This window comes from Peromyscus maniculatus, chromosome 8, assembly GCF_049852395.1.
Source record: "Peromyscus maniculatus bairdii isolate BWxNUB_F1_BW_parent chromosome 8, HU_Pman_BW_mat_3.1, whole genome shotgun sequence".
NCBI lineage: Eukaryota > Metazoa > Chordata > Mammalia > Rodentia > Cricetidae > Peromyscus > Peromyscus maniculatus.
Genome location: NC_134859.1, coordinates 109,206,681 through 109,450,473, shown reverse-complemented (window position 1 = coordinate 109,450,473; position 243,793 = coordinate 109,206,681). Strand labels below are relative to the sequence as shown.

At 44.7% G+C, this 243,793-nt stretch overlaps 7 protein-coding genes, 1 non-coding gene and 1 pseudogene across 24 annotated transcripts; 3 read left to right on the top strand and 6 right to left on the bottom strand.

Annotated features, from left to right (window-relative positions):
* Positions 1-297: 297 nt before the first annotated feature.
* Positions 298-49,896, bottom strand: Foxk2 (forkhead box K2). Of its 3 annotated transcripts, XM_076543965.1 has the most exons (10): positions 49,425-49,528; positions 26,978-27,045; positions 26,002-26,196; positions 23,706-23,853; positions 19,913-20,059; positions 13,143-13,336; positions 12,330-12,505; positions 10,016-10,312; positions 9,074-9,283; positions 298-3,476 (listed from the first exon to the last, which is right to left on the bottom strand). In XM_076543965.1, exons 2-10 carry the CDS (start codon positions 26,992-26,994, stop codon positions 3,280-3,282), a joined length of 1,581 nt encoding a protein of 526 aa, XP_076400080.1. In that variant the 5' UTR covers positions 26,995-27,045; positions 49,425-49,528; the 3' UTR covers positions 298-3,279. The 3 variants fall into 3 exon arrangements, with proteins under 3 accessions (XP_076400080.1, XP_042139160.2, XP_006987691.2); XM_042283226.2 differs by lacking the exon at positions 26,978-27,045 and having other exon boundaries at positions 298-3,473; positions 49,425-49,896; XM_006987629.4 differs by lacking the exon at positions 26,978-27,045 and having other exon boundaries at positions 49,425-49,894.
* An 8,429-nt stretch (positions 49,897-58,325) lies between these two features.
* Narf (nuclear prelamin A recognition factor) lies at positions 58,326-78,144 on the bottom strand. The gene is made up of 11 exons (XM_006987631.4): positions 77,933-78,144; positions 76,708-76,788; positions 73,395-73,538; positions 71,016-71,148; positions 68,671-68,805; positions 68,301-68,419; positions 67,076-67,205; positions 62,711-62,774; positions 61,304-61,441; positions 60,762-60,919; positions 58,326-58,805 (listed from the first exon to the last, which is right to left on the bottom strand). The coding sequence occupies exons 1-11, from the start codon at positions 77,957-77,959 to the stop codon at positions 58,564-58,566; spliced, it is 1,371 nt and encodes a 456-aa protein (XP_006987693.1). The 5' UTR covers positions 77,960-78,144; the 3' UTR covers positions 58,326-58,563.
* A 10,639-nt stretch (positions 78,145-88,783) lies between these two features.
* Cybc1 (cytochrome b-245 chaperone 1) lies at positions 88,784-95,991 on the top strand. 4 transcript variants are annotated; one of them, XM_042283232.2, is made up of 8 exons: positions 88,784-88,891; positions 89,002-89,089; positions 89,574-89,694; positions 91,090-91,131; positions 91,568-91,641; positions 92,552-92,648; positions 93,783-93,927; positions 94,258-95,991. In XM_042283232.2, the coding sequence occupies exons 3-8, from the start codon at positions 89,610-89,612 to the stop codon at positions 94,376-94,378; spliced, it is 564 nt and encodes a 187-aa protein (XP_042139166.1). In that variant the 5' UTR covers positions 88,784-88,891; positions 89,002-89,089; positions 89,574-89,609; the 3' UTR covers positions 94,379-95,991. The 4 variants fall into 4 exon arrangements, with proteins under 4 accessions (XP_042139166.1, XP_076400079.1, XP_076400077.1 ...); XM_076543964.1 differs by having other exon boundaries at positions 89,541-89,694; XM_076543962.1 differs by having other exon boundaries at positions 88,821-89,089.
* Hexd (hexosaminidase D) lies at positions 95,937-113,798 on the bottom strand. 9 transcript variants are annotated; one of them, XM_042283227.2, is made up of 13 exons: positions 113,606-113,798; positions 112,463-112,595; positions 106,579-106,688; positions 104,258-104,345; positions 103,138-103,302; positions 101,343-101,526; positions 100,435-100,506; positions 99,860-100,055; positions 98,591-98,673; positions 97,389-97,467; positions 97,210-97,311; positions 96,976-97,065; positions 95,937-96,357 (listed from the first exon to the last, which is right to left on the bottom strand). In XM_042283227.2, exons 2-13 carry the CDS (start codon positions 112,544-112,546, stop codon positions 96,150-96,152), a joined length of 1,461 nt encoding a protein of 486 aa, XP_042139161.1. In that variant the 5' UTR covers positions 112,547-112,595; positions 113,606-113,798; the 3' UTR covers positions 95,937-96,149. The 9 variants fall into 9 exon arrangements, with proteins under 9 accessions (XP_042139161.1, XP_006987695.1, XP_015861641.1 ...); XM_006987633.4 differs by having other exon boundaries at positions 112,463-112,599; positions 113,606-113,745; XM_016006155.3 differs by having other exon boundaries at positions 97,210-97,284; positions 112,463-112,599; positions 113,606-113,745.
* Positions 113,799-113,803: 5 nt separating this feature from the next.
* Positions 113,804-150,182, top strand: Ogfod3 (2-oxoglutarate and iron dependent oxygenase domain containing 3). 4 transcript variants are annotated; one of them, XM_006987632.4, is made up of 9 exons: positions 113,804-113,938; positions 115,298-115,515; positions 122,521-122,596; positions 123,538-123,580; positions 125,751-125,815; positions 126,288-126,344; positions 128,835-128,988; positions 140,063-140,186; positions 149,809-150,182. In XM_006987632.4, exons 1-9 carry the CDS (start codon positions 113,865-113,867, stop codon positions 149,943-149,945), a joined length of 948 nt encoding a protein of 315 aa, XP_006987694.1. In that variant the 5' UTR covers positions 113,804-113,864; the 3' UTR covers positions 149,946-150,182. The 4 variants fall into 4 exon arrangements, with proteins under 4 accessions (XP_006987694.1, XP_042139164.1, XP_076400076.1 ...); XM_042283230.2 differs by having other exon boundaries at positions 140,063-140,201; XM_076543961.1 differs by lacking the exon at positions 113,804-113,938 and adding an exon at positions 113,967-114,170.
* Positions 150,183-163,911: 13,729 nt separating this feature from the next.
* Positions 163,912-168,807, bottom strand: Uts2r (urotensin 2 receptor). The gene is made up of 2 exons (XM_006987636.4): positions 168,680-168,807; positions 163,912-165,234 (listed from the first exon to the last, which is right to left on the bottom strand). The coding sequence occupies exon 2, from the start codon at positions 165,162-165,164 to the stop codon at positions 164,004-164,006; it is 1,161 nt and encodes a 386-aa protein (XP_006987698.1). The 5' UTR covers positions 165,165-165,234; positions 168,680-168,807; the 3' UTR covers positions 163,912-164,003.
* Positions 168,808-183,059: 14,252 nt separating this feature from the next.
* LOC102928950 (testis-expressed protein 19.2-like) lies at positions 183,060-184,663 on the bottom strand. Its single transcript, XM_016006258.3, has one exon. It carries the CDS (start codon positions 184,581-184,583, stop codon positions 183,462-183,464), a length of 1,122 nt encoding a protein of 373 aa, XP_015861744.3. The 5' UTR covers positions 184,584-184,663; the 3' UTR covers positions 183,060-183,461.
* Positions 184,664-196,829: 12,166 nt separating this feature from the next.
* LOC121831834 (U6 spliceosomal RNA) lies at positions 196,830-196,936 on the bottom strand. The gene has a single exon (XR_006075439.1). It is a non-coding gene; the product is annotated as a U6 spliceosomal RNA (small nuclear RNA).
* An 18,204-nt stretch (positions 196,937-215,140) lies between these two features.
* On the top strand, positions 215,141-217,808 carry LOC102902826 (mitogen-activated protein kinase 6 pseudogene; annotated as a pseudogene).
* Positions 217,809-243,793: the final 25,985 nt, after the last annotated feature.

The window sequence follows — 243,793 nt, the reverse complement described above, 5'->3', positions numbered from 1 at the left end:
GGTAAACATTTTGTTTTGCCATCTCTTGTTGTTTTCAGTGATCTTGATCCTTAGGTCAAAGGGCAAGCATGGGGGCGGGTTACACACCAACAACCACAACTTAAACTGTAACGTAACAAAACTCCAACACTGGATACCGCCCAGCTGCCTGTACAGCTGCAGCTATCACGCCCTGTGCTCTCACCCCTGATGAAGCCTGAGCTGCTGCCCATCTGTGTTCCTGGTAAAGTATCCCCAGCACATGCTAAGAAGATAGATGTATCTGCTTATCAAAAGACAACGATACTCTTCATTCAATTAAAATTAATAAAAATATTTTATTGAATTTCAGGAACTTGGTACTTTTTAAAAATTCCAAATCTTTGCACACAGATCACCACTCTGCTTACTCTAGTAACAGCAGATGCCCGGACTTCACGATTGTCACTTCTCTCCTTGTGTCACGTAGCGTAGAAAACCCAAGTCCTGACACTCCCCAACCCCTTCTGAACTACTCCAGCTACTCTGTGACCAGCCCCCCCCAAGCCGAGGACAAGGAAGTGAGGTGGGCTATTTATGGAGACCTGCTGCTGTCTGTGAACACGTTCTGCGGTGTGGAGAATTCATCTATACAAAGTATGCCACACACTTTCTGGAATGCACTGTACCCAGGACACAGGTAAGTTTCCCTTTGTGTTCTGTGTGGTTCAAGCCAAAGCTACTGAAGTTATCTAGTCCCTGAGGGAGCTCAGGCGTTTGGTAAAGGTCAAAGAGAGACTCCTTAAGCATTCAACACTGAGGTGCCACAGTGGACCTGGGAACTGCGGCAAGCTACTTGTGGTACCAGGGTCTTATGTCCCCGCATCAGACATCTGTTGGGGGGTAAAGCACATGAGCCCAGCCCTGGTGTGTGGAGGGGCTTCTGGGAACTCAGATGAACATAAACTAAAGCAGTGCCTTCAACACTGGGAAGAAAACCTGGGTTCAGTACTCTGTTAATCTACAGCTTAGCTTCTGCCCTCTCCTTGACAGCTTTACATTCCTATACCAGAGCAGCAGCATGGCCGATACAGCAGCAAGGGTTAAAGATGAGTGCGTGCCTGGGGCTGCATAGAACACTTCACTCACTTGAGACTGAGAATGTGGCTTAAAGAAAGAAAAAAACCCTCCTTCCATCTTCAAAATTTTTCTATGATCCCCCCAAAAGAAACCGCTACAGACTCCTAAGGTCTGTTTGGAGCTCAGAGGTAACGAGTCTGCAGACTTCACTCACATAGGGAACATCTACCCAAGTCCTGGTCAAGCATGCTACACATAGATGTCTCCAGACACACAGTATGTTTTCAGTTGGTGGTGCCTGAGCCCACCTCACTAGGGTGGCCTCCTGCTAGAGCACCACATTAACTGAGGCCCATTGTCTGGACCCACATGCTGGGCACAATACAACCCAAAGTACTTTGCAAACTGCAAACCTTTAAGAAATACATATTCCAAGGTTACCTGCAAAATGGCAGAGGAGGCAGACTGCTGCTTGGAGGGGCTCCAGTCCCCCAGGCTGCAGTCCAAAGGCAGACTGCTGTGGGAACAACATGTTCTCACTCACATGCTCACTCACATGATGTCTCACCTTTATTGTTTAAGTGGCTGAGTTATATAAATCCAGCTTGTTAACTCCATTAACGTCAACACGCATCATCTGCAGTAACATTGTGACGGCTCCATACTATGGGTGAAGCAATACTTAGAACAGACTTATCATATTTGGTCTTTATGTAAATAATGTTTTAAATTGCCTAAATATACCATTCTGAGCCATTTCATTCTACCAGGAAAATACAGGGTTTCCCCCCCCCTTAAAAAAAATTAAATACCAAAATAACTACATTTAAATAAATAACGTTATGATGATATTAAAAAAAAAAAAAAAAAAAAAACTCACAATGAGACTAACCCCCTCTGCCTGCTGCTCAGCTCTAAGTCCAGAATGCTCTGGAAAGATGAGCGGTGATCCTGAGTGTGGGCTAGGCTGCTGGCCTCCCACCTTTCCTCACCCTTCCCTCTTAAATTTTACTTATATGACATAAGTCAGACTTAGTGTGGTACTTCATTCTGAAAAGCCAGAGAAACCTCTTAAGAATCAGAAATTGGCCTGGATGCTTGATACTTGGCCACTGAGTCTTACTTCTAAGACCTTCAAGTTAACTGGCAACATCTCTCCAACAGCTCTTGCCATGAGTGTGCCATGCAGATAACCAGTCAGATGCCAGAAGTGAGAGCTGACCCCTAAGACTCCCCAGGTTCTGGGAGAGATCTATGACCTCAGTCTAAAAAGGTGTGAAAAAAGCCTGGATCTGTTTCCCAAGGGAGGGAGGGAGGGGTCTGTTGCTTTAAGCATACACAATATGTAGGAGACTCATTTTACTAGAGTGGGAAATTACGCCACAGACAAAGTCAACATAAAGAAACAGACGACAAAACCCACAAGAGCAGGTACGTGCAGCCCAGAGGCTAGAAGGCTCCTGGGGTCCCTTGCCCCATGCCCCCTGGCCTCATGGATCCATGCAGCCTCAGTTCACCCACCCTCTACAATGGCACAGGGTAGGTCCAATTCGTCAGGTAACTGCTCTGAACGGAAATGGGCAAGTAGGTATCCTAAGGGAGTGCCACCCCAACACAGGCAGGACAGACTGGAGCAAACCATCCCATGGGCTGAAAACAAACCACAGAAACAAACAGAAGGACGTTCTTTCCCCCAAATGAATCTCAAATTTCCAGAGTAGAAATGGAGTGATATGAAATGTCAAAGACCCCATTATTTAGTAAAGAAAGGACATCTCCAAGTATTCTAATTCCACATGTAGACAACAAAATACTGTCTTGTCTCTCAGCCGCAGTCATCAGGTCCTATGAGGGCAGCCGATGGCTGTGGCTCTGTCCCCTAAAGGAAAGTCAGAGAGATCCACATGCAGCATGTGCTGCATCCACACAAGAGACTCAGTCCTTCATGACCTGGAGTTCTTGCTTGTAGTAAAAGCTGAGCCCACAGATGACAGCCCAGCGAGTGCTCTGTAGGAGACACCACCTCTGGAACCAGGGTTGTTGTTGTGGGTCTGTTCAAGTGTAACTTGTCTTTAAATTAAGGAGTTTTAAGGCCACCTGGGTTCATGTTTTCAGTGCTAAGAGGTGAAGTCCAACCGCAGGGCCCTTTACCCACTGAGGATGCGCTCCCTGCTTCAGTAAGAGGCAGCATCTCCTTTTGGCACCACAAAGTTGATGTCTGAAGAAAAGGTCTCCCAGCAGCTAGTTCTGGATCCCCTTTTCTCTCATAGCTGCTGGTGGCGCATCCACACTCAGGGCAATGACAATGCTCTCACCATCTTCTGCTTTAATTCGCTTGAGCTCTGGCTGTTCTGCCTGGTCACCATTCTGGCGCTTTGTGGGCAGGGATGCCGATGCTGATGCATGGGTTGCCAACATATGGAGAGGACTCGCCACTGCTGAAGAGAGACAGTGAATCAGAACCCCGTGCTATTGCATAAAACCTTGACCACAAAGCCCACCCTAGCACTCCAAATCTACTGAACCTTTCATAGAACCCCAGGGATGGTCCTGTAGGGTCAAAGGCAGAGGATCCTAAACAGAGGGAATCAGGAAAGCAGCAGCAGTCAAAGCCTGCCTAGTGGGTATTTCCATCAACAGGATAAATTTTGTAGCTTCTAAAGATGCATAAGATACTTGAGCTCAGTGTTGTCAACACAAGGTGGCTTCTGTTCACCTGGAGAACAGAAAGCTATTGCCTACCAAGGAAGAAATGAGGCTATTCTGGTTTCAAAGACAGCCATATTTCACCTGTTCAAACCATTACCTAAAAGCATTTGTCTATAAAGTAGACATGCTTACACTAGCAAGTTAACTTCGAACCTGCCATTAAACCTGAGAACTTGACTTAGAACATACATGGTGGAAGGAGAAAACTGACCCCCACAGTTGTCCTCTGGCCTTCATGTGTACCCGCCCTCTCCCTGAGTGCAATAAATGTCTTTTGGGGAGAACACATCCAGGAGATACCCACAGGCCCTCCATTCCCCTCCCTTTTTTTTTTTTTTCAATAGTCTCACATAGCTTTGGCTGGCCTGGAACTCCATCTCCCTCTGCCCCAGTGCAACAGCAACCCAGCCCTGACTGTTTTAAAGGCTAAACTTCCAGCAGAGGCAGCAAGCAGTCTGGAAATGCCAACTTGTCTGAGTGAGCCACAGTACCTACGTGTCATCAGAATGATCCCAAGGAGTTCTATTGAAGCAACTGTTTACATGAGATAAATACTGAGCAAAGTACCTGCCAACCTAGATGAGTCTCACGACATTAACAAGACTGAGGATTCTCATTGAAAGAAGAGCTCTTGCCGGGTGGTGGTGGCGCACGCCTTTAATCCCAGCACTCGGGAGGCAGAGCCAGGCGGATCTCTGTGAGTTCGAGGCCAGCCTGGGCTACCAAGTGAGTCCCAGGAATGGCGCAAAGCTACACAGAGAAACCCTGTCTCGAAAAACCAAAAAAAAAAAAAAAAAAAAAAAAAAAAAGAAGAGCTCTGTTCCACATTTAACCTTCACACTGCAGCAATCCTCTTCTCTGTCTGGAAGGTCTGACTTAACTGGCCTCACACCTAAATGAGTAGACTCCTTAAAGTCGATTTTTCTCAAGTTGTGATCCTCCTGCCTTAGCCTCATGAATATCTTATCAGCATGTGCCACCACAACCTGCGAGGTCTCTTTTCTCACACATGCATATACTCGTGTATATTAGTCCTGCTGGTTGTTTCTCTAAATAGCTCCAATGTGCCAATGGGAGGTTGCCACTGTTCTTTCAAGTTTAAGCTCTCCTTGTCACAGGTGGTGGCATTCCCGAGACATGTAAGTCATCAAGTCACCAGGGAACAAGAAGGAAGCTACACAATCTGTCTAACTTCAGACTAGCTCACTGCCTATAGAGGGACAGAACACTGTCCTCCAGCCCAGGTACAGACAAAGCCCCTTTGAGTTGCCAGACACTTTAGAGCAGAGCCTCATAGCTCCACAGGCACCAGTTAAATAGGATCACAGCATGAACACTGCTGTAAAGGAAGTGAAGACCCTGCTCCTGTCCTACACACAGCCTGCTGGTTATTATTTTTGTAAGGCTAGGAATGGAACTCAGAGTCTTGTGTGTGCTAGACAAGCTCCGTCATATTCCTACCCCACTGTACATGCAGCATGAACTGCCATGAGCACTTGGGAAAACATGTTAAAGTCTGCGAAGGGCATATCCAACTCTAAGTGGCAGTCATGTCATCAAGCTGCTATGGAGAAAGCACTAGCCACCCTTCTCAGTTCTTCCTGATGTGTTGATACTTAGCTTGGCCAGCTGCCTAATCATCCCTAAAGCATGTAGGACATAAGTGCTGAGGGCCTGGGTATGTGGCCTAGGCATCCTCAAGCCGAGGCTATCTCTAGCTTGTCTTGGAACTCAAATCTTGACTTCACAGCCTCAAGTCAGAGGTGTTCTTCCTCAGCTCCAGCCTGTGTACTTATACAAACAGCTCCCACACAGGTTCTGCCCTGCCCACTTCCTGAGCTGTGAGGAAAAAGACATGAATCCAACATGAGCAGGAGAGCCTCCCGACCCAAGCTAAGACTATGAACTGAGAGCACTGCAAAGAGAAAGAGCTGCTGTGCTGGTCCTCACTGGACTCCCACCTCCTGCAAGGGTTTGTAGACAGACAAGACCACAGAGGTTTAACTGGAAAAAGATGTAAACCCTCAAATACATGTATCTGGGAAGTGTAGGTGGAACATCAACACAGAATACAATGTCACTGCTGTGACTTCAGGTTATAGCCACTGTAACAGCACAAGGCAGGACTTTGGCATGAAGACTTCTCCCGGTAGATCAGAGACATTATGAGGGACTGCATGCATTATAAAATAACCTGGCTGGGCAGTGGTGGTGCACTCCTTTCATCCCAGCATTTGGAAGAGGCAGGCAGATCTCTGAGTTCAAGGTCATTCCAGTCTACAGAGTACCAGGATAGTCAGGGCTACAGAGAAAACCTGTCTCAAGAAACCAAATGAACAAACAACAACAACAACAAAAAAAAAAAACAAAAAAAACCCTGCAACCCTGCCTTCTGCCACATATCAGCAGGAAGGTCTTCAACAGTAGGCAGAGCCTTGACATTAAACAGGCCAACAACCCTAAGAGCCAGTAATTTTGTGTGTATTATAAATTCTCTAGTGTCCCACAATCCTGAGTGAACTAAGGGCCAATCACAATCAGCCTGTTTAAGAGCACTTGCTGCCCTTCCAGAGGATCCAAGTCTAGTTCCCAACATCACTCAGGTCAGGTGGCTCATAACCAACTCTAACTCCAGTTTCAGGGGTAAATCTTTAAAAACAAAAAACAAAGTGCTCCATCAGGCAGGTTTAAAGAGGATGCTTGGGCCGGGCGGTGGTGGCGCACGCCTTTAATCCCAGCACTCGGGAGGCAGAGCCAGGTGGATCTCTGTGAGTTCGAGGCCAGCCTGGACTACCAAGTGAGTCCCAGGAAAGGCGCAAAGCTACACAGAGAAACCCTGTCTCGAAAAACCAAAAAAAAAAAAAAAAAAAAAAAAAAAAGAGGATGCTTGGTTCTACCACTGGTTTCCATCTGTTTATTCGTGTGTGTGTGTGTGTGTGTGTGTGTGTGTGTGTGTGTGTGTACACACACCACAGTTCTCCTTCCTTGGAAATTTTCCATGGATGAGAACAATGGGCACCAAGAGCAGCATTCTCTACTTCCAGTTTCTTCAATCTCTCAAAATTCAGAAGTCAAACATCTCAACAGTGAGAACACTGCTACACAGCAAAGCCTCAACAAAATTTGAGGGTGCTTAAGTAGTGGCATTGCTGTACTAACATACAGCTTCTTATATCTGGGTCACAACACTGAACACGGAGGTACCCCCCTTACAAACTGGCCAACAATAGACAGTTTCTGAATAGGCAATGACCCCCCCCCCAAAAAAAAACCACAAACACATAATGAATCTAAGTGTCAGAGCCCGAGTTCTAAACAAGCACTGGCACTGCTCATGCCACTATGCCACGCTATGCCACGCAATGCCACCAAAGGCTTCAGGAAAACACCTTGGCTCAGACTCATGAATCTTTGTTATGAAATGCAATGTGTAATGTATATACAAAGTTTCCTACTACCATAGTAACATGGAGGTTTAATTATTGGAAAAAGAAGAGTATTTCCCTACCATTATTCCCCAGCATTTAAATACCAAATTAGCATATTTTGCATTGCACTGTTAAAATGTTCAAACACTGCTTGAATTGCTAACAATTTTCATTAAAAAAAAAAAAAAATCATTCAATAAAATTTGTATTAGGAGCCGGGCGGTGGTGGCCCATGCCTTTAATCCCAGCACTCAGCAGGCAGAGCCAGGCGGATCTCTGTGAGTTCGAGGCCAGCTTGGGCTACCAAGTGAGTTCCAGGAAAGGCGCAAAGCTACACAGAGAAACCCTGTCTCGAAAAAGCAAAAAAAAAAAAAAAAAAAAAAAAAAGGTATTGGGATTAGAACAGAGTATCCAACAACTAATGACCTTACATATTCTATTTTGTACTATGTATGAGATATTGTCTCCTCAGCATTGGTGACTATACATATAGTCTTTATAGTTAGACTATAAAGCAGTTGTCCTGACCTCCACATGTGTGCTATGTATGCACATGTACCCCACCATACAGTTTTATAATTTTTTTTTTTTTTTTTGGTTTTTTGAAACAGGGTTTCTCTGTGTAGTTTTGGTGGCTGTCCTGGATCTCACTCTGTAGACCAGGCTGGCCTTGAACTCACAGAGATTCTCCTGGCTCTGCCTCCTGAGTGCTGGGATTAAAGGTGTACACCACTGCTGCCTGGTGTTTTCTAACTTTTTTATAAGATTTTTATTTATGTGCATGTTTGTGAATCTCTATGTGTATGTGCAAACTTGTCAGTGTGGGTACCTGGAGAGCCAGAGGACACTGTCAGATCCGGTGGAGCTGGAGTTATAGGTGTTTGCTGAACTCATAACCTCTAGAAGAATAGTAAGTGCTCTTAATCATTTAATTTCTCTAGCCCCAATTTTTTTTTAAAGAACTTATCAACTCTGAACAATGTGAAGCTACTGTAAGTCCTACAGTATCAAATATGAAGGCAAGATTAAATTCTCTAAGAAGTAACTAAGCACACACATTTGTCTTGTAGGCCAGTGTTGGCTAGGTGGGCAGCTAAAGGTGCTTGCTGCTCCCATGAGATAACCTAAGGTTGATCCCTGACCCACATAAAAGAACCAACTCAACAAAGTTGTCCTCGGACCTTCACATACAACACACACAGTTTATATTTCCACTGGGCACCAGAGTTTATCTCTTTCTGCTTGCTAACAGTAGACACAATGTGACCAGCTGCCTCAAGCTCCATGATAGACTATATTCTTAAACTCTGAGCCCAAACAAACCCTTGTTACATTAAATTAAATTGTTAGGTATTTGTCCCAGAGACAAAGAGACACCTATTGGCAAATCTATATATTTCTATATATCTAGGATGTTGTAAAAATTTCTGGGGAGAGATTGCAAAAATAGCTCAGTGATTAAGAACACTGGCTGCTCTTATAGAGAAACCATGTTCAGTTCCCAACAGCCACAAGGCAGCTGACAACTGTCTGCAACTCTAGTTCCGGGGGGTCTGACACCTTCTGGCCTCTGTGGGCACTGAATGCATGCGTTACACAGATGTACACACAGGCACAGCACCCATGCACACACAATATAAATAAGTAAATGAATAAAAGAAAATAAAAAATATTTCCAGGGACAAAGGGGCTGTAGTTACTCTAATGTGAGCCCCCATGGCCAACTCCACAGCATCACTTGCACTTCCCATGGCTTCAAAACTCAAATATTTCTAAGACAAAAATACGATGTCAAATCAGAACCAAACATGGGATGATTCTGTCCATGAGTTAAGAACCTCTGCTCCCAGTTGAAACATCTAGAGATCCAGTAAGAGACACGAACAAATGCGTCTTACCGTTGTTCACCTGGCTGTGCACTGCTGTAGGCATTGGTACCACATGAGTTCCATTCTGCGTAACAGTTTTTATTGGAAGCTGGTGTTGACCTAAAGGCGCCTGTTGTACTATGGTCACTGTCTGAACAGGTGTACCCTGGGATGTCTGGATGATTCGGCTAGCAGCGCCTAGTGTGGCTGGGCTAATTGCAGGGACAGGTTCTACTTTCACTGAAATCAAAAGAAAAGGAAAAGAGATGATATACTGTTGCAAAGCCAAGATTTCAGCAGTTTAAAAACAAGTCATGATGGCACAAGCCTAATTCCAACATGGGTATCACAGGACTGCCACCCCAGCTACTGTCAAGGATAAGACAAGAAGATTGCAGTTAAGGCCAGTCTGGGTACTGGCCTACAAAGTAAGTTCAAGACTAGTCGGGGCAACTTGAAACTGTGTCTTAAAAAAAAATAAAAAATAAAAAAAAAGCTGGGGACATACCTCAGCCATAGAGCACTTGCCTGACATGTACAGGGTTTGATGCCTAGTATTGCAAAAATATTTAAAACCAAGTAATGGGATGGAGAGATGGCTCAATGGCTAAGAGGACATACTACTCTCATAGAGGACCTGGTTTTGATTCCCAGCACCCATGTTGGTCAATAACTTCTAGGTCCAAGAGGACCCATCACCTCTGACCTGAGAGGGTACCTGGATTCGTGTGTGTGTGTGTGTGTGTGTGTGTGTGTGTGTGTGTGTGTGTGTGTGTGTTGTGTACTTAGTGATATAAGGTTTATCTAGGATGTATGTGTATGTGGACCCTATTTCCAGCATGGCTACCCAGAAAAGGAAGAAACAAACAACCCACAAAAACTAAGGAACTTATTAAAACAGGCCAGGACAACTGAGCCTGTGGATTTACATGGGAATGAAAAGCCAACAGGAGATGCCATCTCCTTGCTCACCTTTGACTTCTCTGTGGTCGCCATTCTCTTGTGGTTCTGCCTTAGGAGGAGCCAGCACCGCAGCCTGAGTGACCACAGCTTGTCCAGCAACTGTGTATGTGTTTGCTGGGGCCAGTCCAGCCACACTGGTCACCGACACTGCTGGTATCTGGTGGACAACATGGACCGTCTGCACAACAGGCGGCTGAGAGGTGGGTGTGGTCACTGGGGTTGCAACAGTGTAGGTGACAGGCTTGATGGCCGGGGGCAGCTGCCGCTGAACAGTGATTAGGACAGGCTGACTAGAGAGAGGTGACCCTGTGGGAGAACACACGAGCAGGGTTAAGGCGTACATGGCCCTCGGTCTCAGTTTCCACACTCAGCTCTTTCAACACGAACACTACACTTTAAAATACAGAACATTACTAACGAGAGACACGTAGTATATTTTTATTAAAATTTTTCAAGATTTATTTTTGTTTACTCGTTTGAGTGTTCTGCTTGCTTTTATGTCTGTGTACCATATGTGTGCCTGGTGCCCACAGAGGTTAGAAGAGGGCACTGAATACTCTGGAACTGGAATTATGGATAGTTGAGAACCACAATGTAGTTGTGAACATGAACCCAGGTCCTCTGCAAGAGCAGAGAATGCTCTCAACCACAGAGCCATCTCTTCTGCTGAAAATGTAGTATCTTAACAGGGACATTTAGTTTCCATATCTAATTATTAAAAACTGCAAACTTTGCTTTGTTTTGATTTCTCACAAAACTTTTCAATGGTTACTCCTTCAAGAATATCCCTATATGAGGGCCCAGAGACACGAGCCATCCTCACCCTGGTAGGACAGAGGCACAAAGCTCAGAAGCAGACCTAGACTTTCAGAGCCACTCCCTTTGGCTTTCAGCAAGTGGACATCAGCAGCTGCAGACAGGTGGCAGCCTACAGTTTCTCTGGACCATCCATCATGCTCAGTGTTTAAAATGCTCATCTTCCAACCTTACCCAGGCACACATTTTATTCTATATTATGATTTTGCAAATGAAGTGGCAATATTCATCTACTCATTAAATGGATATATTTTTATTCCAATCAGTGCTTAGTTTGTGTAACTTCTTTTAATGGGAAGAGGATTGTTTTTTTTAATAAAGTAATTGAGAAATAGTCTTTTGAATTTTGTTTTTAGAAACAGGGTTTTACTCTGTATCCCAGGCTGGCCCTAACCTCACAGCAATCCTCTTGCCTCAGCTTCTTGGTTGGGGTACTATCACTACCACACCTGGACTCTGATAAAAAAAGAAAAGGGGCCGGGCGGTGGTGGTGCACGCCTTTAATCCCAGCACTCGGGAGGCAGAGGCAGGCGGATCTTTGTGAGTTCGAGGCCAGCCTGGTCTCCAAAACAAGTTCCAGGAAAGGTGCAAAGGTACACAGAGAAACCCTGTCTCGAAAAACCAAAAAAGAAAGGAAAGAAAGGAAAGAAAGGGAAGGGAAGGGAAGGGAAGGGAAGAGGAAAGGGAAGAGGAAAGGGAAGAGGAAAGGGAAGAGGAAAGGGAAGAGGAAAGGGAAGAGGAAAGGGAAGAGGAAAGGGAAGAGGAAAGGGAAGAGGAAAGGAAAGAGGAAAGGGAAGAGGAAAGGGAAGAGGAAAGGGAAGAGGAAAGGGAAGAGGAAAGGGAAGAGGAAAGGGAAGAGGAAAGGAAAGAGGAAAGGAAAGAGGAAAGGAAAGAGGAAAGGAAAGAGGAAAGGAAAGAGGAAAGGAAAGAGGAAAGGAAAGAGGAAAGGAAAGAGGAAAGGAAAGAGGAAAGGAAAGGAAAGAGGAAAGGAAAGGAAAGAGGAAAGGAAAGGAAAGGAAAAAGGAAAGGAAAGGAAAGGAAAGGAAAGGAAAAAGGAAAGGAAAGAGGAAAGGAAAGAGGAAAGGAAAGAGGAAAGGAAAGGGAAGGGAAAAAAGGGAAAAAAGGGAAAAAAGGGAAAAAAGGGAAAAGGAAAGGAAAGAAGGAAGGAAGGAAGGAAGGAAGGAAGGAAGGAAGGAAGGAAGGAAGAAAGAAAGAAAGAAAGAAAGAAAGAAAGAAAGAAAGAAAGAAAGAAAGAAAGAAAGAAAGAAAGAAAGAAAGAAAGAGAAAAGGAGAGGGGCGGGGAGAAGAGGAGAGAAGAAAAAGAAAAACTTCCCAGTGCCACTGGGTTTTCCAAAACATTTCACATAAAATGCAGGTACTATACACAAGTACCAGGCACAAGGTACACAGCTTCCTAAGGGTTCTACCACTGCTTTAATGCCAAATACAGGCATCTTTGTCTGGCCCCACTGCCTGACCATCACCACCTCTCCTCCTGTGGTCTCACCTGGTGCACTCTGGGCAAACCGCGCCTCCTGGATGACGGCAAGTTTGGGCTGTGAGGCGCCAGGCTCAGGTTCCAAGGGGGCAGGGGAGCCCTCCCTCGACAGGCTCTCAGGGGTCTGGGCGCCACTGGAGTGAGCAGACAACACTCCTGCGTGGTTGGGAGAGGCTGGGGCACTCCTGGGTCACCAAAAGAAGACAGTGGATTTTCACAGTGATGCTCTAGAGGACTTGTCCATTCAATCTCACTTTGTAAAGGGGAGCCTTCTGTCTCCTGCCAATTGAGTGTAGTTCTGTGTTCTGACTTTCTCTCCCATGCATGTCAGAGGGTGCTCAGTTCCATGAAAAGGCTGGTACCCTCCCTGAGCAGTTCCTGTGCAGCTAGACAGCAGGACGCAGCTGTGAGCAGATTGTGAGGCCTTAAGGCTTCTCATAAGCTCATTTATTTTCCATTAAAAACAGTGTCAATAAGTGTTTGTTTTAAAATCAGGCAAATGAGAAATCTTGAGTTTATAGAACTGAAGGTAGATTTAAAGGATTTTTCACATGCCAAAAGGAAGGAAAACATCATGTGGTCCCATGACCTTGCCTAATGGGGTCTAATTACTTTAAGATGTGCATCAAGTTCAAGGAATCAGCTAACAAACAGGTGGAACCCGTGACATTATGAAACAGAAACATAACCAACCTTTTCCCCAACTCCCACCCCAACGCCAGGAAGGGCATCCGCAAGCCTTCATTTTTGGAAAGAAGCTCACCAGCACACAGAGGTGATATTACCAACTGTGGGTGCGGTCTCTGGTTCCTGTGTCCTTACCTAGAGGAGAGCGGTCCCAGGGGGGTTCTAAAGCAAGGCACGCCCCTAGGCCGTCTCTTCCTAAAAGCCTGCTCTACCAGCTTGCTCTCGGAGGCTGGATCTATCCTCCAGAAGGAGCCTTTGCCTGGTTCTTCCTGGGAACGTGGCACTTTGATGAAATAACGGTTCAGAGAGAGATTGTGGCGAATTGAATTCTATGAAACATAAAAAAATACGTAGAATTCATATAATTCTTTGTTGAGAAAAGAAGATGTGCCCAAGCCTTAGTGTCCTGTAAAGCAGAAACCTAGATGCTCAATGTAGACACAAGAGTGAGGCTTCGAGGCCCAGCACTCCCTGGCTGAATGAGACTGCTCTGGGTTGGAGCCTTTGTGGCCACAACTCAGGGAATCTCAGGTGGAGGGGGAACCTGGGCATGGGAAGGATGAGGGCTCTGCCATCTCCCATGTCTACCTCCTTTTAAGGCAGGACACAGGCCTGTCACTGCCTCCTTGACTTTTGCCAAGTGGAATCAAGACTAAATCGCCAACTCTTTCTGTTTGAAGATAAACAGCTGACAGAAGCCACTCCTTTAAAAATGTTTGTTATTTCATGTTTTTGCACATAATTATCTGACAGAATCTGTCATGCTATATAACTAGTATACTAACTAGTATAGTATAAAGTATTTATTTTGCAAGTCAGCAAAGACCAGGAGTTATAACTAACTCCACCTTCCAGTCAAGTACTTGGCTCTGCATTTGAAAGAACATCCATGTATTTATTTGAACTTTGTCAATAACTCCATTAGGAAAGCCGAGAAAAACCAACTCCTAGGCAGTCACTCTTTCTTCTTCAGAAAGTTCAGCTTCAAGTTTTCCAGGAGTCTGAGATAGTGCCTGTTGTGACCTGAATGTGACCACACCACTGAAGTACATGTAGGATGAAAAGTCATGAATTAACAGCTATTATCTCTTATTCTTACAACTCTGAGTACATTTAAAATCAAAATTTCAAAATGGTAATAACTCAAAATAAAATCTGGGGATATCCAAAAAATCCCTAATTTTCTCAATTTCCCACTAACCTTCTAATAAAACTAGCCATGGCCTGAAGCTCTGACTTGACACAGGCAGCTAAGAAATCTAACAAATTGAACATTGTTCAGCATTACTTTATAATCAATCCCAGGGACTGTTCCAGAAGCAACTAGTCACAGGCAGGAAACAAGGCCTCTGACTATTCTGTGGACCTGAGTTACATCGTGAGCAGTGTGAAGGGACCTGGCTGTGTCTGACTCATTGAGATTTAGAATACTGTTATAAACCAAGATACGTGATTCGATGTTTTGTTATCAGGTGTTGCTGACAACCAACCTTTCTTCCAATTCCAGAAAATCAAAGGGGACTGTTCTTGGTGCCCATCATACACAGAAGGCAAGCCTTCACCAGCTGCATTCAGACCTTTCAGGTTTGGAGGAGAGGCAGAGTCAAAGGCTGTATGTTAGGAAAATCAACCCAGACAAAGATGACACAGGCTCAACACCCCTAATTCAGAACCCCCAAATCACCGGACAGTGGTGGCGCACGCCTTCAATCCCAGAACTTGGGAGGCAGAGGGAGGTGGATCTCTGTGAATTCAAGGCCAGACTGGTCTACACAGAGAGTTCCAGGACAGTCAGGGCAGTCACACAGAGAAACCCTGTCTCAAAAAAGCAAAACACAAACCAAAACAAAATAAAAACCCAAATCTAAAACTTTGAGGGCAACATGATGCTCCAGTAGAAAATCTGTACTTGTCTTTATGTGCCAAACTGCCATCAAACATGAACACGCTAGAAACATTAGACTCTAGTCCCACACTCAGAGCACAAAGCTGCAGTATAGAAGACATTCCATAGACACCGGCTACGCTAGCCCATGGGAACAACTTAGCTTGCATGTTATTAGCATAATGGGAAAATGGAAGCGGTAACTAGGCTTTCCATCCACCATGAGCCATGAAAGCTGTTCCTCTGCTACCACTCACGTGCTTACGAGACTCATGTAGTACTTGGGATCAGGGAGCTGATACTTTCAGTTCTGAGTATTAACAGAATCCACCTAACCACCCCCTTCCAGAAATCTGTATACAGTATGAGGTCAAATTCATAAATGGTCATCTACAATTTCCTAACCAACACTCTTAAAATAGGAGGAAGTGACAAGATACTTAGTTCAGAGACAAACAGAAAAGCACGCATTTTCCATATAATTTTAGGTCTATATACTATGGCCAAGCCTAAGATTAATGCGTCTTCAATCTGCTCTTAAAAGTATGGCCGGGCGGCGGTGGCGCACACCTTTAATCCCAGCACAGGCGGATCTCTGTGAGTTTGAGGCCAGCCTGGGCTACCAAGTGAGTTCCAGGAAAGGTGCAAAGCTACACAGAGAAACCCTGTCTCAAAAAACCAAAAAAAAAAAAAAAAGTATGAAAATCCTAATTGATACTCTGGTGACCTATAAATTAGTGTAATCTTAAGAGTAATTTTTGGTGATATTTTGTGTATGCTCTAATAAATAAAGCTGGCCTTAAGATCAGAGGTCAAAGCCAGCCACTAGTTAGAGAAGAGGCCAGGCAATGGTGGCACACACCTTTAATCCCAGCACTTGGGATCTTATGCCTTTGCTCCCAGTACTTGGGAGGCTCATGTACCTTTAATCCCAGCACTAGGGAGGTTGAGACAGGAAGTGATATGGCTGGGTGAAGAAAGGAATATAAGACAGGAAAAAAACAGCTCAGTCCTTTCAGCTGAGGAGTTGGTGAGGTGAGAGGTGGCTGTGGCTTGTTCCTTTGTCTCTCTGATCTTTCAGCACTTACCCCAATAACTGCCTCACATTTTTATTAAGACCAATTAGGATTCATGATATAGTAATTCTGTCTTTCTTCAGAGACACAAAGAAGGCTGCAGTTCTTTAATGCTAAATATAAAGGGCACCCAAAACCAGTGATCTCAGCTCTGAGCATTCCCAATAGGCAGCCATCCCAGCTTAGTACCTGAGCTCCAGCTCCTATCACTCAGTGCATTCTTATCTGATGCTCTGGTCTCTTCACAGGATGACAGCCTAGTCTTTTCATACTTTTTTATAGGCACAGTAAACATCCCACTCCAGGCTGGGTATAATTATGAAATTATAAGTAATCATTTTGGAAGCAGGTATTACAGTGCATTTGTAACCCCAGCTATATAGGAGGCTGAGGCAGGAATATCACAAGTTTGAGGCCAGCCTAGGCAACACAGGGAGACTTGATAGGCAAGAGGTGAGAGAGGTAGGTACTGTGACAGAAAATATAAACATAAATATTCTTTCTATACAATCACTCAGACTATACCATTTTATGGTAGAATTTCCTGTGTAAATTAACAAAAAAGCTGTTCAATGAGCAGACCCTGTTAATATCCTAAAAGTCAGACTGAATTATGGACTCAAGCTTTTGAGATGGGGGGGCACTCATATCCTCCAAACCCACTGCTAGAGAAGAGGACTCAGGTGGAAACCCACCTCTGTGCCTGTGTGTGCCAATGTGTGTATAGGCCAGAAAACAGTTTTGAGGTTCATTTGTTAGGAGCCCAACACATTGGTACAGAGACAGGGTCTCTGACAGCCTATGGCTATCTGGCCAGTGAGTCCAAGAGAGATGACCGTATTCTCCAGCAGCTAGATTTTTACATGGATTCTGTGGATGGAACTCAAGTCCTTGTGCACAAGTTGTAACTGTTGATTTTTTTTTTAAACCAATTGATATATTTCTCCAGCCCTGGAAATCCAATTTTCTTAAACAGGCTGTTCTATTGATATATCTTCCCTTCCCCTCCCCCAAAAGAAATGTCAGAATAAATAAGGTATGACATATGGAGATTTATTTAAGTGATAGTTTTTGGAAAGGTAGCCCAGCTCTCATGGCAGTAAAAGACCTAATAAATGTCAATATCCCAAAGTCAAGGATAGGAGCAAGTTAAAAATGCATGCCCATGAGTTAAAAGAGATTCTGGAGCAGGCAATCCCTCTACCCCTAAATTATGTGGAGCCAGAAGGCATGAAGCATTCCTGGAGCAGCCACACTCAGGTGAGAGGCACAGTCATCTTATGAACCTTGATCTGTACAGAGAATATGTCTGGGTAAAAAGAAGAGTTAACAGCCATTCAACAGCAAAGGGTCTTCTTGCAGTTGCATTGTTCTTCCCTGTCCTAAGTGGTTGTAAAGTCATTCCCAGTTGTTGGCAAGAATCAGAGCCCAGGGTCATGTCTTACAGCACAAGCTGGCCTTACCCTTCCAAGCTCTTTTGCAAGAAAGCTTCATGAGCTCAGGATCCCTCAGGGAAGTATATACCAGAAACACAGACATAACCAACCACACTGAAGTCCTACTCAAGCTTTCAGAAATACCTCGTCAAGGCCCCTGAAAACAGGTATTTCAGATCATCGGAATTCTGAACGTTAAAAAACAGTAACAAGCCAGGCGGTGGTGGCGCACGCCTTTAATCCCAGCACTCAGGAGGCAGAGACAGGCAGAGCTCTATTAGTTCTAGGCCAGCATGGTCTACAGAGTGAGATTCAAGAGAGGCACCAAACTATGCAGAGAAACCCTGTCTGGGAAAAAAAACAAAAAAACCAAACAACAACAAAAACAAACAAGAAAAAAACCCAAGCAAACAAACAAACAAAAAAAAAAAAAAAAAAAAATTAGACCTTAAGGGCCTTCACATGCTCACACTGACTGTATTCCATGGCCTCCGTGGTCACCTGAGCAGAGTGGATTGAAGTCAGTATTCTTTGAGACTTTTAAAAATCATCATAGTGTTTTAAGAAAAATGTCACGCTGTTGAGGGGGGGGGGGGGGCAGGGAAGTGCTGAGAGTCAAACCTAGGACAAGCTGAGCGATTACTCTACTTGAACCCAAAGCCTATTCTCACAGATTAAAACGTCAATGCGGGGCTGGAGAGATGGCTCAGGGGTTAAGAGCACTGCCTGTTCAATACAGCTGGAATTTAATATGTACTATGTTAAGGCCCTTCACACAGAACAGAAAATGGCAATGTTCTCCTAATCCTGTGACTCCCTTGGAGATTAAGAAGCACAGCTTGTGTACATCAGGAAAGAGAGGCAGGGAGGGAGATGAGGGTCTTACTTTTCACCTTCTATGATTAAAGATCCCTTAAAATTCAACAGCAAGAATCTAGTTTTAACATGTTTGTATATCTGCAAGTAAAAACAGCTTTTAGAACTAAGCATGGTAGCACACACCTTTAATCCCAGCACCCAGCAGGCAAAGGCAGATAGATCTCTGTGAATTCAAAGCCAGGTTGATTAACAGTGTTCTAGAGCAGAATAATTTTTTAAGTGTTTCTTTTTTCTTTTTCAATAAACAGAAAAATCACCCACCCACACACCCATGTTACAAACTCAACTGAACATTGGGTGGTGGTGGTGGTGGTGGTGGTGGTGGTGGTGGTGGTGGTGGTGGTGGTGGTGGTGGTGGTGGTGGTGGTGGTGGTGCACGCCTTTAATCCCAGCACTCAGGAGGCAGAGGCAGGCGGATCTCTGTGAGTTCCAGGAAAGGCACAAAGCTACACAGAGAAATCCTGTCTCAACCCCCCACCCCACCCCACTGCCCAAAAAATAAATAAAAAATTTTAAAAAATTATCTTTATTCATCAAACCAAAGCCTCAAAATAATGCTGTTGTCATTCCTGGTTATTTAATAAATTTTTAAAAATTCACAATACCTCTCTTTTATTGTTGTTTTTTTTTTGTTTAACATTCTGCATTCCAAACCTAAGCCTTCCCAAATCACCTCAATTTCTGAAGTTTTCTATACATCCAGAAAATGGCAACACAGAATGGATACACAGAGAAAAGCCTGTGCAGTGTATGGGTTAAAACTTACAGTAAGGCCAGGGAGACGCACACCTCTCATCTTTGCACTTGTAAGGCAGAGCAGGCAGATCTCTGTGAGTTCAAGGCTAGCCTGGTCTACATTGTGAGTTCCGGGACAGCCAGAGCTGCATGGTGAGACCCTTTCTCAAAAAACAAACAAACAAACCCAAAAATCAAAAACCAAACCTAAACAAACAAAAACAAACCCTTCTGGGAAACCCCAGCCCCCGGAGCAGCAGCACTGTGAAGAGGCTGGAAGTGCAGGTTCTTTAGATGGGGAGAACTCTGCAAAGTAACTGTATATAATACAGGCCAAGAATAAAAACTCTATTCTAGCCAGCAGTGGTGGAGCACGCCTTTAATCCCAACACTTAGGAGGCAGAGGCAGGCGGATCTCTGTGAGTTTGAGGCCAGCCTGGTTTACAGAGCGAGATCCAGGACAGCCACACAGAGAAACCCTGTCTTGAAAAAAACCAAAAACAAAACCAAAACAACCAAAACCCCTCAATTCTAAAAAGAGGGATAACACCAGTAAAACTATTTAAAAAACTGTCTCTGTGAAATATAAAGTTCCTATATTTCCTGAAGCAGACGGAGGTGAAAGAGTAAGAATGGACTTCAGTTTACTATGCCAGGCTTTATGTATCCCAGGGAAAACCTGATTTCCCGGATAGTAAAAGCATCCGTTTCAGTTTTCTTCAGAACCACTGCTCCTTCTGTGTAAAAGAGCAGGGAACTATGAGGCCTAGCACTTCAGTGGGAGACTCCCTCCTCCAATGACTTCTAGCATTTAAAAAAGCAGAATTTTAACATCTTCTCTGGACAAGCAGCATCTTCAACACACAGGATGAGAGTGAGTTGAAATGGACTTACCTGCCAGCCCTTGTCTGCAGTCCTGTAGTATGGGTAGTTTTTAGTGATGTGTGTATAAATTCCATTGAGGGTGAGCTGCTTATCAGGAGCCATCGTGATTGCTTGTACTATCAACTGTGCATAGGAGTACGGTGGCTTTGAGTCATCCTGTGTTAGAGAAAAAAAAGCACCTAAGAGTCAAGAGCTTTCTTTTAGGTGTTCTTGCAAAAGTGCGGGGTTTTTTGTTGTTGCTGTTGTTTTCCAATACAGGGTTTCTCTGTGTAGCCTTAGCTGTCCTGGAACTCCCTCTGTAGACCAGGCTGGCCTCAAACTCAGAGATCTGACTGCCTCTGCCTCTCAAGTGCTGGGATGAAAGGTGTGTGTCACCATCACCTGGCAACAATGGTGTTTCTATTATAAAAGTAATATAATTGGGAAGATTCGGGAAAAATAAGTAGAAAAATTGTAGAACACCATAGAAAGATTAAAAGTCATATAAGAAGCCAGGAGTGGTGGTACATGCCTTTAATCCCAGTACCCAGAAAGCAGAAGGAGGTGGATCTCTGAGTTTGAGGCCAGCCTGGTCTACAAAGAGTTTCAGGACAGCCAGGGCTGTGACAGAGAAATGCTATGGAGTGGGGGTTAATCACATAGGAGAAAATAAAACTGATCAAGGCCACTGGACTTCAGTGAAATCCAAAGCAATTCATATCAAGAAGCACCCTATGACATGGAGAGGAACTGGTAAGTCCAGGTGGGATGCAGAGCAAGCAGCAGCCCAATCGTGGTGCTGGTGGGGATCTTCCCATACACCAGAAGTCACAAGAGCACTTGAGACAGAACTGTCCAAATGCCCATCTACTGCCAAGGTTCTACATGTAAAACGATACCTGTGAAGAACTCAAACAGAGTCACTGCTTATTCTAGTCTACTGATAGCTCCATTTTTCCAGCATATTAAAATCCCACATGTATCAGCAAAAACCTCTGAGAACAGAGTTCCTAATTCCTATATGAACTTCTGGAAAATAGCAAAACAATATAAATTAAAAGAAGCAATCTGCAGGCTGGAGAGACGGCTCAGAGGTTAAGAGCACTGGCTGCTCTTCAGAGATCCCTGAGTTCAATTCCCAGCAAACACATGATGGCTCACAACCATCTATAATGAGATCTGGTGCTGTCTTCTGGTGTGCAGGCATACATGCAGGCAGAACACTGTATAATTAATAAATAAATAAATAAATAAATAAATAAATAAATCTTTAAAATAGAAAAGGAAGCAATCTGTAAAAGAATATATTCAAATATCACTTATTCAAAGCACATTCAGTATAAGGCCTGGATTTGATCACCAGCACTGCAAGGATGTAAACTATTCACATATAAAGCATATACTTTATTTATTTATTTGTTTGTTTGTTCAATGTGTGGGTATTTTGCCTGTACGTTTATCTCTGCACCATGTGTATGCGGTGCCATGTAGGACAGAAGAGAGAATCAGATTCCCTTAGAACTGGAGCTATAGTTTGTTAGCCACCATGTGGGTGCTAATATTTGAACCCATGTCCTTTGGAAGAGTAGTTAGTATTCTTAACTGCTGAGCTACATCTCCAGACTCTTCTCCAACCCTGACTTTTATTTTTAGATTTTACATAGTTCTAAAACAAACCATTATTGTGCTACATAGTGAATTTAATGCCAGCCTACAGAATAAGACCCTATCTCAAAAAACAAAATAAGAAAAAGAACACCATCTCACTAGAGATGCACTTAGGGATAAGGGCAGAATCAGAAGGCATAAAAGAACAGAGCTGATCAAAGACAAGACAGTTTTGTCTTGTAAGTTGTTGGTACAGAGATGTTTAGCAATTCTCCATATGGAAAACCTTAACTATCCAACCAATGCCAGCATCCAGAAGACTACCACAGCCCACTTTAAATAGCTAACCTTATTTTGCTATCACTTAGGCTACAAAAGACTCTGCCTTAATAAATAAATAAGTCTTAAAAAAAAAAAAAAAAAAAAAAAAGGGCTGGAGAGATGGCTCAGAGGTTAAGAGCACTGCTTCTTCTTCCAAAGGTCCCAAGTTCAATTCCCAGCAACCACATGGTGCCTCACAACCATCTATAATGAGATCTGGTGCCCTCTTCTGGCCTGCAGGGATATGTGCAGACAGAATACTGTATGCTTAATAAATAAATAAGTCTTAAAAAAAAAAAAAAAAAAAACTCTGCCTAAGCACCCACAAGAGCCCATTCCAAGTTTCTAGGAAAAGAAGCAGGGATAACAGAACCTGAGTCTGAGAAGCTATCCTTACACCATGTGCTCAACTCCATCCCTGATCAAATGGCCAATGTATCCCTAGGGCTTTTTTCTTACAAGTTTCTAAGGATGTTTTCATTTGTTCCGGGAGTCAGTTCTCTTTTTTTACTATGTGGATCCCAGGTATCAAACTCAGACCTTCAGTCTTGGTGACAAGTGCCTTTATCTGCTAATCTATTTTGCTGGCCTTAAAAATGCTGTTTTTGTGTTTTTAGAAACAATGTCTCACTAACTACCTCCAATGGTCTGAAACTTGCTACGCAGAATAGAATGGCCTTGAACTCAAGAGATCCTCCCAAGTGCCGAAATTAAAGGCATACCATACTGAGCATAAAAATACTTTTATTTTTAAATAATTTAATATAGAAAATGCTCAGAATATATCCAAATGGGTGGAACAAATTTTGCAAAGTGAGCATCAGTAGAGCCAGTACCCAGCAGCTCCTGCATGGCCCTTAGTCTACAACTCCTGCCTCATAAAGACCACTATTAGCTCTGACAGTATAGTCACTACCTTTCTACTGTGATGTTTCACTCTACCACTGAAGAATGCCTCTGTGTGCACAAGGTACACCGCTATGACTTGCTCACTCCATGGCCCTGTTGTGTTGTGTGTGAACATGTCACATTTTTCAAATATATAATGGAAGGAGCAACAAGTACAGACTGTTCTTTCTCTTAACACTACAACAACAGCCTTTCTGTTACTAACAATTTCATACATACTCAGCTATCAGCACTGTGCCTACAGTTGCCCTAGGGTCTTCAATTGTGTGAAGGATTTAAAAAATGCACTACAAGGGGCTGGAGCGATGGCTCAGAGGTTAAGAGCACTGACTGTTCTTCCAGAGGTCCTGAGTTCAATTCCCAGCAACCACATGGTGGCTCACAGCCATCTAAAATTCGATCTGGTGCCCTCTTCTGGCATCTAGGCAGAATACTGTATACATAATAAATAAATAAATCTAAAAAAAAAAAAGAACTTAATCAAATCCATATAGATGCCTATTTCACTGAGGTGGTGTGCGGGTTAGTTTTTGTCCACTTGACATAAACGAGGATCAATGGGGAAGAGCTCAATTGAGGAATTACCTCTATCAAAGTAGCCTATAGGAATATCTGTGGTGCATTTTCTTGATTAATTATTGATGTGAAAGGAGCTAAGCCACTGTCAGCATGTCACCACTGGGCAGGTGATTCTGGATGGTATAAGCAAGCAAAGGCCAGTAAGCGGCAGCACTCCTCTCATGGTCTCTGCTTCAGTTGCTGCTTCTGGATTCCTGCCCTGACTTTCCTCAGTAATGGACCATTATATGGATGTGTAAGACACACCAACCCTTTCCTCCCCCAAGTTGCTTTTGATCAGGGTTTTATCACAACAACAGGGAAACTGAACTAAAACAACATGGTGTTCCTAAAAGGACTTGTCACACAGATGACCAATGTTTACATAATGTTCCCCAGGCCCAGGTACAAGACTATAGACATTTACCTTTGGGCTGTCTCCACCTGAAGCTTCCTTTTCATTTTCTGGCTGTGAATTGTCAGCCATTAAATTGAGGTCAGATGGTATCACACGGCCCATTTTGTACCCTGAAGATCCTGCTCCCCGGGGACTGGATGGGCAGGAGTTTGCAGCACTGTGAAAGAGGAGGGAGAAAGTCTACTTTATAGCAACAGCACTGTTTTTCAATAAATATTTCAGATCAGGGAAAAGAAACATTTCTTTTTTAAGATGTATTTATTTAATTTTTTTAAATGTGTTTTGCCTCATGTATGCTTATGTGAGTGCCTAAAGGAAGCCAGGATAGGGTGTTGGATCTCCTAGAATTGGAGTTACATTTCTCCAGAGCCACTTACTTTTCCTCAAACAGCCCTTCATTCTGTCCTTCAGGCTGGTCTTAAACATGCAATTTTCTGGCCTTAGTTTCTGAAGCACTGGAATTGTATGTGCTACCATGTCTATCTAGCTAAACTGAAAAGAAGAAAAAAACGAGAATAGCAGTATCCACCCCCCCCACCCCCGCCAAGCTGAGGATCGAACCCAGGGCCTTGTGCTCTACCACTGAGTTAAATCCCAAACCCAAGAATAGCAGTATTTCTTAAGAAAAAAAAAAAAATGTACTTCTAGGAATTCTTTGTGGTGTTTAAGATTTCTTCATATAGCAATGTGTCAGGAAATGCAACTGTCAAGACAAACTGTGAGAAGGCAGTGTTTCATTTATTCTGCCAGTGAAAGTAAGCCATCACAGCCAACAGCAATTTAACTTTTTTTAAAAATTTTATGTGCATTAGTGTTTTGCCTGTATGTATGTCTGTGTGAGGGTATCAGATTCTCTGGAGCTGGAGCTATAGATGGCTATGAGCTACCATGTAGATGCTGGGAAGTAAACCTGGGTCCTCTGGAAAAGCAGCCAGTTTTCTTAACTTCTGAGACATTTCTCCAGCCCCAAAGTTAAATTTTTTTTTTAAAGATTTATGTTACATGTTTGAAGTGTTTACCTATGTATACATGTACCATATGCATGCCTGGTGTGTGTGGAGGCCAGAAGAGGGTATTGGATTTCCTGGAACTGGAATTGGATGTTTGTGAGCTGCTACGCTGTGCTAGGAACTGAACCTGGGTCCCCCTGTAAGAGCAGGAAGTGCTCTAAGACTGAGCCATTTCTCTGGCCCCTTAAAAATTTAAATTTCAGCTTCCAAGTACGGTACCTAAAGACTCAATCACTCTCACTCTATAAGAAGTTTTGGAAGAAATATAATTAATCTGTCAGCTCTTCAATGAAAATACATATTTTAAAAAGTGGAAACAGGACTAGACTTAGAGCTGGGATCCAGAAGCAGAGGCAGAGGCAGGAGGACCTCTGTGAATTCAGGGATGGGGGGGAGAGAGGAGGGAAGAGACGGAAGGAAGAGCCCCAGACTTAGTCATCAGGGTTAGAGACCCCAAAGACCCCAGTTCCGCCCCCTACTGCCACCACGGCTTCTCTCAATGCTTTTCTCTGCCACCAGCAAGTGAAGGAGCGCATGAATACCCACAATTCTGAGAATAAATGATGGACGAGAGCTCAGTCAGAAATAAGCCATTTATACTATCCCCTCTAAGGCTCAGGGAATAAACTGGAACATGGTGACAAGGGTAGTGAAATCTCCACCTCTAGATAGGACACAATCAATGTAATCATAAACTCACACCAGATCTGCACAAGGCAAGCCCTCTTAACCATCAGTTATGGATAGTGGAAGGGATCATGGGACCCTAGGCCTTACCTCTGGGTAGCAGTAACTTGGGAGACTTGGGAAGAGTGCAATTGCCTTCAGTTATATAACCACTGGTGTGCTCACCAGACTCCAAAGGGTAATTCCAAGGCCACAGAAATGGCTCTGGTTAAAAAAAAACCAAACAAACCAGGGGCTGGAGGGATGGCTCAGCGGTTAAGAGCATTGGCTGTTCTTCCAGAGGTTCTGAGTTCAATTCCCAGCAACCACATGGTGGCTCACAACCATCCGTAATGAGATCTGGTGCCCTCTTCTGGCCTGCAAGCATGCATGTAGGCAGAACACTGTATATATAATAAATAAATCTTTAAAACAAAACAAAACCCCAAAAGGATACAAACAAAACAGTAATCCCACAACCTACCAACATGTGAGAACTACAATTCATAACGCAGAAACTTTAAGTAAACTCCTGATAGCCAGTTACAGTGAAAATAGATAGGGTCACTTTGAGTACACCTATGTGGCTAAAAAACCTGTGAATGTGCCACCTTCAGCCTCTGCTATACCTGATGGTTCCCGTGGGAGAGGGAAGGGGGCTGATGAGGTGGGCCATAGTGTCTGGAATGTTGATGGTCAGGGGTGAGATGTGGGGCTGCACAGGCTTCACGGGCGACTCTGGGGCTTCTTGCTTCTCTCTCTTTTCACTGGACAGGGCTGTGAATGTGATCTTGATATTTGTGCTCGGGAACCTGAAAGTGCACCTGGAAACAAAAACCGATGGTCAGTTCCTGTCTGCTGTCCACCAGAAGCCTGGGCTTCAACACTTCAAAGCCCACCCATAATGTACCAGTCATCTAATGAATGAAAGCACAAATAAGGTGTTTCATACAACACTAGACACATTGGTATCCACCTGTGAACCCAGCACTTGGGAGGTAGGAGTAAGAGTTCTAGACCAACTCTAGCTGAACAAAGGTAGAGGGCAACCTATGCTACATGAGTGAGACATGCCCTTTACCCCAAAAAGACAGACGACAGGTCCAGACAGAACACACACACGAACACACACACATACACATACACACATACATACATACATACACACACACACACACACACACACACACAGAGAGAGAGAGAGAGAGAGAGAGAGAGAGAGAGAGAGAGAGACTCAGACCAGCATAAGAAAATAAAAAGTATAGACCAAAAATAGAAAAGAAAAAAGAAAATCAAATGTCTGCCAGGTGTAGTCCCCAGCAACAGCTAAGTTCCATTTACATGTTTATTAGGGTATACAATATATCACCACACTGAACACTGGGATTAAAGATGTGTCTGTATACTGTGTGAGTTCCTGGTACCCATGGAGGTCAGAAGAGGGCATCAGATCCCCTATAACTGGAGTTATAGAGAGTTGCAGGCCACCATGTGGTAACTGAATCTGGGTCTTCTACAAGAGCAGCCAGTGTGTTTAACTGTTGAGCCAACTTCTTAAAACACTTTCTTAAATTTCAATTCTGAAACTGATGTCATGGTACACACCTGCAATCCCAGCACATCAGACATGGAGGCAGGAGGACCAGTCCGAGTCAGCCTTAGCCACACGAGCCCTATATCAAAAAAACAAAAACAAAAACATAAATTTTTAAAGAAAAAAATTCATCTTTCTAGGCTAGAGGAGTTTGGAAGAAGAAAGAAAAAAAGACCACTTCCAATGAGCCCAACTGTTTAAGTGTCCTCTCAGGAATCAAATAACATTGAAACTTGGTAACATTAGTGGCCTTGGTTAACCAGAGCACCCATACACAGAATGAATGAAACATTAGTGGGCAGTACATTTCCACAGATGGACTTGCTTCTGTGCACACCTACCAGCGAACCTTGATTCCAAAGACTCTCATGACCTGGTGCAGTGTCCCAGTGGCTTGTGATGAGCAGTTTGGGTGGCTCATCTGAGTTTCCTTACACAACCAATTTTGTCTCAACAATTCTGTCCCCTAATTCTATTAACCAAGACTCTGAAAAGAGCTCTACACCACTGTTCTGTCTGAAAATGTTGTTGGAAAAACTGGCTCAATTGTGGTATAGGCTTGTTATGCCAGCTACTCAGAAAGCAGAGGAAAGGGTCACAAGCTCAAGGTCTGCCTGGGCTATAGAGTGAGACCCCATCTCAAAATAAAGGGTAAAAAGGTAATGATTAGCTAAGTGATAAGAGTGTGTGTCTAGCTTCAAACCAGTAAGAAAAGAGAAGGAACAAAAACAGAGCAACAGGAGAACAAATGGAGCAGATAGGAGCTGATGACATCAGGACACAGATACCAAGCAAATGGAGAACGGATCCACAAATGGTTCTCCCATGCAACAGAATGCCATTCAACGAATGCAAAGGAAAATCACTCATGCAAGTAACACAGATGCATCTCAAAAACATCATTCAAAGAAAGTCAACACAAGAGTTTGCTCCACCTGATTGTATTTAATGAAATCCTGAAAACCACACGACTAATCCAGGGTAACACAGCAGTGACTACCAGGGCTCCCACAGGAAGAGGATGCTTCTAATTCTGAGGGTAAATGTGGTGCTCTATTCTCCAGACTGGGATGGACACTGCCAGGATGTACACGAGCATCAATCAACTCTTTGAAAGGCTCCCTCAAATTAGGTTTGTTCTGTTCTATATAAAGTATACTTCAAAGAGAGCTTACTAGAAATACCAACCAAGTCAGGATAGCTTGGTGGGTAAAAGTACCTGCTGTATGGGACTGATCACCTGAGTTTGAACTCCAGAACCCAGGGTGGAAATAAAGAACTCCTGAAAAATGTCCTGTGAGAAGTGTGCATACTCACAGACATACAACAATAATTAATTTAAAAACAAACAAGCCGGGCCGTGGTGGTGCACGCCTTTAATCCTAGCACTCGAGAGACAGAGGCAAGAGGATCTCTGTGAGTTCGAGGCCAGCCTGGTCTACAGAGTGAGTTCCAAGAAAGGTGCAAAGCTACACAGAGAAACCCTGTCTCGAAAAAACAAAACAAAAAACACAAACCACCAAACAAACCACAGTGGTGTCCTTTTCCCTACCCCTGAAAATCACTCTGACCACAGTTCAGGGTGTACATTAACTCTGAAGTGACACCCTAGACTAAGTGTTACTGTTGCTTTACCTGGAAGGGTCTGAACAAAGTGAGTTTAAAGTCTAGAAGTACTTTTTCTCTAATCACTAATGAAGTTGATAATCACATAGCAGTAAAGAGTTTTTACATGTTTGACTCTGGGTGAAGTATTTCCTTATCAGAACTCTTGATAATAAGATTGTCCTCCACCACACTCAGGCACCTGCGGTGACAAATGCCACAAGCCCACCTAAATGTGCCTCAGATCCCAACACTTCACATCACACCTGCACTCAAGAGGACTGTCTTAAAAAATGTCACTGGAATGGCTAATAAGCACATGAAAAGGTCCTCAAGTTATCAGTTAGCAGGGAAACATAAATTCAAACTACAATACCTGCTAAAGTACCAGAAATGAAAAGAGGAAAAATGTCAAGGCTGATGAAGCAAAGCACTCTGAGCTACGGTTCACAAATGCAAGCACCACCCCTCAGCCAGGCAAGAGAAAGCTAAGAAGCAAACCCAGCAGAAACATAGATGAGCTCACCAAAAAAATATACACTAGAAGATTCTCAGAAGGCAGAGGCAGGTGGATCTCTGTGAGTTCAAGGCCAGCTTGGTCTACAAAGCAAGTGCAAGGACTACATAAAGATACCTTGTTTCAAACAAACAAACATCCAACAGAACAACAACACGTTTCTTTTTAAAAACATCCTTTTGATTGGGAGGTGGTGGCACACACCTTTAGTCCCAGCACTCAGGGGGCAGATCTCTGTGAGTTCCAGGCCAGCCTGGTTTAGATTAAGATTCAGGATAGGCACCAAAACTACACAGAGAAACCCTGTCTCAACTCTGCCACAAACAAACAAACAAACAAACAAACAAACATCCTTTTGGAGGCTGGAGAGATAGCTCAATGGTTAAGAGCACTTATTGCTCTTGTGGAGGACCTGGGCTCAGTTCCCAAAACCCACATAGCAGCTCACAACTATCTAACTCCAGTTCCAGGGGATCTGATGCTATCTTCTGATCTCCATGGGTACCAGGCGCACATGTGCACAGGCATACATGCAGGCAAGACACACATATGCATTCAAGTAAAATAAAATAAAATAAAATAAAAACATACTTTATCTGGGTGTGGTGGTGTATTCCTTTAATACTAGCACGTGGAAGGCCAGACTAGAGGCTAGCCTGGTCTACATAGCAAGTTTTAGGCCAACCAAGGCTATACAGTGAGACCCTGCCTCAAAATCAGCAAAACAAAAATTCTTTCTTTGAGGTTGAGGCAGGAAGGAGGATCACTCAGAGTTCCATACCAGCCTGGGCAACATAGTGAGACCCTGTTTCAAAGGAACAAAGCCAGCCAGGCACAGCTGCATAGTTTCACACACTTGTAATCTCAATATTGGAAAGCTGAGGCAGGACTACCAAGAATTCAAGCCAGCTTGAACTATATGATGTTACGAGATGGTCTGATCCACAGAATGGTACTTAATCTCAATAAACAAATGCTAAAATAATAAATAAATAAATAAATAAATAAATAAATAAATAAATAAATAAATAAATAAAAGTTTGGGGATGACTAATTTTTTAGGAAAGCCTCCTAACTTAAAATCTATCCAAAGAGCTAGACACGGTAGTATGTACCTGTAACCGTTGACAGTTCTGAGAGTGAAGCAGGCAAAACACTTGAGAATATTCATAACAGCATTATCCATAATAGCTCCAAATAAAATTATGTGTTTATGGGTAGTAGAATAAATCTTACTAAATTTGCATTCTTAAAAGCTTTACAGAGGGCTGGAGAGACAGCTTAGAGGTTAGGAGCACTGGCTGCTCTTCCTAGAGGTCCTGAGTTCAATTCCCAGCAACCACATGGTGGCTCACCACCATCTATATAATGAGATCTGGTGCCCTCTTCTGGCATCCAAGCAAGCATACATGCAGGTAGAACATTGTATACATAATAAATAGATTTAAAAAAAAAAAAAAGCTTTACAAAAATGAAGCTGGGCAGTGGTGGTATACACCTTTAATCCCAGCACTCATGAGGCAGAGGCAAGCAGATCTCTGTGAGTTCGAAGCCAGCCTGGTCTACAGAGTGAGTTCCAGGACAGTCAGGGCTACACACAGAAACCCTGTCTCAAAAAACCAAACAAACAAACAAAAGAAATAAAAAGCAAGAAGCTTTACAGAAATGAAATGAACCACAGTTATGTTAAAGACATAGACTAATTTCATAAGCATACTATCTAAATCCCTTCACCTCAGAGTCTATTCTTTATTCCATATACATTCAAAAGCACAGACATCTAATATATGGTTTAGAATTCAGGACAGTGGTTCCAGGAGGCACAGTATGGGAGGGGGGTAACAGTCAAGACGGACACTGATGATATGCATCCTAACTTTGACAGGCCACAGAGGTGGCCTTCATTAAGTTTTACCTGGGTCAGAATACTTCTGCATTTGTATTACAGTAAAGAAGCAATGATGATGATAAAAATGCTATCTATCTCTTAGTGACTCAGCAGGGACTAGAGGAATGCTCAAGTGAGAAGAAGGAACAGGTAAGTAGTTCTGTGTATTCAGAGAAGTGGGTAGGCAGGTGATGAACCCACAGGCTATGGAAAGACTAGGACTAAGGAGAAAACCTTGAAGGAAGAAACAGCAGAGCTGCCTGAGCATGCTACCCTTAGCATTTTATTCTTCCTGCCCTTCCCCAGTGATTACCTTTGTATCTTATACAGGTCTACAGTCCTTTGTCCAAATTCCAAAAGCAAAGGTTCTGAAAATCTAACCTCAAATCCCCTGACAGCCCATTCTGACCTGCATTGAAGTAGTAGAGCTATTTATAGCCTTCAATTGCCCCACTTAGTGAGAACATCCTTGTGTTTTTGCCTCAGAAGTCTAACAGTGTGGATCACAAGGTACTGGGAGTGTGAAATCACATACAGCCCATATAGTGTCCACTTTTCTTAAGTTCACCAGACCTGTAGGTTTCCAGTGAGACCCCTACAAGTACTGTATCTAACACAGTACCACTTCTCACAGAATTTCTCTAAAATATCCTGATTTGTTGAAGAGGCAAATTAGAAGATTATAAGGAAAGGAGTAAGTCCACTAAGCTGCTGTCCTAGACCACTAATTAGTATTTCTATTGTTACTGATAGGTAATAAATGTTCATACTTACCAGTATTTCTGATCACTCTCTCAGCAGGCCCAAAATTATCCAGAGAAACAAGCAAAGAAGCAAGCTGGTAACTCTTGCTCTCTACTGGGCATGTCTTAAAGCCCAACATGGCTGCAAGGAGCAGAGGTTCACATACTACACTAGACAAAAGTATTCAGCTGCTGCCTAGTGAGTTAAGCAAAATTTTGACTCATAGTTTATATGATCCTTGGTCACTGGGCAGAGTATTAAAGGAAATCTCTTTACCCTTAACACACTGAACCTGTAACTGCTCAAAATACAATTTAAAAAAATGACATTTTTGAAGCCGGGCGGTGGTGATGGTGGTGGTGGTGGTGGTGGTGGTGGTGGTGCACACCTTTAATCCCAGCACTTGGGAGGCAGAGGCAGGTGGATCTCTTTGAGTTTGAGGCCAGCCTGGGCTACAGAGTGAGTTCCAGGAAAGGCTCCAAAGCTACACAGAGAAACCCTGTCTCAAAAAAACAACCCCCCCACCAAAAAAAAAAAAAAAAAGACATTTTGAGCCGGGCAAAGTGGCACAAACCTTTAAGCCCAGCACTCAGGAGGCAGAGGCAGGCAGATCTCTGAGTTTGAGGCCAGCCTGGTCTAAGTTCCAGGACAGCTAGGGCTACACCAAGAAACCCTGTCTCCAAAAACAAAACAAAACAAAACACAATTCCATTCTAGGGTTAAAATGGCTCAGTTGGTAGAATGCTTGCCTGAGATCTATGAGGACCTAAGTTCAATCCCTTCCCCTAGTACCACAAAATGAACAAACAAAATGTCATTCTAAAAGGGAGTTCACCAGTTATCCTTTTATGTATTAACTTGACAACAGGAAATGACATTTCATTTTCCTTAGATTCCCTATTTCCCAAGATTCAACTGTTCCTACCACATGCCAACTTTAGCCTCAGGAACAGACTCTACAGAGGAGGTTTGCTTAGCACAGAAAATCTACAAGGGCACGACCACAAATGGAATACAGTAAACCAGGCTATCACTCCCCTCCCACAGCAAGATAAGAATCATTTTCCATTTACCTTAAATCCAAAAGAAACGATATTATCAACCCAGTCAAAATGAGAAACCAGAATTCTCTTCCTGTCTGAGACAGGCCTGGGTAGCAAATTTAGTAATCCTCTTTTCACAAAACCAGAAAGTAAACCAACAAAAAACCTAACCAAAAAACCCTACTAGCTTGCACCCTTGACACACAGTCTTAAATTGTTTAAAATTCCAGATCCTTATAGACAGTATTAATTCATACAAAGAAAGAATTTAATCTCCACAGTCATCAATCAGCTCTTTGTTAAAACTTTTATTTGGCTAATTTATGTTTTTTGACATTTTTACTTATTTATTTGGGGGAGGAAGTGTCCACCACAGCTGATTCTCTCCTTCTACTATGTAGGTTTTGAGGATTGAATTCAGAGCCATCTTGCTGCCCCAAATTGACTTCATTTCTTATAATCTCAGACACCAAACACACATTTTTAAAAATGGGTCTTGATTTCTTATCATAGGAAAAACATAGAATTCAAAGAGATCAAACAGAAAATCCTAATCTGCTCAGGTTATTACATCTGATCCATTTGCTCTAATTTACCAGAAATGCAGACGAGGACTGTCAAGTACATTTTCCTCCTTTATGATTTCTTCAAACTCTCCTTGGGAGTGAGATGAGGAGGAAAACTACATCTGATATTATTAATTAAAACAATGTGGTGGTTTGAATGAGATGTCCCCCACATCCTAAGGTATTTGAGTACTTGGTCCCCAGCTATTGGCAAAGTTCTAGCAGGCTTAGGAGATGTATGTGGCCTTGACAGAGTAAGCATGTCACTTGGCTTTGAGGTTTTAAAAGGCATGCAGTTTCCAGTGCACTCCTCTCCCCTCCAACTCTCCTTGTTAAAGATGTGAACTCTCCACTTGCTGCTCTAGCTGTCATGCTTCCCCACCATGGCCATGATAATGATGGACTATCAATCTTCTGGAACGGTAAGTGCGAATAAACCCTTCCTTTTTATAAATTGCCTTGGTCATGGTATTTTATCATCGAAACAGAAAAGTATCTAATGCAAACTTAGAAAAATAGCAAATGTCTTACCATAAACAGAACAGCTTCATAGCCTATAAACAGGCTGAAAAGGAAACACAAAAACCCCAAACTAGCCAGGCAGTGGTGGTGTTCAGCTTTAATTCCAGCACTTGGGAGGCAGAGGCAGGTGAATCTTTGAGTTCAAGGACAGCCAAGGCTACATAGAGAAACTCTGTCAAACAAAAAAAACAAAAATACAAACCACCCGAAGCCAAAGAGATGGCTCAATGGTTGAGCGTAGTTGCTTCTCTTACAGAAGACTTGGATTCTGTTTCCAGTACTCACATGGTTGCTCACAACTACTCACAATAGCTGTTCCATAGGATCTGATGCCTCCTTCTGACCATTGTGGCTCACAGACTTACATGCAAGCAAAATACTCATACACAGAAATAAATAAATCTTTTTTTTTTGTTTTGTTTTGTTTTGGTTTGGTTTTTCGAGACAGGGTTTCTCTGTGTAGCTTTGCGCCTTTCCTGGAGCTCACTTGGTAGCCCAGGCTGGCCTTGAACTCACAGAGATCCACCTGGCTCTGCCTCCCGAGTGCTGGGATTAAAGGTGTGCGCCACCAACGCCCGGCAATAAATCTTTTTTAAAAAAAAAAAAAAAAAAAAAAGATTTATTTATTTATTACATTTATTACATATACAATGCTCTCTCTGCATGTACACCTGCAGACCAGAAGAGGGCACCAGATCTTATTACAGGTAGTTGTGAGCCACCATGTGGTTGCTGGGAATTGAACTCAGGACCTCTGGAAGAACAAGCAGTGCTCTTAACCACTGAACCATCCCTCCAGCCCAGAAATAAATAAATCTAAAACAATTTTTTCTTTTAAAAAGAGCAAAGTCAGACTGGAGACGGCTCAAGAGAACTGGCTGCTCTTCCTGTCTCAAAAAACAAACAAATGAAATAAAATCTGGCGGCTGGAGAGCTGGCTCAGTGGTTAAGTGAGTGTACTAATTGCAGGGATCAGAGTTCATGTCCCAGCAATGAAACTTTGACAGTTCACAATCACCTACAACTCCAGCTCCAGGGTATCTGATATCTCTGGCCTCCCTGGGCACCTGCACTCACAAGCACATATAGACACACATACATATAATTAAAAACAAAATAAATCTTTAAAAAAAGAAAGAAAGCTGGGTGTAGTAACTCACCCCTTTAATCCCAGCACTCAGGAGACAGAAGCAACTGGGTTCTGAGTTCAAGCAACAGAAGATCTGAGTTCAAGGCCAGCCTTGAACTAGAGATTTCCAGAACAGCCAGGGCTGCATAGGGAGACGAAAGAAAGAAAGAGAGAAAGAAAGAGAGAGAGAAAGAGAGAGAGAGAGAGAGAGAGAGAGAGAGAGAGAGAGAGAAAGAAAGAAAGAAAGAAAGAAAGAAAGAAAGAAAGAAGGAAAGAAAGGAAAGAAAGAAAGAAAGAAAGAAAGAAAGAAAGAAAGAAAGAAAGAAAGAAAGAAAGAAAGAAAGAAAAGAAAGGAAGGAAAGGAAGGAAAGAAAGGAAAGAAAGGAAAGGAAGGAAGGAAGGAAGGAAAGAAAGAAAGAAAGAAAGAAAGAAAGAAAGAAAGAAAGAAAGAAAGAAAGAAAGAAAGAAAGAAAGAACTTTCTACAAGAGAACAGGATAAGTTTGTTAGTCCTATCACTCAGGAGGCAGATGCAGGAGGATGGCAGCAAGTGTGAAGACAGCTTGGTCTTCAGAGGTCCAGATCAGCTGTTTCAAAACAAACTAAAAAAGATTTTCTTTTTAAAAATCGTTGAGAAGCTAATTTCAAATAGTTTGACAGTATTCTGTAAGAAACAGGGAAGGAAGTGGAAGGGAGGTAAGGGGAGGGGAGGGAAGTGAAAGTTGTTGAGCTACCAAGTCACGAAACTCAGGCTGGCCCAGTCAGGATAGTACGTACAACTGGAAAAGGCCTGGTTTAGGAGAAGGATATGCTCCAGTTTGGACACTCAATCACCATAATGAATAAGCAAATAAACAGAGACCACCACACCCTACTCCCAGCCCAAGACACGAAGACAGGAATCTAGGTCAGATGAGAGTCAGAGTCACAGATGATCTGTGGGAGAAGCAAAAACAAGCAATAATGGCAGGAATATAGTCTGTCTAGCACCAAGATAAGACCAACAGCAGGTCTGACTTGTTCCTCTAACAAACCAATAATGGTTTTCAATTACCACCTTGAGTTCTATATATTGATACACATTTTTACTTAAAGAAACCATATGTGTATGTACCTAGGCTTCCACAGGTTGCCTCTCCATGTATCAGCCATATTTACCTTTAAAACACATAGTACAAAAACAAAAGCCACTTTGGATAGTCCATCATCAACCAAATCATATCATTATCTCAACATAAGGAGGCACAGGCAGGCAAATCTCGAGTTTGAGGCCAGCCTGGTCTACATAATGAGACCCTGTCTAAGGTAACTGGGAGGTGGGTTTGACTGAGGGTGTAGATCAAAGGTAGAACATTTATACAACATGTATAAAGGCAGGGGTTTGATTCCCCAGATTTCCCCAAAGTAGAGGAGTAATTATAGAACCAAGGTTGAATTGCCTCTAACATTCCTGTCTTGATCTGCAGCATTCATTAAACCCCGAGGTTTTTTGATTTTGTTTTGTTTGGGGATTTACTTTTATCTTATATATAAGGGTCTTTTACTTGTATGTATGTTTGTGTACCATGTGCATGCCTGGTGCCCAGAGGCCAGAAGAGGGCAATGGATTCTTTGGGACTGGAATTACAGTCTGCTGTGGGTGCTGTAACAGAAAATGGGTCCCCTGCAAGAGGAACAAGTGCTCATAACTGCTGAGCCATTTCTCCAGCCACCTCTCGAGTTTTACTGTTCTAAGATTTTTGGTTTTTTTGAGATAGGGTCTCACTGTCTGGCCTGTGACTTATAGACCAGGCTGGCTTTCAACTCAGAGATTTCTGTCTGCTTCTACTGCACCACAACATCTGACCCTAAAATCTACTTTTATTTTTGTGTCTCTGTGTGTGTGCAATGTGTGTGTGGGTGCTAGGAACCAAACCAGGTCCTCTGTAAGAGCAGCCAGTGCTGTTAACTGGTGAGCCATCTCTGCATCCCCCAAAAGTCAAGTTTTAAAAGCTTACGTTGATGGGCTGGTGGCACAGGCATTTAATCTCAACATTCAGGTGGCAGAGGCAGGCTGATCTCCAAGTTAGAGGCCAGCCTGGTCTGGAGAGGAGTCCCAAGACAGCCAGGGCTACACAGAGAAACCCTATCTCAAAACAAAGACAAAAATAAAATAAAAAGCCTACATCAAGGGCCAGTGAGATGGCTCAACACGTGAAGGCACTGGCTGCCAAGCCTGCCAACCTGAATTCTATCTCTGGAACTCATACAGTAGAGAGAACCAACTCCCATGGGTTTTGTGTGTGTGTGTGTGTGTGTCCGTCCTCTGACCTATATATAGCATTGTGTATATACCCATACATTCCTTTTTTTTTTTTTTTTTTTTTTTTAGCCTACATTGAACAATTCACTAGCAAACACCTGAGTCCCACTAAGTCTTTTGACCTAGCGGAGGTCACAGGTTATAACTCCAGGAAGAGAACTTGAAGAGGAGTCATCCAGATCTACAAAACACATACTCAGGATCTGAATGGTTATTTAGGTCTATTTAGGATATGCTCCAGTAGGAAAGTGGGCACAGTAGACAAAGACTCATTAAAAAGCCAGGATGGAGGCTGGAGAGATGGCTTAGCAGTTAAGAGGACTGGCTGCTCTTCCTGAGGACCTGGGTTAAAATTCCCAGCACCTACATGGCAGCTCACCACTGTCTGTAACTCCAGCTCCAGGAGTTCTAACACCTTCACACAGATATACATGGAGGCAAAACACCAATGCACATAAAATAAAAATAAATAATTTTTAAAAAGAATGCACAGCTAACTTTTAAGCCACATATTTCTGCACCAAACTCAGATGGCCATGAAAATGACCCCTCTAACAGTTTAGAAATGGCAAAACAGCATTTTTACAACTCTTCTAATTGTCTCTAACAAACCTGAATTTTGCTACTGCAGCTGAGTGAGTCTCAGTATCTTGGGTAGCTAACAATTAGTTTAGCTATGGCGACTCTAATACATACCTAACCAGTCCACCTTCCCTCCAGTAAACCAGGGTGGCAGAAGTAAAACAAAAAATAAAACAAAACAGCTGGGCAGTGGTGGTGCACGCCTTCAATCCCAGCACTTAGGAGGCAGAGGCAGGTGCATCTCTGTGAGTTCGAGGCCAGTCTGATCTACAGAGCTTGTCCAGGACGTGAAACCTTGTCTCGAAAAAGCAAAACAAAACAAAACTCCAACCAGTGTTGACCCAACCCTCATTAACCATAAATGTGTCCAAGAAGACTATGTCAAACTCAAGTCAACTGGACAGAAGTACAAATGTCTAGTGAAGAACTATAGCTACCACCACCTTGGAACAGAGCTTCTGTGCCAATCAGAACACAGCAGAATGTTATATTCTGAAAATCTGGCTAGTGGTCACACACAGGGCCTAGACCCTCCCAGGCTCCTTCTGCAGGGTTAGAAAAGGCATGCTCTGTTGAAAGCAGTCAGGGTTCTAGCTGGGTAACACCAACACAGAAACCCAGTAACCTGGAGTTTGGAATTTTAGGTTTTTTTCAGAACTACAGTATTTTTTTCCAAGCTACTGTGGAACCACCTTTTGAGGCTTCAATATAACCATTACAAATGTTTAATTCAATCTTGACCCTGGAATCTTTTCAGGTTTTCTACAAAGAAAATCCACCCCCCACCCCCCACCCCCCACCCCCCACCCCCGCCCCGAAAAGTTTCAGCAGGCTCTTATCCAGTCTGCTTAGAATCATTAACAAAGAATCTCCAGGACTCAATTCTCAGCTCTAGAACTAAGGTCCTTCCCTTACCACAAGGCCACCTCAAGTGTCAGCCAGCAGTGAGAGGACCTAAGAGCCCAGAGCAGCTTTTGTTAGACATAATTCAGACACTATTGTGAGGGCAAAATTGAGATGTCTCTCTCATAAGTTATAGGCATATCCAGCTTGAAAGAGAACTAAGTTCTCAAAGGAGTTCGCAGTAAAGCGAGAGTGTGTCTCTCAAATGTGTCTACAGTCATTGTGACTATGTGAATGGAGTCATTCTGAAAATACAATGGGAACGGTTATGAAAGTCAGTTTAGAAGTAAATTTTATTTTATTTCATTCTTTCTTGCTGGTTAGTTAACATGGGTGAACTGTACTACTCTGCTAGGACAGATAGTACAACAATAATTGGGGTGATTTATGCATATGAAGACTTCTGAGAAGTTTTCTTTTTACATTCATTTTCTATACTCTTTTTGAATATGAAGAATCTTTTGCTAATTTAATGCTTGTAATTTTTAAGAAATATCCGGGATCTGAATATAGATCAGTGACATCAATAACATGTTTTATTTCACCCAAGAAGTACCAACAGGCTCAGGAAATCTAGACTCTGGGATAAAACTCATTAAAGAGAATATTGAGAGCCAGGTATCCCAACAATGAGGAAGCAGAGGCCTAAAGATCTCTGAGTCTGAGGTTAGCATGGTCTATATACGGAGTTACAGGTCAGCCAAGAACACATAGTGAGACCCTATCTCAAAAGAGGAGGGGAGGAAAGGGCAGGCAAAGCGGGGAGAGGGAGAGAGACAGAAAGAAAGAATGAACACTGGAGAGTATGATCAGGTGTTCATAATTAGGGTAGAAAATTAAGATTTTTATGGAGTCTTAGTTAGGGTTACTACTGCTGTGATGAAACACCATGACCAAAACAATTTGGGGAGGAGGAAAACAGTTTATTTGGCTTATGCTTCCATATCACACTTCATCATCTAAGGAAGTCGGGACAGGAACTCAAGCAGGGCAGAAACCTGGAGATCATGGAGGACTTACTGACTTGCTCCCCGTGGCTCACTCAGCCTGCTTTCTTAAAGAACCCAGGACCACCAGCCCAAGGATGCCCCACCACCACAATGGGCTGGGCCCTCCCCAACCAATCACTAATTAAGAAAATGCCCTACAGGCTTGCCTACAGCCTGAGCTTATGGAGCCATTTTCTCAATTGAGATCTCTTCCTCTCAGATGGCATAAAACTATACAGTACATATGATTTCTAAAAATTGGAGTTGCAAGGAAAAAAAAAATGAGGCGCTGGTAAGTTAGCCCAGGAAAAGATCTGCTGCCCAAGCACAAGGGCCTGAGTCTGACCCCTAGTACCCATGTAAAAAGCCAGATGTAGTGGCAAGCATTTTTAATTCCAGCACTAGGGAGGCAAGAGAGGGTACCAGTGAGAGATCCTGTCTAAAAACCCAATTGCAGCATCTGAGCAACAATGCCCAAGGGTAACCTCTGGCTTCCATGTGCATGTACACACACCTACACACAAAGGAAACATTGGTGTTCTCATTTGCAGTAGAAATGTGTGTATTAGTTTCACAAAAGAAAGTAATAGTGCTGGGGAGGGGGCTCTGTGGGTAAAACTTGCCTTGTAAGCATATGGACCTGAGGGCAGATGTCCAGAACTCACGTAATACCAGATGTGGTCTGTAATACAACCTCAAGGTGGGAGGCAGACAGAAGACTTTTCAGGAGCTTTTAGACCAACTAACCTACCTTATATGGCAGCAAAACAAGAAACCCAGTCTCAAGGTAAAAGGCAAGGACAGACACCTGAGGTTATTCTGACCTCCACACACACACACACACACACAAAATATTTTGAAAAACATACCAAGCTTACCACTTGAAAGACTAAGAGTGATATAAAACTGTCATTCTAAACACCTGGACTGCCATCCATTGTATGGGTCTGTCCTGAGTACTGTGGAATTTGTACCAACATCTCTGGCCTTTAGTCTCTGGGTACCAATACACCAGCCCTCTACATATACCTAACAAACATGTCCACATTGCCTAATGTCTTGAGAAGAGACACTGGAACCACTTCTTGTACTACTATAGCTTTCACTGTATAAGGCATATAAGCTTTGTCAAATGGTCAACTGGAGCAAAAAGCACATACTTTCTAAAGAATTCCTGGAATCCTCTTCAAAGTAGCTACAATGTAGAAGGTCCACACATACTCCAAATCCATGTGGAGGGAAAGTAGTACCTCTCAACTACGCTGAGATCTCAGGAAGAATCCTTACATCTTCCTGTACCACCACTCCTGGGATAAGAGAGGTAACAATTGATAGGGTGCTAAATACTGCTATGAACAACAGAAACGGCATCGTGTACCAGTATGCCAGACTGTCATCTGCTAAAATCAAATTAGTAAATTGAAAGACTCATTTCTAAGTAGGACATGAAAGCTGACTTAAACATACTGTCATAATTTAAAATGTTATAAATTGCTTTGAAAAACAAACATAAGCAGGGCTGGAGAGATGGCTCATTGGTTAAGAGCACTGGCTGCGCTTCCAGAGGTTCTGAGTTCAATTCCCAGCACCCACATGGCCACTCACAACTGTCTCTAACTCCCATTCCAGGGCATCCAACACCCTCACACAGACATATATACAGGCAAAACACCAATGCCATAAAATAAAAACAAAGAAATTTTTAAAATTTAAAAAAAAAAAAAATCAAACATAAACCAGGTGGTGGTGGAACACATCTTTAATCTCAGCACTTGGCATTTGGAAGGCAGAGGCAGGAGGATCTCTGTGAATTCCAAGGCCAGTCTGGTTACCAGCGAGTTCTAGGACAACCAGGACTACACAGAGAAAAAAAACAAAAACAACAACAACAAAAAAAAAGAATTATTATCCAAAATACTAATTGTTTTCCTTAGAAATTAACTTGTTTTAGAAACCCTCTTTCTCTTTCTTGTTTAAAAAAAAAAAACAAAAAACAACACGTCTTTCACAAAACAAAAATAGTTGCATTTTCACAATGGAGAAATTTGTTACTTACTACAGAATCCTCTCCTGGAATATTTCCAATAGAGCACAAAGCTGTCCTGTGATTCTGCAACTGGGGATCCAGAGCGACCTTCTAGAACATGGGGAGGAGAGCAGATGGAGCCACATCCAGCTAGAATCCCATCCTATGATATCAGCACCTGAACATGTTTGCTTAAGAGTAGCATGTTAAACTAGCAAATACCGACAGATTCCAGGCAGCTATGATGTGCCATTTCTAGGGATAGCACATCTTTTTGGGATCTGGAAGACTAGCAGGGGAAAAAGCTGTGTGAAAAGAGGAATTATAACTCAAGATGATAATGACAGCAGACCACAAAATGCTGTGGAGAGCAAGGAAGCCCTCTTGCCTCTCTAACTTGACAACACAAGGGGCTACTGCCAGGCTGTTCTTGAGAACAGTGTGTTACCAACCACTCCCAGGGTACCCTAAGCTGCTGTGCCACCTGGAAGGCAACTGAAGACTTTCAAACCTTATAGAGTTCCACTTCAAATGCCCATTCCTCCCAGAAAAAGGTATGTCCTAGGTCTCATATATAAGTATGAATTTAAAAAATATAAATAAAAAGCAATTTAGAGACTGACAGAAACCAAGAGGGACAATCACAGCATCAACTTTCCAAACTCCAGACTCTGATGGGATCCTATAAGAAGAATGAGTGCTGACTCTCCACCTACTATGAAACAGAAGGTGGCTCACAAGTCAAAATGGAGAGAGCAGCACCTCATACTGGAAATTGAAGAACACCCAGGTACTAAATGAAGGGAAAAGAAACCAGGAGTTTAGAAAGCCCCCAAGCCAGTAAGAGACAAAGAAGAGAACCCTTATTTTATTCTTATGGGAAGACTACACAGGATCCAAGGGTGACAGATCCAAAGATAATGACAGCTCTATGACCATTCTACTATCTCCAACCTCCTTTGAACTTCCAACCTCCAACAAACCCATCCCAGAATTAAGATATCCCCATTCACCCTGGGGAGCGGTAGTGGGCCTCCTCGACAATGGTCATCCTGGAAGATTGTCTGGCATCAGGGTGGGAGCCCTGAAACAGGATTCCTCCACTGGCAGTCCCACATCTATCTACTTCCTGCCATTGTCCAGGAGACCCAGCCTCTAGGAAGCAGTGGTCAAACTTTTATGACCATTCCCATCCTCTATGAGGACAATCAGAACCAGGCAAGATGGCACATGTCTGTAATCCCAGCATTCAAGAGGTAGATGTAGAAGGAGCACCACAAATTCAAAGCCAACCTGAGCTACAGAGACTTGTAGCTCAAAAACCAAACCAAAACAACTAGCCAAAAAGACAAGTAGAAACTGCTGTTTTATCTCTGAAGAAGGGAACAATGCAATTTCAAAATTAATAGCTCCTTTCTCCCCCTAACAGGAAAGTAAATTGTAAAATTAAATGAAAATTAAAAGCTTAAAAAGAAAAACAGGATCAGGTGGTGGTTGCACGTGCCTTTAGTTCTAGAACTCAGAAGGCAGAGGCAGGAGGATCTCTGAGTTTGAGGCCAGCTTGGTCTGCAGAGCTAGTTCTAGGACAACCAGGGCTACAAAAGGAAGAAAGTCAGATAGACAGACAGGGGCTGGAGAGATGAATCAGCAGTTAAGAGTACTGGTTGCTCTTCCAAAGGACCCAGACTCAATTCCTAGCACCCACATGACAGTTCAAACTTCTCTAGCTCCAGTCCCTGGGAATTCAATGCCCCCTTTCTAGCTTCCGTGGGCATGAGGCAGTCATGTGGTATACATAAACATATGTATGCAAAACACCCTATATAAGCAAAATAAGGTTTAAAAAGAAAAGAGAAAAACAGTACCAAAGGTATAAGGCTAATGAGCAAGCAGGCCTCCAAATTGATACGACACACAAACCAGTCCTCCACTTTCCTTCTCCCAGGATCCTCGGTGCTGCCAAGATGAAAGATGGGGTGGACAGCAGCAGAAGGGGCTGCCAGAGACAGCAGTGGTGCCCAGCTGTGTGCCAGAGCCTCATGGCCCTCAGGACCAGGTTCCAAGCACCATGCTAAGGATTATGATGGATAAAACAAATGTGGCCTCAGGTGTCCAGCAGCAACTGTGTTGTGATGTAGACACTTATCCCCAGCATGAAGGAGGGAACTAGAACCCAGAAAGGCTGAGTGGCAGGCTGAATGTGGCTACTGTCTATTAAGGAATCGATCCTTGCTGTCAGCTAGGAGGTATGCAAATGACTATCCTAAGTAACAAGACACAAGCTTGTTTCTCAAAACATGTCAAAAACTGGCTGGGGCCGAGCAGTGGTGGTGTACGCTTTTAATCCCAGCACTTGGGAAGCAGAGGCAGGAGGATCTCTGTGAGTTCGAGGCCAGCCTGGTTTACAAAGCAAGTTCCAGGAAAGCTAGGACTGTTGTACAGAGAAACCTTGTCTCTGGGAAAGAGAAAGAAGGAGAAGAAGAAGGAGAAGAAGGAGAAGGAGGAGAAGGAGGAGAAGGAGGAGAAGGAGGAGAAGGAGGAGAAGGAGGAGAAGGAGGAGAAGGAGGAGAAGAAGAAGAAGAAGAAGAAGAAGAAGAAGAAGAAGAAGAAGAAGAAGAAGAAGAAGAAGAAGAAGAAGAAGAAGAAGAAGAAAAAAAAAAAAAAAAAACCCTGGCTGGTCGTGGTGGCACAGAGCTTTAATTCCAGCACTCGGGAGCAGAGCCAGGAAGATCTGTGAGTTCAAGACCAACCTAGTCTACCAAGTGAGTTCCAGGATAGCCAGCAGCCAAGGCTCTGTAAAGAGACCCTGTCTCAAAGTTCAAAATTGATGGCTCAGCAGGAAAAGGCAATTGCCATTGAGCCTATTGTCCTGAGTTCTATCTCTAGAACCCACATGGTAGGAGGGACTTCCACAAGTTTTCCTGACTGTTTGTGCTCTGGACAAGGACACACACACATACACACAGATGAATGTTTCTTTTTTTTTTTTTTTTTTTTTGGTTTTCTGAGACAGGGTTTCTCTGTGTAGCTTCGCGCCTTTCCTGGAACTCGCTTTGGAGACCAGGCTGGCCTCGAACTCACAGCGATCCGCCTGCCTCTGCCTCCCGAGTGCTGGGATTAAAGGCGTGCGCCACCACCGCCCGGCGAATGTTTCTTTTAAAAACTGGGGCAGTAAATCAATCAATCAATCAATATTTAAAAGGGGGAAGTGGGCTAGAGAGATGGGTTAGCAGTTAAGAGCACTGACTGCTCTTCCAGAGGTCCTGAGTTCAATTCCCAGCAACCACATGGTAGCCCACAACCATCTATAGTGAGATCTGATGTCCTTTTCTGGCATAAAGGCATGTGTGCAGATAGAGCACTCATTTATAAAATAAATAAATAAACCAAGAAAGAAAGAAAGAAGGAAGGAAGGAAGGAAGGAAGGAAGGAAGGAAGGAAGGAAGGAAGGAAGGAAGGAAGGAAGAAAGAAAGAAAGAAAGAAAGAAAGAAAGAAAGAAAGAAAGAAAGAAAGAAAGAAAGAAAGAAAGAAAGAAAGAAAGAAAGAGCTGGGCCAGGCTGGGCTGTGATGGCACACATCTTTAATCTCAGCACTCAGGTGGCAGAGGCAGGTAGATCCCTCAGTTCAAGGCCAGCCTGGTCTACAAACTAATTTCCAGGACAGCCAGAGCTAAACGAGAAATCCTGTCTTGAAGAAAAAAAAAAAAAAAAAAGAAAGAAAGAAAGAAAGAAAAAAAGAAAACCCTACCCTCAGTGACATACCCCTGCAAGGCATACTTCCTAAACCTCCCCAACAGTCCCCAACTGGGGGCCACATATTCGAATACCTGAGCCTGTGGGGGACAGGACAGAAACTAGAGTGGAAGCACTGTCCCACAGTCCAGACACCCACACTCGGGCTGCTGCATGTCCCCTAAGATCACATCCAGCTTGGATTCCGTCTACTCCAGTGCTAGTTATAGGCTCACTCAAGTGGGAGGCTACCTCTACCTGCCATCTTCAGGAGCTCCCACAGATCCTGGTCCAGAGCACCAGTGCTTCCAGTGAGTCACAGGGTCTCAAAATGAAAATGTCACATTTCCCTTATATATGGCCTTGCATACCTGACTGAAAAGCAAGGTCTTCAGAATCATGTGGGGGGTTTTGTCTTCGGAAAATACATGCCCCTGTTGTTGTCCCAAGTACCCATCCACATACTGAGTCCCAAGTACCCATCCACAGTGGGCACAGGGCTCCCCAGCCACTGCAGAGGCACCTGCACTACCCAAACCAGTTACTAAAGATATTCACCAAAGCCAAGATAGTCCGTTACAAATATGTATGCCAAATACACACAGAATATACTATTTCAAAGAAATCAATCACACTTTAAACCTAAACTATTGCACTTCATTATTCTTCCAAATTATCTTTGAACTTTGTTTTCTTAGGCAGGGTGGCACTTATAGCCTGGAACTTAGAGGTCATCCTGCCTCTTCCTCCCAAGTGTTGGGTAGCATGCACTAAGATGCCAGGGCACCTCTCTGAATTTTTAAAGCAAACTACAAAATGCAAACATAAAAGTTGGAATTAGAATAAAATAATGGTGGTTTAAATAAGAGATCAAACCATGGACTGTTTTTTTTTTCCAGTGTACTATGATTTAACAGGAAAACCAACAAACAAATATTAAGAATATTTCCAAGCAGAGTCAGTCATGGTAGTTCATAGATCCTGGCACTCAGGGTTGGTGGATGCCAGGCTGTAGTGGTGTACAACTTTAATCCCAGCACTTGGGAGGCAGAGCTCTGAGTCCGAGGCCAGCCTGGTCTACAGAGTTCCAGGACAGCCAGGGCTACTCAGAGAAACCCTGTGTAGAAAAATAAAGAAAAAGAAAAAGGCTGGAGTGGATGACTCACTAGGATTTCAAGGCCAGTCTAAAACCATAATGAATTCCAAGTCTGCCTAGCCTATAGAGGAAGAACATGTCTTAAAACAAGTATTTACACCAGGTGTAGTGCGCACTGTGTAATCTCAGCTCCCAGATGGCGACAAGAAGATTTCCAGTTCAAGGTCACCTTGCTCTCCAATCAGAAACCAATTGTCTCAAAAATATAAAAATAAAAAATATTTCAGCCTCAGCATAATTTTCTTTAACACACGTGCATGTACGTGTATTTGTTTAAACTTAAAATTAATTTGGGCCGTTGGTCTTGGTGCAGTGGTTAAGAGCACTGGCTATTCTTTCAAAGGACCCAGGTTCAATTCTCAGGACAAACATGGCAGCTCACAACTGTGTAACTTCAGCTCCAGGGAATCCAAAGCCCTCTTCTGGCCTGTGAAGGCACCAGGCACACATGTGGTACACAGACATACACTTGCAGGTAAAACACCTATACACATGAAATAAAAATAAAATTAAAAAAAAAAAAAAAAGATTTAAAAAATAATTTGGGGCTGGAGAGATGGTTCATCAGTTAAGAACACGTACTGCTCCTCTGCTCCTTCAGAAGACCTGAGTTTAGTTCCCAGCACCTCTGTCAGATGGTTCCTAACCACCTTCAACTCCAACTACAGAGGATCCTCTGATGCCTGAGGACACCTACCCTCACATACACATACCAATACACAGACACATACTCTTAAGTTTTTTTTAATCTAGAATTTTTAAATTTAATTTGAAATAATAATAAAAAAAATAAAAAAGAACTTATAGGCCAGCAAGATGGCTCACTGGTAAGGGTCCATGCTGCCACACCTGATAATCAGAGTCTGATACCCAGGACCCATACAGTTGAGAGAGAACTGACTGGGAAAACTGCTATCCTCCGGCCTCCATGTGTGTGCTGTGGCAGATGTAAACAAGGCACACACATAAGCAAATGTAATTTTACTTACTTACTTATTTATTTATAGACAGAGTCTCTCTATATTAGCCCTGGCTGTTCTGGTACTCTCTATGTAGACCAGGCTGACCTTGAACTCAGAGATCCACCTGCCTCTGCCTCCTGAGTACTGGGATTAAAGGTATGCGATACCTAGGTTGCTATACCTAGCAACAAATGTAATTTAAACTAATTTTATTTTATGTGTGTGAGTATTTGTCTGCATGTATGTCTGTGCACTGTGTGCATGCCTGGTGATCAGAGCCTTCAGAAGAGAGCATCTGATGCCTAAACTAGAGTTACAAATGGTTGGAGTTATAATTTGGATGCTGCAAATTGAAGCTAGGTCCTCTGCAAGAGCAACAAGTGCTCTTAACTTCTGAAACTGTTAATTTTTTAAAAAATAAGTGAACTTTGTAGCCAAGCAGTGGCCCATGCTAGAACACCCTTCCAAGGCTATAAAATACAGCATACACACATATCAACCTAAGTAAAAAGCACAGCTCTTATCAGTATCTCCAAAAACTGAAAGCAGTTAAAAACTTCAGTCTGTGGCAAAAGCTACACTAGCAATGATCTAGAAAGGAATCCCTGGGGAATAATTAGCATTTCCTGGAGAGCAAAGTTGTTTTTCAAGCACAGTAAATGATAACTTTATCCAACCACAGAAGTAAATGAAATTGTTTCATACCACAACTGACAGTCCCTATGAGGCTCACTTGTCACTGTATGTGACCTTTTAATTCCTTAAAAACCAAACACCTTTTGTTCTGTTTTTCATTTTATGAGACAGTGTCTCACCATGCAACCCAAACTGGTTTAGAGTTTACTACACAGTCCAACTGGGCCTGGAACTCAAATTTCTACCTACTGTCTTAGCCCCTAGAGTGCTGGGATTACAGGTTGTAGCCACCACACTTGGCTAGAGATGCTTTTTAAAAAAAATACTGTGTTGAAGGTATCCAGTTTCTCCAGATTTCTAAGGTTCTGGACAGTTTCTAAATCCTTCATGTTTGGAGTTTTCCATTTTTAGGCTATAAAACTACTGGGAAAAGAATACTGATAGGCTTAAGACACTACCATCAAAACTTTTTGGCACTAAAAACGTGAACAACAACAACAACAAAAAGTAACAGACATCTATTCTTCATTTAAGATGGGTATTTCAGTTCGGGGCAGTTTTCTACCACACACAGCTTAACATCTCCCTTGGGTGCGACCTCCCTGATGATTATGAACAACTTATGCAAACTCCCGGAAGGCACAGAGAGCCCATAAAACTTCCACCCACCAACACAGGTGATGATGGTAGTGAGAGCCGAAGGTTGATGGCAGAAATGACGGTCTGTGTCCTGGGAGTCCCATGTCAGACTGGACAAAGGGTTGTGGGGCTGGAATACCAGTGCACGGGATCTGACAGTATGAAGGCAGGCATGGGTGGGCCAGCGGGTTAAATGTTCCTGGTGGAGTTTGGGGATGTGGTCCAGTTCTGGTAGTGGGTATTAAACTAGGGTGGGTCCCTAAGTCTAGGTTCTGGCTGTAGGTCTTGGTTATGGACAGTGAATGGGTACTGGTGGTGAGTCTAGCCTTGCTCCTGGATAGCGGTCAGGATCCTTCCCTGATGGCGACCAAAGGTCTGGTTCAGGGTCTGATCCTGCTCGTGGGTAGCTGACGTGGGTCTGAGTCCTGCCTGCTCACGGGTGGTGGGTCTGGGTCCCTCCCTCCCTAGGGGTGGCTAGTGTGGGTCAGGTCCAGGCCGCAGCCCCCGCCCGCCACTCACACGCGCGGCAGCTGCAGCGGCGGCGCCCCGCGCCGCTGGAACACCCCGTCCACGAACACGCCGTTCTTGCCGAGACAGCGCAGGTAGAAGTCGCCGCCCGCGTCCGGCCGGGGCTGCGCGGGTTCCGGGGCGGCAGCGCTATGGCCGCCGCCCGGGGGCGTGAAGATCTCCAGGTGGCGCCGCGAGATGAAGCTCGAATGACCCATGCTCACATCTACCGAGCCCTGCGAAGAGTTGCGCCCGATGGTCACCGAACGCTTCTTCATGAGGTACTCGAACTCGCGGCCTTCGAGCCGCGCCACGGCCCAGCCGCCCGGCGGGGATCCGCCGCCCCCAGCCCCGCCGCCCGCAGGAGGGGCGCCCGCGCCCGAGAGCGCCGCCGCGGCCGCCATCGCCTGCGAGGCCCGGCCGATCCGCGCGGGCGCCCTGGCGGGCCGAGGCCCGGGCGCGGTCGTGGGCCGCGCGAGCCGAGCACGGTCGCCGAGACCGCCGGCCGGCGAGGAGAGCTGCGAGGGCGGGAGCTCGCACGGCCGCGCGCCGGGCCCTACGACGGACGGGCACGCCGGCCAATAGGCACGGCGCACGCAGTGGGGCTACCAAGCCCGGCCAATGGCGAGCTGCGCCGCCGAGCGCCCGCACGTCCGGCGGCGTCGCGCGACGCAGGTTGGCCGCGGCGGCGCGGAAAACCCGGGACGGATAAGGAGCCGGCGTGGGGCCGCGCGCGTTCGCGGGGTGAGCGGGGGTCCAAGGTCACGACGGGCGCGGGTGCGCCCCGAGTGCCGGTGGCCACTCTTTTACTCCGCCCTCGGCTGCGCAGAGCCACGCACGCTGCTCGGGAACCCGCCGAATTGACTAGCGTGCCACCGCTCAGGGCTGTACTTCAAAACTACCCTAGTATTCTAGTTCTGCACTCGGTCATTCATACCAATGACTGCAAAAATCTAAGCATTTTGCCAGTTTGTGTGTGAGAGATCCCATCATTCCCATAAAAAAAGAAACCACCCCGGGGGCCCGTGAGAACAGCAAAGCCATGCCGATCGAGCAGGCTGTGCGGGGCTCATGAAGCCAGTGCCAACACAGAGGTGAAGCTTAGGCCCCAGTGTCTTTTCCAGGACCGAAGGGCAGTCGGTGCACCTGCTTTGGCTCTGCTGAGGGAGGCACGTGGTCACGAAGAACGTCACACCAATATGGTGGCCCCTAGGTGCAGGCGATGGGATGCAGTGTTCTCTGAGGCACAAAAGGAGTTCAGGTCAGGGATAGTATAGTGGAAAGGTTGAGAACAGGCTGGACTTGATCTGCACATTCTGGGCAAGAGCTTCTAAATAGAAGCCCCAGAAGACTTTGCATTTTAATTCATTCTCTCTGTGTCTTACGATAAATGTAATGGAAATCAATGTGTCTCTATAACATTTACATATCTTATTTGACATATATGTCTGTAATTACAGTATAAATTGCTAAAGGTTCAAACTGCTTTGTACTATAAATATGGAAGAAGACGATTCATTATTCATTTAGGGATTGTAGATGATGTAGAGATAACCTTGGGAATGGTAACTAGGTAAGAGTCTAGAGACAAAACACAGTCAAGGAAAAGGCAAGAAATGATTTGCCCTCACTGCTGACACCGACTGAGCTCCCGCTTTATACATGTTTGGGTCCAGGGCTGTTTTAAGGTTCCGCAGCATGCTTCAAACATCTATCTATAACAGGGCTAAATCTTTTTCCACTCTCCACCAATTTTTGTCCAATAACTTTTCACACAACCCTGGCTATTACAGGTATATAAAATAAACATACAACCAGTTATGTTGCTTTGTTTGGCTTTTGTGGTTGGTTTTGGTACTTTTTGTGGGGAAGAGAAAGACAGAGTCTTATTCTATAGCCCTACTTACTGTGTAGGCCAGGATCACCTAGAACTCAGGGATCCACCCACTTCTACTCCCCAAGTGTCTGGATTAAAGGCATATACCACTATATATGGCCAAATCAAACACTTACAATAAATCATATATTTATTTTAAGGCAATTATTCAATGTACATATAAGTTTACATTTTATTAGATTAAAACGAATCTGCATACTAACAGGATGCATGTGCTTGTCTATTTATGTATATGTATTGTAGAAGAGCCAGTGTTTCCCACTGTGGGACGTGTGGACACAGGGATTGATGTCAGCATGTCTTCCTCAATGGCTTTTTCCCTGTCTTTTTTTGAGACAAGATCTCTCAATGCACCTGGAGTTCACCATTTTGGCAGGGCTGCCTGACCAGTGAGGACCCAGGATCTGCCTGCAAATGTCCTCCATCCTGTGTCCACTCCTCCTCCTCCTGTGTCCACTCCTCCTCCTGTGTCCACTCCTCCTCCTCCTGTGTCCACTCCTCCTCCTCCTGTGTCCACTCCTCCTCCTCCTGTGTCTACTCCTCCTCCTGTGTCCACTCCTCCTCCTGTGTCCACTCCTCCTCCTGTGTCCACTCCTCCTCCTCCTGTGTCCACTCCTCCTCCTCCTGTGTCCACTCCTCCTCCTCCTGTGTCCACTCCTCCTCCTGTGTCCACTCCTCCTCCTCCTGTGTCCACTCCTCCTCCTGTGTCCACTCCTCCTCCTGTGTCCACTCCCACCCAGCTGAATATTGGATCCTGCAGGACATAGAACATCTCTGATGATTTTCAGAGTTGATCCATAGGCTTTGTTTGTTGGAGACAGAGTCTCACTACGTAGCCCTGACTGGCTTGGAATTCAGTCACCCTTTTCTGCACCCCAAGTACTGAGATTTAATGTATACTCCAGCAAATTTTGATTTTCTGATTATCACTACTAAGAACACTGATTTATATAAATACACAGCTACAAAATGGCAGAAGTATGTTTAAGATCACTTCAATAGCTGGAAATACTTTCTCCAAAAACAAATGTAAAACAAAAATCCTTATACCTATAGGAGGGGCTAAAATTGACTGACATAAAGACCAGGCATTGATGTGAAGCAACTGAAGAGTTTGTGAGACACTATGGGAGATGGTTGGCTTCCTTTTCTTCATTTCAAACTATTTTTTCAAAACAAGGTATCATGTACCCCAGGCTGGCCAAAGACACTGTTTGAGGATGACCTTGAACTTCTGATTCTAACACCACCTCCCAAAACCTGGGATAAAAAGCACTTATGCCTGTTTATGTGGTGCTCAGGACGGACCTAGGACTTTATGTATGCTAGGCAAGGAAAATAGATCTTATCTTTTTTAAATAAACTTCTTGAATTTTAAAAAATATTCTAGGTTTTGCCTTCCTTTTTGTTTTTTAAGACAGTGTTTCTCTGTGTCATCCTGGCTGTCCTAGAACTCGCTCTGTCGACCAGGCTGGCCTCAAACTGACAGATTTATCTGCCTCTGCCTCCTGAGTGCTTAGATTAAAAGAATGTATTACCAATGCCCGATTTATTTCTTGTTTGTTTGTTTATGAGATAGTCTCACTGTGTAGCCCTGGCAGGACTGGAACTTGCTATGTGTACCAAGCTGGCCTTGAACCACAGAGATCCGCCTGCCTCTGCCTCCAGTGCTGTTATTAAAGGTTAAAGATTTTTTTATTTGTGTGCCAGGTACATGTGGGTACTTACAGAGGCCAGAAGAGGGTATCAGATCCTCTGGAGCCATAGTTAAAAGTGGTTAAGTCACCGGGCATTGGTGGCACAAGCCTTTAATCCCAGCACTCAGGAGGCAAAGGCAGGCGGATCTCTGTGAGTTCGAGGCCAGCCTGGTCTACACAGCAACTTCCAGGAAAAGCTCCAAAGCTATACAGAGAAACCCTGTCTCAAAAAAGCCAAAAAAAAAAAAAAAAAAAAAAAAAAAGTAGTTAAGTCACCTGATGTGGGTCCTGGGATCCAAACTTGGGTTCTCTAAAAAAGCAGCAAGCATACTTATCTGCTGAGCAATCTCTCCAACCACCCCTATCCCTAAATTTACTGTCAGGATTTGAAAGGGAGTGTTACTGGGCATGGTGGCTCATGCCTGTAGCCCCAGCACTTGGGAGATGATAGGCGCAGGAGAATCAGTTCAAAGCAAGCCTTCACTAAATGTGACTGTATCTCAAAGCAAAACAGGAGAGAGGGAGTTGGAGGGGCAAGAAATGGGGTTGGGGAAGGAGATGGGAATGTGGCTGGGTGGTACATGCCTGTCTCAAAAACACAGAAGGTGGAAGAAAGGAAGCAGGGAAGGAAGGCTGGAGGAAAGGTTTGGGTTTGTTTTTTTTTTGTTGTTTGTTTGTTTGTTTGTTTGGTTGGTTTGGTTTGGTTTTTGAGATAGCATCTCTACCATTTAGTTCTGGCTAGTCTGAGACTACATAGACTAGACCAGCTTCCAACTCAGAGATCCACCCACCTTTACCCTATAAGTGCTGTGATCAAAGGTGTATGTCCCCATATCTGGCTGAAAAGGCATGATTCTGAGACTTCCTCTATAAAAATTTCTCCAGCAGTGATATGAGCCTAGAGTCACATCTACTTGGTTGGATGAGTGGATACCTTGAGCCAGAATTCAAGGCCAACCTGGGCACCAGGTTGTTTCAGGGGGGTGGAGGTGGAGTAAAAGGGAAGGAGGAAAGGAGAAAGGGAAGGGGGAGGAGGAAGAGAGAAAGAGAAAAAGCAGAGGGGAGGGCAGGAAAGGGAAAAGAGAGACAGAGCTGGGGACATAGCTCAGCTCTCAGAGCCTGCTTAGTCTAGTCCCAGACTCTGGATTCAGTCCCAACACTGTATAGACAGGGTGTGGTGGTGTGCATCTACAATCCTAGCACTTGGGAAGTAGAGGCATGAGGACAGAAAACTTCAAGGCCAGCCCAGGCTACAGCGTGAGCTCAAAGCTAGCTTGGGTGACTTAGTGAGACCTTGTCTCAAAATAGAGTGTGAGAGAAAGGGGTTTTGTGTGTGTGTTAGAGATGTAGCTCAGTGGTAGCACAGACAGACAGACACACACACACACACACACACACACACACACACACACACACACACTCATTTAAGCAAAACTGCACCCAGGGATCTAGAAAGATGGCTGAGTAGTTAGCTCTTGCTGCTCTTCTAGAGGACCAAAAGTTCAATTCCCACCTCACAAGTGCCTGTTAACTCCATCTCCAGGGCATCCAACACCCTCTTCTGGCCTCTGTGGATACCCATACACACCCAACTTTCACTCATATAGACACACACACACACACACACACACACACACACACACACACACACAAATAAAAGTCGTAATAAATCTTTTAAAAACTGCATTCAGTTTACATCCATTTCAACTTAGTATTTACAAGGAAACATATCCACAGGCAATACTGTGCTTCATGAAAGGTGAGATGTGAGGCGTTTTCTCTTCCATAATGGACTGCACCCTTTCAAATGGTAAGCCAAAGTAAACTCTTCAGGCAATTTCCCATCTGTAGATGCAGAAGGGAACCAACATGTAGTATGCCAAGTGCATTACCCTTACAGCTAGCTGTGCCCCTCAGATGAGTGCTGCACCCACTCAGCACCAGCTGCAACTCCAACATCTGTGGCTGGCTCATTTGAAATGCACCTGGCAAGCCCAGGTGTCAACCAATGAGTAGGGCACATACTGCAAGTCAGATCTTGCAGCAATCCCAAGTGCACGTTACCAGGAAGAATGCAGTGAATCTTTCCCAACTTTCTGCTTTTGTGGTTTTAGAGGATGAACTCAGCGCCCAGGTACAATAGGCACACACTCTGCTCCTGAACTATGGCCCCCACCCTGACAGAACCATTTCTAAATTACCTGCAAAAGAAACCCAATTTGTTGTTTTTGTGACAGAATTTCATCGTGTATAAGCATGGTTATCCACAGTGGCGTAAACCAATACAGCTCAGGCCAGGTAGGAAACCAACTAAGAAATTGGTCCTCTGCCAAGCTAGACCATAGGCAGTGTAAAAGAGAGTACTGGGTAGATATGAATCTGGGATTGTGCTGTCTTCTCATGTTAGAACCAGTCACTCATCAGGAGACACTGTCTACTCTGACTACAGTTGTCATGCTGCTTTGACCAGGTCTTGTCTGTCAAGGCCTTGCTCACTTTGTGCTTAAACTGTTTTTGTTTTTGTTTTGGTTTTTTTCAAGACAGGGTTTCTTTGTGCACCCCTGGCTGTCCTGGAACATGCTCTTTAGACCAGGCTGGCCTTGAACTTAAGAGATTCACCTGCCTTTGCCTTCCAAATACTGAGGTCACAGGCATGTGCCACCACCACCCTGTTCATGCTTCCACTGTGATGGATGAACAGAAAGACACTTGCAGTCTTGAAAAGCTCACAGGGCCATAACCTATCATCAGCAAAACAGAAGGCCCTACATCTCATATCATAGCACCTAGCCTCAGCTGCTGTCATGGATAGTGCCATGAAGTTTTTAGGAAGTCAATCCCTTCCTACATTGACTCTCAGTGCCCTGAGCCTGCTGGGCATCCTCCTGACCTATCAGGAAGGGACTCAGAAACAAGGTAATATCATTCAGGCTAGGTGATGGTAAGGGCTGCAAATTGCAGGGTTTAGTCCAGGACAAGCAGAACAGCATCTGGGTCATTCAACTCTACACTCAGACCCTGTTGCATTGTTTATTCCATAATCAGTTACTTTGGGGGATAGATACCAAGGCATATGGACTGAAAGCAAAAAATTGTAATTTATAACAGTGGTTCTCAACTTTCCTAATGCTGCAACCCTTTAATACATTTCCTCATGTTGTCCTGACCCCCAACCATAAAATTCTTTCCATTGTTACTTCATAACTGTAATATTGCTACTGTTATGAATCATAATGTTCATATCTGATGCACAGGATATCTGATATGCAATCCCTATTGGAGAGTTGAGACCCACAGGTTAAGAACCGCTGGTTTACAACATACCCAGAGATGCACTTAGACACTCACGGAGTAATAAAACATAAACCAAAGCTGACAACACCGAGGAGTCAAGGTAATCACACACATGAGCAAAACCCAAGTGCTTATAAAACCACCTCTGCTTCTTCAGGCATTGTCTCCTGGATGAACTCTAGTATGTGGCACATGATTGTGTAGATTTCATCATTGGGCAGCTATTTCTGTGTGTGGATACACCAGTTCCCCTTTCTAAGGCATGCTCACAGCAGCAGTAGTGAGGGCTAAAGGGATGATGCCACAGAACAGTGGGCTTTGTGGAGCTGAGGTCGCAAGCCATGCCCATTTGTATGAAAAGACAGTCCTGTTTATGCCAAAAGGCTCTGGGGAGGAGTTTAGAGGAGGCTGGACATTAGAAAGCAGTTTCACCCATTCCAGGGTCCATGGAGCCTCAGCTCTATCTTCCTGCCCCGTGAAGGTAACCGATGAGCTGGACCTCCTTAGAGGTCCAAAGCCTAAGTGGGCTACCCTCTTAATTTTCTACTCTACTTATTTATTTTTAAATGTACATTGGATCAAATCAGGTCCTCATATATGCTAAGCCAGTGTTCCACTCAGTGCATAGCTGACACTCTTCATCTGCCTTTCCTCTGCTATGAGATGAGTCCAACTCAGAGCTGAATGCACAGGTCAGGTAGAAACTGACTCACCCACCAATGATCCAGCTTGCCAAGAGTTGTAGTAGCTGCTGATCTTTGGTGACTACGAAGAGCATGGCTCACTGTTACTACAACTTAAAATTAGTATAATTTTCTTTAAAATTACTTTTTAGGGGGTGACCTTGGTGGCACACATGCACACCATGGTGCCTGTGGATAATTTATGGGAGTTGGTCTCTCCTTCCACCAAGTGGGCTCCACAGGTCAAACTAAGGTTGTCAAATTCAGGTTCGTACCAATGAGCCATCTTACTGGCCCTAGAATTCAAAATTATTTTCAAAAATGTGTACAAGTAAAAGAGCCAAACTGGGGGTTGGGGATTTAGCTCAGTGGTAGAGCGCTTGCCTAGCAAGCACAAGGCCCTGAGTTCGGTCCTCAGCTCAAAAAAAAAGAAGAAGAAAGAAGAAAGAAGAAAGAAGGAAGAAGAAGGAAGAAGGAAGAAGGAAGAAGAAGGAAGAAGGAAGAAAGAAGAAGAAAGAAGAAAGAAGGAAGGAAGAAGGAAGGAAGGAAGGAAGAAGGAAGGAAGGAAGAAGGAAGGAAGGAAGGAAGAAGGAAGAAGGAAGAAGGAAGAAGGAAGAAGGAAGAAGGAAGAAGGAAGAAGGAAGAAGGAAGAAGGAAGAAGGAAGAAGGAAGAAGGAAGAAGGAAGAAGGAAGAAGGAAGAAGGAAGAAGGAAGAAGGAAGAAGGAAGAAGGAAGAAGGAAGAAGGAAGAAGGAAGAAGGAAGGAAGAAGAAGGAAGAAGGAAGAAGGAAGAAGGAAGAAGGAAGAAGGAAGAAGGAAGAAGGAAGAAGGAAGAAGGAAGAAGGAAGAAGGAAGAAGGAAGAAGGAAGAAGGAAGAAGGAAGAAGAAGAAGAAGAAGAAGAAGAAGAAGAAGAAGAAGAAGAAGAAGAAGAAGAAGAAGAAGAAGAAGAAGAAGAAGAAGAAGAAGAAGAAAAGAGCCAAACTGGGCAGGAAGACTGGGCCTGTGCAGAAGCCATAGTTATCTACCTTACAGCAGTCTGGCCCTTCCTGACATCCTCATTTCTGCAGCAATAAACTGAGGCTCATGGATCACAACTCCAGGGGCTTGAGTCTTTAAGAACACATTTTGAGGTGGGCGGTGGTGGCACACGCCTTTAGTCCTAGCACTTGGGAGGCAAAGGCAGGCAGATCTCTGTGAGTTCAAGGCCATCCTGATCCACAGAGCAAGATCCAGGACAGCTAAGGCTACACAAAGAAACCCTGTCTCGAAAAACAAAAACAGCCAAACAAAAACATGAACACATTTTCGATAAAAACAAACAAACAAAACCTGAAAGACAGGGTTATGTCCCTGGCCTCACTCTTTGGGATCTTTCTTATAATTTTGGATTAAAAGAATACTCAGAGAAGAAAGAGGCTTCTCCCATGTGAAAACATTCCAGTCCCTCATACACTACAAAGATAGCACCACGTGGAACTGCATGTTGCGGAGGAGCACTGCCAAAACTGGAGCGACCCGCTGCTGTTGAAGCGTCCACCACTCTCCACTCAGCGCTGTCCCCGCCTGCCCTCCTGGCTTTGTCACCACTTGATATCCAAGCTGTCTGTGCAGGCCTCCAAGCTCTGGTATGTGGTGTGCAGCACCTCCTGGACTTTGGGGGACTCAGTACCCTCCAGCCACTCCTGGTACAACTCCTGCACATGTGCACTGCTCTCTGGGGGCCGCACAGGAATGCCGGAGTAGATCCCTTCCATTTGCCGCAGTAGTGCACGATCTGTGTGGCCGTCCTCTCTCTGTGCTTGGCCTCTGCCATTTAAGCATCCTGAAAGATACACACAGGTGGACCTCTATTTCCCTGTGGGGCAGCCAGTTACAAGGGAGCTGTACATCAAGGGTCACAGCCGGAAGCAAGAGAAGCATGAAACAGGCAGTACCATGTGACCTGAGCTTGTTTCTGGGGCTCAGAGTATTCTCTGAGGGTATCATGGAGCCTGCCTAGGAGGAGAGCCCTGGATGTTCTTTAGTTTTACCATATACATTACCCATAAACTGTTTTTCTTTTTAATAATTTATTTATTTTTATTTTATGTACATTGGTGTTTTGCCTGTATGTCTGTGTAAAGATGTCAGATCCCCTGGAAATGGAACCACAGACAGTTGTGAGCTGCCATGTGGGAGCTGGGAATTGAACCTGGGTCCTCTGGAAGATCCGCCACTGCTCTTAACCTCTGAGCCATCTCTCCAGCCCCACCATAAACTGGTTTTACCTAAAAGCCTTTAGAAGTGGGCAGCTTTCTCCTATCTGGATTCCTGGTTCTGATAATTACCCAAAGAGCATGGAATGGTTGAAAAGCTGTGAGCACAACTACTTGCACACAGTGACACTGTTGTCAGTGTGTAGGCCGACAAGGCTGCATTAGGGCTGAGTGAGCTAGGAGCTCTCCATGAGCATCCATGTAGTCTAAGTAAGTATGTGTCTCCTACTGTCAGTACTACCCACTCTTAAACCTGCAGATCTCTCTCTCTCCTCTCTCTCTCTCTCCTTTCTCTCTCCTTTCTCTCTCTCTCTCTCTCTCTCTCTCTCTCTCTCTCTCTCTCTCTCTCTCTCTCTCTCTCTCTCTCACACACACACACACACACACACCCCAAAATGCATTAAGTACAATAGCTTGGAGGTAGAGTGTATGTCTAGAAGGCTCAAGTTCCACTCCTAGAATCAAGACTTTCAATTAAAAGAACCAGGAGATAGGCTGGGAATATATAGCTCAGTGGAAAGCTATATGAAAGCACTTACCTACTGTATACAATGCTTTGGGTTCAGACTGCAGCACCAATGGGGAAAAACAGGAACAAATTCCTACCTGGTTAAACTTCACTCTCCACTGATCCAAGCCACATAACAGCTGGACTTTTGATGTCCACTTTTTCAGTGGGCATGCACCCACTTCCTCTCCTTTCCAGGCCTATGCACAGTTTTCCCCAGAAAGCAAGATGGGCCCTCCCAGAGGCTCCACCCACCAGCCATCTTGTCTCTGCTCACTGTAGCACAGGGTTCCAATGGGAAAAGTAGCTGCCCCTGCTCTCATCCCCCTCTCAAATGCTGGCCACTGGCAGCTTCCCTCCTCTAGAAGATCCTGTAGGACACGGACTAGAAATATAGGCCTCTCCTTTGTCTCACTCTTTACGGATCCTTTCTTCATTTCTGATGGTACACCTTGCCTGGCTCCCTCTGGGCCTTTCTGAGAACTCTAGTGTTCCTACTTGAGTACCTTTTATCACCCCAAACTCAGGGTGACCTGGGCATTCCTGGTCTTGAGACAGCTCCTTCACACCCAGACCACTTCAGATCGGAGGCTCCCCTCATTCCCCAATACCTATACCTTCTCTCAGCAAGAGATTCCAGGCACTACAACTTATCTTAGCTCTGGCCTGCTCTCATTTCTCTCCACCTGCCTGGGTCTTTACACCTGGATAGTTAATTTCCCTTTGCAGCAGGGGGACCTCTTAGAGAGCAAGTACCATCTGTTCCTTCCTACTGCCACTCTCCACAGGATCCGCTTCTCCTCACAGTCCCTGTGCACCAACTCCATGTTAGTGACCTTAGGAGCTGGTTCCCATCTGGTACCACGTGGGGCTCCCATATGGCACTTACAAGGGAATGTCTAAGGATACAACTTTCCACTTTTCACACTACAATTGAGGGAAGGGAACCTTCATGGCATGAGGAAGCAACATGCCCTGCATTAGTGGCTATTAGTGGGCCTTCTGCACCCCTTACCTCTGGGACATGCGAGGACCTCCACGAAGTGATACGGGAATTTGCCCTTCTTGAGTTTCAGGATCATGTTCTGGATATTGCGAAAGCCATATGCTGCAGCAAAGCGCAGTAAAACCTCCCCATTCTTCTCAAGGGTAACCTCATGGAAGTCTTTGTTTCTATAAATCAATAAAATGGATTTTAATGGTCAGTGACTTAAAGATCATTTCTGTTTGTTTGAGGTACAGTCTTACTATGTGGACCAGGGTGACCTTGAACTCAGTTTTCCCTCAGTCTCCCCAGTGCTACGTTTACCATATCTGCCCATTTTTCAATTTAAGTTTTGAATGTTATCAAGATAATTTCAATGGGGGACACACAAAAGGCCCTTCTGTCCAGTGCTGGCTTTGCTCTCAGAGCAGCCACGGGGAGAACAGCCATGCACACCACACCCATCAGGCACACTGCACATGCTGCATACAGGCACAGACAGCACACCCTGGCTCTGGCTGATCTCGCAGCACCACTCCTGGGTACACAGCTGTAGATATGCTGGCTCAAACCTTAGTGCACGGTAGGTGATCTCCTCTACGTGCTCGCCAAACAATTCTTTGGCTGCATGTCTGAAGACGTGGGCCAGATGCCCATCCGAGCTCACTCCATCGTGACGCCATACTGCCACCTCCTTCACATCTCCAAACCTCAAACAGATAGGATAAAATCATTAGTGCTGAGAAAGAGGCAGCAAGTATGTACTTTTCTGTGTCAACTTGACATGCAAGCTAGAGTAATCAGAGAGGAAGAAGCATCTGTTCAGGAAATGCCTCCAGCTGTAAGGCATTTTCTCAATTAGTGATCAACAGGGAGGGCCCAACGGGGAGGGTTGGTGGTCATGGGTTCTATAAGAAAGCAAGCTGAACAAGCCCGGGGAAGCAAGCTAGTAAGCAGCACTCCTGCATGCCTCTGCATCAGCTCCTGCCTCCAGGATCCTGCCCTGTTTGAGTTCCTGTCCTGACCTCCTTCAGTGGAAGTGTAAGCCAAATAAACCCCTTCCTCCCCAACTTGCTTTTTGGTCATGGTATTTCATTACAGCAATAGAAACCCTGACTAAGACAAAATACTAACTCAGTTTTTATAGGAACAGGATCCAGGGAGCCACTAAAGGTATTTAAACTTTGGGGAGCCACCATGTGGGTGCTAAGAACCAAACCTGGATCCTCTGAAAGAGCAGTAAATGCTCTTAACCCACCAAGTCATCTCCAAATGACTCCAAAAGCATATTCTTAATAAGGTCTAATGATCAACATGAAATGTCATCTCACATCTAGCCCAAGACTGCAAGTGGGGCTATGTCACTGGGTTCACTCATTTGCTTCTTTGTGCAGCTACATATGCATTCAGGGCAGGACAGTGGTGTGGTGACTTAAGCATGTCCAGGCCAGAAATGAGGACCCTTGGTCACCCTGGGTCATCAGGTAGGCTCCAGCAGCAGGTACTCCAGCTGTTGTAATTCTACAAACTTCCATCTCACCTCCCATAAAAGAGGGCACAAATGTAGCACCCAGGCCAAAGGTTGTTCACTTGGTCTTTGCATTATACTTTGTATGGGACCCAAGGATGCAGCAAAAGCCAGTCCTAGCTGGCATCAGGGTCACCATGGGAAACAGAAACCCAGCAGCTGTGTTCTTGGTGCAAGGAGACCAGAGGGAGCCACAGTGTTAGATGTGTGGCTCTGCTCCACATAGCTTCTATGATTGCCTTTCTTCCTGAAGGATACAGTAAACTCCCAAATCCCCTGGCAGTACTAGAGAATAGTGTCCCAGTCCAGGATCCTGCCTGAATCTGTTTCAAAGGCCAGGTTGGTAAGGCTGCAGGAACCAGTCTCAGTACTCACATGATCTCATCAGGGCAGCCCTGGGGCCTGCTAAGCTCACCAGAGGCCCCTCCCAACTTACAAAGATGCCACTTACAAAGTATCCACAGCAGTGTCTTTCACAGAGAGGTCACTTTGCTCCATTATCTGAGCAATTTCACCTGGAGAAAAACAAGAGGCATGAGTTACTGAAAGGACAGGTGGCCCAGAACTCTGGGCCAGGCTTTGCTTCTCCCAGAGAAAGTCTACATTAGAAACCTAGGATCCCTCCTTGCTGTATAACCCATTTTATTTATCAGGAGTCCCTCACCAGGAAAAAATAACGCTAACATCAGAAAAACACTAAAACAAAAAACAAAAACAGCCGGGCGGTGGTGGTGCACGCCTTTAATCCCAGCACTCGGGAGGCAGAGGCAGGCGGATCTTTGTGAGTTCGAGGCCAGCCTGGGCTACCAAGTGAGTTCCAGGAAAGGCGCAAAGCTACACAGAGAAACCCTGTCTCGAAAAACCAAAAACAACAACAACAAAAAAAAAAAAAAAATGTGAAAACACAATCCTCTTTTGAACCCTGAACTGAGGTAATTCTGTAGTTGCTTCACGCTGCCTCCAAGTGGTAGCCTATGTATGCACACCACACTGCTACGTTGTGACATGTGGACACTGTGCATCAAAAGCTGCTCATAACCAGAAGCACTTTGTATACCACCACCTTTCTACGTAAGGGTTCCCAAGAAAAACTCCTGGTAGAGTCCCCTAGACAACAGTAGGACATCATTAACACACAGCACAGGTTGAGTTCTCAATGTGGTTCTAAGACAGTCCCCTGAAGGTTCTTATTCCATCAATGTAAGTAGAGAGACACTGGGACCCCTGCTCAGGAAGTACAGAACAGCACCACTGAACACCTTGCCCTCCCTGCCACACTGTTCCACCTGAGTCAAAGCTAGAATCCCAAGAAAGGGAGGAAGAGGGTTCCTGATCTTCAAGGTCATCCTGAGAGATAACCAGACCACTTGACCCTGGTCTAAATACCTTCAAGGATCAGTTTTCTGAGTCTGATTCAAGTAGACAAGCCTGGATCCTAACAAGCTCCCCACAAGCACTCTTGGCCTTCTTTCTTCTGAAAAGCTCCCAGGACACCAGTGGATAATTTTCATCCCCAACCAAATTTGCCAGTCTCTAAAGCAGTGGTTCTCAACTTTCCTAATGCTTCAACCCCTTTTATAAAATTCCTCATGTGTGGTGACCCCAAACATAAAATTATTCTCCTTGCTACTCCATAACTATAATTGTTCTACTGTTATGAATCATAATGTAAATATCTGATATGTGACCCCTGTTGGGGTTGCAACCCACAGGTTGAGAACCGCTGCCCTAAAGCAAAGTGCTACCAACAGGGCCACTAAATGCAACATTACTAGAGTATAAATGAATTTTCCACTTCATTCAGTGTAAAACATTCTTTGTGTCCTATAGTATACTGGTTTTCTCACTGTGGGAAAGTGTGGAGGGTCTTTGCAGGTTTTACAAGCAGGCATCCACAAGGAGACGAGAATGAAAATTCAGCCTGATTTTTGGTACTGGTGCTGGGCCAAGACTTTTAGAATCTGACTACCAGTTCATTCTTGTTGTTGTTTTTTTTTTTTTTAATTCATTATGTATACAGTGTTCTGCCTACATGCCAGAAGAGGGCACCAGATCTCATTATAGATGGTTGTGAGCCACCATATGGTTGCTGGGAATTGAACTCAGGACCTCTGGAAGAGCAGCCAGTGCTCTTAACCTCTTGAGCCATCTCTCCAGCCCCGACCACCAGTTCATTTACTTCAGCTATATTTAAGCACAGCACAATTTTGGAAACAAGTTTTTTGATAACAACTAACTTGGCCCTGTGATTACCACAAAGCTTAAGACATATTTATATTGAAGCTCTTTACAAAATACATCCCTAAGATAAGGTTTCTTATTGACTTAGAAGCAATGCTCAAGATAAGGGTCTAGGGATAATGACATAATGCCCATGGGAGTCAGGATTTGGTCTGACCCTAAGATAACATAGAAGTCACTTAGGCTGTTGTAAAGTACAAAAGACATCTCTCATAAGAATGGGTTTTATGTTGAGGCCTTTCTTCCAGAAAACAAGGACTTGGTTGTCAGGCCTATATTAGGCCTAAACCTTGGTGCCATGTAGTTGTACTTAAATCACTTCAATGGAAAGTGTCTCAGTGATTGGAACTTCTAGTGCAGTTTGGAGTTCTTCCATTTGAAAAATGTGATATTTGCATGGGATTGTTTGAATCTTGTTTTCTAGTCCCTCCCCATCAACACCCTCATAGTCTGAAGGTAGATTTTTCTCTTGATAAAGGAACAAAAAAGGTGAACATCTTGTTTGTAAATAGGTATCTAGTAACTAGTGGTAAACTTGAAATGGTAGAATTCTTTAAAGCCTAATTCTAGGTAGCCTTAAGAAAATGTATCTTAATTATTTTTGAACCTGTATTCACCTTGTTTTTTTCAAATATCTTAAGTTATATTTTCTTTTTCAGAGCTGCTTCTTATTTGGGGCTACTTTTTTTTTTAATTGAGGCGTAATTCATAAAAGGGTATATTGTTTTGATGAGACTTTTTACAACTGTGGCTGGATTTCTTTCTTTAGTCTTCCAAGAAGGGCCATTTTACTTTTTTAGAGTTACTTTTTAAAGTCATGAGGTCAACAACTTGGACTACTATGCATGTAAGTGCTAATGCAAATTAAAGCCCAAGTTGACCTCCAGCAGCAGTTCATTCTATGTTGACAGTGAGAGAACACTTTGCCTGTTAGGATACTTTACTCGTGGACTGACATGCTGAAGAAACCCCTCCCCCTATTTTGTTTTTTGCAAAAATCAAGGTATATTCTAGGGTTTCCTGGTTGACCTTAACAGATAAACTGAGATGATAGTCTTAGTTCAGAAATGATCTGAATGTAGATTTACAGTCTACGTGTACAGCTGGCTAAGTGAGATCACTTTTACAGTTCTGCATGTATCCCATCGGCTCCCCATTAGTCACTGAACTCTTAAAACTGGTATTGTAACATTATCACAATGTTTTGCGCCAACTTTATAAACTTTACAGTGCAATATGTGTTCCTTTTCTGAGGCAAACCAAAGGTATATTTCTCAAGGTTCTGCTGCTATCAGCAGCGTTGATGGAGGATTTTTTAAACATTTGTAATAGATAGAAATAAACCAGAAAAAAAAAGAAGAAAAAAAAAGTGGTGGAGGAAAAGGTGAACACTGCAAGAATACTCAAAAGGGCTGAGAGTTGCAAACGCCAAGAATGGCTTTGCATAGTAAATGGAATAGAACAGCTCTGAACTATAGCTTACTTTTCCTGGTTTGGTCTGACAGAATGATTGAATGCTTTTGTACAAAAATCAGAGCCTTAAAAACAAGGATTTGGTGAGATTGTAAAATGGTGTGCCACTTTGGCAAAACAGTTTGGTGGTTGGTCAAAATGCAAAACATTGTTACTCTGTTACTCGACAATTCTACCCTTAGGAATATATCCTCAAACTACTGAAAATGTGCACCTATGAAACATGTACATGAAGGTTTACAGCAGTGTGTTGCTAATAGTAAAAAAGTTAAAACAACTCAAATAGCTATCAAATACTGGAGAGAAATAAAATGTGGCTTATTCATACAATAGAATATTATTAAGACATAAAAATGAATGAGAAACTGACAGATTAAATGACTTTGGTGAACCTTCATAATTTCATTTGTAGATCTTTCCATTTCTAATTTATAAATACATTTGGGGTTATAAATTATAAATGTACTGTCTCCTGTCAACATTGTATACTTCTATTTGATGATTTCTGTGTCAAACATTATATGGAAATGTTTCCAAGTATTTTCTGTATTAACTGTGAATGAATAGAACAAAATAAATTGCCTGTGATTTTTGAAAAGAAAAAAAAAAAAAAAAAAAAAAAAGAATGGGTTTTATGGCCTAGAAACAAGCTCAAGATTGATGGGGAAAGGGTCTAGAATAAGTAAAACCTAAATTCTGGAGCTTACAGGCAAAGCCTGGCTCAACAGATAGTAAAGGATCACCAGGTTGTAAACTACACCCACTACCAGAATTCCGGGAGGGGGACAGGTTAAGCATTTCTTTACTCTGAAGGATGCTTACATGTTTAACCTTCCTGGCTTCTCCAGTGCACAAGCACATTTTGCCCTCTACAGGAAAGAATGCTGATGGGCTGTGATATAAAAACACATCACCTAAGAGCCATGTTGCCAATATCGTTCTCCACAGTCCTGACTCATCTGGAGGAAGACTGAGAGGAGGCAAGATGAAGAATCTTCCTGTTCACTTTAGGCCACTGAGCCCCCCAAAATCCTTAGCTATCAGTGCCATTAGCCAGACTGGCCTGTCAGAGACATGCTCACTTTCTGAGTCCACCTCTCACCTGAAGTCAGCACACAGTCAGTACCCCTGGCACCATTCAAAGTAGTGGAAAGTCCCTCTCGAAGAGCCTCCAGCTTCTTATCATAGCAAGGAGCCACGACAACATGGAAAATTTTCTCTGGAGACAGATTCTGCAGAGGACAGCACACAGCTTAGAGCTTCAGGGAAGCAATGATGGCAACTAGAGCATGGGGGAGTCCCAAATGCTGCTCCCACCCTACCCCATGTATGGTGCTGCCTCATGAGCTCTGCACAGGTAAGAACAGGTAAGCTGTGTTCCACTTGTTTTACTGGAAGACTTTCTGAAGCTGTTCAAGTAACAACATCTAGGCCATTCCTCTCCTGAGGCAAACCAAGAGCCAGTTGCCCAGTGACTTTTACATTTAGGCCAGAGTAGAAAAGCCATACTCAGGGCAGGGGCAGAGTCCAAGAGGAAACATACCTTGATCTAGTCCTCTAGGGGTCAAGCCAAGAGGTTGCTACAGCCCAGAACTCTAGGCCCAGCTGTTCCTACTAGCAGCTGCAATCAGATCTGTAACTTTGGGCTCCACTCAGACAGCACAGGGCTGGAAGCCCTGAGAAGACTAAGAAACACCAGAACTCTCAGAGCAGGTATAAGAGGGCAAGTGGGGAGGAGGGGGCAGGGCTGGAGAGATGGCTCAGAGGTTAAGAACACTGGCTGCTCTTCCAGAGGTCCTGAGTTCAAGTCCCAGCATACAACCACCTATAATTCGATTTAGTGCCCTCTTCTGGCATTTAAGCAGAACACTGTATACAAATCCTTTTTTAAAATTTATTTATTTATTTATTTATTTATTTATTTATTTATTTATTTATTTATTTATTTATTTATTTATTATGTATACAGCATGTATGACTGCAGGCCAGAAGAGGGCACCAGATCTCGTTACAGATGGTTGTGAGCCACCATGTGGTTGCTGGGAATTGAACTCAGGACCATCTGGAAGAGCAGTGAGTGCTCTTAACTGCTGAGCCATCTCTCCAGCCCTAAATAAATCTTTAAAAAAAAAAAGGCAGGCTGGGAGCGGGGTGGGCATCTGTGGCTTGGAGCAAAAAGCCAGGATAGAGGTGAGGCTTAGCTTCCTGAGGTACCCAGAACAGAAGCAATCAGGCAGTGTCTCCATAGATGAGGTCCAGTATTCCCCTCAGGCCTTACTCACCTTGAGTCCACCCTCTGCTGCTGTTCTCTGGAGAGGCTGGCTTACCTGCTGTCTAGCAAAGTAATCCTTCACCAAGGAGCCCATGACCTGCTGGGGGGACTTAGCAGTGCAGAGATGTGGGATGACTGGGCGGCCCAGCACACGCTCAGCATATCTGACCCAACCTAGAGAGAGAAGGAGAAACAGAAAGATGGAGAGAAAGAACACATGAAGTCAGTTCCCTCTGCTTCCTCCTGCCCTCTGACTGAGACTGTCATCCCAGGATGAGCCAAGACACCTCCTCTACATTGTCCCTATTCATAAGGTGACCTGCTCTACAAGGTTGAGTGAGATAGGCCTGCCCACTTCCAACCAAATCTAGGGCCACATTTTTTTTACAGTTCTGGTGAAATGGTACCAGCAGGCTTGTGCTTACCAGGACAGGCAGAGGTCAACATGGGCAGTTCACGCTGCTCCTCACTATGCTGGTGATACCGGCGTACAAATTCCTTCTGACTCTCCAAGATGCTGAAATCTGCAGCGATTGTGGTGTCAAATACATAGTGCACCCCTGCAGGAAAGAGAGACATGGATGTTTCTCCCAGACCAAGTATGGATCCAGATCACATCTGATTTTCATTTTATATTAAGACAAGGTTGTGGTGGTATTGTGTTCCCCAAAATATTGTGTACCTTAATAAACTTATCTGGGGTCAGAGAACAGAAAAGCCACTAGGTAGGCGGTGATAGCACACACCTTTAATCCTGGCATTCCAGAGATAGAAATCCCTCTGGATCTCTGTGAGTTCAAGGCCACACTGGAAATAGCCAAGCATGGTGACACACGCCTTTAATCCCAGAAAGCCAGCCTTTAATCCCAGGGAGTGGTGGTAGATAGCAGAAAGATATATAAAGCGTGAGGACCAGAAACTAGCGGCATTTGGCTGGTTAAGCATTTTGGCCTGGTTAAGCATTCAGGCGTTTGAGCAGTAATTCAGCTGAGACCCATTCCGGATGAGGACTCAGAGGCCTCCAGTCTGAGGAGACAAGACCAGCTAAGGATCCAGCGAGGTGAGATAGCTGTGGCTTGTTCTGTCTCTCTGATCTACCAGCATGGACCCCAATAACTCGCCTCGGGTTTGATTTTATTAATAAGAACTTTTAAGAATCCTGCTACACAAGGTCTTACTATGCAGCTCTTACTGGTCCAGAGCTTATTAGGTCATGTAGACTAGGCTAGCCTTGAACTTGTGATGATCTATCTGATTCCCAAGTGCCATGATGAAAAGCACGGACCACAACACTTGGCTTTTTGTTTTTTCTTTTTTTGGAGCTGAGGATCTATCCCAGGGCTTTGTGCTTGCTAGGCAAGCGCTCTACTACTGAGCTAAATCCCCAACCTTGTTGTTATTTTTGACAAGGTCTTTCTGTGTAGCCCAGGTGGATGCGAGCCCAGGAATGTGAGCATTATAGGTAGACAAAGCCATCCCCAGCTTTTGAGCACCCCAGTTCTTCCTCAACTGTTTCAGATATAAACACAGATCACAGATTTGATGACACCAGCCTCTCCTTACCACCTGACCACAGTTAGTCTTGATACTTTTCTTACAACAGTAGCCTGGTTCAGACTGGGCATTTTACTTGTTTATTGTTTGAAATAAAGTCTTGTTATATAGTCCTAGCCAGCCTGGAACTCACTATGGTCACCAGGCTGTCCTTGAACTCATGGATGATCCTCCTGCCTCTGCTTCCTGAGTGCTACTTATAGATGTGCTACAGTATCTTCCTGACTCTCACTTTTATGTGTGGTGTTGAGGGACAGTGAATTTACACCAGCACTCTCCTGTATTGGAGAGAGCCCTTACTTGCCGAACCATTTTGCTGAACCTTACTTGTTGAGATAGTTTTCTCACAGAATCTGAAGTGTGCTATTTTGGCTAGACTGGCTAGCTAGGGAGCACCTGAAAATGACCTGTCTCCATTCTTCCAATGCTGAAGTTATAGGAGTTGGCTGCCACGCCTAGCTCTTTTTTTTCCAGATAGGGTCTCACTGTATATCTGTGGATGGCCTAGTGCTTACCATGTACACCAAGCTGGTCTTGAACTCAGAGCTCCACCTGCCTCTGCTTCCCAGTGCTGGGATTAAAGCTATGTGACCACTGGAGCAAATTACCTTTCATTCCTCACATAAAAAACACATGCCTGGGGCTAGAGATGTAGGTGAGGGCTACAGCTTACCTAGCTAGAAAAGGTTCTTAGGAAAATGGACATTAGTCATTGCAGAAATAAGTATCAAATAATCATTCTGTGAGCTAGAGGCAAGTATAGAGCCTCCTAGTAGTCACTGTCTACTGTCAGCAGGGGGTCACCTCTTACTACAGACCAGTCAATCTCATTGTAACAAAACATCTATCTGCACACAACACAGGGTATGTAACACCCCCACCTACCACTGGTAGGAAGCTGGATTCCTGACACAAGGGATGGGGTCCTTTGACATTCCAGGAGTTTCTCCCAAGTTTTTCTATCCTAAGCCCTTGAAAACTGAACTTGAAAAATAAAAAAACGACCTTTCATGAACTGAAAGTATACTCCTACAGTATTATAAAAGTAACTGGCCAGGCAGTGGTAGCACACACCTTTAAGCCCAGTACTTGGGAGGCAGAGGTAGACAGATCTCTGTGAGTTTGAGGCCAGCCTGGTTTACAAATTGAGTTCCAAGACAGCCAGGGCTACACAGAAAAAAATCTGTCTCAAAAACTAAAAAAGGGATTGACTCACCAAGACTTTTGAGGAAGCCACAGAGTCTTCTGGATGCATCAGTGACACTGAGGTTGAATTTAGCAGCAAAATAAGGCAGAGACTGAGGACACACAGACACAACCAGCACTCTGTGCTTTGAGGTGTCACATTTCTAGAAGAAAAAACAATAATGTCACATGTGTATTAATTGTATCAGGAACAAAGTAAGACACCTTAATGGAAAATTCATAGTAAATGAAATTTTTGTTTGTTTGTTTCTTTGTTTTGAGACAGGGTTTCTCTTCTTCATATGGCCCTGGCTGTCCTGGAATTCACTCTGTAGACTAGGCTGGCCTCGAACTCAGAGATTCACCTGCCTCTGCCTCCAAAGGCATGCACCACTATAGCCCACCAAAACATAAAAGTTTTAAAACAGATTTAAAAAAAAAGAAAGAAAAGAAAAAGATGTAGGCTATAGAGCAAGTTCTAGGGCAGCCAGGACTATCACAGAAAAGAAAAACCCTGTCTCGAAAAACAAACAAAAAAGATGAGTAGGATCTTGGTGTGGTGGTAAGTAGTTGACTTATAAACTTATCACTCAGGAGATAGGAGGCAGGAGGATCAGCAGCACATCTGTACACCTAGGCCTCCAGTGTTATCTATGAGGCTCCAGATGGGGCTCATTATCTGCAGGTGAAATGCAGGATGACAGGGATACTGACAATAAATTACTAACAAAATCCAATTTAGAAGTAAACTTAAAAGCATTTCTACTAATGTCCAAAGGAAGGTTTTAACCAGTACTACTTATCACCATTGTTAGTTTGTACCAGTTTATCCAAAAACAAGATGTACAAAACTTCTGTCATGGCAGCACATGCCTATACTCCTAGCACTGTAGAGGCTGAGACAGGGGAATAGAAAATTTGAGACCAGCCTCAGATATATATTAGACCCTGTCACACAACACAAAAAGTTAATGATTACAAAATTGAATTTTTTTCATCTAATAAACTTATAAAACTAAAATACTTTGGCAAATCAGTCATATGCTAAGTTTATAAAATGCCATACACAAAACTGACACATTAACCATAGAATTCCAACACACCTACAACAATCAACATTGTGGAATGTAGCAATAGAATGTAATATGTTTTGCAAAGCATCAGTGAACCCCATCACATCAAGAACAAGTTGCAGATACAAAGAATCAAGGAATATTGACACACACTGATGGGGCCAGATCCTCAGGTCATGGCTGGCTGGCAAGTACCCTAGATATTTTTCTTTATCTAATCATCTATCTATCATCTATCATCTATCTATCTACCTATCATCTATCTATCTATCTATCTATCTATCTATCTATCTATCTATCTATCTATCATCTATCTACCATCTATCTATGCTGGCTAGTTTTATGTGAACTTGATATAAGCTAGAGTTATCTGAAAGGAGGGAAACTCAATTGAGAAAATGTCTCCATAAGATACAGCTGCAGCAGGGCTGGAGCGATGGCTCAAAGGTTAAGAGCACTGGCCTAAGTTCAATTCCCAGCAACCGCATGGTGGCTCACAACCATCTATAATGAGATCTGGTGCCCTCTTCTGGCTTGCAGGCATGCATGCAAGCAGAACACTGTTTAAGGGGGAAAAAAAAGCCAGCTGCAGGGCATTTTCTTAATTAGTGATGGATGGGAAAGGGCCTACTTTGAGTGGTGCCTTCCCAGGCTGGGGGTCCTGGGTTCTATAAGAAAGCAGGCTGAGCAAGCCATGATGAGCAAGCTAGTAAGCAGCACTCCTCCAGGAGCATCAGCTCCTGCCTCAGGTTCCTGCCCTGTTTGAGCTCCTAACCTGACTTTCCCTTCAATGATGCAATAAGATGTGGAAGTATGGGCTGGAGAGATGGCTCAGAGGTTAAGAGCACTGGCTGCTCTTCCAGAGGTCCTGAATTCAATTCCCAGCAACCACATGGTGGCTCACAACCATCTATAATGAGATCTGGCACCCTCCTCTGTATACATAATAATTAAAAAAAAAAAAAGAACTCATCTGCATCAAGATGTGGAAGTATAAGCCAAATAAACCCTTTCCTCCCAAACTTGGTTTTGGTCATAGTGTTTTATCACAGTAATAGATAGTAACCCTAACTAGGACTTTATCATACCTATCTATCTATCTATCTATCTATCTATCTATCTATCTATCTATCTATCTATCTATTTTGAGGATTGAACCTAGTACAAGTGTTCTATCAATGAGCTATTCATTCATTCATTCATTCATTCATTCACTCATTCATAGACAAGGTCTTGTTAAGTTGCCCAGGGTGGTCTTGAACTTGCAATTCTCCTGCCTCAGTTTCCCAGTAGTTGGAATTACAGGCCTGCACCATCAGTTCCAGCAGACACCATACCTTATTAAGATTCAAGACATGGAAGAAGTCCTTGGCACTCTGCTGGGAAAGCTGGACTCCTTCCTCCACGGTCACACAGCTGTCACAGGCCAGGCAGTCACTCAGAAATATCTTCGCATCTGCCAACTTATGGAATTCTCCCTTCTAGGAAAGAAAATGGTGTTAACACTGTTTCTTTTCCTTTTTTTTCTTCTTCAGTTTTTTGAGACAGGGTTTCTCTGTGTAGCTGTCCTAGAACTCTTATCTGTAGACCAGGCTGGCCTCGAACTCAGAGATCCACCTGTTTGTTTGTTTTTTTTTTGTTTTGTTTTGGTAGCATCATTTCTTTAGGGAAGGTAACTGCATAAGCACAATAAAAAAGAATCTACACTTAACATGGAGACAAAGTCAGGCCTGAAGTGTCAGGAGGAGCTATTAGGCAATGGTCTCTGTTCTGAACAGTTCACGGCAGTGGAGGCACATGTCACGGCACAGGCTCTTGATGGCACTTAGGATCATGCAGATGACAAGCAAGGGTAAACTAGCCCCAGTGTTATCGTGTGGAAAGATGATACTCCTGCCTGCTGCAAACTGGCCTAAAGGCTATCTCCACATCCTCCTCTTCCACCCTTCCTGTCCAGTGCCTGTGAACAAGCCTCAGGTTTCCCTGCCTAGCTCTTCCAGCTCCACACTGCTGAGCAGACTTTCCTTCCATACAGTCAGGACTTGCTTGAGGTTTCCTCCTGTATGCAACACAGACCTCAGCTCCCAGCTCTGAACTGCTGGTGCTCATTTCTGCCCCACCTTACCTCAATAAAGGGAGACTGATCACCTGGATGCTGGAACTCTATGACCTTGGTCCCTTTAACCCCATTTTGTATTCACCCCTGTGCCCCACTCTGGCTCTTTTTGGTCCCAGAGAAATCTACTAAAGCACAAGTCACATTTCCACTGCTCAAAGCCCCTGACAGCATTCTCTGGAACAGGGCCCACAGCACAGCTTTTGCCTGCCCCGCCTGGCCCGGTCCAGGGGCTCACATTCAGCCACACTGGCTTTGTTCTTGAGTTCTTTCACAGGGAATATTCCAAATGAGCTCTCACTCACCTATTGGCCCTAACAGAGCTGGCATCCTGAGATTTATTTTCAGTGCCAACTAACACAGTGTCAACTTGCTTGTCCCTTCCTAATGGCCTCACAGAGGTTGGCATTTTATTTTCCTTATGCTCCCCAGCCCCTCTAAGAGCCTAGAAGGTGCTTAGGTGCTAGAGGTGTAGGTGACTGACACACCACTCCTAGCAAGTGCAAGGCTCTAGGTTCAAATTGTATTAGTAAAAAATAAAATAAGCCAGGTGATGTGGCACATGCCTTTAATCTCAGGACTCCTGAGACAGAGAAAGAACCATTGAGCTTACGGCCAGCATGGTTCCAAGCCATAGGGATACATAGTGTGACCCTGTCTCAAAAAGAAAGATAAATAAATAGAAGCTGGGGATGGCTCAGCAGCTAAGAGCACTAGCTGCTCTTTAGAAGACCCAGGTTCAGTTGCCAGCAACAACTATTTGTAATTAATAACTATTTGTAATTCCAGTTCCAGGGGATTCAAACATCCTCCTCTGACATCAATGAACACCAGGCATTTATATGGTGCAGACATCCATCAGATGTTCCATCCTATTTTGAATTCTAACCTTTAGGGCCTAGTCTACCAACTCCTCCCAAACACCCCTCAGCCTTTTAAAAAGTATGTCCAGCCAGGTGGTGGTGGCGCACACCTTTAATCCCAGCGCTTGGGATGCAGAGGCAGGCAGATCTCTGTGAGTTCGAGGCAAGCTGGTTTACAGAGTGAGCTCCAGGACAAGCACCAAAACTACACAGAGAAACCCTGTTTCGAAAAACCAAAAAAAAAAAAAAAAAAAGTATGTCCATACTAAACTACCAAGGTGCTGGTTAGACTGTGTTCATACTTATCTCATCCTTACCAGAACCCTGGGAGAGAAGAAACCCAACTCCCCACAACACTGATAAGAAATAGGGCCACAAAGTATTGTGGGTTTATTTCATTTTGCTGTGTAGTCTAGGCAGGCCTCAAACTCATGACACTCTGCCTCTACTTCTGAAGTATGTACTAGCATTCCAATGGGATTAGATTTGTTTCCAAAGTCATACAATAGTGTGGACATTAGGGAGCAGTCCTGCTGTCTAAAGCACTGGCCCAAACTGGCACATGACTCCAGAGGCCACTACCCTTGGTGCACTGCTCTTCCCCAAAGGCTTAGTCTCCAAAGCACAATAATGCACACAGGAGAGCCAGAACTATGCCCATCAGTACAGCAGAACTACTAAATCTAAGAGGAAAATCCTAGTAACCTATTTCTCCCATGTTATTAATTCTCTACTTATATAAAAAAAAAAGCTGGGTTTTTTGTTTTGTTTTGTTTTTTGTTTTGTTTTTGTTTTTTACACTGACTGCTTGCTTGCTTATTAGTGGGATAGGGGAAGGGGGGTCGAGTCATGGCATATGTGTTGGTATAGAGGTAGAAAGGCAACTTGTGAAAGCTTGTTCTCTCCTGTCACCTATGTGTTCATATGTCACATATAGGTCTTGGGAATCAAGCTGGCATCCTGAGGCTTGGTGGCAAGTGTCTTTACTAGCTGAACTACCTAACTAGCTCTAAAATCAATTTGTTTGTGATTGACCTTAGGGCCTCAGGATAGCTAGCCAAGCACTCTATCAGTTGATTTAAATCCTTAGTTATTGTTTTTGAGATAAGGTTTCATGTATAGCTTAGACTGGACTCAAACTGAGACTCCAGAGGTATGCCATGATGCCTGACTAGTCCTAATATTTTCTAAGAGAACAGTGACTGTAACTTTCTCTGTGAATCCAGAACATAGCAAGACACATGCAGAGGCAAATGCCCCTCAAAAGCATGAAGTAGGTCTAAAACCCAGCTCAGAGTGTGATACAATAATTACAAATAAGCATCATTATTAGCTAAAACAAGAACTGAACTAAAGAAACAGCCATTTAAACACCAAGCTTAAAGAATCATGAAACTTGAGTTATATCTTTTCACATGTTACATAATCTAAGTTCCTTACATTTTATAGAATACAGCTTTCAACAGTGCACCAGGATGATGCTATTTCTCAGTACCTAGCCTGGTATGTTTGAGATGACTCAAGACTGTCCTATACATGGCCCTTACCACTTTTTACTTCAATCTTTCTTAGAGCAGTGAAGTGCAAGGTGATATGAATGTCTAGCGGGAGAAAACACAGCAGCAGCTACTCCACTCACATTAGGCTGACACAACTGGAATGTTTACTTGCCTCTTCATTCTCCTGGGCTGGACTTGATACATCAGTGGACACATTCTCCTGGTCATCAGTTTTTGATTTTTTACTACATTCCTTCAAAAAAAAAAAAAAGTGGGGGGAATGACAAGGAAATGTTAGAAGGGGAAAATTCTTCTTTATTTTATTTCAGCTTTCTTTGAGATCAGGTCTTTCTATATAGCCCTGGAAGTCACTATGTAGAGCAAGCTGACCTTGAACTACTCACAGAGATCCTCCTGCCTCTGCCCCTGAGTGCTAGAATTAAGGTGTGTGCTACTATACCAGATTTAAAAAAAAAAAAAATGACGTAGGTTCTTGATAAATTGCACTAACTTTGGGTACATGATTTCCTGGCTAATCTCTCAATCACAGGTATGTACCACCAAGCTCAGCCAAGAATAACTTAGTGTGATTCTCTTCATTACCAAAAACCAAAACATATCCTGAGCAGTTAATCTTACTTCTAGAAACCATTTCTATAGAAATAAAATCATTCCTATTTAAGCATGGATACACAGAAACACGAGCCGCGCGCGCGCGTGTACACACACACACACACACACCTCTCCATTGTTTTTGATAATTAACAACAGAAGTGATATAACCTTAATGAGTACAAGAACACTTAGATGTGGCTATTACACAAAAATACAGGTGATTCCCTGAAAGATGTTTATTTACCACTTATGGTGGTAATTAAAAAAGAACAACTTATGGGGTGTTTGTATATGATACAATCCCTGAAAGAAAAAAAAAAAAGATTCCTACACATGCACCACACCACTATCACCATGTGGCAGCAAGTGTGGTGGTTGTCAGTCGCTTCAGTCACCTAGTGGAGCAGGACAGGAGAGCTTGCGCTTATTTCCTTCTCCACTTGTTTTCACTGATACTATAAGTATGCAAGTTTGTTGTCCTTGTTTTAATGTAAGAGCCGCTCAATGCATTTCTGATCACTTCATTAATCGTTTACTTCCACAACAAGGTGCCAGGACTGCGATCGGGCACTGGCCGCAGAACAGTAGCTTCCACGACTAGTCAGGCGGTGCACCCGCCCGCAGTGGCCCACAGCCAGCTCGCCGCCTAGTCCTCGGCAGCCAGGTGACGGCTATCAGAGACTGACATAACAGAAAGGAGGGTGCACACCGGGCGAGCCCGACTTTCAGCACATTTTGCAGTCTTGGCTTTCGCACCCAGTCCCACCGGACGCCGCACTCACCTTTCGTGTGCAGTGCTCACACTTCATCTGGAGCAGGACTGGCGGGAGGCCGACGCACCCCAGCTATGTGGAATAAGGAAGACTGGAACACCGCCACCTGCCACTGGCTAGCGACCCGCGACCCTTTGTTGTCTTCATCGGCGGTGGCCCCGCCCCCAGGACTGTGGTAGACCAATGAGAGAGTCGAAACAAGATGAGCCACACCCCTGGGCCAATGAGAAGAGTACGAGGGCGATATCCTCCTAGGCCAATGAGAGTGCCTGGAAGTGGTAAGCCCCTCCCTGAAGCCAATCAGAAAATGGGGGAGGAGCTTGACCTTCGGGCGGAAATTGACAGGCGGCATAATCTCCAGTTGGGTTTTTTTCTGGCGGTGAAAGAGGTAATGGTAGGTGTATGAGGCAGAAAGAATGCGCTGACCGAGTGGAGGAAGCCGTCCGCAGCAACTGCAGGGCGCCTTGCGCCGAGGCGCAGCCTGGCCAGCTCAGTGAAGTCAGTGTCCTAAGCTCAGTTCTACTGCAGCTCCTCGAGGGCGTGGTAGGCACCGCCCTCTGTCACCGCCATGGCCATCTAGCAAAGTCTCACGTAGGCTGGTGCAGCAAAAGTGCACATGCGCAGTAGGTTTGCGTTGCTTAGTGAGCTGGCTGAGTGTGGAGGGAAGACTAAACATAGGCTGGCTGACCTTGACGTTTGGCGTGGTATTATACCATATATCACTTAAGAAATATATACATATATACAATTAAGAAAGTACTAAAATTTGGCTGGACGTGGTGGCTCAAACTTTAAACCCAGCACTCGGGAGGCAGAGACAGACCAATCTCTAGTCTACAGAGCGAGTTCCAGGACAGCAAAGTCAGGTAAGATAAGCAAGCATGTTAGCAAAGGTTTGTAATCCCAGTACTCAGGAGGTTGAGGCAAGAGAATGGTAAAACCAAAGCCAACCTATCCTATACTGCTGTCTGTCTCAAAGGCAGACCAAATGCCTCATTCTTTTGTTGTGGCGTTGGAATCCAGTGATAAAGACCAAAGACTTAAATTCAATTCAAATTTAGATTAAATGAATTTATTTTTACAGCTACCAGAGGGATGGCAGCCTTAGAGCCAAAGAGCATGCCAGAAGGGGGCTAAAGGAAGGATTTGTAAAGGTGGATATCAAAGGTGTACATTACAATTATGTAGGGAATCCACAGCTGTGCAAGAAAATTGTTTTACTCCCCTCATTACAAAAGCAAAATGCAAGCAGTTAATCCCTCATAGCAGGAAAACACTATTATCCCCCACCACCACCACCGCACCCTTTTATCCCCCTAGCATCCATATGACCGGCAAGAAAAAAAAAATCCCTAGCTTCACTTCTGGGGATGAAATACCCTCCTTCTGGCCTCTGCTGGAGGCCACAGACGCACACATGCTGGCAAAACACTCATAAAACAAAAAGAAATACATTTATGAATTTAAGTGTTGCACTAGCTACCATCACCTGTTCACCATGTCCGAGTGAGGGGCTGTGGATCAAAAAACAGAGACAAAAGACAGCGAGTCATTCGCCTCAGCAGAATGCCAAATGCCGTTTATTGAAGGAGGGAGGAGGCCTTAAATACAGGCTTACAGCACAATGCAAGAAGCCCAGAGGGCAGAAGTTCGCTATCGAATGTTCTATATTCTTGCATCTAAGCTGTTTACACCAATTGCAGGACACATGAACAAAGAACCTCCAGTGAGCGTTCAGGAAGAAGGAAACCGGCAGGGAATCAGCATAGGGAGGACATCTGGTCAAGGTCAGCAAGCAAGGCAACAGCTACCCAAAATGGGGGGCCAGGGCCCTACAGGTCCCCCCTTTTTACTAAAAAATGAGCTTCTAACTTAGGTTGCATGGGACATCAGCAGGTCACCTTACCCATCATGGAGATACCTGCCCAGGCCACACAGGTGCTCTGTCTTAGGTTGATGAGTGCCCCCCAGGCATTACCCGTCTCTGAATACTCATTATCATACAGGCTCAATCATGTGTGAGCTGCAGAGTTAACTGCTGTCAAAGATCTCAAAGTGGTGCTGGGCTTGCAACCTGTGCGTTTGACATAGAAAAGACCAACAGAAGTCCAAACCACCCATAGCCAGTAGGCTAAAGGCAATTGAGCCATTTCCTTCCTTAAGGAGCCTTACTGCAAATTGGAGTCCTCATAAGATGGTATCCCAAAAGCAAGTGGAACTTGAGTTTATAAATTTTATAACTTTCAAAGCCAATAAAAATGTATATAACTGTTGAATTAAATTTATTATGCCCAATAGAATGAAATAGTAATTAACTGTGGTAGCTACTATTGCTGCCAGGGTCTCCACTGTGCTAGCTGTAGTAACCAATTATGAAATGGCAATCCCAGAAACAGTAGCAGCAGTGGCCATCACTGCTATAACAACAACAATGGCAGCAGCGATGTCAAATTCTCTTCTGGAGCGTGTGAGCATAATCTGTGTCTAATTGCCACGATCCACTGGCATGGACACAACTCCAGGAACATGAACCACCAAGGCCCATTTTTCTTGATCCCAGCACGACTTAAGCTGGCAGCTCTGCAAAAGAACAACTAAGAACCATAAAGAAAAAACAGATAGCAAACAAGGAGCAGAACTAATGGTCTCATAATGGCTACATTCAGACTCACAAATTTTAAGTATCTTCAAAGGAGGCTAGATGAATTTCAGGAGGCCAATAAATGTTGCACAGACTCACTCCTTAAAAGGTATGTACTATACCAGCTTGAAGAGAATTACAAAAATGAAAAGGCTTAGCTGGCATGCTACTGTTAACAAATGGAGGTCAGTGACCTCCAGGGTTATCCTTAATCTCCAAGGTTTCTGGGTGACATGTTCTCAAACATACTTGAAAAAGCAGTTACCATACATTACCTTCTGAAGAATCCAACCACATGGCTATAATTCCTAGGCTTAGGTTAATGCTTGCCAAGGCTGGCAGTATTGGGCTCTCAATTCCCATTGGCATCAGAAGGGGAGAGTTTTTTACAAAGGTCCAATAGGTCTCTGCCATGTTGGGATTCGGCAGCAGCCACAGGGCGCACACAGTGCTCAGGAACCCAAAGAGGAACCTCATTATCCTGCGGAAAGACACAAACAGAACCCTGGGCCCACACCAATACCAGATCGGATCCCCTCCAAGTGCCAGTAGAAAGATCCTTCCATCGTACCAGAGGATGATTTGCAACAGGAGCCCTCCAGTGCTTATCTGCAGCAGATACTCCAGCAGAATCCACTGATAAAAAATTTAAAATACATAAAACAAGGGAAAGAATAGAATGTGGAGAGGAGAGCTGAGCCCCTAGCTCCCCCCTTTTTACTTTAGCAATATAAGTTTTTAAGGTACGATGGCAGCATTCTACTATAGCCTGTCCTTGAGGATTATCAGGAATACCAGTCTTATTAACAATAGAAAAATCTTGGCAGAATTTTGAAAATCCTATACTGCCGTAGGCGGGACCATTATCAGTCTTTATGCATTTTGGCACTCCCATATAAGCAAAAGCATGAAGACAATGATTCTTTATATCCTTAACCTTTTCACCTGAATAGGCAGAGGCAAAAATTAGAGAGGAATATGTATTGATAGACACATGGGCATATTGTAATTTTCCAAAGAAAGGCACGTGTGTGATGTCCATGTGCCACACATGATTAGGTAAAAGTCCTTGGGGATTAAGTCCAAAATGAGAAACAGGTAAAAATTCAGCACAAATAGGACATGATTTAGCTATCTGGATGGCTTGTTCCGGGGTTATTCCGGTATGATGACAAAGAGATCCAGCATTAAGATGATAACGTTGATGCAACTGAGTAGCCTTTTCAAAGGCAGAACAAATTAATGTGACAGCCATACGAGTAATGACATCAACTCTCTGATTACCTTCACTTAGAGGTCCAGGCAATTGGGTATGAGCTCTAATATGGCCCACATAAAGGTTATGTGAGCAGGACCATATGAGTCCTTGCACTTGCAATAAATATTCATGAATGGGAGAGATGGATGGTATGTAGGCTGTTGTCTCCAAAGGCATAATGGCATGTGTCACATATTGGCTATCAATATAGATATTTATAGGCTCATCAGAAAACATCTGTAAAGCAAGCAACAGTGCTTGTACCTCCACCATCTGGGTGGAAGTGCCCTGGACTTTCATTCTCTTCACTGTTACCAGAAACTACCACAACAAAACCATGTGAAGTGCCATCAGTAAATACCACAAGGGCCTGAGGAATAGGAGTCATCTGTACCATCTTGGGAAATATAACAGGATACAATTTAAAAAATTGACACACATCATTGGAGGGGTAGTGAGTATCAAACCGACGCTGCCTGGAGCATGTCAATATGGTCTAATCATTTATCATTAGCTTGTAATCATGCTATTTGAGACTGGGTGTATGGGGTCACCACAAGATCTGGCTCCTTACCAAAAGTTTGAACACTGAACTTTGATTCCCTTAAATATAATCTGAGCAACAGCCTAATTCTCTAGTATCCCCAGGACATCTAGTAACACAGCTTTTGTCTGCCACAGGTAGTGGATCTTCTTGCAACATTTCCCCTAAGCCTCTGCCCGGGCAGTAGCCCTGACTCTTCAGCATCTGTTGTACAGGCTGTGTAGTAAGCACTGCTCCCATACCTTCTAACACATCCCGTCCCCACAAGTTCACTGGAATGTCAGGTAGCACAAAGGGTTGAAAAGTTCCTGCACGACCTTCCTAGTTCTTCCAATTTAAAAGTAGCCTGCTCTGTAATGGCATCTGAGCTGTGCTGATACCTTGTAGGTTAGAGGTGGAATTTTTAAGGGGCCAACCTTTGGGCCAATGTTTTATAGAGATAACTGAAGTGTCAGCACCATGTGGGGAGTTTACCCACCACCTCCACAGCTTCCCAGAGTTTTCTTGAGTGCGATCAGCAGGAAATATTAGATAGAAGGATTTATAGCGGAGATAAACAGATAGAAAATAAATGATAGCCTCGAGAGGGCCTGGAACCTTTTCCAACGGGCCCTGACTGTCTCTGGCCCAGGGTTTTTATAGAGACACCAAGGGGTGGAGCAAAAGACTTCCTCCCCCAGCACAGCCAAGTGCAGACCATCTCAGACACCTGCACTCAGGCCCGTGGTCCTGATCATCCTCTATTCGGACCTGCTGGGTAAAGCCACGAGGAACCCGAGAACGGGCTCCCACAGCACCAGTATCTAAAAGACCCTGAAAACTGCGATCATTAATTTTTAAATTTAGCGTGGGTCTTTGTTCTAAGGTGGGAACCCAGCAGGCTAAAGGGCCTGTAGAGCGAAATCCACCCTCACCTCTATGTGGTTTAAGAAAAGGAGTTTGAAATCGAGGCATCAAAAGCAATTGTGCTATACAAGCACCCTGGGGAATAACTGTCACCCCCTTACCAGCCTCAACCATGATTCTAATTTCTCCTTCAGAGTCTTCATCTATCACTCCTGGAATTACTCTAATACTTTGCATAAGAGCACTGCTCCTGCCCAGAATCAGACCTAAAGACAATGCAGGTAGTGGGCCCTTGACTCCAGTACTGAGAGCCTGGGGGCCCATCTGAGATGTTAAGACTGCTCTGGCGGAGGCGCAGAGGTCCAATCCTGTGCTTCCAGGGGTACCTCTGATAAGGTCTTGGACAGAAAGGGATTCCTTTGAGGAATAAACTGGATGGGATGGTGGGAAACTGGGGTTGGGACAGGTGTATCCAGGGCTCCATACACTGTACTCCTCCAGAATATTTCCCCCTTATGGCTGAAGTTATTACCTGTCCTATGATGTGATGTCCGTCTATATCTCTACATAATTTAAGATAATCATTTAAGCTCTTATTTTTATGAGGCCTAATGGCCTCTTTGCAATATTTATTGGCATTTTCAAAGACCAATTGCTTTACTATAGGTATGGCTTGATCAACATCCCCAAATACTCTACTACCTGCTATTTGAAGCAGGCGATCTACAAATTCTGCAAATGGTTCTGATGGCCCTTGAATGACTTTAGATAGTTGTTTGCCAGCAGTTTTATTAGGCAGCCCTTTCCATGCTCTGGTAGCGGCTACGCTAATCTGTGCATAAACTGTGGGATCATACAAAATTTGTGCTTGTAAAGTGGCACACTGCCCTGTACCCATGAGCATCACAAGATTCCGAGCCAGGAAGCCTGCAGCAGCATTTCTATTAGCTGTAGTTTGACAATGCTCTCGAAACTCACTCCTCCAAATTATGCAGGATACACAAACAAAGAACCTCTGGCGAGCATTCAGGAAGAAGGAAACCAGCAGGGAATCAGCATAGGGAGGACATCTGGTCAAGGTCAGCAAGCAAGGCAACAGCTACCCAAAATGGGGGGCCAGGGCCCTACATTTAAGGTCCAATTAGCAGGTCAAGGCACTTGTCAACAACCTAACAATTTGAGTTCCATCTCCAGCCTCCCTCTGCCAAAGCAGTTATGTCATCACCTGTCGCCAGGTGCCTTTCCACTGCACTTGGCTCTTGTCTTTCTTGCCTCTCTCATGTCCCCACTCCAACATGGACTTTTGCTTTCCCTCTCACCCAATAAACCTCTTGTTGCATGTGGTATGTTTGCTTAGGCATACCTTGGCAGGGCCCACCAAAAGGTGCCCACTTCGCCTTTCTTTTTTATTTATCATTACACCCAGAACTCACATAGTGAAATGGGGAAAGGAGAGAACTCCTGCAAGTTGTCCTCTCTTCCACTTACCACTATGAATACATACAAACATACAACATAATAAATAAAAAAATAAATATCATTGTAGATTTAAGAACCTGATTTTTAGTTCACTAAAAATTATTCTTAGTGATGTATGGGTATGGGCAGTAACCTGAGAAGCTCAAGATTCCATCACCAGAACAAAATCTGTTCTGCTTCAAAGGCTATTTTTTGTTGTTGGTCTCTTCCTCTCTTCTGTATCTTTGGTAGTTTTTCCCTGTGTGTGTGTGTGTGTGTGTGTGTGTGTGTGTGTGTGTGTGTGTAGATGCACATGGGTAAGAGTTAGTTTTCTCCTACCATCTTGGTTCCAAGAATCAAGCTCAGATCAACTTTAGCAGCTTGGCCATTTCACTGATCCTCTTGATTAACTGCAGGCTTAGGTAAGATCAACTTTAGCAGCTTGGCCATTTCACTGATCCTCTTGATTAACTGCAGGCTTAGGTACGCCTAGGAAAGGGAATTCCCTAAAGATGTCTTCACCCCCAGAAAGCAGGAAGTAATTTTAAGAACACAATGGCTGTATTCCAAGAGGTGGGGTTGGTGTCTTTTAGTCGTTTAATGAGTTATGGATATTGTCATTGTTTACAATGGCTGGTTACAAGTTGTTAATTGTTAATAGTCAAAAAAAAAAAAAAAGCTAAACAAAGGAGAGTAGATACAGGGTTTTTGTTTAAAAAAAAAGAAAAAGAAAAAAGAAGATATAGAAAAGGGTAGATCATTGAATCTACTCTGAAAAAAGGGAAGATATAGAAATGATAAGATAAAAGGCAGATCTTTGGATCTACTCAGAAAAGAAAAAAAAAGAATATGTATATGATAAGATAAAAAAGGAGATTATTGAATCTACTTTTTAAAAGGAACTAATTCTTTTAAAGAGGATAAGCAATGAATTTTTTTATTTTATTTAAAAATATATTTATTTATGTATACATTATCCTGTCTGCAGGATGTGTCCTTGCAGGCCAGAAGAGGGCATCTGATCTCTTTACAGATGGTTGTGAGCCACCATGTGGTTGCTGGGAATTGAACTCAGGACCTCTGGAAGAGCAGTCAGAGCTCTTAACCACTGAGCCATCTCTCCAGTCCAAGCAATGAATTTTTTTGTTAGGATTTGTCAAATGTTAATGGACTGGACATTGTTAATGCATATAATGGAGTTTTTTGCCTGAATCAGTCAAATGTTAATGGACTAGACATTGTTAATGTAATTCTTTTTTTTTTTTTTTTTTTTTTTTTTTTTTTTTGGTTTTTCGAGACAGGGTTTCTCTGTGTAGCTTTGCGCCTTTCCTGGAACTCGCTTGGTAGTCCAGGCTGGCCTCGAACTCACAGAGATCCGCCTGCCTCTGCCTCCCGAGTGCTGGGGTTAATGTAATTCTTGACTGTATATATTGTGTGTACTTATTGGATATAGTATTTTTTTAAATTTTAGACAAAAAAGGGAAATGTGGTGATATTGTGTTCCCCAATATATATTTTTTTAAAGATTTATTTATTTACTATGTATACAGAAGAGGGTGCCAGATCTTATTACAGATGGTTGTGAGCCACCATGTGGTTGCTGGGAATTGAACTCAGGACCTCTGGAAGAGCAGTCAGTGCTCTTAACTTCTGAGCCATCTCTCCAGCCCGCAACAAATGTTCTTAACCACTGAGCCCACTCTCCAACCCTAGTGTGTGTGTGTGTGTGTGTGTGTGTGTGTGTGTGTGTGTGTATTTCCAGCTGGCCTAGAATTCTGGGTTCTAATGCCTCTGCCTCCCGAGTGGTGTGCTGGTATTAAAAGGGTGTGCCATCACCAACAGGCCAAAGCTGGATTTTAAAAGGAGACAAAGCAGAAAGAATTTATCGACTGATAGGTACTGAGGAGGACTGAATGCAGGTCATTGTGCACTCTACCATTGAGCTACACCTCCAGTTCTCTTTTTACTTATTTTGAGATAGGTCTCACTAGATTGCCCATACTGGCTTTTAACTCACTCTATATCCCAAGCTGGCTTAGAATTTGTGGAGCAATTCTCTTCAGCCTTCCAATACTGGGGTTAGAGGCCTATATCAAAATATCTCACTCAGATGTGTGTGTGTGTGTATACACACACACACACACACACACACACACACACACATACACACACACAAAACTTCTAGGGTGTTGTATCACATAACAAACAAATTTAAAGAGAACAGTAAAGTAATAGAAATCTCAGCTCCGGCATGATGTTCTAGCACCCAAAGATCACTTTGTGTGTGTTGGAGGCAACTACAGACTGAAAGCTCCTGCTTCTAGTGCCACTGTAGTTATTGTGTGTTAGGTCTCCAAGAAACCAGGGACAAAATGCTAACCTAGGTGCCAAGTGACACATCAAAGAGGACGCTGGCCAGGCTCTCAGTGAGCACTGTCACAGAATCCCAGCTCCTGAGCGCTTCTCATACCTCTCCACCCACTGCACTTCCCTTCCCTTCCCCTAGCTTCTCTTTTCCTATAAACCCCAGCCATTTTGGCTACGCCCTCTGTGCTCTCTTGACTCCTGGTGCTCTCTGCCATGTTGGTCTTTTTTTGTCTCCCTCTCTTCTATTCCTCTCTCCCTACGCTCCTCTCTCTTTCCTCTCATGGCTCAGTCTATTCTGCTGGCCCTGTTCAGTCTGGCCTCTTCCAGATGCCACTGGTTGTGCTTTCCCTCATATTTATAATAAAAACCTCCTCAAATAGCCGGGCGGGTGGTGGCGCACGCCTTTAATCCCAGCACTCCGGAGGCAGAGGCAGGTGGATCTTTGTGAGTTCGAGGCCAGCCTGGGCTACCAAGTGAGTTCCAGGAAAGGCGCAAAGCTACACAGAGAAACCCTTTCTCAAAAAACCAAAAAAAAAAACAAAACAAAACAAAACAAAAAAAACCTCCTCAAATTTCATTTATTTTACATCTTTTGTTAGACTGACTCCAGGTAGTCCATGTTTCCCACGCTGTCCTAGTGTAATCTCTTTATCATTTCCTTAAAATTCCAGATCCAGCCGGGCGTTGGTGGCGCACGCCTTTAATCCCAGCACTCGGGAGGCAGAGCCAGGCGGATCTCTGTGAGTTCGAGGCCAGCCTGGGCTACCAAGTGAGCTCCAGGAAAGGCGCAAAACTACACAGAGAAACCCTGTCTCGAAAAAACCAAAAAAAAAAAAAAAAAAAAAAAAAAAAAAAAAAAAAAAAAAAAAATTCCAGATCCAACCAAGTGGTGGTGGTCCATGCCTTTAGCCCCAGCACTCCCAAGGCAGAGGCAGAGGCAGAGGCAGGAGAATTTCTCTGAGTTCGAAGCCAGCCTGGTCTACAGAGGACTTCCAGGGCGGCCAGGGTCACACAGAGAAGCCCTGTCTTGATAAACAGACAGACAAACTGAAGGGCGCAGGCAGAAGCATCCTGGCCTGACTTACTGCCATTTCCACCTCAGACCCCATTTCACCCGTTGGGTGAAACAAAGTTCAGGTTCTCAAACCCTAGGGGACTGGGAACCTTCTAATAGCTGACCTACCTCCTCCTTAAACCACAGAAATAGCCATTATGCATCTTTACTTCTCTAGAAACATTATGGCTGTTCCTAACAACAGAAAGAACAAATGAATTTGATTGGTTGGACTGAAAAGCTCGAACTGTATGTCGGTTGACAAGGAAGCTCCTAATCTAAATCTTGATTGGTGAAAATTATAACTGTAACTTGGCAACACATGCTTGTGATTTTGTGCTTAAATACTTGTTCTAATTGGCATTTGGAGCCGTGCTCCCGAGTCTATTCTGTGGCCCTGACCCATCAGTCCCCTCCCGTCCCCCCCTTTTGTGCTTCCCTAGTTTAAACCTTGCCTTGAGGTAACCTCTGTGTCTGCTTGGGTTGATTCGGAGCCTCGGAACACAACAAAATAAATTCCGATCCACTTCTCAGACTCCCAAACCACGTCCACATGCTGCACGGTAGGATACAGCCTTGAGTGATGCCATTCTTGGCAGGCCAGAGGTTCAATTCTGGTGCCCCATCGACTGTGCCTGCCCTCCAGTACCAGGCCCCGCCCAGTGAGGCACAATTCGGGAATGCGTAATCACTCAGTCTCCACCCCTGGGAAGTCCCTACCCTGTTCTTAGTCCGGAAGTCTGTGGGACAGAAGTCCGGAAGTTCGAGCGGCTGTTCCCTAGCTCGCTCCGGCTAATTCGGTACGCTTTCCTCTATCCCGGCGCAAGTGTGTGTCCCGAGGCTTTTCTGGTTCCGGCCCGCTGTGCTTCCCGTTCTCACGTTCCTGCCCTGTGCGGGTCATTGCTTGCAGACCTGGATCGGGCCCACGGCAGATTGAGCAGACCGGGCGTGTGCACTCCGGAGGAGCGAGCGGAACGGGCCGCTTGTGGAGCTTGTTGGTAACTGAGGCCAGAGGGAGGCAAATTGTGCACCTAACTAGGATTCTTGAGGATGTAGGTTACGAAGCTTGAATGCACCTGGGTATCCAAGGAGCCACTCAAAACTGGGGCTTTGGATGTTGTTTCCATGGGTCTTGCCGCAGTGTCCCATAATTCGGATGCATTTGGGCCATAGTTAGTGTGACAGAAGAAACTCAAGACACAGTAGCACTTTCAGTTCCCTTTCTTGGTAGGAAGAGGAGTTGCTGGGGGCTAACAGAACAACTTCAAGACGAGGGTTCGGTCACGGAAAGCGTTCCCAGATATGACTGTGGCTTGGAAGTGAGATCAGGCCTCACTTTCTGGGCTGTGTAGTCCCTGTGCCCATACATAATTGTAAGTTGAGACGGTCTCATGGAGAAAGGGGTTCAGAGTCCCCTGTCTAGAATGATGAGGCGCTCCCTGTGTGCAGAGGTTGCAGGCTTCAGCTGTGTGTCTTTCTCAGCCTGGTCTGCTGTGAAGTGAAGCCCAGATTCCAGGGATGTACATGCAGGTGGAGACACGAACCAGCACCCACCTCCACCTGAAGAGGGCTCCAGGCATCCGGTCTTGGTCCCTGCTGGTCGGTAAGGCTTCCCAATTTTGCCATCTTAAATCTTAAAAGTGATGCAAACGGTTTCTTTGTATTCTATTAGAGGTCCCTCAATACAAGAACTTGATAAAAGCATGTTTTATTAATCTTGGTGTGCCTTTTCTTTCAGATGATATGCAGGGTCCTCTTGCATACTGGGCAAGCTCTCTTAACACTCCCAGCCTATCTGCTTTCTTGAGGTCACTAGTGTTTTTTCCATGTGACAAGTGATCACAGGTTCACATTTCTCCTCTTCCCTGTCTCCTTCCCCTTCATAAGTGCACTTAGCCTCCTGGACTTCTCTCCCATCACTGCCTATCAGAAGTCTCTTGCATCTCAGGGACAGCTGCACTTGTGTTGGCTAGGCTGTACAGAGTCTGAGGTGAGGCACTGGCTGTGACTTAGCAGCAGCGTCTCTGTAGTCTGTCATTATGATTTGTGAAGGTCCTCATGACGTTCTGCATGTTATGCTCTGTGTTGTGTTATAATTCTCTATGTAGTCTTGTCTTCATTCCTCATCACATGTAGGCAATACTTACATCTGGGACATTTGCATTTTTCATTTAGTTGCAGACAAGTCTGGTGAATGCCATGGATAGCATATCCTGTTTTTTATTTATTTTTATTTTTTAATTATATGTGTATGTGTATCTATGTATGGGTCTATGCAGGTGCATATAGGTGCCCATGGAGTCCAAAAGAGCATTAGCTCCCGGGAGCTGAAGTTACATGAGGTTTGAATGGCCTGACATGAGTACAGGAACCAAATGTTTGATGGACTTTTCTTTGGGCCACCAGCTCATAAATAACGAATTGGAAACTTCTTATTAATTAAGAAAGTTTGGCCTTTAGCTTAGGCTTGTCTCCAACTTGCTTTTATAACTTAAGTTAACCTACTTCTATTAATCTATGTTCTGCCACGTGGCTTTTTTTTTTTTTTTTCTTTACCTCTCCTCCATTCTGTATATCTGACTAGGGCTGTTGCTGGCATCTGAGCACCTAGATTCATCCCGATTTCCCTTCGGTGCCCAGAAGTCCTGCCTAGCTATTCTCTCCTGCATAGCTATTGGATATTCAGCTCTTTATTAAACCAATCACAGTGACACACCCTCACATGGTGTGATAAAATATCCCACTACAGTGCTGAGAACTGAACTGGGGTCCTCTGCAAAAGTATATATTCTTAACCATTAAGCTATCTTTCCAGTCCCCTTAACCCCTATTTTTAAACAAACTTCTTGGCTGTGTCACCAACCCTGCACTATGTAGCCTCTACCTGCTGCCCCTGAACATGTCCTGCCATGAGACAGGCCTGCTTGCTGGAGCTATAGCACTATGAAGAAGTGGGACTCCCCTTGGCTACTTAACAAGATAATCCCTCTCTTTACAGGAATATTATCCACTGGCCTGGCTGCTGCCTATTACAGTGGAGGTAAAGTATGCTATCCCCTTCTATTTCAGTCACCTGTGAGCAGTCCTGGTGCGTGTGGCCTTTGGGGTGGCCTCTGCCTTGCCTTGTGAGAGATGACCGCAGCCAATGTCTTGCATCTTAAATTTCTTCCTGTTATAAAATACTCTTGGAAAGAAGTTCTTTAGCATTTATTTGCTTGCTGCCTTGCTATAGGAAGGAATCATGTGTCCCACCCTCCATGACAAGGCTATATAGATCTACCTATCTCCTAGGTGGACTTAGGCAGAGTTTGGGATGCACATGTCACCAGTGACCCAGGCAGGTACAGAAGCACAGCTGACTACGCCTCTGACCTGAGCTGAAGGAAGGAAAGGCTGGGCTGGTGGGACCCTCATATGGACATATCACCTTGGCTTCTTTAGCTAATGGGCTGATGATATACTATGTCTGCTTGCAGATAGTCTGGGCTGGAAGCTCTTCTATGTCACAGGCTGCCTGTTTGTGGCTGTACAGAACTTGGAGGACTGGGAGGTAAGATGGTATAGTAGCACCCTTCCCATTTGGAAGCATCTGTCCCAGTCCAGAGGCACCGGTTACCTGGAGTCAGCCCTTGACTTTGCTTGTAACATCCCTGGACTGTTCTAGAAGCTACTCATAGCTTTTCACCAAGGTTCTGTGTTGTGTGTTGTTTTTTTGCAGGCTTGTCTCAAACTCAAAAGTAAACTTACTGCTTCAGCCTTCTGATAGGCATAAAGCACCACACTCAACTCACAGAAGTTCTTTTTTTCCTGGGGTTGTACAACAAGTCTGCATTGTCCCTTGGCTGGACTGGCTGCATAGGGCAGGGACCTGTGAGAACATTCTGCTAACTCACAGTTGGACCAGCTCCCAGGTCCTGAAGTTCAAGGGTTGAGGCTTCCTCTGACCAACTAGGACCTTACTGTAGGCCTAAAATAGTTGAAAGGAATCAGCAGAACCTGAGCCTGGGAAAAGTCAGCCTTTGGGGAAGTCCCCTACCCTTAGCTTTACCCTCTTAGAATCCTTGAAGCTGCCTGGCCCAGGCTTCTGCTTTTTGCTTAATGGTCTCATTGCCAACCTGTCCTTTTGTCCTTTCATTTACCCAGTACTGAGGGATGAACTTTAGGCCTCAGACCTGCTGGGTAAGTGCTCTACCAGTGAGTTAGATAGCCAGCCTGGTCTTGTTCTCATGCAAGAGAAAAAGGAACCTACTCCATCTGCTCTCTCTCCTGTGCTCCTTACCCACAGGAGTACATGAGGTCAGACACAGAAGTTGGTTCTGGAAGAGAGCCCTGGAGTCTTTGGGGGTTGGGTTTCCACTGGGCATCTTGAGTATTTGTGCCAGTGTGAGTGGGGGGATGATGTCTCAGCGTAGCTTGGCCCTCTTCCTGGAGTTGTGTGGTTAGCATACATTGGTTTGCAGGAAGCCATTTTCAACAAGAGCACTGGGAAGGTCATCTTAAAAACATTCAGCCTCTACAAGAAGCTGCTGACTCTTCTCAGAGCAGGCCATGACCAAGGTAAGATGTGGATAAAGGCTTGGGGAGGTCTGGATGGGTCACCTACTCAAGGAATGAGGGTCCCCCAGACATATCATGACTTGCAGGGTGGGATCCAGGCAGATATCTCATCCCAGGTCTCAGCCTATCAGGAAGGATGGAAGCTCCTCATTAGCTCTCTGAGGCTGGGTGAGGGTAGTAGGAGTCAGTCACTCTGTCAGGTAGACTAGCAGGGAGTCATTCTGTTCTTCAGGAACCACTTTGCCTTTCACAGACCCAAGTCCTGTATCTGAATCCTATCAGCTGTGTTAGCCTTGCAGTGAGAGGATGGTCAGAGGAAGTCCCTAACCCTTGAACTTTTGGGCCTGTAAGCTAGCCTAACTGAAGTAACAGAAGGTTCTCACAGGTCTCTTCTCTCTGTGTTCAGCCCAGGCATTGTGCATTACAAATGTGCAAGTAACTGGGTGTGCATCCCACAGGACCTTCAGTCGGCTTTAACATAGGAGTTAGGCCCCAAGGACTTCAGGCCTTTAACCTGTGTGGAGTGCTGGCAGTATATATCCAAATGTGCCATTCAAATGTGGTAGTACACAGCCAATGAAGACCAGAGCAGGTTTGTGGGGATGTGGATTAGTGCACTGGCTGAACTACCCCAGGCTGCTTGTTGGGAGCCCTGACACACCTGAGAACCAGTCGCCACAGGCAGCAAGCCACTGGGTTAGCCTTGTGTCACTGGCAGTGGAATGATCTCATAGGTTTCCTAGTGGCTCTTGGGAAAGCAGTATCAGCCATGCATTAGTTAGCAATGGTTTTCCTGTGCAAGGAAATAGCAGGGCTACTCCACTGCCTTAGGTAAAATTAGGCAAAAAAGGTAGCTTGAAGATGGCAGCTTGGGCTTAGTGATCCCTGCTGTAGGATTGCTCAGGCCAGCCAGCTTCTTCCTGCCTAAAACTGCAGGAGTGATGAGTCTCCTGGGGGTATTCTTATCCAGAAGTTATTCTGGAGCCACAGTCCAGAATGTGGAATAGCAAATAAGTTTGTCACTAATGCCACTTCTACTGTTCAGCAGAGCTGGGCATCCTGAAACAGGCTGTCCTACCGCATAGGGTGAGAGCATAGGGATGACTGTTCATCTGCAAACCCTTCCGTCCCTAGTGGTGGTCCTGTTGAAAGACATCCAGGATGTGAATGTGGAGGAAGAAAAGGTTCGTTATTTTGGGAAGGGCTACACCGTGGTGCTCCGGTTTGCAACAGGCTTCTCCCATCCCCTTACTCAGAGTGCAGTCATGGGCCGACGCAGGTAAGGGTGGTATAGAGCAAGACTGGGCTATCCTTTTGGGTTTCTCAGGGCAGCAGGGAAGAAGCTGAATGTCTGTAGAGGGGAATATGGGGCTGCAGGAAGGATGGATATGCTTAGAAGTAGCTTTGCCATGGGTATCTGTAGGGGAGGCAACAGAACAAGGTTGAGGTCTGTTAAGAGTAGGACTGAGGCCAGAGATACTGGGCCCATTTGGGACCCCTGGGGTTCTTGTAGGTATACGGTAGGAGATGAGACAGTGTGGGTCTTTTGTGGTATGTTATGGAACTGCACCCTTTGCCATGGTGACCTGCTTTCTTGATGCTGGCCTAGTGATGTGGAAGCCATTGCCAAACTCATCACTAGCTTCTTGGACCTGCACCGCCTGGAGAGCCCCTCAGAACGGTCACAAAGCAGTGACAGTGAAGCTGATGGCCTGGGTGACCAGAGCTGACATTGTGGAATGACTGCTGGTAAATGTCACCCATTTCTGACATGTCTCCAACTGACTTGCCAATTATGAGGGTGCAGGCAGATCCTGGGCATCTGCCTATGGCTCCTTGGGCAGTTCTTGTGTGGACCACCTGCCTTTTGCTTGTTTATGCTTCTATGCTTTGCAGAACCATGGGCTGGACATCTTCCACAACCCAGATTCAGGAGGTTGGTGCTATCCAGAGGAGGGCAGGATCTCAGAAATCAGTGCTTTCTCCAGTTAGACTGCAGCTCTGGCTTAGGTAGCACAGCCTGGTTTGGATAAGCTCACCCAAGGGCATCTGAGGTATAAGATGCCAGTCTTTCTTCAGCATAGGCCTAGTGCCTGCCTTCAAGAGGCCTTGCCACCCCAGGCTGTTGTAGTCAAGACTCCACTTCATAGTGAGACACCCATATGCATATAAGGAGGATCCACTCCTTCTGTGCATACTGGTTTGGACTTGTTGCTATAAATCCTGATGTCTCCTCTCCTTGACCAACCCTTCTCAAGATGGACATTTTGGAGGTCAGGGGCTTCCCTGAAGGCAGCTCTGAATGCTGGATGCCTGGGTGCTGCCTGGCTGCAGAACTCTCAGAGAAATCAGAGTGCTGCCGACTGCCCTGCTCCTGCCTAGACCACTTGTCTGAGATCCCAGCAGTGTTGCAGCCTAGCTGTTAGGAAGGGAAAGGCTCTCCCAACCCAATCTGGGAAGAAGCTGCTAGTGGAGGAAAGGCCACCTCTTCTGGCATCCTGTAGCCTTTAAGACCTGGGAGCTCCTTTACAGAAATTGAGTCTTAGCCTCTCAAGCCTTGAAAAGACCTGAAGAAGATAGGCATGTGATACACACCCCTATAAATCTCAGCCTTAAGAAGTGGGGCAGGAAGAAAGTTCAAGGCCAGTCTGTGCCACTGCCTCTTCTAACAAAAGTTGGTACCAGCCACTGATGGTTCTTTTCTGTTCTACTAGTCTTCTGAGTGGACTCAAGTCTCTCAAAAATTACAGTGTCCACTAAGTTCCCAGCTTGGCTTCTAGGCCTGAAAGCTGTGGACCTCTGGTCTACACACAGCCCCCCTCAAAAGTTGTGTACCATGCCTGGCCAGGGACAACTGGGAAATTGAGGAATTATATAGACAAAGAAGTCAAAGCAGCCCTGAGGCCACTGTACTTGGGCTGAGCACGAATAGTTAGGCCAGAACCCTTAACAGGTTTTCTTTGAAGTGACTGTTACCAGTTCTGACTTGGGGAACACGATCCCTTGAACATGCCAAAGTGAGCTTTTTAAATGGTCAAGTCAGAGAATTTTTTTCCACAAATGAAAAGTGTGAAATAACAGCTGTTGGCTTCTGGCTTGTTGCCTGCAGATTCTTAAGGTACTTCAGACAGAGGAGGAGGTTCTGTTTCTTGGGTGCTGTCATATCCCCTTCCTATGTTTCCCAGTGTTGGGACTCACTCCTCAGTGAAGGAATGAAGCCCTCTATGAGCCAGGGTGGTGGTAAAACGCTGATCCAAGTTTCTGTTAGTGGGACTTCTGCTTCTACTGTTTGTTTGTTTGTTTTTTATTTCATAATTAAAAAGCTCTACATGCAGATTGCAAATGAGTCTCCATGTGCCTTTTTCTGTTTTCAGCTTTGCCCAAGGTTACTGTTTATACAGTTTGGGAGCATATCTGCACATGTGTCCAGGCCCCACATTGGCTGGGCACTGAGGCAGGAATCTTGGTGTTGTCCAGGCTGATAAACAGAGCCCCAGCCCTTTAGGGGTTCTGACCTGTGTCCCAGCCTGAGCTGGTGGGTGGTGGCAGAGGGGCAGCTGCTTCCCCCAGGTCCTGCAGTAGACCCTGCAGACGCTGCATACTCGGGAGCACATTCTCCTCTAGCCACTCCTCTATGGTGTCCGGGTAGAAGGCCAGCTGCAGGGCTACCTCCAACTGCTGCACAAGGTTGCTCCACCTGCTCAGAAGGCTGAGGGCAACAGCAGCCATGAGCTTGACTTGATGAGAATTCCTGTTAAGGCTCAAGTTTACATAGCTAAACTCATGTCCTCAGCCCCTAGAGTCATTACTGTTCCATGCCTGACTTTACCATTGGGACGAAATAAATGAATGACTGGTCACATTTTAACAATCAAAAACCACTATGGCATGAACGTGTCATGCTGTTGGCAGCATGTTGCACTCAGTACAAGTGTATTCTTAATAGCCCAGCTTAGAGTCCTGAACCAGGGGAGGACACAGGCTGCCTGGGGCTCCAGCAACAAGGGCACTCAGCTAGGTTGCACCACGGAGTTATAGGGCCAGCATGGACTCTAGGTAGCCTGATTCCAAAGATGAACCTTGGGTCAGGCTGAACATGTGGTTGATGATCTGTCTCAGGCCAGGAAGCACTTAGCTGCTTGCTAATATTAGGGGCAATGTTATTGAACATGGCCTATCAATTGATCCAAGAGCTACAGCTGCAGTACCTGGAGAACTTGTCTTGCCTTAACACTGATAACCATAATCATTGCTACACTGTGTGCTCATAAAGGGACAGGGTGTTTCAGAGGCTGAACACTTGGGAGGATGAGATGATGGTGGCTACCTGAGTGCCTCTGGCTGTATGTGCTGGATCATAACTGGGTGAATAAGCTTCCGCCTGCGATGGTAGGGGCTGAACCAGCCAGTGACATACCTGGAGCAAATCCAGACAGTGTTAGTGGGTCAGTAGTGGCTAGGCGTTAACTGTGGGGGAAACTTAAGAATCTGACAGAAATTTTTAGAAGTCTTTCTAGAAAACCTTTGTAAACAATGCCAGGAGAGATATGGGGTCGCTTACCTATTCCTTTCCAGAAGTGTATCCACAGAGCTGCGCAGGTGAAGACTAATTTGTGTGACGAGGGCATGGATGTCACTGCCAGGGAAGGAACCAGCTCCCTCACTGCCAGAGAGTCACACTGAGAACAGTGCTCCCCAGAGAAGGGAGGGATGGGGGAATGTCAGGTAGGATGGGATTACCTCATAGTATCCATTATTTCCAGGCTTGAAACCCCAAGGAAGTGTTCCACTCTCAGCTTAACATCCTCAGCAAAGCCTCCTGAAACCATCCACAGGCAGAAGTGGTCAGAGAGGCCTCCTGACCTTTGGGTGCTATGGGCAAAAGGCACAGCATCTCAAGGGGAACCCCAGCCAGGCTAGCTGGCTGCTTTTTATTGAGCATGTGAAAGATATTTGTTAAAGATCAGGGAGTGGAAATAAGAATGGTATTGTAGGTTGTATCACTATATGGATGAGCCCTTGACCTCACTACATAGTCCATGTGTACGTGTCCAGGCTCAATCATGGGCGGAGTACTCTACAGCACCCGAACAAACTGCTGGGGTGTGTGAGACCAGGGCACACACCTCCAGGTCAGCACAAAAGGCTGTCACAGGAAGCCATTGACAGACGGTTCCTAGCTCTGTGTTGGGAGGCCTAGTACAATCACTTCTCAAAAACAGGAAGAGCTAAAGCCAACACCACTAACACCAATGTCTCTTCAGTATTGGTGTGCTTAGTATTTCTGTCTTTCTGCACATTCTAGACAGTTTACAATGAACAACTGCCAGAAACAAACTAAAATAAGAGCACCTCTACATCCTTCCTCTACTCCACAGCTGTTAAATGTTTTTTTGGGGCCCTTCTTTCCATGTGGACATCCTTTGAGCATTGTAAATTCCTATATAGTCCTATAGTTTAAATGGGCATGGTTTATTTCACCAAGGCCCCACTGCCTACACATGCTCTGAGCATTGTCCATGCCTGCCTTCTGCAGTCAGTTGTCCCTATAGGTCATCTGGGTGTAGGAGCACTGGGATAAGGGGCTCCTGCGGCAGTGGAAGCATCTAGTTCTGCAGTCTGCCTCACAACTCTCAGGATACTTAGGCAGCAAAGAGAACCTGCATCTGAGGTATTAATTTCTTATATAGGGTCTCTGAATCTGTTGGGCATGTCCGTTCTAACTTCCCAATCTACCCGAGGCTCAGGCTGAGGATCTAGGTATAGGCAATCCTGAACCTGACAAGCAAGTGGACAAACTAGAAACATGAGTCTTCTTCCCCTGTAAAGGACTACAATCCAGACAGAGCAGGGCAACGATCAAGGGAATCCAGCACTTGGCCTCCTTTCTTCCTGTCTGGCTAGGGGTAAGTAGGAGGCTTAAACTGTTGGCTGGGACATACCATGTACAAGTAACTGTAGACAGGCAGCCAGGGATGGGATTCCCACAGGGAGCAGTTCACACAGCACAGAGAAGTGGTCGTACCTATGTCCAGAAGAAGAGTATTCAGCTCCACAGCCCTCATTCATCTCAGCATGATGATGATGCCCTGATCTGGGATACTCCAGTTTTGAGGGGTTCCTAGGCTGAGAACCACTGTGGACAGCCTGATGTATCCCAGTATCTGACTTAGGGCTTTTAAAGTGGGTTCCATGTCATGGGATTTGGCATTAGATTTGTTATGATGCCCCTAGGGAGGAGCCTGTGTACACTCAAGGTGGAGTGTCTATAGAGCCTTTATTATCCCTTTTCTAGTACTGGTCTGCTTCTTGGAGGCCTTTTCTGTGGCCTGCATACTATCTATCCACCTCATGCTTTCCCCTAAGGCCCCAGGAGGTCAACAGGTTAGAGTGGGCATCTGATCCCTCCAGTGCTGGGCAGAGTGCCTCCTGGCCTGGTCTCAGTTTCTTCAGCTGTAAGGGTATAGAGAGATGTTCCTGAGTGTGGCAGATGAAGGCTGATGGAAGAGCCAGGAGCCAGTGATTACATCACCACCATCATTTTTCCTTTACCTCTGTGAGTCACCAATCACTAGTCACCATGCAAGGCATAGAAAAGGCTTCACTCTATGTGAGTCTTGGTTTAACCCACACCTCAATGTACTTTACTGGAATGGCAAATGCTTAATAAATCTTCATGACCCATCTAGAATCATCTCTGAAGCCAACCAGTGGACATGTACTGAAGCCATGAGCAACTCCTATAACTATACTAAACAACCTCACTTGGCTAAGAACCCTGCTCTGTAGTCACATTTTGGAACCTGTGAAGGCCCCAGAGGGACACCTTTCCAGCTCTTCCTAGTAGAGTTGCCAGCTTCAACTGGTCCAGCTCAAAGGTTGGAACCTCATGCTAGGACTTGGCCAGAACCAAAGACTGGGTTCATTCTATTTTTCAAAGGGTGGTGATATCCTAAAAGAACCAGGATTAATCTTCATGCCCTGCTACACGAGACATACGGTATCACTCAGGAACTATGCGGATTACAGAGACTAGAGGACTACATGCTCGTGGTTCTGAGCACTCCAGTGTCTCCTCAGCAGAGTTAATGAGGCAGCCACAAAGGCATGAAATGCATGATTTAGGAAGGGGCAAGGCTAACACTAAACAGGTTGCCATCATGGGTGATGGGAACTGTTCCCCACTCCCCACACCCAGCCTGAGAGCTTACCTCTGCCAGCCAGTCAGGATGATTCCTTGCAGAGTATCCACTGGACCACTGACTGCCACCTGTAGCCACTGCTCATGGTTTCTAATATGGTGCTCAACAGGGGGCAGGGCCTGATTAGCCCCTGTGGCCCCCTTGAAGGCACTGGCAGCCCACAGCCTCTGGAAGCCACACTCCTGGTACTTTCCCATGAGGAAGACTAGGCAAGAAAACAAGCAGATGAGCAGCTCTCACAGAGAGGCCCTGGATACACAGCTTAACCAGAGCAGCCGAGAGCCACAACTATCCTAGCAGAGAGGAAGACTACAACCATTCCCATATGGCCTATGGTTTATCACTCATAGGGATAAATACTACAGGAAGAGCTGGAAAGAACCTGGGATAATCTGGAGCCAGCAGGGGATCCTATGCCAGGACAGGAGGCTTTGCATGGCCTTTCTGTTCCATGCTGGTCAGCCAAGCTAATGAGGTGCCTGTATTCCCAAGCTGAACAGTTCAGGTTACAGGGTCATGGAGGACTGGGAAACAATCATGCAGGCACATGCACGAGGAATGTAGCGTGAGCAACCTGTACTGACTTTTGCTGTGGACATCCAGGTCAGCTCCATAGTCCCAGAGCACAGGCTCCACCAGTTGAGGCACCCCAGATGCTGTCAACAGAGCAAGGCAATGAGTGTGGGACTGACCACTCAGGTCACACCCTTGCTCATAAGACACATTTGTTTTATATAAGGGTCTCACTTTGCTGCCCAGGCTGGCCTTGAACTCTAATCCTCCTGCCTCATCCTCCTAAGTACTGAGATTATAGTCATGTGCCACCACATTTACCTCTGGCACATTCATTTAATATTAAAGTGGGAACATAAACCATTTTCTAAAGTCTAATGGGTTTTAAATATAGTTTGCAGCTGTGCTAGGCTTTTGGCTATGAACACCAGAGCTACAAATGATATTTGTAGCTACCTGCCTTAGTGAGGAAGGACTCCTAAGCTCTTCTCCAAGCTGCTGACTTTGCAGTCTCAGGGAACTGGAACACATCTTTAATAGGAGCTGATTCTAATTCATAATGTAAAACATACACTAATCTCACAGAGTATAGGTACGGCTGGCTCTGGATCTCTGCATTAAACTCAGGGTTCAGTGGAGCTAGGTGATATGTTTAAGTGCTAACTCCCAGGCTGGGGAAGGTCCTCTTCAGCTTTCATCTCCATGCTTTGGGACAGTGTGATACCAGGCCCTGGCATCTATAAGGCTGGCCACAGAGTGCACATGGGGCTAAAGCAATCAGAAGCACTGGACACTCCCATGGCCTCTCTGGGCCTGCCAGCAGCCACACCAATTTCTGGCCCACATTACTGCAAGGCTGTACAGTGACTTGAAAGGAAGGATCAAACCCAACATTTTCACTGGAGCACACATTAAGCTTCTGGAACTTGAGGTCCTGGGCAGCCACATGTAAGCCCCCATCCATACAGACCCTGCCAACCTTTTAGCTGTTCCTGGGGGATGTCTCGTAGCATGTCATCCCACACCAAGGGTGTTGTGCCAGGGTGCTGTGCCAGCACATGGCTGGCTACTGCCTGCATGTGGGACAAACACAATTTCGCATGGCTGTTTTGTTCCTGCTGTAGCCACAGTTTTGAGGTCTCCCCCTCGCCCAAGTAGTAGACCTAGGAGGAAGAAACAGGATGGGATTGCATCTGTTGCCACCCTTACATCCAGGTTCACAACTGTCCTGAATCTTGGGGTAGGTGCAAGTACAGAGGAGACTAATTGAACCCAGGTCCTCTGGAAGAGCAGCCAGTGCTCGTAACCGCCGAGCCATCACTCCAGTCCCCCATCCTCTTCTTTTTGGAGGCAGGATTTCATATAGCCTAGACTGGTTTGTAATTCCTTATGCTGTAAAGGTTGCTGGGTTACAAGTGTGTATCATCATATCTTACTTTCAGATTTCCTTATTTTGAGATACCACAGCCCTAGCTGACCTAGAACTCATTGTGTAGCCCCGGGTAGTCTCAAATTTGTGGCAATTCTTTTGCCCTAACCTCCAAGTGCTAGGATTACAGGTGTCACCCACCATGTTCAGCTCCTTTTAAAAATGGAAATCTCAGGGCTGAATGCCTACAAACCCAGGCAGTGGCCTTTGTCTCAGACTCTCCAGTCCTGCCCCATACATCTGGAATCTAGCCAGATAAGCAGAGGGGTAGAGGCTAGCCACTGGGTAGGCTAGGTAGGAGAACATACCACAGACACCCCAGGGGAACACTTTTCCCAAATAGTGCTTCAAGATCCAAACATAACACTTTCTTCCTCTCAACACCTCAAATGCATTTCTTTGGCTAGAACAGTCTGAAAGGGCATGAATTTGCTCACGGCTGGGACTGGCTCTGTCCCTGCAGGAGGAGGAATAGGTAAAGATGCCTATCCCTCTGGATGGCAGTAACATCTGATATACAGGGTACCTTACCTGGGCTCTGCAGGGCTGCCCTATGCCAGGTGACACTCCTCTCCAGAGATGTCATCTTGAATAGTTCCATAAATAAGACTATCTCCTTGGCAATCCCTGCCTTTATTCTTTAGTATTTGGACTATTTCTCTATTCAAAAGAATCCATAGGACCTGGCATGGTGGTACATGCCTATAATTCTAGTGTTTGGCAGGTTGAGGCAGAAGAATCAAAAGACCAAATCAGCCTGGATAATGTAATGAAACTGCATCTCAAAAAAATTTTTAATTAAATTAAACCAAACCAAAAGAAAACACAGAGGGGGCTGAAGAGATTGCACTGGAAACTCTTGCAGAGGATCCAGCTTTGATTCCCAGCACCCACAAGGTGGCTCACAACCATCTGTAATTCCAGTCCCAGGTGATCCTGACACCCTTTTCTGGCCCCTGTGGGTACCAGGCACACACATAGTACACAGACATACATGCAAGCAAAATATCCATACACATAAAATAAATAAGTAAATAAATGAATACAAAAAGAGAGAGAGTCGGGCGGTGGTGGCGCACGCCTTTAATCCCAGCACTTGGGAGGCAGAGGCAGGCGGATCTCTGTGAGTTTGAGGCCAGCCTGGACTACCAAGCGAGTTCCAGGAAAGGCGCAAAGCTACACAGAGAAACCCTGTCTCGAAAAACCAAAAAGAGAGAGAGAGAGAGAGAGAGAGAGAGAGAGAGAGAGAGAGAGAGAGAGAGAGAGAGAGAGAGAGAAGCTTTGACATGGAACTGGGTGGCTTTGAAAAGAAGAAGCTGCAGACCTTGAGATCAAAGGTACTCACCTCATCACAGCCAATGTGGAGCCACCGGACACCCCTATGTAGTTCCAGAATCTGGTCAATCATATCTTTTACCAGTGCCAGAGACTCAGCCTCATGAGGGTTCAGGGTGTTGGGGAAGAGAGCCACTTCACGGAGATGTGCAAATGCTTCATGCTTTAGCACAAACTATGGAGAGACAAGAACAGAAGGAAGCTGGTGCTCAAGGACCCTGGTCTCCTGTGTGTCCTTGACAAGAGTTCCAAGCTTATGTTGCTTAACTTGACAGTGTCCCTGAGGGCCAGCTGGATGGCCTGCAAAGATTACTCCTATCTCTTCTGGATGTCTGCAGGTAAGATAAGCTTCAGAGCCCACAGGGCAGTAGCTTCTGACTCTACCTGAGCTGGGCTCTAAACCCTCTAGCTGGTTCCTCAGCAGCCTTCTTCCCTTCTCCCTTCCATTTCCCTCTCCTCCTTCCTTCCTTTCCTCCTCCTCCTCCTCCTCCTCCTCCTCTCTCTCTGGTGTTGAGACTTTAACTCAAGGCCTTGCATGAGCTAAGTAATTTATTTTCCACTGTGCTATATCTCTAGCTTCTTCTTTTGACTTACATGGTTTTTGCTTGTTAGGGTTAGGATCTGTGTACCACATGTGTCTAGTGCCCATGAGGCCCGAAAGAGGTCATAGATTCCTTGGAGCTGGAGTTACAGGTGGTTTTGAGCTGTGTCATGGGTGCTGGGAATCAAATTTGGGTTCTCTGGAAGAGCAGCCAGTGCTCTTAACAGTTCCAGCCCCTCCAGTCCTTTTTTTAAATTTTATTTTAGGGGAGTGAATGCAGCTGCATCCTACAAGCCATTAAATCAACATCATGCTTGCTTCTCAGTTGTCTTACATGAGAAATAATTTTCAATATGGGTAAAAAGACATAAGCAGAAAATGGAAGGCATCCTTCCTTCCTGGCGCAGCTGCCCTGACCAAGAGTAGTGCTCTCTGGCTGCTTACAGGTCAGTGCTTCTGAGAATGGGGTTCAGGCAGCATTGCACTGCTGCTGCCTATGCCCTGTCAGGCCCTGTTGCCTCACATTGGAGCCCAAGTCCAGTCTCTGAACCCCACACCCATACCAGTGATTTTCATTCCTCTCACTCACCTCCATGTGTCCGAATGTCTGCACCAAGGGAACAACCTCCAGCTCACTGAGTCTGGCCAAGTGCAGGATCTCTGTAACTTCAGAGGGGCTGGAGTGATAAGAGCACACAGGGGCTTGTGTCAGTCCAGCCCAGTCCTTTCTTACCCCTTTGCATCTTACATGAACTGGCCATAGAATCATCCTGCATAACAGGGGTTGGCAGATTGGCCCAAGAGCAAAATTTATCGCTCAGCTGCTTTTGTATAGCCCTTAACAGGTCCCTTCACCCCTGCCCTCCCCCTTTTAATTTTGAAAGACAAACAGATATTCACTGTTTGGAAAGCAGCAGCGCACAGAGAGCAGGCAAACTGACAGCAGGTACAGATGCCCTGGAGAAATGTGATGCTCAGAGCCATAGTGCCCTCTAGCATGGTGGTCCCTCCACCAGCAAGAGGCTGCTTTTCCTCTTCCCACCACCACAGAATGCTGCCTTTAGTCTGTTTGGGATTTTTTGAAACAGGATGGCAGCCCATACTCCTGCCTGAGCCATCCAAGACTAGTATTATAGGCAGTTATCGCCACACCTAACTAAAGAATCAGCAATGACCACATCTATACTCCCCCAACCTTCTGCTTGGGATCAAACCCAACACCTGTGTATGCTAGGCAAGTACTTGACTACTGGGCTACAACCCCAGCTTCACCAATTCAGTAGCTAAAATGACACTGCAAAGTTGTTTCAATCTTGATTTCTATGAGAGGCTTAGTATTTTCCCACTTGCTTATGCATTCCAAGTTTAAAATTGAATTGTGAGAAGCTGGGGAGATCATTCAGTGGTGGAAATGCCTGTCGCATAAGCAAGAGAATTAGAGTTCAGATTCCCAGACCCCAGGTAAATACTGGGTAAGCATAGTGGCCCATCTGTAATTCAGAAGGCACAGATGGGGGTCCCAGAGCAAGTTGGCTTCCCAGACTAGCCAAAATAGTGTATTCTGGACTCAACCAAAGATGCTGCTTCAATAAAGGAAGTGGAGAGTGATAAAGACTTTGGATGCCAACTTCAGGCCTCCACATGTACTTGCACATATGCACCCCCCCCCACGGTGAATAGTGAATACACACACACACACATGCACGAGAAAAAAATATCCAACTGTGGCCTTAAATGAAGCCCAGTCCCAGCTGCCCCATGACTTCTTATTCTTCCCTGTAGGGTCAGAGTAGGTGTTTATTTTCTCTTTTAAATGTTTCCTAATTACCTTTAATGTACACGTTTTACTTAAAAAAATTCTGCATGTGTGTGATGCTAAGTGTGTGTATGTACACCATGTGCTTGCAGGAACCTAAGGTTAGAAGAGAGCATTGGATCCCCTGGATTTACAAGTGGTTGCAAGCCACTACATGAGTACTGGGAACCAAACCCAGATCTTCTGTAAAAACAGTAAGTGCTTCTAAACACAAACACATCTCTCCAGCCTCTATGTGTTTTACTTAAATAAAAAAAAAATTTTTTGTCCGAGTGTTTTGCCTGCATTTGTTTGTATACTACCTTTTTTTGTTTGTTTGTTTGTTTGTTTCTCTGTGTAACAGCCCTGGCTCTCCTGGAACTTGATTGTAGACTGGGCTGGTCATGAACTCAAAGGGCTCCGCCTGCCTCTGCCTCCAAGTACTGGGATTAAACGTATGTGTCATCACACACAGCTTGTATACCACTACCACTTTTTTAAAGTGTGAGAAGGTCAGAAGAGGGTATTGGACCCCCTGGAACTAGAGTTATAGGTGACTGTAAACTACCATTTGGAGGCTGGGTACTGAACCTTGGTCCTCTGGAAGAGCATTCAGTGCTCTTAACACATGAGCTATCTCTCCAGCCCCAATGTTTTATGTTTATAAAGTGTTTGGGTTTTTTTTTTTTTTTTATACAGAGTTTTTCTATGTAGCCCTGGCTGTCCTGGAATTCATTCTGTAGTCCAGGCTGGCCTCCAACTCAGAGATTCACCTGCCTCTGCCTTCCAAGAGCTGGGATGAAAGGCTACGCCACCACCGCCCTGCCAGTTTTGTTTTTGAGATGGGATTTCACTCTTCAGCCCAAAGTAACCTTTAACTTTCAAGATCATCCTGTCTCAGCCTCCCAAACTGTGGGATTACAGGTGTGAGCCACCACACCAGGGTACATTGTTTTAATTTTGTAACCAATTTATATAAATATCCACATACACTTAGAAAGTCAGAAAAGGAATGTAAGATGTTAGATTTCAATTATCCCACCCATAGTTCTGCATATGCCTTCCTTCTTAGAGGCCCTCACCCTCTACTTGGCATCCTCTGCTAGCTTTGATACCTGTATGCATGCTTGGCCCTCAGCAGCCTCAGCCGGCCTTCATAGGGAAACATGTCTTCATACTCAATGAGGAGGCCATTTGCACCGAGTGCATGGAACAGGGGAAAAACCTGGAGGGAAACAGGGTGTTGAAAAAAGTGGCAATCTGAACAATGAAGGACTTAGATAAAATATGTACCTTTTTCCTTACTAGGTTTTGGAGAGGGATCGGAACTAATACTCATATTTCTCTTACAAACTTTCAATCTGGAATGTGTATTTGATATTTGCTGAACAAATTCTTAGTTAATAACATACCTATTTAGCACAGGAATGTAATGTGCCATGAAACAGCAGTTACCAAAGAACAATGAATTTTGGTGGGTCAGCTGAGGGAGGACTTATGCCATCTGGGAGAGTCATCCTGGAGCCAGGCCAGAATGGTCTAATGCACAAGAACCTGTGTGTCATAGCAGCAGGGAGCACCAGGAACAGCTCTGGAGATGAGTTCAGCTTCTGGGAAGGAAAAGCAGGTGGGGGTGTGTGTATGCAGAGGTAGGGTTCAAAGTCTCAAAGCTTGTCCTCTCATTCTCTCACCACTTCCTTCCCTATCTTTATGTTAAGGGTAGGAATTTCCTTATCTTCAGGAGTTTTAGAACCTGTTCATGCCTACTATACAGAATAACTGATGTATATATATATATCAATTATATACACACACACACACACACACACACACACACACACACACACACACACACACACATATATATATATTTCACCCCTGGTCTGAGATCAAGGACAGGGATTTAAAAATAAAACAACACACACACACAGTCAGCACTAATGAGGAAGCCTCTATCTATATTTAAAACAGCCATCAATCTCCAAATAAGGATTCAAATGTTTCTGTGACATGTAACATGTTTTCTTTCTTAAACTACATGCTCAATCAAAGAAATCAGATCAGGATTGAAAATCAGCAGTAGATGATTCACAAAATGGATATTAAGTGAGTGTGAATTACAGAGGCAGTCTGACCATCGAGAGAGGTAAGCTAATCCCATTATCCACACTGAAATAAAGTCAAGGAAGGTGATGGTATCTAATTTCCCCCTCTTTAGCTTCCCATGGCCTCTTGATATCTGTGTAGACCACCTGGGCACCTCTGTTTTATGGGCTAGGAAAGACCACTTGTTATACAGATGTTTGAGAGGTTGAGACTAGGGAGGCCAGGCCCTCACAGACACATGAGCCTCTGGGCTTTCATGTATTAGATAGTAGCAGAGGTTTTCATTGTTAAGCTGTATAAACATATATCATAAGCTAATGTTTACTTTTCTCTTTGTTTGGAATACTTTTTTGTTGTTGTTGTTGTTGTTTCAAGACAAGACAGGGTTTCTCTGTGTAACAGTTCTGGCTGTCCTGGAACTTACTTTGTAGACTAGACTGACCTCACACTCAGAGATCTGCCTGCCTCTGACTCCTGAGTGCTGGGATTAAAGGCATGCACCACCACTGCCCGGCTGTCTGGAATACTTTAAAGCAAATCCCAGACATTCTTTCACTTGTAAATACTTCAATTTATATTTCAAACTATTTGTTAAGGACTTAAAAGACAATAACCATAACCCTTATCCCACCAAATCAGTTATTAATAATCCCTTAATACTCCTCATTCCCAAATTTTCCTGTTTCAAAAAGCTGTGGCTTGGGTCAGATGTATACATTTTTTTTTTTTTTTTTTTTTGTTTTTTCGAGACAGCGTTTCTCTGTGTAGCTTTGCGCCTTTCCTGGAGCTCACTTGGTAGCCCAGGCTGGCCTCGAACTCACAGAGATCCGCCTGGCTCTGCCTCCCGAGTGCTGGGATTAAAGGCGTGCGCCACCACCGCCCGGTGATGTATACATTTTTAAAAATTTTGTTTATTTATTTAATGTGCATTGGTGTTTTGCTTACATGCATGTCTGTGTGAGGGTGTCAGATCTTCTGGAACTGGAATTATAGATAGTTGTGAATTGCCATGTAGGTTATGGGAACTGAACCTGGGTCCTCTGAAGAGCGGCCAGAGCTCTTAACCACTGAGCCATCTCTCCAGCCTCCAGATTTATACATTTTTACGTAGATTTTCTGTTTGTTTCTGTTTATTTGTATGTGTTAATATACATTTATGTGTGAGAAGGCCAGAGATCTACCTCATAAGGGCTGAGATTATAGGTATAAGCCATAACCCCAGCCCCTCAGGCAGATTAAAAGAATTTTTTTTAACATTTATTTATGGGGTGGGGGAGCCACAGTGCCTATGTGAAGATCAGAGATTTGGCAAGTGGTTCTCTTCTTCCTTTATAAAGGATCCAGGGATCAAACTCATGTCATCAGGCTGGTAGGAAGTACCTTTATCCAATGACCCATCATTTCACTAGCCCCTTGAGATTTTTGGTTTTTTGAGATAGGGTTTCTCTGTGAAACAGTCTTGGCTGTCCTGGAACTCACAAAGATCTGTGTGTCTCTGCCTCTCGAGTGCTGGGATTAAAGGCATGCACCACTACCTGGCCCTTAAGCAAATTTTTAAAGCAGTATCTGTGCTAATTTTGAGACAGGGTCTCCCTATGTAGCTCTGGCTGGCCTGGTACTTGCAGAGATCTGACTGTCTTTGCTCCCTGGCTATACAATGTTTTTTGAAACAGGGTAACACACTGCATTCTAGGTTGGCCTAGAGCTAACTATGTAGCCCACACTTGCCTCCTCATGTATCAGCCTCTCACCGATAACAAACACTGTTTTTTAACTTCAAATTTATTTGCTAAAATCACTTGCTAAAATTTATTTGCTAAAAATCAACATTTGTTCCGTGTGGGTCTCAAAATTATGGTTCTGATTGCGTTCTCAAATGTCCCTTAGCATATCTATTTTCCATTTTCCTGCAGTTAGCAGTTAGCTACAAAAGTGTTAGAGTCAAGTTAAAAATATTACACTTGTGGGGCTGAAGAGAGGGTTCGGCAGTTAAGAGCACTGGCTGCTCTTCCAGAGGACCCAGGTTCAATTCCTAGAACCACATGGCAGCTCAATCCTGTCTGTAACTCCAGTTCCAGGGCTTCTGATACCCTCACAGAGACATACATGCAGGCAAAACACCAATGAATACAAAATAAATAAAAGTTAAAAAAATAAATAATAAAAAAAATATATTATTATACTTGTGTTTTTTGTTTTTTTCCTCCCAAGACAGGGTTTCTCTATGTAGTTTTGGTGCCTGTCCTGGATCTTTCTCTGGCCAGGCTGGCCTCGAACTCACAGAGATCCGCCTGCTCTGCCTCCTGAGTCTGGGATTAAAGGTGTGTGCCACTGCTGCATGGCTTAAAATATTACACTTGTTTATATGTGTATATATATGTGTGGGCACACACGACAACAGACCAGGTGTGCAGTCAGAGCATAACTTGCAGGAATCAGTTCTCTCCTTCCACCTGTGGGGCCTAGGGATCAAATTCAGGTTCTCAGGTTTAGTAGCAAGGGACTTTATCCCTGAGCCCTGTCACTGATCGTGTCTTTAAAAGCCATGCTCATTCTTTGGGCAATGGAGGATGCACATCTGACAGGAGACCAGATGGCCCTGGCCAGAACCCTCCATGGACATTTTCCCAAGGCTGTACTGCCCTGAGTTACTGCAGCTAGCATGTCATTAGGATTACTGAGTGAGAGCTTTCCTTGTTTCTTCCTTCTCCCTTTTTGCGGTGGGATGGGTGTGTATATGTGTCAAAACAGGGGCCCTCACGTAGCAAAACCTACTATGTACCTAAAGATGACCTTTGAACTGGCCTTCCTGTCTCCACCTTCTAAGTGCTAGGATCTGGTCTAAGTAACCAACCAGCTTTTTTAGGTATTTTTTATTTTTTTTATTATTTGTTTTTATCTTATGCAGAATTTATTCCTATAATGTATGCTTTTGCCTCTTCAGTTTCTTTGGGACTTCTTTTCGTTCTTCACAGCCACCTCCTCTGGCTTAGGAACAATGTGGTCCTTTTCAGTGAGGATCATATGGGTTAACCCCATATGGGCTCTGTAACTAGGCTGTACATCTCAGGTACTTTGCTCACTTGGATATAGTCAATGACTAGACAGTACTTCTAAATCCTTAAGTTCATCAATGCTCTGCATTTTTTTTTTTTTTTTTTTTTTGAGATAGGCTAACCCTGAACTTGGTATATAGCTGAAGATGACTTTGAACTCCTGACTCTCCTGCTTCCACATCCCAAATACTGACTATAGTCATGTAACACCTCACTCACCTCGTGTTCTGCTGGCCATCTGAAACTTGTTCTGTAGACCAGGCTAGCCTCAAACTCAGAGAGTGCGCCATCACTGCCTGGTATTTGTTCTGCATTTTGTTTTTCGAGACAGGGTTTCTCTGTGCAGCCCTGGCTGTCCTGAAACTCACTCTGTAGACCAGGCTGGCCTCCCACTCAGAGATCTGCCGGTCTCTGCCTCCTGAGTTCTGGGATTAAAAGCGTGTGCCACCACCACCACCTGCTACTACTGAGCTATCTTACCAGCTCCCCATTACCACCTCTTTTGTTTGCTTGTTTTTTGTTTTTTTGAGACAGGGTTTCTCTGTATAACAGCCCTGGGTGTCCTGGAACTCACTCTGTAGACCAGTCTGGCCTGGAACTCATGAAGATCTGCCTGTCTCTGCCTCCCCAGTGTTGGAATTAAAGGCCTGTGCCACCATTGCCTGGCACTACCGCTTTTTTGAGACAATGTCTCATGTAGTTCAGAATGGTCTTGAATTTGCTATGGAATCAATGCTGGCCTTGATCTCCTGAACCTCCTGCCTCTACTTCCCAAGTACTGGGGTTACAGATGAGTGCTACTGTGTTCATATTGAATAATGTATCGGAATTCTAGGATTGTTTTAAGAAATGACTACAAATGAAATAGCTTCAAATAACAGGTATTTTCTCTGATAGTTCTGGAAGCCAGGAGTCCCAAATCCAGGACTTGGCAGGGCATGCTTTCTCTGAAGGCTTCCTCTGAGAGTCCTTCCTGCCTCTTCCAGCTTCTGGTGGTTCTAACTATCCTTCCTGTTCACATTCCAGCCTTTGCTTCTGTTGTCACAGGGTGTCCTTCTCATGTGTCTTCTCTTCCACCTGGGTTTAGATCCCCAACACTCATGTGAAAGCCAGGTATGGGGGTGTGCTTGTAACCCCAGCGCTGGTGAGTTCCAGGTTCAGTGAGAGATCCTGTCTCAAGAAAAAAATGTGGTGATAGAGGAAAACATCTGTTGTTGACCTCTGATCTCCCCATGCACACACATGGGCGAGTGTACAGTGTGCTCCCCCAAAACATATACCCCACGCATAATCCACCTTTTTAAAAAAGTAATTCTTATTTATTCATTGAATGTTTATGTGTGTTGGTATTTGGCCTGTGTGTACGTCTGTATGAGGGAGTCAGATCCACTAGAACTTGAGTTACAGACAGTAGGTGCTAGGAATTGAACCTGAGTACTTTGGAAGAGCAGCCAGTGTTCTTAACCACTGAGCCATCTCTCCAGCCCCTTAATCTACCTTTCTTATTCGGACTCACAGAAACCCAGTATAACCTCATCTTAACTGGTCAGTTCTCCACAGACTATTTTCAGGTAAGGTCATATGTACAGGTACTAAGTGTTAAGACTTGAACTTATCCTTTTGGTGGATACGATTGAGCCACAACAAAGATGTCATGGTTTCTTCTTTTTTGTGTGCCATCCTGGTTGTTCTGTCTGGTTTTGAGAGGAACTGGGAGAAAAAGAAACATTTATGCTCTGTCATGACCCTGCCTGATCCATGGTCCTCAAGGTTGTATCACCAGTGCCCACTTCCACAGAGTAAAAGGTGATTATCGAGAGGTGAAGGGAGACCTTACCTCAGAGAGATATGAAACCTTTGGTGGTGCTCCCTTGAGGTCCAAATGAACTAATCTCATCTTAAATGGCACGGAACATGACATGTTGGTATTTTTTTGTGAACTACTATAATAAGATCTTTGTCTCGGACTTCTTCCTGGTGGAGAGAATTCAAGTTACAAACGGGAGCAGAGGGAGCCCTCCCCTTTCTTTTTCAGTTCTGATACCAGCCAATTTTGCTCAACTAAACAAGAGGAAACTCATTTTACTAAATATGAAAATAAACCAAAAAGTTTATTTCCACGTTCAAATATAGTATTTGTGAATTGCCCCCAAAATAGAAAACCATTTGTTTCCTTGGGAGATTATTGTGATTTATGGCAACAAAAAACTCTGCAAGCACGGCAGTGGCACACACCTGTAACACCTTTCCCACCCTACCCCCACCTGAGGAAGGAGGAGTGAAAGTTTAAGGCTTGCCTGGGCTATAAAGAAAGTTCAAGGCTAGCCTCGGCAACTTAATGAGTCCCTGTCTCCATATTAATAAGTAAAACAAGCCTGGGGATATAGTCTGGTGGTACAGCACTTGCCTAGCATGCTAAGACCTTAGGTTCAATTCCTAGTACTGAAAAAACAATTAAGGCAATGATAATGGGGGTGGGGTGGGAGTGATGCTAGATCCATGATACAGCACGTGCTCGTTATACCAGAAGCCCTGGGATCCACACTCAGCACTGCAAATAATAATAACCTGAAAAGGGAGTAAGCTCTACATATATCGGAGCTAAATGTAATTTGCATTAAAATTAATTTCTGGATGACACTGAAGCTGCCAGGAAATTAAAGAAACAGTGCTCTACCTTTTATAAAACCACAAAGGATTATTTAGGAAAGGAGCTACTGAGTCGTGCATCCAGTTCCATGATTTCACCTGCTTGTCCTGTGAAAGGACTCAAAGTCCTAGCCTTAGGGACTATACTCCTCCCTCAACTCCAACCCCGACCCGCCCACTCGCAGGCACGCAATACTTGTCCAAGAGGCTGGTCCGGCAGCTCAAAGCCCCTGACAGGATTCTCAGTGCAGCTTTCAGGGGAAGAGGGCGGCGGCCGTGGGAGATAGGTCATCCTGGTCCAGCCCACCGTATGGCTGTGGGCTTGACTCACCCACGCTGTCGCCTCAGCACTGCTACTGGAGAACGCTGAACTCCGAAGGTGCCCCAGGGGAGCGGCGCCAAGGGCCGAGAAGACCCCGCCTCCCCCTGCTCGGCCTCCGATTGCTCACGTCTGGCCGCGAGTCAGCTGAGGGCCGAGCGTGTCGCTCCTGCGTCCCTCACACCGAGCCCGCCTCGCGTTCGCTGTTGCGGCTGTTGCCCCGGGTTTAGCGGCTCTCGTGCCCCTCCTGGGTCCGCGGCGGCCTGGCCCAATGGCGCCTCAGCGGAGGGGACCACCTAGAGTTCCCGAGGGAAGTAGTGCAGCCGAGCGCCGGCGCGCGAACAGGTAGCGAGGACCGTAGGAGGCCGCGCGTAATAGCGGGCGGCGCCTGACTGGTGTCGTGTGGGTGTGACCATTCCGGGGGCGGAGTCTGACGGGGGTGGGGCGTGGCCATGATCGCGGTGTCTGGTGGTAGAGTGGGGCGTGGCCATCCCAGGGGTGGGGCGTGGTCATGACAAGACGGGGCGTCTGACCCGACGTATAGGTGTGACTGTGACTGGCTCAGCTCCTGGCAGAGGTATGGGATGGGACTTGCCCTATTGCGATGTGATCGGGTGTGACTTGGAGAGCTTGGAAGTAATGTAGGCGTGGAGTGTCTGGGGGCGTGGCTTGGGGGTATTCTGCTGCAAACTTCCTATGGTGAGATGTCCATGTGGCTGCCCACCGAGGAACTCTGCACAAAGGTCGTGCCCACAGGGAGCTTTTTCCTCGGAGTCGGTGTGCATTCAGAGATCTGAGCAGGTTTTTCTTACTAGGGGGCATTTCTGGGCCTTTATGACTCCTTTCTGTGTATACATGACCCACCTCCCTGCTGGTTACCTCATCCCAGCCTTTCAAACCTCACGTCAGCCTTTCAAACCTCACCTGTCCAAAACTGGCCTTGTTGGTCTCTGTCAAACCCACACCTGAATCCAAAGGATGGCGCCTTTGGGGACAGGGACCTAGCTCTTGACAATTCTGCGTGTATTTCAAGACCTATGGCCCGTGAGACCTTTCCTGGACAGCAGAGCTCAGATATACACACAGCTATGTAGAGACACAGACACAGCTCATCAAGACCACACAGACCAGGGTCATAGAGACATCTTAACTCATGCATCATTTCTGACATGCTTCTGTACTCTTTCTGGCCTCAGATTTATGATTTAAATGGATTTGATTCATGTAAGTTGGTTTAAGTACACATGTATTCTTGTAGGGACACATGCTTGGGGTGGGGTAATCATATAGGGATGCATAAGTGTGATTAGAGACTCACATTCCATGGCAATCCTCCAACTAGAAACTCTATGGGCTGGACAGGAAGTGCCTGTAGTCAACTTATGTTTTGTCCATTAAAGCACATGTTCAGCCCTGTCCCATCAGAGAAGACAGAGTCACATACTGCCTGAGAAGCTCCTCTGAGGGGTGGTGCGTGTTGGGCGTCCTAATAAGCTGGGTGGGTTGTGGATTGAGGTAGGCCCCTGTTTCCCATCAGCAAGAGTACCTGCAATATCTCAAGATTGATGGGGGTCCATCCACCTTGATCAGAGGTCAATATAGGCACAGCTCAAGGCTGGTGGCATCCAGTGTGAACATCTTGTGATTTTGATTGGCATGCTTAGTATGATAGCTGCATCCAGTGGTTATGTTTTCTATTCTCAGCACCAAGAAGGACCGGCTGCCTCAGGAGGCACAGAGGTCATGGCTAAGGACTGTGGTCTTTGGAGTTGGCCTTGCTCTGATCACATTCCTGTTCTGGAGTCGTCTGGGGATGGATGATGATGTTGCTGAAGTCTTGGCCCATCGTGGTGAGGTCCTGGAAGGCAGGTTCATTGAGGTTCCCTGCTCTGAGGACTATGATGGTCACCGGAGATTTGAAGGTATGTGCCACAGGCTTCTCAAGAAAGAGTAACTAACTGGTAGGAAAAAAAAAAAATATGTGCGCGTGCACACACACACACACACACACACACACACACACACACACACAACGTGACAGAAATTCAACATTGCTTTTTGCTACAACTGGAATCAGTTGAAAATGGTATATTTGGACAGAGACAAACTTTCCCATCTAGCTAGGCAAGCCCACACTGGTTTGGAGAGTAAAGATGTTTCAGGGTCAGTCTCCAATGCCACTCCAATGTAGACAGCATCTTAGCAAGCTTCTGTGTCTAGAGGCTGCATGCAGCTGAGTAACAGGGTTAGGAAGGTGAGAAAGGGTCAGAAAGATGGCTTGGCAGATAAAAATATATAATAACAAGCCAGATGACCTGAGTTCAATATCCTGAACCCATGTGGTAGAAGAGAAGCAGCTCCCATAAGTAGTTGAGTAAATAGAACCATCTCTGACCTCTACACACGTCATGTGTTCACACACATAAAATAATGAATGTAAAAGCAAGTTCTAGGAAGATGAGGTTGATAAGTGAGAAACCAAAAAGGTGATAAGGAATGCCCAGAAAATGTGATAAGAATGTTATCCCAAGTCACAGCTCTGCAGCTCCACTGATGGCACTGAGGGAGGAACAGCCAGGTTGGAGCCCTAGGGAAATAGAGGAGGAGCCACAGGGTGCTAAGAACAGTCAGCACCCTGGAGAGCATGCACCCTTGGGCTGGGTGGATGGGGTGGGGTGCAGGCCTTGGGCTGCTGTTTTCCTGAACATTCCGTACCACCCAGATACATTCTATTTCTGAAATGTAGCATTTGGGCATTGTAGGCAGGACTTTTCTTTCCTATCTGCCAGTTTCCAAATAACCAACACAGAGACTTAATATTAAATATAAATGCTTGGTCGATAGATTAGGCTTGTTACTAGCTAACTCTTATAAGTTAAATTAATCTATTTCTATTAATCTATGTGTTGCCACACGCTCGTGGCTTTACCTGTCCTCCAGCATGTCTTGCTCCTTCTGCCTCTCCTGGTGACTCCCCTGACTCCATCCTTCTTCTTCCTAGTGTCCTTAGTCTGGTTTTTCCTAACCTTATCCTGTCCGGCTATTGACCAGTCAGCTTCTTTATTAAACCAATCACAGTGTAATTTACACAATATACAGAGGATTATTCCACAGTAGGGCCTGGCTGTAAATAAACCAAAAGGATGGTGTAGTTGTTTTTTGTTTTTGTTTTTTTTTAACGTTTTGCTTTTTGGGGGACTGCCACCCAGCTCCAAATAAATACATGAAGACTTATTCTTACTTTTGAATGCCTGGCCTTGGCTTGGCTTATTTCTAACCATTTTTCTTTCTTTCTTTTTTAAAATAATTTATTTATTTGTATTTTATGTGTTGGTGTTTTGCCTGAATGTATGTCTGTGTAAGGGTGTGGGATCCCCTGAAACAGGAGTTAGACAGTTGTGAGCTGCCATGTGGGTGCTGGGAATTGAACCTGGGTCCTCTGCAAGAGCAGTCAGTTTTCTTAACTGCTGAGCCATCTCTCCAGCCCCCTAACCATTTTTCTTAACAATTAACGTTTTTCTTCTTCTGCATTTTGCCTCTGGGCTTTCACCTTTCTCTATTTTATATACCTTGCTTTCCTTCTTACTCCGTGGCTGACCGTGTGCTGGGTGACTGGTCCCTGGTTTCCTCCTCAACTCCTCTTTCTCTCTCTCCTTTTCCTTTCTGTGGGGCGTTTACCCACCAACCCCACAGTTCCCCAGAGTTTTCTTGAGTGTGAGCAACAGGAAATATTAGATAGAAGAATTTATTGTGGAGAATCTTGCAGAGATAAACAGATAGAAAATAAAGGATAGCTTCGAGAGGCCTACAACCTTTTCCAACGGGCCCGGACTGTCTCTGCCCCAGGTTATTTATAGAGACGCCAAGGGGTGGAGCAAAAGACCTCCTCCCCCAGCACAGCCAAGTGCAGACCATCTCAGACACCTGCACTCAGGCCTGTGGACCTAATCATCCTCTATGCAGACCTGCTGGGTAAAGCCACAAGGAACCCGAAAACAGCCTCCCACAGGTCCCCCTTTCTTTTCTTTTTCTTTTTTTTTTTTTTGGTTTTTCGAGACAGGGTTTCTCTGTGTAGCTTTGCGCCTTTCCTGGAACTAACTTGGTAGTCCAGGCTGGCCTTGAACTCACAGAGATCCGCCTGGCTCTGCCTCCTGAGTGCTGGGATTAAAGGCGTGCACCACCACTGCCCGGCCCCCCGTTTCTTAATATATAAAAAATAACTATTAATGGCTTACAGCAATCTCTGTAGCTGTTACACCTCCCATTATGGGAGTAGAGGATAAAGATGGCATTTCTTTTTTGAATTAGGTCCAAGGTGACTACAGCAGTCTTAGCTGCCTCAAGCCCTATCTAAACCAAAAACTCTTAAGGCAACTACAAACTTAAAGAATCCCTTAGCTTCATCATTACCATTAACAGGTTAACATAAATATTGCTACACATAGTCACAATTCTCCCAATCTTACAACACCAAGCAAACTCTTAACAGAACCATTTGAATTAGCATATATGGTGCTATATATAGTTAACAATTTTCTCCATCTTACAACTTTAACTCAATCATTTGAATTGTCTTGCTAACAGAGGAAAAACTTCGATGTATTCACAAACTTAAATATTTCCTTAACTCCACAAAACCAGGGTGCATTAATACCAATAAGTTAAACATAATTTCTGCAAACATAATTCAACCTTAATTCACATAACCCCTCCTTTTCTTTATAATTTTTTAAACAAAATCTCAACCTAGTTAGAAAAAACCCAAACTTATACAATTCTTACAAACCCATTTTGAAAAGCAATGTTCTCAATCTAACCATTAATACTTAAAAAACTTTTAGCAAAACATCCAAAAGCAGGTTCTTAATAAAACTCTTTACATTTTAAAAGTAGTCTCTTAGTATATACCCCATTTGCATTTCTTACTAACAAAACATGACATTAATCCACTGAAACAATTTTTGAAATTAGAATAAGGAATATTAACCTCTCCCTTTTCTTTATAATTTCTTAAGCAAAATCTCAAGCCTAGTTAGAAAACCCAAACTTTTCCATTTAAACAGTTCCATTTGTAACACAAAACCAGTTCTGCACGGAATTCCATTTTTACATAAACAGTTCCACAAAACAATTGCATTTTTAACACAGAATACATGAATCACCAGCATATATGGATACATAAAACTGCATCTTGAATCAAGGTAGAAACAATAAATTTCTTCATTTAAACAGTTCCATTTTTAACCCAATTACAGCAAACAGTTCCTAGGTCATTACTATAAGTAAACTCAAAATTGTCCCATTGCAATGGAATCTCTATTGTTCATTTCATTTCTTAAGTCCCAAAATTCAAATGATAAATTCTGATACTAGCCTTCCAAATATGAAGAAATCCATAACCAAAATCTTTTTATAGTTTTATCTAATTTTAAGTTCAAAAAGTTCAAACAAGAAATAAATTCTGGTATCAGGCTTTCACTTCCAAATATGAAGAGACGTTTTTCAACCAAAACTTTTTACAGTTAACAATTTTAGTTCAAACAAGCGTCTCTGCAACTTTTGTTCTCACAGGCAGAGACCTTTTTAGGTACAGTAGTATTCTAAACCGCACTGTTTTTGATGTTAGCTCAGGTTTTTCTGTGTTGCGTTGATTTTCTACGGATCTCAGCTGCGGATGCCTTGTGCTGGTTCTGGCGTCCACCATTCTTAGCTTCTTAGCAGCTTCTGGAGCTTTTGAAACCATTCAGATTGCCTACTTTGCAGTCTACTAGGACACTACCTTCTGTGTCTCAGATTCTTTTACCATATACATTAAGCATAGATTCTCACTCAATATTTACACTTTCATAAATTCACATATAACACGTGCTTAAGCATAAACTCACTCAACATTTACACATTTTTACAAACTCACATATAACATATTAACATCTACTTATTTATACTCTTTAAGGAAACTATAGAACTACTTTAGCAAATATATTTCTTATTCTTATATACTTTTTATATTCATTCCATCTTATTTCTTATTTAAACTTATATTTACAACTAGCATCTTACAAACTTATTACTACATGTCTTAAGACTACCTTAGATATTTCTTGCAAGCTTATATTCTTTTTTTTTTTTTTTTTTGGTTTTTCGAGACAGGGTTTCTCTGTGTAGCTTTGCGCCTTTCCTGGAGCTCACTTGGTAGCCCAGGCTGGCCTCGAACTCACAGAGATCCGCCTGCCTCTGCCTCCCGAGTGCTGGGATTAAAGGCGTGCGCCACCAACGCCCGGCGCAAGCTTATATTCTTAAAGGAACTCTATTTTACAAACTTATATAGGGCCTACCATTAGCCTATATCTAATTTAGCAAACACTCAAAGATTTCTTAACACAGAGATCTAACAAGAGAATAATTTCTACAAACTCACATATCTTATTTTCATCTTTTTCTACTTCTTACTCGTAATTATCATCACTATCTCTATTAGACTCTTAACTAGACAAGAAGTTAGAAAATTGAAGTGTTTTTCTTTTCTGTCTAGTTGCCTTACTTTTTTTCTACATGATCTTACACTTCTAAGTTTTTCCTACACTATATTACTACCCTATACCTTATACTTATTTTTCACAGATAGAAATTGAGAAAAGGGATAGAAGATAAAAAATTTTGACAGAAGAGAATTTTGCGCTGCAGCATCGGACATCCTTCCAGTCTGCTTTCCTTTTCTCTTGAGGATAAAACCCCTGCCCCTCAATTTTATATATATATTATATATATTTTCCATAACACTGGCATGCCTTTCCACTGGCAGGCCTGACCCACACTTTCACCAAAAACTCTGTAATAAAACTATTATTTTCCTTTATCTTTAGTCCCTATTACTTTGTCTTTAGTCCCTGTTCATTTATCTTTAGTCCCCCCTTTTTAGTCCCTCCTTTTTTTCTTTAGTCCCCCCTTTTTTTTCTTTTTTCTTTAGTCCCTGTTCATGCGCCATTCTGTGGGGCATTTACCCACCAACCCCACAGGTCCCCAGAGTTTTCTTGAGTGTGAGCAACAGGAAATATTAGATAGAAGGATTTATTGTGGAGAATCTTGCAGAGATAAACAGAAAATAAAGGATAGCCTCAAGAGGCCTGCAACCTTTTCCAAGGGCCCGACTGTCTCTGCCCCAGGTTATTTATAGAGACGCCAAGGGATGGAGCAAAAGACCTCCTCCCCCAGCACAGCCAAGTGCAGACCATCTCAGACACCTGCACTCAGGCCTGTGGACCTAATCATCCTCTATGCAGACCTGCTGGGTAAAGCCACAAGGAACTCGAAAAGGGCTCCCACACCTTTTTTTTCTTCTCCTTTTTTTTTTTCTTCCAAGACAGGGTTTCTCTGTGTAGCTTTGGAGCCTGTCCTGGATCTCGATCTGTAGACTAGGCTGGCCTCGAACTCACAGAGATCTGCCTGACGCTGCCTCCCAAGTGCTGGGATTAAAGGTGTGCACCACTGCCACCCGGCCATCCCTTCATTCTTTATTTATTCTCTCTGCCTGCAAGCCCTGCCTATCCCTATCCTGGCTAGCTGTTGGCCATTCAGCTCTTTATTAAACCATCAGGTGTTTTGGGAATGCAAAGTAACAGTTTTATAGAATTAAACAAATACAATGTAAAAGAATGCAACACATCTTTGCATCATTAAACAAATATTCCACAGTATAAACAAATGTAACACATCTTAAACTAATATTCCACAACAGGATGGTTTACTTTTTATTCAAAATAATGTTTTGGACTCCAATGAAGAAAAGAATCTGTGTTCTTCCACAAAGGGGCACTGTTGTCATGCACAAGACTCAGCACTTAGCCACATGGGAGATGGCAGGGAAGCACTTTGTGGACTGGGTGGCCAAGGACAAAGGTTCATCATTATTTTCCTCTTCAGCAGTCAGTAAAATAAACATGTTCCTGTTGTGTTGGATGATCTGTCCTAGGATTTTTTCCTTCAAACATCTTAATTTATAACACACACACACACACACACACACACACACACACACAAACTATAGATGGCAGTTTCCCAGCCAGAGTTTGCATATCTTGCAGGAAGATTCCCCAGAGTCTACAGTCCCATTTCATCAGTAAGAGCGTTACACAGCTCACTTGGGCCAAGGGAACTGACCACCCTTTGCTGCCGGAATACAGGAACTGGTTGTTTGCTGAGCTTGCCTCTGATGCTCTACTCCATCCTGGCCATCTCTCCCACAACCCTGAACCCCATCGCACTCACCCTCTCTGCATCTAAGCTGCTTCTGACTTCCTTCCTCTCAGTGTCTGCATGACACCAAGGTGGAAGGAGATACAGAGATGAGTATGGCAGGCAGGTGCTGTGGTCCTGGGGAGGGATAGTGATCAGAATAACGGGTTCAGCTTGGGTTGTGCCAGAACTTTCCAATGAGTATTTAAGAGTCTTCAAACCAGCAAGGAAGATAAGGAATGTTGCCAAGCTGTTAATGTGCTAGCATAGGCCTGTAATTTCAGAACTAGGAGACTGAGTCATGAAGTTCTTAAATTTTGAGGCAGCCTCAACTACATAGTGAGACCATATATCCAACAAACAAGACAAAGCAAAACCAAAATGTCAGTGCAATGCCTGGAGGCTTCCTTGTTTTCCCAGGATTTGGGAACAATGACTGGTGTTAGAATCAGCCTATCCAGTGTAGGTATGTGGGAAACCTAGGACACCTGGGGAGGAAGGGGTATGAGCTCTGAGGTTGTGCACAGGGCACAGTTCTGGTGAAAAGTTACCATTGCTTATCTGAAGTTGACTTTTAACTAGGTGTACTAGCCAAAGTGGCCCCCTAGTCATGGTGGAGGGCCTTGCCACCTCAACCATGATCTTGGGGTGGTGGCTTTGGTAGTCAGCATTTCCCATTGACTCTCACCCTCCAGGCTGTACTCCCAGGAAGTGTGGCAGAGGTGTCACTGACATGGTGATTACCAGGGAGGAGGCGGAGCAGATTCGCAGGTACTCATGCATCTCTGTACTTTGCTTAGGGCATCCATGGGTATAGCAGTGAATGGGGAGTGAGCCAGGGCAGCAACAGAGTAGAGAGAACTCTTATAGTTCCGTGGATCATGACCAAGGCTTTTGGGGGTGAGAGGGCAGGCTCCCTGTTTCCTGCTTCATTTGAGGAAATGCTGTGATCTTAGCAATGTTTTTGCTGATTGAGTAGTCTAGAGCCCAGCCTCCCCTCCAGGAAGCTTACTATGCTATGGAAACAAGGCCTCCAGCCTCAGCTGACAATCACTAGATAATATTTCACTTCTCTGTGGTTCATGAATGCTAGCTCAGAAGCAGCTGGTGCTGGAGTTTTCTTTGTGAGGATTTTAAAAACAAGATCTTAAAAAGAAGGATTTAGTTTTCTGACTAGCTGTTTGGACTCAACATGTGGCCCTTCATTTGGCCCTTGAGTCCCATTCTCCTCCATCCTCATGCTGGCCCTGCTACAATGCCCAGCAGGGAGTCTGTTCTCTGTCTCCTTCTCCCCACCCTCATCCTATATCTCTGCCATACCTGAGTATTATTAATGCTTTACTGAGGGGTGAGTGTTCCCATCAAAGTTCTTCAGTAAGGTAGTCCTCTTACTGGCATGGTTCTTATACAGTCTGAGCTGTGATTACCAAAATCTCCATCAACCTGGAACCTGTCAGGTCACAGACAAACGAAGAGGTACCTTTGCTATGGTCAGAAATTAGGCCAGTGGTTTCCAAGCAGGCCATGTGTCAGTAGCAAGAGGATGATGTATCCTCATCTTTGAAAGCTACAGTTTTGAGTTTCCATCATAAATGTTAAACTGGCAGAACCTATAAACAAGGCGCTATTACACTGATTGATGTTTTGCCTATATACTTTATGGATAATGCTGTCAACCAAATTCTGACTTAAAGGTATTTTCTCACCCACAGAATAGCAGAGAAGGGACTCTCTCTAGGCGGATCAGATGGAGGGGTGAGTTGACATGGTTCCTGTTCCCATTTTCTTGATACATTTTAAGTTTGCTCTCCTTGGAAGGGAAGGAGAAAGTGTTGGACACACAGGGTCCCCTCTGTTCCCCACCACAGGCAAGGGCTGGTATGTCCATGGTGTTTCTCAGACAGTGGCTGGTGTTCCTTCCGCCTACTGAGCATAAAATAAATCCCTCTTGGGGAGAGTGTGTGTTAAGTCACACATGGCCACCTCTTCAGGCTGTCATAGGCTGCCTGTCTTCAGGTCACACTGGCACTTTAGACACTCTGGAGAGGGACAGGGAGGGCTGGGGAGGGGTGGGAGAAAGGGAGAGGGAACTGACAAAGGAGTCAGAAGCCTGGTAGCCAGGTGGTTGCTGGGAAAGGCAAAGCCCCTTAAGATGCTTAGATGGATCTCACTGCAAGAGTCCAGCAGAGGCCTGTCATCCTTTGCACAGGGTAGATCATACAAGGAATAGGATGGTGTGTCCACATGAAACCTATGATATAATTTGGAAATGGGATTTTTGTAGTTGTAATTAAGGGAAAGTCCTTATCAGGTTCCCCAAGTCCAAGCACAGGTGTCTGTCTAAGAGAGAGCCAAAGGAAAACTTAAAGAGAGGAGAAAGCCTATGTGTGGATGGATGGAGGTAGAAAGTGGGGTGATGTGGCTACAAACCAAAGAAAGCCAGTGGCCACAGATGCTGGAGGACAAGGAAGGACCATGCCCAAGAGCTTAGGCCACAAACCAGGGAGTGCCCCCAAGCCACCTTGATTCTAGACTTCTGGCCTCAGAGGTAGGAGAATGAACTTGTACAGCTGGAAGTCCTCATTCTGTGTTAGTGCAGCCACAGGAATAAACTGGGCTAGCCACACCTCTGCAAATGGACAGGTGGACAGTGGTCACTGGGACCTTGGTATTGGTGTGGGTTCTCACTTGATTTCTACTTAGTGTGAGGAAATATCTGAGCATGGGTTTCTCTCTGTGTGTATTTTGGCAATTGCTTTGCATTGTAGTCTGTGGTCAGCGCAAATCAAGTCTGCAGAGCTAATGTCTTTGGGAAAGTTGACTTTTAGACTTCGCTCTAATTTCAAAGTATTTCTGTAATTGCCCTACTTCACCCATGACTCTCTCTTTAGAGTTCTGAAAATGGAATTCCTTTTATGTTGTTCAGTTTCGCTCAGGGAGATATTTGCTAAAAGGTCAGTGAGTGACCTTTCTCTTACTCCTTCAGCATTTCCTTGAAGGTCACCATAAATAGGCTTAATACCTTTAAGTTCAGTAAACATTGAGTAAGCCCATGTTGTGTTCACACCTTAGCTAAGTAACTGTGAGAATAAGGAAAGGGGCCTGGTGTCTGTTACTACTGGCTATGCATGGGGTAAAATGGTCCATGTTGGTGACTACTTTCCTCCTGGGATGCAGGGAAAGACTCAGAGGTGGGAGGTGAGGATCAGAAAACATTTCTTAAATGTTACTGATGTGTAGTTCCATATAAACAGTTTAACTGGGAGCCCCAAGAACATGCCCACATGCATTTGTGGCCAGCATACACAGAAAAACCCAAAGCTATCACAGGGATAGGCCAGCAGGTTTGGCACATCCATGCAGTGGGATAGCCTAAGTGCTTAGCTGGGATAAACAACATGAGTTATGCTAAAGGAAAGAGCATATCACAGGATCTATCTGCCATTCCTCCACCTCAACAGGACACAACTAGCTTCCTAAGAAAGTAGATCTTCAGGTAGGTGTCCAGGATGGGCTGGCAGAGAGCAGAGAGGGATCACAAAAGGGTGTAGCTGGTGTACATGTGGAAGTGTACACTTATGCAGAAACTAGTCACATTGCACACTTCACACAGACAGAATCGTGTGGTAATTTTTACCTTGACAGACCTAGTGGAGGGAAGGAAAGCGGGAGTCAATAGGGTGGACTGTGACTCACCATAATTCCCAGATGTGTCTAGGGACTGTTTCTGAAAGTGTTAGGGCAAAAAGTTTGGTTTCCTTTTTTGGACAGCAGAAAGAGACACTTCTGTCCAGGCAGACAGTGCACAAAGCAGGGCTTTAAGATGCCAGAAGTAGAGTGTTTATACAATGGATTGTGGTAACTGGGGTTCAACTTGTCTGTTAAAGCAACCATCACTTGTTTTACACACATATGTCTTTTTCAGGCATCTATACTGGACTTGCACTCTGGGGCCCTGTCTGTTGGGAAGCATTTTGTGAACCTGTACAGGTGAGAGGCTGGAGGAAGTGGAAGAGGCAGGATGCAGGTGGGCGCCCGGCAGCTGCATGGATGTTCTTCAAGGGCTAGAGAGAGGTCTAAGAGAGTTCTCATCCTCATTGTCATTCTGTCAACTGTTGGTGTCCCTTCCTCCCTCAATCTTCCTTTCTTCTTGTCCATCCTTCTCACTTTCTGTCCTTTTTCTTCTCTGTAACATAGTTATTATTGTAGAAATGGAATAACTCTCATGATATGACAGCTCTGCTTTTAGAGACTTGCTGGTTAGCTTGAGGAAAGACTGATTAAAGGAAACAAGGAAGCTGGGTGTGGTGGTTTATACCTGTCATCTGAAGCAGGAGGATTATCCCAAGTTGAAGATCAGCCTGAGCTACAGAGTGAGACCCTGTTTTTTGTTTTTTTTTTTTAAGGCAAGGAAAAGATTAGTAACATGCTATATCTGCTAATGTTATTCATTATTTCACAGATACTTTGGGGATAAAGTACAAAATATCTTCTCTGAGGAGGACTTCCAGTTATATAGGTAAGGAAGATAAAGATTGGCTCTCTGATGTCCTGTCATATCAGGCCAGGGTAATGGCTCCTGTATGAGGGATTGAGACCTATGAATGTAGACGAAGCTCAGCTTGTCTCTGGGTAGACAGGCAGCTCCCCTAATATTGTCTAAGCCCTCTTGGTCCCGTAGTAAACATATCCTGCTACTGGTCACATCCTAGCACCTCTCACATGATTCTTGCTCAGTCCTCTCCCAGAGTCATCTTGCCTATCTGGGGAATTTTTTTTTTTTAATTAAAGCTTCTATTTAAAGGTTATTAAGATGTGTATTACAGGGAGCTGGAGAGATGGCTTAGCCATTAAGAGAACTGGTTGCTCTTCTAGAGAACTCTGTAGATGGACTTTTCTTTCCTTCCTTCCAGTTTCCAAATAACTGACACGGAGACTTAATATTAATTATAACACTTGGCCAGTAGCTCAGGCTTATTACTAACTAGCTCTTACAACTTAAATTAACCCATTTCTATTAATCTACATATTGCTACGTGGCACGTGGCTTTACCTGTCCTCCGGCATGTCTTGCTCCCTCTATGTCTCCTCTGACTCCACCCTTGTTCTTCCCAGAATTCTCCTAGTCCGGCTCTCCTGCCCAATCTCTCCTGCCCCAGCTGTAGGCCAGTTAACTCTTTATTAACCAATGAAAGTAATACATATTTACATATTTACAGTGTACAAAGATTGTTGTTTTTTTTTTTTTTTTTTTTTTTTTTGGTTTTTTGAGACAGGGTTTCTCTGTGTAGCTTTGCGCCTTTCCTGGGACTCACTTGGTAGCCCAGGCTGGCCTCGAACTCACAGAGATCCGCCTGCCTCTGCCTCCTGAGTGCTGGGATTAAAGGCGTGCGCCACCACCGCCCGGCACAAAGATTGTTTTACAGCAGGACCCAGGTTCAATTCTCAGACCCCACATGGCAGCTCATGACTGTCTGTAACTCCAATTCCAGAGAATCTGACACCCTCACACAGACATGCATGCAGGCAAGACACAGGTGCACATGAAATAAAAGAATATAAAAGAATAAGTGTTATAGCATAGGAAATAGTCCAGGGAGATTATCTACACTATCTCTTTAGTTAGTCTTGTTACTAATGTTGCCTAACTGCAGTATGACATCACTCACGAGAAAGGGCACTAGTACAGCACTCTGATCTTGTTCAGAATTTCAGGCTTTACCTGTAACCATGTGTGAGCATGTGTGTGTTGAATTTTATCACCTACTAGATTGTGTTGAACCAGCCAAGACACTGAACATGGCATCAGAGCACCAAGTTCCTGCTGTCCTTTGTAGCCTTGTGCCTACCCATCTCTGATGATCAGAAATCATCTCATCAGCCATGTTGCCTGGAAACATAGCTGATACTTCACCCTTGTTATGTTCCCAGGGAAATAGCTGCAGAACAAAGCCTATGTTCTGGTCCAGAGAGCAGGTGAAGGGCTTGATTAACTCTGTATACCTGGCAGTAGAAATAGCAGGTCATCACTTAATGCACAGTACATTTGTCATCCTTTAAGTTCGCTGTTGCAGGTGGAATGGAGCCATCAGGAGCTTTGCAGCAACTTTTGAGGGTCTCACCTTGCATGTAGCTCCACTCTGTGGTACTCTCAAGACATGGGACCTAGTCCATAACTGTCCCCAGCTGACCAGTTGTGCTCGTAGCCCTCACTAGTTTATGTTTGTTCCTAGTATGTACACACTGGCTTAAATAGAAAGGGTCTGTGATATTTTAACATTGTGAGTTCCACAATTTATAAGATTTAAAAAAAAATTCTGTGTGGTGGTGTCCCATGCCTTTAATCCCAGCACTCAGGAGGCAGCAACAGACAAATCTCTGAGTTCAAGGCCAGCCTGGTCTACAGAGCAAGTTCCAGGATGGCCAGGGCTGTACAGTGAAACCTTGTCTCAAAAAAACCAAAACCAAATCAAACCAAACCAAAACAACAGCAAAACCAATCCTTCCAAAAAACAAAACACAAACCAAAATATCTAACGCGACAGGAAAACAAAATTGAGCTATATGTTCTTCTTGAGCATCATGGACACAGACCTTCTTGAACTACAGAGAGCAGAGAGTACCTTCTACAAGGTCTTCCCTCCACACATGGAATCTAGACAAGTGTGGACTCCTGGACAACCAGGAGTCAGCATAGTGGAACACGAAGCTTGTGTTTCTGGGTGACAATCAAGGTGACTATCCCAACAGCAAGCATGAAGATCATTGCATGAAGATCCAGGTAGACGTTGCTACCTGGAGGTGGTATACAAGGGAATTAAAGGTGGAAAACACTAAATACTTATTTTATCCAAATATCTGCTGTTTTCTGTTCGGTTTAGGAGTTAAGTGGAGATTTGCAATTAGGAGGAAAAGTGAAAAGAATATCCCAATCAGTTTCACTCTAAAAAACATTTAAAATAATTAAAATTTCCAAAGATATCAGACTGATCCATTGTGTCCTCTTCAGGGATGTGCGGCAGAAGGTCCAGCTCACCATTGCTGAAGCCTTTGGCATCAGCTCATCCTTGTTGTATCTGACAAAGCCCACATTCTTCTCCCGAATAAATAGCACAGAAGCCCAGACAGCTCATGATGAGTATTGGCATGCACATGTGGACAAGGTAAGCATTTGGTAAGTGGGTTCTTTCTCTTGTCTGTGACTAGAATTCTAGGCATCTGCTCTGCAACGTCTCTCGGCTCTATTTTAGACTTCTTTTCCTGGGGTTCTAGGGTGCACTCTAAGTTAGCTGATGCACTTGAGGAAATAGAATTAGTTTTTGTGGGTGTTGAGGGCTGGAATAAAAGGTTTGGTGGCTGCTGGGGAGCACCATGGGCCTTGTGGTGTCCTTTGTTCTATAGTTCCCACAGGATGTCCTCCTTCCATCACAGTGTTTTTCCTTTATTTTATTTTATTTTATTTTATTTTATTTTATTTTATTTTATTTTATTTTATTTATTTATTTATTTATTTTTGTGTGTGTGTGTGTGTGTGTGTGTGTGTGTGTGTGTGTCTCCTCCCTAAGACCTTGTCACTAGCAGCAGCAGGGAAGCCCTGGGGGTTCACTTGTGTCCTTGACCTCTGTCACAGAAGAGAATTCAGGATGAGTAAGAGGGAAGCAAAGTTAGAAAGTTTATTGATGAAGTCTGAAGACAAGATACACTTGAGGAGAGTTGGTGTCAGGAGCCTCAGCAGTCACTGTGAATATGATGTGGGAGCTTTGAAGCCGCTCAATCTGCAGCCATGTTTAGACATTAGGGAAAGTTTATATTGGCATACTTTTCCTTTCTTCTTTTCTTTTTTCTTTGTTTCTTTTTATTTTTTTCAAGACAGGGTTTCTCTATGTAGCCGTGGCTGTCCTGGAGCTCACTCTGTAGACCAAGCTGGCCTCAAACTCAAAGATCTACCTATCTCTGCCTCTCGAGTGCTGGAATTAAAGGCATGTGCCACAGCTGCCTGGCTTCTTACCCACAGAATTTTGTCCTTGAAGAAGAGTCCATTTTAGGTACACTGGACAGACTTGCTGCTAGAGAAGGCAGTACTACTAGAAATAAAATGTTCATGTGGGGATGTGGCCCAGTTGATGGAGTACTTGCCTAGCAAGAATGAGGCCCTGGATTCAATTCCCAACATCGTGTAGACTGGACAGGATGATGCATGCCTGTAACCCTAGCACCTGGGGGGTGGAAAAGCAGAGTACCAGGAGTTCAAGATTACATTCAGCTACATAGAGAGTTTGAGTCCAGCCTGGGCTACATGATACTATCTCAAAACAACACAAAGACAACCAACACCATTCATTAAAGGGCTCCTTATTACTATGTAGATCACGTGTAGGCAGGTCTCATAGGGCATACTTCATTAGCCATTTTAATAATCGTAATTTGTGATGTTTCTCAGAAAGTGGGTATCATTATTTTGCAGGTGGTCTGGTTAGTAATATAAAAATTCCTGGGGTGTCAGTCTGTGAGAAATGGAAATCAGAGCAAAAGAGAATGAGGAGCCCTCTTACTTCTTATCTCCTCTCTGTTTCCTAACTTGTTATCTGCCTTGGTTAGTTCAGCCCTGCTGAGATTTCTCAGCCCCTGTAGGCCAGTTATCCCCAGGCACTGACATTAACCTTCTCTATGAAGGTCTCTTCCCTCTGTACTGTGGACAGCTGGTAAGGACTCCTGTCCAGCACACAGTTCTCCTAACAGTGCCAGGTGGCTGCCAAGATACTATGAGAAAGTGGAATGCCATCCCTTCCATGCCACAATCTGCCCCCACCTTTTTCTTTGAGTGTGGTAACTGGTAACTGTGTGGTTTAGGAGGGTCCTTTGCAGTAGGTGAGGGTAGGTTGAAGTTTTTAAGGAGAACAGGGCAGGGATCCTGCATCCTCTCATGCTTCCTGGTGCTGCTTGCTCTGCCTGGGTCTTTTGATGCTTGTTGTGGTTCATCGTTGCTTTTTCAAGACAGGGTTTCTCTGTGAAGCCCTGGCTGTCCGTGAACTTGCTCTGTAGAACAGGCTGGCCTTGAAATCACAGTTCTCTGCTTCCAGAGTGCTGGGATCAAAGGCATGTGCCACCACCACCGGCTCATCTTTGCTTTCTTTGAGTTTCACTGCTGAAGCGACTGGAGTCAGTGCCCTGTTGGCTTACAGGGTTCATGTTACCTTGGTATTAGCCTAGGGGGCTGATGCTGGATTGGGGAACACTCAGCTCATGACATCAAGCTAGATCCACCAATAGAGACTGATACCCACAGACAAGTCTTGCATCATGTTCTGTTGAGTTTCAGGAATATTTTTCCACGCCCCACTGGCCTGCTCACTTTTGAGGGCTTGCTGCTCACTCCTGGACATTTCTATCCCTGTTAGGAGATGACCATTGTTATGGCGACTGGTTGGGGCACAGAAGCAGCAGAGGAGAGCAGGGTTTGGACTTGCTCAGGAGGTGTTGGCCTTGTGCTCTTCCTTAGGCTCCTGTTCTCATAGTGCTGACAGGGCTGATCAATCACTTGATTCTGTCCTTAAACTCGGGATACAGGCAGTGGGAAATTGAGGATGGCGTGGGAGGGTGGTGGTGGCTTAATGCTTGTAGCTGGTCCTTGGAGCCTCATTATTCTTACCTCTTAGCACAGACTTGCTAATTGAATGATTCATCAGACTGGAAAGTATTCTAATGTGATTGAAATTCTGTGCACGTCTTACATCACTGTCTTTGTGGCACATCTCACTAGTTACCTTTATTAACTAGATGCTGATTTGTGAGTGTTCTCTCTGACATCACTTGGAAACAGCTCTGCATGTGGCAGGTGCTTGCCTGCAATACAGGGCACTGGAAACTCCTTGTAGCACCTGTCACATGCAGTATGTTCTGAGGATCCTCCAAGTAGCTACTCAGAAATGGCGGTGATACCTGGCTTCTGGTCTCTGAGGAAACTGAAGCTCTGTCACAGCACCTTTGTATAGACCCAGCAGCAAAGGTCAGAGCCCAGAGCTTTCCAAGACCCCATGCATTCTCCCCAAATCACGTCTATATGAAGAGGCTGCTGGTGTGCTTCTTGTAGGAGCTTGAACATACTTCTTATTTCATGAACTATGTACCGAGGAGCCCCTTGAGTGAGTGTAGGTTTGCGGGCACCAGCATAGACATGACAAACTGAGGAGACTTCTGGCCCTGCAGTGGAGTCTCTCCTTTTAGAAGCTTAGTTGCCAAAATCATACCTTTTTCTCCTGGTGTGTTCTTCCAGCCTGGGGATGGTCCTGGATACTGTACCACTGTTTGCTTCTCTGTCGTCACCTGTAACCCTCCGGTGACAGTTGCCGCTTTCCCACCTACAGTGTCTTGCCTTGCTCATCCGGTTCCTAAACTAACCATGACCAGCCTAAGAAAACGTGTACACATCTTTTTCTCCTTTTTTGTTTTGTTTCATTTTGTTTTGTTTTGAGACAGGGCTTCTTAGTATAGCAGCTCTGACTATCCTGAAACTCAGCTTTGTAGACCAGGCTGGCCTCAAACTCATAGAGACTGGCCTGTGTAGCATGAATCTTAGATGGTCCTATTAATAAAATCAAACCCAGGACCAGGTATTGGGGTGAATGCTGGAAGATCAGAGAAGCAGAACAAGCCACAGCCACCTCACTTTGCCAATTCCTCAGCTGATCCTGTTTCCTCAGACTGGAAGCCTCTGAGTCCTCATCCAGAATGAATCTCAGCTGAACTGTTGCTCAAAAGCCTAAAAGCTTAACCAGCTCTATCTAGTTCCTGGTCCTCATTCCTTATATACCTTTCTGCTTTCTGCCATCACTTCCTGGGATTAAAGGCTCACTTCCTGGGATTAAAGGCGTGAGTCACCATGCCTGGCTGTTTCCAGATGGATCTCTTTCTCCCAAGTGATAGGATTAAAGGCGTGAGTGCACCATTTTCTGGCCTCTATATCTAGTAGCTGTTCTGTTCTCTGACCCCAGATAAGTTTAATAGGATGCACAATATTTTGGGGAACACAATACCACCACAGGCCTGCCTCTACTTCCTGAGTGCTGGGATTAAAGGTGTGCACCTCCACCACCCAGCTTCCAGCTTCTCTCTCTCTCTCTCTCTCTCTCTCTCTCTCTCTCTTTTGAGACAGGGACTCATTGTGTATGCTTGGCTAGCCTGGAACTCATTATATAGACCAGGCTGGTCTTGAACTCACAGAGATCTTCCTGTATCTGCCTCCCAAGTGCTGGAACTAAAGACATGCATCACCATACCTGGCCATTCTTATTTTCTTATTTGGTGCTTGGGATGGAATCCAGGACCTAAAACATCCTAGGAAAGCTCTGGTTCAGTGAGAACATCCCAGCCTCTCAGTGATGTTTCTCTGTATGCATTTTGTGGGGTTTGTTGTTTCTTATGTATATGAGTGTTTTGCTTGCATGTGTGTATATGTACCACATATATGCCTTATGCCCCTGAAGGTCAGAAAAAGGCATTAGATCCCCTGGAACTGGAGTTACAGATGGTTATGAGCTTCTATATGGGTTCTGGGAGCCAAACTTGGGTCCTCTGGAAGAGTAGCCAGCACTCTTAACTGCTGAGCCATCTCTCCAGGCCCTGTGTGCAGTTTTTTTAATTGTTATTTTTAATTGTGTGTGTGTGTGTGTGTGTGTGTGTGTGTGTGTGTGTTTGTGTAATTGTATGTTTCATGCACACATGAAAGATTGCAGGTGCCTGTGGAGGCTGGAAGAGAACTTAGATCCCCCAGGGCTATAGTTACTCGCAGTTGTAAGTGACTGATGTGCATGCTGCTGGAAACCAAACTCAAGTCTTCAACAAGAGCAGCAAGCACACTTAACCACTGAGCTGTCTCTCAGCCACCTCTATGTACAGTTTTAAATGCTTTTGAAAGCTTTAAAATGGTTTTTCTGGTGCTTGGTTACTGCTTGGTGGCATTGTGAACATAGTTACTACATTTGGAGAGTTTGGGGCCATTATTTCTTTAAATAGGTTTTTCTTCACTAACCTTTCTCTTCTTTTCATGGGACTCGGTGACAGACTATCAGTACGTTAGGTACTCTCCCAAGGCTCCACTTCCCTAGTTCTCTGTCCTCCAGATGTACTCTATTCCTCTGTCCAAGGCTTTTACGTACCTCCTTCTCCATCAGCTGAGATCCAATCCAATGTGGTTTTCATATTGAAGAATTCTGTTTGCTTGTTTTGAGATTGTGTCTTTGGGTAGTCCAGCCTAGCCTTAAACTTCCTGTATACCTGAGACTGACATTGAATTCTCAGTGGTGCTTCCCCCACCTTTGGAGTGAAATCACAGGCTAGCACCAGCATGCCTGCCTTTCTTCAGTTTCTGTTTCTGCCTGGTAGATTGTGGTGACTGCAGTGATTAAGTTAAAGCCTTCCAAGATCCCCGTGGCCCATGACTAAATTCTTCCTGTCTGTTTGGGAACCAAAGCAGCATCTGAAACTTGTGTTTCCTAATTAGATGTTTGCTTTGGCCATCCTGGTGCATAGTGGATTCCAGGACAGTCAGAGCCACATATTGAGACACTGTACTAGGGGGGAAAAAAACGCTTCAGTGAACCAGAACTAGGTGGATTTTTGGGTGACTGCCACAGTGTTCTGCAGAGCGCCGTGCCGCATAACTTCTAGCCAGTGTGCTTCATTTTAAGTTTGGTTATTTGAATAGTAATGTATCCTACAAGGTTCAAAAGTGAAAAGAATATAAGAAGATACTTGCCCAAATTAACACAATGGCCATGGCCAGATTTTAGGATCTCTTCTCCAACTACGTTCTTTTTGTTGTTGTTTTGTCTTTTGTTTTTTGAGACAGGGTTTTTCTGTGTAGCCTGGAACTTGCTCTGTAGACCAGGCTGACCTTGAACTCAGAGATTCACCTACCTTTGCTTCCCGAGGGCTGAGGTTAATGGCCTGTGCCACCACCACCTGACTCTCCAACTACTTTTATGCAAAAACAAATGCATAAAATAGAATGTGTTGTCATTTATAGAGAATCACATTTTTTCTAAGTTGTTCCCTGTTCTGTTAAGCAATTGATGGCAAATTTGATCTTGAAGCTAGTGGTCTCATCCACAGAACCCTGAGATCAGTCTGTAATGCTCTCTTTTTTAAAATGTAATTTAATTTATTATCACGGATTTGGTCTACCAGGGTGAATGTGCAGAATTCAGAAGACAACTTTGTAGAGTTGGTTCTTTCCTTCTACCTTTATACAAGTTCCAGGGATTGAACTCAAACTACCCACTGAGTCATTGTATGCTTTTTTTTTTTTTTTTTTTTTTTGGTTTTTTTGAGACAGGGTTTCTCTGTGTAGCCCTGGCTGTCCTAGAACTCATTCTGTAGCCCAGGCTGGCCTTGGACTCACAGAGATCTGCCTGCCTCTGTCTCCTGAGTGCTGGTATTAAAGGTGTGCACCACCGAAGCCCGGGCTTTTGTTTTTAATGAAACTATATATTCAGATACTGAAATATCCTTTAAATAATATTTTAAAAATATTTATTATCATTATTGTGCATTCATGTATGTGTGCATGTACATGGCATGTACACGTGGGCATATGTGTGGAGGTCAGAGGACAACTTTGTGAAGTTGATTTTCTTCTTCTATTTTCTCATGGGCTCGGGATTGAGCCTAAGCACCAGCTTTGCCCTTGAGCATCTTCACCCACTGAGCCATCTCGCTGGCCCTGAAGTGTCTAACTACTGTGCTTTCCAGCACTCTTCTTACCAGCAGCAGTCACTTTTGGGTTAATACACAAATTTTAATCTGTTATATTTAACAGTAAAGAATATTCTACTTATGACTGTGTCACGTTTCATTCACAGTCACCAAATGTTTGTGTCCCGTCTTTGGCTCCCACAATTCATGCTACTGGGAGCAGAAGGGCATGTGACTCCCTCTTTAGGGATCAGTCTCTTGGGTATATGTGGATGTACTAATGAATAAGGGATTGTTCTGAAATCTAGATTAGAAATTCTACTGACCTGTAGTGGTATTGTGTTCCCCCAAAATACTGTGCACTCTAATAAACTTATCTGGGGTCAGAGACAGAACAGCCACAATATTAAACATAGAGGATAGGCAGTGTTAGCACATGCCTTTAATCCTAGCATTCCAGAGGCAGAGATCTACCTGGATCTCTTTGTGTTCAAGGATACAGCCAAGCATGGTGACTCATGCCTTTAACCCCAGAAAGTGAGCCTTTAATCCTAGGGAGTGATGATAGAAAGCAGAAAGGTATATAAGGAATGAGGACCAGAAATTAGAAGCATTTGGCAGGTTAAGCTTTTAGGCTTTTGAGCAACAGTTCAGCTGAGACTCATTCTGGATGAGGACTCAGAGGCTTCCAGTCTGAGGAAATAGGATCAGCTGAGGAATTGGCAAGGTGAGGTGGCTGTGGCTTGTTCTGCTTCTCTGATCTTCCAGCATTCACCCCAATACCTGGCATTGGGTTTGATCTTATTAATAAGACCATCTAAGATTCGTGCTACACTGACCCAAGGAGGTTTTTTTGAGACAGGGTTTCTCTGTATAGTTTTTTTTTTTTTTTTTTTTTTTTTTTGGTTTTTCGAGACAGGGTTTCTCTGTGTAGCTTTGCGCCTTTCCTGGAACTCACTTGGTAGCCCAGGCTGGCCTTGAACTCACAGAGATCCACCTACCTCTGCCTCCCAAGTGCTGGGATTAAAGGCATGCACCACCACCCCCACCCACCCCCACCCCCACCCCCACCCCCGGCCCTCTGTATAGTTTTCGTGCCTGCCCTGGATCTCACAGAGATCCTCCTGGCTCTGCCTCCTGAGTGCTGGGATTAAAGGCGTGCACCATCACTGCCTGGCCCAAGGAGGTTTTAAAAATATTCCCCTATAAGTTTCTCTTGTTTTTTTTTTTTTTTCTCTCTCTCTCTACCACCTTTCTTCCCTCCCTGTCTATTTCTCAGACAGACTCTCACTCTGTAGTCTAGGCTGGCCTCAAACTCACTGTGTAGCCCAGGCTGTCCTTGAACTCACGATGATCCTTCTCCTATGGGCTAGGGTTACAAAGTTTTAATATTACTAATTTTTTCCTTTTATATTCTAGCTGTCCATACATTTGGAATTATGAGAAATAAATGTCATGTCTGATGATGGCAAAGGTCTATCACTTTTCCATATAAAGAGTCAATTGCTCTGAGGCCATTTTTAAAGTTACCTGTGGTTTTCCCACCAATCTGAGGGTACCACTCATACAATTACCAGTTACCCATAAATTCATGTGAATTTCTAAATTCTCTCTTCTATTCTAATTTAAGTTTTCTTTTTAAAAATTAATTTATTTTCTTGTGTGTGTATGTATGTTTTGCCTGAATGTACGTCTGTGTACCACATGTGTGTCTGGTGCCTACAGAAGCCAGGAGATATTGCACCAGAGTTTCAGTTAGCTTTGAACCACCATGTGGGTGCTGAAAATTGAACCCAGGTTCTCTGGAAGAGCAGCTAGCATTCTTAACTTCTGTGGATGTCTTTCTGTATGCTGTGAATATGTGTTACACTGATTGGTTGATAAATAAAGCCATTTAGCCTATGCAAGGCAGCTTAGAGGCAGGTGGGAAATCCAAACAGATAGACAGGAAGAGAAAGGAGAAGCAAGGCAGACACTGTGAGCTGCTGCCAGGAAAAGAAAGATATAAAGATATTGGTAAGCCACAAGCCACGTGGCAAAGTATAGATTTATAGAAATGGGTTAATTTAAGATATAAGAATTAGCTAGCAAGAGGCCTGCCATAGGCTATACAGTTTGTAAGTAATATAAGCCTCTGTGTGTTTACTTGGGTCTGAGCAGCTGTGGGACCAGGCAGGACACAGGAAAACTTCCAACTACACTTAACTACTGAGCTATCTCTCCATCTCCTAGTTAAAAATTTTATTATATTTTATTTGTTTGGTGTGCATGCTTGTGTCTTGTGGTATATGTGTGTAGGTCAGACAACAATTTGCAGGAATTAGTTTTCTCCTTCTACCATGTGGGTTCCAGTACCAGACCTGGTGGAAAGTGTCTTCATTTATGAAACCATCTTGTCAGCCCCCAGTCCCAGTTTTCTACAACTGCACCAACAACAAATGACTTTGACTCTTGTTCTGTGAATTATGTAAGTCAGAATGCATGTAATAAGCTCGTTTTGTCTGACTTCAAAGCTTTGCATCCCTTGCAGTGCTGTCTCAGTGTGTCTGGTAGGCTTCCAGAAATGTCCTAACAACTGCCCATGATGGATCCTGCGTCAGTGCGCATTCTCCTGAGAGTCAGTATCAGGAGCATTTGTTGTGGGACTCTTGGGGGTAGAGTATACTTTCATACTTTATGTGAGTGTGTGTGTTATGTGTGCGTAGTATACACTCATGTGTGAAGGGCAAAGGAGGATATTGGGTGCCCTGTTCTATCACTCTTCACTTTATTACTTTGAGACAGGGTCTCTCACTGAAGCTGAAGCAAGGCTGGCAGTGAGCAAGCCCCAGAAGTCCTCTAATTCCCACCCCCAACAGTGCTGTGGTTGTGGATATGTGCACAGCTATGCCCAACATTTTATGTGAGTGCAAGGGATTCAAATTCAGATCCTCATACTGGCATAGACAGTGTTGTTACTCCCTGGACCTTTCTCCTACCCCCCCCCCCTTTGTGTATGTGTTTTGTTTTGTTTGAGGCAGCATCTGATGTAATACAGGCTGGCTAGAGACTCAATATGTAACTGAGGATGACTTTGAATTCTTGATCTTTCTGCCTCTACCTCCCAAGAGCTGTGATTACAGGCATGTATCACCATGCCCAGCTTACTCCGTGCTTCTTGTTAAATATATTTCTATCTAATGTTTTGAGTTGCTGTAGCAGGGCTTCCCATGCTCATGCCACTTTGATGTAAGATAAATTTTCTGATGCATTATTAAGTATAGATTCTGCTGAAGTTTTCCTATATTCAATTGCTCTGTTCTAGTGATATCTGTCTTAATTTGGGCTTCCCAGGGCAAAGTCTGGGTAAGAACTGGTGTGGGAACTCTTGTAGGGGTATGTACAGGAGCAGTATGGTGGGAGGAAGTAACCAGTTGTACTGAATCAGCACAGGAACTCTAGGGGTGCAGCTCTTCCCATGATGGACTGGCTCCAGATTGGTCTCTGTCCAGTGGTGCAGTAGAACTGTATGGGACAGAAAGGAGGCTCCTCCTACCCTCAGCACTGGCTCTGTGGGGATCCTAGGTACAAGCCTCCATATTCTGGGGTTGATGTTACCTTCTTCTGTGGAGAAAGCTACAAGGCCTCAGGAAATTCATCAACTCATCATACCTAAACTGGAACCCAGCATTAATGAGTGATGGAGCAGGCTCCTTTCTGCCCATTGTCCTGCTCAGTCAGCATTGCCACCTCTTCCTCAAGACCCACAATCATGGCCCCCAGGGTGATGGTATGTGCTGTATGTGCTCCAGGAATGTGAGGGTCTGAAACATAGATGAGCATGAGCAAGCTTGCTTCTGTACCCAGTGGAGCATGCTAGTCACACATTGACAATTGTCTGAGCCTCTCATAAGGTTCCAAGAGATGCCACATTCCCAAAGAGGCCATAGAATGGTGGGTTTCAGGGACCAGGTTGGGAATTAGGGTCAGTGGTGACAGATGTCCAATTTGGGAAGATGCAGAGGCTAGGGTAGAAGGTAGGGATGGCTGTGTAGCAAGGTGAGTACGCTCAGTCCTGCTAATAGTGCTTGGAAAAATGGCTGAAAGTAGATTTCATACTATATATATTTTACAGAAAGTTTTGGACTGCCCCATAGTTGGCCACAATTGACATGCTTTTTTCTATAGACAATACACTGTTCATGTTGCTATGCTCAGGATAGGAGCCAATTTGCACCAGCTTCTGTTCTGTGCTCATCACCCCTTCATGCAGCTTTGCTGGAGCAAAACTGTCTCCAAAGCCTCATTTCCAGGGCTGGAGAGATGACTCAAAGGTTAAGAGCACTTGCTGATCTTGTAGAGGGAATCCACATTGCATGGCTTACAACAGTTTCTAACTAAATCTCCACGGGAATCCAATACCCTCTTCTGGCCTCCTTGGACATCTTAACACACATGGTATACACACCAGACACATACACATAAGTAGTAATACAATTTTTAAAAAGCCTAATTCCCCGTAAGAATTGAGAAGTCTGACCCACTCCCTTATGCTTCACCCCACAGGTGACCTACGGCTCTTTTGACTACACTTCACTGCTTTACCTCTCGGATTACTTAGAGGACTTCGGTGGAGGGCGCTTTGTGTTCATGGAGGAAGGGTCCAACAAGACAGTGGAGCCCAGAGCTGGTAGGACACAGCCTGGTGGGTTGTCCTAGGGTATGGGATACAGATATAGTTCAGCTAGATGGCATTTGTGCATGTTCACAAGCATGTATGTACACACGCATGCGCTCTCTCTCTCTCTCTCTCTCTCTCTCTCTCTCTCTCTCTCTCCTCTTTCACACACACACACACACACACACACACACACACACACACACACACGCATATACTGTGAGTGAGGTGGACTTTACTCCAGGCAATACTACATTTATAGAACACCTACTCTACATCTTTTGGTCTTAGTTCTAGGTTTGTCCAAGTCTACCTGCTAGACATAACACCCAGAGGCCAGCTTTATTACTCAGTTGCCCAGTGTTACTGCAAGTGACTGGCAGGGCCAGGCTTCTAGGGGTATCAAATTGGAGTTGGAGTGCAGAGTCTCACCAGATTCTGTTGCATGCTCCTGTTCAATACCTTTTGTTTGTTTTGTTTTGAGACAGGGTTTCTCTGTGTAACAGCCCTGGCTATCCTGGCTGTCCTTGAATGCACAGAGATCTGCCTGCCTCTACCTCCCGAGTGCTAGGATTAAAGGTGTGTGATACCATGCCCGACTTCTCCATGACCTTTTTTGAAGGGACCTAACAACTTAAGATTAAGTGATGTTGGCTGGGGAGAATCACAGTGGTGAGTGCTTATGCATGAGGCCCTAGAATCCCTAGCTCCACAAAATAAAGACAATAAAAACAAGAAAGACTAAATGATAGTTCTAATGCAATGTTAGACATCATGTGCTGCATTCTACTGTGTCCTGCATAGCATTGTGGGGCCTGTCTCAGAGCTCATCTCCCTGGTGGACTGAAGACCCAGAGTCCCCAGCACCATGCTGCATGGTTCTCCCCAGGGAGCAGATAAATGTCCCTTCCTGCCTAACCTCTGGAGAGACTGAGCCCAGGTCCTAGTGGGGAGGTAGAAACTGAGCCTAGGTCTGAGTAGGAGGTGGAAATTGAGTCCAGATCCTGGTAGACAGGTGATAGCTTTGGGGACCCAGTCCTATGTGGGAAAATACAGGAACGGGTGTTCCACCTTCCTGAGATGTGGTCTCTGCCCCTGGCCAAGACCCAGCTGACATGCAAACACACACACACACACACACACACACACACACATTGGCCATTGCACCAGCGTGTCTTCTGTACCATGTTCCACCTGTCTGCTACAGTGTCACCCTCACCAGCTAAGTGGTCCTGGTGTTACTTCTCTGGCTATTAACAGCTCCATCAGAGCAGCAAGGCTGTCCACACAAGATGATTCAGAAAATCGTTTTGGACTATGGATCCAGCACCTCCTTGCAATGGTGTTTGCTGTGACCAGCACAGCCTGGATGACTGACAAGTGATGAGGAATGAAGAAATGACAGGCACACACGCACAGAGAAGCTGGGATTGAGTGGCCCACGTGCTCTAAGGAAACATACCAGCAGCCCAGAAACTCAGCGTGTTTATTATATGCTACTGAGCAAGGAGGTGTGTTATTTTATACAGCTAAACAAAGAGACAGGTTTATTATATACAACTAATCTCAGTAAGGGAGGGTGCTGTAGGGGAACAGTCATCAGGAAAGAGGAAGCTGTGGTTGATAGTCTCTGCATACACCAGTTTAAGCTGAAGGTCAATTTTGGTAACATCTGTATTTGCACCAGAGAAAGGTTTTGCCATTCCAGTGGGTCTGAAGCATTAGGGTCCTAGATATGGCCATGCTCATGCCAGTAATACATATTGAGGCTGGGCATATTGGCACATACCTTTAATCCCAGAACTTAAGAGAAAGAAGCAGGTAGATCTCTATAAGTTTGAGGCTAGCCTGATTTGCAAAATGAGTTTCAGAACAACCAGAGCTACATAGAGAGACTCTGTTTCAACAAACAGAACAGAAATAATACATATTCATTCAGGACTTCATCCACTTCCATAAATTGAACATGAAAACAGCTTTTAAAAATGTGTTTTTTATGTGTGTATGTATGAGTGTGGGTTTGTGCACATGAGTGCTGTGCCTGTAGAGGCCCTTCAGGTTTTCTGAACTAGAGTAATAGGCAGTTGTCATCTGCCTGACCTTGGTGCTGGGCACTGAACTTGGGTTCTCTGTTCTCTGCAAGAACAATACATGCTCATAACCAATGTGCCATCTCTCCAGCCTTTGAAAATGGCTTCTAAATCAAAAGATAGAATGGGAAATTAAAGGGTACTCTCTCTCCTTTGGTTGGCATTGATCATGGGACAGGCCATGTCTACATCCTATAGGCAGCTGGGACTCAATGACTCATTCAGTGTGGTGTGAGCCTCTATTGATGGGTTTAGGACCTAAGAATAGAATGGCTACACCAGACCAGGCCCCAGACTGAGTGGAGGGTGGGTCCAGGAAACAGTGCTGCTTTGCAGATGGTACAGGAGTATCCGCCATGGTGGCTGAACAGGATGGGTATGGCATTGCCATGGTCTCCCTGCAGACTGGAACTGTAGAGACTGGCATGAGAGCTGGCTGCTACATGGGAATTGATACGAGTTGTGGGGACATGTCCTAGTCACTGTTCTGTTGCTATGAAGAGACCCCATGACCATGACAACTTTTATAAAGGAAAGCATTTAATTGGGGCTTGCTTACAGTTTCAGAGGTGTCATCCATTGTCATCATGGCAGGGAACGTGGCAGCATATAGGCAGACATGTTGCTGGAGAAGTAGCTGAGAGTTCTATATCCAGATCCTCAGGCAGCAGGAAGAGAGAGCCACTGGGCCTGGCTTGGGCTCTTGAAACCTCAAAGCCCACACTCAGTGACATACTTCCTCCAACAAGGCCACATCTACTCCCAAAAGGCCACATCTCCTAATCCTTTCAAATAGTGTCACTTCCTGGTGACCAGGCATTCAAATCTTTGAGCCTATGGGGGCCATTCTCATTCAAACTACCATAAGACATCACTATTTACCACTTAGGGTTCCTGAGGGGGGAACAGGACTCAGGAGGTCCCTCTCCTGAGATAAGAGGGACCTGTTTTGGAACTCTGGGGACCTGTCTAGGACTGTCTGATGGTCAGGACCCAGCCTACTCCCTAGATGAGGGTAAAAGCTGATGAAATATGTCAACTTCTGGCTTCACCTACTAAGGTAAGTAAGGTATTAAGCACACTACCAGTGTCAGTCACTCCTGTGAGAAGTATACCCAGTACCTCCTTCTAAAAGCCATTTTAAAACTTAAAATATAGAAAGAACAAATATTTAATTTCATAATGAATTCCCTAGAATCATGACAGTGGGCTATATCTGTGCAATGTTCCTCTTCCTGGGCTCATGGCAGGTTCTCTGGCCATCTCTGGGTGCATTGTTCCTCTCCTTGCATCTGTTTTTGCCACTGCCCAGCCTGGTGCTCAGAATCCAGCAAAGCCATTCACACTCACCCGAAGTTCATTATGAAATTCATTATGAATTATAATTCTCCAAGGGAAGAAGCTGAAGGGTAGGGTCCTGGTGAGCCAGGCAAGTTTCCTGCCATTCACCACAAATCCCAGCTCTAGCCGTCCATGGGACACACATAGGGTCCTTCTGACCAGGTGCTCATTGAGTCTTAATGACCAGGGGTTTTATTGGCTGTTGGTAAAGAGAGCACGGCTGACAACCCCCAACCCATGGAGCCCTCTGTCTCTCAGAGGTTGGGCTTATTCCGTATGGCCCTGGGCCCTGCTGTAAATCATGAGGCTGGCTGGACTATGTGGTGGGGCTCACAACCCAGGTCAGCAAAGACTGTGGTCAATCCTTTCTCTGAAATAGATAAGGTATGGTCAGTCAACTGTTTATTTGCTCCCACCCTGTGCTGTAACCCCCGGTCACCCTTTAGGGGTCCCAAGCACTTTATGGACTGAAAGCCAGCAAAACTTTGGAGTTAGCTGTCACTCAGGGACTATGATTACATGAGGAGACATGCAGGATTCTAGAAACCTAGGTCATTTTGTGATTTGGTTTTTCAGTTGCCAAGTTCAGTCCTGCTTTAAGGAAGTAGGTGGCCATCAGACAGTGCTTCTCAGGGATAGGAGGTGTCATACAATCCCCTGTTCTGAGAACTGGGGTGTCCTTGTTCATCATTGTGCTTGGCAGTCCTTGTCTGTCTGTCTTTGTCTCTGCTCTGGGGCTGATGTTTTGATTCCATTGTAAGGGTCCTATCATTTTGTAACTGCAAGGCCTCTCTGACATATCTGTCATTTCAAAAACATGGACTTTTGAGCTGTCAGAGTTAAGTGGAGTTTGGAGTTCATTAAAAGTAAATGAAGTCTAAAGCCTGCATTAGCCTATGTCAGCATTACCACCATCATTTAGGGAGTGAGAGTCTGCAAGCAGTGAGGAAAGTGACAAACATGACTATTTTCCCTCACAATGCGGTACTGCAGTCTGCAGCCGTGGAGGTATCCATTCGTTGTGCGAGGTTGGGTCCTGCAAGCTGAGCCTCTTTATGTCAGCTGACTATTCCCAAGTCACCTGGTCACAGGAGAGGCTTCAGCTAGAGTACAGGAGTCACTCCTGTAAAAGGGGGATGCTGTAGCCATGCACCCTGCAGCTGTGTGCTCACCATGAGCTGTCTCCCTGGCTTACACACGCTGTCTTTTTCTGCCTCTCTCCTCTTCCTCCCACCCTTCTGGTTTTTTTGTTTGTTTGTTTTGAGACAGTCTCATGAGGCTGATCTTGAATTCCTGATCCTCTGCCATCATTTGCCAAGTGCTGGGATTACAGTTGTGTGCTGCCACACCTGGCTTTATTTCCTCAACTCTTGAAGGAAATCAAAGCTGAAGCTCTTAAGAAGTCCGACTTATTGGGGTTGGAGATTTAGCTCAGTGATAGAGCACTTGCCTAGCAAGTGCAAGGCCCTGGGTTTGGTCCTCAGCTCTGAGAAAGAAAAAAAAGAGAAGTTCAACTTATTGATCTTTTTCTTCTAGTATTCATTTTTTTTTTTTTTTTTTTTTTTTTTTTGAGACAGGGTTTCTCTGTGTAGCTTTGTAGCCTGTCCTGGAACTCGCTCTGTTTATAGTATTCATTCTTTAAGATAATGCCTAAGAAATATTTGCCACCCTAAGATTATAGGGATTTTTCTTGTGTTCATTTGTAGAGACTTTATGACTTTTATATTAATTCTTCTGATCCTTGTTGAAATAATATTGATGTGTGGTGTGAGGTAGGGGCCAGTGTTCACTTGTTATATATGGGTTTCCAGATGTTTCTACATCATTTGTTGAAGAGACTATCTTACCCATCAAGTGATCTTGAAGCTTTTGTCATAGGTCCATAGACTGTGTCCATATGCTTCTGGCCCCACCCACAGAGTGACATGCCATAATGTCTCCACCACTATAGCTTTATAACCCGGAACACAGGTGGCATTAGTCCTTATTCTTCATTTTAAAAGTTGTTTTTGCTGCCAATTTTTTTGTCTTCATTTCTAAACGAATTTTAGAGTCTACTTGCTAATTTCTGCAAAAATTTTGTTTTGAGTTGCATTGAATCTGTGGAGTAATTAAAGCAAAATACCAAGGTTTTGGCTGGCCCACTTCCACCTACAAGTGCTCCCATAACTTTTGTGTTTTCATTTTCCTATCTTTTACTCAAATACGAGATAAATCAACACCATAGTATGTTATTAAGTTATCCTTTCCCCTCTCTTTAAATGATTTATCCCTTCTCAGGAATTAGCAGGAGAGTGTCCTCCCCCTGCCCCCACCCTCCCCCTGCTCATCCCTTCCAATATTTCCCACCCCTTTCTGGATCCAGGTTTCTAGCTGGGAGTATCTCCCTTCAGCCTGTGGCAAGGAGGCTGCAGTGATGTTTCTGAATGTGTCCTCATTTTACCTTTTATCCCCTGGTGCTGGGGATGAGCCCAGGTTCTCATGAATGCAGCACAGGCATTATACTGTAAGCTGTACCCCTGGATCTCACTGTTTATTGTTTTGTTTTGCTTTGAGACAGGGTTTTACTCTGTAGCCCAGGCTGACTGGGCACTTCAGATCCTCTGTCTCAGCCTCTTGACTCCTGAGATCATATATGAATATCACACTTCCTGGTGCCCTCATTTTTTTAAATTTTATTTTCATTGGATGTTAAATTCTGAGTTGATAGGGGTCCTATGTGCTTGCCCTTCCTGATTCCCCCAACTCTTTTTCTTTCTTTCTTTCTTTCTTTTTTGAGAATGGTCAAGCTTTTCTTGAACTTATGATCCTTTTGCCTCAGTTGCTAAGGTACTGGGATTCTACATGAGCCACCATTTGTTTTTATTTTATGTGTGTGTTAACCTTCATATTGTATGTGTCCTGTGTCCTTGAAGTGTTCACAGATGCCAGAAGAGGACACCAGATCCCCTGGAGGTACAGATGGTTGTGAGCTGCCATGTGGGTGCTTGAAATTGCACCTAGGTCCTCTGCAAAAACAGCAAGTGCTCTTAACTGCTGAACTGTCTCTACCCTCTTTTTTTGAAATAGACATTCAGATATCTCAGAATACCTCAGGCTAGCCTTGAATTCACTCTGTGGCCAAGGGTCACTTTGAACTGATTCTCCTGTCTCTGCTTCTCTCTCAAGTGCTAGTATTGAAGATGTACACCATCATGCTCAGTTAATCCAGTACACAGGATCAAACCTAGGACTTCATGCATGCTAGGCAAGCACTCTCCCAGCTGAGCTATATTCCCAGTGAAATGTTTATTCTGTTTTTAAGCAGGGTGAAGGGATTTAACCAGCAAATAAAGGGTCTGGTGACCTCATGTCATCTTTGAGGTATTAACATAAGCTTTGGTTTAAACAGGGTAAGAGGTGTTCATAATTAAGCAGTCTTGGACAAGGTTAGGTACGGTTAACCTTTGTCTCCATTCTGGTTCTCCAGAGTGGTAGGAAGTTGTTTTAGCCATCATCTCTGCTCCAGAGTGCACTCTCACCTACCTAGACAATTACCTTCATCTGGAAGGATGGTCTGTCCTACAAGACTCTAGCACTCATAAAAGGTGACTGACTGCAGGTTTAGGATAATGACATTTCTGTGCTGTTAGCCTAAAGGGGGATGAGATGGTCAGGAGATAGTCCTCAGTCCTTAGCATGCCTACAGAGAGTCAAGCAGGAGTCTAACACAAAGTAAAGGAGATGGACACAAAATGGAGGCAGAGATGTCAGGCTTTCATTCTGCTTTTAGTTGTCCATGGGTCTAAGTGTAGAGTATGGACAAGCCCCTAAGTGCCTGTTTTACTACAGTATCTTAGTAAAGGATATCACATAGCCAAGAAGCATGAAAGAGACAGAGAGGGTGGGAACAAGTGGATTAAAATATCTTATTCATTTTTCTTTCTTTTTTTAAAGATAAGGTCTCACTATGTAGCCCTGGCTGGCCTAGAACTCCATATATAGACCAGGTTGGCCTCAAACTCACAGAGGTCTGCCTGCCCTTGACCCTAAGTGCTGGGATTAAAGTCATGGGGCAACCCAGAAAATGTGGGGCGTTTACCCATCAACCCCACAGCTCCCCAGAGTTTTCTTGAGTGTGAGCAGCAGGAAATATTAGATAGAAGGATTTATATTGTGGAGATAAACAGATAGAAAATAAAGGACAGCCTCGAGAGGGCCTGGAACCTTTTCCAATGGGCCCTGACTGTCTCTGCCCCAGGTTATTTGTAGAGACGCCAAGGGGTGGAGCAAAAGACCTCCCCCCCAGTACAGCCAAGTGCAGACCATCTCAGACACCTGCACTCAGGCCCGTGGTCCTAATCATCCTCTCTATGCAGACCTGCTGGGTAAAGCCACGAGGAACCTGAAAACGGGCTCCCACAAGAAAATATCATTAAAAAAAAAAAAATTTCAGTTCCTACTGCTCCTGAGGAGAAGCCAGCCATGTCTCTTGTATATGCTTCCCCTGTCCTCTGCTACTTTCAAGGTTTTCAGTAATTTTGTTTCATCAGCTTGATCATGGTGTGCAGAGGTACTGATTTATTTATTTGCATTTTTCATCCCCTTGGGGGAATGTTTGGTCACTGATTCTTTTAGCTTTTTTTTTTTTTTAATTCCAATGTGAATCTCTTCTAAACCTGCTAGTTGGTGTATGGTTTCCTGTCTTCCCGAGCTCAGGAGACACTGTTGTCTTTCATTGTTTTTCCTGTGTACTCTGGCTGTGTGAAGGACATACAGGACTGTCTGGGTCTGTGGGAACTCCTCTCTTACTGAACGTTGCCACACAGAAGTGTATCTGTCATTGTGGAGGAGCAGAAAGGGTGGACATTGAGGGGACCAAGTATCTCAGGTACCCCTCCATGGGGCTCTCTGTGCATTGAGGTTAGGCTGCCTGTTTCCACATCTCAGGTTTAGTTGACAAAGGAAGAAACAAGGACAAAATGTCTTTAAAAACACATGAGCTCGCCGGGCAGTGGTGGCGCACACCTTTAATCCCAGAACACAGGAGGCAGAGGCAGGCAGATCTCTGAGTTCGAGGCCAGCCTGGTCTCCAAAGCGAGTTCCAGGAAAGGTGCAAAGCTACACAGAGAAACCCTCTCTTGAAAAAAACCAACCAAACAAACAAAAAACACATGAGCTCAGAAAGTGGTAACTCCACACACCCTGGGAAGCCTGGCCCTTCATACACAGTACTTGATGGGTGCAGGAGGAAGGAAGGGCCACCAAGGCTCCTCACACTTGGTTTCCTTGCTCTGCATTCTCTGGTTGACCTCCCACTAGGATGTGGTGCAGGTCAGATGGACTTTTTTCCCTTTTTGAGGGTTTAGAGTCAAGTCCCAATAGGAAGAAATGCAGTGGCCAGAAGGGAAACGCATTTCGTGGAGCATGTGAAGGCCTGCTGCGCGTCAGATGCGGCCCTTTCTGCATCTCAGTGTTGCACAGGAGTCCACAAAGCTGGGCGCAGCATTAGCAGTGAGCACTTACAGTAAAAGTGTGTGCAGGCCACTTAGAGACTCACACAGGTAAACACTCTCTTAAACAGAAGTTTGGAAGGACTCCCAAGACCAGGGCGTGTCGCCCTGAGTAGCCCTGATGCTGCATGGAAGGGGCTGTTTCTGTTTTCACAGGTCATCTATTTTGACATGCTTCTCTGGGTTGCTAGGATAATAATGATTATCCTCCATGATTGATTTTTTTTAACAGTTCTTATTTCTGTTTTACATGTATGGGTGTTTTGTCTGCATGTGTGTCTGTAAACATGTGCAGTGCCTATGGAAGTCACAAGAGGCATCAGATTCCCTAGTGCTGGAGTTAGAGCCAACCGAAGCTGCCATGTGGGTGCTGGTCATCATACCCAGAGGACTCTGGAAGAGCAACCAGTGCTCTGAACTGCTGAACCATCTCTCCAGCCCCGTTTTTATTTCCCACCTGTCAGACCTGGAAAGCTACTAGCAAGCCTCTGTCTCCCCACAATAGAAAGTCCCCATAGCGAGGAAGACTGGGGGTCCCCTGTGCCCCCTTGATGCACCCAGCACTGCTGGTTCAGTTCTCTAAGTCCTCTGGCTTTTGTCACAGCAGTTGGGGGTCAGGGTTTCTCCATCTTGTCCAGTGCTGTTCTGTTCATTGCTGTGTTCATCCTGCAAGTGTGGCTTAGAGGTTACCTCTGTTTTCTCTTCCTCCAGGTCGAGTCTCATTCTTTACCTCAGGCTCTGAGAACCTGCACCGGGTGGAGAAGGTCCTCTGGGGCACCCGCTATGCCATCACCATTGCTTTTACCTGCAACCCTGACCATGGCATCAAGGATCCAGTACTCACGTAACGAGCTAGGTTGTGTCCCGAGGACCATGTCTGGAAGCCTGTGGGTGGCACCCTAGTGTTGGGACACAGCCCTGTCGATGAAGGCACGCCCAGGCCAGGCTGAACGTGTGCTCACACACACACACCCATTTCAGCCCATCGCTGCACAGAGTGCCTTATGAATTAGCCTGAATTTTGTTTTGCTGGTGTTTTAATATTTTCATCTGTGAGTAAATCAAGGAAGGAGCCTTTCACCTGATAGCTCTGAGTGTGTGGGATGCCCGCCATGGCTGGCAGGCCTCATTCCTCAGGAGGGATCCCCATGTAGGGAAGAAACACCCATATGTTATTGGAGCTAGACATCTTGCCCCAGCCCACATAGCCCACTGAAGGTATTCAGTTCTAGAATAGACCAGGCAAAAAGGAGGGGACATAGGAACAGAAATGGTGGCACTTTGGAGAAGGCTCCAGTAGTTGGTGTCTCTGGGAACCTGAGAAATTTCATGGGTGAAGGATAAATCTGTGCATTTAAGGAGGAGATGGACATTGTGTGACTGGGTGACTAAGTCTATACCTGAGAACAAGTCTAAGTATGTCCCTGCCAAGGAGGGTCTCATCATCCCTGTGCCCAGCATGAGGCACAGTGTGTTTGTCTCCTCATTCTGGTGCCATCTCTTTTCCCATCAGCAACAGTCAGAAGAACTAGGAATAAACGTGCCATGGGGGAGGCCTGGGCCCCAGGTGCAACTCCAGCTTGATCAATCCAGGTCAAGCATGGGCCACAGTTGCTCCCTGAAGCCACATCCCCTGACCCCTCCCCCATGCACACATGTAAATAGAGTCCCAAGAATGTCCCCAAGAAACAGACTCATCTGGCCATCTTGATATAACATCCTGGGAAGAGCAGCTGGGACATCCCTCTTCTGTCCAGGAAGCATGGCACATGGCCATGCACCCCTGAGGTAGGTGGCCCTGGTGTTGAAATTATCCCCACAGCCCATATGCCTCCAGTGGTTGTTCAAGACAGCTTAGGCATCTCAGGCCTTTGAGCTGACCTGCAGCATGATTAAAAATAAAGGGGTGGGGGGTGCTCCTAGACCCTGGGAATGAGTAGATGTGAGGCCAATGAAGGTATGAGGAGATCTCAAATGGAGGAGCCTGGATCTGCATTGTACTACCTGTCTCAGAGCAGGATGTCTCATCTCCACATGCAGAGGATCATGCCTTTGTTCTAGCAGGTTGTACCACGGACAAGACAGTGCTCTAAGTGCTGAGGCCTCTGCTGCCCCCTATTGGTCCTCCTGAGTAGATCATGGGAACAGACAAGTTCTGGCTGGTGGATGAGGCTGACTGCAGGGCTGCTGCTTCCTGGGCCTTTTCTGTCAGGGCAGTGGTGCCAGGCCTCCCTGCAGTTGTCATCTTGTGGCTCTGACTCTTGGATTTCTGGTGGTAGTTAAGACAGGCATGTCATGGGCTGCATGGCAAGGCTGCGTGGCACTTCCCCCATAGTCATAGCCCTTTTATCCTCTGCGGCCTTTAAATATTAGGCAGTACTTACCTGGTGAGGAGGTCTGGCCATCTTATCCCAAGCCAGCCAGACACAGCATGAAAAGCAGTACTTGAGTGGGAATAGGTCATGGGTCTTAATGAAGCTCCAGAAGCTTCTGGAAAGGTCACATGGCCAAGAACACTCCTCCACAGCTGGGACCAAAGCTGGGATCAGGTGTCAGCAGTGGGCAGGGGTTTGGGACTGGAACAAGGGTGATCCTGCAGGTCCTAGTAGTTAAGGATAGCTATGGGCATTTGAGCAAGCATCACCTGGCAGCCAGTATAAGGTGACACTCTAGACATGGGTTCAGCCTGTGTTATACTACAACCTGGCAGGTTTCTTCAGAGCAAGTGCAAAGCCAGTGCAGTTTCCTCCCTCGGACTCACAGCCAAGTCTGTGTGAGCCCCTTCTAGACAATGCCAAGGAGGCCCCGTAATCCTTTTCCTTTATCTCTGTGGTTGTCATTGAAACATTGCCAAAGACATGTCACGTGGAAGCCAGGGAGTGGAGTTCATAAAAGACCTTCATTCACTACTTCTGGGCCAGCATCTTCTTATAGTGCCATGCCTGGACAGACCTAGTGAGTAAGAGTTGAGAGTCCTGTGGATGTGATAAGAGCTGACCATCCTGTATGATACCTACATAGTAATGTCAGCTTCAGCTGAGGCTGTCCCCACAGCCACAAGACTCCCCACCTGTTGCTTGTCCTGCGGGTCTAGCTCATGTGGACAGAATGAAAGACACTTTTGCTTGTCACCAAAATGGAGATCAAAGACTGCATGGATCCCACCTTGCAAATCTCCAGGGAAAGCACTGGGATTCTGGAAAGGAAGCCAGGTCTGGGAGGCAGGGACTTTGGGTTCATGGCTACCCTGCAAGCTTAGGTATGGGCAGGTCTAATCCCAAACCCTCACATATATTCTGTGAGTCCCATCCATGGTTTCCCATACCCAGTACTTGCAGTGGAACTCTGGAGAGATCTGAAAATCGTCCTGTTACCTATCCAGCCTCCACACAGCCTTAATCTAGGTACCATCAACCTCTGTGGAACCTCTTCCAAGCCTCCATGCAATGTCCCACCTCTTCAATGCTCTTAACTCTGAGGCAGGAGGTAAGCAAAGCAACAGCCAGAGTTTATTTATGTTTCATGTGCTCAATTGACACATTACTTTGGAGATAACCTGGGGAAACATCACCCAAAGTTCAAAGCAGCAAGACAAACACATTGGAAATAGTGGGTTGAAATCAAACAAAGGAAACCTGGATACACTTCCCCAGAGGCTCTCTGATAAACTGCAGTCCAGTCCCATCTCAGCAGTCTCTCCTGGGACACCTGACACTGTAAATATCAGGGTTTCATCCATTTCTTGAGTATCTGTTTTCATCCCTGTGAGTCACCTTGTGCCAGGCCTTCAGCTCTCTCCATGGATCTCTGTCTTTCTGTCTCTGTCTGTCTGTGTCTCTGTCTCTCCCTCTCTCAGATAGTGTCTCATTGTGTAGCTCTGACTGGTTTAGAACTTGGTATGTAAATGAGGCTGACCTCTAACTTACAAAAGTCTGCCTGTCTCTGCCTCCCAAGTGCTGGAAATAAAGGTGTGCACCACCATGCCTGGCTTTCCATGGGTCTTAACCTGAGCGTCTTTTCTGTGCTTTTATTTCCTTCCTGTTAGCACCAACTGGGAGAGAGCAGTTCTTGCCCATTAGGAGTTAAGGCGCACCCCTTTGTTCTCTCTGGGGCTCTCAGTTGCCCTTTTGTACTGTGATCGCCCTTGGTATCTGCACCCGTATGTGCACACCATGCACACACATGCGAGGAAGGGTCTGTGGCCTGTGGACTACCCCGTAGAGGAAATCGCTCTGACTCAGCCTCATCTGGCTTTCTATCTTATTAAGCCTTCTTGAGGCCTAGATTAGGCAGAACAAGGGGGTGCTCAGGGCTGTATCCGTATTCTTGAGAAGGCAGGCGGGGCTCACAGAATTCTCTCTGGCTGTGCCATGTTGGAAGATCACACAATGCCCCCTCCTATGACCTTTTATAAGAACAGAGCACGCCTTTAATCCCAGCACTCAGGAGCCAGAGGCAGGTGGATCTCTGTGAGTTCTAGGCCAGCCTGGTCTATAGAACAAGTTCCAGACAGGCTCCTAAAGCTACACAGAGAAACCCTGTCTCAAAAAAACAAAAAGAACAGATAGCGCTAGTTGATGGGCTTTTTAAAAGGCCTGAGAAGGATAAGGGGATGGGTACCCTAGGGTCTCCACACACCTTAGCTTCTTAACTTCATGCATCTTGCCTCAATCTCTTGTCTTTCCCCAGTGTGTCCAGCCCCTTGGCTCAGGCCTGCCCAGTTTTCACCCCCCTTCGGCAAAGCACCCTTTTAAGCTCAGGGAAGGCTGGAAGTACTCAAAGTGTGTGTGTGTGTGGGGGGGGGTCTTGGCTACGCATAGGTCCAGACCAATGAGCCATCCCATCTTTGTCTTTTAATGAGGCCAATCATGGGCTGGGTCTGGGAGGGATAACCACCACCTTTCCCCATGTGTCAGTGCCCCTCTCAGAGGCCTTCAGCTCAGACAGTCCTAATACCTGTCTACACTTCAGGCTTTATGTGCATGTTGATTCACCCACCAGGCCACAGGCCCAATCCTGTTCAGGGTCCCAGGCCTATGAGGATTCTTGGCATAGACTAGCCAACACTGACTGCCAGTGTACCGGGCACCACCCTGGGCACCCGTGGTGCCTCTGATTCCACATTGATGCATACTTATCGAGTGAGACACAGGATCTGGACTTTCGATCATGCTATGAGTTGCCAGAAGCTGTGAAAGGCTCACTATGTCCCTGCTGGCTAGCTAAAGTAGCTGCGGTCCAGGCTCATGGCCACTGGGCAGATAGAAGCCCCACCAGCACAGCCTCTGGGCAGTGTCTTTGCTAAATCCTGCAAGAAACCATTGGTTCTTAGCATCTGACTGCACATCCTCCCCCTTGTTCTCTGTCTGCAAAGCCTGAGTGCCCCTTATGCCCCTAGTTCCTTATCTAAGAGGACTTAATAGAAAAATGACCAAGCGTCAGGACAGCTGAGGTCACTGTAATATCTGAAAGACAGATGGCCAGCCAATCTGTGTAGTCTGAGAGCACTGCAAGTGAAAAGAGCTGGGTAGGGGAGGAAGGGAAGTCTCCAGAAGGTGACCCCTGGGCTGAACAGAGATCATGTGTTGATAGGGAAGGGTGGGCAGAGAGGTGTGATGTGCTAGATAGAGTCCTAGCTGCTTTCCTGGACTTCCTTACCATTGACCCCACCCTGCCTCAGCATCTGTGGTTCCAGGAAGACAAAGCTGCAGTGTACCACTGCTCAGCCATAGGCCACTGCTAGCCTGTGCATCTGCCTCTGACAGCTTAGGGGACAGGGACAGGGATCGGGATCCTTTGGAGCCAGGTCAGTCCTGAGGGATTTGGCCTTCCTGACTCCACATGGGACAGGGTTCTCACTGGCCTAGAAATGGCCTCAGTCTGGAGGTGCCTAACATTGGCTCCAGCAACCTGGCTTCCGTCCATCCGTCATCTGTCTGGAATTTGAATGGAAAAACTTGCATATGGTGAGGAGAGGTGCCAGGACAGGCTTGACTAGCTCCCCAGAACCTTTCCAAGGGTATTTGAGAGCCTAGCTCTTAGCTACCCCTCCCCCATGGCTCTTCTGGTGGCCTGGCGAGAGCAACACCACCACCCCTCCTGCTTGGTGCAGTTCTGGGCAGGAAGAGGTTAGGCCTTCACAAACCAGTGACAGTCACTTGCTCCTGCTGTCCTTGCAGGTAAGGGCTTTCTCATCTTTCAGCACTGGCAGTATCATCCCCATAGTCCAGGTGGGGCCCCCTGTGGTTCCCTTTAATTGAGATAATATCCACTCTGCTTGTAGGTGATACTTACCAAAGGACTTCATTCCTGGAAAGATTATGAATGCAGGAAACCTTGACGTGTGTGCTTTTCCGTTGATGAATGACTTACAGGGGTGTAGGCGTGCTCTGAGCCATGGTGTCATCATGTACACCCCCACTGGTGTACCCCATGCAGTCACCTGGGTACCTCCTACCTTTTCCAATTTGGAGCTGTAAAAACATCTAGCCTGGGAGATGTGGCATTAGCCCTGAGCTGAGGCAAGGTGCTCTGAAGCCAAATCCAAGCAATAATAGAGCTGCTTGAAGACAGATCAGCCTTCTGGCTGGAGAATGGGATCATGCCTGGTAAACTGTTTATCTACCAAGTTTGCCACCTGAGGAACTTGCTTCCTTCATTCACTCAGTCCATTCATCTACTAGATGTGAGGTCTCCACTGTCTTGCTTGTGGGGTGCACAGCTTGTCAGAATACCATCACTGTTGCCTGGTTTTGCTCTGGACTGAGACAGCTGAGTAAAGGTTTGGATAAGGACAGATATGTCTTATCCCTGTGGGCCTCTCATGAGGCACAGGGGCACTCAGTCTAGCCAGGCCATCTGGCTGCTGGGCTTGCTGAGGTCTTCCCATATTTGGCAAAGTCTTCTACTCCTGGCACTCTCAACACTTTACTTTGCTTTTTACAAAACAACTCCAATTTAGCCAGTGTCTTTCAGTGGAGTACCCACCAGCATTCTGTGAGAAGAACTTTCTTCTCAAACACACTGGAAATACCTTGGATCAGTGGTGAAGGCCAAGAACAGGAAAGCTCTAGCCTCTCCATGAGCAGTCATGGCCCAACTAGAACAGTGACTTGGCTTTTACTCTAGACAAGCAGTGGCCATGTGGCTGCACCACTGTTGGTTTCAAGTATCATGGTGCACGTGACAATCTGTTGATATCTGTGCTGTATAAATCCACGTGTCTACCTGTAGATTGTGGTTCATCCATCAGCAGATTCCTTAAAGCCACAGAAAGTGAGCTATGCCAACTGCACAGCATACCAATAGGATGCAGACACACAAGGTCACAGATGCGAGATCCTACCATAAAGTTCTAGAATAGTTGTTCTCAACCTGTGGGTCAGAACCCCTTTGGGGTTGTATATCAGATTTTTATATTGTGGTTCATAACAGTATCAAAATTATAGTTACGAAGTAGCAATGAGATAATTTTATGGCTGGGGGGTCACCACAACATGAGTGTAACTAGATGGTTTCCTATGTCCCACCCAGTCTGCAGCCGCTCAGACCCAAGTAAACACACAGAAGCTTATATTAGTTAAAACTGCTTGTCCATTAGCTCAGGCTTTCCACTGACTAGCTCTTACATTTAAACTCAGCCCATTTCTGTTAATCTATATGTTGCCATGTGTTCTGTGGCTTTACCTGTGTGTCATTACATGCTGCTCCCTGGACGGCAGGCTGGCAACTCCTGACTCAGCCTTCCTCTTCCCAGAATTCTCTATGTCTGTTTATCCCACCTATACTTCCTGCCTGGCTACTGGCCAATCAGCTTTTTACTTATCGACCAGAGCAGCACATTCACAGCACACAGCACACCCCACAGCACATGAGGAACTGTATTAAAAGGTCATAGCATTCGGAAGGTTGAGAACCACTGATTTAGCAAAACCTAACTGAGAGCAGCAGGAACAGTCTCTGGAGACAGGTTGGCCAGGCCTTTGGGACAAGGTAGCTGGAGATGCTTGTAGGACATGTTCAGGTCCTGTCTTGTGGACATTATCAGCATGACCAGGTTAGAATCAGGTGCTTATTGTGGGCAGAAAAGCCTCTTGTTGAAATCTTCTGATTGGGGTACACAGGTTTCCATAGCTGCTTGGTGTGTAGGGAACTCCATTTTCCTCACCCACATCCTTTTGCTCTGTGTACACCTCACAGAGTAGAGCCATTGACCATGAGATTCACGAAGCAAAGGAGCCCAGGACCCAGTGCATAGGGCCAGAAGGGGGCTGGACCAGACCTAAATAATGAGGTGGACCCTGGAGAAAGGAAAAGTTTAGCAAAGTGGGGCCTTCAATGGCAGGGAACCTCTGGTGGTTGGGCAACATGAGCCTGGACCCTAGTTCTGACTTCTTCAGTTTCCAGGCTCTTACACTTACTCCATTTCCTTCTCCCTGTGGCATAGCCAGTGATGGCCCAGTGTGCAGGGTGTCAATCTCGGGAACCTGGGAAGCACGGGACCCTTGTTAGTCTGGAAATGCTCTGGTCTAGCTAAGCGTGGAGTAATGGTGGAGGTCTCCGACACTGCTATACTTAAATAACATTCCCAAATTTAAAGCTGCAAGTATCCTCTGGGAGAAATTTTTTTTTTTTTTCTTTTTTTTCCAGACAGGGTTTCTCTGTGTAGCTTTGCGCCTTTCCTGGAACTCACTTGGTAGCCCAGGCTGGCCTCGAACTCACAGAGATCCGCCTGGCTCTGCCTCCCGAGTGCTGGGATTAAAGGCGTGCGCCACCACCGCCCGGCCCTCTGGGAGAAATTTAAGAAAGTATAAAATTAAAAAAAAAAAAAACAAAGTTTTCCCACCATCAGCTAACATTGTTGATATTGAAGGCACTTCTGTGAAGCTTTTTTTGTATATGTGTGTGTATATTTACATACCATGCAATCCTACACACAGGCATACTTGTACACACACACAGGCATGTCCACATACAACCACACACCAGACTCCTGTGCACACATTCACAAATGCATCTCTGTTTGTTTTAAATGAAACTTGAGATTGTGCTATACAATTTTATGTTCTGGTCTCTTTCCATGACCACCGTGCCTCAGGTTCATCCCTTTCTGACTCCACAGAACATTCTCTGAAGATGCCATGCTATGACCTAGTTAGCAGCTGTGAGACATTCCATGACAGTGCTGAAAGCAAATCCTTGCTGCATAAATCCTTATCGACATCTGATATTTGGATTTCAGGATAAAATCCCCATCTCTCAGGCAAGAGTCATAAACATTGGTGTGGCTCAATTTATTTATTTATTTGAATTTTAAAATAGACTATGTTTTATTTATTCTTTGACAGTTTCATACATGTAAACAATGTATCTTGATCCTATCCATTTTGTGTATATATATAATTTTGTGGTGCTGGGCATGGAACCCAATCCCTTATACCTCTTGGGCGAATGTTCTATCAACCAGTCCCACAGGGCTCTTGATGAGAAAGGTCAATTTTTTGGTTTTTGTTTTGTTATTTTTTTTTAAACCACAGACTCTCTATTTTGGCTTGTAGCATTTTTTTGTGTTTGTTTTTTTTTTTTTTGCATCAAATTCTAAATGGCCTACATAACCAGAGTTTTTTCCTCTTCCTGAGAGCTCTGGGTTCTGGTTCAGACTTCCTTCCTTCCTTCCTTCCTTCTTCCTTCCTTCCTTCCTTCCTTCCTCCCTCCCTCCCTCCCTCCCTCCCTCCCTCCCTCCCTCCCTTCCTTCCTTCCTTCCTTCCTTCCTTCCTTCCTTCCTTCCTTCCTTCCTTCCTTCTTTTTTTAATTAGGGTCTCACTATATAGCCCTGGCTGCCTGGAATTTGCTGTGTAGACCAGGCTGGCCTTGAACTGCCTCTGCCTCCCAAGCACTAGGATTAAAGGTGTGCACCACCACCGTCCACTGGGTCAGACTTGCCGTCGTCTTTCTTTTCCTCATTTTAGAAATATGGGCACTCATTTTTCTCCTTCATTCTTTTATGATTTTATATTTCACATTGTCTTAATTAGGGTTTCTATTGCTGTGAAGAGACACTATGGCCAATGCAACTCTCATAAAGGAAAACATTTAATTGGGGCTGGCTTACAGTTTCAGAGGTTTAGTCCATTATCATCATGGTGGAACATGGTGGTGTGCAGGCAGACATGATGCTGAAGGAGCTGAGAGTTCCACATCTGGATACACAAGCATCAGAAAGAGACTGTGTCCCACAATGGGTATAGCTTGAAAATAGGAGACCTTAAAGCCTGTCCTGCCCCTTCCCCACAGTGACAAACTTCCTCCAACAAGCTACACCTTTTAATAGCACCACTCCCTATGAGCCTGTGGGGCCATTTTCTTTCAAATAACCACATGAAAATGTTTAAAATGCCACCTGAGTTTTGCTTTGCCTGAGGGACACAGTCTCATCCACTTAAGGCAAATCTCTTGTCTCCAGGATCAGCCTGGTTCAGATCTGAGCCAGGTTACCTCACTGGAAGGTTATAGTATTGGGGTGTTTAGCACCTTGGAGGAAAGTGGCACAAAGGCCTTGGAGCCTCTGCTCTCCTGGCTGTTGTATACACTGTGTCTAGATCAGAAGCAGATGCTTATGACTCTCTGCCCAAATCCCATGGCCTCAGACAGGCATCCACAGCCAGGCTGAACTGTGATGAGTGGCCTCGACCTCCTGCCCAGGCAACACTGTCCAGCAGCTCCTACCCAGGTTTAATGTAGGATAAAGCAAGAGCCCCAGGCAGAGTGGGTGGACTTCACACCCTAAGGGCATGTGAGTCTGGAACCCTGTCCTGGAACATAGGTGTCCCAAGAAGCCAACTCATCCTGGGACAGTCAGAGGCCAGCTCCACCTTCCTCCAACACTCTGACACAAAGCACAGGGTGCATCACACGGGCATTTCAGCTTGTTTTCTTCTTTGCTAGAGTTTGAGTGTTGGGTGGATGACATTTAAAAGCTAAAGAACTTGATCTATCATCCTATGCCCCTCAGCCTCAGTGGGCTCATCCATCACACAGGTCAAGTTTCCCCTCCCCAGCCACTGGCTATCACTGCCCAGGAGGTGACGCCTGGACTCGGATGGGGACCCCATCAGCTCATTAACAGCCAGATCAAGCCTAGGAGCATGGCCACTCCACCTCTGTCTCCTTCCCACTTGTGGTGACCCCTTCCCCTCCCTGCTATCATTGCATCCTCCCTCCTCTCCTGGCTGGCCAGGGCAGCACAGGGCCCTCTCCGTCATAACTTTCCCTGGATTTATTCCAAGCTCCAGACCTGACTATCTTGTCCTTGCCCAGGCTTGGGTCCTCAGGCCACCTTTTCTTGTCTTTTCTGTTTTGACAGCTTGGAAGCTACTCTAGAAAGGCTCATGTCCTAGGGAGCCCCTGGGTACCAATCAGCAGGACTGCTGCTCACCCCAGGTTCAGACTCCCTGCTGGCACTTTCTATTTGGAACAGGAAGCCTAAAGTTCTCCGAGGACCTGAGAAGTGAAGAGGGAAAATTACCATGTTAGCTGGCAATCATGGGTCCAGGAGGACATTGTCCCCAAAACATGGTGGGTGAGCAGGGCCCAGGTCAGTGATGGACAAGCTGTCAGGACAGTAAAGTCCTGCATGCTCCAACAGGAGTTCGCTAGCAGGGCTTTCAGTTTGTGCTGGATATGACAGGAAGGTCTCAGTGGAGGGCAGCTCCGGCTCCCAGCTAGACGTGAAGGCAGGCAGGCCATAGAGGGGCCTGCCACTGAAGCTATGGGCCAAAGAAGGACAGAGCCAAGGTGACTCTGTGATGATGGCTATGCCCAACCCCACTACCCAGAGAGGTAGAGAGACTTGGAAGCTATGCTTGGAATCACTCATATTGGAAGCTCACATGTTACCTCCATTGTTAGTTTGTCATAGGCAGAATCTCTAGAGGATGGCAGAGTGTGCTGTGTGTGTTTAGTATGTGTTTGTATATGTTGTGGGTTTTGTGTACATTATATGTTATGTCTATGGTATGTACATATATGCATATGGTAAGTTTGATGGGTGTTGTACATGATATGGTATGTGTATTAGGGGTGAATGTGTGAGGTAAATGTTTTATGCATTTGTTGTGTATGATGTGGAATGTGTGGTGGGATACATGTTTGGGTATGTACTTGGTACATTTGTTATATGTAGTGTGGTGTGTGTGTGTGTGTGTGTGTGCGTGTGCGCGCGCGCGCACACGCACATGTACATGCATTATCATTGTTCTGCACCAACCTCTGTCAGTGCTGGTCCAAAGAAGCTCTGAGGCCAGATCTAGCTGGTGCCAAGACTCTAGGATAGTGACTGTCGCAGAGATGCTGGTTATTCATCCAAGTTTTTCCAGGACAGTGGTTCTTATTACAAGTGGCCTTTTGGAAACTCTGGCTTTAGGACTTTGTTCCTGTCAGGCTGGTAGGGATATCTGGGATATATCAGGTCCTTCTGGGTAAAGACACATGTTCCCACAGACCTCACTAGGTTACCTCCCTGATGTTGGCTCTAGGGATGGAGCTACACTCCACATCACTCAGGCTTTTCCAGTTCATGGCCACCCCATCCTGTACTCTAGAACAGCCTCTGAAGGGAGGAGGGATATGGTTCTCTCCAGGGATGGTACCCACCCCTTCAGTTGTGTGCTGACTCTGGATCACAGTGCCCTAAGTGGGCATATAGTGTTGCATAAACTCCCTTCTCTGGGTCATCTGAGCTCTGGAGCATGAGGAAGCCTCCCAGAGAAGTGGGCCTGGAATGAGGGCCACCCCTGCCCAGGACTGAACCCACAACAGGAGTGAGTGTCAAGTAAGGTGGTGCAAACTTGGATCCAGCCCTGAGTTCTTAGAGACAAGACCAGGAATTGGACTTTGTCAAGAAAGAAGGGCCTTTCTAATGCCAAAGCTCAGCATCAAAGAGACAGCGGGGTTTGGGCAAAGGAACGGGGCAGCCCAGGGGCAGGGGTTTCCAGCCTAGGTTAGGATGCTCTGTCCCACCACACACACACTCCTCAAGTGAATTCACTAGCCAGTTGCTGGTTTTGTTTTGCAGAGGTGGTGGTGAAACCTAGGGCCTCTCACATGCTAAGCATGTGTTCTGACACTGAGCTATATTCCCAGCCCTTTTAAAATTTTAATTTAGAGTTAGGCATGGTGGCACATGCCTTTAATCCCAAGTGGATCTTTGTGAGTTCAAGGCCAGTCTTGTCTACATAGTGAGTTTGAGGCCAACCAGGGCTTCATAGTGAGACACTATCTCAAAAAAAAAAAAAAATGTTTTTTATTTTTTTTAATTTAGAGACAAAGTCTTTGATATTTAGCACAGGCTGACCTCAAGCCTCCTCAGCTACTGGGATTACAGGTTCAACCCCTTCGTGTGTTCATGTATGTGCCCATGTGTATTCCTCTTTGTTTTTTGTTTTGTTTTGTTTTGTTTTTTTTTTTTTTTTTTTTTTTTTTTGGTTTTTCGAGACAGGGTTTCTCTGTGTAGCTTTGCGCCTTTCCTGGGACTCACTTGGTAGCCCAGGCTGGCCTCGAACTCACAGAGATCCGCCTGGCTCTGCCTCCCGAGTGCTGGGATTAAAGGCGTGCGCCACCACCGCCCGGCCCTCTTTGTTTTTTTATTTGTTTGTTTGTTTGGTTTTTTTCCAGACAGAGTTTCTCTGTGGAGCCTGTCCTGGAACTAGCTCTGTAAACCAGGCTGGCCTTGAACTCACTGAGGTCCTCCTGTCTCTGCCTCCTGAGTGCTGGGATTAAAGGCGTGTGCCACCAATGCCTGGCTCCTCTTATTTTGCTTTTTAATAGCAAAATAAATCTACTATCTTAGCCATAGAGAAGCACAAAGTACTGTGGCCAGCCACCAGAATCTACTTCTGGAGCATTGTATCACTCCAGAGACCTGAACTTCATATCCTGCCACAGGGGTGTACCTGCCACAGCGAGAGTACTAACCAGACCAAGGTGCTGTCCCAGCCTCTGATGATCACCCTAAAGGGGGAGGACAGGTGTTGTCTGGCCATGGAAGGAGGAATGGTCAGCCAAGGCAAGGATGTCCTGAGGATGGTACTTGGGACAGAGAAACAGTTCGTCCAGGAACAGTGAAGCCAAGGCCTCATTGCTGTCACTGTGAGCCATGTGTGGGTTTTGACTGCCTCATCTAAGAACCTGCAGGGCCTCCTTCTACACTTGAGCTCCACTGCTAGCTTGGCAGCTTCTCCTCCCAGTCTGCCCATCCCACCCCAGCTTCTCATACCTCTCAGTTATCTGCCCTCCTAAATAAAGGGGAGGGCCCCCATGTAGGGACATCCACCGGCAAAGGCTTGGAAAGCAGACATGCCCTCACCGAACACCCAAGTGCCTCGTGAGTCCAGGACCACCCCCTCCGGCCTTCCATCCCCAGCACCGAGGCAGGGCAGACTACAGAGCACAGGGTTTATTGTTCTGTGTGCATATGGAAACAAGAAGCTACCATGGTTGGGGTTAGGAGAGGGAGAGGGTAGAAATTGGCTACAGACCCCTTACCCACCAGTGGGGGCGGGTCCTCAAGGCTGGAAGGGCTTACATCTCCAGATCAGGTTCCCAGCCAGGCACAGCTGCTCTGAGTAAGTAGGCTTTAGATGACTCAATTCACTGGGATCTTCAGAAGAGGGTCTGGGCCACAGCTTCTCAAGATCCGGAGAGAGAGGTTCAGAGGAGGAGTGTTGGCATTGCAGGAAAGGTGCTGATGGAGTTGAAGTGAGCAGCAATGAAGAAGAACAGGGAACTTTCCAGAAGAGAGTTGAGGAAGACAGACAAGATGGTTAGGTTTGAATAGGGGATTCTGGGAATGGGCTCCTGAGTGGCCTGGCTTTGGGTCCTTTCCTACCCCCAGGCTCAAACAGGGACTCTCAGACAAAGGCCCCACTAGGGGGAACTGGGGACAGCATGAGGGTCTCTGTGGTCTGCTGGCTGCTGGAGGACAGCGAGCGGCCTGAGCTCTGCTGGAGGTGGACTCGGCTGGGCAGGAAGCTGCCTGCACTCCCTGGGCCACGGCAGCTACTACCCAGCGACCGCTGGCGGCCGCGAAGGTACTCACGATAGTTCTTGGTGAGCAGTGTATAGAGGAAGGGATTGATGCAGCTGTTGCCATAAGTGAGGCAAGTGGTCAGGTAGTTGACAATGCGTGCAGTCTGGGGTGCCAGTGGCATGGCCTCGTGGTACTGGGCCAGCAGCTGCCACAGCCAAAAGGGTAGGAAGCAGGCCCAGAAGAGAAGGACAATGCCAAAGATGAGGTAGAGCACCCTGGGGTTGGGCAGCCGGCGCGTCTGCTTGAAAGAGGCTTGCTGAGATAGCCAGTAGGCCCTGGCCAGGCGAACGTAGAGCAGCCCAATGACCAGGCCAGGCCCCACAATGCTGGTCCCAAAGAGCAGGGTCAGGTAAATACGGTGGGCGTGAGGGCTCCAGGCCGGCAGGCAGAGGCTCTTGGGGCCCCTATGCACCAGTCGGATGGCAAGCATCATGGGTAAAGTCAGCAGCAGTGCCAGCAACCAGGTGCCCAGTGCCAGCAGCTTACGGTAACCCTTGGAGCGCTGTACCGTGTCCAGAGGCCTCAGGATCGCTGCGTAGCGCTCGCTGCTCATTATGGTCAGAGTGAAGATGCTGGCATGCATGGTCAGGAAGTCCAGGCTAAAGAGAACGCGGCAGCCCACATCTCCAAAGTGCCAGTCCTTAGCGACATAGGTGGCCACAATGAAGGGAATGCTCAACAGGTACAGCAGGTCAGCCAGTGCCAGGTTGACCACATAGACATACATGGAGGCTGAGGCATGCAGGAATCGGCACATGACTACCAGAGTGTATACATTTCCCACCATGCCCACCACACCCATGGTTGAGAGCACTGCCCCAATGGCACCCGTGGCCACCAGGTCTTGCAAGGAGCTGTGATCTGGTAGGCCAGTCCAGGAACTGTTGAGGGACACATTGGGGCCACCAGGCAACTCAGACACAGTGTCTCCTGACATGGCCAGCATGGGAAAGCTGGTTGTAGACTCCAGGCTCAGCGCCATCTCTGTCCTCACCCTGGGCTTCTGGCGGGGGTCCTACTGCTCAGTGAGGAGGACCTGTAGGAAACGTGTCCTGTGGGAGAAGATTGGTGTCAAAGATGCAAGACAGCCACCTACTTCCATGCCCTAGCAGCCTCTACGAAGGACACAGTCCCTGTCCCTCTGAAGAGACAAGGGTTCACCAAGTGCTGTCTCCTGGTGGAACCCTCAAAATCCCTTTTGTGTCATCTCCCCAGCTACACAGAGGGACCCTAGGGCCACTGGGACCCACTGCCCACCCCCCAGGATACTCCCCAGCAGTAACCCAGTCCCACTCCAATGCAAATGTAAGGCCTTTGCTTTTCTGAAAAGCTGGTCACAGCATGGCAGAGGTCAGCGATGAGAATCCTAAGATCTAGCTCTGCAACCTAAGAATCCCATTTCCCGATTATGTCACTTATATACTTTAAAAAGGTGATTTCTTCCAGTCACAAAGTGATATCAACTGAGCTTAAAAGTTCCAATAGAAAAATAGGTAAATTTTTCATTTATCGTACCAAAGAAATGAGCCGGGATCCTTGCCTTACATTACATACATAGTGATGGAGGGCAGCCAGAAAAGCCTTTGGAAGAAATCGTTATGAGCCACGGCAGGAAAATACTTCTTTTTTCTAAAAAATTGTTTAACTTACATTCTTATTTGATGTGCATGTGTGAGTGCGTGTGTACAAATGTGAATGCTACAGTGTTCGTGTGGATGTTAGGACAACTGTGGGATTGATTTTCTTTCCTTTTTTCTGTGTAGATCTCCAGGCTCTAAAGTCATCAGTCTTGGAGGCGAGCACTCTTACCCACTGAGATATCTCACCACCTTCCAGAAAATTATTATTATTTAAACACACACACACACACACACACACACACACACACACACACACACACACACACAAAGGCTCAGTATGCAGCCATGGTTGGCCTGGAACTTTCTATGTAGACCAGAATGGCCTTGAACTCACAGAGATCCACCTGCTTCTGCCTCCTAAGTGTGCCACTATGCCCGACATTTTTATTTTTTAAAGAACAGCCCTCTCAGTGTTCTCTCTCTCTCTCTCTCTCTCTCTCTCTCTCTCTCTCTCTCTCTCTCTCTCTCAGGTTTGTTTTATATGTATGAGTGTTTTGACTTCACAAATGTATGTGTACCAGATACACATCAGGCAGGGTATCTTCAGGGGCCAGAAGAGCATATCAGATACCTTGAAACTGGAGTTGCAGATGGTTGTGAACCACCGTGTGGTTGCAAACCAAACTCAGGTCCTCTGCAAGAGCAGCAAGTGCTCTCAATCACTGAGTGATCTCTCTAGCTCAGGAAAAGATTACTTAAAAACAAACTTAACTGGGGCTGGAGAGATCACTTGCTGATCTTGCAGAAGAATTGGGTTGGATTCCCAGCACCCACATGGCAGCTGTCTTAGGGTTCTATTGCTGTGAAGAGACACCATGACCATGGCAACTCTTATAAAGGAAAACATTTAATTGGGGCTGGATTAAACAATTCAGAAGTTTAGTCCATTATCATCATGGCACGAAGCATGGTAGCAGCAGGCAGATGTGGTGCTGGAAGGATAGCTGAGAGTTCTACATCTGGATTCGCAGGCAGCAGGAAGAGAATGAAAAACTAGGCCTGGCTTGAGCTTCTGAGACCTCAAAGCCCACCCTCAGCGGCACACTTCCTCCAACAAGCCACACCCTCCAAAAGTACCAGTCCCTGTGAGCCGATGGGGCCATTTAATTCAAACTACCACAGCAACTAATAACATCTGTAACTCCAGCTCCAGGGAATCGGACACTCTTTGCTGAACTCCTCAGGTACCAGGCACACATGTGAAGTACATACATATATGCAAACAACATTCATACACATAAATTAAAAAAAGTCTTTAAAAAAACATGAAACCCAAGATTCATCAAAATTAAGAACTTCATTAAACAAGTAAAAGTGAGATGAGAAAATATACATCAGATCAATGGACGAGTGAACAATGTACACGCAAGAACTGTAAATCGTGAAGAAAATGATTGGCCGTTTGTGGGGGGGGGGGCGGGAGGAAGGCAAACTGAACAGGAATGTCTGAAGGAAAATACCCAAAAGGCCACAAACTAATGAAAAGATGTTCTGCACAGCTTGTTACCACAGAGAAGTGCAAATCAAAATCACAAACTCTAAAGTGTGCACGTGTGCTCACAGGCACACACACAGAGCATGTACACTGTGTGAGGGTACTGTGACTGGTATAATAAAAAGCTGAACAGCCAATAGCCAATAGCAGGATTTCTGGGGAGAGAAAGGAAGAGGAGGAGGAACCTAGGTGCACAGGAGTAGCCAGGAGACATGGAGGAAACAGGAGGTACAAGATGGGAGAGAGGTAACGCCATGTGATAGAATGTAGAACTAGTTAGGAACAAACCTAAGCTAAGGCCAAGCTTTCGTAACAATAAGTCCCTGTGTCATTATTTGGGAGCTGGTTGGCAGGATAGAAAAAGACTTGTTACATGCCTATAACCAGAAAGATCAATGCACCTGTTCTTGAGTTATGGGAGTTATAACTAGAATTTCCAGTGACTGCAATTGAGAATGTGAAATGCTACAGCAGCCTTGGAAACGTTTGGCACTTCAATGAAGCAAAACAAGTATACTGTGTCACCAGTGATCCCACTTACACTCCAAAGAACAGCAGCTTTGTGTCTAATGAGTTTGAAACAACCCAATTGACCATAAATAGCAGCAGCAATAGTATAAAGCAAAAGTTCCATTGAAATGACCCACAGAAATGAAAAGACCTGTGCTGTAGTGTGGGTGAGACACAGTTCTGAAGGACAATAGCAGGCAGGAGTTCAAATGTGGCTCCCTCTGAAATGAGTTCATTAACTCACAAGGTCATGGTTACAGGAGGTCAAAGCAGTGGTGTGTGTGTGTGTGTGTGTGTGTGTGTGTGTGTGTGTGTGTGTGTGTGTGTGTGCTCTCACTGTGGAACACTGGAAATCCCTCATGGCTAGGTATGCACATTCCCTGCCCTCAGTGGTACTCACACGTTAAAAACAAAACAAAAACCCTGTCAGCTTCAGCCAAGGGTGGCAGTGCACACCTTTAATTCCAGCACTCGGGAGGTTGAGGCAGGCAGATCCCTGAATTCGAGGCCAGCCTGGTCTACATCAGAGTTCTAGTTCTAGGACAGCCAGGACTACACAGAGGAAGCCTGTCTCAAAAAACCAAACCAAACAAAAAACCCCCTCTAAGCTTCGTATACTTCAGACTCTTGATGACTCGATTAGGTTAGCCTCACAAGAAAAAGAAAGGCCTAAAGGGTGGACCTAAAGAGTGAACTTTCTGAGAGAAAGTGGATTGAGAAGACCCGGAGTTGCACAGGCCTCTCCATCATCCAGGCCTAGAAATGTCTGGGGAAGTGCTCTTTCTCCTCAGCCAAAGCAGAAGCACCAGGCAGATCTAGGGTGAGAAGTCCTCTTCCCCCTTGCTGTCTCACCTCACTGGTCAGCACCAGAGACACTGGGGTCCTCCTACCCGGCAGAACGCAGAAATGACGACTGACCCTCTAGTCACCAGTCCAGGGATGGTGAAAGTTTCCAGTGCGTAGTCTGCGGTGAAACCGACCAACCCCCGCGCAGCGCACAGGCACTTCCAGGCACTCGCGAGCCGCGCCCTCCGGGATTGAGGGGTGCTCGCTGGGCTCGGGGTAGGCAGTGGCCCGGCGCGCGAAGGTCCATGCGCCTCGGGTTGTGCAGCCCACGACTGTGCGCTCACCTCAGTCACGAAGCCATCAGTTGCCTCCCAGCCCAGGGCTTAAGAGAGACGCCCGCGTCCTGTCACTCAGATACTCGAGACCCAGTGGCCATCACCATGCGCAGGCTGGCTAATGTCGCGCGGAAAGCCGTGCCGCCAGAACGTCCCTGATCACTCTCCCAGGCTGGGCAGCGGGGCGCGAGGTTCTGAGCCCGCTCCACTCGGGGCACACGGTGTGGTGCGGGTCTCCCGCCTCCCTAGAGTTCCACGCCACGCCCGCTGCTGAGCTGCAGCAGCCACCTGTCCCGCTGCCAGCTGGGAATGTGCTGGTCTGGGTATTAATAACCGGCCCTCGCAAGAGCTCCTCAGCTGAGATGGGTGCCGGATCCGTGCTGAGGTCTCGGCCACAGAGGGGTTTGCCCGGCCTCGCTCGGATCCCAGAAAAGCAGCCCGCTGCCATTCTGCTTCCCGACTTTGCCTTTCTGCTACACCGAATGACCTCTGTGTATGCCGGGGTCTCATCCCCTCCATACCTCCTATAACCACTAGTGTCAGACTGAGGCTCAAAGATTTATGACTTACTGTAAAGGTGAGCCCTGAGTGTGAACAGGGGAAGAACCTTGAGACCATGATTAATCATTCTCGAAGTAAACAGGAGCCTAGGTTTGAGTAGCAACCCTGAAGTCTTCCTGTTGTTGACATCAAAATCATGTGGCTGCTTCCACAATCTCAGGTGGCTCAGCCTTCTAGGAGAGACCATGTAGGCAAACTTGGGATATAGGGATCCCCTCTCCACTCTGCCCATATCTGTGGCAGAGGCCCTGCTGTTAAGGCATCCTGTGAAGTGGCTAATCCCAGCTGACATGCTGATGCATGGGTAATGCATCAGAAGGAAGGTTGGCCACATGCTGGACAAAAATGAATCCCCCGTGGCTCTGGGACCAGGAGCCAGACCATCACAGAAAACAATGCAGAGAGATTACTCTACGGGGTTCCATTTCCTAAGTGGAGCTCAGATGTGGGGTTTGAAGGGAGGCCTTGACTGAAAAGGTTTGAATGAGACCTCAGGGTGGTCCTTCAGCCTTATCCCCTCTGTTCAGACTCCTCTGCTTCAGGTCTTGCCTCTGTTAGAGTTGTATTCCTCTTCTGTGCCACCTTGAACACAAAGCAGTCTGATTTCCACATCCCTTTAAGTCCTGGTTCCCATTTCAGGCTCTGTACTTTCAGCCAGGAGAGATAGAAAGCCTTCTGGTGGGCATCTCTCTGGGGTATAGAGTCACTGAGCCCCACTTTCAACCATGTCTGTGTCACAGGTAGAGAGGGACCCTTGGAAGCTGGGGAGGTCTCACATAATGGGCTGGTGAGCAGTTACATCTGGACTCTCTTTGCAGCAGAACCAGAGCCTCATTCTAGTCAGCCAATTCTCAGGCTTGATGAGAGCCCAGACTAGAGAGGAAGGCCTCTAGAAGCCAATGGTCTACCTAGGGGAAGCTGTCCGGGTCACTGAGCCCACATATATGGATGGCTACAGGCCAGATATATGGATGACCAAGGATGGTCATATTGTTCTTTGGTTCTCTGCACTTCTAGCAGCAGCTTTGAACCCTTGTCTTTTGATATCATTTCCCCTTCTAGTACAGCTAGGCAAGCACTCCACCACTGAGCTGAATCCCAGCCCAGCCCCTCATCTCTTGATCCTGCAGAGCCCCAAGCCACATACATGGCAACACCATTTTCTAAAGGACACATGCCTATCTGATGTGGATACTGGACAAACTCTGTGGACAGCAGAGCTGCTGGGACATCCCAAAGATGGTTAGCAGGGGTGAGAACACGAGGAAGGGGTTCAAAGAGAAAGTTCAGAGCCAGAAATGGGAGGTCATCTGAGAACCCTTCTCAGCTGCACAGGAAACCTCAGCCTTGGCCTGGTAAAGGAGGAACCTGAGTGTCCCCAGGCGCTCAAATGCTCACATAGACCTGGTCTGTCCAAAGGCAAATGCTTCCTACAGCCCCCCAGTCCCCCACATCTATTATGCTCTGTGAAGAAGCACCCCACCTATTAGTGAGTTACTTCGGGGACCATTAGATCATGCACTCTAGTCACACCACTTGCACTTTCCCTAAATGTGGCTTTAAAGCGTTGCTCTGCACATAATATCTTCATTATGTTTGAGAATGATATTTCTCTGAAAAACGCATTTCTAATTGCCTTACCATGTTCTGGAAAAAAAAAAAAAGAGGCTCTGTGGGCAGGGGCCAGTTTGGGGGGCTCTCTTCTCAGGTGCACATCCAGCCCACATACAGGTGCTCTTCGCCTTATTAAAGAAGACCAATGCTTTATAGATATATCACTAGGTGCTCAAAGACCAGGGCCCTTCTCTCTGCCATTCTGGTCTACAAGAGCAGTGATTTGTTATGGAAAACAGTGGGAAAGGTATGGGGAGGCTGAAAGTGGGGCACCTAGGTTTCAGTGCACCCCTGACATTCTGGGCAGGCCCGGGGAACCGCAACTTTTCAGTGCAGAGATAGCTCTTGAAGCCCAGTGGCTGGGATATTTCCTCGGGTCCTGTGGGTACACCATACAGCCTACAGCTGGGATTCATTCTCTCTCTCTCTCACACACACACACACACACACACACACACACACACACACACACACACACACACCACACTCACACACCATACACTACACACACACACACACACACCACCACACACCACACACCACACACACACACCACACACATACCACACACACACCACACACTCACACACCACACACACGCACACACACACCACACACACACCACACACTCACACACCACACACACACACCACACACACACCACATACACACCACACACTCACACACCATACACCACACACACACACCACACACCACACACACCACACACTCACAAACCGAACACCACACACACACCGAACACCACACACACACCACACACACACACACCACACACACCACATACACACACACCACACACACATACCACACACACCACATACACACACACCACACACACCACATACACACACATTACACACCACACACACACACACACACCATACACACCACATACACACACACACCACACACACACACCACATACCACACACACACACACCACACACACACACACACCACACACTCACCATACACCACACACACACACACACACACCACACACACCACACACACCACACACACACCACACACACCACACACACACCACACACACACCACACACCACACACACACATACACACACACACACACACACACACACACACACACACACACACACACACACCACTGCTCTAGCACTCTGTAGCTTGCAACCACGCCATATCTCCAGGAGGTATGTCATCTTGTATAGAGACTATTCCCCTGACTTCCAGTATCAGGCACTGCAGTTTCCTGCCTCCAGGCCTAATGCCCCTCAGATCTGAGACACAGCTGGAGAGATGATGACCGCAATGAAATCAATTAAAACCTGTACTGGTGCGCAGCTGGGGAGAGGGGCAGCTGATTAGTGAACAGCCTCAGACATCTCAGTAATCCCAAGTGATGGAAGCGCTAATGCTGGCAGGTGGGCTGAATGCAGACACTGTTCTTGATTGGAAATGCCCAAGCTATTGAAAGCTGAAACACAGAGACAAAGAGAAGTTATCTAACACCCCAGGCTCCCCGAGAATCAACCTCAGGGGCCTCTTGCTGCAGAGAGAGAGATTATAAGGTCCCAACACTGCAGTCTTCTGGTTCCACAAGGCTGAGTGACCTTTGGGAAAAGGTCCCAGTTCAGGATCCATAAATATCTTATATCCTGGGTGAGGAGACTGCGCACAGAGCCATAGGGAGCCTTTCTGGGAACTGCAAAGGCAGAGTAAAGGCAGAAGCTCAAATTTTCTTGCAAGAAGTCCACCAAAGCCATGTGTCCTTACAGTACCCAGGAAAAACCTGATCTTGTGTCCATTTCACTTCAGAAACCCCTCTCTTCTCAGCATGGCCATTCCCTCCTTCCTGCTCCCTGAGTGGCAAGTAGGTCAGAAGCATCAGCTCATCCCTGTCTAACAGCAGTAGGAGTACCTTGACCTTGGAACCATAGAGGAGCCTCTGTGACAGCCAGAATCTAAGAGGTGGGACCTCCTAGGAGCTGTCTTCACCATCCTTAATATTATCACCACCATTACCACCATGATCATCCCTGCTGCCATCTTTGCCATCCCCATACCATCACAACCATTATCAGTGTGATTGCTGTAGTTTTTCATTCATATAGAGAGTAAAATACACCTTCTCCACCTAGATCATAAAATGACAGTGCTTCCCAATAGTTATTTCAGATTGATATTTAAGTGGGAACACCTCCACCTCTCTCTCCTCCACATTCCCATTCTTCTTCCTCCCCAGAAGCACTGTTTCTCTAAGACTGGAATGTCTCCCAAGGTTTTTTGGTCTTTGACCACATGTGGCTTTTCCATGTGTAGTTAATAATTTTTTTAAATCTGGGAGAGCTTTTTTTTTTTTAAAGATTTATTAATTTATTATGTACACAGTATTCTGCCTGCATGTGTCCCTGAAGGACAGAAGAGGGCACCAGATCTCATTACAAGTGGTTGTGAGCTACCATGTGGTTGCTGGGAATTGAACTCAGGTCCTCTGGAAGAGCAGTCAGTGCTCTTAACCACTGAGCTATCTCTCCAGCCCCCTAATAATGTATTTAAACATTGTCATAAATGACCCCTCAACTGACAAGAGTTCATGTGTCACTCTGACCAGCCCTACACCCTCCCCAGAACACCTCAGCTGTTTTCCAGGATTCCTCCACCCCATTCTCAGGAACACATGCCCACAGAGGCAGGGTTGGGATTAGATATTTAAATGACCAGAGTAGTCAGGGCTGCAGCTGCTGCACCTCTCCACACCCCAGTTTCCTCATCTATGAAATGCAACAAAGATAGAGCCAACTCTTCAGGGTACTGTAGGAGTCCAGTGAGTTCCTATCATGAAGCGCTGGCACAAGACCGGGGCTGCAGGTGATGTTTGGCAATCGTAGTGGTTTGGGAAAGAAAGGTGACGTCACAGTTTTACCTTCAAGGAGTTTGTGGTCTGTGGGAGCAGAGCCACCATGGCTTAGATAGCCATCCAGGATATCTGGATGTATTTCTGGTCAGCATTTGGCTTTGGCTGAGTGTAGGGAGGGCATTCAGTGGGCTGCTTAGGAGAATCTTGGAGGAAGGAAAAAACTCAATTACATTTCAATTTTAAGTCATCAACAAACATTTTTCAATGTTTGGAACAACAGTCTTTAGGGGCCTGGCAAGCTGTGACTGCAAATGAGGTCAGGCTTCAAATGCAGAAGTTGAACAGGATTGTGGAAGCACAGAGGCCAGCATTTCCATAGGCAGTAGGCATGGTTTTCCACACAGCTGCTCTGCGAAAAAGGTGGTGATCCCTTTTCTGAGCCAGTGCCTTAGAACTGCAACATTTGATTAAGTTGAGGTGACATTCACACAACAAAATTATTTGATATGAAAAATTCAATGGCACTTAATGAGTTCATAGTATGCACAGCCACCCCCACCCCACCTGATTCCAGAACATTTCTATCACTCTAGAAGAACTCCTATACCCATTCAGCCATTCCTCCCAGACCCTAGTGGTCTGCCCCGCTGTCCTGAAGAACTGGTCAACTCTGAATGCCTTATATAAACACAGCCACACAGCATGTGCTCTTTTGACAGTCCTTTTTCACTTAGCATGACAGTTTTGAGGTCTCTCCACGCTGCATGAATGCACCCATGCTGCTTTTTGTCACACAGTGATATTCCTATGTATGGATTGCCACAATTTATTTGCTCATGGCTTGCTGAAATTTAGCTTCTAATTTTTACTATTGTGAGCAATACTGCTAAGAGCATCAATACACCTGTAATTCTTTTGGAGTTTATGCTGGGTCAGATGATTTTTTCTCTTTATTTTTAGATGAGAACTGAGGAGTCAGTACAGGTTCACTGAAAAGAGATGGAGAGCTCCTGGGACTGCCTCTCAACATGATGCACCCCACTCCCCAGAATATCACACTGTGCTGAGATTATCTAAAAAAAGAAGTCTGGAAGGGCCAGGGAAATGGCTCAGGGGGGAAAGGCACTTGTTGCCAAGACTGATGGCCTGAGGTCAATCCCATAGATCCATGTGATGGAAGGAGAGAATAATTCTACATGTTAAATGCCATTGAATTTTTCATATCAAATAATTTGTTGTGTGATGTCACCTCAACTTAATGTATGCTGTGGTGTGGCACACTCACGCCCATAGCCCTATACACCCCCACAATAAATAAATGTACTCAATTTTTTAAAAGCCTGGGGCTGGAGAGATAGCCCAGCTTATTGTGCAATGATAAATCATAAGGGCTGGAGTTTGAATCCAGCACCCATGCAACAAGCCAGGTGCCTACAGCATGGCCACAACGCCAGCTCTGAAGGAAGGAGGTGGATACAGGAGGATACATGGGACTTGCTAGCTTCTAGCCTAGTTGAGAAAAACACAAGATGCAGGTACTAGAGATCTTTCCTCAGGGATAGGCAGAGTGATTTAGGACACCTGGTGCCTTCTTCTGGACTTTGTGCACACACAGGCATAGACACAGATCAATGAGCAAATACATTTCTTTTTTTATTTAAAGAAGGCCTGCACATAAAAAGGGTTTAAGGACCAATGAGATGGCTTGATAGGTAAAATCTCTTGCTGATGACCTGAGTGATCATTCCTGGAAGAAGATAGTTGACTGTTACAGAATATTATTTCAAGGTGTGTCACTTTTGTTTATGCTCTGGAATGTTTGTTTAATGATGCAAAGATGTTATCTTAGAGTGGATATTTTTACCACACAGAGTAAAAAATTAAAGATATATGTGGAAAAGTTTTCTGAGTTGATTTTAAAAGAAAAATTAAGACTTTGTCAATTGACAGGAATGGAACCAGCAGAAATTGTAGTACCTTTTACTAATGCTGAAATTGCTTCACTATGGGCAGAAAATGAAAACTGGCAAAGAGCTTGCAGTAATTTTTTTGGGAGAGATAAGTAACAAATATTCAAAAGTAAGAGATTTTAGTTTATAAAAAACACTAATTGGATTTACCTCATATAATAAAAGGCACCCCAATTTCTGGAGCCCCTACATTTTATACTGGTGCAAATAGATCAGGAAAGGCAGGTTATAAGTCAGGAAAAATAAGTAAGGTGTCTCAAAGCCCTTATGATTCAGTTCAGAAATCAGAGTTATATGCTATTCTCAAGGTATTAGACTTTTTCAGAACCTCTTACTATAATTACTAATTCTCAATATGCAGAAAGAGTTGTCTTATGTGTTGCGGGCCGCAGGAATATATCATAAGAACTCAGCTGGTTATGGCAAAGTCACTACCTGGAGGGATCATGGAATTCCTCCAGAGGAAGCCAAATCCCAAGGAGTTTTTGGTGTTACTTGGCTTGTTATATATCAGCTGTATTCTGTTATGAAAATCATGTGTGCCTTCATAGCTTTCCCAATTGACTTTTCCCTAAGAAGGACTAACAGTGTAGACTGAGCACTCTCTGGACATACACATTCCAGGTAATTTGGAGAACAGCCTCAGAGAAAGGCTTTCTCTGGAATCAGATATCTCCCTTGGCCACTTTCAAGGACTACAGGATACACCACCCAGGTGGACGCCCAACTTCCAAGGACTAACAAGTGATAGCAGCCCACGTACAAGTCTCCTGACTTACAGTAAATTCACAAGAGGACGCCGCCTAGGCCAGGTGGACACTAAGTAATAGTTTTACACAATTTAGCTTAGGCCCTTCTTTCTTACAGCCTTACTAACTTTATAGACCTCTAACTACTTACCTAACCACTTCTTGGAATATTTAGATAAACTTCTGTGCTAACAGCTATGCTCAGCCAGAACTCCCAGTTCAAACCTCCCTGTATCACCAGAGGCATCTAGCTGTACACAGGTTGCCTAGAGACTGAGCACACTTTCCCCCACCCTGCAGAAAAACGGCAGACAGCTTGGACAGATAGGAGCCACAGGAAAAAAGAAGACAGTTTTATTTTCTCCCATTGACCTAGCAACTTATAGATTTTTAACATCCTTTACCAAACACATTTAAGGTTATAGTTGTGCACGTAAGATCCCTCTTCTTAGATGTTACCCATATTTAGCCTTTAGTTAATTCATTAGTCACTTCCCCTTTGGGTCACAAATGGTAATTAACAACTAGTGCCCCTCTTTGTAATTCTTATCAACCCTCCATTTGATCCTGATAGCGGACAATCACTGCCTGAGGAAGTTCAGGCTGAGTGTCCTGGGTGGAGGGGAGGATCGTGATTTTGGGGAGATATATAACTGTAAAGCAGAGGACAGGAGGGAGGAAGAGAGAAGAGAATGGAAGAACGAGATGGGTAAGAACTTGAGAGGAACAAGCTGAGATGGGGAAGAACTAGATTGAAGAGCTAAAAGAGAGGACTAGAGGAACGAGATGGAAGATGAGGAAGAGCCAGATGGGGAAGAACAAGATGAGGAAGAGCCAGATGAGAGAGAAGGAGACAGGAGAGGAGCTGATAGGGGAAAGAACTAGATAGATGAGAACCTAGAAGGGACAGAACTAGATGAAGGAATTAAGATAGAACATAGAGGGGACAGTAGATAAATATAGAGAGAAATCAGGCAAGAAAGGAGCTAGACATGAGAACAGAACTGAAGCTGTGTATAAAGGATGTTATGCCAGAGGAATTAAAGCGAATGGATCAAAGAACTCTGAGTGCGTAGACTGATTTACCGACCCTAAAGATTCTCTGCTGGTTGATAGAGCCTTCCGCGGACCCTGGGAGGGGACTATCGAGGGGCTGGACCCCCATAGTCCTCGTTACTTATGTATTGAAACTGCTGAATTTACTCCTGATAAGTTAGAATTAACTTCATTATTTATACAACTACAGGAAATAATCAGGAATAGAAATCATCCCATATATATAACACATATCAGATCCCATATGGGTCTGCCAGACCCTCTAGCACAAGATAATGATGAAATTGATCAGTTATTAGTAGGAAATGTGTTGGAGACCTCAGAATTTCATAAAAAAAAAAAACAACCATATCAATAGCAAGGGTTTAAAAAGAATTTTTTCCATCAGTTGGCAACAAGCCAAGGAAATTATAAGACAATGTTCTACTTGTTCCTTATATAACCAAACTCCACTACCTGCAGGAGGTAACCCAAAGGGTACACAGAGAAATGAAATTTGGCAAATGGATATGTTTCATTTTGCAGAATTTGGAAAATTAAAATACGTACACCATGCCATAGATACATATCCATGATTTCAATGGGCAACTGCCTTGAGTTCTGAAAAGGCTGATCCTGTAATTACACATCTATTAGAAGCAATGGCCATTATGGGAATACCTATACAAAGTAAGACTTGACAATGCTCCAGCATATGCATCTATTAAAATGAAACAGTTTTTTGCATATTATAACATAAAGCATATTATAGGTATACCACACAACCCTACAGGACAAAGAATTATAGAAAGGTCAAATCTAACTTTAAAAGAAATGATTAATAAACAGAAGGAAGTAACCAAGCTCCCCAGAGATAGATTGTATAATACTATATTAACTTTAAATTTTCTATTTTTTTTTTTTTTTTTTTTTTTTTTTTTTTTGGTTTTTCGAGACAGGGTTTCTCTGTGTAGCTTTGCGCCTTTCCTGGAGCTCACTTGGTAGCCCAGGCTGGCCTCGAACTCACAGAGATCCGCCTGCCTCTGCCTCCCGAGTGCTGGGATTAAAGGCGTGCGCCACCAACGCCCGGCAACTTTAAATTTTCTAAATGCTAATGAGAAAGGAATGACAGCTGCAGAGAAATACAGAAAAAAAAAAAAACTACAGAACTAAATCAGCCTGTGTAGTTTAAAGATGTATTGACCTCAGAATGGAAACCAGGATATGTGCTACATTGGGGAAGGAAGGAGTTTTGCTTTTGTTTCTACAGAAGAAAAGCTACAGATACCATCAACATTAATAAAGATTAGACTCGGACAGGAGAGACCTCTTGATCAGGAGAAGTGGTAGCTCATCCACCAAGGAGGCGATTTAATATTTCAAAAAGAAAAACTCAACAAATTAGGGTCAGGCAGGGTTTTGTTTTTGTCTTTACAGGAAAATAAAAATATCCATCTTGAAGACTTTAAGGACCATTGGACATCTAAAGAAGAAGGAAGAACTGTCTGGAAAAAATTACCAAGAAAAGAAATAATCTGGTATGATGGTATAATTACTTTCTATAGGATAAAAATCTCTTTAGCTCTCTAAATATTTGTTGTCCCGACTCAATTATAAACCAAAGCTGACTTTGGAGTTGGAGCATGGCTCTCCACTTCGCTAAACCCAAGCACATTGTTAAAAGGAAATTCAGAGCCTCTGTCTCATATCAGAAGAGCCATGGTATGGGACAGAAAAAAAAAAACAAAATTTGGGACTACTATTGTCACAAATTTCTTTCTCCAAAAATTTATTTTGACTTTTTAAAGTTTTTCTTTAGGTGTATTACTATCTTAAAATTTAAACTTTCCATTTTGATAAAGTTTATGTTTTCCACAGTAAACAATAAATTTTCTTAACAGTGATCTTGGAAGTCTCCAAAAGTATGATGGGGCCCCACAACAATGCTTCTACCTGGTTCACAATATTTTCTCAGAAGTTGATCAACATTTCAGTTTTTTCAGGGTATCATCATCTCCAGACACAGGAAGAAAATTTGGGGATGACACCCATATTCCTAAGAGGTGGGAAGAATGATATTTGGTCATTTGGTGGGTTACGGATGCTTGTCATCATTTATTGGGGTTCTTTACTAATTTGTTACTGGTTTTGGCAAGGGAGGAAATTATGCAAATGATATTTCATTCAGGGATCTCTGAAAAAAAAGGGAGGGGGGATATAGGAATTATAAGATGGAAGGGTAGATTGTTGAATCTACTATAAACTAAGGGAAAACTATTGATCTCAAGTATTTTGTATTTGTAAGAACTTTTGTATATTGATACAAATTCAACATACTGTGTGTGTGTGTGTGTGTGTGTGTGTGTGTGTGTGTGTATATATATATATATACACACACACACACACACTTTTGGTTAAAGGATTTTTGTATGTTGACATAAATTTAAGTCATTTTTGTTACACTGTATATGTTTCTACTCTTGTCTAAAGGTTTTTTTTTATATTGATGCAAATTTAAAGTTTTTATTACCACATATTGTATATGTGTTTCTACTCTTGGTTAAGATATTATACCTATGGATTTTATTTAAAAATGTAAAGTTCTAATTTTTGAAAGCTATTATTATAAACTATATAGGACAATCAAGAAACATAGATCAGTAGTTAGTCATTCATAACAATCAAATTTGTAGGTATGTTAGGTATGTTTTCTAGGTTAAATAGATATATTTTAGTTAGATGGTCTTCAAACCTTTCAAAGACCTATAGAACATGACATTTAAAATGTTTTGTTAACTTAAAGTTTTTCATGACAATGAGACACATCTGTTCCTGGCAGCACCAAATTACCTCAGAGAAGATGATGGGCATCAAAGAAACTCCTTATGGAGTTTGCTTTCATTGTGGCAAGATTAGCCACTGAGCAAAGAAACTGTTCTTGCCTTTGACTGCTGACAATGTGTTGTGCAGGCTGGACATGCAGGACACACAGGAAAAAGACTGTTGAACTTTGCCCAAACAAGACAGGACAGTCCTTCAAAATTCCTGCTTCAGGACACTGAGACAAGTGATTGATGAACTTTGCCAATACAAGGCAAGACAGTCCTTCAAATTTCCTGCTTATCTGATAATTCTGCAAAATACTATGGGTCTGTAGGCTGAAGATGGATGCCCCAATGTTGCAGAAGAAACTTTGGGTGACTGTCCAGGTAGTCAAATGTCTCTGTCATTGCTAGAGTTTTGGAAGTTGTTTGAAATGCACCTTTTGTTTACTTTAAATAATATTATCCTTCTGGGGTCTTTGATGGAGTTGAAGACTAGATAGTTATAGTTGCAGTTTTCCTTAGTTATGGTAGAGAGTAAATTAGGTATAAAACTTTAGATTCATTAATATAGGATAGATAATGGAGTATTTTCTTTTAAGTTGCCAAACACAAATGAACTAGCATTCATTACATTGTGAATGCAATCTTTACTTGATAATTGTTCTTACTGTGTACAGTCTTATTATGTTAAAGTTAAAACCTTTCTTTTTTTTTATTTAGACAAAAGGGGGGAAATGTAGAATATTATTTCAAGGTGTGTTACTTTTGTTTATGCTCTGGAACATTTAACGATGCAAAGATGCGTTTGATTAAATAAAATTCACCTGCAGTCAGGTTGAGTCAGCAACTAGCTGACAGGAAGTGGCAGGGAGGAGCCAGGTGAGAAGGGTTTGTAAGGAGGGGGGAGGAGAAGCATGAGGGCTTTTTAGAGAATGCGAGCAAGGAGAGGAAGTGGCTACTTGCTATTCAGCCCCTGAAGAGCAGAATTCCACCTTAACCTTTACATCTTGAGTTCTTTAGAGGAAGAGAGGTTTAGTTAAGTTTCCTTCATAGCTTTGCGAGAGTCGGAGCCAGAGGGAACCGATTTCCCTCCGGCTACGGCCTTTGCAGCCTAGGCCTGACTGCTGCTGGTAGCAGCATAGTTGCAGTTACTGAGTCAGACAGCTGTGGCTTAAAAGGCAGCAGCCATTTAAATAAAGAACAACAGTTGACTCCTGAGAGTTGTCATCTGACCTCCACATGTGTACCATGTCATGTGTGCACCCAAACTCCTAAACATACACAAAATAAAAGTAAAATTAGTAACGAAGACAAAACAACAACAAAGTGTTTGCTGTGATTGACTGCTTAACCAGGAGAGGGAGAGAGGAGGGAACATAGGGAGACAAACCCAGTTTGTTAGGGAGGAGTTCTGTACACATTGGACCACAGGCTCCAGGCCACTGGAGGCAGCAACACCTCCTTACTGTGTTCTTTATACAACAGTGTGGTGCCATCTCTCCAGGAATGAGCAGCAGAACCCTGTGTGACAAGAATTAAGACACTTCTGGCAGACATGAAAGAAAAATGACACACAGGTAAAAAAGCAATGTTTGAGGCAGGGTTATGGCAAACACCTGTAATCCCCGTACTCAGGAGCCTGATGCAGGATCATGAGTTTGTAGCTGCCTGAACTACATAGTAAGACCTTGTTTCAAAAAGAAAAAAAAAAATTGAAAAAAAAAACCTATAATTGGATTCTCTCATGTGATTAACTGATGACCAGTAAGATGGCCCCAGGATTGGGACCCTTCTGTCTTTAATAACTGAACCACTTAAATCACCAGGTGATCCCAGCCAGAAACACTCAGAACTGCAGAAATTTCTAGATGGGTCATTCACATGAAGAAGACAATGGCCACTCAGTGTCCCTTGATGAGGTACATGGGAGTCTTACCCTGTTTTTTTCCCTCTGTGCAGAGCATGCAGGTGCTGAGGTGTGACACTGTCTCACAGTAGCAGATCAGACATATGGAATGGTACATGGATCCCTTTCAACTTCCAGGGCATTGTGTCAATCAGATAACACACAACTATTCAACACAGGGATCTTTCTTACTTAAAACCCTGTGCACTTGCACAAGGGTTACAGAGACTGTGGCCATGTGACTCGGAAAGAACAAAACCCACTGTGCCCCACCCCATTTTTATGGGACTACAAGCCCCTGAAGCCAGAAGTGGGTGAGAAGGTTGTTCTATCAAGACCCACTGAGGAAGATTGTACAGGGCCTCCACTGAACACTGACCACTGGGGCTGGAGAGATGACTTAAGCGGTAAGAGCGCTGGTTACTCTTCTGGAGGATCTGCCTTCAATTCCCAGCATCATCTCCAGCTTCAGGAGACCTGATGCTCTCTTCTGGCTGCTGCAAGTACTAGGCATGAGCGCAGTATATGGAGGGAAAATCATACACATAAAATAATAAGAATTAAAACACCAACTTTATTCAACCGAAACATTCAAAAGGAGCATGAATAAAAACAAAGAGCATAAACACTCTGTACAGTTACCCCTGAAACCAGGTCTCATGACCCCAAAGACAGGATCTAACTACATAACATGCCAGGGCAACCAGTGCCTCAGAGTCCATGCACATACTAGTACAAAATCTGTGACCTGTCCCCCACAGCCCCCAATACACAACACTCCACCTACACACACTGCTAGGCCTCACCTTCCAAACACTGGTCACCTGAGGACAACTAAACTCCTGATGTAAATATGCCAGACTTCCCTCTGAGGTCCCTAAGCCCCTATGCTGTTCTAGATGCTCCCCTCAAATCCTAGACCAACAGTTCCCCTGCTACTCAGAACAGGCAACCTCTGGCTCTTCATATTCCCTGGGGCAATGGGGGCTGCCTAAGCATCAATGCCTTGGTTATCGAGATCAAGGAAGTCCAGGTCACTCGAGTCACTCGTGTCACTCGGGCTCCAATCAGGGGGAACTTCTCTGACAGGGAGCCCCTCCCCTGGTTCCCTGTTCCAGGCCTCTGGGGTGCTATTGTGCCAGGGCAGGTAGGAGTGCACCTTGAAGCCTCCCTTCCGCAGGCTGTAGTCAGCGGGCACCAGCTCCACCTCCGGATCTGAGGACTCCAGGATGCTCAGCTTCCAGCGGTTCAGGTCCTGCTGTTCAGGTGCATTCTGTAGCTGGACCAGCGTCAACTCACCAGGATCCAGCAACACCAGCCAGCGCTTGACCCGGGTCCTCACTGCCCAGAGAGGAGTCATTGACATCAGGTACCAGATGGCATCATCAAAAGTATTCAGCAGTAAGAAGAACTTCAGGTCTATCAACCAGGCTTCTGCTTCCCATGGATCCATGGGCCAGATGTGGCTCAACTCCAACAATACAGGTTGCCCAGGAAATGGGCCTTCATTGAAAACATCCCACCAGGACATAGGAGGGATGAGGAGCTTGTGGTGGCAGTCTTCAAAGATATCTAACCTCCAGTGAAAGGCCTGGGTCCATTCAGTATCCTCGGGGTCCAGGTCCAGGGGTACAGCTTCCTGAGGCCCCAGCTCAGTGGGCACAGGCTGGGGTCCCATTGCTACAGGGCTTGGTGTCAGGACCTCAGACCCTCTACGTTCAGAGTCAGTGTGTGGACAATATTCCTGGTTCTGTAGCAAGTCAGGTTCCAACTCCATGCACTCCTCCGGCTCAGGTCCTTCCTCCGGCTCAGGTCCTGCCTCCGGCTCAGGTCCTTCCTCCGGCTCAGGTCCTTCCTCCGGCTCAGGTCCTTCCTCCGGCTCAGGTCCTTCCTCCGGCTCAGGTCCTGCCTCCGAGAGTTCCATGGGCTCAGCATCCCAATTTTCCTCTTCCCACTCTCCCATCTCTACCTTGTATTTAACTAACAGAAAACCTGCCTTGAAGCAAGCAAAGCAAATCATCACCTGGTCTTCGTGGACAAGCTGGTAGAGCCAGGCCTCACAGAGCTGGGACATGCCCTTGTCTGCATGGTAAACGCTGACTGGGGGACACATGGCCCAGAAGCCTGCCGCTAGCTGGTTGGACAGAGAGAGGAAGACTTGCTTGGCAGTCTCAGGAGGTCAGGTCTACAGGATGTGGAGACCGTGTGATGTTAGGGACGTGCGGGAAAAGCCGAGAATGGGAGAAACAGGAGAAGACCGGGTGCAACAGGAGGCCTGGGGTGTTTGGGGCTCCAGGACACAGGGTGGCGGTGCAAGAACCGGGTGCCAATTCAATGAATACCTCCTTGGAGAAGTGGACAGACTTGAGATAGCGGAAACTTCTCCGGCTTCACACTTGCTCCAGTGTCTGGGGAGCTAGAAAGGCAAAGAAAATGAGGCTTGGCGCCCCGTGCTGGGCAGGCGGCGGAGCCCACTGGGGGAGGAGTGTTGGGGCGCACTGCTCACCCTGAGCAGATTGGGGCCCTCTCACCGCACCCCCAGCTTCAGCAGCTTCCTCGGGGCTCACTGCACCAACTCACACGTGGGCCTGGCTACCAACTGAAGGAGGCCGGGAAGCTTGAGCCAGGCTCTCACCCTGCCCCCGCACCCCCACCCAGACCCCTCACCCGGTGCAGGCCGTCCCACCCAGCCGGTCCCAGACGCCCTCAACTGCGTTTTAAACACGTCTCCCCCTCTCCGGTCTTTTTGTTCTTCAACAGTCTTGAAGAATTCTTGGTCGAGTTTATTTCTAGAGGGTTTGGGACTCGGAGAGAAACCAAGCAGAAGATACAAGGTTTCCAGTGGCCTCTCCGGAGCTCAGCCCTCACTGCACAGAGATCTGTTTGTTCATCTGCGAGCGGCACCGCTGGTGTCCCCTCCTCTAGGAGGTGCTCGCAGTCCATTCCCGACATCCAGTTTGGACACGGGTATGATGCTGTGTCCTACCGTCACAGGGCCACGGGGAGCAGTCTCTCTACAGATGCCCTTGGCCCCTGTCCTCCCCAGGCCCTCCAGTCACCGACATGACCTCTGCACCCATTTCGTCCTATCCAGAATGTCACAAGGCTGACCGGCCTTGAACAACAAGAAACTATCTCAGTTTTCCTTTCTTGGGAACATTGGCTAGGTTTCCTGGGTGCCCTGGGGCAGCAGGAAGCAAGTTTGTCCCCAGGGTTCAGTAATTCTCCATTAACTGGGTATTCCTCTGTTTATCCACTCACCTCCTGAAAAATATCTTGTCGCTCTCTGGGATTTTTACAAGTAAAGTTGCTATGTTCAATTGTGAGCTTGACAGTTACCTGGAACTCTTCACTGGCTCTCCGTAGTCTTCTCTCCTTATCCTCTCCTCTCTCCCCTATGAACCTTGTGTCTGTGGGCTCTTGAACTGCTCAGCTGTGTCCTCTTCAGCTCTAACTAGCCAGCTGTCTCTCCTTGCTCTCGCCTTTTGGCCTTACTGGTCAACAGTCAACACCTGTGGGGTTGAATGAGTTATGTCCCCCCATAGGATGGGGTATCTGAACACTTGATTCCCAGTTGGTGGGGCTGCTTTGGGGACTTTTAGGTAGCACAGGTTTACTGGAGGAAGTGTGTCACTGGCAGTGGCCTTTGAGAGTGTTGGGCCCCACAAGGCCCGGGCGTGAGGCCCAATGTAACTTCCAGAGCCTAGCTCGAGTTTGGTGACCTGTCCTGGAACATGACTTCTGCGTACCTGATCTAGAATTGGCCTCTGCCTAGTAACTGTGAGATGGCATCATCTCATTGGCCCGCTGTCCTTGCCCCATCCCCCCATCACTCCAACCTATATAAGTTCACTCCTGATACAATAAAGCGAGTTCCTGCTTCGACAAGACCCCCGGCTCAGTATGTTTCTCTCTGTTGGACAGGAAGGAGGGTGTGGGGGGCGCTTGACACTCATCATCCTGCTCAGCCCCAGGGAGAGACCGGCTGGACCTGTCGGTCAGACCGACAGAGTTCATAGCTCCACCTGCTTCCAGTTCACTTGCTTTCTCGTCTTCATGGTTGTGGTTGGAGATGTGATCTCTCACCTACCTGTCCTGGCCACTGTTGCCATGCCTCTTCTGTCATTATGGTCTATCCCTTGAGAACCATAAACCAAAATCATTGGTTTTTTTCTTTTGCAGATGACTTTGACCATGATACTTAATCACAGCAACGAAAAAGAAGTTAACATACCATTGCTGCCATTCCCCTGCCTCTGTGCTGCTTTCGTGCTACCAACTCAGCCTGCACTACTAAAAGTAGGGAAGAAAGGCCCACTCACAAGATGCTTTGAAAAGATGGGAATTTGCTTAGTTGTTAAAACACTTGCTTTGCAAGCATCAGCCCCCAGAACCCATGCCAAAATCTGTGGTGGCAAGTGCTTTAATTCCAACACTGCGGGGTGCATGGCAAAGACAGGATCTCTGGGGTTCATGTCTGCCTCAATCAGCAATCTCCATGTTCAAAACAGAACCTGTCTCAAAACAGAACTCGGAGAATGATGAAAACACCTGATGTTGGCTTCTGGCCTCCCTACTGTAGGGTCCTTAGATCATTCCAAATGACCAGAAGACACCTGATACACAACTGCAGAAAGCAGCTTTATTCTTGAGAAAAGACCAGTATGCTGGGGCCTGCCCAAAATGGTTTTGACCCTGGGGTCAGGGTAAAGCAGCCCCTTTTAAGCCTGCTTAGGGGAATTCCAGCTGTGATTAAGTGTACTTTGAAGTGATTGGGTATAGATTCCTACTGATACAGGAATCATTTTATGATTGGCTCATGACATTTGGTTAGCAACTGTGGTTGTGGTGTCAGGGGTCTGTCTGCTGTGTTAGGGGTCTCTCTGACTGAAAATAGCAAGAACAGCTCCTGCTTGTGGCCGGATAGGACTCTGATTGGCTACTAGATTGGACATATTTCCTGAGGGTCTGGTTGAAGCTACACATGAATCAACATAGGATGGTGGGGTAATATGGGGCAGAGGTCTTAGCTAACTGGCCCCTAGGGAAAAAAAAACAAAAAAAAAACAACTGGTCCTGGTCCCTTCACCTAAATATATGTGAACACACATACTTGGACATGCAAACATACATACACAAATCAATAAAAAATTTTAAAAGCTGAATGTAGCAATATATGCCTTTAGTTCCAGCATTTGGGAGTCATGTCTGGGTCTCTGTTACTTTGAGACAAGTCTGGTCTACATTGCAAGTTCCAGGTTATCTGAGAGAGAGAGAGAGAGAGAGAGAGAGAGAGAGAGAGAGAGAGAGAGAGAGAGAGAGGCCTTTTATTCACCCCAGTACTGTAATATCAAAAGAGGCACAAAGCAGGATATTACCCCAGCTAGCTCTTTAAATAAGCCTAAACAGCCTGTTTATATAGCCAGAGAAGAGGTGTTTGGACTAATCCCAGCTCATTTCATATGCTAATGAAAGTTTATGTTTCAACCATCATAGTACACCTCACATACAAATGAGGGTTTGTGTTTTCACCAATCATATCCTTGTCTTTGGGCACCAATCCCAGCAGCCCCTCTGCTAGACCATCCAAGGAAGTGCTTCTCCCCTGGCTTACAGAATGGTTACAGTCATATGTAGAGTTCACCAAGGCTTGTGAGAGCAAAAAGTCCTTTACAAATGGTTGGAAATAGTCCATGCTAAAGCTGCACCTTGAGGAGCCAAGCTACCAGCTTTGATTCATCGCAGTTTTTTTCAAGGCCTTTATACTGTCGTAAGTGTAATTTGGCTGGCTATTTGATTGACAGTCCTTTGGCTTAAAGCAGCCAGTATCCAATAGCTGCAAATTAGGTAGTGAAATTACCTACCCCACCACCGAACATTTTCATTTATTTAGAGGAAAATGAACATCACAGGCAGAGCTTACAGTAAAGAACTTGATGATCCTATCATCAACACTAACTTTTATCTACTTATTTATTTGTTTGTTTTCCAAGACAGGGTTTCTCTGTGTAGCTTTGGAGCCTGTCTTGGAAGTCTCTCTGTAGACCAGGCTGGCCTTGAACTCACAGAGATCTGCCTGCTTCTGCCCCTCAAGTGCTGGGATTTAAGGCGTGCGCCGCCGCCACCTGGCAACGCCACCACTTCCCGGCTAACACTAACTTTTAAAGGGTTTTTAACAATGTTTAACACCTTCCAAGTTCTTCAGGGAGAGATGGCTCCCCCTGTCTTGGAACCCAAAGTTCACAGTATTAATTTCCTTTATACTCTATTCTTAGATTTCTCTCTCTCTCTCTCTCTCTCTCTCTCTCTCTCTCTCTCTCTCTCTCATGATGAGCTCCATGTGTCCTAGGCTGGCTTCCAATACATTGTGTAGACCTTGAATTCCTGATTCTCTTGTCTCTTGAGCCCCTGGTATGATACACACAGACCACCATGCCCGTTTATTTAGTGCTGGGGATGAACCTGGAGCCTTGTGCACACTAGACAAACATTCTACCAATTAAGCTACATCCCAACCCCTCATACTTAGATGTTTTTGTTGGCTTGCTTGTTGTCTTAGTCTGCCTGGCTGTAAGAACAAAATATCAAGGCTGGGCAGCTTAAAGGACAGATGCATTTTGTTACTGCTTTGCAGGTGGGGGGCCAAGGTCAGGGTGCTATGAGACAGACCAGAGGGACCTGCCTCCCCTGGGGCACTGAAGAAGATTAAACACTAGCAAACATAGGTCAATACAACTAAGTATTGTTAACCACTATTAAAATTGTTAGTTATGTGCAGAGCTTTCTCTGAGTTTGTTATGGTTTTGGATATTAAGTGCTTTCTACAAGCAGTTTAAATTGCCAAGAGCAGCAGACATTTGACAGAGTCCTCCCTTGGGCATGGCAGGCTTGATTGGGCCCTTTACTACCCTCCTGTCAGCCTGGCTGTTTTAGACATAGTCACTCTGAGGACAGACCAGCTGCTGCAGAGGACCACCACAATACCAGCTGAAGACATGCTCTGGTCACAGTATCTCCAGACAGCCTGCACTAATCTGGGAAAGCAACACCTCAGCTAGACAAGCTTGTGTCCAATGCATGCTCCTGAAGCTGTTTTCACTTTGGAGAGTGAGAGAAATACCACAACTTCATTTGATGACCCCAGAGAAGGCATGGAGCTGATAAAGACCAGCATCCTTTATTTAACGCCTTTGCCATATCCCTCCTTCCCATATAAACAGGCTGCGTTGCTTAATTTTAAAGTCAGGTAGGAGACACTTCCTGTGCTTTCCCTGATGGTTCAACACAAATGTAACTGTACAGCTCTGAAGAGAAAGATTTCACCAATTGAAGTGTTGCAGCTCTGAGGGGAAAGTATGTGGAGACCCACAGAGGATCTGAGCTTGCTTTACCCAGCAGTGCTGCATGAGGCCATGATTTGACCACTGGTGTGGTTACCAGGTGTTTGGAAAGGTCTATACTTGACTGTGTGGTGTGCTTTGCTAGCAAGGGGGAAGTCTTTTGCCCCACCCCTTGGCATTGTTATAAAAAGCCCTTTTGAATAATTGGAAAAGGCCGTTGTGTATTGACCCAAGTTCTCCCGAAGCTATGCTGTGTTTCTTTCTCCTCTTCACTATCTTTCTATCTAATTTTTATTTATTTATTTATTTATTTATTTATTTATTTATTTATTTATTTATTTATTTAGGTTTTTGATTTTTCGAGACAGGGTTTCTCTTTGTAGCTTTGTGCCTTTCCTGGAACTCACTTGGTAGCCCAGGCTGGCCTTGAACTCACAGAGATCCGCCTGCCTCTGCCTCCCGAGTGCTGGGATTAAAGACGTGCACCACCACCGCTTAGCCTAATATTTTTCTTATCGGCCTTATATTTTCTTGAAATGCCAGGTGGTGGTGGCGGCGGCGGCGGCGGCGGCGGCGGCGGCGGCGGCGCTCGCCTTTAATCCCAGCACTTGGGAGGTAGAGCCAGGTGGATCTCTGTGAATTTGAGGCCAGCTTGGTCTACAGAGAGAGTTCTAGGACAGGCACCAAAACTACACAGAGAAATCCTATCTCAAAAAACCAAAAACAACAAACAAACAAACAAACAAAAAAACAAAAACAAAATCCAAAACAAACAAACAAAAAACCCCAAAACAAACAAACAAAAAAACCCTTGAAAAGGTGGGAGCTGGCCTCCCACAAAAGTATCCTGGCAGTCAGGAGCCAAGGAATACCACAAAGTCACACTGAATAACAAAACCTCACACAAGAGATTTGTTGGGAGAGATACAAAAGAGCAAGAAGCATCAGGGAACTGAGCAGTCCGCAAGTTTTATATAGGGTTTCTTGGGGGCGGAGATTTCCAAGGTGGGGGTTGGTGGGAGTTGGTAGTTTTTCAAACCTGGAAATGGGTTGGACCTTTCATCCCACTACAGGGTCCACAAAATGCCTCTCTTCAGTGATATTTGTGAGTCTTCATGTGTCACTTGGTCTTTTCTTGCTCTCTTCTGAACTTTGTCAAGTCAAGCTTTCACGAGGGAAATCCTCTGGCGTGCTGATTAGCCCCTCTGCTCACGTGGTTGGACAGAGAGGGCATTCAATCTTCATTTCTGGGGCTGTGATGAAATATCCCGACAGAAGGCAATTTGGGGGAAAAGGGGGTTATTTGGTTCACAATTCCAGGTCACAGTCCATAGATTTTTTTTTTTTTTTTTAGAAATAAAGGCAAGTACTCAATCAGCGAGTCACATTACATCCCTAGTCGAAAGCAAAGAGAATAAATGTGGAGTTCCTTGCGTGTAGCTAGTTTTCTCCACTCTTGTACAGTTTGAGGCTCCCTGCCTAGGAGGCAATACTGTTATGGGTTTGGGGTCGTTCAGAGATTCACCAGTCTGATTATTAATGCATTTTAACAAAGAAGAGGATTTTCTTCATATACTGGCTCCAGGTCTATGTAGCGCTAGCCCCATTATTAAAGGCAAAGAACATAGTTACCTTGTGTTTACAGGCAAGCAGAAGGTCATCTTGAGCAAAACAAGCTTTTGTTTACAGAAGCAAAAACAGCAGTTAACCCGACGACCTATAGTACCTTGCATAAACAACAGTCTTGTTAAAATTGTACAAGACCAGGCAACTATGAAAACAATACTTAACAGCCCTTAACATTTGAAAGTCCAATTTTGCTTTATAGTTCTCTTAAGCACAGTAATTTTTAAACTTTTTGAAGGGATTCTGGCCACCTCCAGTGTGGCGAGCATAGCTCTGACAGGCCTTGCCCTTCTCCCCTTTCCCTCTGCTTTGCTAAAACACACACACACACACACACACACACACACACACACACACACACACACACACACACACACACACACCCCTGTTAGATTACATCTCTAAAGCTAGTCACCAAGGTCTGTTCCAGTATTTGAACATTTTCCTATGCCACTGTCCTTCCTTAGGCTGACTACCAAAGTCCAGCAATCAAAAGCCCCTTTTGGTTCACCTAATTAACATGCCCAATCAAAATATACCACCACATCCTAGCCCATTCTAACACAGACCTCCCCTTCTTATCCTCTTAAAAATTACACCTGCAAGACCGTTTGCTGCTGTTTTCTCCCTGAGTCAGAAAGCAGCCACTTTTCTCTCCCACTTAATGGAGGATCTCTCTGTGAAGACAGGTGTTTGGATGTGGTTTGTGCCTAATCCACGGGTGGGAGGAAGCCTTTGCTGTGTACACACACGTCGGGGTGGGGGTGGGGAGGTGGAGTGTCTCTTCCATTTATAACCCTGCAAGTAGATTTCTTCCCCACTTCCTCATTGGTTGATTGGTCAGGAGGCTAGTCTTAAACATCATCTGCAATTTACGCAATTTACATTTAATTTTTTTCCAATGAAAATCATAGGTAGGTTTATCTCTATATTTTATGTCCTGTTGATTTGAAGTATTTTGTGGTGCATGACCTTCTTACATCAGCAGGTTGTTAGACAAGCGTGGCTATTAATAGTTTCTTCCTTCCTTCCTTCCTTCCTTCCTTCCTTCCTTCCTTCCTTCCTTCCTTCCTTCCTTTCTTTCTTTCTTTTTTAATTTGTAGAGCTGGAGAGATGGCTCAGCGATTAAGAGTGTTGACTGTTCTGCTAGAGGACCCGGGTTCAATTCCTAGCACTGCCTCCCACAAATTATTTGCTTACTTTTATTTTATTTGTTTTTTTTTTAAGGAATATTAGAATTTTTTAAAAAGATTTATTTATTTATTATGTATACAGTGTTCTGCTTGCATGTATCCCTTCAGGCTGGAAGAGGGCACCAGATCTCATTACAGATGGTTGTGAGCCACCATTTTATTTGTATAGGTGTCTACATATATATCTGTGCATTGCATGCACTCAGTGCCTGTGGTGGCCAGCAGAGGGCACTGGATCCCTGGAACTAGAGTTACAGACTGCTGTAAGCCACCTTGGAGATGCTAGGGACTGAGCCCTAGCCTCTGAAAGAGCAACTAGTGCTCTTAAGTGCTGAACCATCTCTCCAGCCTAGTAATCTTATATTCTAATTTCTAATTTGATGGAGGCTAGTCTAGCAGGTGTTAGCAGAGCTCCATGTTTTCAACTCATCTGGGGCTGGATCTAAACTGACTCAACATGTATTGAAAAGAAACTTTTTAAAAAAATTATTGCTATTATTTTTAATTGTGTGTGTGTGTGTGTGTGTGTGTGTGTGTGTGTGTGTGTGTGTGTGTGTGTGTGTGTGTGTTGTCTGTTTGGGGGGTATGTACACATGAGTGCCATGCCCTGGGAGGCCAAGAGGCCTAGGATCCCTGGGCCTGGAATTACAGGCAGTTCTGAGCTGGCATGTGGGTGCTGGGATCCTTTGGAAGAGGTGCAAGTGTTTTTAGTTACTGAGACATCCCCAGCCTGAAAATGGACCATTTTTTAAAATTTCAATTTTATTTATTTATTTATTGTTTTGTCTTTTTTTTTTTTTTTTTTTTTTATTGTTGTTTTTGAGACAGGGTTTCTCTGTGTATCCCTGGCTGTCCTGGAATTTGCTCTGTAGACCAAGGCCTCTGAGCTGGTTTGGTTGGTCTCTGCTTGGAAGAGCCTCTGCCAAGACTCCATAGGGAAGTAGCCTATGGGCATGACACAGGCTTTCTGGAGGAGCCCAGGTCTCACGCTCCTCTGAACTCAGGATCTCTGAGAGAGCAGCCAGTGCTCTTAACTGCTGAACTGTTTCTCCATCCCCCATGCTCCTCTGAAGAAGCTATTGGGCTCTGTACCAATTCCCTGAGCTAGAAGTTGGAGGAGAGGGCATTCCCTATATCTTGGAAGGACATAATAGCTGTAGCAACTTGCGAAGACAGGGAAATTTCTAGTGTTCCACCAGGTCACAGCTATCCTGAATATGTAGGACATACCCCAGTTGGTGCTGGCAAAGTTACTTTCATAGAACAGCAAAGCTCCATGGGTGATGCTGTCAGTGACCCAGTGTCCTTCCAGCTCTTTAGAGATGCAGTTGTGAGAAGAATTTAATGTGATGCTCACTAGGATTAGAGCGGGGCCTGGAAAGTCAACAAGGAAGGGTGTTTAGTGAACCCGGGGGTCCACCCAGAAGCCTCTGACTAACTGAGGCTGGCTAGCTGGGGGTCTTGGCAGGGACCTGCCTCTTGAGGTTTGGCCTCCTGCTGGTCTGGGAAGATGAGGAGGTTCCTCTCTAAGACTTCAACCCTTTGCTTCTGTGTGTGTCTTAGCTCACAGCCAGACCCAGGCATACTGCAGTTATGTCCATCAACTCAGGCCAGCATCCAGGCTTTCTGAGCTAGCTGGAATTATTTTTTTTCTGAGGTAGCAGGGATTTGCCTGCAACAGGCTGGGAAATGTAGGTGTCTATGGCTCTTCTGTCTTTCACCTGGAGGACTCCACACAAGTCACTCTCCTGTTAGGAATTCCAAATGACAGTTCACTGGTGTTTGCACAGTGTGATGCTTGCAGTTGGCAGCCCTTGAGCCACATACAGAAACCCACACATATCTAGTTCTGGTGCAGAAAACCCAGCAAGGTTTCCTGGTCAGCAGTGTCTGTTGTAACAAGACTGCATTTCTCTTCATTAGTCCCTGGGTGTCTCATCTTATAATTTTTTAGTTTACTGGGATGTTTTACATGAGAGATATTTTCTGTACCCTCAGCTGGGCTTTGTACCATCTCTGTTTCTTCTTCCATTTTAAGTGATTTAAGTTTCCACAGTGGCAGGATGTAAGCTGTCAGAAGAACCTCCCCTCCCCGCGTTAGAAAAGAAATTTTAGCAAGACTGCTTTTTAAAACCAAAGTCAACACTTGGGAAGTAGAGACAGGAGGATCAAAATTTTAGGGCTCTGTAAGCACATATATACATAAAAATAAAAAAGATGGCCGGGCGGTGGTGGCACACGCCTTTAATCCCAGCACTCGGGAGGCAGAGCTAGGCGGATCTCTGTGAGTTCGAGGCCAGCCTGGACTACCAAGTGAGTTCCAGGAAAAGGCGCAAAACTACACAGAGAAACCCTGTCTCGAAAAACCAAAAAATAAAAAATAAAATAAAAAATAAATAAATAAATAAAAATTAAAAAGATGAACCTTTGAAAAAAAGTTTACAGCTAGCCTCAGCTGCTTAGCAAGTTTGAAACCAGTTTGAACTATATGAGACCCTGTCTCAAAAGACATAGACAAGCAAATAACAAACAGAATAGAGTATTTGGAATTATTTGTTATTACTGGATAGTAAAGTATAGCATAAAAGATGTTACAACAGTACTAAGAAGGGTGAGGGCTGATAGGCCAGGGCAGTAGATGTCTGGCTTCCCACATCAACCATGATCCACAAAGGCAGTACATAGCTGTAAGGTCAATGCTCAGCCACACCAGGAGGATGGTCTGATTAGCTACCTCTGATTCTGGCTGCCATCATCTCCCAGTCCAAGAGGAGCCTGTGTGGAAAGGTGGATTGTTCAATAAAGGGCATTCTGATGAATTTAGAAGAAAAAATGGAGTTGGAATCTGCCCCACCAGAAAAAACCTAATTAAGTCCAAGTGGATCAAACACATAAATAAGCAAAATGCAGCTGATGAAATGCTACAGACAATAGGAACCAGAACCACTTCACTCAAGGTGGGGAAGAAGAGCTTCTGTAAAGCTTCAAGCCACATCAGTAAACAAGAAGGTTCTGAAGGGCATGACCACGCAGAATGTTAACTTCTGCGTGAAAAGCCCCACTGCCTGCACATCTGTGCAGAAGTGGCTGTGACAGCTTGGACGTCGACAGTCTGCAAAGAAGACGGTCTCGCTCAGAAGAGACGGGACAAGCAGAGGCTTTTGCCTTTGCCAAGCTTAAGCACTTGGTACTCAACTCCTGGATATGTCATCAGATCTTGGAGGAATTCTTAGCTAGGGAGGCTGTGGGGTGGACAACTGTCAGAAGCTGAGGGAACTGCAGCCCTTTGTTGGACAGTAAACCGGTGCCCAGTATCTCCAAGGGAGCCTCCGGCTTTGCCTCCTGACTGTACGATCTCTTTGCCTCTGTGTCTGGGGCTAAGAAGTTTGCAGAGGTCCCAGCTCTCAAGCCCGGGCCCACTAGGGTTATTGTGGAGACACCCCAAGGCCTAGGGTGTTCTGCCAGGCCAGGAAGCTGACCTCACAGTACCCAGGGTCTTTTCATGCTCATTTCTCTTTACTTTGACCTGTAACTGCTCACTTGGGGTGCCAGTGTGTGGCTGCAGCTGAAGCTCTAGCCAGGCTGTGGGGGCCTTTGTGTGGCTGCTGGGTGATGTGTTTATAAATTACAACTGCACACTTTACTCTATGTTTATTACTTTTGATTTAAAAGTAATAAAAAGAATGTGGATATAAAATTTCCCAATGAACCTCCCCGCGCGCACACACACACACAAACAAAAACAAAAACACACACGTAAACAACAAAATGCAAAAGGGTTGCTTTGTTGGCTCTGAAAAGTTGGGTCATGGACATTTCATGACAGTGGTGTACAAAGACAACAAGGACAAGGCTGAGACTCCAGAGCCAGAGGCAGGCAATGGAAGCCTGTGGCTAAGACACTCGTTCTTTGCATCCTAGGGCCAAAGAACCGCTCGCTCCCTGTCAGCAGCTTACTTGCCCTCTAGATTGCTCTTTGTTCTCACCCTCTCACTCTCTTGATTTCTCCAAATCAAGCCCCATTCCCCTGCACTCTTTCTCTAGACAGAGTTGAGAAGCAAAATGTGCTGTGGCATTATAGCCCTGATCCAGCAATGAGAAAACCCAGATCCCTCTGATGCGCATCCCCAAAGGCAACTTTAGATTATAATTCTACTCTTTTTTAAATTTTATTTTATTTTATTTTACAATACCATTCAGAAAAACATGGAACGCTTCACGAATTTGCGTGTCATCCTTGCACAGGGGCCGTGCTAACCTTCTCTGTATCGTTCCAATTTTAGTATATGTGCTGCCGAAGCGAGCACATAATTCTACTCTTAATGTTACCAGTGAGTCCAGTTGTCCCCCTTTGGTTCCTAGTCTCATTGATTAAAAAGGACTCAGACTCAGACTTGTGACTATTTTATTAGCGTTTGAGAGAAAATCAACAGGGCAGGCAAGCTGTAAATCTTAGCAGTTGCCAGGAAGAGGGATATGGAGAAGAAAGAGAGGAATGCCATTTTGAGTTAGGGTCCAAGGAAGCAGGCATGCTGGACAATGAAGGCTGGCAAGTAGCTGTACGGAAGAAAGGAAGGTAGGCTTCAGTAAAAAGGCGAGAAAGCCCAGAGAGACAGTCAAAGCATGATTAGGCTTTTGGCCAGCATCTGAGAAAGAAATAAAGAAAGGAGAGGGAAGAACATGCTTGTTGCTTGACCAAGGGTCTGAGTTCAGAGGGCACGCCATTCCAGTCTCCTATGTCCCAGAAAAAGAATTTTATCAGGGACACCCAACTAGAAACTGTTACAGCCAGGGCTACACAGAGAAACCTTGCCTGAAAAAAAAAGAAAGTAAGAAAGGAAGGAAGGAAGGAAGGAAGGAAGGAAGGAAGGAAGGAAGGAAGGAAGGAAGAAACCATTAAGGCAAAACACAACTATTGTTGCAAAGAGGATAAGACATTACCTAAAGCACAGTGTGAGTGACCGTGGCTCAGGAACACAGACTCAGGTCACCCAAATCCCATGTTTCGATGTGGTAACTGTTCAATGAAATTTTTATAGTAACAGAACAAAGACAATCACAAATCAAGGTGCTTTTCAAGTACATTGGTGGGTTAGTAAGTAGGTAGGTTAGTAAGTAGGTGGGTTAGTAAGTAGGTGGGTTAGTAAGTAGGTGGGTTACAACAACCTGGAGAAATCTCAGCCTAGGCCTCAGATGGGGTCTGACACAGTACCAACTTTGCCTTTTGGATGACAGAAACTAGCAGTCTGTATATTCCAAAGGATATATCTAATGGTCACACACCAAGGAGCGCAATGGTAGCTGCTAAGGAAGCTAAAGAAAGCCCCAGATAATTTGGCTCTGAACTTGGAACGTTCCAACCTCTCTATGGCATTGATGTTCTTACCAGTCAAGCAGCTGTTGTAACCACAGCTTCTTTCCAGGAATTCTCACTATTGTTAAGAAAGAAAAAGCAAAATCACTGTGTAGAGTTAATGTGGGCTAGTGAACTGAGGAAAAAGCCCAAGAAGTTCTGAGCCATGACATACATAGCCCTTTATCAAACATTTACGTATTACTGACCTCTCCCAAGTTTCTGTATCCTGGACTTTACTTGGGCATACTCTGTTCATTACATGAAGCCCAGGTGAAGCCCAGGTGGGGAATGGTTTCTAGTTTATCTCTACAAACTTGTTTCTTTTATATATTGTTTTATGTTGTTAAAAATATTTATTTTGTTGTGCATGTATGTATGCCTGAGTATATGTATGTGCACCATACACATTCAGGAGCCAGCAGACGTCAGAAGAGGCATTGGATCCCTTGGAACTGGACTTCATGACAGTTGTTAGCTGCTATATGGGTGCTGGGAACTAAACCCAGGTCTTCTTCAAGAACTAGTGTTCTTAATTTTTTTTTTTAAGATTTATTATTTTGTATATTATAATATGTATCATATTGTGTATGAATGTTTTGTCTGCATGAATGTATGAGCAATATGTCCGTGCCTGGTGCCCATGGAGGCCAGAAGAGAGCGTTGAATCTCTGGGGACTGGCGTTATGGGTTTGAGTCATCATATGGGTGCTGGAAACTGAACCTGGTCCTCTGTAAGAGCAACAAGTGCCTTTAACTGCTGATCTAACTGTTCAGCATTTTTTATATACTAATTTTTATTTTATTTTATTTTATTTATTTACTGACACATTATCTAATATGTTCTTCCGTGGCCCCTGCACATAGACTAACTCACATGATGTGGGAATATACCCCCCAAACCCATAGGAGCAAGGAATTCCATTTATGTCTTCAGATCTCAAGGTTCTTTCCTTTCAGGGTGCCATCATGGCTGGCTGCAGCTATGATGCTATAGTCTCCTAATAAACTTCTGAAGGGTAGTTCATCCACTGAACCTATAATACCATTTATTATTTATTACACACACCAACTATAGGTTCTAGGATAAGTATCCCTCATTACCTATTGCTGAGAATCTGGTAACAGAAGACTAAACAGTTTGTTTTGGGGTTGGACAGAGACTCAGTGGGTAGGGAGGCACCAGGAGGTCAGGAAATGGCCATCACCAGTAGAACCAAGACTTTGCATTTCAAAGAGAAGGGCCAGGCATTTTTCTAGCTACAGAGATCACCACTGGGTGTAACATGTCTTCTGTGGGATCAAGGTCATGACCTGGAGTCTGTAGGACCCAGAGTCCATCTCTCAGACCTGCCAGCAACCCAGCACCCTACCCCCACAGTGTTGGAACTCCTGTGAGGTCTTCGAGAAGTGCAAAGAAGAGAAACCAGAAAACATACACCATAGGTGAGAGGACCAGTCTGGGCAAGCTGAAAGAGGGTTAAGACAGGGTGTGGTGGTTTGACAGAAAACAGTCCCCAAAGGCCACTATTAGTAATTGTGTCTTTGTTGGAGTGGGTGTGGCCTTGGAGAAAGTCTCTGTGGAGGTGGGCTTTGTGGTCTCATATATACTCAAGCCACACCCAGTGTCTCAGACTACTTCCTGTTGCCTATGAGTCATGATGTAAGAATTCTGAGTTCCTCAGTTCCTTCTCCAGCACCATGTCTGCCTATACACTGCCATGTCCCACCATGATGATAAAGGACTAAACCTCTGAAAATGTAAGCCACCTCAATTAAATGTTTTTCCTTTGAAAGAGGTGTCATGGTCATGGTGTCTCTTCACAGCAATAGAAACCCTCACTAAGACATAGGGGTACTGGCTTTCAAGGGTCCCCAGCTATTCCAGGGAGCACAAATGCTGATTAAGCCCAGGAGAGGAAAGAAAGAAAAAGGTCTATGTGAAGCCTTTTGAGCACATATTTTGTCTCATTCTCAATTTCAGGGATGTTTATGGGGCGAAGCAGATTCACAAAAATACATTCTGAACTGCCTCCCCTAAATGGTCATTCCAGCAGCTAACTTGCTGCATCCCTGGGACGAGGTTCAGAGCCACCCTGGGCTGGTGCCTTTCCCAGTGCATCCGAGAAGCTGACCTAAGCATGACTAGTGGCACCCAAAGAAACCCTCCAAACCACAAAGTCTTCAAGACCCATGATAGAGGAGGATCCAGCTGGAATCAAAGCCTAATAAAAATGAAAAGTGTGTTTAGACAATTGGGTGAATCATCAAAGAGAAAGAACCATATTGAAATCTATTATAATAATTGAAACCAGGAAAGAGATGGTGGTGAATGTTCTGATTCTGAGCAAACATTTGTATCGTTGCTCTGACTAGTTCACAGCCAAGTCTGGTTCTCAAATGCAGTCTCGGCATTTGTGCAAAACATTTCGGTAGCAGATGCAATTGCATTTTTTATTGGCTCTTTCCTCTCATTCCTCCTCATGGATAATAAAGAAGGAGATGAGCATTTTCATATATTGTATGCATTAATTCACAGCAGAGAACTCCTCCGAGAGAAGCTGCCTGTGGGTGCCAAAGAAAGCGTCTACTTTCACTGTGAAAACAGACAAGTTGGTGGCCAAGATGGAGCACACCCTTGGATGTGGCAAACAGATGTGTTTGAAAAGTTGCCTATTTGCTGACTTTTGTATGCATTCTATTTTTTAAACTGACTTGTCTCATAAAATTAGAGTTATGTTTTCAAAAGAAATAAGAAGCCACAAAGACAAAGGCACATAATAATTCTTTGACCAGATGGCACTAATAATATGCCAAAAGCCATAAAAGCAAAAAAAAAAAAAAAAAAAAAAAAAAAAAAAGGGGGGGTCATAAGATTACTGTACAACAATTTACATGACCACTGTTTCTGCCTCTCCATATGGGGCATGGCCAAGGTCACATAAACAGGTCTCCCATGTGGCATTGTAAGTCCCTTAGAGGCATATACTTTTCTAGGGACATTAAATTTTGAATGTTATAATAAATTTGCATAATAGAAGTACCTTAGATTTCCATTTTTGAATTATATGTATATACAGTCTGTGGAACTGTCTTTATCTAGTTTGTTTTGTTTTTACCATTTAAACTTTTAAAAACTCCTATGAATCCATTTACCTCAGTTTATCATTTCCTCACTTTGTCCTTCATAGACTGAAACGGCTATTGGCCACTTTCACATCCAGCTCTTTGACTCTCTTTCCGTTACCATCCCATTATCCTTTCCACTCTCAGCAGCTATAGATATGAGGTTTGGCCTCAAGGGACATTCTTCCACAAAGAGGCCTTTTGCCCTTTCCAGTATGGGCAAGAGCAAGCATCAGGAAGCTTCCTGGGAGCAACAGTAATGAACGTTGTCCCTCATTATCAAGTTTGTGCATGAGAGACTCAGTCTTGCAGGTGGCCACATCCTTCGTGACCATATCCTTTGATTTTCTTCCTAGCACTGGCTGACATCTGAAATTATGGTATCGACTTACTGATGAGATCATTTAGCCTCTCTCTACTAAAATATAACCTTTACAGGTACTCAGCACATTGTTTATCAAATGAATGGATAAAAAGTGGAATGGTGAATGTATGGGTAGATGAATGGATGGGTGGCTGGTTGATTGGGTAGATGAATGAATAGACAAATGGGTGGAAGAGTGGATGGATGGATTGATGAATAGATAAATAGGTGAGTGGTTGGCTGGATCACTGGGTAGGTGAAAGCATTAATGGATGGATGGATGAAAAGGTGCATGTATGTATATATGGATTGGTGGGTTGGTAGGTAAGTAAATAGATGAATGACTGGGTCACTGGGTGGGTAATTGGGTGAAGGAATGAGTGAATGGGTGGATGACTGCTTAAATGAATGATGGATGGATGGATTAGTGGATGAGTGAATAGATGGATGAATAATGGGTAGGTAGATAGCTGTATGGATCTATAGAAAAAGGGATATATGAATGACTGATTGACTGATGTATGAATGTATGAGTGGGTGAATGGGTAGATGGATGGATGAGTTGGCTGGTGGCTGAGCACTGATGGGAATTGTCTAAAGGGGTTTCAATATCTAGCAATCCTCTGTCACTAAAGTAAGACTTTGACATAGATAGGAAGAAACATCTGATTTTTCTACCTGGGTCCACCCGTCAAGGTCAGATTTCAGTGTAAAGTTTTGCAACTTTACCAGAGTGAGGTCAACTGGACTGTTAAATTATGATTATAGCTTGTGTCTTGCAGAGAGAGCTTGGGCTGTAGGATTCCCAGGCATAGTTATGTTACAATCCCAATTAGAAGAGGGCACTCTGGGAGTGAGGGAAGAGTGAGACAAGAAAAAGAAAGCAAAACAAAAGCCCTGCAGGAGCAAGTAAGGAGAAAGCCAGCTCAACACTGGAGTCAGCTTTGTTCTCCATTCTTTCTTGGGCTCATGTGCACCCACAATCTGGTTGACAGATGTGGGTGATTCACTTTTCTTCTCAGGGTTGTCCTGCTCTTTAGAAGCAAGAATTGTTTTTGCAGAGGTGTCATTTTGAGTAATTCTGGCACAGAGTGCTTTGCAAAATTCTGATTTTTTTTTTTTTTTTTTTTTTTTTGGTTTTTCGAGACAGGGTTTCTCTGTATAGCTTTGCGCCTTTCCTGGAACTCACTTGGTAGCCCAGGCTGGCCTCGAACTCACAGAGATCCGCCTGCCTCTGCCTCCCGAGTGCTGGGATTAAAGGCGTGCGCCACCACTGCCCGGCAAAATTCTGATTCTTGTTAAAAGAAGAATGATATCTTCGCTAGAAGTTGTCAGAATGACAGATACGTGAAAGAAAGAGAGGAGACGGGACTGACAGCTCTAAGAGCCAGACTCTTCTTAGTCCCTTGAAAAGATGACTTTACTGATGATTGTAATGGTGCGTGCCTGTAAATCCAGCACTGGGAAGCTGAGGAAAGGGGATGACAAATTGGAGGTCATCTGTTGGGGAATATTATTATTATTTTTTTTTTAATTTTTATTAAGAATTTTTTAAAATTTATTTTACATACCAATCACAGATTCCCCTCCTCCCTCCTCCAGCCTCTCTAGCTTTTCCACTCCAACCCATCCCCCATCCCCTCCTACACCAAGGTTAGGCCTCCCATGGGGAGTCAGCAGAGCTCCATACTTTCAGTAGAGGCAGGTCCAAGCCCCTTCCCCTCCCTCAAGGCTGTTTGAAGTGTCCCACCATAGGTAGTGGGCTCCAAAAAGCCAGCTCATGCACCAGGGATGGATCCTGATCCTACTGCCATGGGGCCCCTTAAGCAGATCAAGCTACACACTGTCTCAATTATGCAGAGGGCCTAGTCCAGTCCCATGGAGGCTCCACAGCTATTGGTCTATATTTCATGAGGTCCCACTAGTTTGGTTTGGTTGTCTCTGTAGGTTTCCCCATGATGATCTTGATGCCTTTTGCTCATAGAATCCCTCTTCTCTCTCTTCAACTGGACTCTTGCATCTTGGCCTGGTGTTTGGCCATGGATCTCTGCATCTGCTTCCATCAGTTACTGGAGAAAGGCTCTATGATGTCAGTCAGTGTATTCACTGATCTGATTACTGGGGTAAGCCAGTTCAGGCGCCCTCTCCACTATAGCTAGTAGTCTAAGCTGGGGTCATCCTTATAGATTCCTGGGACCTTCTCTAGCACTTGGTTTCTCCCAAACCCGTGATGTCTCCTTCTATCATGGTATCTCTGTCATTGCTCTCCTACTCCATCCCTGTTCCAGCTCGACCATCCCATTCCTTTATGTTCTCATCCCCCATCCCCTGCCCTCCATTACCCTCCTCTCATCCCTAGTTTACTCATGGAGATCTCATTTATTGGGAAATATTATTTTAAAGTGTGTTACTTTTATTTATGTTGAATTTGTTCAACTCTGTGAAGCTGTGTACTGTACCTGTCTAAAACACCTGATAGTCTAATAAAGAGCTGAATGGCCATTAGCAAAGCAGGAGAAAGGATAAGTGGGGTTGACAAGCAGAGAGAATATATAGAAGGAGAAATCTGGGAGGAAAAAAGCAAGAGCAATAAAGCAGGAGGGCATCAAAGGCCAGGCACCCAGCTATGCAACCAGCCATGGAGTGAAAGTGAAAGTAAGGTTACAGAAATGAGAAAAGGAAAAACCCCAGAGGCAAAAGACAGATGGGGTAAGTTAAGAAAAGCTGGCTAGCAACAAACCAAGCTAAGGCCAGGTATTTATAATTAAGAATAAGCCTCTGTGTGTGTGATTTATTTGGGAGCTGGGTGGTGGGCCCCCCAAAAAAGAGTAAAAAACAAACAACAACATTTTGTTGTTCCAACATGGGGCAGAATTTCCACACAGGGCTTAAGAAAGCAGAGGGGAAAAAAAGAGGCTAAGGCTTTTAAGAGTCCCTGCCTGCTGCTGAGCCCTTGAGCAGCCAATACATTAAGTAGGAACAAAAACCAAGTAAAAATGCCGGCCACACACCTCTGACCAGCCTAGAGATTTAGGCTCGGCTTTCAGGACCCGAGAAGTGAACAGAACCCGCTGAGCACCACATGCGGAGGATCCAGGTGTACCAGCAGGTTAAAGGTTTGCTCACACAGTCAAAAAGGGTAAAATAAACGCAGCAAAAGAGGTCCAGACGGAAAAACCTCTAAACAGGTCCCAGTGTGTTTTACAATGAGCACAGGCTCAAGAAAGAAAAGAAAATGGGTATAGGAAGTTATAGAAAGAAATCATTTTAAAAAATGGTTTAGAGATAGTAAAAGTAATATATAAGAAAAAAGCCACATAAGATGGGAAATACATCTTTTTTTTGAAGTAGATTGTTGCTGCCAGGTGCAGATTTGTCTCACTGTCATGAAAAGCCTTATGTTATTAAAACCTCTTAAATGCCATATTCTGTAGATCTCTGAAATGTTTGAAGATCACCTATCTATCTAAAATATATCTGTTCGACCTTGAAAACATACCTAACATGACAAGTTTGATTTTTATAGATGTCTAACTACTAACTTGCATTTCTTAATTATCCTAAACAGTTTATAATAATAGGTTTCAAGGACTAGAACTTTACATTACATTTTTAAATGAGCTGCATAGGTACAATACCTTAAATAAGAGTAGAAACATATATATAGTATAACAAATATAACCTTAAATTTGTATCAATATACAAAAATCCATACCAAAGTAAAATATTTGAGACTAGTAGTTGCTTTTGAGTTTAAAAGTGGATTCAATCTTCTACCCTTTTATCCTATCATTCCTATATCCCCCCTTTTTTCACTATATAGGAGAGAAAGTAGAGAAAAGAAAAAGAAAGAAAGAAAGAAATCCCTTAATCTAACCTTCTTTGGTTTCCTCCCTGACCATGACCAATAACAACTTGCAACTAATTGCCCTAAACAATGACAAACATCCATAACCCACTGAATGACCAAAAACCACCCACCCCACCTCTAGAGAATGTGGGCATTGTGTACTTTTCTTCCTTTCTTTCTTTCTTTCTTTCTTTCTTTCTTTCTTTCTTTCTTTCTTTCTTTCTTTTTTAGATTTATTTATTTATTGTGTATACAATGTTGTGCCTGCATGACAGAAGAGGGCACCAGATCTCATTATAGATGGTTGTGAGCACCATGTGGTTGCTGGAAACTAAACTCAGGGCCTCTGGAAGAGCAACCTGTGCTCTTAACTTCTGAGCCATATCTCTAGCTCCCAAGCTTTGTGTTCTTAAAATTACTTCCTGTTGTCTAAGGGCAATGGCATATTTAGGGGACCCTGAGAAAATTGGGATAAAGGTCAAGCCCTGGGAATGCTGGCTATATCGTTTGTTGTCCAGTCTGTGTGTGATGGGAATATGCAGGACTTAACTGAAATCCTGGCTAGAGTAGTCTGTGAGGCTGGACACTCTATATTAGCAGTTTTGAAACTATCTTGAGCAGTTTGTAGTCTGAAACTGATCTTTGGGTGGTGTTTGTCAGCTTAATGGTGTTACCACAGTCAGGTGAATTTGTCATTGCAGGGCCCCATCTTCTTTTTGGAGACCTCAAAGGTTGCTGTTAGAAATGGTCATGGTTCACTGCAGAAAATGTAAACAATTTAAATGTCATATGCAACAGACCTCCAAGAGATTAAAGGATCACAATCTGTTAAATACATCTGGGGTACACAAACTTAGTTCCTAGTTACCTGTTTCAGATTCAAACCCCAAAACACATACAGGAAGCTAGATGAAGCTTATTTCCAAAATTAGTTAGTACTCTGTATGACTACTAATATCCCAACAGAAAGTATATATTTGAGATAATATTTTTTTTTTTTTTTTTTTTTGGTTTTTTCGAGACAGGGTTTCTCTGTGTAGCTTTGCGCCTTTCCTGGAACTCACTTGGTAGCCCAGGCTGGCCTTGAACTCACAGAGATCCGCCTGCCTCTGCCTCCCGAGTGCTGGGATTAAAGGCGTGCGCCACCAACGCCCGGCTAATTGAGATAATATTTATATCTTAAGAAAAGTTTTAAAGAGTCAAAATAAAACCAAAGGATTATGAGATTAGTGTCAATAAAACAGTCTCTTAATTTTGGTTTTCTTCTGTCCCCATACCAGGTGGCTTTTCTGACATGAGACAGAGATTTTGGATCTCCCTTTAACAAGCATGCTTGGGTTTAGAGAAGGAGAAAGCCATGCTCCAACTCCAAAGCCAGCTTTAATTTTTTTTAATTGAATTGGAACCACAAAAAGACAATTTGCCTTTTATCTTTGTACAGAGCAGCAAAAACAAGTATTTAGGAAGATTTATGAAATTCTACCCTGTTCAAGGTATGTTATACCATTGGGCCAATTTACTCTTTTTCTTGGGACATTTTCTCTTGATGATGTAGGGGAAAGGGGCTGGCTAAAGAAACCCACCCTGGAATGTAAACTTGTACAACCACTGTGGAAATCAGTATGGCGGTTTCTCAGAAAATTAGGAATCGAACTACCTCAAGACCCAGCCATCCCACTCTTGGGCATATACCCAAAGAATGCTGATACATACCATAAAGATACATGCTCAGCTATGTTCATAGCAGCACTATTTGTAATAGCCAGAACCTGGAAACAACCTAGATGCCCATCAACGGAAGAATGGATGAAAAAAATGTGGTACATATACACAGTGGAGTACTACTCAGCAGAGAAAAACAATGAAAGCATGAAATTTGCAGGCAAATGGATGGAACTAGAAAAAAATCATCCTGAGTAAGGTAACCCAAACCCAGAAAGACAGTTATGGTATGTACTCACTCATTGGTAGATTCTAGATATAAAATGAACAATCAGACCACAACCCATAGAACCATAGAGGCTATATATATAGCATGGAGGTCCCTAGGACGACTGTGGCATATAATAAATTTCAGTTTTACTCAATTATTGAAAAAAAAATAGCCAAATGAATGGAAACACATGAACTATGAACCAAAGGCTGAGGGGCTCCCAGCTGGATCAGGCCCTCTGAATAGGTGAGACAGTTGATTGGCTTGATCAGTTTGGGAGGCATCTAGGCAGTGGGACCAAGTCCTGTGCTCATTCCATGAGTTGGCTGTTTGAAACCAGGAACTTATGCAGGGACACTTGGCTTAGTCTGGGAGGAAGGGACTGGACCTCCCTGGACTGAGTCTACCAAGTTGATCACAGTCCTCGGGGGAGGACTTGTCCTGGAGGAGGTGGGAATGGAGGGTGGGCTGGGGGTAAGGGGAGGGCGTGGGAGGGGGGAGAATAGGGGAACCCATGGCTGATATGTAGAACTGAATGGTATTGTAAAATAAAAAATATATATCACAAAAAAAAAAAAAAAGAAACCCACCCTGACCCTGGAGCCCAGAACTAGGGAAAGATGGCTCAGATCAGGGCAGAAAGAAACACAGTTTGGCTCAGTCAGATCAGAGCCATCTCTGGCCCTGGTCAACTGACTTTCGAAACCAACCAATCACAAAGCAGGAGAGTAGAACCCTGGGCCCCAAGTTAACTAACCACAAGACCTTCTATATAACCCCCCCCCCCTGCCTGGTCAGTTTAAAAGAACTATTCTCTCTACCCTGGTAGAGGTAGCTACTGTCCTAGACTCCTCCTTCCCAAATAAATCTCTTTCGCAAAAGAGTTTTGGGTGTGAAGATCTTCATTCACTGGCATAGAGAAGATCCTTGCTGAGATGCCCCTCAGTGGACAGAGCAAGGAGGAACTGAACAGAAGATCCTTGCTGAGGTGTCGGTCAGTGGACACAGCAAGAGAGAGCTGAAAAAGTAACACATTTCTCTGGAGCTGGAGGATATTGCTACATTTCTGCAGGGGTTTCCCTTTTGCAGAGTGAAGCAAAAGAAGCAACATCTTAGGCTGGAGAAGCAGAGCTCTGCTAGGAAGCCCCCTTAAGTGGGGGCTGAGCAAAGCCCAGCTGTAGCAGCTCTCCAGGAGAGGAGCAGGATTGCTATATCCTGCAGGGAGATCATCCCCCATCACACCAGGTATAGCTTGACTCCCATACAGTCAGGATACCCTTCCCTGCAGAGATCCTGGAAGCTCCAGGCCTGACTTTCCCAAATAATCAGGATACCCATTCCTGCTGAAGCAGTTCCAGGCATAACTCTTCTGAGCAGTCAGAAAATTTCCCTTCCAGGGTTGGGCTGCTTCTTTACAGCTCCAGCCATCAGAGCTGTCCTAAGCAGCTCCAGGTGTCCAGCACACTTCCAGGGCAGAGCTGTCCTAAGCAGCTCAAGGTGTCCAGGATAACTCACCCTCCAGGGTTGGGCTCCCTCTTGGCAGCTCCAGCCATCAGAGCAGTCCTAAGCAGCTCCAGGTGTTGCCTGATTCCCAGGTAGTCAGGACATCTCTCCCCAGAGCTGCAAAACTCACATTTTGGTGCCAAAACCACAGAGTTGCAACAAACTTACTTACAGATGGTTCATCCTTCTTCTTCAGATGTCTCATTTGTCCAATGGTCTTTAGATTCCTTAGTTGGATGCTTTTATTCTCCTTGTAAGACAAAAACAAAACCCTGCCCCAACCCTAACTTTGAGGAGTTCTTTTTTGGGGGGCAGGTGATATCTTTGTTAAGGCAAAATGGTTTTTTGGCAACAGAAAAAGTGTTATCTCTTAATAAATTTTTTTTGGAAATTTTTAATTAAATATAGCTTGGTATGTGTGTAAAAATATACCTATATTCCCCTTTCTCTTTGTATATATAAATTCAAGGTTAAAGTGTATTTATTTTTAGACCACAAAGGACATTTATTTTGAATTTTAGCCTGTCTTTCTAGTAACCCTGTAGAGGGATTTTATAATAATATGTAAATATAGAGTGTGATTTTTCTAGTATGTAAACATATCAGTTAGGAGATATATCTGAACTTTGTCTCTGGGTGGTAGGATTAAAGGTATGTGGCACCATCACCTTGTTTTGTGTAACTCTATAATTTAGAAAACAACTAACTTATAGAGATTCATCTGTCTTTACTGTGATTAAAGACAAGGGCTGTCATTGTCCTAACCTAATATTTTATCTCACCTCCAAATCATTCTAACTCTTATATATTTAGAAAATAAGTTTGAACTGTATGGATTTACTTAAAACATTTTAAATCTCTTAACTGGATTTTTAATACCAAACAACAAAAATATCCTTTGTTGTTGTTTGTTTTTGCTCACCCAGCTCCCAAATAAATCACAGATGTAGGCTTATTCTTAATTATAAATGTCCAGTCTTATTTTGGCTTGTTGCTAGCCATCTTTACTTAACTTTAAATTATGCAGTCTAGCTTTTGCCTTTGCTTTTACCTTTCTCTGTTTCTGTATACCTTTAATTATTTCTTACTCTGTGGCTTGCTGCGTAGCTAGGTGGCTGGCCCCTGATGTCCTCCTCCTTCTCTGGCTCATTCCTTATTCTTTTCTCTCAGATTTCTCCTTCTATTTCTACGCTGCCTGCCAGCCCCACCTATCTTTTTTCCTACCTCACCATTGACCATTCAGTTCTTTATCAGACCATCAGGTGCTTTAGACAAGCACAGTAACACAGCTTCATAGAGTTAAACAAATGCAACATAAACAAAAGTAACACATCTTAAAATAATATTCCCCAATATTTCCCCTTTTTTGTTCTAAACAAAAATGAAAGATTTTAACTTTAACATAGTAAGGCTGTGTACAATAAGAACAATTATCAAGTAAGGATTACATTCATAATGTACTAAATTCCAATTCATTTGTATCTGATAAATTTAAAGAAAATATTCCATAATCTATCCTATCTTAGTAAATCCAAAATTTTATACCTAGTTTACTTTCTATCATATCTAAGGAAAACTGCAACTATAACTATCTAGTCTTCAACTCCATCAAAGACCCCAGAAGGATATATTATTTAACTAAACAAAAAGTGCATTGCAAACAACTTCCAAAAACTCTAGAGATGACAGAGACATCTAACTGCCTAGACAGTCACTCAAAGTTCCTCTGCAATGTTGGGGCATCTATCTTCAGCCTACAGGTCCATAGTATCTGGCAGACTTTTCAATGAAGCAGGAAATTTGAAAGACTGTCCCACCTATAATGGCAAAGTATGTCAGTTACTTTCCTCTGTGTCCTGCAGAATGCCTGGCAATTTCTTCTGTGAAGCAGGAACCCTGAAGGACCATCACACCTTGTTTTGACAAAGTTCAGTAGTCACTTTCCTGTGGGTCCTGCATGTCTAGTTTATACAACATACTGTCAAGCAGTCCAGGGAAGAGCAGTTTCTTACTCAAATAGCTAGTCTTGCCACATTGAAAGCAAACTCCATAAGGAGTTCCTTTGATGCCCATCATCTCTGAAGTAAATTAGTGCTGCTAGGAGCAGATGTGTCTCATTGTCATGAAAAGCCCTAAGTAAACAAAACATTTTAAATGCCATATTCTGTAGGTCTTTGAAAGGTTAGAAGACCATCTATCAATCTAAAAATATATCTCCATGTGATGTGGAAAGCATATCTAACATATCTCCAAGTTTGATTATTATAAATGACTAAGTACTAACCTGTTTTCTGATTATCCTATATAGTTTACAATAATAGCTTTCAAAAACTAGAACTTCACCCACATTTCCAAATGAACTGCATAGGCACAATACCTCAAACAAAAATAGAAGCATACATACAATATGTTGTAACAAAAATAACCTTAAATTTTTATCAATATACAAAAATCCTTACAAATACAAAATATCTGAGATTAATAGTTGTCTTTTTAGCCTATATTTCTATATTCACATATTACTGTATTCCCCTAAACATAACAAACATCCATAATCCACCAAATAATCCAAAACCACGCACACTCTGCAACTATTGGGAATGTGGACGTTATGTTCTCCAAACTGCTTCCTGCTGTCTGTGGACAAAGTATCTTTAGGGTCCCTGAGAAAATTTTGAGATGATGACCAAGTCCTGGGAAGACCAGTAGTAACCTTTGCTGATAGACATCACCTGTCAAGATTCAGGAAGTCTCCCTTCATCAAACTGATCCATATTATTCCTGAAGGAATCCACAATCTCTAGTTTCCTGTGGGAACAAAACTCCAAAGCATTTTTTATTTCCATTTGACAAATATAGTTTTTTTACTTCTTTTTTAATGTTAAGATAGCTCTGAAGTATCTAGGTTGGTTCAATTTTGCAGTCCTCTTCACAAGCTTGTGTCTGCCAGCAGCTGTCTTTTGCTCATTACCATTAAAAAAAAAGTTCAAAATCAACACAATAACATACAGGATACAGACCCCCTGTATATTTCCATCTCTACATGGCTTGTTCTCCTTTTTTGTTACTTTTACTCTCTCTTTAAAGACTTCATTTTTAAATTATTGCCTTCTTTCTATGACTGTCCATACCCTTTTTCTTTCTTTTCTAAGCCTATACACATTGTTAAACACATTGGAACCTTTTTAGAGGTTTTTTCCCATATGAACCTGCTTTACTGCATATCTCTAGTCTTTTGACTGCACAAGCAAACTTTAGACTGCTAAGCTACACCTGGATCCTCCAAGCATGGCTCTCAGCTGACTCTCTCCCCACTTCTGGGCTAATGAAAGCCAAGCCTAAAATTCATGGCCTGGTCAGAGGTTTGTGACTGAGAACTGCATTCAACCTTCCTAGAGCTCTAAAATGCTGATGCTCACTCTGTGGCAGGCATTTTTTACTTAGATTTTTGTTTGTACTTAATGTATTAGCTGCTCAAGGGCTCACTATCTGGCAGAAACTGTTTAGTAGAAACTCTTAAAAGAATCATATTTTTTAAAAGCTTTCTTGGGTAGGTTGGTATGCCAAAATGTTGTTGGTTTGTCATTGGTCTTTTTTTTTGGGGGGGTGCCACCCAGCTCCCAAATAAAGTGCACACTGGAGGCTTATTTTTAAATATAAATGCCCAGTCTTAGCGTGAGATATTGCTAGCCAGCTTTTAAATTTAAATTATCCCATCTATCTTTGGCCTCAGGGCTCTTATCTTTCTCTAATTCTGTGTACTCTTTCTTTCCTTCTTACTCCATGTCAGGCTGTGTAGCTGGATGGTTGGCCCCTGAAGTACTCCTCCTTCCTCTCTCATTCCTTCTTTTCTCCCATATTAATTCTATTTCTTCTCTGCCTGCCAGCCCCACCTATCTGTTGCGGCAACGCCCATGCTACCGATACCCGTTCACCATGTCCGATCGAGGGGCTGTGAATGAAAAAATAAAAGACAAAAGACAGCGAGTCATTCACCACAGCTGAATGCCGAATGCCGAATGCCATTTATTGAAAGAGGGAGGAAACCTTAAATACAGGCTTACAGCACAATGGAGGATCCCCAGAGGGCAGAAGTTCGCTACCGAATGTTCTACATTCTTGCATCTAAGCTGTTTACACCAAATGCAGGATACAGGAACAAAGAACCTCCGGTGATTATTAGGTGAGAAGGAAACCAGCAGGGAATCAGCATAGGGAGGACATCTGGTCAAGGTTGGCAAGCAAGGTGGCAGCCACTCACAGTGGGGGACCAGGGCCCACAGGTCCCCCCTTTTTACTAAAAAATGAGCTTCTGACTTAGGGTGGGTGGGATGTAAGCAGGTCACCTTACCCGTCATGGAGACACCTGCCCAGGCCACACAGGCACCCTGTCTTAGGTTGGTGAGTGCCCCCCAAGCATTACCCATCTCTGAATACTAATCATGCAGACTCAACCATGTGAGCTGTAGAGTAACTGCTGCCAAAGATCTCAAAGAGGCACTGGGCTTGCAATCTGTGCGACACAGAAAAGACCAACAGAAGTCCTAACCCACCCATAGCCAGGAGGCTAAAGGCAATTGAGCCATTCCCTTCTTTTAACAAGCCTTACTGCAAATTGGAGTCCTTGTAAGGTAGTATCCCATAGGCAAGTGGAACTTGAGTTTTATAAATTTTACAACTGTCAAAGACAATTCAAATGTATAATTGTAGAATTAAATTTATCATGCCCAATAAAATGAAAAATTAACTAACTGTGGTAGCTACTTTTGCTGCCAGGGTCTCCATTGTGCTAGCTGTAGTAACCAATTATGAAATAGCAATCCCAGAAACAGTAGCAGCAGTGGCCACTACCGCTATAACAGCAACAATGGCAACAGCAATGTCAGATTCTCTTCTGGAGCGTGTGAGCATAATCTGTGTCTAATTGCCACGTTCCACTAGCATGGACACATCTCCAGGAACACGAACCACCAAGGCCCATTTTTCTAGATCCCAGCACGATTTAGGCTGGCAGCTCTGCAAAAGAACAGCTAAGAACCATAAAGAAAACAAAAACAAAAACAGCAAACAAGAAGCAGAACTAATGGTCTCATTAATGGCTACATTCAGGCTCACATACGGGTTATAACCATATGATGACAAAGAGATCCAGCATTAAGATGATAACGTTGGTGCAACTGAGTAGCCTTTTCAAAGGCAGAACAAATTAATGTGACAGCCATACGAGTAATGACATCAGCCATCTGATTACCTTCACTTAGAGGTCCAGGCAATTGGGTATGAGCTCTAATATGGCCCACATAAAGGTTATATGAGTGGGATCGTATAAGTCCTTGCACTTGCAATAAATATTCATGAATGGGAGAGATGAATGGTATGTAGGCTGTTGTCTCCAAAGGCATAATGGCATGTGCCACATATTGACTATCAGTATAAGTATTTACACTCTTATCAGAAAACATCTGTAAAGCAAGCAACAGTGCCTATACCTCTGCCATCTGGGCAGAAGTGCCCTGGACTTTCATTCTCTTCACTATGTTACCAGAAACCATCACAGCAAAACCAAGTGAAATGCCATCAGCAAATACCACACGGGCCTGAGGAATAGGAGTCATCTGTACCATCTTGGGAAATATAACAGGATGCAATTTAAAAAATTGACACACATCATTGGAGGGGTAGTGAGTATCAAACCGACCCTGCATGGAGCATATCAATATGGTCCAATCATTATCATTAGCTTGCAACCATGCTATTTGAGACTGGATGTATGGAGTCACCACAATATCTGGCTCCTTACCAAAAGTTTGAACACTGATCTTGATTCCCTTAAATATAATCTGAGCAACAGACTGAGAATAAGGAGTAATGGTTTTTGCTGGAGAAGCTGGGGAATGTACCCATAGAATAGGACCTGTTTGCCAAAACACTCCAGTAGGTGAATGAGAAAAACAAAATATCAAATACAATAAGGGAGAAGAAAGATCTATATACTGCATGTGAGCCTGCTCCAGGGCCTCTTGCACTTGTTGTAGGGCTGTACGCCCTTCAGCTGTTAATTTACAGGGAGATAAAGGGTCAGGGTTGCCCTTTAAGACATCATACAAAGGGCGAAGCTGACCTGTTGGAATTTTTAAAGTGGACCGAAGCCATTGAATAACTCCCAGAAAGGTTTGGAAATCATTAAGCGTGCATAGCTGATCGTACACAGAGTAATCTTTTGTAGATGTATGCCTGTGTGTAACAATTCATAACCTAAATAATGATAGAGAAAAGATACCTGTACCTTTTCTGGGGCTATCTGTAAATTAGCCAGGCTAAGGACCTCTTGTAATTTAGAAAAGGCATCAAAAACAAGTGCTCTCTCGTGGGTCGGGGTTACATGGCGGTGACTGCGGCAAAGTGAGAGCCTCGGAGACCTGAGCTGACCTTGGGGGCTGTCCGCGGGCCCCCGCACACTCTCGATGAGTCGGAGGAGTCCCGTTGTATCAGAGTAAGATGGACGGTAGCTTTGATTGTGATTGTGGTGAGCTGGAGCCACCTGATCACTAACAAAAGATACCTGTCAGCCAACATCACCAGGGCTTCCTGTTGAAATACAGAAACAAGGAAGAGAGGAAGCAAAGGGAATAGTGCTTTCAGCGCCTTAGGATGCTGCTCAGGACCAGTTCAACACTGAATGTATCTGCACTGTGAGAGGATGTCCATGGAGGCCTGCCGGGTGCATATTTATTCACAGTTTTGTCCCATGTTAAGTCGGTTAGCATAGTCTATCTGAGTGCATAGTATGTCATTTCATTCCGTTTGAGTTTCTTGAGTGTTTTCTTTAAATGTCTGCAGAATTGCTGCCCTTCCTTGAACTATGAGCACTGCAATCTTTTTGATTCTCAGTATGAATAGAGATTTTTGAGCTTTAAGTCTGAGGGGAGCTCAGCGGGCCTGGTTGGCGTCTGCAATGAACATCAAGAAACCATCGTGCTGTGGAAACGGAATTGGTTTTCTCCCTTTTTGAGAGATCTTTCCTTTTGATGCCAGTTGTCTTCCTTGTTTACACAAAGTTCAACAATTTGAAAGGAAAAGGCAATTGTAAGGGTTTCAGAATGGCAGAGAAATTTGAAAGTCTCATGAACATTCATGGTTTTGATCTGGGCTCTAGGTACATGGACTTAAAACCATGGGCTGTGGAGGCAATGGCTTGGTTTTTTTCTGCTGTAGACAATGACTGTGACAAAAGAGTAGCCATCAAGAAAATTGTCCTCACCGATCCCCAGAGCGTCAAACAAGTATATCCATTCTGCAAACGTACTGCACAGAGATCTCAAGCCAGCTAATCTTTTCATTAACACTGAAGACGTGGTGCTGAAAATAGGTGACTGGTTTGGCACAGATCATGGGTCCTCATTATTCCCATAAGGGTCATCTTTCTGAAGGATTGGTTACCAAATGGTACAGATCTCCACGACTTTTGCTTTCTCCTAATAATTATACTAAAGCCATTGACATGTGGGCTGCAGGCTGTATCTTTGCTGAAATGTTGACTGGTAAAACCCTCTTTGCAGGTGCACACGAACTTGAACAGATGCAGCTCATCTTAGAATCTATTCCTGTTGTGCATGAGGAAGATCGTCAGGAGCTTCTCAGTGTGATTCCAGTTTACATTAGAAACGATATGACTGAGCCACACAAACCGCTAACTCAGCTGCTTCCGGGAATTAGTCGAGAAGCACTGGATTTCCTGGAACAGATTCTGACATTCAGCCCCATGGATCGGCTAACAGCAGAGGAAGCGCTTTCCCATCCTTCCATGAGCATCTACTCTTTTCTGATGGATGAGCCAATTTCAAGCCATCCTTTTCACATAGAAGATGAAGTTGATGATATTTTACTTATGGATGAAACACACAGTCACATTTATAACTGGGAAAGGTATCATGATTGTCAGTTCTCGGAGCATGACTGGCCTATTCATAACAAGTTTGATATCGATGAGGTTCAGCTTGACCCAAAAGCTCCGTCTGATGTCACCGAGGAAGAAGAAGTTCAAGTTGATCTCGAAAATACTTGGATGGAGACCGAGAGAAGTACCTGGGGGATCCCGCCTTTGACACTAGCTACTCTGCGGAGCCTTGCTGGCAGTACCCAGATCACCACGAGAACAAGTACTGTGATCTGGAGTGTAGCCACACTGTAACTGCAAAACAAGGTCACCATCATATTTAGATAACTTGGTATGGAGGGAGAGTGAAGTTAACCATTATTATGAGCCCAAACTTAATATAGATCTTTCCAACTGGAAAGAGCAAAGTAAAGAAAAATCCGATAAAAAAGGCAAGTCAAAGTGTGAGAGGAACGGATTGGTCAAAGCACAGATAGCGCTGGAGGAAGCATCCCAGCAACTGTGGAGAAGGAAAGGGAGAAGAGCCAGGGCTTTGACTTTGATTCCTTCATAGCAGGAACTATTCAGCTTAGTTCCCAGCAGGAGCCTGCTGACAAGTTAAATGACTTGAATAGCTCAGTGTCCCAGCTAGAATTGAAAAGCTTGATCTCCAAGTCAGTCAGCCAAGAGAAGCAAGAAAAGGGGATGGTGAACCTGGCTCAGCTGGAAGCCTTGTACCAGTCCTCTTGGGACAGCCAGTTGGTGAGCAGCGGCGGCGAGGAGTGTTTCCTCATCAGTCAGTTCTGCTGTGAGGTCAGGAAGGACGAGCATGTGGAGAAGGAGAGCACGTACACCAGCTATCTGGACAAGTTCTTCAGCAGGAAGGAAGATTCTGAAATGCTAGAAACTGAGCCAGTTGAGGAAGGGAAGCGTGGGGAGAGAGGACGAGAGGCAGGGCTTCTGAACGGCAGTGGGGAGATCCTCCTGAGCAAGCAGCTAGAGTCCATAGGCACTCCGCAGTTCCACAGTCCAGTGGAGTCCCCACTCAAGTCCATCCAGACCACGTTAACACCTTCCGCTATGAAATCTTCCCCTCAAATCCCTCACAAGACATACAGCAGCATTCTGAAACATCTGAATTAAACACTCAGCAGACATTTCTCTTTGTTCTTCATGAGATGTGTTGTCTTTTTTTATCACTAATGTTCTAAGTCAGTTTTTTACTTGAATCAGAAGGTGTCGTTAATTTGCAAGGAGTTTTTTTAGTTCTCAGTTTGTAAAATGCAGACTTTTTCTACATGTGAGTTAGTTTTCATTTGAACTGGCATGTCATTTGCACACATACACACAAAGAATAGAGCAAAACAATGCAGTGCAGAAGGAGACGAGATGCGCTAGGGTGAACAGACATTCTCATAGACCATTGACCTGCTTTATGGGAAACAAAACCTTGCCTTGAAATTTACACAGTGAGATTGTACATAATTGCATGAAAATATCTATTTTTTTCCTGAAACATTTTTCATTCATTAGTATTTTCAAGTTTTTCATACTATACACATTTCTTAAGACACATGATACCAGCAGCAACTGAAAACGAATGCCGAATTTGGTACACGTGTGTTATCTACCTCAAGGTAACAAAAGTATGTGGTGAAACATAAACCACCCATAGTGCTCCACGGCATCTGCACTTCTATCCAGCCAGTGTTTATCGTAGTAAACTATTGAGACCCATTCACCGTTTATAAATGTCCTGGTATTCATTCTTAATAGTGAGTGTTAAATACATCACATCTTATTTATTTTTAGTGAATCAGTATATTTTCTGTATTTAATTATAAAAGTTAACTTAGTTTTAAGTTTATTTGCAACTGCCCTTTTTTCCATTTGGCACTATGGTTTGTTGCCTGCCAAGCTGATGACGTCAGCTTGCCCTGAGGCTGTCCATGTACATTAAGTAAAGTACCACTGTGTATAGGAATCTGTATTTTGGAGATGCTTGATCTATCTACAAAGAAAAATTAGGAATTTATTATAAAATGCTCCTAGAAGTCTTAATTGTGTTTATTTTTTAAAAACTTGTAATGTTAGACTTGTGTGCATGGAAGTAATTAAGGTACATCATTATTGTAGTTTAAACATTGTACATGATAAGCCTCCCTCCTCCGCCCCCCGTTTTTACTGTATGTTTTTATTGGATGATCTATTTCCCATCCCTAGGCAAGCATGAATAAAATTAGGTTAAATGTAAAAAAAAAAAAACAAAAAAAAAAACAAAAAAAAAAACAAGTTTTTTATCTTTAGCAGCCATTAATATATCATCCATGTTGTGAATTATATAAACAACTAGAAAAGCTTTTCGAACTGGAGCTATGGCCAAAGACACATGAATTTGACATATAGTAGGGCTATTGGCCATTCCTTGAGGCAATACCACCCACTGACATCTCTGATGAGGTTCTTTAAGATTTTCTGAAGGAACACTAAAAGCAAAGCGAGGACTGTCCTCAGGATGCAAAGGAATGGTGAAGAAACAATCCCTCAAGTCAACCACAATTAAATGCCAATGTTTAGGAATTGCCACAGGGGCAAGCAAGCCAGGCTGTGTTGCTCCCATGAGAAGCATGGTTTTATTTACAGCTTTAAGATCTTGTAATAGCCTCCATTTTCCTGACTTCTTTTTAATAACAAATATAGGTGTGTTCCAAGGTGAAGTGGAAGGGATGATATGTCCAGCATCTAACTGTTCCTTAACTAATGTGTTCAAAGCCTCCAATTTTTCTTTAGCAAGGGGCCACTGCTCCACCCATACAGTGTCATCACTTTTCCAAGTGCTTTTTATAGGTTGTATTATTGAAGACTGCTGTGCAGTGACCCCTATGGAAAAAACCCTAATTCTCTAGTATCCCCAGGACCTCTAGTGACACAGTTTTTGTCTGCCGCAGGGAGCGGGTCTCCTTGCAATATTTTCCCTAAGCCTCTCCCCGGGCAGTAGCCCTGACTCTTCAGCATCTGTTGTACAGGCTGTGTAGTAAGCACTGCTCCCATACCTTCTAACACATCCCGTCCCCACAAGTTCACTGGAATGTCAGGTAGCACAAAGGGTTGAAAAGTTCCTGCACGACCTTCCTAGTTCTTCCAATTTAAAAGTAGCCTGCTCTGTAATGGCATCTGAGCTGTGCTGATACCTTGTAGGTTAGAGGTAGAATGTTTAAGGGGTCTATTGGGATCTCAGGATTCTTGTGAAATTATAGATATATCTAGCACCAGAATTCAATAATCTTTCAATCTCAATCCCATATAATTTTGTTTTTAATTTAGGCTGTTTATCATTGATAACTGTTTGTCAAAACATCTTTTTTTCCGTGTATCTCCAAAGCCTCCAGTTCTACATATAGGTGCCGTTTTACATTTAAAATATGAAAGCAATAACAATTAAGCAATTGTATCATCAGCTTCTGTTTCCATGGTCCATTTTACATATGCCAATTATAAAAGCATTAAATACAATTTCTATAGGATTTGAAGAGGTAACTTTAGGTAATACTCTGCTAGAGTATTTTATAAAATCTTAAAAAGAAGATCCTTTTTTATAGCTCCCAAGTAACACATTTGCACAAATAGCCAATATTAACAATGTGGACCAAACAATTTACCTGTATTTTATTTACTGGAAAAATAATTTTGTAACCTCTTTATCAGTAAGAGATTTTTTTATGGGTTTATCTTAGCAACATTATTTAATAAGCTAACAACCCAATCCATTTTAGGTGTTATATTTCTATAGAATTTTAGAAAGCAACTTAAAGAGCAGAGCCAAATTTTTAGTAATGGTCAACAGACAAGAGCGTACCTAATATATAGTTCAAAATTATGAATTTTGGTTTTTTAGTTTATCTACCATGAAATCCAAACATTTATCCAAACATTTATTAAGATAATCAAAAGAACAGAAATCCTTTATTCAAACAGCATTGACTTAGCATTCGATGTCCTGACTGAAACCATTTTTCACCAGAAGTTAGGCCCCGTTTAAACTTTTAGTGCCTGTCCCTTCCCGGGCCTCTGCTCGCTTGGTGAGAGCTGAGGCTGCGGCTTTAGCTTTGCTCCGCCCACTGCTCGGGCTCTATTGCTGATGCCTGCCTGGGCCGCGCTCCATCCATGCTCCATTGCAGCTCCTCCTCCCATAGTGCATACCTGTCCGCCTGCTGCTCCCGGCCAGCCCGTGCACGCCTTTGTCCACCACCGGTGCGTGCCCCGCACACACAAACTCACATTTAAACTTCCTACTCCCGTGAAGGAACTACCTAATGAGTTATTCCAGCCATAAGGGAAAAACAGAAAAACATTTCCCACGAAGGGATCCTAAATATTGAATTATTCCCACTCCGAGGGAAAAAATAAAAAACATTTGAACCAAAATAAGCAAACAGACAGCAAAACTTTAAACTCTGGGCTCGCTTGCTGTTCAGCCAGCAGCAATGAGGCCTACCTGCCGATTCTTTGTAATTCAGATGCTGCCGCTCTGCACTGGCAGGAAGAAAGAGCTCAGAGTTTCAGCTATCCTGAAAACTCTACAACTGGAAAGAGTCTTTTCTTCCTCCATTACCACTGGGAAGAGGCTTCTCTCTTTCCTTCATCCTTCCTCTACAGGGCCCCAATCTTTAGGCCTAGTTTCAAAAATTTTCCCCTTTTTACCGGGAAAATCCTTTTTTCTTGATTAAAATTTTTTCTCCCTTTTCTAACGGGAAATTTCCTTTCCTTCCCTCTTCTCTATTGGGAAGATTTCCTTTTTTTTAATTTAAAATCTTTAGCTGTCTTGCCCTTTCTTAACTTCAGTGCTTTCAGTGTTGAAGAACAGTCCAATTAACTGACTGTGAGCTAGCTGCACCCATTTCAATTCACCCTTATCTTTTCTTTTTCCTTTAAATTGCTGGCCAGCCTTACCTTTCGGGTGTTCAACAGCTTGTCCTTTCTTTCTCGGATCTTGGTAGGAACCTCCATTTGTTGCGGCAACGCCTGCGCTACCATGTCCGAGCGAGGGGCTGTGAATGAAAAAAAAAGACAGCGAGTCATTCGCCACAGCTGAATGCCGAATGCCGAATGCCATTTATTGAAAGAGGGAGGAAACCTTAAATACAGGCTTACAGCACAATGGAGGATCCCCGGAGGGCAGAAGTTCGCTACCGAATGTTCTACATTCTTGCATCTAAGCTGTTTACACCAAATGCAGGATACAGGAACAAAGAACCTCCTGTGATCATTAGGTGAGAAGGAAACCGGCAGGGAGTCAGCACAGGGAGGACATCTGGTCAAGGTCGGCAAGCAAGGCGGCAGCCACTCACAGTGGGGGACCAGGACCCACACCTATCCTTTCTCCTGAGTTGCTATTGGCCATTCAGGTCTTTTTTAGGTATTTTAGACAGGCACAATAATACAGCTTCACAGAGTTAAACAAATGCAACATAAGCAAGGGTAACATACCTTAAAATAATATTTCCCAACACTTTTTATTTAAGAGGAAAACTCAAAAGCTGATGTCCAAGATGGCATGGGCCACATGGCAATCTACAGACTAACATTCTACTGTAGAATTAAGACATGTGATTTAAGAAACCCCATTTTCCCTTTCATGCCAGTAAGGCAATTGTGCCTTTGGTAAATTATCATTCAAAAATATTTTTTTTCATACTTAGTCAAATAAAAAGCATTTGTTAGTCTTATATGTTAGTTTGGATTGAATGACCAAGCTGTTTGATGAACTATAACCTCTCCTAATAAAGAGGTATTTCCTGTTTGAATCTAATCTTTATCGAGCTTGATAGTATTCATAGCTTTTCTTCTCCTGTGGAAACAAAAACAAAACCTGTTCCCCAACATAACACATGTCCTGGTTCCCATTCTGAGGTCAACACATCTTTAAAGTATACAGGCTGATTTATTTCAGTATCTCTCCTCATCCATTGTTCTTTTTTCATTAACATTTAAAATTTTTTAAGTTAATAAAGCACTGTGTTATCTATCTCTGGGGGGGGGGGAGATAGATAGCTAAGAGAATCTCCTCTTTGTAATTTTTTTCAGAAGAAATTTGTAATCCCCGACAGGGTAAATTTTTCTGTACTTGGTTTAAAAATGATAAGCGGCACTGGTTACCATGTAGAAAGGACATGAGGCATGAGCCATGACAAAACCCAGTATCAGAGCTTTATTAGGAGGAGGGGACAAAAGAACCAGGCCTGGGAGAGACCCACATGCAGAGAGTGGGGGGAAAGTGAGAGAGAGAGAGATAGTGGGCGCAGGAGAGAACGGAGAGAAGAAGGGGAGGAGTCTGTGTCTGGCTTTTTAAGGACTCCTGTGAACATGTGCAGGCGGGCTTACGGAGCTACGCCATGCATGCGCTGATTGCATGACCAAGCTGCATGCATGTAACCACCAGTGCCCCCTGATGATGTGAGACCCCTTGATTAGCTGCTGAACTGCACATGTGTCATGCAGCTAGAGTGGGGGCAGAATCCTAACATTCCAAGCTTTTTGCTTATTATAAAAAAGCAGATGAACAGGAATAGGGATGTCATTTCTCCCAGATAAACTGCTTCCAGCTGACTTGGTGGGCATCAGTTGACTCTTGGGGTGGGGTAGGGAAGGGGGCTTCTGAGGTAGACAGGCATCCTGGGATGGTGGGCTGTCGTCTGCTGCCTCGGAGCTATTCATTTTTCTTGGCTTGGCACTCTGGTTGCTTTTGTGTCTAATAGAATGCTGGTGAGACAGAGAAAAGATTAGAAGAAAGAATTTTTTTATATTTTCCTTTGGGGGGTTCCCAGAGTGATAGAGGGGGTCCCAAGACCAGAAAGTTTGGGTCTGGCACTTATCTTGAAGTAGATCGGATCTGTCAGATGGGTTTTAGCTGGTTTCTGGAGTTTAGGAAAAATTTTAGACATATTAAGAAGCAGCCATGAGAAAAATTAAAGTCTTGGGTTGGTGACCATTGTAGTGTTTGGTATTCTGTTTATATTGGTTAGTGTTAATGAGAGAGAGAGAGATTGGAACATGTTCTTAATTTTTACCTGAGATAAGCTTTATTAGAGACAGATAATTTTAAGACACCTGTTTCCTTTATTAGTTTAGCATCCAGGAGACACAGGTGATCAATTGCTGAGAGCACTGAACAGTAATGGATGGTTATATTAAAGTCTGTTTTTTTGCAGGGCCCAGACCCTTTTTGGTCTGGGGGTGTAAATACTTTTTAGCTGTTACTGTTCCTTTACCATCTGGGTATATATTTGATGGTCCTTGGATTCTGGCTCTATGGTGACCCTGTAACAATCAGCTGAGTAGTTAATCAGAAGAGGGATCCAGGAAGAAAAAAGCTTGTGGGGTGAGACCTCATTCTTCTGGAACTGGGGACAGGGCAGAGAGCAGGGCCCTGTCTGTGTCCCTGTGCACGAGGAAGAGAAGCACTGCTGACCAGTCTGGAGTGAGGCACATGGAGGGAGCAATGAAATGAAAGCTCCTACCTTAGCTGGGAAATCTTTTCCCATTAAGTAACCCTGAAAGTACAATTAAGTCTGGTGAGGTGGGTAAGGCTGTCCCCCTACTCCGACAATAGAGAAATGAGGAGAGGTGGGACCCCCAAACTCCCTCAGGACTGATTAAGTGGCTCGGTGTCCAACAGGAAGGAAACAGATAGTCTCCATGCTGTATCCAGTGTTCCCCGTGAGCCGTGGCCAAGCCTAGGAGGTCTGCTGGAGGTCTTTGTTTGTCCCATGGCACTCGCTGCCCAGGGGCAGTCAACTGACCAGTTATCTCTCTAGGTGGCACTTTGAACAAGGCTCAATTGATGGCCCAGCAGGGCACACACTAGTCTGCGTGGCCTTTTGTAGCACACAGTTAAAACAGGGACCTGGAAGCCCTTATGTAGCCGCTTGGATGGCATGTGTCAGCATTTGGCAATTCTGTTCACAGGCTTTCTCATCTCTCCCATGGTCCACCTTAAATTCCACAGCTGAAACTTCTGCCTGTGGGGTCAGGAGCCTTGCTCTCCAGATGCTAAAGTTATAGCCCTAAGGTCAGGGAGCTCTGGAAGACAAGATATGGATTTTATTCCATGTCTTGATTTTTTTTTTTTGCATAGTTTGGTTGCTTGAGAACAGCTTTAGGAAGACCTGCCAGGAGGCAGGCTGTAAACTGATCTCTGGTTAAAGAGCTATCCAGATTATTGCGATCCCCACGTGGGTCCTGATCATAAACTTATTTGCAAGCGTCCTAGCCTGCTTCCAGACCTGTCCTGCTTAGGCCCGTCTGGTATCGGAGAACAGAGTGGAGAACAGATAAGTTTCTTTGGAGTCAGAGATGCCTTAGGTTCAGGAATGCAAGTAGGCAGGAGAGAGAGAGTCAGAAAGTCAGAGAAGGTTTAGAGGTTAGGCGAAAGCATGGGGATAAGGTAACTTTTCATTTGCCATTTCCTGGCAGAACTTAGATAATTCCCGTGAAATATCGGGTTCAAACAGCCATTACATGGCCAAATTTACTGGTATCTGAAGACATTTAAGATTTGTCAGAGGAGTGGAATCACAATGAGAAAGCCTCCATGTCCCATGACTACAGCTGAGAGAAAAAAAATTAAAATAGCAAATGGGATCCCAGGCTCCTATGTCAATCGTTCTTGAGGATAGGCAGCCTGTGGACTGGCATTCACAGCACAAATTACCTGAATTGCGGTCACAGAAGGGGTAAGGGCTAGGCTAGGTACCAGAGGACTACCCAGGAGTCCAGACAGCATTCAATACTTCGTCAAGAGAGAATGTGTCATGCTATGCAGCCAAGGACCCCCTGGGGGTCCGGCGCAGGGAATGTATCTCAGGCTACAATCTCGGGAAATGGTGGGGGATCAGAAAGGGGAAAACTCACCAATCTGGTTAGCAGGTGTGGTGTGCAGAGCAATCTGACAGCTAGGCAAATGAAAAAAGGTGAGCGGACATTCGCGGGTCCAAGAAACTGCAGTAAAGGATTCTGGACGCAGAGCCCCAGACACAGAGTGCCAGAAGAGCCTGTCCCTTCAAGGCATCAATGTTAAAAATGATAAGCTGCGCTGGTTACCATGTGAAAAGGTCATGAGGCACAAGCCACGACAAAACCCAGTATCAGAGCTTTGGCGGGGGGGACAAAAGAACCAAGCCTGGGAGAGACCCACATGCAGAGAGCTGGGAGGGAGGAGAGAGAGAGAGAAAGAAAGATAGTGGGCCCAGGAAAGAACAGAGAGAGGAAAGGGAAGAATCTGTGTCCAGCTTTTTAAGGACTCCCATGAACATGTGCAGGTGGACTTAGAGAGCTACGCCATGCATGCACTGATTGTATGACCATGCCATCCGCATGAAATCACCAGCGCACACTGATGATGTAAGGTGCAAGACCCCTTGCTTACCTGCTGAACTGTGCATGTGTGGCCATGCAGCTGGAGTGGGGACAGAATCCCAACACTACTATATTAAACATTCTTTCTAAGGTATCTGTATCAGAAGCAGCCAATAAAATATCATTCATATAATGATAAATAATAGATTGAGGAATTTGTTTACTATTTTTAGTGGCTGATTTACAAAATATTGACACAAAGTTGAGCTATCGACAGTGGCCTCTACTCTATATTTGCATAGTCAATTCCTGTCCTATCTTGCCTTTGTATAACCTGTATAGACTGTGACCTATCCTTTCTATTAAACATCAATTTAAACATCAATTTACAAACCATTTCTTCTTGTATAATGCAGGGAGCCAGGACAATCACCATTATAAGATGGCGCTGACTTCCTTGCATTCTGAAGATTTATTACTTCTAAGACAATGCTTTCGACGAAATACGCGCCTCGGCTTTGCACATGCACAAGCTATATATTGGTCCCTAACCAATCCTGTGGTGCCTGGTGGTGGCAAGCTAATTTCAGCCAGCGATCCGCGCCTCTTTCCTTATATAAAGCAGCCACTTTTAGTGCTCGCCCCCTTGCTTCCAGCTCTCCCTTAACCAAAGGCTCTCCAATAAAGTGTGATCTGAGAAAAATTCTTGAGTGGTGGTCGTTTTTCTCGCTGGTCGAGAGGAGACCGCCACAACTGGTGCCAAAACCCGGGAAAATTCGGACACCGAGCGAGGGGCCGAAGAGGATTCAGAACTCGACACACGGAGAGGAGACGTCGGTAAGTATCAGCTGGTATCTCCAGGAATGCTGACTACTGGGATGGAATTCTGGGTGATCGCTTTTGTCTTTCCCTGCATGGTACTTCTAATTCTCGCATGTTGTCTTTGTTTACATTGTGACGAACCCGGAAGGGAGTGTCGGTGCTTTCTTGAAAAGTAGCGCGGGAGTTTTGCTTAAAACAGAGAAAGTAAGTCCGCGGTCGCAGATAAGAGTGTGCCATGGGCAACACGCAGGGGGCTGGCGCGGATGCCACCGATTTTCATGAACCCTTACAGGCATTACTCCGTCAACGCGACTTAAAGATCTCCGCAGGTACTATAAAAAGGATCATTAAAGACATAGATAAGATTGCACCATGGTTCGCGGTGTCAGGAGACCTTAATTTGGCTTCCTGGAATAAGCTTGGAAAGGATCTAGAGAGAGCGAAACAGGAAGACAGGATAGGGAAGGGCACCCTGCCTCTCTGGCGGCTTGTCCGCTCCTGTCTCAGGGACGATCGTCATCATGACATCATTAGGGCGGGAAGACAAGTACTGATGCAACACCAAGATAGCCTTTCAGAGTCAGAAACAATAAAGGAGGATATAGTTAGGCCTAAAAAGAAAAAAGATAAAATTAAAGAAAAACCTCAGAGCTCTAAAAAAGATACCGAAGAGGACAGGTTTGAGTCCTTTAAAGAAATAGAACAGGAGGAAGAGGGGAGAGCCAAGGCGGTAAGACAGCTTTATCCGACCCTGGATGAATTTATAAGCTTAAAAATAACAGATGAGGAGTCCAGCGATAGGGAACCTCACAGAGAGTCAGAGGGGGAATCAGACTCGGAGTCAGACTTGGAGATAGAAGAATTAGATCCTAAAGACAAAGTTTTGGAGGAAACGACCGCGAGGTATGAGAAAAAATATATGGGCGGCAGCGACCTCTTGTGGTTGAAGGTAGAAAGGAGACTACACCTTCGGCGCCCCCACCATATTCTCCGGCGGTTGGGAAATGTCACTTTATAAAAAGAAGTACCTGGTCCCACTTGGCGGCTGCGTTCCCAGTTTTTGAAAATGCTGTTACATTTGAGAGATATTTCGAGCCCGTCTCCTACAAACAGATAAAGGACTTGGTGGAGGCAGTACGCACTTACGGAGTAGCCGCCGGCTTTGCAACAGCTTTGCTACGCAGGCTCACAATTAATGCGATGACACCTAACGATTGGCTGGAACTCGCCCGCACGTGTCTCAACCATGGGCAGTTTCTTGATTTTAGATCCATAATTATGGACAAAGCTCAGGCCCAATACAAGAGAAGTGTGCAGGAGGGACGGCCCGATTGGACCGTAGATATGCTTCTTGGCCAAGGGCAATGGACCATTGATCAAATAAATTATCCCTGGGAAGTATACAGGCAAATAAATGAAATTTATTATAAAGCCTGGCGGGCAATTCCCAATAAGGGCGAGATGGCCGGTAGCCTCACTAAGATTATCCAAGCCGCGGCCGAGCCATTCTCTGATTTTGTTGCTCACATGATCGAGACGGCAGAGCGTGCTTTTAGGGATCTTGATGCCTCCATGCCGTTCGTGCAACAGCTTATCTTTGAACAAAGCACAAAAGAATGTCAGAGAGCAATAACACCAGTCGAGGACAAAGACTTGGAAGTCTGGGTAAAAGCTTGCAGAGAGGTGGGCGGTCCCTTGACCAATGCAGGCCTTGCTGCAGCTGTTCTGTCTGCCACTAGGGCAGCTAAGGACGGAAAAGGAAAGGGCTGCTTCAGATGCAGTCAGCAAGGGCACTTCAAGCCACAGTGCCCTCAGGCTGCCCCGCAAGGCCTTCCGGGGAGTCAGAGAGTTCCAGGAACCTGTCCTAGATGTAAAAAGGGAAAGCATTGGGCTAATGAATGCAGGTCAGTAAAAGACATTAATGGACATCCCATTCCCCCTGCCAGTACAAACCCGGAGCCAAAAAAACGGGGGGAAGGGCCCTCGACCCCAGGGCCCACAAATCTATGGGGCACTCCAAACTCCGGCCCCCATTCCCAGCCTACAACAGTCATTCAGGCCAGAAGGGCAACTTCAGGCTCCACAGGGTTGGACCTCTGTGCCTCCTCCGGATTGGTCTTAACACAGGCCATGGGAGTACAGATATTGGATACTGATGTGACAGGGCCTTTAGATAAAGATACTGTAGGAATGGTTTTGGGGCGCTCCTCTTCTACTATGAGAGGGTTGATAGTCTTTCCTGGGGTCATAGACTCCGATTATACTGGAGTGATAAAGGTCCTTTGTCATGCACCTTATGGTGTAGTTTCCATAGCCCCAGGAGACAGGATTGCTCAGCTCTTGATTTTACCCTCAAAACACGGAAATTTCCCCTCACTACAAAAGGAAAGAGGAGATGCAGGCTTAGGCTCTACAGGAGTCAGCCTTGCATGCTTATCCATGGAATTAGACCAGAGGCCCATGCTGTTCTTAAAAATTGAAGGAAAACATTTTCCTGGTCTGGTGGATATGGGGGCAGATCGGAGCATTATTCAGATAAAAGCATGGCCAAAACAGTGGCCGCTACAAAAATCCTCCCAAACTCTACAAGGTCTTGGCTATGCTAACACCCCATGTGTGAGTGCAAAAGAATTGATTTGGAGAACTGAGGAAGGCCAAAAGGGAACTGTACAGCCATTTGTGCTTGATGTCCCCATCAATCTATGGGGGCGAGATGTACAACAACAATTAAGACTTAGATTAACTAATGATTTCTCAGAGGCCAGTCAGAGTATGATGAAACGACAAGGGTATGTCCCGTCTCAGGGACTTGGAAGATGCCTCCAGGGGCGTCAGGAACCAGTTGAGCCGGTTCCTAAGTCAGATCGAAAGGGACTGGGTTTTTCCTAGGGGCTGCTGAAAAAGGAGCTTCCAATGAAGGTACGGTGCCCATACCCTGGCTAACTCAAAAGGCGGTGTGGGTACCTCAGTGGCCCCTTTCACAATAAAAGTTGGAAGCTGCCAGAGAACTAATTAAGGAACAGTTACAATTGGGCCATATTGAGCCCTCTGTGTCTCCCTGGAATACACCTATTTTTGTCATCAGAAAGGCCTCGGGCAAATGGAGGCTGTTACATGATTTAAGGGCAGTCAATGCCCAGATGAAAGTTATGGGGGCTGTCCAGAGGGGACTTCCGCTGCTTTCTGCGCTGCCTCACGACTGACCTGTCCTGACTCTAGATATCAAGGATTGTTTTTTCTCTATCCCTTTTTGCCCTGAGGATAGAGAGCGGTTTGCTTTTACTTTGCCATCTGTTAATCATGAGCAACCAGATGCCCGTTATCAATGGAGAGCCCTCCCACAGGGCATGGCCAATAGCCCAACTATATGTCAGCTGTTTGTGGATTCGGCCCTGGTGCCTGTTAGACAAAAGTTTCCTTTAGTCCGGATCGTCCATTACATGGATGACATTTTGTTAACCGCTTCTTCGCAGGAGGTGCTCCATAAAGCTTTCCAGGAGGTTGCCTCTGCTCTTATTAAATGGGGACTTACCATTGCCCCTGATAAGGTTCAACAATCCCAAGTAATAAAATTTTGGGGGGCCATTATCTCTCCCTCTGTTATTAGGCCACAAAAGATCTCTATCAGGACGGCTCAGTTAAAAATACTCAATGATTTTCAACAGTTGATGGGCGATATCAATTGGATCAGGTGTAGCAGGAATCTTAAAAGTTCTTATTAATAAAATCAAACCCGAGGCCGGTTATTGGGGTGAATACTGGAAGGTCAGAGAGACAGAACAAGCCATAGCTATCTCACCTCACCAGTTCCTCAGCTGGTCCTGTTTCCTCAGACTGGAAGCCTCTGAGTCCTCATCCAGAATGAATCTCAGCTGAACTGTGTTGCTCCAAAGCCTGAAAGCTTAACCAGCCAAATGCTTAACCAGCTAAATGCTTCTAGTTTCTGGTCCTCACGCCTTATATATCTTTCTGCTTTCTACCACCACTCCCTGGGATTAAAGGCTGGCTTCCTGGGATTAAAGGTATGTGTCACCATGCTTGGCTATTTCCAATGTGGCCTTGAACTCACAGAGATCCAGAGGGATTTCTATCTCTGGAATGCTAGGATTAAAGGTGTGAGTGCCACCATTTTCTAGCCTTTGTATTTAGTGGCTGTCTGTTCTCTGACTCCAGATAAATTTATTAGAGTACACAATATTTTGGGGAACACAATACCACCACAATCAGGGGGTATTTAAATGTTCCCCGGTCAGAGTTGTTGCCCTTATTTTCCATTCTAGAAGGCAATCCTGATGTTACATCTCCTCGGGTGTTGACACCGCTGGCCCTAAAATCCCTAGAAAAGGTCGAGGAAGCAATGACCAGAACTCAGTTAAATCGTTATGATCCGACCATGCCAATTTTATTATGTATTTTGAAAACAAAAAATTATCCTACAGGGGTCCTATGGCAGGATGGCCCCCTGTGGTGGCTTCATGGTAATTCTGTTGGGGCTAGAACTGTTCAATATTTTCCCGAGCTTGTTGCAAATCAGGCGCTATTGGGTTTAAAATGTTGCTTGATGCATTTTGCGAGGATTCCAGAAAAATTGATCATTCCTTATACCAAGGATCAAGTAGAGACCTTGGCTGCCACTGTGGATGCATGTGCGCGTTCCCTAACCTCATTGATAATCATTATCCTAAACATCCCTTGCTTGCAATTGTAGAAAAGGATTTGGTTTATTTTCCTGTTGTTACTTTAAAAGAGCCTTTGGCAAACGCCTTGACAATTTACACTGATGGCTCCAAAACAGGCCAGGGTGCCTTTGTGGTTCAAGGCCAGGAACCAGTGATTTTGACTTTCCGACCAGATGTTCCACAGGTTACAGAATGCCTGACAGTCTAAGAAGTGTTTAAGAGATTTGATGAACCCTTTAATTTGTTTTCTGACTCACAGTATGTAGTAAATGCAGTTGCCTCTCTTGAAGTTGCAGCCTCTGTCAAGAGTACAAGTGCTGTTTCTAATATTTTATTACAAATTCAAGACCTTATTTTAAAAAGAAGATATCCCTTTTATGTTGGTCATATTCGGGCTCACACTTTGCTACCAGGCCCTATGTCTGAAGCTAATGCTTTGGCAGACCGGGCAACTCGAGCTCTGGCTCTGGTTGTAACAGATTCTATTGAATTGGCAAGAGATTTTCATAGGTTGTATCATGTGCCTGCCAATACTCTTAGAAAGAAGTTTGATATCTCTAGAAAAACAGCTAGGGAAATTGTAAAGGCCTGTCAGTCCTGTGTAACCTTTCTTCACCCCCCTCATGTGGATGTAAACCCCAGGGGACTAAGACCCAATGCCTTGTGGCAAATGGATGTAACACATCTGACAGAATTTGGAAAGCTAAAGTATTTACATGTATCAGTGGACACCTTCTCTGGTGTGATTCATGCCACGCCCCTGGCAGGAGAAAGGGTTTCGAATGTGAAAATACACTGCCTGGAGGCCTGGGCAGCCTGGGGGAAACCCCTCAGGCTAAAAACAGATAATGGACCAGCATATACATCTCATGGCTTCCGTGCCTTTTGCGCCCAGAGGCAGGTAGCCCACACCACGGGGCTGCCGTATAACCCACAAGGTCAGGGCATTGTGGAAAGGGCCAATAAGAGCCTAAAAGAAATGCTTCAAAAACAAAAGGGGGGAATAGCTGAGACAGCGTCCCCCAGGGAAAGACTTTCCCTTGCACTCTTTACTCTTAATTTTTTAATTTTGAATGATGCTGATGAGTCAGCTGCAGATCGACATGTGTCAGAGAAAGCTACAAAAACAAAGGACACAGATATGTGGAAAGATGTCATTGATAACAAGTGGTACGGACCGGATCCGGTTGTGACTAGATCCAGGGGAGTTGTTTGTGTTTTTCCGAAGAATCAAGAAACACCGCATTGGGTTCCAACCCGTCTGACAAGAGTCATCAAAGATGTTCCCATGGCCGAATCCGAGTCGCTGGAAGATGAGTCTGTTGCTGCTCCTGATGATATGGGCCCAGGGGAAAGCGGAGCAGAGATGGGGGATCCTGTCCGTGTTCCCGAGACCGATGCCAGTCCGTCATGATGCTAAATTGTTTCCTAGGTTGTTTAGTAGCAATAGGAGCATGGGTGTAGCCTTTCTGCCTTTGGATTCTGAGATTGCCCCCCTGGGGGAGAATAGATCATTTTTCTTGGAAGGGACTCTTTGTTTTCAGCTAGTCGATAATATTTCTGTAACCACCCCCTGCATTCCTATTTATAACCAAACTGCGGGATGGTTTGTTTGATTTACCTGAAGATTCGCCCGGGCCCTGCTATGAGGCTAATGCAACTTGGCTGTCCGGTTGGTGGCCAGCCACAGGAGAAGAAGGTTTACCCCCTAGACAACCAAAATGGGCCCCTTATTGTTGGGGCGTGAATTGGGGGGAAATATGGCCCTGGACTGGGTGCCAGTCTCATACAGTCAAGTGGGCAAGCAAAGGAAAATATTTCTCCTTTTCCCCTGGTATTGGTACAAAATACAATACCTCATTTGCAGGGTTTAATTTTAGTGATCAGAATCCGCTTCAAGCTTATGTTTCCAACCCGTTTGATAATTGGCTCCTATGTGGGGTTAATGGCAGCTGTATGAACCTGGAGCCCCTAGCAATGTTGGGAGGAGGCATGCATGGGCTGAGCAAGTTCAGTTGGTCCGGGTCAAAGCCTTGGGGCCAGTGGGGAACAAAGTCCTCTTCAAGTTCTATAAATCCTACTGCTATCAGTAGTATTAATCCAGGTTGTTTAGTAGAAGGGGCTTCCCCCCTGTTTAATATCTCGTATAAGCCCACCCCCGTGTGTGTTTATCCCCCTTTTTTGTTTATTCTTTCCAATAACCCCTTTTCTAACTGCACTAATGATACCTGCTGGATGTCACAATGTTGGGATGCTCAGAACTTCTCCAGAGCCCTAGTTGCACGGGTCCCTTGCTGGATACCAGTGCCTGTAGAGGCCCCTAGTACCATGGCATTATTTAGACCAAAAAGGGATTTTGGTATTACTGCAGCTGTCATTGTTGCTCTTTCGTTGAGTGCGGCTGCCGCTACCGCTGCTGGCATAGCCATGCATACGGCTGTAACAACAGGCACTGCTCTAAATGAGCTTTCTGCTTCAGTAGCACAAGCTTTGGATAACCAGGTGTCCATGAATACTCAGCTGAAGGGTGGTTTGATGGTGGTGAATCAGCGCATTGATTTAGTCCAAGAACAGCTGGATATGCTCTGGCAATTGGCTCAGCTGGGCTGCGAATGGAGAATGCCAGCCTTGTGTATTACTAGTGTTCAATATCAGAATTTTTCTAAGGCTGCCGATTTGTCGAAAGCCTTGTCTAGTTATCTTTTAGGAAACTGGTCCGGAGAGTTTGATGAGACCCTGAAAAAGCTGAGAGTGGCAGTGGTGACCATCAATTCCACACGAGTGGACCTCAGCCTGGCCAAGGGAATGACATCCTGGATCACCTCCGCTATTTCCCTGTTTAAGGAATGGGTGGGGGTAGGGATGTTTTTGGCATGCTGTCTGGGAGGATGCGTGGTTTGCTTATGGTTGGTCTGTCGCTTGGGAGCCCAAACCAAAAGGGACAAGGTGATTATTTCTCAAGCATTGGCTGCATTGGAGTGTGGCTCCTCCCCTCAAATTTGGCTTTCTGCCTTAAAGAGCAATTGACCTACTCGGCCTTTGCACCCTCAGGGACAGAATTGCCCATTGCACGAGGTAAGGCGGGTAGAGTTGTCTTGGCCTTAGCACTGCCTTTGCACCTCCGAGGGTTTGATCCCATTGCACCAGAGAAGGAGTGTCTATCTGGCCCTAGGCCTCCCTCGATTGGTCCACACATCATGAGGTGGGGACCTGAACGGGAGCAAGTCCTCATTTTGCTCTTATATTTAAACAAAAAGGGGGAACTGCAGGAAGCCGGGACAATCGCCATTATAAGATGGCGCTGACTTCCTTGCATTCTGAAGATTTATTACTTCTAAGACAATGCTTTCGACGAAATACGCGCCTCGGCTTTGCACATGCACAAGCTATATATTGGTCCCTAACCAATCCTGTGGTGCCTGGTGGTGGCAAGCTAAATTCAGCCAGCGATCCGCGCCTCTTTCCCTATATAAAGCAGCTGCTTTTAGTGCTCGCCCCCTTGCTTCCAGCTCTCCCTTAACCAAAGGCTCTCCAATAAAGTGTGATCTGAGAAGAATCCTTGAGTGGTGGTCATTCTTTCTCGCTGGTCGAGAGGAGACTGCCGCAGTATAATATTAATGGGACCAGCCTTAATATTATACATCCCAGGGGCTCAGGAGGACTATTTTCAGAAAATAGAATCTCAGCACACTGAGCTCTATAGTCCACTTGCTTTAATTTCTCTGGCATAACATCCTTTATACACAGCTTCAATTCTGTTCTCGTGCCTAGCTCCTTTCTTGCCTGTTTTCTCTCTACACTTATCTAAGTTCTATCTTAATTCTCTCATCTTAATTCTGTCTCATCTAGGTCCTTTTCAGATTGTTCTTACCCAGCTAGTACTTCCCTGTCTGGCTCTTCCTCATCTTCCATCTCATTCCTCTAGTCCTCTCTTCTAGCCCTTCAATCTAGTTCTTCCCCATCTCAGTTTGTTCCTCACAAGTTCTTACCCGTCTAGTTCTTCCATTCTCTTTCCTCTTTTCCATCCTGTGCCCTGGAAGTCCTGGTATAGAAAGGGAGGGTCCAAGCTAAATTGTGTAAAGCTATTTACTTAAGGTCCACCTCACCTAGGTGGTGTCTCATTGTGGAATTTACCTTAAGTCAGGAGACTTACCTGTGGGCTGCTATCATTGTTAGTCCTCGGAAGTTGGGCGCCCCCCTGGGTGGTTAATAAGCTAATAAGCCAATCCGTTTTAGGTGTTACATTTCTATCGAATTAAAATAAGAAATTTTAGAAAGCAACTTAAAGAGCAGATCCAAATTCTCAGTAATGATCAACAGACAAGAGCATATCTAACATATAGTTTAGAATTGTGAATCCTGTTTGTTAGTTAATTGGCCGTGCTGTGCTCTTGCCCTGCAAGGAAATGTCACGAAACATGACAGAATCCGCTAATAAGAGTTTTATTAAAGATAAAGGGACAGAGAGTGTGCAGGCCTGTGGGAGAGACACGTGTGTGGAGAAGAAGGAACCGGGAACATGGTGCTGGATTTTAAAGGCTGGGCGTGCATAGGTCGACGTCACTACTCCACACATGCACGTAGATCACATGGCTACACTGTGCACTTACGTAGCCATGAAACGTGACGGATCCTAGTCACTCGAGATGCCTTGACCCGGAAATGGCTATCCTGACCTGGACCTGGCTAGGCGGAAGTGTCCTCCGGGCATATGCAAACACGCCCAACCGTGGGAGTGTGTTGTGAACCCTTCACTGTTCCTTTAGTTTATATCATGAAAATCAAACGTTCATCCAAACATTTATAGACAATCAAAAGAGGAGAAAATCCTTTATACACTGAATGATTAATATCTCTGGAAATTCAAACAGCATCGACTTAGCATTCCAAGTGATGACTGTGACAGAAGTTGAGCCTGTTTAAACTTCCTCTTTGTCCCATGAAGGGACTATACTAATAATGAGTTATTACCACAATTAGGGAAAAACAGAAAACATTTCCCACGAAGGGATCCTTAATATTGAGTTATTCCTGCTCTGAGGGAAAAATAAAAAACATTTAAACCAATGTTAAGCAAACAGACAACAAAATTTTAAGCTCTGGGCTTGTTTGCTTGTTCAGCCAGCAGCAGTGAGGCCCACCTGTTGATTCTTTGTAATTTAGATGCTGACATTCTGTGCTCAGAGGCAGAAAAGAGCTCAGAGTTTTAGCTATCCTGAAATTTTTATTTTGGAAAGAGCCTTTCCTTCCTCTATTACTATTGGGGAGAGGCTTTTATTTTCCCTCTTTTTTTTTTTTTTTAAACTGGGCATTATAATCTTTAGGCCTAGTTTTAATATTTTTTCCCTTTTTACCGGGAAAATCTATTTTTTCTTGATTAAAAAATTTTTCCTTTTTTTTTATTGGGGGAAAAATTCCCTCTTTTCTACTGGGAAATTTTTTTTTTAATTGAGAAAGATCTTTTTTTTAAAAAAAAAAAAATTTATTTCCTGTCTCAGGAGCCATTTTATTTCTAGCTTTAAAAAGTGTGCAGTTATTGCTTTTTATTTTGACAAACATTTAGCAACTGTACATTTTGTTGCTCCTGAGATGGGGAGTTTAAATTCCCCATCACCCTGCTGATCCTGGAGTCCTCTTACCCTGAGGTTCTTACCTCTTACTCCAGTTCTTAAGGTGGCCGGTTCCTCTGTCCTTCTTTAGTGAATCCTTTTCTTTTTTAAGCCCCGCCTTGGGTGCCAAATATCACTGTGAGTCACGACACATGTGTGTGGGTTCACACAAGTCCGTGGAAAGAAGACTTGGAAGCATCTTAAGAATAAATATAGCCTTTCATGGCTGCAGGGGTATCCAGCCTCAAAGGACTGAAGCACTATTCCCTTGCCTAGGGCAGTTTTATTTCTCTCCATTACGGTTCAGCCAGTTAATTTCCATATGCTCAAAACAACCTGAAGGGAGCTTCCAACAATACAATGCCAAGTGCAAATTCCTCGATTTGTCAGGTACCTCAGCTTTCTGGGTTTCCTGAACCAAGTTTTGCATAGGCCTTTGTGTCCTTGGGAAACTCAGAGACAAGATTCACATAGAGGCAACAAGGGAAGTGTCAAGATGCTCTGGATCTCCAACTCCCTTCAGCTTTGTTGACTGCAGTTAAGAGCACTGGCCACTCTTCCAGAGGACACAGGTTTAGTTCTCAGCACTCATGTGGTAGTTAACAACCCTCTGTAACTCCTGTTTCTGGGAACCCAATCCCTTCTTCTGGCAACTTTGGGCACCAGAATGCAGGTGGTACAAAGACACACAAGCAGATAAAACATCTGTACACATAAAATGTTTAGAAAATAGTTTTACAAACACACACACACATACACACACACACACACACACACACACACACACACACACACACACAAGCATGAGGGTATCTCACTGTGTAGTCCTGGCTGACCTGTAACTCAAGAGGTTTGTCTGCTGAGTCTGGAATCAAAGGTGTTTGCCACCATTACCCAAACTATAATTTTAAAAAATCAATTAATATCCAATGATAACACTACCCATGGTATTTTAAATTGTAAGAGCCAATGTTTCTTGACTGCTAGAATATTTAAATTGTACTAGGCTAGAAATGGCACACCTTTAATTCCAGCATGCAGGAAGCAGAGGCAGGTGGGTCTCTCAGAGGCCAGCCTGGTCTACATAGTGAGACATAGGAGAGCCAGGGCTTTGTAAAGAGACCCTGTCTTTAAAAATCCAAAATAAACAATGTACACACAGGCTTTTCTCTGTCTTGCCCCATCTTGCATCTGCTTCCAAATAATCACTCAGGGGATTATATTGACTATAAGTGTTTGGCCGATGGCTCAGGCTTATTACTAGTTAGCTCTTACATATAATCTAACCCTTATTTTTTATGTATGCCTTGCCATATGGTTCATGGCTTGTTACCTCATTTTTATACATCTTGCTTCCTGGTGTCTGCCCTGATCATCTCTAGTTTAACTGTACTGCCTAACTTTATTCTGCCTGGCTATTGGCCAACAGCTTTATTTATCAGCCAATGAGAGCAACACATAGTCACAGCTTATAGAAAGATCATCCCACAGCATTTCCCCCTTTATGTTTAATCAAAAAGGAAGGTTTTAGCTTTAACATAGTAAAATTACATATAACAAAACAGTTATCAAGCAAGAATTATAGTTACAATATCTAGTCTATTTGTATTTGGTAAAATTAAAGAAAACGCTCTATCACCTATCCTATTTTGAGTCTAAAGTTTTATATCTAATATACCTTTTATCATAACTAAGGAAAATTATAAATATAAATATAAATATCTAGTCTTCAACTCCATCAAAGATCCCAGAAGGATATAATATTATAACAGGAAGTACATTGCAAGCAACTTCCAAAACTCTAGAAATGACAGACACATCTGGCTGCCTGGACAGTCACCCAAATTTCTTCTGTACCATTGGGGCATCCATCTTCAGTCTACAGGTCTGGAGTATCTGGCAGACTTTTTAGTGAAGCAGGAAACTTAAAGGACTGTCCTGTCTATATTGGCAAATTTCTTCAGTCACTTTCCTATATGTCCTGCACCATGTCTGGCAGCTTCTGTGAAGCAGGAACCTGAAGGACCATTCTGCCTTGTTTTGGCAAAGTTTAGCAGTTGTCTTCCTGTGGGTCCTGCATGTCTAGTTTATATAAAATACTGTCAAGCAATCCAGGCAAGAGAAGTTTCTTGCCCAAATGGCTAGCCTTGCTACATTGAAAGCAAACTCCATAAGTAGTTTCTTCGATGCCCATCATCCTCTTTGAATTAATTGGTGCTGCCAGGAGCAGATGTGTCTCACTATAGAGAAAGTCTAAGTTCTTAAAACATTTTAAATGCCATATTCTGTAGAGCTTTGAAGCATTTGGAGATTACCTATCTAATTGAAATATATCTTTGTATACCTAGAAAACCTAACAAATATGGCTATAAGTTGATTATTATAGATGACTATTTATTAAGCTATATTTTTAAATTATACATTACATTTTGAAATGAGCTGCATGAACATAATACCTTAAACAAGAGTAGAAATATACATACAGTATAACAAAATTGATGTTAAATTTATATCAATAGACTAAAATGCATACCAGTGTAAAATATTTTGAGATTAACAGTTGTTTTTTTGGATTAAAGTAGATTTAATAATCTACCCTTTTTTCATCATTTCTATATCATATTCTCTTTTCTTCTTTTATAAAGAGATTGACTATGACCAACAACAACTTGTAACCAACCCCCTCTTAAATGAAAACAAACATTCATAAATAACATTTTGGGAATTTGGGCATAGTTCTTTAGACTACATCCTGCTGATTAGGGGTTCTGGTAATCTTATGGGGACCCTGAGAAAATTTGAGATAATGGCAAAGTCATGGGAAGACCAGCTATAACCTTTGTTGACAGATATCATCTGTCAAGGTTCAGAAGGTCTCCCTTGATCAAATCTGATCCATATTAACCTGGAACAAATCCACAGCCTCTTGTTTCCTGTGGAAACAAAAGCACAACCACTGCTCTAAAACAATGCATCTTTTAAGTTCCATTTTACAAATATATTTTTTGCCTTCTGTTTTAAAGTTAAGGCACTCTTAAAATATTTAGGTTGGTATATTTCATCAGTCTCTCTTTCAATCCCATGTCTCCCAGCAGCTGTCTCTTGCCCATCAGCCATCAAAAAATTCAAAATCAACATTATAACATATTGGATACAGATTCCCTGTGCATTTTCCATTTCTATGTGACTTATTCTTTGTTTGTTTGCTTGGTTTTGTTTGTTTGGTTCGTTTTTTTGAGACAGGGTTTCTCTGTGTAGTTTTGGTGCCTGTCCTGGATCTCGCTCTGTAGACCAGCCTGGCCTTGAACTCACAGAGATCAACTTGGCTCTGCCTCTCAAGTGCTGGGATTAAAGGTCTGTGCCACCACTGCCTGGCCTGTCTTATTCTTTTTTATGACCTTATTTCTCTCTTTAAAGATTTTATTATTTTTTTAATTATTTATTCCTTTCTATAATTGTCCATATTCTTTTTATTTCTTTCTTAAGCCTATACATATTGGAATCTGTTTAGAGGTTTTCTGTCTGGACCTCTTTTTACTCTGTATCTTTTAGCCTTTTTATCTGTCTGAGCAAAAGCCTTAAACCCACCATGCAGCATGTGCTTGTACCGCCGCTCTTGTGATCTGGTGGGAATCTGCCATGTTTCAGCTTAAGCATGCATGCCTCCTCAGCCAGGGGGATGGGTCTCTGTACTGCACCCCACATGAGAGACATGAACTAGGAAGCTGTTCTTGGCTCCATTTTTAGAACCATTTTTTAAACTCTCTCAGGTTTAATGTGGATGGAGTTGCCAAATGTTGGGCGCCTTATGTACATGGAGGCTTTTCTCTGTCTCACCCAGTCCCACGGCTGTTTCTGAATAATCACTCAGAGGCTTATATTAATTATAAATATTTAGCTAATGGCTCAGGCTTATTGCTAGTTTGCTCTTACATTTAATAAAATCTATATTTCTTATTCATGTTTTGCCATGTGGTTCATGGCTTGTTACCTCATTTTTGTATGTCTTGTTTCCTTGGCAGCTGGCTGGCATCTGCTCTGATTCTGCCCTTCTCATCTCCAGTTTGATTGTACTGCCTAGCCTTATTCTGTCTGGCTATTGGCCAAAACAGGTTTTTATCAACCAATGAGAGCAACACATATTCACAGTGAAGAGAAAGACCATCCCACAGCAAAACAACAAAAACAAAAATTAAAAAAAAATAAATTGTTCTTTAGTGCCATTAGCCAGGATTAAAAAAATCAATTTAACAATATTCATAGTTTGTTAATAAAAAGGAAATGGTCAATATTATTTCAACTCCCAGTAGAGTTCCATTTCCCTTTTTGACTGTTAAAATAAAAAAATAACATTTTGTTATGCTCACAAAATCTATAAATCCTAATTTCTGACATGGTCAACTTCTTGTTTTTAATCTGTCAGTAAAAATACTTGGAACATGGGAAAAGATGATTTTCTTAAAAGGGAATTAAAAATAATATTGTAAAATTATATGATTTCTCCTGGAACTCTAATTTTCTAGAGTAATAAAACCCATTGAAGTATCATTCATAAATAAGAGAATAATTTAAATGTTTAAGATTATTCTTTCCTAAAAATTAGAGCCAGTCATTCTACACAAAATTATAACTATAAGGTCACATCGGTCAAAAGGAAAAAATATCTAAAGGTAAAGGATAATTGATTCTTTTAAATACTCCATACAAAAAAAAAATTCTATAGAATTTAAAAAAAAAAACAAACCCTGTTAGATACAGGGGGAATCATATAGTCAATCTACTTTTAAAAATGAGCAAATTCCCTGTTCTAGTCACATTGGTAAATGCACTTCAAAGAGAAGTCACCTCTTTATTGAAAACACATAATGGGACCCCCGCCTGACGCCGTTCCACTCAGATCGGGTCTAGCCAGCTGAGGTCCTCAAGGCCCTGGCTGATGGGAAGATAGCCATGGGCCTGCCCGGCACCTTATGGCACTGGGCATGTGGGCTTCATTATGATAAGGGAATTATCTGGTGGAGAAATGGGAGAGAGAATCAGAACGGTTCATAGGCTGTGGAAAGACGCAGAAAAGAAGAAATGAAGACGGTAAGGAGTGGGCAGATGTTGGAGGTCTGCTTGCCGCCTGGGTCCATGGTGGTGTCTGGGCAGGGCTGCTGCCAAGGGTCATGTCTGGGTCCCTGGTCCTACAGAAGCCAGGGTCTCTGTTGATGTCCGTGGCTCCTGTCGCCGCTCCAGTGGGCTGGGCCACCTCCTGGGGCCATGTTTGGGTCCACGAGCCATGCTGCCGCGGGGCTGTACCTACTGGGTGGCCTTTGATGCCACCTGGGGCCATGGTGACAACCAGGCCTAGGCTGCTGCCAAGGACCGGGTCTGGGTCCGTGATCCTTCTGCAGCCGAGGTCTAAGTTGATGCTCATGTCTCATGGTGCCACCAAAGGTCATATGACCTGGGCCTGGGCCACAACCTGTGGCCTTGTTGGTGTCCAGGGGAGATGCTGCTGCCAGAGCCATCCTGATCTGAGTGGCCGGGACTACTTCTTGGAGTTAGGATGTCGACCAGGCTGAGCTGCTGCCTGGGGCCATGTCTGGGTCTGTGGCCCAGCTGGAGCTGGGCTCTGTGTTGAAGTCTATGGCCCAGGTTGCCACTAGGGCCCATACAGAGGCCCAGGATCTAGGCCAGAGCCTGTAGTTTGGTTGGAGTTTGGGGGCCACACCACAACAGGGGCCATACACATATGGGTGGACTGTGCTGCCACCTGGGGCCATGGTGTCATCCAGGCCCAGGCTGCTGCCGAGGGCCATGTCTGGGTCTGGATTGACGTATGTGGCTCCTGTTGCCACCGAGCACTATGAGGATGCCCAGGGTCAGATCAACCACCTGAGGTCAGGTTGGTGTCTGATGGCCAGTGTGCATTCAGATCTGAGTGGCCTGTGCTGCTACTCAGTGTCATGGTGATGTCCAGGCCAGAGGACATGTCAGGGCCATGTAGCTGAGGGCCATGTCAGGGTCCGTGGCCCTACTGCAGCCAGGGTCTGGCTGATGTCCGATGCTCCTGCTACTACTGAAGGCCATGCAGACACCCGAGAATCAAGGGCCATGGTGGTATCCCAGGGCCATAGTGCAGCTGGGGCAGCGGTGACCACCAGACCCAGCTGCTGCCACGGACCATGTCGGGGTCCGGGGTCCTACCGTGGCTGGGATCCATGCTGAAGTCTGGGTCCTGCATTGCTACCAAAGGTCGCACAGAGGCCCAGGGTTAGGGGTGCAACCTGAGGCCTTGGTGGTGTCTGGTGGCCATACAGCCACCAGAACCATTCCCACCTGAGTGGGCATTTCTTCCACTCAGAGCCAGGATGTTGTCTAGGCCCAAGCTTCTGCTTAGGGCCATGTCTGGGTCCATGGACCAGCTGCAGCTGGGGTCTATGTTGATGTCTGTGGTCTGTGTCACCTCAGGAGGACTGAGGAACCATTTGAGATAAAATCAGAGGGCCATGCTGAGCCAGCCTCGCCCTTCACTGGTCCTGGAAAAGCTGGCCTTGCTTCTCGTTGGACACTACAGCAAGAGAGCTGGCTCCTGCACTAGGGAGAGAGGGTCCCCACCCCTTACCACAGGTGAGGGTGAACCAACCTTGAGGGCATGCTTGTAGGGGGGCAGGCTCTGCCCCCTTGCCCAAGGTGGGCCTGGAGGCACA

What these genes read in the sequence shown, in the direction of transcription:
- Narf (XM_006987631.4), bottom strand. Translation starts at nt 77,959, where the DNA reads ATGAAGTGTGAGCACTGCACACGAAAG. An exon ending in GTGAGCACTGCACACGAAAG is followed by an intron (nt 76,789 to 77,932) that starts GTGAGTGCGGCG and finishes TTTTTTTTGAAG; the next exon opens with GAATGTAGTAAAAAATCAAA. An exon ending in ATGTCTTGAATCTTAATAAG is followed by an intron (nt 71,149 to 73,394) that starts GTATGGTGTCTG and finishes TTTTTCTTCTAG; the next exon opens with AAATGTGACACCTCAAAGCA.
- Cybc1 (XM_042283232.2), top strand. Translation starts at nt 89,610, where the DNA reads ATGTACATGCAGGTGGAGACACGAACCAGCACCCACCTCCACCTGAAG. An exon ending in GTCTTGGTCCCTGCTGGTCG is followed by an intron (nt 89,695 to 91,089) that starts GTAAGGCTTCCC and finishes CTCTCTTTACAG; the next exon opens with GAATATTATCCACTGGCCTG. An exon ending in TGCTGCCTATTACAGTGGAG is followed by an intron (nt 91,132 to 91,567) that starts GTAAAGTATGCT and finishes GTCTGCTTGCAG; the next exon opens with ATAGTCTGGGCTGGAAGCTC.
- Hexd (XM_042283227.2), bottom strand. Translation starts at nt 112,546, where the DNA reads ATGTCATGTTCCGTGCCATTTAAGATGAGATTAGTTCATTTGGACCTC. An exon ending in AGGTTTCATATCTCTCTGAG is followed by an intron (nt 106,689 to 112,462) that starts GTAAGGTCTCCC and finishes GTTTCCCTCCAG; the next exon opens with GTTTTTCCCCTGTTCCATGC. An exon ending in GAAATAATGGATACTATGAG is followed by an intron (nt 97,312 to 97,388) that starts GTAATCCCATCC and finishes ACTCTCTGGCAG; the next exon opens with TGAGGGAGCTGGTTCCTTCC.
- Foxk2 (XM_006987629.4), bottom strand. Translation starts at nt 49,816, where the DNA reads ATGGCGGCCGCGGCGGCGCTCTCGGGCGCGGGCGCCCCTCCTGCGGGC. An exon ending in CTGCAGACAAGGGCTGGCAG is followed by an intron (nt 13,337 to 19,912) that starts GTAAGTCCATTT and finishes TATGTTTCATAG; the next exon opens with AATTCAATTCGCCACAATCT. An exon ending in GCACAGCCAGGTGAACAACG is followed by an intron (nt 3,477 to 9,073) that starts GTAAGACGCATT and finishes GTCTCTCTTCAG; the next exon opens with CAGTGGCGAGTCCTCTCCAT.
- LOC102928950 (XM_016006258.3), bottom strand. Translation starts at nt 184,583, where the DNA reads ATGTGTCCCCCAGTCAGCGTTTACCATGCAGACAAGGGCATGTCCCAG.
- Uts2r (XM_006987636.4), bottom strand. Translation starts at nt 165,164, where the DNA reads ATGGCGCTGAGCCTGGAGTCTACAACCAGCTTTCCCATGCTGGCCATG.
- Ogfod3 (XM_042283230.2), top strand. Translation starts at nt 113,865, where the DNA reads ATGGCGCCTCAGCGGAGGGGACCACCTAGAGTTCCCGAGGGAAGTAGT. An exon ending in GAGGACTTCCAGTTATATAG is followed by an intron (nt 126,345 to 128,834) that starts GTAAGGAAGATA and finishes TGTCCTCTTCAG; the next exon opens with GGATGTGCGGCAGAAGGTCC. An exon ending in AGCTGGTAGGACACAGCCTG is followed by an intron (nt 140,202 to 149,808) that starts GTGGGTTGTCCT and finishes CTCTTCCTCCAG; the next exon opens with GTCGAGTCTCATTCTTTACC.